General features: G+C 37.8%; 1 protein-coding gene and 1 pseudogene across 13 annotated transcripts; one reads left to right on the plus strand and one right to left on the minus strand.

Annotated features, from left to right (window-relative positions):
- Positions 1–10,038: 10,038 nt before the first annotated feature.
- On the minus strand, positions 10,039–31,420 carry LOC129033964 (inosine-5'-monophosphate dehydrogenase 1-like; annotated as a pseudogene).
- Positions 31,421–31,647: 227 nt separating this feature from the next.
- On the plus strand, positions 31,648–231,103 carry ANKRD28 (ankyrin repeat domain 28). Of its 13 annotated transcripts, none has more exons than XM_054483188.2 (29): positions 31,648–32,080; positions 80,649–80,718; positions 101,411–101,494; positions 134,043–134,121; positions 148,542–148,612; positions 161,098–161,298; positions 162,830–162,917; positions 173,780–173,922; positions 177,188–177,400; positions 183,672–183,750; positions 184,688–184,802; positions 186,111–186,193; positions 187,060–187,123; positions 188,611–188,679; positions 190,287–190,427; positions 202,014–202,125; positions 203,052–203,078; positions 203,454–203,528; positions 208,073–208,274; positions 212,018–212,105; positions 212,208–212,325; positions 212,880–213,099; positions 218,779–218,866; positions 218,958–219,041; positions 219,992–220,137; positions 220,784–220,866; positions 221,290–221,372; positions 222,351–222,442; positions 227,776–229,734. In XM_054483188.2, exons 2-29 carry the CDS (start codon positions 80,701–80,703, stop codon positions 228,060–228,062), a joined length of 3,153 nt encoding a protein of 1,050 aa, XP_054339163.1. In that variant the 5' UTR covers positions 31,648–32,080; positions 80,649–80,700; the 3' UTR covers positions 228,063–229,734. The 13 variants fall into 13 exon arrangements, 11 of the variants coding, with proteins under 11 accessions (XP_054339163.1, XP_054339161.1, XP_054339166.1 ...); XR_008501727.2 differs by lacking the exons at positions 31,648–32,080; positions 80,649–80,718 and adding exons at positions 98,704–100,313; positions 230,034–231,103 and having other exon boundaries at positions 227,776–228,222; XR_008501726.2 differs by lacking the exons at positions 31,648–32,080; positions 80,649–80,718 and adding exons at positions 98,722–100,322; positions 230,034–231,103 and having other exon boundaries at positions 227,776–228,222.
- The last annotated feature ends 19,607 nt before the right edge of the window (positions 231,104–250,710 follow it).

Below are 250,710 nucleotides of genomic sequence, written 5' to 3' on the forward strand. Positions count from 1 at the left end.
GGTAAATTGTGATGGGCCTAAGGTAATCCCAGTGGCCTGTTCCCCTTGCTGGGGCTGGTTTAGAGGTGAGTATGCTGAATTTTTCTGCTGCCAGCAAAGTACTACCACCATGCGTCCTAGAATCACCATCTCTGCCTCGTTCCAGGTTATTACTCATGAGAACAGAGGCAAGATTTGGAAAGAGAAGGAGATTATCCCCCTGGATATGGTTATAGCTGTATAGCAGGGCAAATGAGAAATTCCTAGTAGCTTCCTGGCACAAACTTCAGGAAATATTAATATGCACCTAGGTGTTCCAAGCTAAGATCTTTGAGGGTCAGCAACTCTGACACTCAAGAATAGAGCTTTTGAACCTTATCCCCATATTCTACTCTCTGAGCAGTAGTGTATGCCATTAATTCTATATAGAGAATTAGGGGCCCTTTTACATCCAAAATGGATAGAGTCGTTTTAGTTTTTCATCCTGAACTCTGACTGCTACAGTGGCCACGTGGAGTGGAAATTGGCTGGAGGGCTTTGTCTTGGTCCATTTTGCATTGATATAAAGGAATACTCAAGCCCGAGTAAGAAAAAAAGGTTTATTTGGCTCATGATTCTGACAGCTGAAAAGTTCAAGATTGGGCATCTGCATCTGTTGAGGACCTCAAGCTGCTTCCACTCATAGTGGAAGGCAAAGGGGAACCAGTGTGTGCAGAGATCACAAGGCAAGACACTAAGCAAAACTGGTGTGTGTTGAGGGGCGTGCCAGGCTCTTTGTTTTAGAGATGGGGTCTCACTGTGTTGACCAGGATGGAGTGCAGTGGCTATTCACAGGTGTGATCATAGTGCACTATAGCCTCCAACTCCTGGGCTCAAGTGATCTTCTTGCCTCAGCCTTCTGAGTTGTTTGGACTACAGGTACAGTTGTGGTGACAACACCCAGCTAACAACCAGCTCTCATGGGAACTAAGAGAGTGAGAACTCACTCACCCCTAAAGGAGAGCATGATTCTATTCATGAGAGATCGGCTCCCATGACTCAAGCACCTCCCATTAGGCCCCACCTCCAACACTGGGGGGGTCAATTTTCAACATGAGGTTTGGAGTGGACAAATATCAAAACCATAGCAGGCTTCTCCTTACTCGAAGAGACTCTGGAAAAAAGACAGTCCCTAACAGCATTGGGATGTAATACCTGGCACAGCTGTCATGATGAGCTGCCAGCCTGAAATTGAGCCAATATGCAAGTAGATGGCAGGGCCAAGAGAAATGACCAGCAAGAGGAGCTGGTGTCCTAAGGTACCTGTACCCAATGGCCTTCTAATTGGTACAGACTCATGACTCCAGGGAGCAAATGTTTAAGAGAGGTTGACATTAGCTGCCATGTTTTCCAAGGATGAGACATAATATGGTCATTCACACCTGTCCTCTCTCTCCAGATAAATGAATACCCAGATAATCTCTGTCTCAAATGTGTCATACACCACTGAATAGCTATGTGAGTTACTTGTATGCATTGGCAGGTGTGTCTACAATATTACTGTACCTTTTATCATTTTCCAAACTCCCATTATACTTTAAAATACACTTACATTGCTAAAACATAAGTATGATTCCATCATTTTGAATTTCTTGTTTTACCCATAACCAGGCAGTCCTCACTTTGCATGACAGCGCAGAGTCATACAGATGACCATGCAAGCAGACACTGTGCAAAGTGATTTTAATAATCATAGGAAAAATTATAACTGGCCCAAAAAATTCTGGCCCAAACATTAAAAATTCTCTTACTTTCAGTTGTAATTGTACAGGGATATTTCTAAAATAGCAAAACTAACATTTATTTAATAGATTATGATTTAAAACATTAGAAGCATTGATAATTAAAGTGCTTTGTTTGTAAAAATCTCGTCAAGAGTAGTTTGAATAGTGCCTACCTTCAGAGCATCTTTTCTATGCCTTGGCAAATTGTCATATCCTTCCTATATTTGTACTAGCTTCCAACATTTTATCCTTTGCACTTTCAATAACATGAAGTATCCTTGAGAGTTCCTTTAATGTGATGCTTTTGCCAGTGTTACTTCCTCTTGGACATCATCTTTTTTGTCACAACCACTAATATATGTTGATAAATTTGCCTTCTAATGCACACTTAAAAGTTTCTTGAATGGCAGCAGTGTCAATAGCATGTCCACTATAGAAACACACACCACACACACACACACACACACACACACACACAGCAGAGTGTGAGAAAGTGAAAGAGCAAGAGAGAGAATGAGAGAGAGAGAGAGCAAGAGAGAGAGAAAGAAGAGAGCATGTGTGTGTGTGCAGGAACTTGGGCTTTGGAGTCAGATCTGGGATAAAATATTGCCATTTAGAATTTCATATCCAATCAACATTCATTGTGTCCCTACTATAAAATGGTTGCTGGTCTTAAAAAGTAAAACAGTAACACAGTCATTGTTCTCCAAAAGTAAATAATCTAGTGAGCTCACTACTTAATTCCCTCTAAATGTCTTTTTTAGAGACATTTTCCACACAATGGTGGGACAGGCACAGTCATTAGTAAAATAAAGAAAACATCTATCCACCTAGGATGATGAATAAATAATAGAATGTATGCAAAATGCTCAGCAAAGTACTGGGCTCATATTAAGTGTTCCCTAAGCAATAACTGGTGGAAGTTTCTAGTTGTCCACTGACCATCCATTATTCCCTTCCTTCTCACTAACTTACTGTCATATTGGAGTTCTCAATATGCCTAGGTAAAGATTATACTTTCTAGGTACTTTTGCAGCCATTTGTGGGCATTTGACTTAATTCTAGCCAATGAGATAAATTCTAGTCAATTCTCAATGGGAATTATTAAGAGGGACTTCTGGAAAGAATCCTGTATTCGTTTCTTATTGCTGCTGTAATGAATTGCCAAATTTATTGGCTTACTAAAACACAAATTTATTATTTTACAGTTCTGGAGGTCAGAAGTTGTCTTAGCCCATTTGGGCTACTATAACAAAATACTTTAGGCTGAGAAACTTATAAACAACGGAAATTCATTGCTCATAGTTCTGGAGGCTAAGAAGTCCAAGATCAAGGCACCAGGTGATTCAGTATTTGGTGAGGCTCCATTCTTCATCGATAGTACCTTTTCACTGTGTTCTCACATGGTAGAAGGGGTGAGCAAGCTCCCTTGACTTCTAACGGCACTAATCCCATTCATGAGGGCTAAGTCTTCATGACCTATCACCTCCAAAAGTCCCCACCTCTTATTACTATCACATTGGGGATTAAGTTTCAACATACGAATTTTAGGGAAACAAAAACATTCAGACTAGAGCATTCCACCCCTGCCTCCCCACCCGATTCATGTTCTCTCAAATACGAAATACATTTTTTCATCCCAATAGCCCCAAAAGTTGTAAGTCATTCCAGCATCAACTCATAAGTCTAAAGTCCAGAGTCTCATCCAAATATGTAAATCAGAAATGAGTGAGACGCAAGGTACAATTTATCCTGAGGCAAATTCCCCTCCAGCTGTGAGTCTGTGAAACCAAACAAGTTATGTGCTTCCAAAATACAATGGTGGGACAGGCACAGGATAGACATTCCCATTCTAAAAGGGAGAAATAGGGAGGAAGAAAGGGGTAACTGGTCCCAAGTTAGTCCAAAATCCAGCATGGCAAATAATAAATCTTAAGGCTTGAAAAATACTCTTCTTTTACTTGATGTCTCGCCTTCTAGAGACATGGGAGAGGGAGTTGGGTCCCCAAGGCTCCAAGTGGCCCTGTTCTCATGTATTTCCTGTTCAAGTGACAGACAGCTCTTATGGGTTGGAGTCTGATGTATGCGGCTCTTCCAGGCTGGAGATGCACATTGGTGGTTCTACAATTCTAGGGTCTTGGGGGGGCAGTCCTGCTCCCACAGCTCTGCTAGGCAGTCCCCAGAGAAGGCTCTTTTCAGTGTCATCACCCCTGTGGCCATTTTCTGCCTGGGCTCTGAGGCTCTCTGGAACCCTGTGACATATAGGTGGAAGCAGCAAAGCCCCCACAGCTCTTGCACTGTGTGCCTGCAGAATTAGCACCACCTGGACACATGTCAAGGTTTACCACATGTGCCTTCTGGTGAGGCAACCCAAGCCACACTTAAGACCACTTGAGCCACAGCTGGGTTGGCCAAGGAGCACTGTACTAGAATGTAAGAAGCATAGCCTTGAAATTGTTCTGCCCTCAAGGACCTGGTATTCTGGGCTTATGATGGGTAGGGCAGCCCCAAAGATCTCTGAAATGTTTTCAGGATCAGTCATCATTGTCTTGATGAATATCATCTGTCTTCCTTCTATCCATACCAATCTCCTTATCAAATGTTTGTTTGGCTACACCCTTGGTGTTTTCTCCTGAATACATTTTCTCATTTTTTTATAGAAAGAGAATTTTCCAAATCTTTAATTTTTGCTTCCTTTTTGATAGCAAATTCCATCTTAAAATTGTTTCTCTCTTCTTGCATTTACTATAAGCAGTCAAGAGAACCCATGCTGCACCCTCAGTACTTTGCTTAGATATTTCCTCTATTAAATATCTTATTTCATCATTCAGAAGTTCTACTTTCTACAAAACACTAGGACACATACAATTCAGCCAAGTTATTTGTCACTTCGTAATAAGGATTGCCTTTCCTGAAGTTTCCAATTATATATGCCTCATTTCTGTCTGAGCCCTCATCAGAATGGCCTTTATCAGCCATATTTCTACCAACAGTCTGATCATGAGCACTTAGGTAGCCTCTGAGAAAACTGAGGCTTTCTCTACAGCTCTCCTCATCTTCTGAGCCCCCACAAGAATCACCTTTTCAGTTTATTCATGGCTATATAGGCTTTCTCTAGCATGCTCTTCAAAACTCTTCCAGCCTCTACCTATTGCCCAGTTCCAAAGCCACTCCACATTTGTAGGTATTTGCTATATAGCAACACCTCACTCCTGGTACCAAAATCAGTATTAGTCAGGGTTCTGCTGAGAAACAAAGCCAATAGGATGATGGCTGGATGGATGGATGGATGGATGGATACATAGGTAGATAGGAGAGATTTATTATGGGTATTGGCTCATGTGATTATGGAGGTTGAGATGATAGATAGATAGATAGATAGATAGATAGATAGATAGGAGATTTATTATGGGAATTGGCTCATGTGATTATAGAGGTTGAGATGATAGGTAGGTAGGTAGGTAGACAGATAGATAGAGAGATAGAGAGATAGATAGATAGATAGATAAATAGATAGATAGATAGATAGACAGATATAGGAGAAGAGATTATGGGAATTGGCTCATGTGATTATGGAGGTTGAGATGTCCCATAATATGTCATCTGAAAGCTGGATACCCAGGGAATCTGGTGGTATAGTTCAATCCAAGTCAGAAGGCCTGAGAACCAGGGAAGCCAATGGTATAACTCTCAGTTTGAGGCAGAACACTTGAGAAACTGAGGAACCACTGGTACAATTCCTGGAGTCTGAAGGCCAGGGAATCTGGAGTTCTGATATCTAAGGGCAGGAGAAGATGAGTGTACCAGCTCCAGAAAAGAGAGTGAATTCACCCTTCCTCCGTCTTTTTGTTCGATTTGAGTCCTCAACAGATTGGATAGTGTCCACTCAAATTGGGTGAGGGAAGATCTTCCTTAATTAGTCTATTGATTCCAATGCTAATCTTTTCCAGAACTACCCTCACAGACATACGTAGAAATAATGCTTTGCCAACTAACTGGGTATCCCTTAACCCAGTCAAGTTGACAAAGTTGACACCTACAGTTAACCATCAGAGAAGTCTAAAATATCAGGGCTATATTCCTTCTGTACACTTTAGGGAGAATTTGTTTTCTTGTCTTTTCAGCTTCTAAAGGCTGCCTGCATTACTCGGCTGCAGCCCCACATCACTCCAACTTCTGCTTCTGTCTTTACATCTTCTCTGACTCTTTCATGCCCCTCTCTGATAAGAGCCTTTATGATTATATTGGACCTACCCAAATAATGCAGGATAATCTCCCCATCTCAGGATCTCTAACTTAATCAAACCTGCAAAGTCCTTTTTGTCACTGATATGGTTTGGCTCTGTGTCCTCACCCAAATCTCATCTTAAATTATACTCCCATAATTCTCCAGGGTGGGAGATAATTGAATCATGTGGGGTGGTTCCCCCATACTGTTCTCATGGCAGTGAATAAGTCTCATGAGAACCGATGGTTTTATAAGGGGTTTCCGCTTTTGTGTCTTTCTCATTCTGTCTTGCTGCCACCATGTAAGACGTGCCTTTCACCTTCTACAATGATTGTGAGGCCTCCCCAGCCACATGGAACTGTGAGTCTATTAAACCTTTTTCTTCCCAGCCTTGGGTATGTCTTTATCAGCAGTGTGAAAAAGGACTAATAAGTCACATAAGGTAACATATTTATAGGTTCTGGGAATTAGAATGGACATATTTGAGGTAGCCATTATTCAGCTTACCACAACTTCTTAAGACAGAACTGGATAAATCCTCTTGTCCTTCCTCCTTCTTCCTTCCCAGAGCAAATGTACTTCCGCAGCCACATTTGCCCATAAGGTGATGTACAAATGGAAGGTTAGCCATTCTACATACTTTAAAATGACAAAATGATAGAAGGGATCTGTGTTCTCAATGGCCTGAGAGTCACCATACAAGTCTGGGTTTACCTTCCTCTGGAGTTACTTACATGTAAGAAAAATAAACTATCTTGTTTAAGCTACTGTTTGGGGGGCAATTTCTATTATTTGCAGCCAAAATAATCCTAAGTGATACAGGAATTATTATTACTATTATTGTGATAAATTCCATACTCCTGGTGAGTTCAAAATCACAGATTGTAATAGAATTTAAAGAGACCTGTGTAGAAACCTGTTTGGAGCTTGCTTCTGGAAAACCCAAAAAACATGTTATAGGAATTTTCCCGTCCTATTGAGTCTAGACTTCCTAAAATGCCATTTTTCTTTCTCAGGTTCCCAAACCTTCCTCAGGTACACAAACCTTCTGGATTGGTTTTAGAACCTATCTACTCTTCTGGGAAGTAGCAAGAAGGGAATAAGGACAGGGATTCACCAGAGGAAAGCCAGCTGGATGTTGAGAAGAGCAGTTTGTTAGGTCACTATCATCCACACCAGCAAATCAATAGGGTCTCACAGGTCAACTGGCAGTAGCTTTCTAGAGCACTGTGTTAAAAAAGTATTTTGAGGCTATGTCTAGGCTCATCACAAAAGGGCAATAGAAATTGATTTTCGATGTCTACTGTAGTTAAGGGAGAAGAGAGTGAGCATGTGTGCTCTGCACAGGCTATTCCTGGACTAGAGTCCTGCTCTCAGTTGTCAGGGTCAGATATTCAAGTTTGCCAGCATATCAAAAGGTATTTGATCTCTCAGGGATAAAATCTATCAACCAAATTAATAGGACACTGGCTTATAAATCAGAAGGTCAGTTTATTTATCTGCATTAGAAATAAAACTATAAATGCGCACCTGTTATTAAGTGGAAATCTGCATTGTGTAGGGAAGAAATGCAGTCTCTGGAGTCAGACAGACCTAGTTTTGTATCATGACTGCATCCCTCAATAGCTACATAGCCTCTTAGAGCAGAGATGATAAGGACATTGATGCTATGTCTGAGATCAGTAGGAAAAAAGCCCTGATTATGGATAACCCTTTACCATGTGATTATTACACATTGCATGCCAGTATCAAACCATCTCATATACTCCATAAATATATACACCTTCTATATACTCACAAAATTAAAAAATAAAAATAAAAAATGTCCTGATTAATTAACTATGTCTGACCTAGTGAAGGTAGGAGAAGTGGGAGTGGCTATTGTTGGTATGTATTAGTATATGTTCTAGTTTTTACCAATCAATTCATGCTCCCGTGATGGAAAGTCTAATTTCTAGGATTGAAAAACTGCTTTGTGAACATGGATACAAAAGATGTTTGCTGTATAATTTTTATGGCTCATATTACTGAGTTACCTTCACAATATAAATACAAATGACACAGAAATAAGAAATGATGATTTGTGGTTCTGAACACCCACTGCCGTGCTCAGACCTGGAGGAAAAATGGTCAGTTTTTTTCTCCTACCCACCCTCCATTTTATATGTGCCTTACAGACCAATGTGAAAAGATATATAATACAGGTCACAAATGTGAGCTACATAGGTTACATTTTCCAGTAGCCACATTTAAAAAAAGTGAAAAGAAATAGACACAAATTTTTGCAAAAATTGTATCATACAGTTTTCTTTTTTTTTTTTGAGATGGAGTCTGGTTCTGTCTCCCAGGCTGGAGTGCAGTAGGGCGATCTCGGCTCACTGCAACCTCCGCCTCCCCGGTTCAAGGGACTCTCCTGTCTCAGCCTCCTGAGTAGCTGGGACTACAGGCACGCACCACCATGGCTGGCTAATTTCTGTATTTTGAGTAGGGACGGTTTCACCTTCTTAGCCAGGATGGTCTCAAACTCCTGACCTCAGGTGATCTGCCCACCTTGGCCTCCCAAAGTGCTAGGATTACAGGCATGAGTCACTGTGCCCGCCACCACGCCTGGCCTCATACAGGTTTATTATCCATTATCCCTAATCTAGGTATTCTCACTCTCAGAGAATAACTTTTATACTTAGCTATTGGCCTTGGGTTTCTTGGGTAAAGGATTGGTATCTCAGAGAAGGATACGGGAGACCTGGTCCCCATAAGTCTCTAGTCTGCACTTGCACCTGAGTGGCAGACAGCAGCTATCCAGTTTAGTGTTTGTGGTTCTCTCTGTGGAGCACTGGTTTCTCTATAACTACTGTTCTGCCAGGCCTCCGGCCAAGCTAAACTATTTTTTTTTTAACCTTATATGCTCTCAAAATTTCCTCTGTAATCAGCTTTTTTTTTTTTTTTTTAAACTTGGCTAAAGGACAGGCTTCTTTCTCCTTCTTTAAACTAAATTTATGGAACAATTACTAGTTTTCTCTAAACCAGTGATTCTCTAACATGAGCAAGTATTAACATCACCTGGAAGGCTTATTAAAACATAGGTCACTGGTTCAGCTCCACAGTTGCAGACTCAGTAGGTCTGGAGTGGAGCTCGAGCAGTTGCATTAGCCAGTTTCCTGGGAATGGTGATGCTGCTGATCCAGGGATCACACTTTGAGAACCACTGATATAGGTCATTCATTTTGGTTCAGAGACGAGATAACAGGTATTTGAAAATGAAAGAAGTATGTAACCTAAAAAGCATCAGATTCCATCTTCCCTCCAAAATAAGCTATATCCAGTCTGCTGGTATTCTTTCCCCAGAACCAGCATCTTAACAGGCTCTAACATCCCCTTTCAAGATTTCTCCTCCCATCTCCTGCTAGGGGAAGAGCAACCAGGCCCTTTCTACGTCCTTTCAAAGACCTCAATTATAGCCCTGTTATTCCATGGTACCGTAAGCATCTGGGCTTGCATGTTGACAGTTGTGTGCTGCAGGGCTGCAGACTCCTGTTAGCTCGCAGCACCATTTCCTAATACCAGCAGCTCTAAAAGTAGTCACTCAAAAAATAAGTCTTAAGGCTGGGCATGATGTCTCACACCTATAATTCTAGCCCTTTGGAGGCCAAAACAGAAGGATGGTTTGAGCCTAGGAGTTTGAGACCAGCCTGGGTAACATAGTGAGACCCTGTCTCTACAAAAACATAATAAAATTAGCTGGACATGGTGGCACATGTCTGTAGTCCTAGCTACTTAGAAGGCTGAGGTGCAAGGACTGCTTGAGCCAAGAAGCTGGAAGGTCAAGGCTGCAGTGAGCTGTGACTGTACCACTGCACTGCAACCTGGGTGACAGAGTGAGACCCTGTCTCAAAAAAAAAAAAAAAAAAGGAGAACATGTTAATTGAGTGAATGAACGATGATACATGTTTGGAAGAGGAGAAAGACTATTCATGGTAATTAAAACTGTAAAATTTTACTAAGAGACAAAAGTGACACTGGAAATTATTTTTTTTAAAAACCCAAAACAAAGCAAAATAACGAAAACACTTGGTCTTCTGAAAATTCATTATAACTTCAAATTCATTATAACTTCAATTCATTATAACTTCATAATGTCAGTCACAGACAGTTCTAAATACTCATCATGGTTTTACAGATATAACTTCCATTTTATATAGATGGGGTTTACTTGGAGTAATAAATGTAAGGTATGATATTATGAAGAAAACGAATTCAGTGCCCTTAAAATGCTGGGTCTCAGAGGCTTTCCTTTTTACTTTAATTCTTCATTTTGAAAAATTTCAAATACAATTGGCCCTCTGTATCCATGGGTTCTGCCTTTGTGTAGATTCAACCATGAATGGAAAATATTTGATCCTAATACAAGGAAATAACAAATGTTTGAGGTGATGGATATGCTAATTATCCTGATTTGATCATTACACATTGTATACATGTATCAAAATATCACACTGTATCCCATAAATATGTATGATTCTTACGTGTCAATTAAATAAAAACAAAAAAAGAAATGGAAACTTTTTAAAATATTCAAAAAACAATAAAAATAATATAACAAAAACAATACAGATTAAAAAACAATGCAGTATAACAACTACTTATATAGCATTTACATTGTATAAGGTATTATAAGTAATCTAGAGATAATTCAGTATACCAGAGGATGTGCATAGGTTAAATACTACTACTTTATATAAGAGACTTGAGCATCCACAAATTATGTTATCAGCAGGGGGTCCTGGAACCAATCCCCCATGGATACCAAGGGATGACTCTATATACAAAAGTAAAGAAGACAATAGAATGAACTTTAATGAACCAATCATCCAGATTAATTAATTACCAACTCATGGCCAATCCTGTTTTATCCATAACTTCACCAATTCATCTAATTTTTTTTTAGCAATTCCTGGTGTAATATCATTTCATCCATTAAAAACTTCAGTGTGTGTCTAATATATAAAGCTTCTTTTAAAATATAACCATACTATCATTATCATACCTAAATAATAATTCCTTAATAGCATTGTATATCCAACCAGTGTTTAAATTTCCCCATCTCAAATTTTTCATTTATTTATTCAAATTGGAAGACAAATTGGTTCATAAATTGCAATTGGTTAGAATGCCCCTTAAGTTCCTCTTTTTAATCACAAGGTTCCCATTCCATCCCTTTTTTTCTTTAAATTTTACTTGTAGGATAAACTAGGTTATTTGTGCTATAGTTTCCCACAGTCTAGAGTTCTAGAGTTTTTGTTTTTTTGTTTGTTTGTTTGTTTTTGTTTTTGGTGGAGGTGTTGAGACCGGCTTCATTTATTCCAATTATTTAATACACAATGATGCAACTGTGATCCCAAAGTATGCAAAGTTAAAGCCTTCAACTGCGGCTGAGGAGAAGGCAGGAATGGTACACCTGGGGACAGTGGTGAGTCAGGAATGACAGGCAGGTGGCCATGACCAGGGCAGCCTCCTCCCCAGGGCCAGGGACAGGGGAGCTGCCTGAGGAGCAGGACCCAAGGGTAGCCCAGGGCCAGGGAAGGGGGCAGAGACCACCCCTTGGTCTAGGTCAGGAGCTAAGAAGTGCCACATGGCTGAAGGGGCAGCGGCCCGGCAAGGGCCAGAGGCAGGGCCAGGAGAGCACCATTTCCTGGGGGGCTGGGGGCAGGGAGGTGCTCTACAGGAGAAGCCAGGAGGAGCCGCCTGCCCCTGGGGTGGGGACCGGGCTGGAGCAGGCTGCAGCAAGAAAGACCTGAGGCAGGCACCTGAGACCCCGGCTGGCTGGGCTCAGGGGGCTCCCAGGGCAGCCTGGCCCAGGGAAAAGTCCTGACTCTGCAGGGGATGCTGAGCGAGGGGCTGCAGACCCCTCAGGACCTTCTCTCCTCTCTCCCTGGAAAGGAGCTGGGGAACCTGTAGTGCAAATCTGTGGACCACTCAGTTATGGAGGGAGGCTGTGCCCGAAGGTAGACACTGGGGTGCACCCCCTCCACCACCTTGACCTCCACTGCTGTCCTCAGTACAGTCGCTTCTCCTAAGAATGAAGGCCATGGACGCCACCCTTGATCTGGGCCAATATGGTCCACTTCTCAAACTTGAGCTCTCCTGAGTACATCATGGACCAAAGGGCAGACAGGCTGTGGGCCCTGCTATCCTGGCAGCCTTGCTGGATGTCCGCTGTGAGGTAGGGCACGAACTTCTGAATGGACCCTTTGTCCTGGATGGAGTTTGAGATACCCTGCGCGATCTTCACCTTATCCCCCTCACTGAAGTATTGTTTCTGGCTGCTGCTGCTCTTCCCCATGGCATCCAGCGAGCCCATGCCATGGTACTTCTTGAGCCGCACCCCATCTGAGAAGAAGTACTCACCGGGTGCCTCCATGGTGGCAGCCAACAGGGAGCCCGTCATCACTGTGGAGGCTCCAAGGGCCTCCACGATCTGGATGCCACCATTGGCTATGATGGGCACACCAAAGTGCCGGGCATACTTGGCCACCTTGTACACAGCAGTGCCCTGGGGCCGACCACAGGCCATCACTTCCTGGGTGATGCAGATGGAGCTGCAGCCCATGCCCACATGCAGCCCGTCCACACCAGCATCAGGTTCTTGGCCTGGGCTGCTGTCACCATGTTCCCCCCAATCACCTGGAGGTGGGGGTACTTTTGTTTGATGTAATGCACCATGGTGATCTGATATGCCGAGTTCCCTGGGACGAGTCCAAGACTATATGTTGACGCCCGCCTGGGAGAGCAGGTCCAGGCAGTATTTTTCATCCTCACGGGTGCCCACAGCTGCCCTGCACAGCAGCTGCTTGTGGGAATCCTTGGAGGCCAGAGGGTAGTCTCAGTTCTTCTTCAGGTCGGTGTGGGTGATGATGGCCACCAGTTCATCGCGATCATTGACGATAGGCAGCTTCCCTTTCTCGCTACACTTAGGATCTCTTTTGCCTCTTTCAACGTCACACCTGCTGGAGCCACCACCAGCTCAATCCTTGGCGTCATCACCTCACTGAGGAGGGTGGTGGTGTCCTTCTCAGCAAGAAAGTCAGTGTCTTGGGAGGTGACAATGCCCAATAGCTTGCTGCCTATGGTGCCCGTCTAGTGATGGGGATGCCAGAGAAGCCATGCCGCATCTTGGCCTCCAGCACATCACCCACAGTGTCCGAGGGGCTCAGCACCACGGGGTCCGTGATGAAGCCCTGTTCAAACTTCTTGATCTTCCGCACCTCGTTGGCCTGGAACTCTGCGGTGCAGTTGTGGTGAATGAAACCAATACCTCCCATCAGAGCCATCGCGATGGCCATGTCAGCCTCTGTCACAGTGTCCATAGGGGAGGAGATCAGCGGCGTCTTCAGCGTGACCTTCCGGTTCAGGGCTGAGGTCAGGTCCACCTCATCAGCTATGAAGTCTATGAATCCTAGCAGAATCAGGAAGTTGTTGTGAGTGAGGCCGTCAGCGCTGGCGAAGAGCTGGGACGCAGTGAGCCCACCCTTGCGCACGTAGCTGGTGCTGCCGCTGATCAGGTAGTCCGCCATCCTGCTGCGAGACCCCGAGACCGGACAAAAACACCCACGCAGACGCCCGCTGCTGCTGCTGCTGCTGCACCACGGCCACGCTGCTGCCACGGGCTGGGCAGGCCAGGGGCGGGGGCAGTCTAGAGTTTTAAGATTATATTTCTGTGTTATCATTTACCCCATCCACTCCCTCCCCTTAAGGTAATAACTTCTTTTAAAGCTTTTTTTTTTTTTTTTTAAGACAGAGTCTCGCGGTCGCCCAGTCTGGAGTGCAATGGTACAATCTCAGCTCACTGCAACTTCCACCTCCCGCGTTCAAGCGATTCTCCTTACCTCAGCCTCCCGAGTAGCTAGGATTACAGGTGCCCGCCACCACGCCTGGCTAATTTTTGTATTTTTAGTGGAGATGGGGTTTCACCATGTTGGCCAGGCTGGTCTCAAACTCCTGACCTCAGGTGATCCATCCGCCTCAGCCTCCCAAAGTGCTGGGATTACAGGTGTGGGTCACCACGCCCAGCCTAAAGTTTTTATATTTTATCTTTTCTTTAAAAAATAAGTTAAATGGCCGGGTGCAGTAGCTCACGTCTGTAATCACAGCACTTTGGGAGGCCGAGGCGGGGCGGGTCACGTGATCAGGAGATTGAGACCATCCTGGCCAACATGGTGAAACCCCGTCTCTACTAAAAATACAAAAAATTAGCCAGGAGTGGTGGTGCGTGCCTGTAGTCCCAACTACTCAGGAGGCTGAGGCAGGGGAATCGCTTGAACCCAGGAGGCGGAGATTGCAATGAGCCAAGATCGCACCACTGCACTCCAGCCTGGTGACAGAGCGAGATTCAGTCTCAAAAAAAAGAAAAGAAAAAAAAGTTAAACAATGGCATATCATACCATACATAATTTTCTGTGCCTTGCTTTTTTTCATTCAACTTTATACCTTGGTGATTACTCTATGGCAGTTTACAGAGGTGTTCCTCATTCCTTTTCTACAGCTGCATATTACTTCATCATGTAGATGTTACATAACATATTCAACGAGTCCCCTGCTGATACACATTTGAATGGTTTAAAGTTTGTTGCTATTTTAGGTAGTGTTGCAATGAATAGCCAATATGTCTCTGTATTTTTGCCAGAGTATCTTTGGGATAGAATCCTAGAAGGAAGACTGCTGGGACAAAATATAATTGCATCATAATTTTGCTACAAATTGCAGAAGCACTTCTTTTAAATGCAATGTATTTCTGGAAGTTTTGTCATAAAAGAAATCCTGAAACAGATCCTATTTCAGTTATCTACTGCTATATAACAAATCACCCCCAAAAGTATGGCTTAAAACCACCGTTTATTATTTGTCATGATTGTGCAACTAGGGTGGGACTCCTCAAGAATGGCTTGTCTGTGCTTCATGGGGTGGCTGCTTCGTGATTCCTGAGGAAGCTGGGATAGTTTGGCTAGAGCTAGAGAATACAAGATGGCTTTATTCACATGTTTTGCACCTCACTTGCAGTGGCTACAATAGTTGGGTGCTAGCTAGGCTTCTCTCTCTCTCTCCATGTGGTCTTACATCATCCAGAAGGCCAAGCTTCTTAAACATGGTGCCCAAATCTCAAGACAGCAAAACTGGAAGTTGGAAGGCCTCTTAAGGTCCAGGCTCCAAAGTTAGATAACATCACTTCTACTGAATTCTATTAGCCAAAGCTAGTCACATGGCCATCTATATTCAAGTGGGGAGGAAACAAACTCCATCTCTTGTTGGGAAGAGCAATGTACACAAACAAAGATGAAAGAAATTGTTGATGGTCATCTTTGCAGACAATCTACCACAGATCCCAACTACATATATGCATTATACAGACCATAAATATATGTCCTATTCTTACCTACATGAGCATCAGCAGAACCTGTGGGAAGATTCCATAAAGGTGATATGAAGTGAAACACTTCTGCATATGGTGGTGTTAAAAAGGGACCAAAAGTGGAGGTTATGCCTACCAAGGAAAAGGGTAAAAGTCTTGCTTTTAGGCAGGGCACTTAATCATCTATCTAGACAACTATCAACAGCTTTTATATTCCTTCATTCTATTTGTGTTTATTCAAGAATACTGTTTCAGACTCAAAGAGTACAGTGATGAACGTAACAGACAATATCCTAGCTCTTGTGGTATTTACATTCCAAATGGGGAAATACAGAACATGATAAGGGATAGAAAGACATGTAAGAATATCCTGTCCTTGAGGAAATTATAATGTTGTTGAAAGTTGGGGTGATAGGCAATCATTGCCTAGTTAGAGATAACAAGAAGACAAATACAAACTTTGTATAAATAGAGGTAAACAAACACATATTAGAGCATCTGCTCTGCATAAGTAGCTACACCACCAGGAGGAAAGTCTGCAAAGGTCCAGAAAGTAATGAGGAAGAAGAGTTAGGAGAAGGAGGGATCACTGTGGCCTGGAGGAGTCAGGGAAGACTTAGGATGAGAGAGAGAAGCATAGTGGAACCAGAACCTTTCTTTGTGTATCTGATGACATAACTGGCAAGTCCCAGGGGCTGCTATGTGATTAGAGCTTCTCACCAGGATAGCTTCCTTCTAAGATGGCCTCCCACTACTTGCTGAGAGAGGAAGAAAAAGTGGGTTTTTAAAACTGGCTGATTTACCTGGTAAATAATGTACTTCTAGTCTATAGAATACTGTATTTTTCAAAGCCAAAAATGTTCAAGGCTTAGTCCTTGCTGCTCATATCGACATGCTCTCCCTTGATGAGCTCACTCAGTCTTGTGGCTTTACATAGCATCTAAATGCCAATGACTCACAGGAGGATAATATCTTCAGTTCTGACATCTTGCTATACTCATATATCAACCATTTTATCTACATATCCATTTGGAGATCTAACAGGCACTGTAAGCTTCACATGGACAAAACCAACTGCTTGATTTTCCCTAGAAAAACTCTGCTCCTCTCCCAGTTTCCCTGTTAGTGGCACTACTACCACCAAATTACTCAGACCAAAGCAATGGAGTCTTTGTTGTTTTTTCTCTCACTCCGTATCCAATCAATCAGCTGTTGAACAACAGTTGAAGAACAACAGCTGAACGATCCTGTTTGTTCTATCTTTTGAATATATCTCTCCAACTCCTAACCTCAAGCTATCCTCCCACCTGGGCCTCCCAAAGCACCACCACACCCAGCCTACTAGAATATATCTCAGACTCAATTACTGCTCAGTACTTCTTCCCCTGCACCAGCCCATCATCAACACTCATCTCCTAACTGATCTCTTGCTTCCTCTCATGCTATTCTCACTCTATTCCCTACAAAACTGTCTGGGTAAACTTTTAAAGATAAAAATAAGGTCATTTAAAATCCCTGACTAAAATTCTTTAGAAAAAAAAGGAAATAAAATTAGAGGAAGAAAACATGACCAGAAAAGAAAGAAAGAAAAAAAAACCTATAATGGCTTATCACAGTAATTAAATTAAAATTCAAACTTCTACCCTTACAACTTTCCAGCCACACTGACCTTCCTTATGTTTCTTAAACATGCTGAATTTGTTGCTTCCTTGGGAATTTTACATTGCTCTTCCCCAGATCTTTGGCTGAAAACTCCTTATTTTCTACTTCTCAGCTCTCAGGGCACATTACAGATACCTTTTCTGACTGTCCTATCTAAAGAAGTCCACAACCAAAACTCACTAACCAAGGCACAGTGGATACATTGATAAATATAACAGACAAGGTCCTAACTCTGTGGTACTTATTTTCTAAATGGGGGGAATGCAAAACACGGTAAGAGACATCTTGTTACTCTGTTTTATATTCTTCATAATGTTGATCATGCTCTGAAAAAAATCTTATTTATTCATTTTCTTGTTTATGTCTATGTTTGCCATTCAGTATATATTAACAAAAGGAGATAGGACAGATACCTTAGCGATCTTGCTCTCCACAAAGCCACTAGTCTTTACAGTAGTACCCAGCATATAGTTGGATCTCAAAGTATCACTGAATATGCTTGTACATATTAAAAAATATAGGAGTAACATCACAGCTATAAAGGAAAAATTCATTATAGTAGAAAAACGGTTAATGAACCCCTTTACCCAAATAATATCTTTCCCAACCTTGACATCTAATCCAACCCCAAAATTTTCTGATGTCAAGGGTTAGTGGACCCATTCCTTATACTGGCTACCAGGGAAATGTATGTCAACCTAATTACATCAGAGCAACACACATTTCCTGGAGGGCAACACACTTCTTTTCTTCCTGTAAAAATGTATTCAAAGTTGTGTTAAACAACATTGTTACAGTTACAGATTCTTGTGGTATTTTCTTTGTTTCTTTGACATAAGCAATCGTGACCTAGCTAGAACCAAATAGAGATAACGGAAAGACAAACAAAAATTTAGGAAAGTGGACAAAAACAAACACAGATTAGGCCATCTGCTCTGCATTATATGATCTAACACAAACAACAATGAACCTGACTTTACATTCTGATGCTGGACAAATTATGTAGTCCTTTGTGGTTCATATTCTTCTGTCTGTAAAATCTGGACAGTCGTGCTTATTTATTCTCCCCAATTTTCGTGTGAAATAGCTATCATTTTATTTCATAGAACTACGAAATGTTATGCCCTGCGGAAGCTTGAGAATCATCTCATCTGTATCCAAATGTGGAAACTGAGGCCTGATGAGGTTAATTGATTTACCCAGACTCACAGCTAATTATTAACAAAGCTGGAACTTATAACAGAAATCGGATTTTCTGACCCTTAGGCAAGTTATTTCTGCCTCACCATACTGCAATGTTTGCCTTACTGTTTCGTTTTTGATGGAGGAGTATATTATCTTCCAATTAGTATGTAATCCTTGAGGATGTGGTAAGTTGTTCTTTCCACAGTAATTAGTTGGCCATATGTAAATAAATATTTATTAAATAAAGGAATAGTTTGCCATCAATCCATGGCACCTGCCACCCCTCTATGTTGCAATCATCTACTGACCTTTCAGTCATTTCCTCTCATTCATTCAAAATTTTAGCATATAGGTCCCTGTCTCTCCACTGTGACTTGTTATTCTTGGTGACTTCAACAAGCACTAAATGATACATCTGACACTCTGGTCATTCAGTTTCTTGACTCCTCACCTCTAATGACCTTTTTCTCCTCCCCACCTTAGCTATGCACTCCCATGCTCATGTACTATTACTCTAAAACCTTGATTTTAGGCATTCCATTATTTGACTACTTCCTTCTGTCTTCCTAGTTCACTTATTTTAATACACTCTAACTCTTCTTTAATCCTATCAGGAACTCTGAGCCTTTGGCCTCATCAATTTTTCACGGGGCTTCCTTTCCTCACTGTCCTTTTTATCCAGCCTAGATTCCATGGTCCATGACTGTATTAATCCTAATTAAGGGTTTGTCAGTGTACAACCCCAAAGGCCCTTACCACGTTCTTTCTCCATCATACTGTCCTAAAAAAAACTCCAATCTTGGTTAAAGCCAACTCTCTGCTTGATCTTTCCCTGCACTTAAGCATGAAATGAACCTGGATAAAACAGTCGCAATTGTGTTGACTGGTTAAATTTATGATCACACACTATAGGAGTGTCTTCGGCAGTGCCCAATAATTCTACATTTCCTTGGCCAACCCTCTCCCTCTCTTCTAGGCAGAGTATATAAACCATATACTCTTGATGCCCACTCCTAAATTTTACCTGATACCTTCATCTATTGATTTGCTAGGGAAAAAAATAAAAGTAAGCAAAAAAGAGGTACTAGAATCTTTTCAATAATCTATCTTCCCCACCCCTCACCCTCCACCATTTAAAATGGATGAGGTGTCCAAGTTCTTACTAAAAGCTAAACTCTGTTGAGAGACAATTCTCTAAGAGTCTCTTACATTTCCTTGTTCCAGACTATGTAATCAAGGATTGAATGTTTCATAGCCTTGGAAGATAGAGATAGTGTCTCCCACTGGAACAAACAGCAAGAATGTTTACTGTTCAATATAATAAAAACAATGTCTCTGGAGCAAAGGGCACACACCTTTATTGCCCAATATAAAAGATTCAGGTTCCGTAAGTTCAGAGTTCCTCACTTGCAATGCAACTCCATGCATATGCAGGTATCATCTGGCCCTCTTCACATTGATCTGAGGAATTGGGGTGCAGGGAACTGGTGGTGTGAGAAATCAAAGCCTTTGTCTTTGATACAGGAGTTTCCCGTTTGCTGAGCATCCATGAAATAGTGGCAGGTTAACTTGTTAGCTTACATATACAGTAAAATCTCAGACCCTTCAGAGTTCCTGACATGCTTTACTTCTGAACTACATCTCATTCCCTCCTGCCTTCTCAAGGACTTTGTGCCTGCAGGTATCTACTCTCTCTTGCATCACCAACTTTTCCCCCTTTTAACTTTCAATTACTCCTCAGACTATACATATAATATCTCCCATCTTAAAAGACAGAAACAACTTCCCTTAGGCTTTTCATCTCTCTCCCTTCTACTCCAAATCACTGCTGTCCTTAATTTTAACAAAACCCCTTGGTAGAGTTGTCTGTATTCATTTTTTCCACTTCTTCACTTCTTATAATGAGTTCTGTTCCAAGTCATTCCTATTAGATTTTTATTTATGCTGTTTTCCCAAAATCCTTCCTAAGATTGTCAACAAACTCCACATGGCCTAATCCAATGGTCAATTCTCATTTTCTTTTATAGGAATTAGCAGCACTCAACCAGTTGACCACTCTTTCTCTATTGAAATACATTCACTCTTGGTTTCTGGTTTCTCTTATCCCAGTCTCCTTTGCTGGCTCTTCCTACTCTATTGAGAAGATCACGTGGAGTTTTTTTGGTGCTTTATTCCTCTTTCATTCTTGATTTTGGTAATTAGTAATGTTTCTCTTGTTTTCTTGGTCAGTCTAGTTAAGGGGTTGTCAATTTTGTTGATCTTTGGAAATAAAAAACTTTTAGGGATTTAAATTTTTTATCTATTGCTTTTCTACTCTAATATTTATTATTTTATTACTTCTGCTTGTCTTGGGCTTAGCTTGTTCTTTGTTTTCTAGTTTCTTAAGGTGGAAGCTTATGTTTTTTATTTGTCTTTTATTATTTTCTGATATAGGAATTGAAGTTATATTTATTTCTAAGTACTACTTTAGATATATCCCATAGATTTTGATGTTGTGTTTTTGTTTTCATTCAGTAAAACTTAATTTCCCTTGTGATTTCTTCGACTCATGGGTTATTTAGAAATGTGTTGTTTAATTTCCAAATATTTGATGTTTTCTCAGGTTTCTTTCTCTTATAGATCTCTAACTAAATTCCACTGTGGTCAGAGCACATGCTTTGTACAATTACAATCTTTTTAAAAATTTTATTGAGACTTGTTTTGGGCTCTATTACATAGTCTATCCTGGAGAATGTTACGTGTGCACTTGAAAAGAATGAGTACTCTGAAGTCATTCAGTGGAGTGTTTTATAAATATCAGTTAATTGATAGTGTTGTTAAAGTCTTCGTTTCATCAATTATTGAAAGTGGGGTACCGAAATCTTTTAAAAATAATTTTTATTGTGTATATTTAAAGCATATGATTTTGTGAAATACATACAGATAGTAAAATGGTTCCTATAGTGAAGCAAATTAACATATCTATCATCTCACATCATGTGTGGCACTCACATTTTGTGTGGCAAGAGCAGCTACAGTCTACTCATTTAGCAAACATCTCCAAAGCAATACACAATTATCAACTATAGTCTTCATTTTGTACATCAGATCTCTAGACTTATTCATCCTACAACATTGTATCATTTGAACTACATCTTCAATTTTCTCTACTTCCCACTTTCCTCCTAATAACCACTGTTTAGTATCTCTGTATACTTGAATTTTTTTAAAGATTCTGTATATTAATGAGATCATACAATATTTTTCTTTCTGTGTCTGGTTTATTTCTCTTAGCATAATATCTTCCTATCTTCCAGGTTCATCCATACTGTGGCAAACAGCAGGATCCTTCCTTTTTTTTTTTTTTTTTTTTTAAGACAGTCTCACTGTGTCGCCCAGGCTGGAGTACAGTAGCACGATCTTGACTCACTACAACCTCTGCCTCTCAGGTTCAAGAGATTCTCCTGCCTCGGTCTCCCAAGTAGCTGGGTCTACAGGTGCCCAGCACCATGCCTGGCTGATTTTTTTTGTATTTTTAGTAGAGACAGGAGTTTCATTATGTTGGCTGGGCTGGTCTTGACCTCCTGACCTTGTGATCCGCCCACCTCAGCCGCCCAAAGTGCTGAGATTACAGGCATGAGAAACCGCGCCCGGCCAGGATTCCTCCTTTTTTAAGGCTGAATAATATTCCACTGTGTAAGTATATGTAACACATTTTCTTTATTCATTCATCCACTGAAAGACACTTAGGTTGTTTCCAGATCTTGGCTGTTGTGAATAATGCCACAAAGAACATGGGAGTGCAGATATCTTTGTAGGGATTTCATTTGAGTATACACCCAGAAGGGGGATTTCTGGGTCATATGGTACTTCTATTTCTGTTTATGAACTTCTATACTGTTTTCCATAATGGCTGCACCAATCTACATTCCCACCAAAAGTGTACAAGGGTTCCCTTTTCTCCACACTCTTGCCAATACTTATCTCTTGTCTTTTTGATAACAGCTGTCCTAATTGACGTGAGGTGGTACCTCGTAGTAGCTTTCATTTGATTTCCCTGATTAGTGGTATTGAACATCTTTTCATATACCTGTTAGCCATGTTTATGTCATCTTTGGAGAAACAGGTCCTTTGCCCATTTTTATATCAGCTTATATGTTTTCTTGCTATTGAATTGTTTAAGTTCTTTATAAAGTTTAAATATTAGCCCCTCAGCAGACATATGGTTTGTAAATATTTTTTTCTCCATCTGTAGGTTGCCTTTTCATTTTGTTAATGGTTTCCTTTGCTGTACAGAAGCATTTTAGTTTGATATAGCTCCATTTATTTATTTTTGCTTTTGTACCCCAAGCTTTTGGTGTGATGTCCAAAAAATTATTGCCAAGGCCATGTCAAGAAGCTTTTTCCTTATGTTTTCTTCTAGGACTTCTAAGGTTTCAGGTCTTATGTTCAGATCATTTATCCATTTTAAGATGATTTTTGTGCATGGTATAAGGGTTCAATTTCATTTTTTTGCATGTGAAAATCCAGTTTCCCCAGCACCATTTATTGAAGAGATCATCCCTTCCCCATTACGTCCTCTTGGTGCCCTTGTTGAAAATTAGTTAATCATGTATGTTTGGATTTATTTCTGGACTATTCTGTTCCACTGGTCTATGTATCTATCTTTATGCCAGTACCATACTATTTTCATTACTATAGCTTTGTAATATAATTTTAAATCAGGAAGTGTGATGCCTCCAGCTTTTTCTCTTTTTCTTTACAAATTTTAGGATTGTTTTCTATTTCTACGAAGAATGCCATCAGGATTTTGATAGAGATTGCATTAAATATGTATATTGCTTTGAACAGTATGAACATTTTAACAATATTCATTCTTCTGATTCACATGCACAAGATATCTTTCCTTTTATTTGTGTCTTCTTCAGTTTCTTTCATGATGTTTTATAGTTTTCGGTGTATAAGTCTTTCACCTCTTTGGTTAAATTTATTCCTAAATATTTTTTAATGATATTACAAATGAGATTTTTAAAATGAAATCTCTACTACTGTTGAATTTGCTTCATCCATTTATTTTGGAGGTCAGTTCTTATATAACATTTATTATTCTAGATGTATTGACCCCTTATCAAAATGTCTCCAGTAAGATTTCTTAAGTTTAGTTTACTATTTTGATATTAATGTAGCCACTCCAGATCTCTTATAGTTACTGTTTGCATAATGTATCTTTTCCATCTTTCATTTTCAACCTACTTATGTCCTTGAATCTCAGGTGTGTATCTTGTTTTATTCAGTCTGATAATATCTGCCTTTTAGTGGAGATGTCTAGTTCATTCATAACCAATGTACTTATTGATAAAGTTAGAATTTCTTTTACCATTCTGAGTTATTTTCATTGTGTGTCATGTCTTTTTTTATTCCAATGTGGCAATTATTAAAATTTAAGTTTATATAAAATGCCAACATATTTGGAGACTAATGATTTCTCACTAAAGAAAACATGCAAAATACAGATAAATGAAGAAATGACTCATACTTCTGTCATTCAAACATAATTTCATTTAATACTATGGTATAGTGTCTTCTGGTCTTTAGTTTTTTTCTATTCGTAGATGTTTGCTTATTTCTGTTTATTTTTTACAGAGTTTATATTATACTATGTATATAATTGTTGCATATTTTTCTTATGCAGTCTATTATTTATATTTTTCATCTACTTCAACCACAGAAAAGATGTCAGCAGCAGAGAGATACTTGTAGTAGTTAAGCAGAGATCCTCTTGAAAAAGCTTTTGAATAAATGAAATGGTTCTGAATGGCCCTATTTTTAAAATAACTGTACTTGGATGTCAGAGGGTTGGGATGAAATAAAAGGTATCTGAGAAGCATTTTCTGCATCAGGAATCTCGGTGTTAATACACTTGATGTTAGCCTCTATTTATGAAACAAAACGAAGAAAGGTCATGTTTGATAAAATTCACCTCTAAAATGGCTGGACTTAGTGTCTTGGGGGAGTGGTGTGAACTATTGATTATATATGTGTGCGTGCATATATTCTCACATAATATCAAGCTTACTGATTTTATGGCATTCAACCCTTTTGTCTGTTTCTCTCTCGGCTCACTGCAACCTCCATCTCCTGGGTTCAAGTGATTCTTCTTCCTCAGCCTCCAGCTGGGATTACAGGCATGTGCCACTACATCCAGCTAATTTTTATACTTTTAGTAGAGATGGGGTTTTGCCATGTCAGTCAGGCTGGTCTTGAATTCCTGACCTCAAGTGATCTGCCAGCCTCGGCCCCCCAAAGTGCTAGGATTACAGGCATAAGCCACCACGCCTGGTCTGTTTTTCATGGGGCATTTGCCAATTACTCTATGTAGTTTCAGCAAATTTTGCTTAATGTGGTTAAATGCACACAAGTTCATGACTACATGGTGGCTGTTTATCTTTTTGGTGGACAGTTCCTTTTATGATGACTACACATTACTTGTTAATTCCTATCAATCCTTCTTTCCTTACATTCTTATGCCTGATATGTTATTAGATGAATAATATTTTGATTAATATTTTCTTGGTATATAGTTCTTTTTCAATCCTTTCCCTAAACTTTTGCAATATGTTTTAACCATATATCTTGCAAATAGCCGGTTTTTAAAAAAAACCCAGTCTGAATGTGTTTGTTGTTTTTTTATAGACAGATCGAATCCATTTATATTTATTGTGATTAACAATATCCTTGGACTTCTTTGTACAATCTCATTTGAGTTTCCTATTTATCATGCTGTTAATTTGCCTCTCTTTATCTCTTTTGCCTACTATTTCATTAACTAAGTTTTCTCTAGGCCATTTTTTTTTTCTCTATAGGTTTGGAAGTTCCACATTCTAGTTCTCTTATTTTGGTGAATACCTTTAAATGTTTAACATGTATATCAGTAATGGATTGTGTTATATTCATGGTTGCCATAATCTTTTAAACAACCTTTCTATATTTGTGATACTTTTCTGATTATAGGTCCTACCTACCCAGGATAGAATTGAGAACTCAAATTTCCTGCCTCTCTTGTGGTTAGAATGCAGGCCTGTGACATAGGCTCTACTTACCAGATGTACCTATGGAAATGTAAGGAATGTGAGGATACAAGTTCTGCAGACAGCTACTACTCTCCTGGCTACAAGATCAAGTTCCAGACACAGAATTGACACTGATCCTGGGAGCAGGAACAAATGAAGAAAAGTCGAGCTCCTGATATTTGGATTGTGATGGGAACAGCATGCCAGTTAGTTCTGGCATGGTTTTGGGCATTTTTCTAGAAGTTTAGCCCAGGATTGTTTTTCCAGCTCTCTCAATAATTTTGTTATAAATTTTTAAAATTCCTGCATGGATTCTGTTGTTTACAACAAAGAACCTTAACCAATATAACTTGTCAAAGTCTAAGGTGAAGGAATATTTCATTGCCTTTGAATAAAATAACTCTAGAATATTTTAGCTCAGAACTCCCTCCTACCATCATCTACCATATTTTAATAGATATTTTAATTTCACCTGGTTTTAAAATTCTAAAATACTAGCACTTAAAAACATACTACTGATTCATATTAACCAAGATACTTTCTAATTTGTTTATTTTTTTCTTCAGGTTTCAGCTTTTTTCTTGTTGGAGTATATTTCCTAGGACTTCTTTCAATGAGTATGTGTGCATCCTAAATTTTGAAAATGTGTTTATTTTGTCCTTTCTCCTGAAAGATGGTTTAGCTAGGTATAGAATTCTAGTTTCTCAGTTTTGGTCTCTTAATACTTTGAAAATATTTTCCATCATCTTCTGTCACAACTGTTGGTGATAAATCTGCTGACAGGATGATAGTCATTTCTCTTAGGGTAATTTGACTTTTCTCAGTGGTAACTTTTAGCATAATTTTGTTATGTCTGGTATTCTTTAATTTCACTACTATGTACAGGTCTCAATTTCTAAAATTTATTCTGCTTGAGACAGCGTACTCCTTTGATCTGACAACTCACATTTTTCAAGTCTGAAAATTTCTCAGACATCATCTCTGGAGATCACCTCTCCTTCCTTCTCTCCTCCTGAAACTCTTTTAGATATATGTTGGACCTTCTACTTCCAGCCTCTGGGTCTCTGAACTTACCTTTGCTGCCTTTTCTTTTTCTTTCTTTTTTTTTGAGACGCAGTCTCGCTCTGTCATCCTGGCTGAAATGCACTGGCATAATCATAGCTCACTGCTCAGCCTTGAAGTTCTGGGCTCAAGGGATCCTCCCACTTCAGCATCCCAAGCAGCTAGGATTATGGATATATGCCACCATGCCCAGGTAACTTTTATTCTTAGTAGAGATGAGGTCTTGCTACACTGCTCAGGCTGGTCTTGAACTCCTCACTTTAAGCAGTCCTCCTTCCTTGGCCTCCCAAAGTGCTGGGATTACAGGTGTAAGCCACTGTGCTTCGCCCTTTTGCTGCTTTGTTAGTCTATTACATGCATTTTCATAAGATAGGGATTATCTGGCTAAAAAGCCTTAAATATTTATCTATTTCCTACCACATAAGCTGCTCTTCTGGCTTTCAAGGTCCTTATGCATCCAGGCTCTGCCATTGATTAGTTGGGTAACTTTGGGAACACACAATTTCTTTGGGCTCCAGTTCCCAACATAAAAAGGTTAATAAAAAATTTAAATGAAGTAAGCATATAAGGTGCTGTGCAAGTGCCCAACAGTAAAAACAGTAGTAGAACAGTAAATAAAGCGTGGTGTGGCTGCCTAGCTCACAGCAAATACCCAGGTGGTCACATCTGTATAACATCTTTCCTTCTATCATTTTGGACATGAATTCTGAATGGAGACTGTCATCAGCTCCAAGACATTGCAGTAGTGATTGGCTGAGGCATGAGCACATGAGTCTAGTCCAGCCAATTAGTCATTACTTCAGATGTGTCAGGAATATTGACTCTTTTCTTTTTATCACTTCAGAGTACTTAAAATGTGTCAGTGGAGCTACTGGCTATAGTAATGGAGAAAAAGAAAGAGACGTGGAAAACAAGAGAGAAAAATTGATTACTGGCAACAATTAAGTTCCTGGCCCCATTGGCTTCAATGATACGGTTTTTTTTGGTGTTAAGAATTTCCCTAATATGTAAATATTTCATTATAAGCAGGAATAGCCTTATAATGAAGATTTTAAAAATAGAATTTGAACATGCACCTTATTTTTGCTCAATTGCATAGTTTTTTTTTTTTTTTTTTTTTGGAGACAGAGTCTCACTCTGTCACACAGGCTGGAGTGCAGTGGCACGATCTCAGCTCACCGCAGCCTCTGCCTCCCAGGTTCAAGCAATTCTCGTGCCTCAGCCTCCTGAGTAGCTGGGATTACAGGCATGCGCCACCACACCCAGCTCATTTTTGTATTTTTAGTAGAGACAGGGTTTCGCCATGTTGGCCAGGCTGGTCTCAAACTCCTGGCCTCAAGTTATCTGCCCACCTTGGCCTCCGAAAGTGCTGGAATCACAGACATGAGCTACTGCACCTGGCCGTATAGACTTTTTTTCCTATTTTTTTCAGCAGCTATGAAAATGTACAAGGCGTCTGCAAAAAGTTCATGGAAAATGCATATTATGAAAAAATATGCATGGATTTTAATTTTTCCTTTTTTTTTTCTGAGACAGAATCTTGCTCCATTGCCCAGGCTGGAGTGCAATGATGCCATCTTGGCTCACTGCAACTTCTGCCTCCCAGGCTTAAGTGATTCTTGTGCCTCAGCCACCCAAATTATTGGTGTTACAAGCACGCACCACCACATCTGGCTAATTTTTGTATTTTTAGTAGAAACAGGCTTTGGCCACATTGGCCAGGCTGGTCTCAAATTCCTGGGCTCAAGTGATCCACCTGTCTTGGCCTCCCAAAGTGCTGGGATTACAGCCATGAGCCACTGTGTCTCGCTGGATTTCAATTTTTTTTCACCAACATAAACTTATATTAACTGTTATAATGTATCTGAACAGGATACAGTTTGCAGCACTAAGAAGGATAAGGCGTCAGTTTGAAAAGAGCCCCTATCAGAACAACATGAATTCTGTTAAAATTGAGGCAAGAACAAACCTCAAGTTTATGGTGAAGCTTGGGTGGAAGAATGGTGAAATCATTGATGCTTTATGAATAGTTTATGGGGACAATGCCCCCTGCCCCCCAAAATAAGCAGTTTACAAATGGATAACTCGTTTGAACAAGGGACAAGACGATGTCAAACATAAAGCCCACAGTGGCAGACCATCCACATCAATTTGTGAGGAAAATATCTTGTTTGTATCCTAATTGAAGAAGACTGATGATTAACCGCACGAACAAGAGCCAACATCACAGACATCTCAAATGGTTAAGCTTACATAATTCTGACTGAAAAATTAAAGTTGAGCAAACTTTCAACTCAATGGGTGCCCAAACCATTGGGCCCAGATCAGTTTCAGGCAAGAGAAAGGCTGTCAATAGAAATTTTAAACAAGTAGGGTCAAGACACTAAAACACTCGTACACTTCTTCAAAGAATTCTAACAAGATGAAACATGGCCTTACTATTATGATCCTGAAGACGAAGCACAATCAAAGCAATGGCTACCAAGAGGTGGAAGGGTCCAGCCAAAGCAAAAGCAGATCAGTCAAGAACAAAGGTCTTGGCAACAGTCTTTTGGGACGTTCAAGAGATTTTGCTTGACTTTCTGGAGGGACAATGAACGATAACATCTGCTTATTATGAAAGTGTTTTTGAGAAAGTTAGTAAAAGCTTTAGCAGGAAAATGCTCAATAAAGCTTCACTAGAGAGTCCTTCTCCAACATAATGCTCCTGCTCATTCCTCTCATCAAACGAGGGCAATTTTGTTAGGATTCTGATGGAAAACCGTTAGGCATCCACCTCATACTCCTAATTTGGCTCCTTCTGACTTATTTTTGTTTCATAATCTTAACAATTCTTTAAAAGGCACGCATTTTTCTTCTGTTATTAACATTACATTATTACTGTAAGAAAGACTGCATTGACATGAATTCCCAGGACCCTCAGTTCTTTAAGGATGAACTAAATGGCTGGTATCATTGCTTATCATCTTGAACTTGACAAATCGTATGTTGAGAAATAAAGTTTATATTTTAATTTTAACCTTTAATTCTATTTCCCACAAACATTTGAAGTACCCTGTAATTGCTGTCATAATAATAATATAGTGTAATGGTCCTTCAGAGTTTTCCACAGCCTTTCATATCACTATCTTATCCGATGGTGTGAGATGAGTAGGCCAGGAAATGTTAAGCTTAGTTTTTTTATGAATGGTGAAACTGAGACACAGAGAAGTTAAATGGTGTTCATGGTGCAGAAGGGTGAGAACCCAGCTAGGTTTGAAGATCATCTATAAGGAGAGCTCCATGCCTACTATAATGCAGATGGTACATCATAAAACATTTTCATTAATTACTATTAGAAAATTTCAAAAGAGTCCTGGAAAGTTTCGTTAGCTTCATCACAAAATCTATTAAAATGCATATTTAGTCCATAAATTCATACTCTCAAACACACTTACATTCTCCCAAAAAATCATCTTTGCCATGTTCCCAATCAGGTTCTCATTGTGTTTTTAAATTCTAGAACTTTAACCTAGAGGAGAGATTATTTGTCGGGAAGAGGAGGGCTATATTAATTCCTGGCTCAACATCCATAGTGCTTAACAGGCTTACTTATAAATGAGGGTAAATCCTAACACTCCTAGGCCAAGATAGAACACGACTGGATATGGCACATGGGTAATTACTTACAAAGCTAACTTGTAATCACAAAGTACTGTAGTAATATTATCACAACACCTTTGTTTTGGAGAACTCAAATGCTTTCACGACATTAACTCATTCACCCTCACTGAACTGATAAGGAGGGGTTGGGTGACATATAGTATCTCTATTTTATCTGCTGGAGTTGAAATAAAGGGTAAAGGAGCTACTGAAGAGAATGCAAAGCAAGAGCAGTTTGATTTCCTTTTTAGCCTCATTATGACGGTTAGATCACAGTTATGAGAATTCCTCCATTTTAAGTAGAAAATATCATGACGAGGGACACAATTTTAGGTAAGAAATTGTTTCAATGGAACCATGGCATGGATATGTCAAAGAATATTGGAAGGGTCATCAGTTAATCAGGTGTGTTTTTTTATCTTGCACTCTATTTTCATTTTTTTTTTTTGCGTGGCTAAAGCTAAGTTTTTTATTATAAGTGCAGCATTACAATAATCTGATAGTCCTGACGAAGATCTCCATTTCTCTAGACTGCCATTAGGCTCGAATCGATTCTCTAAATAAAGTCCATCCCAAGAGACACAACTGATGTAGAGGATAGAAGAGACTTTTAAAAACCGACCCTGACGTCACACGTTTGTGTTTTAACCATCTGCACCTTTTATAAACCAGAGGCTGGAGCCGCCCGGGCGGACAGACCCAGGCGTACAACAATCTTCTCCCACACGAGCCTGGAATGGCAACAGCGTGCGGCTGGCTAAGAAAGAAAAGCCGTTTCAGAGCTGCGGGGTGGCGTGGGGGTGTTTGTGGCAGGATGAGGGAGTCATTCCTCTTCTCCTCCATCCAAGGATGCTATTTATTAGAAATCCTGCACATCTTTTTTTGTTTGTTTGTTTAAGAAAATTGATTTCTCTCGAGTGGGAGGCAAAATGCTTCAGATGCGAAAGAAGGGGTGGAGGCAGCAAGCCTGGCTGGGGAGCTTTCAAGGGAAAACCACACAGCTTAGCTTCGGATTGGGACTACGGGCAGAAAAAGGATTGGGCGTCCACAACCTGTTCGGCTGCGAAGACGACGCCCTTCCGTCCAGAGTGCCAGCATCACCCCCGCCCCTCACCCGGTCTCGGCCTGCAGCCCCCGGGGAGGACAGCAGCGCCCCCCATTCCGTGACCACCTCTCATCCCACTCCTTGGCTCCCCACCCTCCCCAAACCCAGGGGCGCATTCTCACGCTTTCTCCACGTGCAAGTCCGGCTCGCCCATCGCCACTCGCCGCAGCCCCCAGGTGCCCACCCCTTCCAGCCATTCCGGTCCCTCACCCAGCTCCTTAGTCTTGCCCTGGCTGAAGGAGGCGTCCGCGCTCCACCTCCACGTGCGAGTCCGGGGCCGTTCCCCACCTCCCCCCGCCACCTCCGCCTCGGGCTCCGCCCACCACGCCTGAGGCGCGCGCCTGGGAGCCGGGACACCTGGCCGCCCTCCCCTGGCCCGCACCCCTGCCGACTCCCCCGCCCCGCCCGCGCCACGGCCCCGCGCCCACCCTTGCGGCTTCCTCCGCCCGCCCCTCCCGTCGCGGGAGGCGGGGGGGCACCAGCGAGCGCGGCGGCGTGGCCAATGGGCGCTCGGCTTACTCTGGCCTCTCCCCCGCGCGGCCGCCAATCGCGGCGGGCGGTGGTGGTAATATTGTGGAGTTTGGATGCCGCCGCTGCCGCGGGCTGGAACGGCGCGGCCGCGGGGGCTGCCAGGGTATTTCGGGAAGGGGGCGTGAGGAGGCGGTGGCGGCAGCGGCGGGTAAGGCAGGCAGCAGAGGGAAGGAGAAAGAAAGGAAGGAAGAGGGCGGGGAGTCCTCAGAGGAGGAGGCGGGACCGGCCGGGCTCCTCACCTCTCGGCGGCGGCGGGCGGCGGCGGGCGGCCGGGGAGGCGGCGCCGCCCCCTGCCCGCGGTCTTCTCAGCGCAGTCGGCCGCGGACCCGCTGGTCCCGGGCAGCGGCCAAGGCTACTGGGGCGGGAGCAGTGGGCCGGGCGGCGGCGGCGGCGGCGGCGGCGGCGGAGGAGGAGGAGGCTGGAGTGGGCGCGGAGGCGACCGCCATGGCGTTCCTCAAACTCCGTGACCAGGTAGGTGAGAGGCTGCAGGGCGGGATCGCACCGTCCGGGAAGGAAGGGAAGCAGGGCGGACCGGCGGTGTGGGCCGCTGGGACGCCCGCTTGGCGGGGTGGTTGCGAGGGAAACGGGGGTCCTGCCCCGGGGACCTGCGCGAGACGGCGGGCCGGGGTCCGCGGGCGACCCGCCTGTCAGAGCTGTCGGGGCCCGGGTGAAGCCCACGTGCCGCCGGGGGTCTAGCCGCTGCAGCAAGAGGGGCGGGTACCACGCTCACAGCCCTCGCGTCGGGCGAGCTGCCGGGCAATCGCTTCCTCTTTACTCCCAGGTGAGGCTCGGGCCTAACAGGTGGCTTCCCCGCTGCCGGGCGGGAGCGGTACTGGCGGCCGTGACCCAGGGTCACGACCTTGTTCTGTTTGCTTGGCTGGGTAGTACGAGGGACTCTCTCTCCGGGTTAAAGGCAATTGATTCCGCTTAGAGACTAGTTACTCAATGCAAGTTTCCAGACTTGTTTTCTTTTGACATTTTGTGCACCATCTTGTTACTTTTCTTGACTTAGGAAGAGCTGGTCAAAGAATACAAGTCAAAAAGACTTGTAACTCTCTGGAACTGAAAAACTGCTTTGTATCTAGGAACGAAATCGCAACTGTATCTGAATGTTTTGTACACCTAAACATTTGGAAAGATGGTTAATAAGGCTTTTGAAAGATCCGGACGCTGCCAAACATTTTCCCCCTCTTTTAAGGAAAAGGAAAATTAATGTGTGACATTTACACATTAATTTATCGCAGGACGCTTACTAGTGTTGACAACTTATTTTTGCCATTTGTTTTCCTGAACAGAAGGTGTTGAACAGATTTGAAGGGAAAATAACTTGCATGTTTTGGGAAACTATTTTGAAAGTGAGCACCCCGTTTGCGAAAACAATGGGGAAGAACCTGAGACTATTTTTTATATTACTTAATAAAGATTGCACCTTAAATTCTGAATCTAATATCAAGAATTCTCATTTCATAAGTGAATTTTATGTTTAGGCTGATCGCAAACCTTGTGTATCATTTGGTATCAGAATGGTCTTGCTTGGTGTTAACATCAGGGCATGATACTTTGAAAAACTACAGTTTAGTCAATACAGTTTATACCTTATATTTCAAATTGTACAACTGTTCTGTCCTATAAGAGAGCCACTAGCCATATGTAGCAATTTAATTGAAATTAAACCAAGTTCCTTAGTTTTGCTAGCTACATTTTAAGTGCTCAGTAGCCATATGTAGCTATTGGCTGTTGTATTGAATAGGACAGACATAGAACATTTATCTTATTTCAGATAGTTCTGCTGGACAGCAGTGTTAGAGAATAGCAGGTAAAGCACAGTTATAGCAGGAACCATTTCTGCTAATTCCAGTACAGTCTGTGCATCTTATACTCTTAACAGTGTGAAACTCGAGATCTGGGTTTTCCAGTAACCTTTACCAGTCAAATGGCACTTTGTGCTTCCATTGTTAATGGTTGAAGTAATGACTGATCGATGTTTTCCTTTGTTTCTCAGTCCTGCATTTTTGAAAAAGTTGTTTTTGTGATTTAGATTACTATGTGCATTAGAAATTTGGTGAACTTTTAGGAGAGACTCATATTTGATTCACCATCAGGTTTTAACAAACGGGATTGTGTTTTTCAGGATTGTGTTAAGCAAAAGTGCAACTGGATTTTATTTTGGAATTGCAGTTGTGAGAAAATTGTGATGCCACTCCAGTCTTATGTATATCCATTAATATTCAGTGGTAATATTGAGCTTTAAAATGCCACTTGCGGCCAGGTGCGGTGGCTCACGCCTGTAATCTCAACACTTTGGGAGGCCGAGGCGGGCGGATCACTTGAGGTCAGGAGTTCAAGACCAGCCTGGCCAACATGGTGAAACCCCGTTTCTCTTAAAAATACAAAAATTAGTCTGTTGTGTGGTGGCACGCACCTGTAATCCCAGCTACTCTGGCGGCTGCGACAGGAGAATCGATTGAACCCGGGAGACAGAGGTTGCAGTGACCGGAGGTCGCACCGCTGCACTCCAGCCTGGGCGACAGAGCGAGACTCCATCCCAAAAATAAATAAATAGATGTCACTTGTAAACCTAATGGCTCGGGGATAAAGAACATTGAGGTTTACCTCCAAACTACTGAGTAATTGGCTCATCTGTTCTCTCTTGGAAGACTTTGAGAAATAAGTTTGGTTTTGCCTAGTTTAAAGGGAATAGCTGTTTTTAGAGGGCATCTTATATGTTGTTTTATTAGCCATTGGAAATGATGGTAAAAATGAAATAGAAAGCAAATACTCTTAAACTTTCCCATCTACAGGAAAAGCAGGTCAGCTAGATTATTTTGTTTGGAGTAATGGAGAAGATAGGGGTAAGGACATACAGACTTCTAAAGCTGGATGGTACTTGCCATAGCTTTTAGCTCAAAAGCCTTATATACACTTGACATAGGAAGTAGTAGAATGTACTTTTCTAGGTCTGTTTCCCTATTCACCTTGTATTTTGTTTTCTTCTGGCTTTGTAAACTACAGTTTAATACATATAGGCTACAAATGCAAAAGAGTTGTTTTTCTTTGTGCATTTAAGCATCAGGAGGGTTCTAGACGGTTTAAACATAAAATCAGTAAGTAAAGCAATTTGTTCTTATAGCCAGTCAATTTGAATAAGATAATTTTCTCTCATTTTGTGCCACCACCTAATTATGGGGGTAAGAAGTTATTACTGCATTATTTTCTGACCATGAGTAGATGAAAATGATTTTTAATTGTAAACTGAAAATAATTTGTTTTCTGTTTATAGGAATGGACACATTTTTTCCTTGAATTTTCACTTTAGTTTGAATAAATTTGTGACAATTGCAGGGTTTTTTCTAACAGATATCAGTGTTACGGTTTTTATTCTTGCAGTTGGTATGTTAAAATGTAATCATCCACGATTACATTTTAATTTATCAGCAGTACACCCTAATAAGAAGGGTAGAAGATCATTGTTTAGGGATCACAGACTCACAACCAGTAAGCTAAATGGTAATTGACATTGGGCTTCAGTGTTTAGAAGACAATAGGGAGTAGTGGACATCATGGCAAATAAGAACAACAAGTATGTTAGTGGCTGCCTAGCTTCAAGCCATTGTTGCAGTGCTGGTGTGCCTAGCATTTTTAGAACTCCATTTTTTTTTTGGAAGCCAGAAATCCAGATTGCTAGACAAAACCTCTCTCTACAGGTATTTGTAAACGTTGGCAAGTCGGTAGCTACCGTTGACAACAATTAATGCTTTGGTTTTAAAGAGACTAGTAAGGAACCAGTTTATAACTGCTGGTTTAGATCAGTTTGAAAAAACAAAACTACAAAATAAGATTCCCATTAAATACAGTTTTCTTCTAGATAAAACAGCCAGCATGGTCAAAACACTTTTTAAAAATTGCAATAAAGCCCACATACCATAAAGTTCACCCTCTTAAAGGGTACAGTTGAGTGGTTTTTAGTATATTCACCAAACTATGCAAAGCATTATCACCATCCAATTCCGAAATATTTTTATCATTTCCAAAGAGAAACCCCATACCCATTAGCTGTTACTCTCCATTTTCCCCTTCTCCCAGCCCTGGCAGCCACTAATCTACTTTCTGTCTCTGAATTTGCCTATTCTGAATATGTCAGATGAATGGAATCATACAATATATGGCTTTTTGTGTCTCATTCACTTAGCATATTTTTAAGGTTCTTCCATGTTGTGCACGAATCTGTTGGTCATAAATTTTTGTATCATGTTTAGGAATTCCTAAAAGAAGTTCCTGTACTCAGGTCATCTCACTGCCTTCCGTGGTGTGCATATGTGTAATCTGGGATAGTATTTATTTCTGTTTTTGGAATTTGTTTTATGAACTTTGCAGCAGTACTAAAGGGTAATAGCTTTTACATTTGGATCATTTTTGTGTAGGAGCCATCTTTGTGTGCTCCCTTATGGGTTAATGGTGAGGACTGATATGTTTAAGGTGTTGGGTTTTTTGTTTGTTTTTTGTTTTTTAAACAGGGTTGGCATATATCAGTGAGAAAGGTGTTGGATGGATGTGAGTAACTCAACCACTATTTTGGATAGTTAATAAGTTCTTATTTGATCAAGTACATACTAAGAGTGGAGCATTGTTTGATCTTTGAGGAAAAAAAACACACAAAAAATGACGGTTCTTGGGAAATCTTACAATAGGGGATACAGAATGCATGAAATACTTGAAGAAGAACACTGATTCCCAGATATTCAGGTACTCTATGTAGCAGGTGTCTTCCTGTTTTGTTTTTGTTTTTTGAGATGGAGTTTTGCTCTGTCACCAAGCTGGAGTGCAGTGGCACGATCTTGGCTCAGTGCAACCTCTGCCTCCCTAGTTCAAGCAATTCTCCTGTCTCAGCCTCCCTAGTAGCTGGGACTACAGGCGCCCACCACCACACCCAGCTAATTTTTGTAATTTTAGTAGAGACGAGTTTCACCATGTTGGCCAGGATAGTCTCAATCTCATGACTTTGTGATCCACCCACCTCAGCCTCCCAAAGTGCTGCGATTACAGGTGTGAGCCACCATGCCTGGCGTGTCTTCCCATTTTGTGCTGGAGATGACAGGGGACACAAGGGTGAAGTAGCTACCATCTCTACCCTTACAGATCTTAGAAGAGGGCAAAAAAAAAAAAACACATAGATGTAGGGTAAGTGAGATACATCACATGAAGAGGCTTATAGAGGCTGAAGGAAAACATGTGGAGCATATTAATTGAAAATGTAACATACAGTTCAAAAACAAGTTCTGTGTTTCTTCACTTTTTGGATACCTTTTGCAATACAAAATAGAACCTGGTGAGCTCCATAAGAGGTGCAGATAACGTTTCAGAATTTAAAAGGATCAGATAATCTGATTGTAAGTGGAGGGAAACCCTCATGGCAGGGGAGGTATTTTAGGTTCACCAGAAGTATATGTGGATGTTGAAAGCAAGCAGTTGTCAATGAAAGCAACAAGAGGGAACTGTGAAGGCAAGCCAGGAAGGATGGTTGGGATAATCAGGAGATAGTCTTGATTGGGGTGTGTAGTTGGAAAAGAGAAGATAAATTAGTTAGCAGTGACTACATTAAGTACTTTGAATCCCAGGCTGAGAAGTTTGCACTTTGCTGGTGAGTGATGGGACGTTTGAGCTGGGCCTCCTTAAAATAGGGCCTGCGAAGGTTTTGGCAAGAATGTGCAGGTATGGATCCTCAGAGGGGTCCATGATCGCTGAAAGTTAGATAACCATTACAGGTTTTGGAAGAGTAGATTACAAAAGGCAGACAAACAGGGACACCCAAGACCAGTTAGGTAGCTACTGCTGTAAATCAGAACATACGTAAAATATTTTAGTACAGATCGAGGACATTAAGTACTAGGCAAAACTTTGAATGAGAGTGAGTATATCTTAAAATATTTCTCATAGCTATATTAATGACCTGTTTGTATCTACAATTGAGAGTGTCTTGGATTCGTATGATAATTGGTAATTTTTTGGATACATAGTTCCACTAGGGTAAATTCAACATTATGAAAATACAATTAAACATTGATTATAGGGCCGGACGCGGTGGCTCACGCCTGTAATCCCACCACTTTGGGAGACTGAGGTGGGCAGATCATGAGGTCAGGAGATCGAGACCATCCTGGCTAATATGGTGAAACCCCGTCTCTACTAAAAATACAAAAAATTAGCCAGACGTGGTGGCGGGCACCTGTAGTCCCAGCTACTCGAGAGGCTGAGGCAGGAGAATGGCATGAACCCGGGAGGCGGAGCTTGCAGTGAGCCAAAATCGTACCACTGCACTCCAGCCTGGGCGACAGAACGAGACTCCATCTCAAAAACAAAAAAACAAAACAAAAAAAAAACATTGATTATGGTAGTTAAAGAGCAGATAACCCAAATAGTTAGATTTGGGATACATTAAGTTTTTTCAGTATTTTGTCTTATTTCCTTTTTAATTTTCTAGTCTAATGTAAAATTTATATTCAGTGAATGTACTCATTCTGGACTGGGATGAGATGCCCATGGAAAATACCCTGTACCTGGAGGAAATAGTTCAGGATTAGGTCTTTTGTTTTGAATAATGTATCCTATGGGCGGTTTACATCATATCAAATCAGTAACAAAGTAATACCTTAAATTTAGAGCCAAAATTAATGAAATTATTAGTTACTTAAAACAGTAATGTTTTAAACTGTTACTGGGATATTGTATACAATGTAAAGTTGAAATGGTTTAATTTTTCAAAGATTTTAGGTTTAATTTCCATTCCCATCCCTCATCCCCAAGTCTTAGTTATGCTATTAAATTATTCATCCACCCTCCTTAAGCGATACTGATTTAAAAAAAAGTTACCAGGATTCTTCTATGTGTATGCTGATTGGCTTACATAGTAGAGTCTGGATAGAATTATTATGCCTATTAGCTTTTGTGAGAAGGCTACTTTTGCCTAGTCAATTTAAGTTGACATTCTTTTTTTTGAGACAGAGTCTTGCGGTGTCGCCCAGGCTGGAGTGCAGTGGCGCAATCTCGGCTCACTGCAAGCTCCACCTCCCAGGTTCACACCATTCTCCTCTCTCAGCCTCCCAAATAGCTGGGATTACAGGCACCCGCCACCATGCCTGGCTAATTTTTTGTATTTTTAGTAGAGACAGGGTTTCACCGTGTTAGCTAGGATGGTCTCGATCTCCTGACCTCGTGATCCGCCCTCCTCGGCCTCCCAAGGTGCTGAGATTACAGGCGTGAGCCACCATGACCAGCCTAAGTTGACATTCTTATTGGTAAGGGTTTACTCATCTAGATTTATCTATTTATAAATTTAAAGGTATGTATTTTCTATTCCTCAGGATTTAAGGCCAAAGATAATATTAAAACATCTAGCACAAGACAGTTAAACTACTTTAAAAAGGCAATTGGGTAGAGAAATACTTGTTTCAGAAACTTAGAATAAGAGCTGTTATAGATGAGCATTACGTTTATTTCCTGTTACCAAAAATACTGAAGAAATACAGGTTTTATAATAAGGAAGCATAAATTAGTGTAGAGAGGCAGCCTTTTCTCTTGAACAATTTCTTTATTAAAAAGTTTGATCTTTTTTATATTTTAACCAGCATTGTTGATATGTAATTCACACACAAACTTAAATTGTACAATTCAGTGTTTTTTAATATATTCACAAAACTGTGCAAGTACCACCAAAATGAATTTTAGAACATTTTATGACAAAAACCTCTTACCCCTAAACTATCAACCCCCAAACCTCCATTCTTGCCAGCTTCTTGACGACTACTATTCTGTCTCTGTAGACTTTTCCTGTTTCACTTAGTGTGTTTTCAGGGTTCATCCACTTTGTAGCAAGTATTGGTATTTATTTTTAATTGCTGAATAATATTCCATTGTATGGATATACCATATTTTCTTTATCCATTCATCAGTTCATGGACATTTGTGTTTACATTTTTTGGTGGTTATGCTGATATAAACATTTGTGTACAAGATTTTATGTAGACATAAGTTTTCATTTCTCTGGGATATAGGAATGGAATCGTTGGGTAATATGGTAACTCTGTATTTAGCCTTTTGAGGAACTGTTCTGTTTTCTAGAGTGGCTGCACCATTTTTCATTCCCAGCAGTGTATGAGCGTTCCAGTTTCTCCACATCCTCAATACTACTCGTTATTGTCTGTCTTAAATTATAGCCATCCTAGTGTGTCTGAAGTTGTATCTCTTTTATTTATTTATTTATTTTTTTGACACAGAGTCTCACTTTGTCACTCAGGTTGGAGTGCAGTGGCATGATCACAGCTCACTGCAGCTTCAACCTCCTGGGCTCAAGTTATCCTCCTGCCTCAGCCCCCCAAGTAGCTGGGACTACAGGTACATGCCACTATTCACAGCTAATTTTTTTTATTTTTGGCAGAGATGGGTTTTTGCCATGTTACCCAGGCTGGCCTTGAACTTATGAGTTCAAGCCATGTGCAGCCCTCCCCCCTTCCCGGCCTCCCAAAGTGCTAGGATTACAGGTGTGAGCCACTGCACCCAGTCATGAAGTAGTATCTTACTGCAGTTTTGATGCCTAATGATGTTGAGCATCTTTTCATGTGCATATTGGCCATTTGTGTGTGTTTTTTGGAGAAGTATTTATTTGTGATAAGGATATAGGGAAAAACAAACCCAGTTGCTCTTACTATAATCTGACAACATAGAATGTTTTTGTGAGCAAATGTGTCACATTTCAGTTTTCCCCCACATACCAAGGAAGCAACCAGTTCTTCAGCAAATTCTCCAGTGTACACCAGCTAGATGTCCTCTCATTCAGTTCAGTTCTGACACTGTCTACCTGTAGATATTGTCAGATCCACAAGTGCAGTCCCACAAGACTGCCTCCACTTCAGATGCCAGTTGCAAGCCCCAAGTTGTTTTACTTGCGCTTCTGATGACTGGCTATAAATTGGAGTTCCCATGACCCCCTCCTTGGGGTTTGATTAATTGGTGGAGCAGTTCACAGAACTCAGGGAAAACCTTATTTTTGCTTATTTATTCTAAAGGATGTTACAGAAGGGTAGAGATGGAAGAAATACATAGGGTGAAGTATGGCAGAAAGAGTAGAAGCTTCCATGTCCTCTCTGGGGATGCCACTGTCCAGGAATCTCCGTGTGTTCAGCCCAGAAGCCCCCTGAACCCAACAGAAGAGAAGACAGAAACAGTAGGCGAGAAGGCCATGTAAAGATGGAAGCAAAGGTTGGAGTCATGCAGTTCCAAGCCAGTGAACCCCAGGAGCCCAGATGCTGGAAAAGGCAAGGAAGGACTTCCCCTTAGTGTTCAGAAGGTCACCTTGATTTCAGGCTAGTACTCTCCACAACTGTGAGAGAATACATTTCTGTTTTTTAAGCTGCCAAATTTATGGTCATCTATTATGGTCATTTGTTAGCCCTAGGGAGCTAATATAAGGAAAAGTTTTTAGCTCTTACATTTAGGGCTGTGATCCATTTTGAGTCGTTTTGTATATGCTATGAGGTAGGATTTCAACTTCTCTCTCTCTCTGTACATATATATATATGTGTGTGTATATATGTGTGTGTGTGTATATATATATATATATATATATATTTTTTTATTGCATGTGGATACCCAGTTGTGCCAGTGCCATTTGTTGAAAAAGCTAATCTTTCCCCCATTGAATTGTCTTGGCATCTGTATCATAAATCAGTTGACTCTAAATGTGAGAGTTTATTTCTGGGTTCTCAATTCTATTCCATTGGTCTATATGTCTGTCCCCATGCCAGTACCATGCTGTCTTGATAACTGTAGCTTTGTAGTGTACAGAGTCAGAGATCGCTTCCAACCCCGCTTTAACCTCTTACTGGGCTCTTCAGCTGAGTCTAGAAACTACATTGACACCAGGCAGATTAACAAGAGAAAAATATACAAATTTAATACGTTTTCTGTATACATGGTGATCTTCACAAGAGATTGAATTCTGAAGAAATGACCAAAGCAAGATGCTTTTATACTTTTTAGGCAAAGAATGATAAATTTGAGAAAAAAATGATAGAACAAAGAAAATCTGGCTGGGGCAGAAAATTTTCTAGGAGAGTTAACTAGGAGATATATTGGGGAGAGGTGTGAAACAGGTAGAAGATAAGGATTGCTTCCTTAAGAATATTTATTCAGGTCCATTGTAGCTTCCAATTCCAAGTCTCTGGAAGTAAGGGTTATTTTTCTCTCCCTGGTATGGTGAGGGTACCCCTCCTAGAGGAATCTTTATGTCTTGCTGCGTGTAGGAAGAGACAGGTTAGCTCACCCTGTCTTTGTAGAAAACTACAATTTCTCTAATGTTCTCAACTCAAAATAATCACTATACCAATCTGACTTATATCTTGGAATGACAGATCCTTCACTCCTTCAGTAGTAAGCTTGAAATTGGAAAGTGCAAGTCTTCCAGTTTTTTGTTTTTCAAGATTTTGGCTTTTATGGGTCACTTGCATTCCCACATTTTAGCATCCATGGGTCAGTTTGTGCCAGAAAGACAGTTGTAATTTCGATAGGTATTGCATTGAATCAATAGATCAATTTGGGAAATATTGCCATCTTAATGATAATAGTCTTTCCATGAACATGGGATGCTTTCCATTTATTAAGGTTCTTTAATCTCATCGTATCTTGTAGTTTCAAGAGTACAAGTTTTGGACTTTGTTAAATTTCTAAGGTTTTAAAATGCTATTGTGTATGGAATTTTCTTATTTTTAGATTGTTTATTGGTAATGTATAGAAATACAAGTGATTTTATATATTGCTCTTGAATCCTACAACTTTGTTGAACTTTCTTATTAGCACTAATACTTTTTCAGTGGCTAGAGAGAATTTTCTGTGACTAGAGATAATTTTGCTTTTTTCTTTCCAGTCTGGATGCCTTTTATTTCTTGCTTAATTGCCCAGACTAGAACCTCCAGTACAGTGTTCAGTAGAAGTGGTGAGAGTAGACATCCTTGTCTTGTTTGTGATCTTTCATCATTAGGTATGATGTAGCTGTTGGTTTTTCATAGATGGTTTTTATTAGGTTGAGGAAGTTCCTTCCTATTTCTAATTTATTGATTGTTAGCTGCTGCTATATATATATATTTTTTTAAGATAAGGTCTCACTTTGTCACCCAGGCTGTAGTGCAGTGGTGTGATCATGGCTTACTTGCAGCCTCAACCTCCTGGGCTCAAGCGATTCTCCCACCTCAGCCTCCTGAGTAGGTGAGACCACAGGCATGCACCACTATGCCTGGCTAATTTTTAAATTTTTTTGTAGAGATGGGTCTCCCCCTGTTGCCCAGGCTGGTCTTCAGCTTTTGGGGGCTCAAGTGATCCTCCTACCTTGGCTTCCCAAAGCTCGGGGATTACAGGTGTGAGCCACTGCATTCAGCCGTTGTTAGCTTCTTAAAAATGGATTAAATACTAGCCCTTGTCTTGCGCAATGTAGCTATTTGGGTATGATGAAAGTTTAGGAAAGAAAAAATCCCCTGGTTTTAACCAAGATCACATTATTGTCAGAGCTTCTTCATTCTTAAGACTTCCAAATACTGTTTCTTTAGTGGTGATTCCCAAATTTGTGGCTCTGGTTTTGTGTTTTCACCTAAGTTTGAATCTCTCTAACATCTGCCTATTTGATGATTCCAGTTAGCTACATTTGTGTTGCCCGAAATTCAGCATGACTGGTTGTAAATTTATTTGACTCTGATTTTATTGTGCATCAAGTGCTATACCAGACTCCAAAGGACACAAGAGTGTGTTTGGGGAACTGTCAAGAAGTGAATATGGTTGCAACACAGAGGACTTGAAGTGAGAAGAAATGACCCTGTTGGAGATAAGGGCCAAATCATGAAGATCCTGTGTGCTGAGTTCTAAGTTGGAACTTTATTCTGAAAGCAATGATGAGCCACTGGAAGAGGCAAAGCAGGGAATCGGTGCAGGATTTTGTTTTGAATCAATTCTGGAAGATAGTATAGAGTATAGGTTTGTGTTGAAGGTGAAGCTGGAGGCAGGTGGAACTGGTAGGAAGTGCTATCCATTTGAAAAGCAGTTTTTACCTAAGACACTGGCAAAGGGGATGGATTCCAGAGATACTTAGGATGTAAAATTGATAGGACTTGATAACTGGATAGTAGGGGCTGAAGGAGAAGGATGACTCTTCAGTGACTCCTGGGGATTTGACTAGAGGGCTTAAGTGGATAGAGCATGCTGGAAGAGCTGGTTTGAAGGTGAGGTGAATTCAGTTTTGGATATATTGAGGTCCTCGTAGGACATCTAAATGGAGAAGTGCTGTTACAGTAGGCAGTTAAATGTGAGGCTGGGCTTTTAGGTGATAAAGTGAATGAGGTCACTCAAGGAATGAGAAAAAGCTCATGGCCCAGCAGAGTATCATGGAAAATATGGAATGAATGGAGGAAAGAAAATCTAAGAAGCTACTAGAGTTAGGAAGAAAGCCATAAGAGATCGCTATCACAAGCAATCCCAGTTGCGCCCTATATTCTCTTAGGCATGAAGTCTTAATTTTTTCATCACTTTTTAGTTTTTCTTTATTTAGTACATTCTTTTAAATTTTTCATGGAAATGTTTCTTGTTTGCTCCAAGTTCTTTACTTTCTAAGCCACTGTTTCCTAACTTTGGAGCATACATCAGAATCACTTGGCAAGCTTAAATACAGATTCTTTGGGATCCTATTAGACCTGCTGAATGATGATCTCCTGGGGGTAATGCCCCAGAATCTGTGTCTTAAAACCTCTTGTGGTAAAGACTAGCTTGCTGTTTACCAAACTTGTTTTCTTTTCTCCCAGGCCCCAGCTAACTTATATTTACTACCCCTTTTGTGTTTGGGGATGGCCATATGATTGAAATCTGGCCACAGGAAATAAAGCAGAAGTATTGAGTGTTACTTTAGTCCTGGCAAATAGAAACCTCCCTTGAAAGATTGTCTTTCTTTTCCACCTGCTGGCTGGGTGGTGGTTGCCAGAGCAACTTTGGAAATGAGGGGTCAAAGAGAACTGAACTTCTTTCAGCCTGGGTTGTCTCCAACCTCCTCAGGCACACCCAGCTGATCATTAACATAGATTTTTTGACTTTATGTGAGCATGAAATAAAAATAACCTATTCTGTTATGTGATAATTTGGGATTTATCCATTACAACATCCACTATTACTTTAATCAATGGAGCTCCTTAGATTGTTATAAAATGGTCAGAATTTAGGAACTGTTGCCCTTGGTTTATACTGTTTGTATTTTTTAACTCATTTATATGGTAGGTAAGCTTTCAGCTGTTGACTTCCAGACCCTGTATATATTGTGTTTGTGAAAGCAGCCTCAGGGGCTTTACCCTTCAGAGCCACAGGGGCAGAGCTGCCCAAGGCCTTGAGAGCTCACCTCTTGCATCAGCGTGCCCTGGATGTGAGACATGGAGTCAAAGGAGATTATTTTGGAGCTTTAAGATTTAACGACTGCCCTGCTGGGTTTCACACTTGCATGGGGCCAGTAGCCTCTTTGTTTTGGCCAGTTTCTCCCATTGGAACAGGAACATTTACCCAATACCTGTACCTCCATTGTGTCTTTCAAGTAACTAACTTGTTTTTTATTTTACAGACTCGTAGATGGAAGAGACTTGCCTTGTCTCAGATGAGACTTTGGGCTTGGACTTCTGAGTTAACGCTGAGACGAGTTAAGATTTTGGGGGACTATTGGAAAGGCATGGTTGGTTTTGAAATGTGAAAAGGACATGAGATTTGGGAGTAGCCAGGTGTGGAATGATATGGTTTGGCTCTGTGTCCCCACCCAAATTTCTTCTCAAATTGTAATCTCCATGTGTCAGAGGAGGGGACTGGTGAGAGGCTATTGGATTGTTGGGGCAGATTTCCCCCTTGCTGTTCTCTTGATAGTGAGCGAGTTTTCACGAGATGCCATGGTTTAAAGTGTGTGGCACATACCCCTACCTCCTGCTCCACCATATTAAGATGTGCTTGCTTCTCTTTCGCCCTCCACCGTGATTCTAAGTTTCTTGAGTCATACTTCTTATTAAGCCTGTGGAACTGTGAGTCAATTAAACTTCTTTTTGTAAATTGCCCAGTCTCAGGTAGTTATTTATAGCAGTGTGAGAGTGGACTAATACGTGAAGGTTAACAACAGCTGGCTTTTAAGGGATGTATAAGCAGACTTCAGCATCAGGGTGAGCAGTGGAGTTGAAACCAGATAGAATAGCAAGTGTGGTATTAGTCAAGTAGATCTAATAAGTAGTCTAATCGAAGGCATAGGCAGGTAGTTAGAAACTAGCATGTCTGTAAGAGCCTGAATGATTGAAATAGAGATGTCTGGAATCAAGAAACTTCAACAGATAATGCCAAGGAGCTGTAACCTTTTAGACATTCTCGGGACAAAGAGGGAACCTAGTTGGAGTATTTCCCAATTGAGAAGCTAGTCAAGAGGGATAAATGTAATATGGAATATATATACTTTAGAAATGTTCTGGAAGATTGTGTATATGTTATGTAACAGTTAATCCACTCATTTAATAATAGGTGACTTGCTATTTTGAAGAAATGCATTGTAAGTTATTTTTAAAATAGTGATATGGTTTGGATTTGTGTCCCTGCCTAAATCTCATTTCTAGTTATAATCCCCAGTGTTGGAGGTGGGACCTGGTGGGAGGTGATTGGATGATGGGGGATTTCCCCCTTGGTACTGTTCTACATTCTCGTGAGATCTGGTTGTTTAAAAGTGCCTAGCACCCCCCGTCCCCATCTTGCTCCTGCTCCAGCCATGTAAGATATGCCTGCTTCTCCTTTGCCTTCTGCCATGATAATAAGTTTCCTGAGGCTTCCCCAGAAGCAGAAACCGCTATGCTTCCTGTACAACCTGCAAAACTGTGAGCCAATTAAACCTCTTTTCTTTATAAATTACCTAGTTTCGGGTATTTTATAGCAGTGTGAGAACCGACTAATACAAATAGAGTCCCTTAATAAAACAAATTCTCATTCAGTTAATCTTTTATTATAAAACTGAATTTCTGTATATCATCTTCACTTAAAATGCAGTGACTGTTTAACTATTACAGATTATCAATACGGAGATTATTTTGCATGTCTTGGTGTATTATTGGTTTAGAACCTCCTGTGTTTTAACTATTAAAGTATTGCTTTTAATGTCACTAATCAACCTGTTCGTATTTTTATCTCCTTATTAACAATATTCTGCCTTATAAGCCTTCCAGATCCATTACAAAATCACATGAACCCTTTACCTGCTCACATTCTTGTTCCGTTACCTCCTTGGAGCCTTAGTTTTGAAATTGAGATTTTTTTTTTTTTTTTTTTTTCTCTGACCACAACTTCTTTCATTGTCGGTTCTCCCACTTCTTTACCTACAGTGAATCTGAACTCTGCTGTATTGGAACCTACTTCATCTAATCTGTTTGGTTCCCTTTGGCCACAAACTGACCTGTTGAGAAGTCTTGACCTTGTGATTTGAGCAATATTATGTATAATAGTGTTTTCTGAAGTTTGGGACAGTTTTTACTACCGGTGTATTTCTTGAGATTTTGTTTGGGTGACCAGTCTACTTTAATTACTAGATATTGATTGATTGATAACTTATTTACTTACAGTCCAGAATCAGTCCAGACTGGGTGTTGTAGGCATAATTATCCCATGCCTGCATTATTCTGGGCTATTTGAGGGTTTCCCAGCTCACTTCATATCAACTGTTATGGAGCTTTATTCTTCATTTTGTTCTCTACCACACCCATCCCCTTTTTCTTCAACTATCACCTACTCTACCCAGCTTTCATTCCTGCATTTTCACCTCAACCTCCCTTCCTTTAACCCTTTTGGCCCAACTTTTTAAGCCTTAACTCCTAATTTACACACACTTTCAGTCTTCTCCTTTTCATCTCCATCTTCTGCCTCTTGCAACTTGCCCATTGCTTTCGTATTGATACCCTTGCTTATTGTAAATTGTTTTATTTCTACATTTTGATTTCTGCCTTTCTTTGTTCTTATTTTTGGCTCAAGCTGGCCTACTGTACTCTTAATTCTATCTTTATCTGAAATTTAGATGTATTGTTTATCTCTTATTTGTATTCTTTTTTTACCTATTGCTTTCTTATTGATACCTTTCCTTATTGTAAATTGTTTTATTTCTACACTTTAACTTCTGCTTCTCTCTCTCTTTTTTTTTTCCTTGTTTTTGGCTCAAACTATTCTACTGTACTCTTAATTCTATCCTTATTTGAAATTGAGGTGTATTGTTTATCTCATATTTTTCATTTTTTTTTGCACTTCTCCTCCTGCCACTACATATTGTTGTATATTGGTGTCCGGATGGACGCTATTAAGATTCTGATGCTCAGATGGGGCAAAACCAGGTGATAGAGTTTGGATGTGTGTTCTTGCCCACATCTCATGTTGACATGTAATCTTTAGTGTTGGGGTTGGGGTCTGGTGATAGGTGATTGGATCATGGGGGCAGATTTCTCATGAATGGTTTAGCACCATCCCCTTGATGATGTCCCTGTGATAGTGAGTTCTCATGATATCTGGTCATTTAAAAGTGTGTGGCACCTCACCACTTGATCTCTCTTGCTCCTACTTTCACCATGTGATGTGCCTGCTACCTCTTTGCCTTCCACCATGATTGAAAGCTTCTTGAGGCCTCCCTGGAAGCAGATACCACTACGATTCCTGTATAGCCTGCAAAAGCGTGAGCCAGTTAAACCTCTTTTCTTATAAATTACCCAGTCTTGGATATTTCTTTATAGCAAGGCAAGAACAGCCTAATATAACAGATAAGCAACACTCATTACATAATTTAGCCTTAACAAGGCTTGTTTCTGTCCGGGTGTGCTATATATAACAGTATAACTTTAAAAATCTTGTTTTCTTCGGTATAAAGCAGTAAATCAAAGTTGTCTGCGTTGAATTTCTTTGGTTAGTGAAAACATTCATTCCCATCAGCATATGTCAGGTTTAAATATTAATATATGTAATATTCCAAAAAAACAAACTTTTATTTATCTTTTAAAAAATTTTTGTTTTTAACTTTTGTGGGTACACAGTGGGTGTATGTATTTATGGGTTACAGGAGCTATTTTGATACAGGCATGCAGTGCATATACTAACCACATCCGGGTAAATGGGGTATCCATCACCTCAAGCATTTGTGCTTTGTGTTACAGACAACCCAGTTATGCTCTTTTAGTTATTTTAAAATGTTCATTTAAATTATTTTTTACTATAGTCACCCTGATGTGCTGCCAAATACTAGGTCATATTCATTCTATTTTTTTCTACCCATTAACCCTCCCCACCCCTCCATCCCCCAACTACCCTTCCCAGCCTCTGATAACCATCCTTCTACTATCTATCTCCATGAGTTCAGTTGTTTTAATTTTTAGCTTCCACAAATAAGTGAGAACATGCAAACTTTGTCTTTTTGTGCCTGGCTTATTTCACTGAACATAATTACCACCAGTTCCATGTTGTTGCAAATGACAGGCTGTGATTCTTTTTTATAGCTGAATAGTGTGTGTGTATGGACCATATATTCTTTGTTAATGGACATTTAAGTTGCTTCCAAATCTTGGTTGTTGTGAACAATAACCAAGGTTTTTATATGTAATATGCATAGTATATATCAATTATTATAAAATAATATAACAATTATAAAATAAAATTACATATAAATTATGTTATATATAAAAATGATACACAATATATAACATTATACATATAAATTATGTCTATATAATAACATGGGAGTGCAGATATCTCTTCGATATACTGATTTCCTTTCTTTGGGTTATACCAAGCAGAGGGATTACTGGATCATATGGTAGTGCTAGTGCTATTTTTAGTTTTTTGAGGAACCTCCAGACTGTTCTCCCTAGTGGTTGTACTAGTTTGCATTCCCGCCAACAGTGTACAAGGGTTCCCTTTTCTCCACATCCTCTCCAGCACTTGTTATTGTCTGACTTTTGGATAAAAGCCATTTTAACTGTGGTGAGATGATTGTAGTTTTGATTTGCATTTCTCTGATGCTCAGTGATGCTGAGCCCCTTTTCATGTACCGGTTTGCCATTTACATGTTTTCTTTTGAGAAATGCCTGTTCAGATCTTTTGCCCATTTTTTTTGATTGGGTTATTAGGGTTTTTTTCCGTATATTTGTTTGAGGTCCTTATATTCTCTGGTTATGAATCCCTTGTCAGAGAAGTAGTTTGCAAATATTTTCTCCCATTCTGTGGGTTGTCTCTTCACTTTGTTGATTATTTCCTTTGCTGTGCAGAAGCATTTTAACTTGATGTGACCCCATTTGTTCATATTTGCTTTGATTGCCTGTGCTTGTCGAGTATTAGCCAAGAAATCTTTGCCCCGTCAGTGTCCTGAAGAGTGTCCCAGATGTTTTCTTTCAGTAGTTTCATAGTTTGAAGTCTTAGATTTAAGTCTTTAATCCATTTTGATTTGATTTTTGCATATGGCAAGAGGTAGGGGTCTTCATTCTTTTTTTTTTTTTTCTTTTTTTCTTTTTTTGAGACACAGTCTTGCTTTGTTGCCCAGGCTGGAGTGCAGTGGCGCGATCTCGGCTCACTGCAACCTCTGCCTCCCAGGTTCGAGCAATTCTGCCTCAGCCTCCTGAGTAGCTGGGATTACAGGCGTGCACCACCATGCCTGGCTAATTTTTGTATTTGTAGTAGAGACGGTGTTTTGCCATTTTGGCCAGGCTTGTCTCAAACTCCTGACCTCCAGTGATCTGCCCTCCTCGGCCTCCCAAAGTGCTGAGATTACAGGCGTGAGCCACCGCACCCGGCCAGGAGTCTTCATTTTTTGCATGTAGAGATCCAGTTTTCCTAGCACCATTTATTGAAGAGACTACCCTTTCCCTAATGTGTGTTCTTGGCACATTTGTCAAAAATGAGTTCATTGTAGGTATGTGGATTTATCCCTGGGTTCTTTATTGTGTTCCACTGATCTATGTGTCTTTTTATGCTAATACCATGCTGTTTTGGTTAGGATAGTTCAGTTGCATAATTTGAAGTCAGGTGGTGTGATTCCTCCAGTTTGTTCTTTTTGCTTAGGATAGATTTGGCTATTCTGGGTCTTTTGTGGTTCCATGTAAATGTTAGGATTGTTTTTTTTCTATTTCTGTGAAGAATGTCATTGGTATTTTGTCATTGGCATTGCATTAAATCTATAGATTACTGTTGGCAATGTGAACATTTTAATGATATTGATTCTTCCAATCCATGAACGTGGAGTATCTTTCCACTTTTTGTGTGTCTTCATCAATTTTTTTGCATCAGTGTTTTATAATTTTCATTTTAGAGGTCTTTCACTTCTTTGGTTAAGTTAATTCCTGGTATTTTATTTGTAGCTGTTATAAATGGAATTACTTTCTTGATTTCTTTTTCAGATTGTTTGCTGTTAGCATATAGAAATGCTACTGAGTATTGTATGTTGATTTTTGTATCTTGCAACTTTAGTGAATTTATCAGTTCTAATAGTTTTTTTTGTGTGTGGAGTCTTTAGGTTTTTTCAAATATAAGATCATATCATCTGCAAACAAGGATAATTGGACTTCCTTTCCAGTTTGGATGCTCTTTATTTCTTTTTCTTGTCTGATTTCTCTAGGACTTCCAGTACTATGTTGAATAACAGTGGTGACAGTGGGCATCCTAGTTGTGGTCCAGATCTTAGAGGATAGACTTTCCATTTTTCCCCGTTCAGTGTGATACTAGCTATGGGTCTGTGGTATATGGCTTTCATTATGTTGAGGTATGTTTCTTCTGTATCTAGTTTTGTGAGAGTTTTTATTATGAAGGGATGTTGAATTTTATCAAATGCTTTTTCAGCATCAGTTGACATGATTATATGGTTTTTGTCCTTCATTTTGTTGATGTGATGTATCATATTAATTGATTGCCTGTGTTGAACCATCCTTGCATCCCTTGGGGGATAAGTCCCACTTGGTCATGATGAATGATTTTTTTTTAGTGTGTTGTTGAATTTGGTTTGCTAGTATTTTGTTGAGGATTTTTTGAGTCACTATTATTCAGTGATATTGGCCTATCATTTTCTTTTTTTTTTAATGTGTCTTTGTCTGGTTCATGTATCATGTTATTATTTACCCTGCAGATGGAAATTTGACCCACTCTTCAGGTAGCCTTCTATCTGAGCCACATTGATTCTGAAATGTGATTATAGTTTTCATTGGTTTGGTGTTCCTGTGTGCTGAATCAACATGTCAGAAAATCTTCCCTTTTACCCACTTTAGTTCTCTCCAGCTGTAATTCAGTTGTTTTTTGTTATGTTTTCTACAGCTAAGATCCTGAATAGCTGATCAGACTTTCAAGTTGGATTAAAAGAGCTGGTGATTGGTTAGATTAGTGTTTTTTGGTTTTTTTTTTTTTAACAGTTTATTGGGGTATAATTTATATACCATAAAATTCATAAAATGTCTTGAGTGCAATTTGTTTTTAGTAAATTTAAAGAATTTTGCACCCATCATTACAAACCAGTTTTAGAGTATTTTCATCACCCCAAAAAGATACCTTGTACCTACTTTGCAGTTACTCCTAGTCCCACCTCCAGCCCCAGGCCACCATTGAATAATGGTTTTATTTTATAAACTTTTATGGACATTTTATATAAGTGGAGTCATATGATATGTGATCATTTTTTGTCTGGCTTTTAAAAATTTGGTATAAATGTTGTTGAGGTTTATTCATGTTGTAACATGTATTAATTAGTTATTCATTGCTGAATAGTATTCCATTGTATGGATATATCACATATTGTTTATCCATTCACAAGTTGATGGAAATTTGAATTGTTTCCCGTTTTTGGCAACTATGAATAATACTGCTATGAATATTCATGTATGAGTCTGTGTATAGACACGTTTTAACTTCTCTTGCAAAGATTTTTTTTTTTTTTTTTTGAGACGGAGTTTCGTTCTTGTTGCCCAGGCTGGAGTTCAGTGGCGCAGTCCCAGCTCACTGCAACCTCTACCTCCCGGGTTCAAGTAGATCTCCTGCCTCAGCCTCCCAAGTAGCTGGGATTACAGGCATGTACCACCATGCCTGACTAAGTTTTTTGTATTTTTAGTAGAGATGGGGTTTCACCATGTTGCCCAGGCTGGTCTCAAACTCCTGACCTCAGGTGATCTGCCCGCCTCAGCCTCCCAAAGTGCTGGGATTATAGGTGTGAGCCCACCACGCCTGGCCGCAAAGATTCTTGAGTAGAATTGCTGGGTCGTATAATAAGTTTATGTTTAATGTTTTAAGAATAGTCAATTTGTATGATTCCTATTGTATGATGCTGGATTTGGTTTGCTGATATTTTGTTAGGATTAAAAAAAATCTCTATTTGTGTGATATCTTTGTCTGCCTTTGGTATTAAGGTAATGTTGGCCGCATAGAGGGAATTAGAAAGTGTTTTCTATTGAAGTATCTAGATGAGTTTGTGAAGGATTAATATTATTTCTTTAGTGTTTGGTAAAATTCACCAGTGAAACTATGTGGGCCAAGGCTTTTCTTTGTGGGAAGATTTTAATTACTAATTTATTTAGCTGATAGAGTTCTATTCATATTTTCTATATCCTCTTCAGAGTCAGTAATTTGTGTCTTAGAATTTATTTTTTTCTAAGTTGTTTATATTTGTTTGTATACAGTTGTTCATAATATTCCCTTAAAATTCTTTTCATTCCTATAAGCTCAGTAGTGATACCCTCTCTTTCATTCCTGATTTTGGTAATTAGTGTCTTCATTTTTTTTTTTTCTGGTTAGCTTAATTAAAGGTTTGTCAGTTTTATTGGTCTTTTTAAAAAACCAAATTTTGGTTTTCATTTTCTTGTTTTTCTTTTTTCTGTTTCATTGATTCTTCCTCTAATATTGATCATTTTTTCCCCTGCTACTTGTGTTGGGTTTGGTTTGCTCCTCTTTTTCTAATTTCTTAAGGTTGAAGCTCACTTGAGAATTTTCTTTTTTAACATTGCTGTGCCCAGCTATAATTTTCCCTCTAAACACTGTATTGTCTGTATCCTATAAGTTTTGATGTGCTTTGTTTACATTTTCATTCTGCTCAGAATGTATTCTAAATTCCTTTGTGATTTTTCTCTCTAGTCCATTGGTTATTTACAGGTGTCTTGTTTAATTTTCAAACATGCTTGGATTTCTGAAATTTCTTTTTATCTTTGATTTCTAATTTACTTACACAGTGGTTGAAAAACATTTTTTTGTATCAGTTCAGTTCTTTTAAATTTGAGACTTGTTTTATGATCTAGCATGTGATCTGTTTTGGAGATTGTTTTATATGTGCTTGAGAATAAGTTATACTGCTGTTGGGCAGAGTCTTCTATAGATGTCAGTTAGGTCAAATTTATAGTGTTGTTCAGATCTTCATTGCTAATTCCTTGCTTTCTTGTTTATTTATTGTTAGGGTGGAACATAGAAGTCTCTAATCATTATTGTTAAATTGCGTGTTGCCCCTTCATTTCTGTCATTTTTTTGATTTCCCTATTTTGGGATTGTTTTGTTAGCTCCACATGGTTTTTTTGTTTTGTTTTTTTTGAGGCGGAGTCTTGCTCTGTTGCCCAGGCTGGAGTGCAGTGGCGCGAACTCGGCTCACTGCAAGCTCTGCCTCCCGGGTTCAGGCCATTCTTCTGCCTCAGCCTCCCAAGTAGCAGGGACTACAGGCGCCCGCCACCATGCCCGGCTAATTTTTTGTATTTTTAGTAGAGCCTGGGTTTCACCGTGTTAGCCAGGATGGTCTCGATCTCCTGACCTTGTGATCTCCTGACTTTGTGATCTGCCCACCTCGGCCTGTTATTACAGGTGTGAGCTGGGATTACAGGCGTGAGCCACCATGCCTGGCCTGTTAGCTCCATATGTTTATGTTTGTTTTATCTTCCTGTTGAATTAATACTATTAATGTTAAAAAATGTTCCTCTTTGTCTCCAGTAACTTTTTTTGACTTAAAGTCTATTTTGTCAGGTACAAATATAACTCCTTCAGCTCTCTTATGGGTATTCTTTGTGTGGTATATGTTTTTCCATCGTTTCAACCTGCTTGTGTCTGAATCTAAAGTGTTAGGTAGATAGCATAGAATTAGGTATTGCTTTTTAAATCCAATCCAACAATCTCTCTTTTTAATGGGGTGTTTAATCCTTTTATATTTAATATTACTTTTGAAATGGTTGGATTTGTATCTCAGTTGCTGTTTGTTTCTATACATCTCATGTCTTTTATGTTCCTCTTTTATCACCTTTTCTATTTTCTATTTTTTATTTGATTTTTTAAAATTATATTTTTAGTGTTTGTTCCATCACAGTCTACCTCAGATTAATAATGATTGTTACATACTAACAGTCCTCCAGTATAACTCTATTTTCTCTCGTCTCTTTTACTGTTGTCATATATATTATGTTCATTTATGTAATAAACCCACCAGTAATGTTTTAATTATGCTTTGTATAGAGTTTATCTTTTAAAGAAGAAAGAGAAAAACATTTATAGTCTTTTATATTAATGTATATATTTACCACTTTCAGTATTCTTTTTTATTGTGGATTTGAGTCACCATCTAGTATCATCTCTTTTTTTCAATATAATTCACTCCCTCCCATTTTTGTGCTTCATTTTCATATATATTATATCTTTATATGGGATAAACTTGACAATACAATTTTATAGTTGTTTTATGCAGTTACCTCTTAAGAGAAGAAAAAAGTAGAAGTTATATTTATACAGCCTTTTATACTGTCATTTTTCCTCTACCTGTAATTACCATTACCAGTGCTCTTTATTTCTTCATGTGGATTCATTACTGTCTAGTGTCACTTGTGTCCTGGAGAACTTCCTTTAGTATCTGTCTTTCATCTATATCCCCTGAATAATACATTTTAGAGTTAGCCAGTTTACTCCCATCTTCTCAATTGGGGATCATATTCCTTATGATCTTAAGTGTGGTATTAGTTGACTAAGGATTGCGAAGGGATGGGACAAGATGAGGCTGGGAGAGAAGTTAGGTAGAGGTCAATTTCTTAGTATCTTACGTTCTAAGCTATGAGACTTGAACCTTATTCTTATAGCTGTGGGGGCAACCATTGGAAACTTTTATACAGAGTTCTGTCCTCAGATGTGAGGAAAGGACTTTTCAAAGATGGGTTCTAAATGCTTGTTTAGAGATGGCAGCGACAAGCCACAGGCTGTAAGAGGAACGTGAATCTGCCTTTTTGTTGTTGTTGTTGTTGTTGATTCCTCCTTCTCTATTGTTTCAGGCAAAAGCTATTTATATCCAAATAGCTATTTTCTTGTAGGCATAAAATATTTGCCTATTTGTGGCAGAATGCGATATAGTGTGTAGAATGGGAACCATGATAGCGTTCTGTGAGATTTGCAAAGCCACTATTATAGGATGAACAGATTGCTTACTGTTTGTGTATATGGAATGAAGTGTGTATTGAAAAATTAGATAAAACACCCTCTGGCATCTGACCTTTGTTTTTAATTCTCTCTTTTTCTTTTTTCTTTTTTTTGATACAGAGTCTTGCTCTTTTGCCCAGGCTGGAGTGCAGTGGTGCGATCTCAGCTCACTGCAACCTCCATCTCCCAAGTTAAAGAGATTCTCATGCCTCAGCCTCCCGAGTAGCTGGAATTATAGGTGTGCGCCAACACGCATGGCTAATTTTTGTATTTTTAGTAGAGATACCATTTTGCTGTGTTGGCCAGGCTGGTCTCGGACTTCTGGCCTCAAGTGATTCGCCCGCCTCTGTTTTTAATTCTTAAAGGAAGGTTGGGTATTATCAGCAGTTCTTTTTATTACTTGTGACATAACAGGGAAGTGTTTGATCTTTACTTTTTAAAAATATATTTCGTACCCACAACTTTAGTATTTTTAACCATAGAAATATCCTTTCTATAAATGTATAAATAGCTTTGTTTTTGCTTCTTAGAAAAAACTGAAGAGCAGAAAATTTTTATATTCCTGGGTTTTGCTACCAGTTTTTCATAGAAGTATGAAATGAAAGGAGAAAAATGTCCCCTTCTCCAGTCTTGCCAGATTCTGTTGTAAACAATCCTTATGATGATTAGCTTGTCAGTGGATTTTTTTCCCTTTGAATGACTTCTTCAGGAGCTCTTTTTATTCTTATTAATAAAATCATTAAACTCTCCCATGTTCAAGAGCACGTGGAGGCATCACATTATCTGACTTCAAAATATACTGCAAAACTGTAGTACCCAACACAACATGGTACTGGCATAAAAATAGATATATATATTACTGGAACAAAATAGGGAACCCAGAAATAAAGCCACATACCTACAACCAGCTAATCGTCAACAAAAATATACACTGGGGAAAGGACACTCGATTCAATAAATGGGTCTGGGAGAATTGGATAGCTATACGTAGAAGAATGAAACTGGACCCATGCCTCCCACCATATACAAAGATTAACTCAAGATGGATTAAAGACCTAAATATAAAACCTGAAACTATAAAAATACCGAAGAAAACCTGAGAAAAATTCTGGACGTTGGTCTAGGCAAATAATTTATAACCAAGTCCTCAAAAACAAAAATACACAAATAAGACAATTTAAAAAAAGCTTTTGCACAGTAAAAGAAACAATGAATAGAGTAAACATACAACCTACAGAAAGGGGAAAAAATATGTGCAAAATATGAAAACTGCATCTGACAAAAGGCTAATATCCAGAATCTACAAGGAACTCAAGAAAAAAAAAAAACATTAAAAAATGGGCAAATAACACAGACATTTTTTCAAGAGAAGACATACAAGTGGCCAAGAAACATGAAAAAATCCTCAACATCGTTAGTCATAAAAGAAATACAAATTAACCCACTTATGCCTAGTGTTCCGTTATTGGAACACTAAGCATGTGGGAGTTATTTGTATTCTACTGCTCAAGGTCATTGCCAAGTTCTGATTTTTCACTCATAATTGCAGCTTCCAGCATAAATGAGTTAAAACCATCTTATATGAGTCAGAATGGTTACTTACTATTAAAAGGTCAGAAAAACAACAGATGTTGCCAAGGGTGCTGTATTAGGGTTCTCTAGAGGGACAGAACTAATAGGAGATATATATATACATTATATATAAAAACATATATATAATGTATATATTTTATATATAATATATAGTACATAATATATAGTATATTTTTATATATTATGTATATATGAAAGGGAGTTTATTAAGTATTAACTCACATAATCACAAGGTCCCACAATAGGGCATCTGCCAGCTGAGGAGCAAGGAGAGCCAGTCCGAGTCCCAAAACTGAAGAACTTGGAGTCCGATGCTTGAGGGCAGGAAGTATCCAGCACAGGAGAAAGATGTAGGATGGGAGGCTACGCCAGTCTAGTCTTTTCACGTTTTTCTGCCTACTTCATATTCCAGCTGTGCTGACAGCTGATTAGGTGGTGCCTACTCAGATTAAGGGTGGATCTGCCTTTCCCAGCCCACTGACTTAAATGTTAATCTCCTTTGGCAGCACCCTCACAGACACACCCTGGATCAATACTTTGCATCCTTCAATCCAGTCAAGTTGACACTCAGTTTTAACCATCACAGGTGTGAAGAAGAGGGAATGCTTATACATTATACACTATTGGTGGGAATGTAAGTTAGTAAAATCCATATGGAAAATAGTATGGAGATTTCTCAAAGAACTGAAAATAGTGATACCATTTGATTCTGCAGTCCCACTACTGTGAATATACCCTAAGGGAAAGAAATCATGTCAAAAAGGTATCTACACTGGTATGTTTATTGCAGCGCTATTCACAGTAGTATATACATGGAATCAGCCTAAATATCCATCAACAGAAGATTGGATAAAGCAAATGTGGTGTATATGTATAAAGAATGAAATCATGTCTTTTGCAGCAAACATGGGTGGAATTGGAGCCCATTATCCTCAGTGAAATAACCTGGAAACATAGTCAAATACTGCATGTTCTCACTTCTAAATGGGAGCTAAACAAGGGTATATGGGACATACCAAGGGGATAACACATATTAGAAACTACAAAAGGTGGGAGGTGGGCAAGGGTTGAAAAATCACTTGTTGGATACAGTGTTCACTATTTAGGTGATCTCTACACTAAAGGTGCACTTCATCACAATGCAGTAAGTGCATGTAAGAAATCTGCAGTGTATCCCCTAAATTTATTTTTAAAATTTAGCATAATGTTTTCATTGAACTGATGGAAATTAGAATTGAAACTGTGAGGGAATTTACCTACTTAATCTTGAGCTTAAAGATTCCTAAAGAGTAGGGAGAGACACTTTTGCTCAGCACCCCTACACATAAGGAATTTTAAATTTAGGCATATAATCATGTCACAGGCTTTCTAAATAATAAAATGCAAAACAATATTTTTACTTACCACATTTAACTTTGAATGTATTTCTGCAGCTATTGCTGAGAATGCAGAGAAATTGCTTCCATTATTCTATTTATTTCCCTGTAGCACTATCTGAAGTGATCTTATTTGTCTATATGTTTATGAAATGTCTCCCTCTACTGGAATGTGAGTTCTTCAAGGGCAAATACGATGTCTTTTATTTACTGCTGTGTCTCCAGCACCTGTAACAATGCTTTGGCATATAGTGGACACTCAATTGCTGGATAAATAGTGAATTCTGATTAAGTGTGTCTGAGATAGGACCATGGCACCTATATTTTTAAAAACTACTTGGGGTTATTTTGATGTATACTCCCAAGGTTGAAGAAAACTAGTCTATCTTCCCTCTGTGGTGTTCATAAGATACAGAAAATATATATGTATCCTTATTTAAAGATCATTGTTAGAGGCTTCTCCTTCTCTTGAAATTGGTAATCTGACTGAGTTCCCCAGAAGGAAGAGTTTTTAGTTCACCACTTCTATCCAGATTTTTTTTGAAGGTAGAACTCAGAATGCACAATTGCTTTCCATCATCCAATAATTAACATTAGGAAAGGCAGGAAGATAGAGCTAAAAGTGAATTTATTCCCTTTTTTTTGTAAAAGAAAAGGCAAGGTCAGACTACCTAGGTGAGTTTCCTAAAACAGTGATTTTCAATATTGAGGGGAGAGCAATTTTTCTCCTCAGGGGAATTTGACAGTGTCTGGAGACATTTTTTGTTGTTACCACTGGGGAGGAGGGAAGGATACTATTGGCACCTATTGGACAGAGGCCAGGGATGCTGTTAAACATCCTACTGTGGACAGGACATTCCTCTATAACAAATAATCATTTGGTGAGAATCCCTGCTCTAAAACAAGCTGCTTGGAGAAGGGACTGGTAGTTATGTGGAGTTTGGCAGTGCAATTTGGATCTGTGCACATATGCACAATAGTTTTTGGTCTTGGGCAAAACAGTGTCTTGTGTAGAGAAACATGTAGGTGGGGATTGGCTTTTGTTATATATACTCAGGAGTTTGATCTTGACCAACTTGTTTAGTTTGTGGGAGATTTTGCACTCTCAGATTTGATAATTTGCTTAGAAAGACTCACAGAACTCAGCAAAGCAGTTAAATTAATGGTGTGGTTTATTACATCAAAAGAATACAGATTAAAACCAGCAATGGGTAAAAGTGAATAGGACAGAGGTCCAGGAGAGTTTCAGGCGTGAACTTCCAGGTGTCCTCTCATAATGGAGTTGTGCAGACAGTGCTTACTTTTCCCAACAACAATATATGGTGACACGCAAGGAGTATTGCCAACCAAGGCCACCCACGTGAGGTTTGCTGTCCAGAGTTTTTATTGAGAAGTCAGTCACATAGGTATGGTTGACCACATCTGTGGCTGATGTTAGTCTCCATCCCCTCCAGAGGTCAAACTGATACTCCGTTACTTAAAGGTCCCACCATGACTGTCTGTCATGGACCAAAGCCCCCAGGTAAACAACGACTCTTTATCAAGCAGGACATTCCAAGGGGTTAGCAGTTACCTCCTAGGAGCTGAGCAAGGGCCAAACCTTTCTTTGGCCAAAATTAATCCATTACTACAGCAGTCCCCAATGTTTTTGGCACCAGGGACCAGTTTCATGGAAGACAATTTTTCCATGGATGGGGGTGCGGTGGGGGGTGGGATGGTTTTGAGATGAAACTGTTCCACCTCAGATCATCAGGCATTAGTTAGAGTGTTGTAAAAAGCACATAACCTAGATCCCTCAGATGTGCAATTCAAAATAGGATTGGCAGTCCTATGACAATCTAATGCTCCGCTACTCTGACAAGAGTCAAAGTTCAGCTGGTAATGCTTGCTTGCCCGCTGCTCACCTCCTGCTATCCAGCCCAGTTTCTGACAGGCCATGAATGGCTAGTAGTCCTCAGTCCAGGGGTTAGGGACCCTGGTCTAAGAGACTTCTCAAAGTGTGGTCCATGAACACCTGGGAGTCCCTAAAGTCAAAACTGTTATCATAATAATAAAATATTATATGCCTTTTTTACTTCGACATTCGCATTAATGGTACAAAAGTAATAGTACTTACTGCTGATGTGTTAGGAATCAAGTTAGTGGCACCAGACTGTGTTTTTCACTGCCTTGCTTACAGTTAAGGGGAGGGAAAAGCCTATTTCCCTTAAGATTGTTTTTAAGTATAAATTACTTACATTACACTTCACCCTGGGGTATCTGTATGATAAAATGAGTATATGCTGCACAGGAAAAATGCTTATGTGATTGAGTTGCTAGCTGGACTAGACTTTAAAAAAAAAAAAATAGAATACCTTTTTACTTGAAAAAACAACTAACATTATGGTTATTCAGATTTGGCTCTTTGGCAGACCTTTTATTGAAAATATACCTTGAAAAGGAACAAAGTGAATTTGTCACTTCAAGGAAAGCCACTGTCAATATTTGTTACAGATGATGAAATTTGAGCTTCCAAGCAAACTTAGAATTTGAGTAAATCTGTATCGGCCACCTTGAGCTTGCTAGCTTTACAGAGCTTAAAAGATGTTTTCTGGTGGCATTGGTAGTAATATTAATAAATATGACTTTTGATATTGTATATCATGAAACTGTCAGTAACTGAAGACCTTCGTAAACCAGTGAAGCAGCATTTTCCAAATGACTGATGTATGATATTGTAAAATCACACATGGGTAAAAAGATCCATTCAAAGTGCAGTTAGACCAATGTATTTTAATGTGAAAAAAAGTACTAAAAGCCCATTGATATGGCTTCATAATTCACATTATAGTTAACTTCTAAGAGATATCACTTGTCAAGCTTTGATGTAATATCAAAGATTGTCCACAAGTATCTAAAAATATGCTACCATGAGTATAGATTTTCTTCATATACTTGAACCATAACTTATTGCAGCAAATTGAATGCAGAAGCAGCTGTGAGATTCCACCTATTTTCTGTTAAGCCAGACATGAACAGTGCTACTTAATTTTTTAAAAAAATAATTATTTTAATAAAGTTATTTATATTGGCATGTAGTGGATATATTAGTAAGTAAATTAAAAGTAATACTTTTAAGCAATTCGGTAGTTTTAATTTTGAATACAGTAGACATCAGTAGAAATAATCCTCATAAGCAAAACTTTTTGGGCTCTTCAATAATTTAAAAATGTGAAGAGGTCTTAAGACCAAAAATTTTAAAAACAGCTTTCTAATATTGGTCCTGCAGATATCTAAGTTTGTCTTTCTTGCTGGGTATGGTTACTACAGACTAGCAGATTTAAATTCCTTGGGCTTTGTTGGAAAGTTCTGGCTATATATTTCAGACGTGAATGTACTTTTAATGTATAAAATACATGGCAGAATTTAATATGCTTAAATTTTGACTTCATATGGCTAAAAAAGCATCACTTATAGATCTGATGAATGGAGAATTAGATCTGAAAGAATGACAAAGAATTGCAGGGAATGGTAAATAAGTTATTTTCTAGAGGTCAAAATAGGTGAACGATTTTGGAAAAATTATTACCTTCTGAAAGTCTCAGAGAAACATGAAGTTAGGGCTGGACGCGGTGGCTCATGCCTGTAATCCCAGCACTTTGGGAGGTGGGCAGATCACTTGAGGTCAGGAGTTCAAGACCAGCCTGGCCAACATGGTGAAACCCCATCTCTACTGAAAATACAAAAATTAGCCAGTTGTGGTGGTTAGCGCCTATAATCCCAGCTACTTGGGAGGCTGAGGCAGGATAATCTCTTGAGTCCAGGAGGGGGAGGTTGCAGTGAGCTGAGATAGCACTACTGCACTGCTGCCTGGGTGACGCAGAGTGAGACTCCGTCCCAAAAAAAAGAAGAGAAAATGCAGTTAACAAACACCTTACACGTAAGAGATTGCATACCTATAAAAAGGGGATATGATAGGAGCATTTTAGTAGTCAACGCAGTGAGCCAAGATAGCACCACTGCACTGCAGCCTAGGTGATACAGAGTGAGACTCCATCCCCTCCTCCCCCCAAAAAAAGAGAAACATGAAGTTAAACACCTTACATGTAAGAGATTGCATACCCATAAAAAGGTGACATGATAGGAGTATTTTAGTAGTCAGTACACTACAGCTTTATTCTAAATATGTTTTCTGTTTCTCTAAACCATGAAGATAAACTGTGGGCTTGAATGAATTGTTAGTAGGCACTATGGAAGTGATCCTGAAAGTTATTTAGAGTTAAAGAGACTTTCTGCAGATGTTTTCTTATCTATATAAAATTAAGCAGGGTTACCTTGATTTAGAGTCTTGGCCTTGATTACACATTTATAAAGGGTAAGTTTGGTTTGTGCTTTGGTAAGGTTTCAAGAAATATCTGTGAAGTCAGTGAACAAGTGCAGCGTGGTGCAAACCTGTGGAGGATACAGAGGAAATCAGGAAAATCTGTCAGAGATTAGGTTAAAAATGTGAAGGCAATAATCACCCCCCCACCCCTCCATACTAATATTTTTGTTAAGCTGGTGTTGTAGAAAGAATTTTTTATATGCAGTACTTTAATCCATGAGAGGCTTATAACTTATAGTCACTTCATGGTGAGTGTTAAGAACTAAAATGTTAAAAAAAAAAAAACATAATTTTTTAAAGCACTAGTGCAAATAATACTTAGCATTGATATTTGTATACTTGAATGTTTTTTGCTAAATATGAGGAAGTTCTATCTTTAAAAGCTTGCCTTGAAAAGATTTTTTTTCAAATCACTTATGTACTTTTTGAAACATTTAAGTAGATACATGTATCAGTTTAAGTTTCATGTTTTTTTTTTTTCTTTTACCTTCTGCTTTCCTTGAGATCAAATGATTTCTACCTACATTCCTATTCTATCTAAACAGTGACATTTCATTTTTAGGGGCACAGGTCTTCATAAATGTTTTTGTGTGTGCGTATAACAGAATCCATCAGAATACTATTTAGCTTCAGTCACCAAAAAAATTCTCAGTCTAAAATTAAAAATATTCTAAACTCTTAATTATTCATTTATGTAACAGGAAAATATTTTGCTATAGTTTTTTTTTATTGTGGCAAAACATATGTAACATTAAATTGATTTTAACCATCTTTTTTTTTTTTTTTTTTTTGAGATGGAGCTTTTCTCTGTTGCCCAGGCTGGAGTGCAGTGGAGTGATCTCGGCTCACTGCAATCTTCGCCTCCCAGGTTCCAGTGATTCTCTTGACTCAGCCTCCTGAGTAGCTGGGATTACAGGTGCATGCCACCACACCTGGCTAATTTTTGTATTTTTAATAGAAATGGGGTTTCACCATGTTGGCCAGGCTAGTCTCAAACTTCTGACCTCAAGTGATCCACCCACCTCGGCCCCCCAAAGTATTGGGATTACAGGCGTGAACCACCGTGCCTGGCCTATTTTAACTATCTTAAATATATAGTTTAGTGGCACTAAGCACATTCACATTGTTGTGCAAACATACCACCATCCATCTCCAGAACTTTATCTTCTCCAAATGAAAATCCATACCCGTTAAACAATAACTTTCCCTGTCTCCTTTCCCAACCCCTGGCAACCACCATTCAGCCTCATATAAGTGGAGTCATACAATATTTGTTCTTTTGTAACTGGCTCATTTCACTGAGCAAAATGTCGTCGAGGCCCATCCATGTTGTATTATAGCATATATAAGAGTTATTTCCTTTTTAAGGCTGAATGATACTCCACTATATGTATAAGCCACATTTTGTTTATCCATTCATTCATTGATGGACACTTGGGTTGCTTCCCAAGTATCTTTTTGGCTACTATGAATAATTCTATGAACATGAGTATACAAATATCTATTTAAGTATCTGCTTTCAGTTCTTTGGGGTATATACCTGGAGTGGAGTTGCTGGATCATACAGTAATTCTGTGTTTAATTTTTTGAGGAATCACTATACTGTAATGTATGCATTAATGATTGTACCATTTCACATTCCCACCAGAAATGTACAGGTGTTCCAATCTCTGTATACCTTGCCAACATCTGTTATATTGTGGGTGCTTTAATTTTTTTTTAATAATAGCTATTCTCACGTGTGAAGTGGTATTTCATGACTTTGGTTTGCATATCCCTAATGGTTTGTGATGTTGAACATCTTTTCATGTTGTTGATTGGCCATTTGTATACCTTTTGATAAATGTCTATTCAAGTCCCTTGTCCATTTAAAAATTTGTTGTTTAATTATAGGATTTCTTTATATATTCTGGATATTAATCCCTTGCCAGATTTGTAATTTGCTAATATTTTCTCCTGTTCTCTGCATTGCCTTTTCACTCTGTTGATAGTATCCTTCTCTGCATAAAAGTTTTAAACTTTGACAAAGTCCAATTTAACTTTTTTCTTTTGTTGCCTGTGGTTCTGGTGCCATAGCCAAGAAATCACTGCCAAATCCAATGTCATGAAGCTTTTCCCCTGTGTTTTCTTCTAAGAGTTTTACAGTTTTAGCTCTTACTTTGAGGTCCATTAATTTTAGCCCTTACTTTGATGCATTTTGAGTTAATTTTTGTATATGGTATAAGGTAAGGGATCAAATTTATTCTTTTGCATGTGGGGAAATCTAGTTTCCCCAACAACATGTGTTGAAAAGACTGTCTTTTGCCCCCATTGAATGGCCCTGGGACCCTTGTCTAATGTATGTAAGGGATTATTTCTGGGCTGTCTCTTCCATGCCATTGGTCCTATGTCCATCTTTATGATAGTTTCACTCATTTAATTGTCACAGCTTTGTAATAAGTTTTGAAATGTGGAAGTATGAGACCTTCAAGTTTGTTCTTTTTTTTCAGAATTGTGGCTATTCAGAGTCCCTTGAAATTTCATGTTAATTTTATGTTAGATTTTTCCATTTCTGTAAAAAGCATCATTGGGATTGTGATAGGAATTGTATTGAATCTGTAGATTGCTTGGGACAGTATTGACCTCTTAAAAATATTAGGTGTTCCAATCCATGAACATGGGATATCTTTCCATTTATTTGTGTCTTTCTTTCAGCAACATTTTGTAGTTTTCATGTACAAATCTTTTGCCTCTATGGTTAAGTTTATTCCCACATATTTTCTTTTTGATACTGTTGTAAATGGAATTGTTTCATTTTCTGTTTGGAAATTAAGCATATGGAAATGCAGCTGATTTTTCTATGTTTATTTTTGTATCCGGTAACTTGGCTAAATTTGTTTATTAATTCTGATGCAGGGTCTCTCTCTGTTACCCAGGTTGGAGTGCAGTGGCATGATCATGGCTCATTGCAGCCTTGACCTCCCAGGCTCAGGTGATTCACTTCAGCCTTCCCAGTAGCTGGGACTACAGGCGTGCACCACCATGCCCAGCTAATCTTTAATTTTTTTGTAGAGACAAGGTCTCCCTACATTGCCCAGGTAGTCTTGAACTCCTGGTCTCAAGCAACCCTCCTGCCTGTGCCTCCCAAAATGCTGGGATTACAGGAGTGAGCCACTGTGCCTGGACTTTTTGTGGAATCTTTAGGATTTTCTACATAGATGATAATGCTGTCTGCAAACAAATAATTTTACTTCTTTCCCAACTTACTTTTTTTTTTCTTGACTATTAGTTTTAATTCATGGAGAAATAAGAGATGCTATTAAATGGTTTTAACTTTAAAATTTGTTTATCCAAAGATTTACTATGGAAAATATATCTTGAAACTTTTTCATGTTACTCTCTGGAAAGCTGTGGGGTTTTTATTTACAAAGTGAAAAAGATGGTCTACACTGTAATGAATATTTACCTCACGACTTCGGATTTATAACAGGATTTTGTCTTTTGTTTCTTTTCCTGTCTCAGAATCATAGATGCAATTTTCTTGTAGTCCTTGACACTGTGCATGCCTTTTGTGTTTTCATTTGCTTTTAAAGGTAATTGTTAGCATTTAATTATGGAGTTTTTATTGTTTAAAATATTTGTATAAGATGCCTGTAGCTGGTATTACAGCTGTATAAAATATGAAGCCATTTTATATAGATGATATACTGGAAATAAACTTTTTATCATTTAGCCTGCCTTCCTTACTATTCCCCAGCCCCTAGTAACCACCATTCTCCTCTCTGCTTCTACGCTTTTGACTTTTTTAGATTCCACTAATAAGTGAGATCGTGGGATCTTCAACTTTCTGTGCCTGGCTTATTGTGCCAACATAACTCTAGGTTCACCTGTGTTGTTGCAGTGACAGAATTTCCTCCTCCTTTAAGGCTGAGTAGTATCCCAGGGTATACATATACCACTTTTTTTTCATTTATTGATGGACACTTAGGTTGATTCTATGTTTTGGCTATTTTGAATAATGCTGTAATGAAAGTGTGAGTGCAGATATCTCTTTGACATACTGCTTTCATTTCTTTTGGTTGTATACCCTGTAGTGGGATTACTGGATCATATGGCAATTTTATTTTTAATTTTTTGAGGAACCTTCATACTGTTTTCCATAATGGCTGTACTAATTTACATTCCTCCCCAACAGTGGGCAGGGGTTCTCTTTTTCTCCACATCTTTGCCAGCACTTACCTTTCATCTTTTTGATAGGAGCTGTTCTAACAGGTGTGAGATGGTATCTCATGGTTTTAATTTGCCTTTCCCTGGTAATGAGAGAGTGAACTTTTTAAAAAATACATACTTGACCATTTGTGTCTTCATTTGACAAAAGTCTAATATAGGAGATTTTAAAGAAAGGAAAATGACCCACAGGCATACCATGCTTGCATAACTGTATGAAGAACTCTGTAGTCCTATTTGTATGTATATGTAATGTTGATCTCTCCGTTGCACTTTCATGGCTTTAGTTCCTGCTGCTGTCATTTCTTATTGGACTAATGCAGTAGTTCTCTGACCAGTCTACTCTTCTCCAATTTTGCCCCCCATTTCAGTTCGTCTTCTACACTCAGACCAATCAGTGATCTTTCTTGAAAAATGGTTTTAATCAAATAGAAATGTTCAGACACACAGGATAAAATAAAATATAAACCTAACTACCTATCACTAGGAATAAACAACTGTGAATACTTTGCCATATTTGCTTTGTGTCTCTTAAAGAATGAAATATTTACATATATAACTAGAGCTCTGCTCCCCTTTTTTCCTAGGTAACCACCTTGAAAGTTAGCTTTTATCATCTAGGCTTTTTTCACTTATACTGTATTTACGTATCCATAAACAGTATAATATTACTGTTATGTTTTCTAAAATTTTAAATTAATGGTATGCTTTATGTATCTTTTTATCACTGCTTTTAAAATTTATCCATGATAATACATTTGTTGTAATTTCTGTATATCTGTTTTCTTTGGGGATACCCCAAAAGCCCTGATTTGACCACTACATAATCTGTGCGTGTAACAAAATTGCATTTGCGCCTGATAAGTCTATACAAATAAAAATAATAGTTGCTGTATATCTGATACAAATAAACTGCTGTTTATCTATTTTCTTAACATTCTGTAGTTAGGTATCTTCTAGTTTTAGTTATTACAAATAGTCTTGTAGAAATTCTAGTACAATGTGTACTTTTTTTTGCACAGTTTCTCTGAGATTGATATGTGGAGGTAAAGTTGCTGGGTCATAGGATATAGACATGTTCACCTTTATTATGTAATTATTTTCTTCAAAGAGGCTGTACTGATTATATTGCCACAAGCAATTAAGAGTCATTCTTTACTCTCAAACTTGCCAATAATTATTTTAGTTTGACTTTGATTTTGGCATTCTGATGTATATGAGTGATACTTTGTTTTAATTTGCATTTCCCAGATTTCTAAAGAGATAAAATATATTTATGTATTTTTGACAAGTTAGATGTTTTTTGTGAATTGCCTATTTTTTCTTTGCTTTGTAGTGGTAAGTATATATCTCTATCATCTATCTATCTGTAGGTAGGCTATGAATCTTTTATTGGTTTTGTTATACCTCTCAATCTGTGGCTAGTCTACTTTGTTTTAGGGGTCACTTATTCATAACTTTTAAATTATACTATGATCATTCTTATCAATCTTTTATGGGTTTTACCCCTTTTTTGTGTTGTGTAAGAAACAAGATCTTAAAAAATATTGTTTCTTGTAAAAATTTGCAATTTTTTTTCCATTTAGTTTTCTGAATGACTTAGAATTTTATTCTTGTATACAATGTGTAGTTCAACCTTCCTCCCCCACCACCCCAAATTGGCTCTTTACTCTTTGGTCTTCCATATAAATTTTTAAAACATTTTGAAGTGCCATGAAAACTGTTCAGCATCACTGATATTCCATTGAGATTATGGATTTAATTTGAAAAATTAGCCTTGTACAGTATTGAATCCAGAAAAGGCAGATGTTTCTTAATGCAACAGCTGCTTCCAACCTCATGCCTATCTTCTGCCCATGAATTTACTCCCAGTTGCCATCAGACAAGAATTGCTTTTCTTTCTCTTCATTTAATCTTGCATGCGTGCCCCTCATTGGCAGACACTATCCTTAAATCATTCCATAAAAAGAGATTCTGGGAAATGTAGTTTAAGATTTCTGCCCTGTGATGCGGAGAGTACTGGTAATGCAAATTTTACAACAGATAAGCCAAGCATATCAAATCTATTCTTGATTTTCTCCCCCTTTTAACACACAAGTTGGCTTATTTGATTGTTTTGTACTACCCCTCACCTCTGATATATCTTGGAGATCTTTTTCAGTGGGATGTGCATTGAAAATTTTGCTAGTGATTGCCGGTTGCACAGAGGCTGTATCAATGTATATTTCTACCAGTCTGTCCTCCTGCATCCTGGTCAACTTTGCATCCTGCCCTCTTTATTAGGAATGTCTTTTACCAATGAGTTTAAACCAACTCCTTGTTCTGTAAGAGTAAGTCATTTTGACATAAGTGATACCTGATAGCAAGCATGCACATGCACACACTCAGCACACCAATAGTGTGTTTTATTATTTGTAAATATTTTCCTTGTGTCCATTTTTAGGCCTGGGCCTTCTTAGTCATCAAACTATCAGAGCTAATTTTTTCCTAAGTTTTATTCTTTCTGATGCTAAATAGAATTGCTTTCTTAATTTCTTATTTTTGGATTGTTCATTGCTAGTATATAGAAAAGCAACAGATTTTGTGACTCTGTCTTATACTCTGCAACTTTGCTGAATTTGTTCATTAGCTCTGATAGTTTTTTTTTTTTTTTAATTCTTGGCCAAGCATAGTAGCTCACACCTATAATCCCAGCACTTTGGGAGGCCGAGGCAGGCAGATCACTTAAGCTCAGGAGTTCAAGACCAGCCTGGGCAACATGGTGAAACCCCGTCACTACCAAAAATACAAAAAACTAGCCGGCTGTGGTGGCAAACGCCTATGGTCCCAGCTACTCAGGAGGCTGAAGTGGGAGGATCGCTTGAGCCCAGGAGGCGGAGGTTGCAGTGAGCTGAGATGGCGCCACTGTACTCCAGCCTGCATGACAGAGTGAGACCCCATCTCAAAGAAAACAAAACATTCTTTAGGATTTTCTATGTATAACATCATGTCTGCAAATAGAGATGATTTTTTGGTTTGTTTTATGACTTTCCAATTTCAATGGCTTTTATTTCTTACCTAGTTGATCTAGTTAGAACTTGTAGAACAGTGTTGAATAAAAGTGGTGAAAGTGGCATCTTTCTCTCTCTCCTGATCTTAGGAAGAAAGCATTGAGTTTTTCACCCTTAACTATGATATTAGCTGTGGGTTTTTAAATAAATGTTCTTTATCATGGTAAAGAAGTTCTCTTCTATGATGTTGAGTGTTTTTTATCATGAAAACATACTAGATTTTGTAAATGCTTTTTCTCTGCATCAGTTGAGATTATAATGTGTTTATTCCTTTCATTTTATTAATATGATATATTAAATATTTTAAAGTGTACAACCACCCTTGCATTTCTGGTATAAGTCCCACTTGGGCATGATCTACAATTCTTTCAATATGCTGCTGAATTTGGTTTGCTAGTATTTTGTTGAAAATTTTCACATAATCATAAGGGATGTTAGTCTATTGTTTCCTCATGATGTCTTTTTCTAGTTTTGGTATGAAGTATCCAGTTTTGGCCTCAAGAAATGTGGATATCCAGTTGTCCTAGCACTATTTGTTGAAGAGTATTCAAGTGCTCCCTCTTCTTTTATTTTGAGAAGAATTTATGTTAATTCTTTAAATTTTTGGTAGACTTCATCAGCAAAGCCATATAGTCCTAGGCATTTCTTTGTTGGGAGGTTTTAATTCTTTATTCAATCTCTTTGTTATAGCAGGGGTCCCCGACTGCCAGGCCACAGATGGTCCACGGCCCATTAGGAACTGGCTGCACAGCAGGAGGCGAGTGGCCTTCAAGCGAGCATTACTGCCTGAGCTCTGCCTCCTTTCAGATCAGTGGCAGCATTAGATTCTCATAGGAACCCTATTGTAAACTGTGCATGCAAGAGATCTAGGTTGTGCACTCCTTAGGAGAATCTAATGCCTGATGATTTGAGGTGGAACGATTTCAGCCCAACGCCCCCCTGCCCCGCCATGGAAAAATTGTCTTTCACAACACCAGTCCCTGGTGCAAAACAAGGTGGGGGACCACTGTATTATAGGACTGTTCAGTTTTCTGTTTCTTGGGTCAGTTTTGATAGTTTGTATGTTTCTAGGAATTTGTCCATTTTGTATAAATAGACTAATTTGTTGGCTTAGAATTATAACCTTAACAATAGTAATCTTTTTTAAGGTCAATAGTAATGTGCCTACTTTTGTTTTTGATTTTAGTAATGTGGGTCTACTTTTTGTCAGCCTAGCTAAAAGCTTATCAGTTTTGTTGATGTTTTCAAAGAACTAGCTATTTTCTATTTTAATTATTTTATTCTTTAGCTCCAGAATTTCTATTTAGTTCCTTTCTGTGACTTCTATTTTTTAACATCGATATTCTCTAATTGGTGAGATGATATTCTCGTTCCCTTTAGTTCTTTGTCCAGGGCTTTTTTTTTTTAGTTCTGTGAGCATATTTAAGGCAGTTGATTTAAAGTCTTTGTCTAGTAAACTTACTGTCTGGCCTTCCTCTGGGACAATTTCTATTAATTTCTTTTTCTCTTTTGACTAGGATATAGTTTGATCTTTATTTGCATGCCTCAAATGTTTTTGTTGGAAATTGGATATTTTGAATATTGTAGCTGGAGATCCAATTTTTCCCCCTCCCTCGGCATTGTTATTGCTGCTTGTTCTGGTGGTTGTTTAATGAGTCTTTTAAAACTATTTTTGTAAAGTCTGTGTTCTTCATTGTGTTTGTCCACTGAATTCTCTGTTCATTCTCTTGGCTATCGGCTACGATTTGGCAGAGGTTTTCCTAAATGCCTCGATCTCCCCCCAACAACTCCCCAAAAAAGCCCAAACAAAAACAAACTGTCCTAGATTTTAGAAATTGCTTCTGTGTTGAGGTACATAATGCTCAGCCAAGCTTCTTACAGTTCTGTCCTGGTCTTCACTTTTTGCTTGCGCAGGGCTGAAAGATCAGCCAGAGGTGAAAGTTTAGGGTCTTCATGAGTCTTCTTTGAGCATATGGCCAGTCCTGGACACGCATGTGGCCTCTAGGTTTTCTAGTATATATGGGAGCTTCCAAAACCTTTATTTTCATTTGCATCTCCTTCTCCAGCTTCTTCCTTCCTGGGTTTTTATATGTTTATTGTTTGCCCCAATTGTTACCTGTTACACACAGATGAGAGAGAGAGAAATGCTTTTGACAGATACCACTGGGAAAGACGCTTCAGTACTAGGAATCTCCGAGCATGGTGGAACAAAGACAAGCCCTTGACCCAATCCTTCAGGGAGCCACTACATAGTTCAAAACATACAACCACAATTTTTTGAGAATAAGGTCCATATTAGTTTATCTGGTACTCACAACAGGCACCAGATGTGGGCTGCTATCATGGATGCTGCCATGTAGGGGGAGTTGGGAGTGGTATGCAGTAAATTAAAATTCCACAGCATTTTCCTATGAAAACCTAGCAGCATCTTTCTTCATTATGTGTTCCTCTGGTTGTTATAACGTTTTAATTGAATTCTAGAATTATGAAAATGTTGATTCTGGCTGTTTTGCCACCTATTCATTGCTTTGTGAAGGGGTGGAGATTTGGAGTTCTTATTCTGCTGTATATTGTGATGTTATTCCCACTTTTTTGAGTGAGCTGAATATAAGTACATATAATGTTCATTATCTTGAGCCATTAAAAAGACTAATTTGTTTAATATATTGTATTTAAAAGTAAGGATTGTACATATTTACATTTTCTAAAAGGTTAAGTCTTTCTTCAGATACTTGAGTATTCCTGTTAACATAGAGAAAAATACCATTTGTCTGTTGCTAGCTAGTCATTTTATTGAAGTTGTTTTTGCCAGATTTTAAGGAACATAACTACTAAGTTCCTTTTGCTTTTTGTAGTAAGCTCACCATTCTAAGAAATCATTAATTTGAATCAGTCTTTCTCAAATGAGGGGTGTTATTGTTCTCCAGGGGACATTTGGCAATATCTGGAAATATTTCTGGTCATCACAATTTAGGGGAATGGGTTATGCTACTGGCATCTAGTGGGTAGAGACCAGAGATGCTACTAAACATCTGGCAATGGATAGGAGTGGACCCCATGACAAAGAATTATATGTCCTAAAATGTTGGTAGTGCCAACATTGAGAAACCCTGATGTGGATTTACCAGATCTAGATTTCCTTAAATTGGTTGATATATGTATTGCTATGAAGTTTAGTGACTAAATTTGGACCTAACCACTTTAACTTTTTCAGAATGAAGTGTCAAAAAAGGAAAACAGTATTATCTATGAATAGAGTAATAGGGAGATGTCAATCTAAAATTGCATTATTTTCTTTTTTTGTGATATCATCATATAATTGAATTTCTTTAAAGTTAATAATTTAATTATTAAACTTTGTCATGCGGAAAAGACATTAATGAACCCCTGTGAATTAAGACCAATTACCAATTTTACCATTCCTCAATGCTTTGGAGTATTTTGAAGCAAAATTAATTTGCATTTCATTTTGTGTGTGTGTCAGATGTCTTGAAGGTTAGTTTGTTAGAATAGATCTAAACGGGATTTGAACATTGCATATGATTAGTTTCCTAAGTCTCTTTCTCTGCTAGGTTCCCCTTCCCTTTTAAAAAATGAATATATTTATTGAAGAACCTGTGTCATTTGTTCTGTAGGATTTCCCACATTCTACTTTAGCTGATTGTATCTTCACAGTGTTGTTTAACATATTCCTCTTTTTTTTTTTGGTGAATCAGTAGCTTTAAAGATTTTATTAGATTCCACTGTTGTTTGTTTTTAAGAAAGACTGTCAGGTATAATAAAGCAATTGTCAGTATGCATATAGTCACCTATCACTTTATCCTGTATGTCATGTGTATTATAGTTGATATATATGCATATATATATACACATATACAGACATGTAGATAAACAAACGTACATTACTGCACAAGTGGGCGCATAACAAGTTGCTCTATTCCTAGTGATAATACCAGTCTGTACAAATGTTGTCAACTTGATTCATCATGTTTCCTACCAACCCTTTACCTAATGTTTTCATTGGGGTTTAGCAAAAATTGTTTTTCTTAAATTATTTCCTCTGTAGTACCATGTGACCAAATTAATATTCTATGTACATTCATTGTGTCTTGGTCATTTGCTTTTGCCTTTGAGGGAAGGGAATATTTTATTAACTCAGCTTGGCCAGTACAGTGCATTGCATATGATAACCATGCCCTATGATTGGTTCTAAACCTTAGCTCTGAATTAGAATCACTTGTTTGAAATTATAAATTCCCAGGCTCCACCCCTAATGATTTCTGATTGGTTTAACAGCCTTTGTGCTGGAAGAAAACAGACTGGCAGAGTAAAATGTATCTGTTTCATACATTTTAGTAATTTATTGAGAAAAGCATTGTTTTTTGTAATTCTTAGTACATTGGTATGCATCTGATTCATCTGTGTAACTTGTAACAGGCAATCATAGTTCATGATTTACAAGGAATACAAACAGTATAATGTAAAAATTGTCTCTTCCATCTCTATTCACATCAATCCCAAGTCATCTGGTTTCCTATACTGTAGCCAACCAATATTGTTTTGTTTATACCTAGAGATTTTATGACTATATAAGCAAGTATCAGTTACCCTCATTTTCCAAATGAATTATCCAGTTGTTTCAGGATGATTTGTTGGAAAGATAATATTTTACTGTCTTGAACTGCCTTTGTACATTTGTCAGAAATCAGTTGACTATATATGTGTAGCTCTATTTATGGACTCTTCTGTCCCATTCCATTGGATCTATATGTTTATTCTTACTCCAATATCACTATCCTTGCTTGCTTTCCTTTCTTTCTTTTTCTTTCTTTCCTTCTTTCTTTCTTTCCTTCCTTCCTTCCTTCTTTCTTTTTCTTTTCTTTCTTTCTTTCTTTCCTTCTTTCCCTCTTTCCTTCTTTCCTTCTTTCCCTCTTTCCTTCTTTCCTTCTTTCCCTCTTTCTTTCTTTCCCTCTTTCTTTCTTTCTTGCCTTCTTTTCTTTTCTTTCTTTTCTTTCTTTTCTTTCTTGACAGGGTCTTGCTCTGTTGCCCAGTCTAGAGTGTGGTGACATGCTCTCAGGCTCATTACAGCTTTGACCTCCCAGGCTCAAGCAATCCTCCCACGTCAGCCTCCCAAGCAGCTGGGACTACAGGTGGACACCATCATGCCTGCTTAATTTTTAATTTTTTTGTAGAGACAGGGTCTTGCCATGTTGCCTAGGCTGGTCTTGAACTCTTGGGCTCAAGCAGTCCTCCCATCTTGTCCTCCCAAAGCGCTGGGATTATAGGTGTGAGCCAATGTGCCTGGCCTTACTGTAGCTCTCTAGTAGTATGAATCCCTCAATTTTATTCATTTTCAAACTTGCTTTGGTTTTTCTAATTTCTTTTCCTTTCCGTATGAATTTCACATCAGTTTATTGATTTCTACAAAAAAGCCCACTGAGATTTTGACTGTGATTACTTTTCACCTATAAATTAAATGAGGAAAAGTTGACATTATAAGAATATTGAGTCTTCCCAACCATGAGCATGGTACAGTAGTTTCCCATTATCTACTGTTTTGGTTTCTATAGCTTGAAACACCTGCAGTCAATTATGGTCCAAAAATATTAAAGTATCTTGAGAGAGACCACATTCATCTCATTTTCATTTTACAGTATGTTGTTAAAATTTTTCTATTTTATTATTAGTTGTTGCTAATCTCTTACTTTACCTAGTTTATCAATTAAACTTTATCATAGGGTATGTATGTACAGGTTGAGTATTCCTAGTCTGAAATGCTTGGGACTAGATGTGTTTGTGATTTTGGAATATTTGCATATATGTAATGAGAGATATTGGGGATGGGACCCAAGTCTAAACACGAAATTCATTTGTTTCATATACATCTTATACATGTAATCCAAAGGTAATTTTGTAAACTATTTTAAATTTGTACATGAAACAAAGTTTCTGTTAAGTACTTATTTGTGGAATTTTCCACTTTTGGCATCATATGAGCACTCAAAAAGTTTCAGAGTTTAGAGCATTTCAGATTTTGAATTGCCAGATTAAGGATGTTCAACCTGTGTTGGACAAAACATAGTATATGTAGGGTCCAGCACTACCTGAGATTTTTGGGCTTCCGTGGAGTGAGGGAGGGGTGTCATATATCCTCTGTAGATAAGGGGAGAGCTCCTGTATCTATTTTCTTTATGTTGTCTCTGATGTCTTTCATCAGTATTTTGTGATTTTCATACAGAGTCTGTACATATTTTGTTGAATTTATACCTTAGTATTTTTGAGTTTTGGGGTATTATTATAAGTGGTACTGCTTTTTGTTTTGATTTCCAGTTGTTCATTGGTAGTATGTAGAAACAGCAATGGTAATCTATGACTTTGCTAAACTTATTAATTCTAGGCACTTTTTAATAGATTCCATGGAATTTTCTATAAAGACAATCATGTTGTCTGTGAATACAAGCACTTTTATTTCTTCCCTTTCAAACTATATATCCCTTATTCCTTATACCCTTATTGCAGTGTTCTTTCTTTCAATATATTAAGTAAGAGTGATTAAGAGCAGACGTTCTTGCTTGTATCTCATCTTAGGAAGAAATTAGTGGTTTCCTGGTAATTTTATATTTATTTAAATATATAAATCTCAGTATAGCAATCACTTAGCAAAGATATCTTAGTTAATTTTATATTATAGGTTGCCCTCCAGTTTTCCTCATAGGATTCATCAACTGGTATATCTTGTGATTCCTAAGGAACTGTATGTCTGTCTGTCTCCCTCTCTCACAGATACACAAAACAAACTTTTAGGAGAGCACTTATTGCACTGCTTTGTGGTTTACTTTTTATTTCTCTTTCTCCCTTATTAGAAGGTGAGTACTTAGAGCAATAAGAAATGGTGCCTACTGGTAGCTCTAGGAACTTAATGTTGTGAGCAATTGATATTAGGTTGGACCATATGAAATTGCCGATGTTAGTTTATAACCTATAAAATTTTGTATCTAGTTGGGACAAAAACAAAATAACAAGGAAAAAAAAACCATGGTACTTCTGCTGACAAGATAAAATCATCAGTATGTGAAATGTTTGTGCATGAGAAATTGTTCATCACTGTTATATGTTAAGGAAAATCGTAGAGGTGGACATACTGATGAAATGAGTGAGACACAGCCCCTACCTTAAAGGATGCTCACTCTGTGGAAGACTGGGCCTTTACAGTATTCAGATGTGTGCTTTTGTTTGGATTTCTTTTGGTTTTGGTTTTGTTTTCTTATAGAGACAGAGTTTTGGTGTGTTGTCCAGGCTGGTCTCCAATGCCTGAGCTGAAGTGATCCTCTCACTTCGGCCTCCCAAAGTGCTGGGATTACAGGCATGAGCCACTGTGCCTACCTCCCTCCTCTTTTTTAATAGAGATGGGTTTTCAGATGTGTTTTAACTCTATGATTAATCTATACACAACCTATGCACATATTTACTCTCAGTTTGGATTTACTCATCATCCTAGCTTCCTCTCTCTCAGTGTCTTGGATTATAAGACACTTTGGCAATAACTTCTATATATAAATTGAGAAGATTGACATACTTTGATAATTTTGTATGAAAAGATGCTCTTATACATTTTTCAGTTGTTTCATGTAACTTAAATGTTACTTAGCATCTAGTGGGTTAAATAGTGTAGTAAAATAAAGGGCACCAAACACTTTTCCTTTTGAAGCAACTTTATAGAACAGAAAGACTTTAAAGCAGTCATAGTTATAGCAGTAAAAATAAAACTTTCTTACTTGAATTTTTCTGTGTAGTGTTATTTTAATTGTAAATTATAGGTGAAGAGACACTGTAGTATTTTTTATCCTTAGGCTGTTAACTTAAGCTGGTCTTAATAACCCCATATTACAAATCAGGGAAAAGGAAATACATGAGAGATTTTGTGTAAGTTTCATGAAACCAGAAACTATTCTTGTGTTTACTGCTGTATTCCTTGCATTTAGCATATAAATAGTTATTAACAAACAATTATTGAGTAAATATTTGTGGAGGTAGGAGGCTAGGCTAGGTGGATTTGGTTAAAGTAAGAAAATTTAATTTTTCTGTAAGATATGTAAATTTTAGTTAATACAATGAAAATCATTGCAATTACATGTTGCTTGATAAGCATCAAGAGCCACATAGTTTTTGAGGCAGTTTGTTTTGGTAAATGCTATAGTAACAGAAGTCTGTTTTCAGTCAGTCAAAATATGCTTGTGATACTGTTTTGAGCTTGACTATTAATATAACAAGATTAAAACATAATTATGAAAACCTGTAAAGCCTCTTCTTTTTGAAACCTTTGTTTAAAATACATGACTCAGGGAAGACATTAACTTTGTAAATGAACGTACTCAAGAAATTAATTTTCTTTGGTATTTGCTGCCACCGTATGGCAGACTAATTCTATTACCATATCTGTTACATGCTGTAGAACCTAAAATAATGTACCTTTAATATTTTCTGATGAGGTTGATTTGTTCATAAGTAATTTTGACAAGAGAAGAAATAACAGATTTTTATGTTTAGAACTATAGCTGACCTTCCTCCAACTATCCAAGGATAGTTTATGTCTTCTAACATTTTAGAAGGCATTAATTACTACAATAGTAATTACTATAACAAAGATGATTCTTTGTCATAGCATTGATGATGATTCTTTCAGAATAATAAGAAATGTGTGGGTGGGTGCAGTGGCTCACTCATGGAACCCCAGCATTTTGGGAGGCCAAGGCAGGAGGATTGCTTGAGCCCAGGAGTTTGAGACCAGCCTGGGCAACATAATGAGACCCCATCTCTACAAACAAATTAAAAAATTAACTGGGTGAGGTGATGCACGCCTGTGGTCCCAGCTACTCAGGAGGCTGAGGTGGGAGGATCACTTGAACCCAGGAGGTTGAAACTACATTTGGGCCACTGTACTCCAGCCTGGGTGACAGGGCAAGATTTTGTCTCAAAAGAAAAACAAAAGAAATGTGGTTGGCCCCACACTTTTATGTAGGGAATGTAATTCTGACATTTGTTCTTTCTAGGTCATTGCACTTGAGAATTATGGCTCCATAATTTTTTAGGCCTAATTTTATTTATGTGAAGACAAGCCATTTCACTAAAATTAACTTGTGGGAATTTTATTTTTTATCTTGGGAAAAGTATTACATAAGAATACGTAATATTCTTAGAAAAATTATTATATATGAATTTTAAAATAGAAGCAACCCAAATATTTACTCTTAGGAAATTAAATACAGTATTTTTGAATGGAATGTCATATTCAGGGTGTTGCAGAATATTTAAGGTCCACATTGTTAAATGAGGAGTGATGGAGACAAGCAAGTTACTAAATAATATGTATGTATTATCCTAACCTTTAAAAAAGTATATATATATATATATATACTTTTTATATATATTATATATATAAAATTACCAGAGTTTTCTTTGAGAGATATTACAGTGATTTCTTAAATTTATGTATTACTAAAATGAGTATGTTCTACATATTCAAAAAGCATATAGATTGAATATTTTAAACTTTTCATAGGCAGTTTCTTAAATCAGCACATCCCCATGGGTAAATAATTGCTGATTAGTAAGTAACTGAACATATTATTAGTGAATGCATTTGAAAAGTTCGTGTGTGTGTGTGTGTGTGTGTGTGTGTGTTTAAGATTTATGAGGATGACTTGTTGCTAGCAATTCTAAGAAACAAACACCACTTTTTAAGTCTCTTCTGGGAAGCCAATTCTGTTTAATATATAAAGAAAGCCTTAAAAAATGTTTTGTTACCCAGATTAGTATTTTTTTCTTGATAGAAGGATAAAAGTAAATTCTGAATTAATAAAATCCAAAGTAAGTTTTTGAATATTATCCAATAATTCAATGTTTTGTTAAGGTACTAGTTATTTATAAATAACATAGCCCTTAATTTCTAGGATCAGCATATTCTTTCTTTTGATATCTGTTTTCTGCTACAGGCCTGTGATTGGAATTGAAACAGTACAACTGCCTCCACCAGAGGAAAATAGTATGGGAATTCCTATTATGGTAGGTTATTTTCTAGTAGTCTCTTGCAGTAATATAGGCAGCTCTTGTAATTTGTTAGTTTGTTGCTGTTTAAGCCTCCTTGTAACTTAGCTTTCATACATAACTGTATATGAGTAAATACTTAGTGTCAGCCAAAAAGTCCTTTATTGTAGAAACATTTATAGTAGTGGGCCCTGTGTTAGTGGAAGACAGTATAGCAGTTTTATAATTCAAATAAATTTTCAGTGGAGGGGGCTTATAAATCTAAGATCTCTGTCTTGGAGAAGAAAATATTAAACAGCTGAAAATAATGGTATCGCAACTAGTTTTATTTTGTTCTGAAATACTAATAAATTACTAAAGGTTTTCAAACTTTGGTTTAGATGTATGCATCCTTTTGCTCATAACTCATTCTCTTACATGTTAAATGATTGTGGTGCACACTTTAAACATTAACAGTCATTCAGTAATCACTGGGGAACCTGAATTATTTGAGTGACTGCTGTGTTTTCATGGAAGTAGTTTTTAAAAAATCTCAATCTCCAGGTGTGTTGGACTGCAGGCACTAGTGAAGATAGGATAAGCTTGTTTGATATCATTGGTAGTATTTGTTAGGCTTCTTATTTCAGATTCAAACATAATGAAATATTTTTTAGAGTATAAAAGGAGAAAATTATGGCCCAGTAATTGATTTTTTTTGCCATTACCAAGGTGCAGTATGCTGTACTTTTTGTTAAATATCTTACAATCCCAAACAGTAATACCATTTGGTATCAAGTAGACTTGATGTAAAGTTGTTTCAGAACAAAGAATCATCCTTACTGGGTTTCTGTAATAATTTGTTTTTAGTTTCGTTAAAGTTTTGGGGTTTTGGTTTTTGTTTTTTCCTTTGCAACAAGGTCTCGCTATTGCCTAGACTGGAGTGCAGCGGCATGTGATCAGGGCTGACTGCAGCCTCAACCTGCCGGGCTCAAGCGATCATCCCACCTCAGCCTCCCGAGTAGCTGGGACTACAGGTGCATGCCACCATGCCCGGTTAATTTTTGTATTTTTAGTAGAGATGGGGTTGTACCATGTTGCCCAGACTGGTCTTGAACCCCTGGGCTCAAAAGTGAACTGCTCACCTTAGCCTCCCAAAGTGCTGGGATTACAGGCCTGAGCCGTTGTATTAAACTTTTTAATTTTTTCTTAACAAAAAAAAAAGAGGTGATTAAAAAGCTGTTATGTTGGAAACTGCAGATTTTATTCATCTGTTTTCTGATAGGATAGGAGTAGATTATTGGGAACACACCGTTTACCTGATTGTTTTCTTCAAATTGGAGTGAATCGGGTCACATTCAGGATTCATATTCCCGTTAGAAATTCTGAATTCTTTATGAAATCTCTGATTGTGAATCTTTACTTGGCCTTTTCAGGAGGATCTAGATTACCTACCCATGATCACCTTTTAAAAAAGTACATAGAATGACTTATGTGTTGTTCTGTGGGATGGCTGTTGGTAACTAGAGTTCCATTGGAAATTCACCGCCTCACACACTTTTTAAACCATTTTCTAGCCTGTGGCTTAATAAAGGCTTTGGATGAATTTTAACAATGCCCCTATCCTAATTCTGTTCCCAAACAAGCATTTGGATAATTGGTAAGCAAGACAGAAAAACAACAAAATGCCAGCTTAATATAGTAAGATTTGATTAAGAAAATGGTAACAAATAGCAGATACTCTCAATTATATAGCCAGTTTACCTTTTCTTTCCTGGAATGTGTGTTGGAGAAAAGGCAGAGTCACAAATCATTTAGCTAATTTTGCTTTTAATAACTGTATAAATTGTAATTATCATCTTTTACCACTGGATGGTGCTTTTCCATTGGTTACTGCAAACCCTTTCTAAATTTACATAAGGGCACCATTTGAAAATTCATTTAAAAAACAATAAAATTAAGATAGTGGTATAGTTTCCCATCTCAGCCTCCCGAGTAGCTGGGACTGTAGGTGTACGCCATTGTGCCCAGCTCTATGATGCCATCTTTGATTATCACCTTAGAAACATTTTATTGTTGTTGGTTTTTTTTGGTTTTTTTGGTTTTTTGGGGTTTTTTTGGCCAGAGTCTCACTTTATTGCCCAGGCTGGAGTGCAGTGCTTCGATCTCAGCTCACTGCAACCTCAGCCTCCTGGGTTCAAGCGATTCTCCCACCTCAGCCTCCTGAGTAGCTGGGACTACAGGTGTGCACCACCACGCCTGGCTAATTTTTCTATTTTTAGTAAAGATAGGGTTTTGCTGTGTTGGCCAGACTGGTCTTGAACTCCTAACTGAAGTGATCCACCCACCTTGACCTCCCAAAGTGCTTGGATTACAGGCGTGAGCCACTGTGCCTGGCTTAGAAACATTTTAAATGTATTAACTTTTTGGGTGGTACTGTCATTTACATGGCATCTATAGAAAACCACAATTTCTTAATTTATAAGGTTAAAATAAAGGTTTTAAAAAAATTGTCCCTGGCCAGGTGCAGTGGCTCACACCTGTAATCCCAGCACTTTGGGAGGCCAAGGTGGGCAGATCACGAGGTCAAGAGATCAAGACCATCCTGGCCAACATGGTGAAACCCCATCTCTACCAAAAATACAAAAATTAGCTGGGCGTGGTGGCATGGGCCTGCAGTCCCAGCTACTCAGGAGGCTGAGGCAGGAGAATCACTTGAACCCGGGAGACGGAGGTTGCAGTGAGCTGAGATTGTGCCACTGTACTCCAGCCTGGGCAACAGAGCAAGACTCTATCTCAAAATAAAGAAAAATTGTCCCTGGTAATTATTTTGTCTTTTCTCCTATCCAGTAGCTGTTCAAACTCCTTTCACTGAAGCCCTTTTATTTCACAAATACTATTTTCAAATTCTGCTTTTTTAGCTACCAAATCACTTTTTGTTAGCTACCCTACTTAAATGAGTTGAGTACTTAAGTCTGTAGTCTATTTGTGATTGTAACAGATTATGGAGATCTTAATTCAGGGAAATAATTTCATCTAATAAAGCATTCTCTTATTCTTTTAAAGATCAAAATAAAACAGACTCTAGAATAACAGTGTCCCTTAACAACTTACTCTGAGGCCTTGTTTCTCCAGTCTGGTGTGCTGTTATTTCCTTTTCTGTTCTTTGTAGGGTTATTTAGATAAAAAATAAAGTCATAAAAACAAGCATCTTAAACTACCCTGTTCTGTAGTCTGCTCTTCATTTGCTATTTTATAGCTTTTGATTTATGAATTTAGAGGGGATTGTAGCTCAGCAAGTTTAAAGTCACTCACAGTAGGCTTGGTTTGCCTTTGAGTCTCAGGCTCACAGGAGTTATGGATTAAATGACTTTGGCTTTGCAGGTTTGCTTCTTGGCAGTGAGTCTTCACAAAGGCAGTGTTCAAGTTGTGGTCTTAACTCTTAGAATGTGAACTTTGTCATGTAACCACTCTAGGCCTTATTTTTCTTACCTATAAAGTCGTGATTTTGTTTAGCAAATAAGGATCATGGCTAAGGACAGTGTTACTTAGGAAAAAGTAAAAAAGGAGAGAACAAATTACTCATAATCCTGCCACTGACCTAACTCATCTAGTGTTGATGCTAAAAATGAAAAAGAAAAAAACCTCTTCTATTTAACATAATTAAGATTATTTTGTATATACTGCAGTGTTGTATTCCATATAACATTTTTTAGTATATCCCATGTTTTAGAAATTCTTTAAAGATTTTATTTTTAAATATCAGATAATATCAGATACAGTTTCACTGTGTGATATATACTATATTTAATATCATTTTATTGTTCAGCATTTAAATTTTCAATCTTTTGTTGTAAATAATGCTTCACTGAAATCTTGATATGTAAATTTTTATAGGCCTCACATTATTTTCTTATGTCTCAATTCCTGCAAGTAGAAATGCTAGCTTAAAGTTTGAAAGACTTATCAATGGTATTGATAGTTGTTGGCAAGTTTTTTTTTTTCTCCCAGAGAAGTTGTCCCAGTTTACTGTTTCACCATCCTATGTGGCCTCTGGTTTAAACTAATTGTGATAGCCTACTAACTGTTTTCTCTGCCTTTAGTATCACCTTATTTTTAGGTCATCCTGACACTGTGTGCATAGTGAGTTCTTTAAGATACAAGTCTTGTTTTATAACTTTTTGCCTTAAAATTCTATAGGTTAAAGTGTATTTACTCTGTGTCATTCAACACGCTTCATGATCTCGCTGCTGTCTAGTTTTCCACCTTATTTTATGCAAACCTATACATTTTGTGGATGAAGAGGTGGGAGGGAGATGTGCTAGGCAGAGGAAGCAGCATCTGCAAGGGCATAGAGCTACATGAAGTGGCATGGTATATTTGAATTGTGACAAGCACATTGATATATGTGAAACTTAAAGGCAGGCTGCTGGAAGTCTTTAGTGTAGCATACTCAAACAAAATAGTTGACTAAATAAAAGTAGACAACATTTTATCTATGATTTAGAAAAGTAACTGGTGGTGTAGATAATTGTTAATCAGGACTTTTGGTTACAAATGACAGAAATCCAACTCAAATTGGCTTAAATGCAAAAGTATATTTACTGGCCAGGCAAGCAGAGCTAGATCCAGGACTTGGTGACAGTGGGTTTCCCATTCTCCCCCATTCTTTCATTCCTCCTTTGAGCAGTTTTTGCTTACTGGGATTGTGTCCTCACAATTCCGAAAGAAAAGAGAGTATTTTTCCCTGATAGCCTTGGCAGGAAAGTGAGGTCCTGAGGAAGACATTGTCTAGTTTCAGTCATGTGCTCTTTCCTGAACGAGACACGTTGCTAGGGGTGGGTAGTACTCTGGTCAGGCTTGGGTTTCTTGTATGTCTCAGGACCAGAGGCTCTCCTTAAAGGAAAGGATCTGTGTGAAAGTACCTGTGTCTGCTACACGGATGTATAGAACTAGAAGGAGAGTCAACAGTTGAGAGGCTAGTTAGGAGGTAGTTATGATAGCTTAGGTGAGGACTGAAGCGGGTTTGAATTAGGTCACTGTGAAAGAGTTTAGGAAAACTTCATGTAAAATGCATAGAACTTGGTGACTGACTAAAAGTGGGAGTTGAAGTAAGGGAAGGCTACTGTGTGTTGGGCTACTTTGTACATGGTGATGCCATTACTATTAACCAACATGGGAATTCAGAAAAAGAACACTTTGGGGAAGTGGACTACAGATGATAAGTAGAATTTTGACATGAGATTGTCCAAAAAGAGATTAAAAGGAGCTAGGAAAAAAAGCGGGTGTGTGTATAGAAGAAAAACCAAGTGAAAAGGACCAGAAAAGGGACCAGAAAAATAGGTGAAAATATTATGGACGCAACAAGAAGAAAGGTTATTAAAGGTCATTGCTGCCCAATATTGTAGAGTAGTTGAGAATAATGATGATTTTGTAATAAATTATCATTGGTGACCTTGGAGCAATTTCATTTGATTGGTGGAAAGCTAGATTGCAGTGGGTCGAAACAGTTAAAAACAAACAAACAAAAAGGAGTAGTAGCTTGGTGAGGAGGCAGGAAAGCTTTCTATAGGCCAAAATAAAGCAACAGAAGGTTAAGCCAAAGCTATAAGAAAGGAATCAGAATTGAAAAAGTAAGATCTATTAGAAGATAGATACAGTCTTGAATGAACCTTTTCCTCTGCAACTACAAGGTCTTCCCATCAGACTGCAAAGTCTTGAAGATTTGATGCCTGAGATGTAAGAAGTACTTAATAAATGAAAGATGACTATTGAATAAATGAAAGATCATAGAGAAAAAGTTGAAAATACAAATATGTTTGGAGACAAAGCAGAGGGAAGTTGATAAGATTCATCTTTGTTTTCTTTTTTCTTCTCTGAGGTAGAAAGCCAGGGGATAAGGCCTCTCTCCAACTTACCTTAATGCATTGCTGTGAGGAACCAATGGGAAGATTGATGTGAAACATTCTTAAACTAGAAGGTATTGGGCAAATGGAAGGAAGTAATACTTCATTTCTGGCATCTTAATTTTGAATAGGACTTCAAATCCGTTGATATTTGGTTCTCACCAGCTCAAAAACCCCATTTGCTTCCTTAACAACTGCTAATTTAACTTCTCTTAGGTGTCTGGTGTGTGGGAAGAGCCAAGCTTTGGAGACAGATGGGTCTGGGTTAGAATCCAGTTTTCCCTACTGCTTAGTCTTGTGATTTCCAGTATTTAATTTGTCCAGCTCACATTTTTTGTCCATGAAATTGGGATTAAAAACTAGTTTGCAGGCATGTTGTTAGAGAATTAAGTGCATGTACATAAAGTGCCTACAACCATAGTAGCTATTCAAGTTACCTGGGATGTTCATCCCTGTCCCATATGAGTAGCCAACCTTGTTATGCCTTCAGACTGAAAAATGCCAGATAAAAGTATTATCTTATATTGAAACATTTCATCTTCCTGTTTATTATTCATCGATTTAGCTTTTTATCTCTAAAACTGTGTAATTGTCTTCACAGTGACGGTACTTCAAATATTTTAAAGTTTTCATGTTCTCCCTGATTCTTTTTCAGACAATATTTTCAGCTTTATCAGCCCTTTATGACATGGTTTCTAGATTATGCATTATACTGGCTGCCCTTCTTGAAGGTATTCTAGTTTCATTACTCTAGTGGTAGTCTGCCCAGTGTCTGGTAATTAGCCTTGCTTTTCATAGAGAAGGAAGACGAGATTAATAGGAAACATTTTGGAGATAAAACTGTCATTTTAACAGGTCAAAATTAAGGTGTATTTTACTATTTCATCCTAAAGTATTCTGTTTTCTTATGTTTGACATTTTTATTGTATGTCCATGGCATTTATAAAATGATTTCCTTCAGTGTTTTTAAGATGAATTACTTGATTGATTTTTTTCCATTTAAAAAAATCTTTAGAGCCTGCAAAGTGTCTTCTAGTACAAGTGTGTTGTGATTAATTCATAATGGTGGGAAAACTAAACTACTGTAAGAAAATGTCAAGGTTGAATTTTTCTGTGTAATACATAGCATACTGTTGGTTGTCTACTGACTGGCAAATTACCCTCTTCCTTCTTGCATGCTTACCCCCAATTTTGTTTGTATGTCCACGTCTATCCCACATCACTTGGGGAAATCCCGAATATTATAAGCTAATCAGGGTAATCCTATTCTGCCTAGTAGTGATTCGTTTGGGAAGGGACATGTGATCAAAGCCTGGCCCTTTGCATTTCAGGGAAAGTCAGCTTGTGGGGCTTCTAGGAGTCTTCCTTATACCTGAAAAGGGAGACAAGGAAGGATATTCCCACTTACACTGCATGACAATATGTGTTTAATAGGATCCCATGAAGTATAACAATTAACATGGGGCTATGAAGGGAGTTGTCCTAAGGTTCTTGCTGAGTCTGACAGAGGGAAAAGCTGAAAGGAGCCTAGGTCATATATGATGACATTGGATAACTGAATCAATCACCCTAAAGCCACCTCATTTTAATTCTTTATGATTGTGATGATAATCCCTTTGTTTAAGCCAGTTGAGAGTAATATGTTATTTTATAAATTATTTTTGGTTTAGGATAGCCCTAATATTAACAAATGTGTTTAATATTCTATTACATAGAAAGTAGACACTGGTGGAAGGCCCATTAAGATGTCATGATGGGCCGGACGTGGTGGCTTATGCCTGTAATCCTAACACTTTGGGAGTCTGAGGTGGGTGGATCACCTGAGGTCAGGAGTTGAAGAGCAGCCTGGCCAAAATGGTGAAACACTGTCTTTACTAAAAATACAAAAATTAGCTGGGCATGGTGGCGTGTGCCTGTAATCCCAGCTACTTGGGAGGCTGAGGCAGGAGAATCACTTGAACCCAGGAGGTGGAGGTTGCAGTGAGCCGGAATCGTGCCACTGCACTCCAGCCTGGGGGACAGAGTGAGACTCTGTCTCAAAAAAAAAAAAAGATGTGATGATGGCAGCAGTGTTGGTATAGTGGTGAGCATAGCTGCCTTCTAAGAGGTAATGATGAGCGTCTACTTTTAAGATCAGCTATATTGGGTTGAAAGTTTTATAAGTAGTCTTACAAAACTGAATGTTCTAAATGTAAAACACAGACACACAAAAAATTTCTACAATACAGTAACTGATAGAGGATTTAACAACCTAGTTAGGAATGGGCTAATTATCAATTCTTATAGGGGCCTCTTCTTCCCATTTAAGAAGTTCAAAATTGTCTACAGCTAAAGGAGCTGACATTGTTTTACTCTGAATTAACATTGTTACAAGCATGGCTTTTTAAAAGTTTATCAAAGGCGTGAAAATTTATGTATAAAAGAAACTCCACACCTGAGACACATTACAAACATACCTTCCTTCTTTCAACAATAGAAGTTGCTATGTAAAATTACAGCACTCTTTGATAAAAGGAACTAAAACTATCTGAGTCATTACTTGAATTTAAAAATAGCTATGGTCAGTATTTTTGTCTCCACTCCAATATGGTTCAGAAAGACGTGAATCATTTTTTTTTAGTATTTCCCAAATGATAGCCACTTTGAAACGGAAGTGATGTATGCAGTTGGGTTCAGTTTGTTTGTGAAATAACGAATGTACACTTCAGATACTGATCTTACTGTACTTTTGGGAATTCCTTGGACATCTCACATAATTATTGCTTATAAAGGTAAACATTGTGTAACCATAGCAACATTTTAAAACTGAAAATTTTCTCCCTTCAGCTTTTAAAGTGCATTAACTTCATACTACATTTACTCTGGCGTCACATTGTAAAAACCAGAATGAATTGCACATAATCTTTCCTCAATCTTTTTTTAAGAAGGGCAAAATTCAGCCTATTTAAAATAAAAATTTTGCACTCAACTGATTTTAATATGAGGGCTAAAATGTCTTTGATACAGTTGCTGAACAATAATTAACTTTGCAAATAATAATGTAGATTTCAGAGAATGTGTTTATCCTTGGCCTGATAGAACATATGTCAGAGATACTACTCATCACATATCTTAGCTAAAAATTTTACTAATCAGATTGACTAGGATATTTTAAAAAGTATCACAACTTTAAAAAAAGGCCTCTAAAATGATGAGTCCTTTTCCTTAATTTCAAACTGCTTCTCAAGGTAATCAAAATTATGAAGAAAATAACCTAACTTTTAAAGACATTACTTAAATGCAGTACTACATACTTGCTAACAGAGTAGTTTTTCTCCCTTTCTTCCTTAGTTTTGGCATATTAGGTGTATTCTAGAAAACTAACCTGTGTTAGTTTGGCCTGTTGAATTTTTTACTTATATTCTTTTGGAAGGAAGTAATTCTCTTAAGGCTGAAATCTAAAAATAGTCATCTAAATATTGATTTAAACCTTAAGTTCATATGTGTAACTCTTGAATCTACACTTACTTGGAAAAGTCAGTGAAACTCTGTTTTCGTAAGTACCTGCTACGTAAGTACATGCTACGTAAGTACTTATGTGTTGGAGGGAGGAAAGAGAGCAAAGTCAGCATTCTTCTAGTCCCCCATTATAGTGTTAAAATGTTGCTAGTCTGCCTGTCTATAAAAACCTTCCTTCCTTTGAGGCACATACCATTTGGCTAGGTGATCCTTCTATTTCTTGTTGCTATCATCTGTCAAATCTCATTCCCCAGTTCTACATCTGGATCATGTTTATCTGTCATCTAGGTGATTTCATTTCTTTGTAGATGACATTTTGAACATACTTAACTATTTAGCAGCCTCCACACCAGCAGTCATCTGTACTTGGCTGTAACCACCTCCACTTGGCTCTAACCACCATAATGACCACATCCTACAACTTGTCTCATTTGCTGTAATTACCTTTGCTTCTATATGTTTGTTCTTATCTGTCCTAGACACCATGAGCCATTGCTTTTAACTGCTCAACACTCACTCATACTCATTTTTAACAATTATATATTGTAAATGATAGTTTTTAATCTTCAACCATTTTCTGAAAAATGTGATAGTTTTTACATGGAATGTTGTAACTAGCAGACCATTGATTTCTTTGAGAAAGCACCCTTCCTATAAATTAAAGGAGGAGCAAAATAATGAGGTTTATGGAGAGTTTTATTAAAATATCCATTTTTTTAGAGAATGGACAGTTAGAAGTTTATCTGTATATGTCAGTTACAATTAATAACTTCATATGCTACACTCTTTCCTATGATGGACTTGGTAACAGGTATAGTCTATATCTCGGCCTTCAGTATATACTGTCTTTTACTATCTTTTGTGTCTTTATCTTGTACTGGGTAGATTTTTACATGTATGACATAATACCCTATTTAAGTTGCATAAGGAGTTTGAAGGTGATATATGATACCTTATAATTCCTTGGCATGGTATGTATAGTAGAGATATGAATGTCTAATAGTTGTTTAATCAGTGCTGTGGTATTTTTGGTGAGTGTTTTAAAAAGTAAGGTATTCTTGCCAAAAGATTTTTAGATAATTTCAGTGTACTGGATTGAGTAGAATTGAGCCAGATCTCACCATTCTTTATGAATTTTTTTATATTCACCTAGATGTAGGCAACTTTGGGAGTTAACATTTCATTTAGAAGTCATGAGGGTAGATGCTAAGATAATGGGCTCTGTATTAAGTTTAAAACAGAGTTTGAGAACATGAAATGCACCTTAGATATTGATGTAACAAGTAACATTCTTCATTGTATAAATTTGGAAACTAAAAGTCCCAAATTTCTTAAACTCCAATAAGCACTTGTTGCTTAAGTCAAAAACCTGGGAGGTTTGTGATTATCATCTTCTCCATCACTCTTGTAGCCAGTCTATTAACATGTCCTATAAATCCTATTTCTAAAAAATATATATATATATTTTTTCTTTAGATGGAGTCTCGCTGTGTCGCCAGGCTGGAGTGCAGTGGTGTGATCTCAGCTTATTACAGCCTCCACCTCCCAGGTTCAAGTGATTCTCCTGCCTCAGCCTCCTGAGTAGCTGGGATTACAGGCACGCGCCACCACCCCCAGCTAATTTTTGTATTTTTAATAGAGACGGGGTTTCACCATGTTGGTGAGGCTGGTCTCAAACTCCTGACCTCATGATCCGCCCACGTTGGCCTCCCAAAGTGCTGGGATTACAGGTGTGAGCCACTGTGCCCGGCCTCTAAAATATATTTCTGTCTCTCTGTCTATATGGTCATGTCCTAATTCAGATCACCCACTCTGTTGGATTACTGCAGTGGTCTCCTAACTAGTACTTTGGCTTCCATTCTTCTACCCCTTTAATCCGTTCTTCGTATCAAAGCCACATAATGTTTTTAAAGCAAAAGCAAATCATGACTTCCTTAATTAAAAATTTTTAATGAGTTCTCAATGAAAAATACAAACTTTATAACTTGGTTTACAAGGCCTCTCTATCACATGACCATACTCACTTCTCCAACTGTATATGATATTGTCCCTCATGATTGCTTGCCCAGCCACATGGGCCACCCATTAGTTCCTTGTCTTTCAGACATTTTTTTTATTCGAGAATTTATCACAGTTGCAGTCATATAGTATTTATTTGTGTGTATGGTTCATTAGAACAAGGACTGACTATTCATCATTTTGTTTTCTCAGCTTGGCAGAGAGACTGGCACATAGTAGATGAATATATACTAGGTGAATGGATGGGGCAGATAAGTGATTGGCTGACTAGATGTTACTGAGCCTCTGTTTCTCATTTAGAGATCTGATAACAGTACCCACCAAAATGGTGGCTGAAGATCATTGAGAATATTTGTGGTAACTGTTTCCATCTCTTTCTCCTCTGATTGTCCTTAGCTTATCCAGGAAAATATGAATTATTTTCCAGCAGATTTCTGATTATTGTTTCTAGTACAATATGTTACAGCTCAAGTTTCTAACTCATTTTATTTATTGAAGATTTAAGTAGCCACATTGTACTGGAGTATGAATGTTGGAAGAACAGGGCTGGAAGGATATATGTCCACTCATAGATAATTAAAGGAAGAGTAAGATTATCATTTAGAGTTAGGCTCAGCTCCAAGTACCAGAGATGCAAAATTACAGTTTCTTAAACAAGGCAGGACTTTTTATTTCTCTCTAATATGAAAGTCAGAAAGTAGACAGTCCAAGGCTTGTATGGCAGTTCTGTTTGGCAAAGTCCTCAAAGACCCAGCTCCCTTCTAGCGTAGTTTCACTACCCTAGACTATAGTGCTTGTTTGGTTTAAGATAGTGGCCAATCATCTTTGTTCCAGGAAGCAAGCTGAATATGCTAGTTCGTCTTTAAGAAAGTTTTCTGGAAGGCACACAACACCTACTTAAAATTTTGGTCAAACTTTTTCATGTGGCTCCTAGCTACAAGAGAGCTGAGAAATGTAGTCTTTATTGTGTGAGGCTCTGTATTTACCTAAAGCTGGAATGGAAGCCTGGAGGAATGGACACAAAATACAGATCTCTGCAGAAAACACATGTAATATTAGAATGTGCTAACAATCTGCAGTATACAGTACTATTAATATTGGAAGGGTTAACAATTTATTATTACGAATGTAATGTACCAGTGGGATCAAACCACTTGAGATCGTCAAACGATATTGGTTAATGGCCATTTTGGCATTATGACCGCATAAAAAATAAGTGTCCTGGATCATAAATATATTACCTGCAGAGAGTTAAGTCTGATCTATTATGAAGATTTTGAGTTGTGTTTTAAATATTTAGTGACTTTCTTGCAGTGGCTCTAATAATCACATAGATAATTGCATGGATTCTGGCCTGCGTAGCCTAGAAAGCAGCTATTCCTTGATTTCTCTCCCCTCACCCTCTACCTCATTTTCTTTTAACTCTATTCATAAGACTTTTTTTTCCCTAAAGTATATGGATAGATGAGGCGTAGCTCAAGAAGATTGGTGAGGAGTCTTGATCTGTCAGAAATGTTTTCTGAAACATTGTTTGAACCCACTTCCTTACCATCTTTCACCACAAGCTTTTTATTTTCAAATACTCAGAGACCAGCTTGTTACTTGGCACACAGTAGTCACTTAATATACCCTGAGTATTCTATTCTGTGATAATATGGAGTTCACAGATGTGTAAGAAGAAGGTGAGGTTTAGGTTGGATCTTGTTGCAGAAAGGAAAAATCGTTTGTATCAAAAAAAGAAATTCAGCTGTAACAATTAGGAACCCAAAAATTATCTTCCAGTGACTTAATGTTTTTATAATCAGTAAAAAGGTTTAAGCCATCTTTACCATTATGTGATTCTATTAATAGTAGGAGTAAGCTCTTGATAGGATACATTTTAGTATAAAGAATAGAAGGATTATAAAGCTGTCAGAGTTGAACTTGTTAGCTTATTAAAAACTTAATCTAATATGCTCTAAAAAATAAGTACCAAAGAAAAAAACCACATCCCCTTGATATTTCTCTAAGTGGAAAAAAATGTTAAACTTACAGTTTGCACAATCTTTATCAGCAATTTTTTATCAGAAGTACTTCCTCTGTTTCTAACTTCTTAAATATTCACTTGTCTCCTTTTCCTTTAAGATGTGAGTTCCTTGAGGGTAGGAGCCTGTCTTATTCCATAGAAGAAGACACAAAACAGTGCTGCTAATTTAAATAATTTAAAAACTGACACATTTCTCTTAGTATTTTTTATCTGCTTTTGATTTTATAATATACCATGGGCTAGTACTTCCTATCCTTTTTCCCAAAGGAATTTTACAGTCCCTAAACTGTAAAATCTGGTGAAGGTAGAAGAATGGAAGAACCTGTAGTCTTTCTTGCCTAAGTTTGCTGCTCCCTCTCCCCCAATTAACACTTAGTATGTGCTTGTCTAGTTACTAGAGTCTAAAATGAGCTTTTAGCAGACTCTCAAGAGACCACGGAAAAGTTTGGGGACCTGGCAACTGAGTGGGATCTCCAGACATTAATCTGAATTACGTCACTTGTACTGGGTCAAGGGGAGGAGGAGTTTAATAGCCTTTGATCCACTCACTGGCTTCACAAGGGATATCATTCAGCTATCCCAAATATCCATAACAATAAGGTTATCTTGTTTAGATTTCACAACACTATGAAGTAAATTCTGTTAATGTCATTTAATAGGTGTTAAAATGAGCACAGAGAGGTTACTAAATAAGTGAGTAGCCCAGGATCCCAGAATTAGGTTAGTGGGAAGCCTGGATTAGAACTTCAGGCAATTTGACCACAAAATAGGTTGCATTCTCAAGCACTGTACTGTTACTCTATTTCTCTTAGAGAAAAATCTCTGCAGGTTATTTTTTTCTTATATAAGTGTCAAGAAATTTAGGCTTAGGGAATTTAAGTGGTTTGTCCAAGGACACAGCTAGGAAATGATGGAATCAGAATTGAACTTCAGGTGGGCTGACTCCTGAGCCCTTAGTTTTATTTTATTTTTTTTTTTTTTCTTTTATTATTATTATTATTATTATTATACTTTAGGTTTTATGGTACATGTGCACAATGTGCAGGTAAGTTACATATGTATACATGTGCCATGCTGGTGCGCTGCACCCACCAACTCGTCATCTAGCATTAGGTATATCTCCCAATGCTATCCCTCCCCCCTCCCCCCACCCCACAACAGTCCCCAGAGTGTGATGTTCCCCTTCCTGTGTCCATGTGTTCTCATTGTTCAATTCCCACCTATGAGTGAGAATATGCGGTGTTTGGTTTTTTGTTCTTGCGATAGTTTACTGAGAATGATGATTTCCAATTTCATCCATGTCCCTACAAAGGACGTGAACTCATCATTTTTTATGGCTGCATAGTATTCCATGGTGTATATGTGCCACATTTTCTTAATCCAGTCTATCATTGTTGGACATTTGGGTTGGTTCCAAGTCTTTGCTATTGTGAATAATGCCGCAATAAACATACGTGTGCATGTGTCTTTATAGCAGCCTGATTTATAGTCCTTTGGGTATATACCCAGTAATGGGATGGCTGGGTCGAATGGAATTTCTAGTTCTAGATCCCTGAGGAATCGCCACACTGACTTCCACAAGGGTTGAACTAGTTTACAGTCCCACCAACAGTGTAAAAGTGTTCCTATTTCTCCACATCCTCTCCAGCACCTGTTGTTTCCTGACTTTTTAATGATTGCCATTCTAACTGGTGTGAGATGGTATCTCATTGTGGTTTTGATTTGCATTTCTCTGATAGCCAGTGATGGTGAGCATTTTTTCATGTGTTTTTTGGCTGCATCAATGTCTTCTTTTGAGAAGTGTCTGTTCATGTCCTTTGCCCACTTTTTGATGGGGTTGTTTGTTTTTTTCTTGTAAATTTGTTGGAGTTCATTGTAGATTCTGGATATTAGCCCTTTGTCAGATGAGTAGGTTGCGAAAATTTTCTCCCATTTTGTAGGTTGCCTGTTCACTCTGATGGTAGTTTCTTTTGCTGTGCAGAAGCTCTTGAGTTTAATTAGATCCCATTTGTCAATTTTGGCTTTTGTTGCCATTGCTTTTGGTGTTTTAGACATGAAGTCCTTGCCCATGCCTATGTCCTGAATGGTAATGCCTAGGTTTTCTTCTAGGGTTTTTATGGTTTTAGGTCTAACATTTAAGTCTTTAATCCATCTTGAATTGATTTTTGTATAAGGTGTAAGGAAGGGATCCAGTTTCAGCTTTCTACATATGGCTAGCCAGTTTTCCCAGCACCATTTATTAAATAGGGAATCCTTTCCCCATTTCTTGTTTTTGTCAGGTTTGTCAAAGATCAGATACTTGTAGATATGTGGCATTATTTCTGATGGCTCTGTTCTGTTCCATTGATCTATATCTCTGTTTTGGTACCAGTACCATGCTGTTTTGGTTACTGTAGCCTTGTAGTATAGTTTGAAGTCAGGTAGTGTGATGCCTCCAGCTTTGTTCTTTTGGCTTAGGATTGACTTGGCGATGCGGAGCCCTTAGTTTTAACCATCACCCCATACCTTTGTTTTATATCCTGTCAACTTCTGAAATTTTAATTGTTCACTTATTAGAGATATGAAACTCACTTTGTTGAACCTTAATGCCACCTATATTTTCTGGTTAAAATATATGTATACCAACACACCCCCACTATTCTTGTTTATAAATCTCCACCCTTCCAGAGTCTTGTGACGATAGAATTCATTTCAATGAAATTATTTATAGGTGGAAGAAAGTGGAAGGAAACAATATGTATGTAAGACAGTCCCTACCTTCAAGGAGTTTGTTTTCTGGTTGGGAAAGACCTAAGTGTGGAGGTTGACTTAGAACAAAAAACAGGGATGTACCTGCTTAAGTCTAAGTAAGTAAACTTAGGTACTAGATACTTTGGAACATTGTATCTAGATTGTTAAGATTGTTAAGATAAAAAGAGATTTTGCTTTGGGGGCTTGGGAACCCTGAAGATGAAATATAGGATATTGTTACTATAGTTGTTTCACTTTCAGATATTTTTGACTCAGCTGTGTGGAGATGGGTAACATATTTGATGTATGTTCAATATTTACATACCTTTAATTTGGCATAAAAGTACTATATATTTTAAAATATAACTAATGAATTGTTAGCATGTTTTAATTGGTACAAATATGTTAGAGTTATTGCTTCTTCCATAGATTGATACATTTTATAGCTTTCAATGGTTCTTGTTTTAAATTCTGACATTCTTATATTTGTATCATGCTGGGATTTTTTGTTTGTTTTTTTCTTTTTATGGTTTTAAGACTTGCTTTGAAGTACCCATTTAAAAATAACTCATTTTAGAATATAGCAATAAATAGTATATTCCTTTGTTACCTAAACTTTTCACAACCTTTATAGGTTACCTGTTTGTTAAGATCACTTTTATAAGCTAGTATTATAGGTTGCAAAGATCTGGGGATGAGTGGGGAGAAGAGAGTGTGTCTGTACGTGTGTGTACTCAGTGATAGCAGAATAGATTAGAAAGAGTATGTGTTTGAAATAACACACAACTTTATTAATTTATGTAACTTTGGGTAAAATACATCATTTCTGAGTCTGTTTTTCCCTCTATAATGGGAATAAGCAAGGTTATTGTATTAAATGAGAATGTACAGCACATAGCATATCACAGATGTTCAAAAGTAACTATTATGTTTATTAATAAAAATACTAGTTAATATGAAGAACACAGATTGAAGGGAGACCATGGTATTTTCTTTGTAAGTTTTCTCTTGAGAAATATCCCCCATGTTGGGTAAACAGAGAAAGAAGAAAAAAAAAACGATGAAATGATTGGTTTTGACATTTATTCGTGGCTTTGGGAAATTTATAGGGAGGGAGATTATTTGCATTACCCCGTGCACTTTTGACATAGGTAATTCAGGACGAAGGACATTTTTTTTTTCATGTACCTCTTTAACAGATTTTTAATGCTTTATTCCCTATCCAAGTGGGAAGGTAGGATTATTTTATTTCTTCAGTGAAAAATCAAATGACTTATATAATTTTAGAGTTAGGATTTCTACATTATGAAATTTTTGCTTTTCCCTTTAAAATATGAATCAATGATTGATTAAATTCACCGATTTAGGAATTGTTAGACAATCTTAAATTTCATTTGTTTAAGCTCTGCATTCTAGAAAATAAAATACACCTGTCAGATTAAAACTGCTCTTGGTAAAAATATGAATAAAACAATTTCATGGTTTTTATAATCTCATAAAATATTTCTCCATCTTTAAACCTTTTTTATGAGTCCATTGCAGGCATGTTCTTACTGCAACTGTCATTATAGGGTTAAACATTTGCTTTATTGTAACACACGAAAGCAGTTAAGCCGTTTGGAATTGTTTACTTGCTAAAACCGCTGTTAGTCAGCAGAGGCAGTACAGCAGATTTCCTTGTGGCTTTTAGTGGAAAATGTTAAAAGCGCACTCATTTTTCAGTTATAGAATTTTTTAGTTTGATCTGGATTAGTCACAGAACTGGCATGAACCTTCTAATTGTGAAGGCTGTCCAAATGCACTATTTTTTTCTCCTGCTAGAGGAAGTTACATCCCGAGCAGTAGCTCAGATCTCTGGTAAGTGTAACATGTGAGCATTACTAGGCATTTCATCCTGCGGGTCTGCAGTCTTTGCTCTTCAGACTGTTGCTCCGTTGGAATGCTTCTGTGGGACCGATACTGAGGTTCTATAGATATTTTTTAAGGACCTACTCATTTGGGGATGTCAGTGGTGTTTTGCAAGATCATCTGAGGAACAGGAAAGCATTTGAAATCTGAAAAGGATAACTGTGGCAGTTTTCACAGTGGAAGGAAACTATATTGGCAAAGAGGCAGATGATTGAATAAAGTAGTTGGCTCAAAGAAGATGCACAGTCTGCTATTTTTTTCTCTGAATGAAGACTGTTTAATGGAAGCTGTATTCATGTGGAGAGCAATGGAAACACTGGAATGATAAACTACTATGTTTTTTTTTTTCTCCCTCTTTTTTTTTTTTTTTTTAAAGAAAACAAAAAGCCTGAAGCAGTAATTTGAGCTCAAATGCCTTCTAATTCCTTCACAGCCTGCTTGTTCTACTAGGATTCTCCACTAACACCATTTCTGCCTGGTGCCTGTGCCCTTTTGCTGGAGCAGCCAGACAACTGCCTGATGGAGAAAGAATGAACACTCTGCCTTGCTTATGCTATCGATGGGAATAAAGCTAACTGTGTTTCTTCTATTATATGGGAAATCTGGATTAATCAAGCTGTATTCTAGTACCAAGAGTCGTATTGTCTCTTGTGGTCTGACTCATCACATGTAAATGTACTGCAGCTTTGCTATTAATGCAGAGTGGTTTTGGGTTTTGTTTTTGTTTTTGTTTTTTTTTTTTTTTTTTTTTTTTTGCCCCTTTCCCAAACACTGAAAGAATTGTTAACCTCTGAGCTTCATTTTCAGGATTTATGCTGAGCTCTAGATCTTTTTTTCTGTGAATAGTATCTGCATTAAACCAGTGATGAAGAAATGAAGACAAATTAGAAGTGGAAACAGAATAGTGAGATTTTATTTTTTATTTTCAATTATAAGCAAAACAGCTACTGGTAACTATATGACCTTGCAGGCAAGAGTGGGTATCGCTGTGATCATCTCTGTCACAGCAGTTGTTTCTCATTTCATTCTATATTGTGTGGTGTTGTGTCACCAAAAACAATGATTGTTTTGTGCAAGTAAATTTCAGAGATAGAGCAATAAGACTATTTTGGTAGAGGAAAAATATTTTTAAATGAGCTTGGACTCATTTTAGTTATTGACATGTTGGTGTGAAATTTCTTCTTAAGTATTGCAGTAATCCAACAGAAATAATAGAATTTCGTTATATTTAGGAAGTTACAAATTATGTAGTCATAATTTTAAACTTGTTTTTCCAGTAGTACTTATTAACTTTAAAAAAAAAAAAAAAAACCCAGCTGTGCTGTTCAGAGAATGTTTGTAAGTGTTGTACAGAAGAGGAGGAAAAACTACTTGTGCTCTTCCAACTGTGACTTTTATCACATAGCTTGGAATTTAGTGTTTTAAAAGTTCGAATGAGTCGAGTGTGTATTGTTGTTTTGGAGGAGGTAGAAGATGAATCTCCTGCATTCATTTCTAAATTGCCACAGGAAAATAAATCCCTACATTCTCCACCTTCTGGAAATGTATTGGTAAGATATGTAAGTTTATATGTTTACTATATTCTACTGAACTAGTAGTATAAATCTTGTTTTTTAAGAATAGATGTAAATTTCCAATAGTTTCTTTACAAACCCAAATTAAAGCAATACGTGTGTAAATATGATGCAATATTTTTGTATAAAATGCACATTTTTCATTTTTACTTTTTCGAATGCTGAGATAACATTTCAGTCTTTACTATGTCTTAATCTCTTTAAAAGACTGTTTAAAAATAATTTGAGAATTAGTAGTTATGGCAACCACGTTTCTGTTTTCATTTTGTGGTTTCAGAAACTGATGTAACAAGAATCAGGAACTCTGCATATTTTAGGAAAGGTTGACTACCCCCAGCAACACCAAGGCATGGCCTTTTCTGTAATGAATTTTATGTATTTACATGTAAGACTATATGAGATTCAGTCTTCATCTTTAACCTTGGTTTTAGTGCTACTGTCAGCTGGCTCCTTGACTAGTATAGTATACCTTATCAAGAGGCTGTATCGTTGATTAAGAAATTATTACATTTAGTTATGCATGTGTTTGTCTTTTCAAGTTATTTAAGTATCCAGTATTTTTTGATCTTTGATTAGTGGCTATTTTCATCAACTGCCAGGTTTGCTTTCTTGGGATTTGTATCTTTATACATGTAATGCTAATCCATGTAAGATAATTTGATGCCCCAAACAGACCTTTTCAAAAAAGCCTTCCTTCATGGGGCGGAAATTGCTTAACAAGTTCTGTCCCACAAGTAGATGTTGAGATCACACATTTGTATTTGGAAGAGTCTTTCTTTTTGTCATATACAGAAACAAAAGGCTTCTACTTACAAGAAATAAAATCTGATTGTGTTTATTATACTACCTAAATTGGGTCAAACTGAATTGATTTTTTTTTTAATTAGGCCTTTTTTTTTCCAAGTAGGAATCCTGTACTTTGACATGATTTGGTTTTATGAAACTTCTGGCTAATGTCAAAAGTGATTATTGCTACAGGGAAGAAAACTTGTAGATTCCGAAACTATATATAAATATCCTTGGTCACCCCACATGGATGATTCTAATGTTTTTATTACTCTCTTATATTTTAGCCATCACTGGTGCAAGCTATATTTAACGGAGATCCCGATGAAGTTCGAGCACTAATATTTAAGAAAGAAGATGTTAACTTTCAGGTAAAACAGTTAATTCACTGATGCCAGCCTTTAAAACTGCTTTTTAAAATTCTTTCCTAGAATTGTGATTTTTGTTTACAAGACATAATATAACTCTGTAACAGTTGTTTTAAATGAGGGCAGGAAGGTATTGAGGCAAAAGGGAAAACACTGGACGTATACTCAGGGCAGTAGCAGCCAGTAGGGGTCTTTTGTTCTCCCAGCTTTTTACTTTGAAATTTTTCAAACACAGGAAAGTTAAAAAAACATGCTGACTACCCATATACCTTTCACTTACTTTTGGCATTGATAACGTTTTGCCACATTTGCTTTCTGTATTTATTAATATACAACTTTTACATGTATATGTAGTAAGTTGCAGAAATCATGATACTTCACCATTAAATACTTAACTGTGCATTTCAAATGAGAATTATTTTAAGTGTATATCTAAATATAAAATCAGATTTGCTTTTTGTAAATAATCATGGTGAGTGTTTTACAATGATGCTTGATTAATTTTTGTCAGATTAGGTTTTCAGTAAAGTCATTGTTCGAAAAGTTTTCAGACTTAAAGATACAGTAGTATATTCAGTGCTGACATGATGAACAGTTTTAGAAAGGTGGATATATGGATAATTTTCTCTCTCTGTATGTTTTTTCAGTGGCCAGTATTTAGTTTACTAAATTGTGGCTGAAAGTACATTATGTACTCTAACAAAATTACATCCCCTAATATATATATTTTTACCAGAAACAAATGTACCCCTGAGTTATGGAGGGGGTGAAAAGTCATATGATTCACAAAGTCACTGTGGCAACACCAAAACAGATGACCTAGAAATGATTGTGGTTTTAAGGAAGCACCCGTTGCAAGCTCATTTTTAACTCTCGTCTTTCCTCCTTTTTTTTTAAATATAATACTGCTGTGACCACTTAATGTTAGGTAGATACAAAAAGGTTTTACCTTATTTTTAAAATAATGAATTATCTGAATAGATTTGAATCATTGGCTAAAACTGTTGTTAATTTTAACATTGGGTAATGAACAGAATGCTATCATTATATATTTTTTAAAACTTTTTCTAAATGAATTGCCTTCAAGTTTATATTTAGTTGGAAACATGCACCTAATTCAGGATTTATTTATGTATGTATGTATGTATTTATTTAGAGACAGAGTCTGGCTCTGTTGCCCAGGCTGGAGTGCAGTGGCATGATCTCAGCTCACTGCAACCTCTGCCTCCCGGGTTCAAGTGATTCTCCTGTCTCAACCTCCCGAGTAGCTGGGATTACAGACACCTGCCACCATGCCTGACAAATTTTTGTGTTTTTAGTAGAGACAGGGTTTCGTTCACCATGTTGGCCAGGCTGGTCTCAAACTCCTGATCTCAGGTGATCCGCCCGCCTTGGCCTCCCAAAGTGCTGGGATTACAGGCGTGAGGCACTGTGCTGGGCCATGATTTGTTTGTTTTAAATGAAGTGTCTGGTTACTTTACCCAGGGTATACTGAAGAGTATGCATTTCTTAGAAAATAGCTCAAGGGGTATAGACGCATGAAAAGGTGGAAAACATGTTTTCCGTTTAACTCCTAAGGTTTTCTTGTTATTTTGGTTTTATTTTAATAGTACTGGCAAATACTACCTTGATTAGAAAGTTTGAACTATAATTCCATTTACCAGGGCTAATTTCTCCATCATTACAAAGTTTATTATAGCTGACATTACTTTTATGTTATATTTAATCAATTTATCCTAAATTAAAAAAATATTCAGAGTCATTGAGAGCATCAGCTCACTCATCAGTAGGCCTTTCTTGAGAGTGACTCTTTGACAGTTGTCTTCAGTGATACAAAGGTTTTTGACAACAACTTTTATGATTGCTTTTAGGCCTTTTCTCTTGTGACCCTTTCTTAGTAGTTGAGAGTATTGCCTTAAAGTCAAGATTTGTTAACTTTTTGGCCATTATTTGAATTTAAGATGGTAAATATCATCTGATTTTGTTTGATAAGGAAGCACATGGGGTTTTAAAAGGCAATGGGTGTTAAATGCACTGACTTTTAATAGGTAATAAAATATTTTTAAGCTTTATGTCAGTGTGACAGTGGTGTTTTTCCAAAGTAAATTTATTTAAATAAGTATTTGGAGAATAACATTGGACTTTTTGAAACTCAGGTTTCTCTTAAGTTTTTTGAAGTTGTTTTTATACATTTTTAGAATTGATATAAGTTCAGATTTATTTCTCTACCATTAAATAGTCATTGTATAATTTTAGATTAGTTTCTTTAGTCACACCCTGAAGTTTTGAATATTGTAGACCACTAAACAGCACCTTTCTTAGTAAAACACCTAATAGATTTTTCTTTTTATTTTAGTGGGTTTTAAAAAAATTTGTGGGTACATAGTAGGTATCTATATTTATGGGGTACATGGGATGTTTTGGTACAGGCATGTAATGTGAAATAATCATATCATGAAGAATGAGGTGTTCATCCCCTCAAGCATTTATCCTTTGAGTTACAAACATTCCAATTACATTATTTAAGTTATTTTAAAATATACAATTAAGTTATTATTGACTATAGTCACCCTATTGTGCTATCAAATAGTAGGTCTTATTCTATTTTTTTGTACCCATTAACCATCCCCACCTCCCACTCAACCCCCCACTACCCTTCCCAGCCTCTGGTAACCATCCTTCTGTCATGTCCATGAGTTCAGTTGATTTGATGTTCAGATCCCACAAGTAAGTGAGAACATGTGATGTTTGTTCTTCTCTGCCTGCCTTATTTCGGTTAACATAATGATCTCCAATTCTATCCTTGTTGTTGCAAATGACTGGGTCTCTTTTTTTATGGCTGACGAGTACTCCATTGTGTGTATGTACCACATTTTCATTATCCATTCATCTGTTGATGGACACTTAGGTTGCCTCCAGATGTTAGCTATTGTAAACAGTGCTGCAACAAACATAGGAGTGCAGATATCTCTTCGATACACTGATTTCCTTTATTTTGGATATATACCCAGCGGTGGGATTGCTCGATCATATGGTAACTCTATTTTTAGTTTTTTGGGGGACCTCCAAACTGTTCTCCATAGTGGTTGTACATTCCCACCAATGGTGTACAAGGGTTCCCTTTTCTTTACATCCTCACCAGCATTTGTTACTGCCTGACTTTTGGATAAAAGGCATTTTAACTGGGACAAGAAGATATCTCATTGAGTTTTGCATATCTGATGATTAGTGATGTTGAGGACCTTTTCACCATTTGTGTGTCTTCTTTTGAGGAATGTCTATTCAGATCTTTTGCCCATTTTTTATCAGATTATTAGGTTTTTTCCTGTAGAGTTGTTTGAGCTCCTTATATCCTGGTTATTAGTCCCCTGTGAGAGGGGTAGTTTGCAAATGTTTTCTCTCGTTCTGTGGGTTGTCTCTTCACTTTGTTGATTACTTCCTTTGCTGTGCAGAAGCTTTTTAACTTGATGTGATCCCATTTGTCCATTTTTGCTTTGGTTGCCTGTGCTTGTGGGCTATTGCTCAAGAAATATTTGCCCAGACTAATGTCCCGGAGATTTTCCCCAGTGTTTTCTTGTATTAGATTCAGTTTGAAGTGTTTAATGCATTTTGATTTGAATTTTGTATATGGCAAGAGATAGGGGTCTAGTTTCATGATTTTGCATGTGGTTATCCAGTTTCGCAGCACCATTTATTAAAGAGACTGTCTTTTCCCAGTGTATGTTCTTGGCACCTTTGTCAAAAATGAGTTTGTTGTAGGTATTTGGATTTGGTTTTGGGTTCTCTATTCTGTTCTATTGGTACATGTGTCTGTTTTTATGACAGTACCATGCTGTTTTGGTTACGATAGGTCTGTAGCATAATTTGAAGTTAGATAATGGGATTCCACCAGTTTTGTTCTTTTTGCTTAGGGTAGCTTTGGCTATTCTGGGTCTTTTCTGGTTCCATATAAATTTTAGTATTTTTTCTATTCCTGTGAGAATTCCATTGGTATATTGATTGGGATTGCATTGAATCTGTAGATTGCCAGGACATTTTAACAGTATTGATTCATCCAATCCTTGAACATGGAATATTTTTCCATTTTTTGGTGTCCTCTTCAATTTTCTTCATTCGTGTTTTATTGTTTCCATTATAGAGATCTTTTACTTCTTTGGTTAATTCCTAAGTATTTAATTTTATGTATGGCTATTGTAAACAAGATTACTTTTTAGTTTCTTTTTCACATTGTTCACCGTTGGCATATAGAAATGCTAGTGATGTTTGTACATTGATTTTGTATTCTGGAACTTTACTGAATTTATCAGTTCTAGTTTTCTTGTGGAATGTTTAGATTTTTCCAAATATAAGATTATATCACCAACAAACAGGTATAATTTGACTTCTTCCTTCCCAATTTGTATGCCCTTTATATCTTTCTCTTGTCTGATTGAGCTAGATAGGACTTCCAGTACTATGTTAAATAACAGTGGTGACAGTGGGCATCCTTGTTGTGTTGCAGGTCTTACAGGAAAGATTTTCAGTTTTTCCCCATTCAGTATGATACTAGCTGTGGGTCTGTCATATGTGGCTTTTATTATGTTGAGGTATGTTCCTTCCATATCCAGTTTTTTGAGGGTTTTTATCATGAAGGGATATTGAATTTTCTAATCAAATGTTTTTTCAGCATCAATTGAAATGATCATATGGTTATTCTTTATTTTTTTGATATATCATGTTAATTGATTTTGTGTTTTGAACCATCCTTGCATCCCACAGATAAATCCCACTTGATCTTGATGAATGATCTTTCTAATATATTGTTGAATTCAGTTGTGCTAGTATTTTGTTGAGGATTTCTGCATTAATATTCATTAGCGATACTGGCCTGTAGTTTTCTTTTTTTGATGTGTCTTTGTCTGGTTTTGGTATCAGGGTAATACTGGCCTTGAATGAATTTGAAAGTATTCCCTCCTCTATTTTTTAGAATATTTTGAGTAGAATTGGTATTAGTTCTTCTTTAAATGTTTAGTAGAATTCAGCAGTGAAGCCATTGTGTCCTGGCCTTTTCATTACTAGAAGACTTTTTATTACAGCTTTCATCTCATTACTTGTTACTGGTCTGTTCTGGTTTTGGATTTCCTCTTGTTTCAATCTTGCTTGGTTGTATATGTCTAGAAATTTGTCCATTTCTTCTACATTTTCCAGTTTATAAGCATATATAGTTGCTTACAATAACCACTAACAAGCCTTTGGATTTCTGCATAAGTCATAATGTCTGTGTAAGTCGTAATTTCTGTGTAAGTCGTAATGTCTCCTTTTTCATTTCTGATTTTATTTGGATCTTCTTCTCTTTTTTTCTTAGTCTGGCTAAAGGTTTGTCAATTTTATTTTTTTAAGTCAACTTTTTGTTTCCCTAATAGATTTTTAACAAACTTTAATTTAAAAAAATTATACATTCATATTATTTGGTATGACATGAAGTCTTCTATGGTAGAAGTCATGTAACATAGTTTCACTAGCAAATACTAGAGTTTTATATTTGGCAGATTTTGGCCACAGATATAATAATTGACTACCTGAATAAATAGAGATTTTTTGCTTGTGTAATAATTTAATCTAGAGCATGGTAATTTGGGGTTGTTTAAAACAGCAATGTCAGAGCTCTGGGTGAGCTTCTCTGTGAAACTCTTGGCTTTCTCATAATAAAGAGATGACTGCTGCATCACGTACTTATGGGAAACAACCAAAGACATTGGAAAAGAGACTCTCCTGTACATTTTCTTTTATTTTCCTTTTTTTTTTTTTAAAAAAAAAGGAGAAAACATCTCTTCGAGAGTACCCACAGAATTCCTTCCTAAGGTTCCATTGGTTACAAGACTACTCTAAACTAATTCACCAGCAAAGCAGAATGGGATTCGCTTTTTGCTAGATCAGTCTTGGTTCATCACCTGGTTCATCCCCTGGAGCAGGAATAGGGCTTCAGTGAACTTCATTGAATATATTGCCATATTCAGGAGTAAATCAGGATTTTCATAGGAAGGAAGAAAGAGAAAATAGTTGTTTGGATAGGAACCTAACTGGAAGGTTATTAGTTGCCTAAAAACTGTTGAAATAGCAAAATTTTGGAAAAATAAGTCACCTGGATGTGGAAGAAGCACTGTAAACCATAAAAGGGGAAATGCAATCAAAATATTTTAAAATCAGAGTGGTACATAGAACATGAAGAACAGTTGGACTCTAAGTTGAAAGACCTAGGTTTTCATATCTTTTTAGCCTTATTGGCTATACAAGTTGAGTGAATCCTGTTAACTTCAGCCCACACTTTTCTCTTTTTTTTTTTCTTTTTCTTTTTTTTTTTTTTTTTTTTGGTAAATGTGTAGGGTTACATTAATGATCTTCACAGTCTTTCCCCACTCCAAATTCAGGACACTCTAAAAATTCTAAATGACTTTCAGTGACCTCCTGCTTTTGCCCAAAAGCTTTCATTTGTGTTTCTAGATTTTTGTGACCAAAATAATAAATGCCTTTCCCTAAGATTTACTAGAACTTAATGCCATGTTGTAGAACCCAAATAAGTTAATCTGAAATATTAATGATACCACATTTTAGAAGAAAACTTTGATTCTTCTTTATAAGAAAATTATTTTCTACAGATACAAATTTTTTATTAAGAGTGTTAAAATTGGTGTTAATTGTAGAACTTTACTTTTGAGACAGACATAGGCATAAGCCATTTTATATTACTCGATTTAACTTGTGCAACAGTTTTGTAAAATTGACAGGTTAACATTTCTACCAAAATTCACAAAAATTAACCTTCTGCAGAATCAGTATAGCAGAATGGAAATTTGAACCCGTGTCCGACTTAATAGTAACTGGAGAAATAAAGCATATTGTTGAGAGAGAAATATTTTTCTTCTGCCAAATAGTACTATAAAGCAATAATAGTTGGAAAATGGATGTTTCTCCCTAAAATAGTTATGTCTGTGCCCTATGAACTCCCGCCTTTTAAGCTGTGATACAAAGATAATCCTAATTTTTATAATACCAAGTGCTGTTACATTTTATCATTGCAAACAAGTGATGAGACAAATAAGACACAAGCCTCCTTTAGTGCCATATTTTTTCGGTAGATAAAAATGTCAAAGTAGTATTACACAAGGATCCAGCCAAACTGTTTTTAGTGTTTAAACATAGGAAGGCTGAGATTATGAGCAACCCTTTTTAAACTCTAAAGGGCTGATTTAAGAGCTAAGCAGTAGATCTTAGATGTAGCATATAACTTAATATTTTTGAAAGTGTTACCTTGTATATTCTGCTTATTGGCTTCTGAATTTAGATGGACTTTATTATTCAAAAATGAATTGCAAAAGTAGTCCTCCAAATTATTATTATCCCTTGTTTTCAAAACTGCTTTCTGAGATCATTGAAATGATGTTCATTTTACATTTTTCAGATGAAGTGCTCAGCAAATACAGTCTTTTCTGAAAATTAGCAAGAAGCAGTCTAATCTTGAACAAGTCTTTCTTAGTGGCCACATGTTGCTTCTGCTGACTGTCAGTACACCAAGCTGTTGATGTTTCTGAGCTCTTAAAAAATCTCTTCACTCATTACTTGAGGTTGTGTGCACTCTCTGTCCTAAAACCGTATGTGTGTACATGGTCTTTTCTTAGAGCTATTCACAGTAACTAGTGTTGGAGCCCACAACCCTCCATCCCCATCTCAGGTGTATCTACCCAGCTTTCAGCTGGCTTGTATGGAATGTGGAATGAAGGTGGGGGCAGGCATGGGAGAAGAACCAACTCAGCTTTCTCCCAGGAGAGAAATGACACCTCCCTCCAGCTCTGTGTGGCCAGTGCCTCTAGATTCCAGTTTCAAATTTGTAAATTATCTTCATCAATGTTGAGGTTTCTCCCAAGATCCGTAACCAAGTATATGTCCTATGTCACTATGACTAAATGATTACTATGGTGGTCCTGAAACAAAGAAGATATTATCCACTGGAACCAGCAGTTTTTGGAGGTTCAAAATACAGAAATTTGTATTCCACTCAGGTATTTATTTTTAGTAAGCATGTTATACATGAGTTCTGCATTTTCCTTTTTCATTCCCAGTGTATTTTAGGAGTCAGTCCATATTAGTCTATAGAGACTTTCCTCATTCTTTATAACTGTATTTCATAGCATAATTTATTTAACTAGCAGAACTAGTTCCCTCTTAGAGGGCATTTGGGTTATTACTAACCCTCTTCATTGGTAATAAATGGGATCCATCAAGTTAACAAAAATTCTACTTCAGTGGACAAGCAAAAAATTTTAAATGTATTTATTATCTGTTATTAAATATATTATTAACTTCACAGACTACCTTTCCTCTAGGTTCAGTTTTAAAGCAATTTTAGTGCTTATGTTTATATGAATTGGTGGACGGTAAATACTGGCATTTTCTATAAAGGTCAAGTATCAATAATACTTGCATACTCAGAAATAATGCTGACGATTACTTATACAGATATTGATAGTTATGTGGTATAGCAAAAATATGATAAATTATGTCCTAAATTTCATACTGAAATGAAGTAACTTTGGTCTGAAAGGTCTCAGCTAGTGCCTCAGCCTATTTTTTTAAACACTTATTGAGATACAATTGATGTATAATAAACTGCATATATATAAAGTGTAAAATTTCATAGGTTTTGATACATGCATACACCTATGAAACCATCACCACAGTCAAGATAGTTAACATTTCTATGGCTGCCAAAGGACTCCATTTGCACCTTGGAAATGCCTTTCTCCCTCCTCTTCCCTGGTAATTACTAACCTGGTTTGTACATTTTGTTTTTTCCTAGAGTGTTATATAAATGGAATTACACAATATGTCATTTTTTTTGTCTGGCTTTTTTTTTGTAATAGATGTTATGTTGTAGAGCAGTTTTAAATTCACAGCAGTGTTGAGAGGAAGATACAGACATTTCTCATGCACTTTACTGCCACCACAAATGAATAGCCTTCCCCATTATCAACATTTCCCATTAGAGTGGTACATTTGTTAAAATTGATGTACCTACATTAATACATATCATTATGGCTCAAAAACCAGAGTTCACATTAGGGTTCACTCCTGGTATTATACATTGAATGAGTTTGGACAAATATATAATGACATGTATCCACCATTATAGTTTCATACAGAGTAGTTTCACTGCCGTATCCTCTGTGCACCCTCTATTCATTCTTCCCCCCAGTCCCTGGTAATTTTTTTTAAATTGTCTCCATAGTTTTGCCTTTTCCAAAATGTCATATAGTTGGAATCATATAGTATGTACCCTTTTCAGGTTGGCTTCTTTCACTTAGCAGTATGCATTTACGTTTCTTCTATGTTTTTTTAATGGCTTGGTAGCTCATTTCTTTTTAATCCATTGTCTGAATGTACCACAGTTTATCCATTCACCTACTTAAGGGCATCTTGGTTGCTTCCAAGTTTTGGCAGTTATGAATAAAGCTACTATAAACTTCCATGTGCAAGTTTTTGTTAGGACGTATGTTTTCAGCTTCTTTGGGTAAAATCAAATAACATGATTGCAGGATCATAAGGTAAGAGTATGTTTAGTTTTGTTAAAAAACCTGTCAAAGTGGCTGTTTACCAGTGTGCACTCACAGCAGGTATAAATGAGAGTCTCTATTGTTTCATATCTTTGCCAGCATTTGGTGTTATCAGTGTTCTGGATTTTGACCATTCTAATAGGTGTGCAATGGTGTCTTATTGTTGTTTTGATTTGCAATTCCCTGATGACATGATGTGGAGTATCTTTTCATATGCTTATTTACCATCTGTATATCTTCTTTGGTGAAATGTCTGTTAAAGTCCTTGGTCCGTTTTTTAAACAGGTTTGTGTTCTTCTGGTTAGGTTTTGAGATTTCTTTGTAGATTTTGGGTAACAGTTCTTTGTCTGATAGGTCTTTTGCAAATATTTTCTCCCAGGCTGCCTTTTCATTCTTAGACAATGTCTTTTGCGGAGCAGAACTTTTTAATTTTAACGAAGTCACAGCTTATCGATTCTTCTTCATTGAGCATGCCTTTGGTATTGTATCTAAAAGGTCATCCCCAAACCCAAGGTCATCTGGATTTTCTGTTTTATCTTCCAGGAGTTTTATAGTTTTGCATTTTTATAGTTTCATAGTTGGGGCACAGGTACCTGCCATGGGGCTGAGATGTGAGTTATGGGTAGCTGCTACCGTGCTTAGAACTGAAATTGACCAAAATTAATTGCAATTTACCATGACCACAATAAATCATAATTTACCCCTCTGAGTCTTTCCTTGAAAGTAGCAAGGCTTCATTATACGATAGAGTTCCAAAATAGTTATATTGGACAGATTCTGCCAGTGGAATTGTTTTCTAGTTGGGGAGACAGATTCCTGGTGCTTCCTACTCTGCTGTATTCTCAGAATCCTCTCCATTCATTTACTTTTAACCTACTATTTGCATCTTTGTATTTTAAAAGGTTTTTTACAGACAATATATACTTGGATATTGTTTTTTGATCGAGTCTGACAATTTTTGTCTTTTAATTGGTGTTTTTAGGCCATTGACATTCAGAGTGATTCTTATTATAGGTGGATTACTGTTTATCATTTTTGTTACTGTTTTGTATTTGTTACCATTGGTTTTTGTTCCTATTGGTCGTCCATTCTTCTGCCTTCTGTGGTTTTAATTGAGCATTTCATGTGATTATATTTTCTCTCCTTTCTTAGGATATCAGTTATACCTCTTTTTTTTTTTTAAGTAGATGTCTTACAGTCTACAATATGCATATTAATCTAATGGACATCTAGCTGTCAAATAACACTATACCACTTCACAGGTGGTATGAGGATCTAACAACAAAAGAATCCTAATTCCTCCTTATCATTCCTTGTATCACTGCTATCATTCCTTACACTTACATATAAGCATACATAAGCACATATATGTGAGCATTTGTCATTATATTGCTGCCATTATTTTGAACAAACTGTTGTCTGTTAGATCAATTCAAAATAAAATGTTTTTATTTAACTTACTCCTTCTTTGATGTTCTTCCTTTTTTATGTAGATCTGAGTTTCTGACTATAACATTTTTCTTCTGAGAGAGAAGTTCAGCTGACAAATTCTCTCAATTTTTGTTTGTCTGAGAAAGTATTTATTCTTTACTTTTGAGGCAATTCCCAGGGTACCAGAATTGTAGGTTGGTGGTATTTTTTTTCTGTCAATGCTTTAAATATTTCTCCGCACTCTTTTCTTGCTTTCATGGCTCCTGAGGCATAGTCAGACATAATTATTATCTTAGCCCCTCTGTAGGTAAAGTTTTTTTCCTCTGGCTACTTTCAGAGTTGTATTTATCTTTGATTTTCTGCAGTTTAAATATGATATGCCTTGATGTATTTTGAGGGATATTTTTCCTGTTAGTGTTCTCCTGGATCTGTGGTTTGTTGTCTGATGTTCATTTGGGGGAAACTCTGAGTTGTTATTACTTCAAATATTTCTTCTGCTTTTTTCATTCAGCATAATTATTTTGAGATTCATTTAGGTTGTGGCATGCATTAATAGCCTATTCCTTTCTGTTGCTGAGTAGTATTCCATTGTAATGATATACAGAATTTGTTTATCCACTCCTCTCGTAAACATTTAGGTGCTTCTCTGTTTCATCTGTTACAATTAAATGTACTGTGAATGTTTGTGTACAAGTCCTTGTATGAATATGTGCTTTTTTTTCTCTTGTTTAAATGTCTAGTGGTGGAATGGTTGAATATGCTTGTTTAACTTTTTAAGAAACTGACCAACTGTTTCCCAAACTGATTGTATCATTTTACGTTCTCACCAGCAGGATATGAGAATCCTAAATTTTCAACATTCTCACAAATATTTCATATAATCAGTCTTTTAAAATCTTAAATATTTTAATAATAGTAATATCTCAATTTGGTCTTAATTTGTATTTCTGTAATCTTTTCGTGATCTTGTCAGTCCATATATCTTTGGTGAAATGTCTTTTCAAATGTTCTTGCGAGTTTTTTTAATTGGATTGTTTTCTTACTCTTGAGTTTTCAGAGTTCTTATTTATATGTTCTGGAAACAAATCCTCGATCTGTGGCTGTGTTTTCATTCTCTTAAGAGTGTTTTTGAAAAGCTCAAGTTTTATTTTGATGACATCCACATTTATCAATTCTTTCATGGATCTTGGTGTTGGTGTTGTATCTTTAAAAAAAACTGTCCCATTGTCATGTTGTTTTGCTCATATCTTCTAGAAGTTTTATAGTTTTAAGTTTCACATTTGTCAACAAATCCACTGAAAAGGATTTTCTTTCAAAAAGGAAAGAGGCTTTATGCCAGCTAACAGTTTGTACACCAGGAAAATGCAGCCTTCTGTACAAAATAATGGTATGTTTTAAGAGAACGAAGAGAAAGTTTGTCTTTTATGGCAAAACGTCTCGCCCAGGTTCCCACTGATCTGCTTGTACAAATGAGGGATACAAACTCAGTTAGTTCTGATTGTTTGAAAGTTGTTGAGTTCTGATGGTTCAGCACAGATCACAGTCTTGATTGATTCAGGTAGCATACACAGGAACAGACAACTATGAAAGTCCCAAAGTTTAGTGAGTATGGCATTTTTCCCTGAACACTCAGTATGTGTGTAACCTCTAATTACCAAATGGCTGCTTGACTCTATTTCAAATTTAGTTCCACTTAGCCACTCAGGATTCCTCTTGAAGGATTGACTCTTTCAGAGTTCACACATTTAAATGTGCTGTTTATTTTGACTTAATATTTGTGTATGATGCAAAGTATATGACAAAGCTTATTAATTTCTCTCACCAATATTTTGTAATTTCATTATAAATGTCTTTTGTCAGATTTATCTGTATTTTATAATTTTTTATCCTAATGTAAATGGCATTTTATTTAATTTTAAAATAGCCTAATAATTCTCCACTACTGAAACAAGTTTCTCCTGAGTACTCTACTCCATGCTCCAGGAATTATTAGTTTTCCCTAACTGGCTAGTTGGAACAGAACACTCTGTTCTCTGTGATCCGTCGTTCTCGTTGGAGGTGATATCACTCCTAATTGGAGGAAATAGATTCTTTGTGGGTATGTACGTATATGAAAAATCTTACATATTCCAATGATTTGTGGCCCTCTAAAGGGCCAAAATGCATAACTTAGAAATACAGTGGTATTAAGATTTCATGGGGAATGATTAGGAAAAACTGTCAGAAAAGAGTATAGTAAAGAAGAAAAGGTTGAAAAACACTGCTGTTTCTTTCACCAGCTTCAGGTAGTATTCTTACACTCCTTTCCCACTCAGTACTCAGTTGAGTACTAAGGGGAGATTCTGCAGATCTTTGGGAGTCTCTCCATGTACTACTTTCTCCTCTGTTGCTCTGTCCTGAGAATTCCAGCCCCTTTGTTCGCTGCAGACTGTCTCCTAAGCTCACAGGGAATTGAAAACAACAACAACAACAAAACTTTGTATACAGCATTAAGAATTTTATTGATTGAAGCAGCTGACACTCCACTGAATGTTTTCAGACTTAGACATTACATATTTTGTGAAATGGTAATTTTCTTTTATATTCCAGCAGTACTTTTGGAATAGAAATTCTAAACATTAGCCTACTGAACAATTGGATTGCATTTGATGATTACAGTTGTCCAGTCATAGATGGCATCACCTCTACTTTTTATTATTAATATTAGTTTTAATTGCCAAATCATAATTGTATATATTTGTAGAGTACAATGTAATATTTTGGTATATGTATACAATGTTGGATGATTAAATCAAGCTAATATATCCATCACCACTTATTGTTCGTGATTTTTTTTTTCCTTCACCTTTTTGTTCCATCCAGACCTGCCCACAATGAGGGCAGATCTTCCCCACTCAGTCCACTGACTCACATGCCAGTCTCCTCCAGAAACATCCTCATGGATTTCTACAGAAATAATGCCATACCAGCTATCTAAGTATCCTTTAATTCAGTCAGATGGACACCTAAAATTAATCATGACAGGTCCTTTGCCTCTTTTAATCAGGTTGTTTTCTTGCTTTTGAGTTGAGTTTATTATATACTTTGAATATAAATTCTTTATCAAATATATGGTTTGCTAATATATACATGTGATTTTTTTTTTTTTTCTGTGCAAAAGCTTTTTCATTTAATGCAGTCCCATTTGCCAGTTTTTGTTTTTGTTGCTTGTGCTTTCAGGTCATATCCAAAAAAATATTGCCCAGACCAGTATTGTGGTGCTTCCCCCCCTTGTTTGTAGTTTTATAATTTCAGGTCTTATATTTAAGTCTTTAATGTATTTAGAGCTGATTTTTATATATGGTATGAGATAAGGATCCAGTTTCATTCTTCTGCGTCTGGATATCCAGTTTTCCTAACATCTTTTATTGAAGAGGCTGTTCTCTCCACATTGTGTGTTCTTGGCACCTTTGTCAAAAATCAAGTGACCATAAACGAGGGGATTTATTTCTGGGCTTTCTGTCCTGTTCCATTGGTCACTGTGTCTGTTTTTATGCCAATACTATGCTGTCTTGATTACAGTAGCTTTATAATATATTTTGAAATCAGCAGTGTGATGCCTCCAGCTTTGTTCTTTTTGCTGGTTATTGTTTTTAACTATTCATGGACTTTTATTGTTTCATATGAATTTAAGGGTTGTTTTTTCTATTTTCTGTGAAAAATTACATTGGAATTTTGATAGGGATTATACTGAATTTGTGGATTGCTTTGGGTAATATGGACATTTTAACAATATTAATTTTTTTGTTCATGAACACAGTATATCTTCTCATTTATTTGTGTTTTCTTCATTTGTTTTCATTAATGTTTTATAGTTTTTAGTATACAGATCTTTTACCTGTTTGGTTAAATTTTCACCTAAATATGTTACTTTTTGTTGTTGTTGCTATTATAAATGGGATTGTTTTCTTAATTTCCTTTTTAGATAGTTTGTTGTTAGTATATACAAAGGCTACTGATTTTTTTGTATGTTGATTTTGTATCTTGCAACTTAATTCATTTGTCAGTTTCAATCGTTTTTTGGTGTCTCTTTAGGGATTTCTCTGTGTAAGATCATGTCTGCAAATAAAATTTCATTTCTTTCTTTTTTATTAGGATGCCTTTTACTTCTTTCTCTTGCCTAATTGTTCTGGCTAGGACTTGCAGCACTATGGTGGATAGGAGTGGTGAGGGTGGGCAGCATTCTTGTCCCTCGTCTTAGAAGAAAGCTTTCAACTTTGTACGTTAAGTGTGATGTTAGCTGTGGGCCTGCCATTTTTGGCCTTTACAGGACCTGTTATTGATGTGTAATTATAGTGTTTTATTATTCTATAAAAAGCAAGTAAGCCTTAGAAGTATCTGATTACTGCTAAATTTGTAGAATGGAATAAATTCAGTACTTAGAATAGGATGCTGTCTGTATTTTTATATATTATTATAGAGCAGTGTCTAGATTACAACGTGGATTAATAACTAGATTCTAAAATACCTACAGGGAATTTGTCCTGGGGCAAGAACCATGCCTTCCATATTGTAGGATAGTCAGCACTGGAAAGGGATCTTAAAGATTAAGTAGTTAAATCAATTCAGTTACAGATGAGGCAAAACTAAGGCCATTGGAATTATTTGATTTGGTTGCTTCCATTTGGTCACTTTCCAAGATTTCAAAGATATCTTAACCCAGTTTTCTTTATGTCAAATTTAGTTTTTTGTCCATATTGTCTGCCCTGGTGTGTCACCTCTCAATTCTACCTAGTGGCTTAGCATTATGAGTAATTTCTTATCTTTTCTCTTGTAGCTATAAGCATATAAGCTCTTTAGTAAATACTTGCTTGTTTAATTTGATAATATTTGGTATGTTGGTTTATTCACTTGTCTAGTAATATGTGCCAGTTACTATGCTGGTTCCTGTGAAGGCAAGTCCAATCATGCATAATTTCTTCTCCCTGCTTTTTAATGTTAATTCCTTATATCAGATTATCTGTTGTACCTGCATTCTCTCCCTCTTCCTTTGCCTCGTCTTAAGCTTTCAGGCTGCAGTTTATGGTAGGCAGACTTTTAAGATGGTCCCCTGTATTATTTCTGGTATCATAAGCATGATAGGGTATTGTATTAGTCTGTTCTCCCTCTGCTATGAAGAAATACCCGAGACTGGGTAATTTATTAAAAAAGAGGTTTAATTGACTCACAGTTCTGCATGGCTCTGGGGGCCTCAGGAAACTTACAATCATGGCAGAAGGCACCTCTTCACAGGGTGACAGGAGAGAGAATGACTGCCAGCAGGGCAAATGCTGCATACTTACACAACCATCAGATCTCCTGAGACTCACTTGTTATCATGAGAATAGCATCGGGGAAACTGCCCCCCATGATTCAGTTACCTCCACCTAGTCCCATCCTTGACACGTAGGGATTATTACAATTTAAGATTAAATTTGGGTAGAGACACAGAGCCAAACCATATCAGGTCTCATTCCTGATTAGTTTATGTCATCTGGCAGAGCACAAAGCTGACTCTAGGTAAGTGAGATTATCTAGATGGGTCTGCCCTAATCACATGAACTCTAAATCTGGGTCTAGAGTTAGGAACAAAGGGAGTATGAGAAGGATTTGATGTGAAGGATATTCTCTCTTGCTGGCTTTGAAGACGGAGGGAGCCATATGGTAAGAACTCAGGCTAGTGGAGGGTGACCTCTGGCTGACAACCGGGAAAGGAAAATGGAGGTCTTAGAAGGACAAAGAACTGACCATTGCCTGAATGAGCCAAAAAACAGATTTTTTTTTTCTTTTAGTCAGGCCTCTAGGTGACAACACAGCCCATCAACACCTTGATTTCAACTTTGTGTAACCCTCAGCAGAGAACCCAGTCACACCATGCCTGAATTACTACCCTTAAAACTGTGAACTAAAAGATTATTTGTTTTAAGCTGTTGAACTTTTTTTAAATAGCTGCTATTTATCATACTCTGGGGATAAAAACAGGGAATAAACAAGATTCCTATCTCCAGAGTTAGAGCCATTGAACATGAAACAAGTCAATTAATATGATGATTGTTACAAGGGAGATGTTCAGAGTGCTATGGACACCTATTAGGCTGATGTAATACCAGCTGGGAGACCAGGAAAGGAGCTCCAGAAAAAGATACTTATGTTGATATTCATTTTTTATTGCTGCATAACAAATTACTAAGTGTTAGAAGCGAATGAATATAAAGAAGACATAGCCCCTGACTTCAGCAAGTTTATAATCTAAAGGTATGTGGTTATGTTATGTGTGGGTATTGAGGGGGCTAGGGCGGAGAGGGTGTGTGGGTGTGTGGGTGGGTGTGGGTGTGGGGGGGGTGTGTGTGTGTGTGTGTGTGTGTGTTTTGGTGATGGGAGCAGTCAGCTGTCCAGGTTGCCCCTCTGAAGTCACTGCTCTGACGGACCATAAACAGAAAACTGCAAATGATAACAAACTTACTATTTCACGAGAGAATACTACCATTCTCCATATTTCGGGTACACATGTGTTTTCTTTCACCCTTTCTGTTTCAAGTTTATTGAAAAGAAGCCTGTTTAGCTTAATTGTACTTGGGCAACTAACACTTGACTAACTCAAAAGATAATAAACTCATCATTTAGAGCACGTGTCACTGTCTATGAGAAATAAATAACAGTTACAAATACTGTAGGTCAAGGTTTCATCATTGGTTTGGAAGATAAATATGTACAGTGAGGGTTTGGGGTTTTATTTACACAGAAAGTAGATTACCTCCCCCCCACCCTAAGATTGCATTGCACAGGTCTCTGGTAATAAAATTTCTACGTTTATTCCTGATTCCGTGTAGAAACAAATTGATGCTTTGGGGAGGGGGCATGGGTATAATAAGGGATAAATAGTTTTTTCAGTTTTCAGGTGACTTTTTTCTTTTTTTTTTTTTTTTTTTTTTTTTTTTTTTTTTTTTTGAGACGGAGTCTTGCTCTGTCACCCAGGCTGGTACAGTGGCGCAATCTCGGCTCACTGCAAGCTCCGCCTCCCAGGTTCATGCCATTCTCCTGCCTCAACCTCCTGAGTAGCTGGGGCTACAGATGCCCACCACTAAGCCCAGCTAATGTTTTGTATTTTTGGTAGAGATGGGGTTTCACTGCGTTAACCAGGATGGTCTCGATCTCCTGACCTCGTGATCCACCCACCTTGGCCTCCCAAAGTGCTGGGATTACAGGCGTGAGCCTCCGCTCCTGGCCCAGGTGACTTTTTTTCATTTTGAACATTAGTTCAGGAGAACAAAACTTCCTAAACCACCAAAAGCAACTACTGTTCTTAGGCTGGAAATATCATTTCAGAGCTTTTGCCTTCTGTCAATTCTTTGATATATTTTACCTCTTAATTCAGATGTGTTTTAATTGATATTTTGAAAGAATGGTTACACTTTCATAACCAACTTTTTCCTCCTCCTTTTAACTTTTTTAAAATTAGGAAATATAATAAACTTATGTAAAACAAATGTGCAATTTAATGAATATGTGAATGTCACCACGACCCAGATCAGAAAACAGAACATCGTTAGCACCTCAGAAGTGCTCTTGTTGGTGACCACTTTATGATCAAAACTTTCCACCCCACCCCTCAGTGTAACCAGTAAATTTTTATGATAGTCTCTTTTGGTTTTCTTTATAATTTTGCCACCTACTTATTCTTCCCTAAGCAATATAATTTAGTTTTGCATATTTTGAATCAAATGGATCATACACTATATTTTCTTCGAGTCTGGGTTCTTTTTTGCAATGCTATTTTGTTTTAAAAATTGACCTGATTCCACTGAATGCATCCAACACAGTTTATCCATTCTGCTATTGATGGATAATTGGGTTGTTTCACATTTTTTTTCTATTTTGAATGGTGCAGCTATTTGTAAACTTGTCTTCTGATACACATAAGTGTGCATTTCTATAGTATAAATACTTGGCTATACATATATTCAGCTTTACTTGATAATGTCATATTATTAAATAACTTAAACTTCCATGAGCACTGTGTGAGAATTCTTATTCGTCCACATCTTTGGACCACATTCTTGGTTTTTGAAGTAGGTAGTGTACGATATGGTGTAAAGTGTTTATTTGGACATAGTCCAGTTTCCTAGCATATAGCTTCTAAAAAACCCGTGGAATCTCTGGGGTGATAAGTGTCTTTTTTATGCTTATGAGGTGCTATCTGAGCTATTTGAGGCCCTTCAGATAGCTTCAAGAGGGGGGCTTGTCACCTGAAAGACCAAAGCATGATTAGAGGGCTTGAACTTTTCAAGCCCCCCACCCCCCAGTCTCCGGAGAAAGAAGAGGGACTGAATGTTGAGTTGGTCACCAGTAGCCAAGTTATTTAATCAGTCATGCTTATGTAATGAATCCTCTATAAAAGCCCAAAAGGACTGGGTTCAGGGATTTTCCAGTAGCTGAACATGTGGCAGTTCCTGGAGGGTGGTGCACCCAGAGAGGGAATGGAAGTTGCATGCCCTTCCATGGAAGCTGCGTGCCTTATACGTCTCTTTCATCTGGCTGTTCATCTGTACCCTTTTTTGTGTTAATACATCAGTAAATATAAATAAAGTGTTCCCAGAGTTATTTGAGCTCCTCTAGCAAACTAATCAAACCTGAGAAGGAGGTAGTGGGAACCTCAATTTATAGCCAGTTGGTGAGAAGTATAGGTGAAAACCTAGTGGGGACCGGCATCTGAAGTAAGGGGCAGTCTTTTGGGACTGAGCACTCATTTTGAGATCTGATGCTATCTTCAGGTAGATAGTGTCAGGATTAAATAGAATTAGAGTACAGCCAGCTGGTGTCCTCCGGGGAATTGCTTTATGAGGAAACAACCTCCACACATCAAGTATCGGTTTTGTATTGAGTGGTGTCTGAGTAGAAGGGGAAAAACTGATTTTTCCTCCTACATAGTTGTATGTTGTTATTTTAGCTTGCTTTTTTATGACAGTTTCAGGCACATTTTATATGTTAATTAGGCATGCATATAGCCAGCCTCTTTTATGAAGTACCTGTTAAATCTCCTGGGCCGGGCATGGTGGCTCACGCCTGTAATCCCACCACTTTGGGAGGCCAAGGTGGGTGGCTCATTTGAGGTCAGGAGTTCAAGACCAGCCTGGCCAACATGGTGAAACTCCGTCTCTACTAAAGATACAAAAGTTAGCCAGGCATGGTGGTGGGCACCTGTAGTCCCAGCTACTCGGGAGGCTGAAGCAGGAGAATCGCTTGAATCTTGGAGGCAGAGGTTACAGTGAGCCGAGATTGTACTGCTGCACTCCAGCCTGGGTGACAGAGTGAGACTCTGTCTGGAAAATAAATACATACATACATAAATAAATCTCCTGCCTACTTTTCTTTTGAATTGTCTCTCATTAATTTGTAGCGGGTCTTTTTATATTCTGGATATGAGCCCTTTTTGACTTGCGTGTGTTGCAGATATCTTCTCCCATTCCAACTTGTCTTTTCAGAATTCTTTATGGTATAATTAAACATGAGGTCTTAATTTTTTATGCCTTGTTTTTCAGTTTTTTTAAAATAGTTAATGCTTTTGATATCTAGTTTCAGAAGTCTTTCCCTAACTTGAGTTGTAAAGATAATATTCCATATTCATATATGAGTGCTTGTAACATTTTGCTGTTTACATTTAGTTTTATAATATATTTGCAGTTAAATTATACATATAATGTGAGGTAGTGGTTTGGGTTTGGTTTTCATTTTCATTCTTTTCCAAATAGATACCACATTGTCCCAGCATAATTTAAATGCCCATATTTTGTTGGGTGGTTTTCTTATTTTTGAGTTTTGAGAGTTCTTTATATACTCCGAATTCAAGTTCTCTGTCAGATCTGTGATTTGCAAGTGTTTTTTCCCAATGCATGCTTTGTCTTTTTATCCTCTTAACTATGTCTTTCTCAGTACAAAAGTCTCATTTTGATGAAGTTTAATTCATTAACTTCATGGATTTTGCTTTTGGTATTGCATCTAAGAGCTCTTTAAACCCACAATTTTCTCCTAAGTTTAATAATTTTAGATTTGGGAAATAGTTGTATGATTCCTTTTAAGTTAATATGCGTATTAGGTGTTAGGTATAGATGGAGGTTAATTTTGTGGCATGTGGTTATCCAGGACTATTTGTTGAAAAGATTATTTCTACATTGACTTGCCTTTGTACTTTAGTCAAAAATCAATCATATTTGTGTGGGTTTATTTCTAGACTCTACTGTGGTCATGTCTGCCTTTTTTCTCATACCACCCTCCCTTGATTACTTCACTTTTATAGTAATTATTGCAGTCAAACAGCGTGAGGCCCCCAACTTTGCTGTTCCTCCTAAATTGTTTCTGCCTTTTTGTCTTTCCACATAAATTTTAGCTTTTTACTCTCTACAAGAAATCCTGTGAGGATTTTTATTGTGATTGCATTGAATCTATAGATCAAATTGAGGAAAACTGGCATTTTAGCAATAGTGAGTCTTCCAATTCATGAACATGGCATCTCTCATCATTTACTTAGGTGTTGTTTGATTTTTTTTTTTTTGGGGTGTTTCATAGTTATCAGCATACAAATCTTGAATTTTTTTTTTCTTTTTTGACATGGAGTCTTACTCTTGTTGCCCAGGCAGGAGTGCAATCTTGGCTCACTGCAACCTCCATCTCCAGGGTTCAAGCAGTCCTCCTGCCTCAGCCTCTCAAGTAACTGGGATTACAGGTGCACACCACCACACCCAGCTAATTTTTGTATTTTTAGTAGAGGCAGGGTTTTGCCATGTTGGCCAGGCTGGTCTTGAATTCTTGACCTCAGGTGATCTGCCCACCTTAGCCTCCCATAGTACTGGGTTTACAGGAGTGAGCCACTACATCTGGCCCAAATCTTGCAAATTTTTATTAGATTTATACTTAAGCATTTATTTTCCTTCTTTCTCTTTTTACCTTTTGATGCTATTCTAAATGATACCTTTTTTTTAGTATAACTTTCAATTATTAATTGCTAGTAAGAAATATAGTTGGTTTTGTATATTGACCTTGCATTCAACAACTTTTCTAAACTTAGACTAGGATTTTTTTTTTTTTAGATTCCTTGGGATTTTCTTTATAAATAATATGCCATCTATAACTAGAAATACTTTTCTTTCTTCCCTCTCAATTGATAAGATTTTTTGCTTTTCCTTATTTTACTGACAGTACTTGGGTAGGAGTGGTGAGAGTAGACATTTTTGCCTCATTCCTATCTCAGAGAAAAAGCATTCACTCTTTCACCATTAAATTACCTGTCAGCTGTAGATTTTTGTTGTACCCTTTATCAGGTTAAGAAAGTTCCCCTCTAAGTTTGCTGAGAGTTTTAAAAATTATGAGCTAGCCGGGCGTGGTGGTGTGTGCCTGTAATCCCAGCTACTCAGGAGGCTGAGGCAGGAGAATCGCTTGAACCCGGGAGGCGGAGGTTGCAGTGAGCCAAGATTGCGCCACTGCACGCTAGCCTGGGCAACAGAGGGAGACTCTGCCTCAAAAATAAATAAATAAATAAATAACTTTTTTGAAAATCATGAGTACATGTTGGATTTTGTTAAATGCGATGATTATATGACCTTTCTTTTTATTAGTCTGCTAATATGTTGAATTACACCAGTTGATTTTAGTTGAATGATACTTGTGATCCCAGAATAAACCCCAGTTGGTCGTGACGTAGTGCCCTTTTCATATATTGCTGAATTCAATTTGCTGATATTTAGTTGAAGATATTTATGTCTCTGTTGATGGGGGATATTCATCTCTGGTTTTTTGGGTTTTTTTTGGTGATTGTCTGGTTTTGGTATCAGGATAATAATGTTGGCTTCATCTTTTTATGTTTTGGGGATTTTATTGATAATCCCCTCTTAGTTATGATACAGACTATTTTTTCCTTTGATCATTCTGACTAGAAGATTACTAATTATATTGATCTTTTCAAAGAATCAGCTTTTGAGTTCACTGATATTCTGTTTTTGTTTTGTTTTCATCTTTATCATTTTCATCCTTCTGCTTTTTTTGCTGGTTATTTTGCCCTGTTTTCTTGTTTAAGTGAAAGCTTAAATTATTGATTTAAGAGCTTGTTTTCTGATACAAACATTTAATACATAAATTGCTCTCTATTGTTTTAACTTTATCCCCCAAATTTTAATGTGTTTTCATTTTCATTCCATGCAAAATACTTTTCTGATGTTCTTGGAGACTTCCTCTTTACATGGGTTATTTAGAAGTAGTTTTCTTCATTTATTCTACTTTACTACTGAAATATTCTTTGAATCCCAAATACTTGGCAATTTTCAAATTGTCAGGTTATCTTTCTGTTATTTATTTCCAATTTAATTTTGTTATGGCCAAAGAACATACTTTGTATGATTTTGATTTATTTTAATGTGTTAAGGTTTGGTTTTGGCTCAGAATATGGTTTATCTTAATGTTTCAAGTGCTTTTGAAAATAAATGATATCGTTTGGATGTTTGTCCCCTCCAAATCTCATGTTGAAATGTGATCTTCAATCTTGGAGATGGAGCCTAATGGGAAGTGTTTGGATCATGGGGGCAGATCCTTTATAAATGGATTGGTGCCTTCCCAGCAGTAAATGTGAGTGAGTTCTAGCTCTCCTACTTCATGCAACAGCTGGTTGTTTAAAGAGCTTGGCACCCCCTCTTCTCTCTCTTGATCCCTCTCTTCACCTTGTGACACCCCTGCTCTCCTTTCGCCTTCTGCCACCATTGTAAGCTTCCTGAGGCCCTCACCAGAAGCAGATGCTGGTGCCATGCCTTTTTTTTTTTTTTTTTTTTTTTTTTTTTTTGAGACAGAGTTTCACTCTGTCACCCAGGCTGCAGTGCAGTGGCGGGATCTCGGCTCACTGCAACCTCCACCTCCCGGGTTCAAGCGATTCTGCTGCCTCAGCCTCCCAAGTAGGTGGGTTTACAGGTGCCCGCCACCATGCCTGGCTAATTTTTGTATTTTTTGTAGAGATGATGTTTTCACCATGTTGGCCAGGCTGGTCTCCAACTCCTGTCTTCAAGTGATCTGCCCGCCTGGGTTTCCCAAAGTGCTGGGATTACAGGCAGGAGCCACTGCGCCCTGCCTGGTGCCATACTTCTTATACAGCCTGTACAACCATAGGCCAAATAAACCTCTTTTCTTTATAAATAACCCACCCTCAGATATTCCTTTGTAGCAATGCAAAACAGACTGATACAATGTTCATCCTTTTGTTGCATGCTGTAAATTGTACAATAATTTTACAGAGTAAATAAGATGTGTTAAGTGCTTTATGGAATGGCTTGCACTAACAAAAATCTTCAGGTTTGCTCTCCTTTTCTAAGACGCTCTCCCCATTCTTCATAGTTACTACAGGAACTGCCATGTTAATCTTCCCCTACTTTCAGTTAATATAGAAGTAAGCATTAAATTTATGAGCAAATTTGGTGAGCACCAAATTAAGCCAATCAGATATTCTTCTGGGAGATTGAATTAAGAGACTTCTCCTTGGGCTGCTGAAGTTCTAAGAGTAAATATCTGGAGTTGGGATGGCTTATTCCCTACCATGAAAAAAAGTGTTCTGTGAAGACAGAAAAAGCAGCTCATGTGCAAAGAAGAAACAGAGACAAAAGTGTTTCAAGTGTTTGATTTCACTTGTTCTTATGACCTAGCCACATGCCTGCCTTTCCTCAATTTTGGTTGTTCAGTGCTCAGTTCCATTAGATGCTTCAGTGTCCTTCCTTTAAATCGATTTTGCCTAAACTGGTTTAGGTTAGATTTCTGTACCCAGTAATGCTATCTAATACATATATATATGTATATATATGTATTCAATACATAGTAATTATTAAGGATGATAATAGAAATGTGGACTATTTATGATTTTTCTTTAAAGTTACATTGCTCTGATAAATGCTAATGATATTTCATATTATAATCTGAAACTTTAAGGTTCCACAGAGGTTTTCAAAGTATTCCTTGGAGGAAAAGATCATAGCATGCAACTTGGAACTGGTTTTAAAAGTTGTTTTACAGTTGTCTGTCAGAGGTGGTTCTAAAATGTGCTTCATTCTCATACCCAAAATCAATATGGAAGTCTTCTACAACCTATAACACATTAGCGTATCATTGAATCATGGCAAGTGTTCTCCACTAACATAATTTGTTAAATCCTTTCTAGTGCCTATAAGATACATAACTTTAAGCCAGGTATTATGTGGACATAGACAGTTTGTTTTCTCTAGATACTTTTTACCAAATTATGAAGCCATGACATAAACCCAAAACTGAGTATTAACAAGAATGCCACTTTATATGGCACATATAATGATGTTGTAATAGGAGTATGGGATAGAGAAATCTCAGTGGACTGACATAGTCCTGAAGACTTTGTGAAGGAAATAGAAACTGAACTGGGCCTTGAAGAGTAGAGGGAATTTGGGTAGTGGAAAGGTACTCTGGCCAGAGGGAATATGTGTAAAGATGAAAATGTGCCATGTATTCTGTGTCTGTTATGGTTCCAGCTATATTCGTTAGTAGTTTTTGAATATCAGGTTAAGGAGGCAGAATGGAGGTGATTGGTGATGGTGACAACAGCCAGTAAAGGTGATTGAGCAGAGTTGCAAAAGAGATAATGAAAGTGGAATTGCTTCCAAGTCTTATCTGCTGGCAGGTAAGCCAGTTGGATCTCTAATGTGGTCTGAGAATGAGATAAGATCCTAGAAGGGTGATAGTAAATTTAAAAATGAAGTTAACTAAAAACACAACGTGAATATTCTCTCAAATAGCTGTAAGAGTACTAAGCATCACTTCTGTACGCAGAGTAAGCCAGAATTATCTTGCTTGAAGCAGCTGTAGATACTCACCAATATCTTACAGAGCTATATCCTTAAGACTGAGGTTCACCATGAGGCTTCCCTGAGTGCAGGTCTCCAGGACAGCAGGATAATCAAAATTTATTTTATAAAGGTGAAAGAGAAGAGTGGATCTGATGAGTCCTAGCCAGGTCCACCTGACTTCTGGGTACCATAACCTGAACATTGGTGATATGTAAATATTTAGCAGGGAAGTTTTAGTCTCCTACTCCTATTTAGCAATAGGAGTAGAAGAAAAAAGCATCATGATAGGGGCAAGAAAGAGAGCAACTATTAGGTGTAAATGGGAAAAATAGAGAAAGGAAAGAAAAATACAAAGAAAACTGTGCTACTGTTGACGAGAAAAAGTGAAGTCAGACTACAGAATGTTTTGAGGGAGAATGATTAGTTTTAAGTGGACTGTGATTAAGCTGATAGAGGAATATTATAAATAGAGGCAGCGTAATACATTAACAGCGTGCCCCTTGGAGTCCAGCTATCTGTGCATGAGTCTGATTCTGCCACTTCCTATGATCTTGAATGAGTTTCTTAAACTTTTCTGTTTTGATTTCTTATCTAAAATAAGGAGATACAGTTGCATACTTAACCCTATGCGGTAAGTGCTTAAAGCAGTCCTAGCAGAAAGTAAGCACTAGGTAAGTGTTAATTGTTTTGTTTGCTGTTACTACTAGTCTTCCTAAGGAGTTATAGCTAGTGTACATGAACATTTTCAAGACCTGGACAAGGGCAGAATTACAGACCTATATCATTGCTATAAAGGTTGTGGTTGAATCCAACCAAAGTGGATGAATTCTGAGTCACTTTTAAGTATTTTGCCTTGAACAAATATTTGTCTTTCAGTTGTCATTTCTTTCTTTTCACTTCCCTGTTATCCTACTTTATATGTTTCCTCTTAGAGCTTGATCTTGAAATCTGCATTAAGGTAAAACTTCCACTGAAAATGTACAAGTGCAGTCTTAGTTCCAGATTTGATTTAAGGCACCTCATAGATCTAACCCTTTTCCTGTCCTGAGCTTGGCATCCCACCATAGATTCATTTCTCACAGCATTATTTCTAAGTTATCTAAGCTTCCCTAGTGTTTTTTTTAGCTTGCTTCTAGGGTTCATTGTAACATAACCTATAAACTAAAGAATAATTCAGGGTGCTTCTGAATACTTTTTAAAAACTTATTTTGAAGAAATTTATAGACACACCAGAAATTGCAGATGGTACAGCACGGCCCCATGTTTCCATCGTGAGATTCCTTCAGTGGTGATAACTTTTAATGCATCATCAAAACCAGGAAATTGATACTGGCACAATACAACTAACTAGACTACAGATCTTAATTTGATTTCAGCAGTTGTTGCAAGTGCTCATCTGGGGGAGAGGGGTTGTGTGTGGTGTGTGGTAATTGTGGTGATGGCTTTGTGCATGAATCTATGGCATTTTGGCACATGTGTAACCACTAGCACATTCGAGATACAGAACCATTCCATCACCGCAAAGAAATTCTCTCATGTTTCGACTTACTTGTGTAGCACTTCAGTAATGCACTGGCTCAGCTCATGCCTATGACCCAACCCCAGAGTAATTAACAGTCATTGGTCTCATTTAGGCCAGAACTTCTAATATATTTCATCTTCTGTCTCTCAAGATAATTGCTATAAGAGCTAAAACTATTTTTTGTTTTTATTTAGGGAAAGTAAGCAATCACTTTTTGTAGTCCTAATCGTACGCATAAAATACCTTTCATAGCACTTATGTAAGAACTGTAAGAAAAATGTATTTTCTTAAAGGTGTATGATTGACATTCTACTATAAAGACACATGCATACATATGTTTATTGCAGCACTATTTACAATAGCAAAGACTTGGAAACAATGACAGACTGGATAAAGAAAATGTGGCACATATACACCATGGAATACTATGCAGCCATAAAAAAGAATGAGTTCATGTCCTTTGTAGGGACATGGATGAAGTTGGAAGCCCTCATTCTCAGCAAACTAACACAGGAACAGAAAACCAAACACCGCATGTTCTCACTCATAAGTGGGAGTTGAACAATGAGAACACATGAACACAGGGAGGGGAACATCACACACCAGAGCCTGTAAGGGGATTGGGGAGCAAGGGGAGGGAGAGCATTAGGACAAATACTTAGTGCATGCAGGGCTTAAAACCTAGATGATGGATTGATAGGTATAGCAAACCACCATAGCACATGTATACCTATGTAACAAACCTGCACGTTCTGCACATGCATCCCAGAACTTAAAATTAAAAAAAAAAAGTATATAAAATATATGATTGAATGAGTTTGAAAACTTCAGTCTGGTGTGTATTTAATAATTCTATTTGGGGTTATTTTGGAACAATACATTGAGACGTAATAGCTTCTAAACTAAACTGACTTAAGAAAAAAAATTTTAATGGGCACCTAGTACTTATAAAATGCCTGGTTATGGGAAATTATTTTTAGAATTTTTATTATGATGCTTCTCAGTTGATTGAATAAGTTATTTTTAATTTTTTTCTTTTTTGTTTTTCCTTTGTAAAACATGTACCTGTAGAAGACTACAAATAATGAAAAATAACTCTCTTATACACTCAAACCCTAGTCAACAAACTTGCTTCCTCAGGGGTAATCACTGTATTCATTTTTTGAGTATTCTTCCAGAGATATTTCATATATATTCAAGCCCAAGTATATGTAGAAGCTTTTAACTACAGTGGTTCTGAGCCTGCATTTTTCATTTAATGCTGTGCTTTAGAAATTTTTCCATTGATAAGGAACATTGAGGTCTGCTTCTTATTTTACATTGAAAGCATAGTATTTCATAGTGTGGATGTACAACTAGAAGACCTCTCATCTGATATATGGTAGCTGGGAATTGTAAAATGTGATCTCTGAGCATTTCAGTGTGACTGTATTTTCCAGCTTTTTTTTTTTTTTTTTAAGTTAGACCAAGGCTTTTTCAATGGATGTGGAGTCCACTGACAGGTGTTCAGTGTTCTCTTCCTTGCTCAGACCATACTCACAGTGCATTATCTATAACTTCCATTTTGAGTTTCTGTAGCTGATGTGAGAAATTAGACCCTTAAGAAATAATCTTAGGGCAAAACCCCTAAGGTTTTTACTGTTCACTGTTTGCCTTAGTGTTTCCAATTGCCTCAGCCATACCCAATTCAATAGCACTTTCCTTTTTTCAGTAGTTTGCTTTTATTGATTCTTCAGTTGTGGTAACAAACACAGCTTACCCTTGATAAACATACCCCATCATGGGAGCAAAACTATGTAGGCTTGTTAGTGGTAAACTACTACTCAGAATATTTAATGTGCCAAAGTTATCTATTAATTTTACTCAGGAAGCCGAGGATATTGGTTAATCATGTGAGTCAGTTAAATCAAGATTAAGAGTTTTTTGTGTTTTATAATTTTAGGTAACCATTTAGTGGGCATTTAAGTTGTTACTAGCGTTTTGCCTCCTACAGTGATTCAATAAATATACTTAGTCATTTTATCTGGACACATGTTGGCTTTTTTTAAAAAAGCCTTAAAATGGAATTACTGTGTCTAAGGGGATCGTCACTTTTTAATTGTAATACATTTTGCTGAAAGAAATCTTAAATATTTTATTACCTAATTTTCAATGTTTAACTGTAGTAAAATATGATATATAAATTCTTTCTTTCAAAATTAGCCAGGTTTATTTCTCCCTTTTCTTCAAATTGATTTGCAGAGAGGAAAAACTGTGTTCATATGAATCATAAAACACATTAATGGGATTCGAGAGGCATTGAGTCATAGAATTCCAGACTTCTCTCACACACAGATGACTCACTTTCTGTGTTGTTGTGCTATGTGTGTAGTTTATCTGGTGCAATAGATGTTTCTCAATTTGACTAAATCTGATCATAAACACTCTAGGAAGTTTGCTGTGTTAATGAGTAACGCTGAAAAGCCTAGGCAAAGTATCCTTTCTTAAAAAAAAATGACTAAATTAGGACACATCTTTGCATGTATTCTGTTACTTTAGTGGTTCTGCGTTAGCTCTTTCAACAATTGTTTGTTGAATAATTTCTGTGTAGAGCATTCTGTTTCCTGGGGTGGTATATATTGGAATAAAGAACAAGGTCTTGTGCTAATTGTGGTAAGAGAAAGAACTCTTAGCTTACTGAACAATTTAACATTATTGGCACTATATCAACCTCCCTTTACTGGAACACCTGTTACTATTTTAAGGACAAAAGTAGTATTAAAATTATAGGAAGAAATGTTTGAAGAGACCAGTGATAATTATATGTTACACACATTTGCCCCCCTGCCCCACCGCCGCCCCCCGCCAGAGAAGATCTTGCTCTGTTGCCCAGGCTGGAGTGCAATGGCATGGTCATAGCTCACAGCAGCCTCAAGCTCCTGGACTCAAGCCATCCTCCTACCTCATTCTGCCGAGTACCTAGGACTACCGGTGCATGCCACCAGCCCAGCTAATTTATTTACTTATGTATTTTTTGTAGAGATGAGGTCTCACTATATTGCCCAGGCTGATGTAGAACTCCTGGCCTCAAGTGATCCTCCGACCACAGCCTCCCAATAACATCACATACTACAGCTAAGCCTTTTTTGGATTGCCTGTAGATATTTAATCCTTCTTTTGCCTAGCAAGCAGGTTTTTACTTTAATTCTCAATGGCCCAACTATTTTTTCTTTAAGTAATTAAGGGATTCCTAAACAAGAAAATTATTACAAAATGAAGTATAATTTTTCATTTGTTTAAATCTTGAAAACTGTATTAGTATTCTAATATGGTAAGAGGTCCCCCAAATATAGTACCTACTTTAAATAAGTTTATTTATCTTAATAGCATGAAAGTCAGTGGTCCAAGCTGAGTAAGGCAGCTCTTTTCTGTAGGATTATTTATTCCACATCTTGTTGCTTGACAGCGTGCTAGTATATTGGCCTACATTTCCGTGGTCAAAGGGGCTCAGTTTCACATGTGTCTTCCAGCCTGTGGGAAGCGGGAAACAATTAGCCCCGTTCTAGAGTAGTTGTTTTGTTTTTTTTTTTTTTTTTTGGTGACAGAGTCTCTCTCTGTCGCCCAGGCTGGAGTGCAGTGGTGCGATCTCGGCTCACTGCAAGCTCTGCCTCCCAGGTTCACGCCATTCTCCTGCCTCAGCCTCCCAAGTAGCCAGGACTACAGGCGCCCGCCACCACGCCCGGCTATTATTATTATTATTATTATTTTTTTTTCCAGTAGAGACTAGGTTTCACTGTATTAGCCAGGATGGTCTCGATCTCCTGACCTCGTGATCCACCCGCCACCTCGGCCTCCCAAAGTGCTGGGATTACAGGCGTGAGCCACTGTGCCCGGCCTAGAGTAGTTGTCTTTTAAGTTGAAGATGACCTGGAAGTTGTGCCCATTATTAATTTCCACTCACATACCATTGGTCCACACCAAGCAACAACTTCAAGGGAGGCTAGGAATGTATTCTCTCACTGGGTGGCTAAGTAACCAGCTAAAATTTTATTCCCGTGGACAAAAGGAAGAACATAGTGGAAAACAACTAACAATCTGTCACAAAAGCCTTTATCAAAAATGAAGGATGTAAGTTTCAATGTGAGTATTTCTGAACAGTTTTTTTCAAATGCAGCCAAGTCAGTAATACTCTGTTGTAACTTTAGATAGGGTATCTGTGAATTAAAAATCCCTGAATGTGACTTACTCTAAAATCTTGCATCTTGAACTGGAGAGCACTGTTGTTTTCTGGTAGGAGGTCCATGAAACATGCATTAGAGGTAGCTTCTTTTCCTGGAGGAAGATTTGGATGAGTATGTATCTTTTATATTGAAACAGACGTGAATATATTTTGGAGATGAAAGTAAAACTAGCAGGAATGTTATGAAAAAACCTAAAATTGCTTTAAAGTATAATGTCGAATCCCCCAAAATATTTTCCCTTTTTGCCCCTAAGGGTACTGTTGTGAAAACATTTTGATAAGCAAATCTTTTGGTTTGTTAAAGTTTATTTTATTCAATTAGGTTAACAGTTCTAAACTGTAAAACTGCGGAAATATACTGACAAAAAAATTAGTATGAAGTAAAATTTTCCTGTATATATCAGCAGCACAAGCATCTTTATTCAAAGAGAGTCTTGCTATTTCTTTGTCATTTTAGATTTTTATTTTTATTCTTTGCTGGACTTTATACCACTATTTTAAGGTCAAGTTTTTTTTAGGCTTTTGCCTCAGCAAGGAAATACCCTGTGTTTTTGTTGTTGTTTTTTTGTTTTTAATAGAGACAGGGTCCTGCTCTGTTACCCAGGGTGGAGTGCAGTGGCGCAGTCATGGCTCACTGCAGCCTCATTCACTTGCAGGCTCAAGTGATTCTCCTAGCTGGAACTATATGTGCATGCTACCATGCCTGGCTAATTGTTAAAAAAAATTTTGTAGAGACAAGGTCTTGCTGGATTGCCCAGGCTTGTCACATCCTTTTTTTATTGGGACTTGCAGACTAAGCTAGAGTTATAGAAGTAATAAGTTGATAGTTAATAATGGTTTGGTGTGGGGGGGGGTTGGTGTTGTGGTTATTTAAACTATTATTAAAATTAACCTTATTTTAAAACTTATTTCCCACCTTTCCTTATTATCACAGGACAATGAAAAGCGAACCCCATTGCACGCTGCAGCTTATCTTGGAGATGCAGAAATCATTGAACTTCTTATTTTATCTGGTATGGTAACCTCTGAGTAATAAGAACACATTATGTATATTTTTGTTATTCTTAATGTTTCTCAATCATAATTGACTATTTACTGCATGACCTGTTCATATTTGTTTTATCAGCTGAAACTTATTTTTATATTCATTCCATAAATACTGATCATATATCTTTTTCTAGGTGCTTAGAGTACATTGAAGAACAAAACAAAGATTGCTGCCCTCTTGTAGCTTATACTCTGATAAGGAAAAACAAGCAATAAATACAAGTGAATTTTATAGTATATTAAATGATGATGAGTGCTTTGAAAAAATGAAAAGGTAGATCAGGATAATTGGGGTGGGATAAGTGTTATATATAGCGGGTTTTTTTGGTTGGTTTTTTTTTTTTTTTTTTTTTTTTGGTTTTTGCTTTTTGAGATGGAGTCTCGCTCTGTTGCCAGGGTGTAGTGGCACGATCTCAGCTCACTGCAACCTCCAACTCCCTGGTTCAAGTGATTATCCTGCCTCAGCCTCCTGAGTAGCTGGGATTACAGGCACATGCCTCCACACCCAGCTAATTTTTGTATTTTTAGTAGAGACAGGGTTTCACCATATTGGCCAGGATGGTCTTGATCTCCTGACCTGGTGATCTGCCTGCCTCGGCCTCCCAAAGTGCTGGGATTACAGGAGCGAGCCACCATGCCTGGCCTATATAGGGTATTATATGGAACAGTTATAGTAGGCCTCATTGAGCACAGAATTATAGGAGATGGTTGCAGTTCTCCTAGGTGGAGGTAATGGTGGTTTATACCAAATAAAACAGTGGAGACAGTAAGAAATAGTCTGATAGTAGCTATATTTTGAAGGCAATGCCAACAAGATTTCTGTGTTTAAATAGCTTTTATCTAACCCTGCTTGAGGGCCTGTAAAATGCTTTTAGTCAATTATACTCCTTTATTATTTTTTCTAAACTATTTAAGTCTTTATAATATGAAGTAATACTAGAACTGTCTATGATAGAATAGCTCCTATTGTGGTCAGACTACCTGCAGTCCCAAAAAAGGCAAGCAGACAGACAGAGTTTAGAAATACTTTTGTTATAGCCAGATGATTGTAGTGATATTTATTGGGAAAGGATATATGTCATTGATTTGAGCTTCTATTGCCAAATTGCATACATACATGCATAATGAAATTGGATTAGTAGTAGTATTCCTTTGATAGTTTGTGGAAAGGAGGGCTCAGAGAGAGAAATTTCGTGTGAAGATTTCGTTAAATAATAGCCCAGAGTTTTGCCATTGCAAATTCATAAAAATTTAAGAATCAATTTGATTTTTAAAAAATACCTTATTTCTATAACAGATTTCATGATCATATAAAATTAAATATGGTTAAACATGGATCTAGCTAGTATTTTGTTAGTTTCTTTATGAATAATTTCACCACTGATGTACTTCCCTGAAGATGCCTGTTCCTTATTAATTTTCAGCTAAAATTTACTCAAGATAAGAACTGAGGAGGTTGACAAAAATTATTTCTTTTAATAATATAAATTAATGAGACACAAGTTTATGGAATTTTCTATACGAACATCATCCAAGAAACAGTTTAGGACTTTGGATAAGAAGTCTACTGCTGCATTTTTTATTTTAACACAGAATTCTGATTATTTTTGTTTTGTCATAAAGATTATTTTATGTGATTCCACGTGAAGGGTTTTTTTTTTTTTTTTTCATTTTTTATTTTTACACCCAGGAGAAACTTTTCAAATGCTCAAAGTTGACTTATTAATCCCTTCCTTTTAAAAGTGAATGTTTGCAACAAGGATTTTTAGTTACTTGTAGAAGGTTGACTTCTGGTTTCTGTAAGTATGATAGTCAAATGAGTCTTATCATGAGCACGATAGTATCTAGATGTCAGCTGTGAAATAAGCGTTTGAGAGAATGCTTAGTTTCTTCTGAATAATCCAAGTACAAATCATGTGTAAAATTAACCATGATACTTGTATAAAAAACTATTTGAACTTACCTTTAAAAAATACTTTTTTAATTTTTCTTTGAGACAGAATCTCGCTCTGTTGCCCAGGCTGGAGTGCAGTGGCACGATCTCAGCTCAGTGCAACTTCCCGGGTTCAAGCGATTCTCCTGCCTCAGCCTCCTGAGTAGCTGGGACTACAGGTGTGTGGCACCAGGCCTGGCTAATTTTTGTATTTTTAGTAAGAGATGGGGTTTCACCATGTTGGCCAGGCTGGTCTTGAACTCCTGGTCTCAGGTGATTTGCCTGCCTCGGACTCCTAAAGTGCTGAGATCACAAGTGTGAGGCACTGCGCCCAGCCAAAAAAGTTTAAAGAGGTAATATAGCTCATGTAGCTATTTTTCAAAGGAAAAATACAATTTTAGATGAATTCAGTTGTTCTCAGTTCTCTATAAAAAAAAAATTAAGTTTTTACATTGGCCTTAGAGCTGTACATTATCTCCACACCCCAGATTTCTTCTGACTTGAATTCCTGCTACTCTTTTTGCTTGCTCTGCTCTAACCCCACTGGCTGCCTTCTACCTCTGGTTCTTCACGCTGCTGTTTCTTTAGCCTTAAACCTTCCTCAGCCACTTACACCATGAACCTTTTCATGTCCTTGCTCAGATGTCACATCATCAACAAGTTCTTCCTTGGTCACTACCACTACCACCTAATCCCCCTCGCCTGTGTTATCTTTTCTCCTAGTGTTTATTGTTACCTGACATCCTTTTTAAATTACTTGTTTACTGTCATTTTATCTCCTCCAGAATGTAAACTCCAAGAAGGCAGACAGTTAGTCTACTTTGCCTTCCTAGCATATTTATTTAAAGTGCCTGAGATGGTGATTATAGCAATATAAGCTTAGACTGTGTCTCCTTTTCAGAAATTTGTTTACATTTTGGTCTGTTTCTCAAGTCTTTAATGGAAATGAGAATGGGACAGGTGGGAATGGGTAGAAGTTAAAGGTTGAAGGGTATCAGGTAAGTGGAAAGGGAAAGAAGGCGAATGATTTGTCTTTGAGTGCAACTCAGGGTCTTAGACTTTTTTCTCTTTAGACTTACCAGTTAGGCTGTAATTTAGGAAAAATAAAACAAAAACTTACTTGGGTTTGGAGTAAAATTAGCTGGAGTAAAATCCAAGGCTAGATTTCTATTGAACTAGAACCTCAGCTTTCTACTTATAAACAAAAAAAATAAAGAAATAAACCAGGCTTTGTGTTGCCATGAGAGACACTACAGATAGTGTGAATGGCACAAGCTCTTTTGCCAGACAGATTTGGATACAGTCCTGGCCTTACCTCTTACCACCTCCATGATCTTTTATCTTTTTGATCTTTTGAAGTTTATTTGCTCTCTGAGCCTCAACTTCCTCATCTAAAACAATGGGAATAATATAAATTTTATAGGCTTAAAGAAGCAAATGAGATTATGTCATTAAGATACCTAGAAAAGTCCCTGGCATATAGTATTCAAAATTATGGCTATTTTTTTTTTAAGCAGCATTTCTATTTTTTCCTTCACTTTTTTGGTTCTGCCAAGTAAATAAATTCGTTGATATCAGGAATTATCTTCTCTGTGGCTTTTAGATATGCTTTCTTAAAAATTCTCCCCTATCAGTTTTGAAGTCCAGTTATTACATTCTGAAATGATAAAGAGGAAGGAATGACTTACCTACTGGGGGAAAATGAAAAATAATTTATTTCCACAATCTAGAAAGACAAAGGTTGAAAAAAAAATAGACTCTATATACTCTGGAGAAGTGTATTTATATGTTTTAAATTCTACAATCAAGAAACAGCCTTTAAAGCTTTATATGATATAAGTACCTTCCTGAACAGGGTAGGTATTTGCTCCCCTCAGGAAATAGTAAGGGCTCCTGTAATTTATGGATAACAGAGCTCTAACAAAAAGATAGGTAGTAATCAGGATGTGTATTTAACTTATAAAAGTTGACACTATAGAGGATAACTCCCATAGCCTTTTATAAAAATATCCTTTCATATAAATGAGGAAGGAACCAGGGGAGTTTTTTTTTTGTTTTGTTTTTTGTTTTTAAGACATAGTCTTGCTCTGTTACCCAGGCTGGAGGGCAGTGGCACCATCTCGGTTCACTGCAACCTCCACCTACCAGGTTCAAATGATTCTCCTGCCTCAGCCTCCCGAGTAGCTGGGATTACAGGCATGCATCACCAGGCCCAACTAATTTTTGTATTTTTAGTAGAGATGGGGTTTCACCATGTTGGCCAGGCTGGTCTCAAACTCCTGACCTCAGGTGATCCACCCACCACGGCCTCCCAAAGTGCTGGGATTACAGCTGTGAGCCACCATGCCCAGCCCAGGAGAGATTTTGAAATCTGAACCAGAAACCTGATCAGGAAGGAATTTTGATTGGTGGATATTTCTTCAGTTCATTCATGTTATATCCATTTTAAATTCCTATTAACTCTTTAAATTAAAAGTTGATTAGGACAGTGTTACAGAAGATATACTACACATTTTAGAAGTCAAGTATAAGCTAACCAATGAATTCTTAGTTTTATGTTGGAAATAGATTTCCAGAATAGCAGGGTAGTAAAAGACTAATCGTATCCAAATTTTAGTTCAGAATAAATATCAGAAGAATAGTCTTCAGACAATATATAGTATATAGACTTATAAGGTTCTGTATAGATGCTCCAGGAGTTCTGCTTAAATTTGGTTTGAATGCCATGGTTGCTGAGGCCCAAGTTAAACTGACTGATTTCCATAACCCTAATTTTAAATTCTGGATCCATCAAAACAGCCTTTTAATGAATTATGGTAAGTTGAGTTATAAATTAGAATTGAAACTAGATATTTGATCTGATCAGTTCTCTAGGTAAAGATGAGAAAAAAATACATGAAGAGAAATATAGGCAACAAAATTAGGCTAATTTGTTTATAGTTAGTAATGAAAATTTAGTGTAGGTGTTTACACTTCATGTTAATTAGCAACACCACATTGTAATAGCAGGTAGGTATAATCTTAAGTAAATTAAGCAATATGAAACAATGCTTGTTTGTATAAAAGTCGTGTAAGATTGCATTATATAAAAGTCATATGCTTTCATAAGAACATACAATAGTCAGTTACTGTAATTTTGTATTTTAAAAACTACTTCAATATCTATAGCAAGAGTTCTATATTCTCTAAATATATTTCTCTAACATAAAAAAATACAAAGATTGAGATTATTTTAGAGTCATTTCCTTCTGTGTTCATATTTCAGGTTTTTATTATATCTGACTTGTAATTAAAAATTAGGAAATAAGGATATTTATATTTTCTCCAATTTGTTTCACTCTTTTGTGTTGCCTTGGCCCTTTAAGTGATGTGGAAAACCAATGGAGAGTTCTGTTTGGAGTGGATTAACATGCTCTGACTTCTGTTTTTAAAGATTGATTCTCTGGCTTTGGCTTCAAATTCTTGACCATTTTAAGTCATGTTTATCCTACTTTTTGTTATTTCTAGTTTTTTATCTTTAATAGTTTTCTTTTTTTTCCCCAAACTCAGCTAGCTCTCATAGTCTCTCTACATTGTCTTATCTCTTTCTTGTAACTTTTCTTTGAGGTCTCCTCTTCAGAACTTAAATTTGAGTGAAGTTGAGTATATAGAGTAGCTCATGAATTCATCCTCTTATTTTCTGGGATGGTTTTTTCCAACTGCATTTCTCCTAGTTTACTCTACTCTGTATATTTTTGTCCTAGTCCTATGCTGGATGCTTTCAGATTCTTACATATCTTTGAGGAATATCCTCTTTGCAGAACAGAAAGGAAGGGGCAAAAAGTGAGGATCTGTTAGGTTTGTTTCTTCAAATAACTCTCAAACCAAATTTTAAGTTCAGGAGTACATGCGAGGTGTGTTATATAGGTAAACTTAAGTCATGTGGGTTTGTTGTACAGATTACTTCATCATCCATATATTAAGCCTAGTTCCCATTATTTTTCCAGAACCTCTCTGTCCTCTTATCGTTCACCCTCTTATAGGCCCCCAATGTGTGTTGTGTCCCTCTGTGTGTCCATATGTTCTCATCATTTAGTTTCCTTTTTTTGTTGATGTACCACAGGTAGTTGGGCTGGCTCAGCAGCTTCTTAGGTCAGTGGGTTCTTAGGTAGTAATCTGCTGGTGATTGGCTGTTACTCTCCCTCATCTCCAGCTGGGTAAAAAATTAATAAAGATGCCTTCTTGGTCTCTTTTTTAGCACTGCCCCACTTTATTCTTATGCAATGTGAGGTTAAGAGTTCTATAGGTGCTTTTCCTGTGAATTACCCAGACAGCTCTAGATTGTCTGAAAGATTTTTAGGGATTTTAGGACACAGCAGAGAGAAAGGAGCAAATGGGACACACATGCAAACATGACTTTTTAGAGGACTCGGTAACCTTCCCAAGATCTGAAGAAGCTTCACTTGACTCAGTGTCCTTCAGTTTGGTACACATTTCACTGTTATTGATAGAAATAATTCATAGTTTGGTTTGTGGTTGTAACTGTTTCCTTTTTGTATTGAAGATGGTATGTCTTCTCATTCTCTCTTATATTTTGGTGACTTGTTTTAGAGTAAAACTACTCACTTTCTTTAACTTGCAGTCCAGAATTAAATTCTTCAAAAACCAAGTATTTGTACGTGATACAACTCTAAGATTTGTGGATGAGAGGTATAATTTTTGGCGTGGCACCTGTAATCAAACAAGTGAATACATCCATAGAATCTATAGTAATACTAGAGTCCACTGGAATTAATGTTATAATTATTATGGAATGGGGTGAAATAATAGCAAACAGTGAGCTTATTACATTTTAAATACTGTTAAATTTAGCCATTTCACTAGTCTCATTTTATCCTAAATTTGTGAAGGTATTATTATAAGGAAACTAAGGCATTTAGCTTTTAAACTTTCAAAGTTTTTGTACTGCTAGTAAAAGCTAGAGCCAGAATTCAGATCCAGGCAGTTTGACTACAGAATCCGTGTTCTTAATCCTGCCGTAATCAGAATATTCCTCTTTTCTTCTCACCATAGTGCCCACCCTCCTCTCCTGACCACCTATTTAGCTTTTAGTAAAATTTACATGTGAAGTCACTTTTATTGAAGAACTTTTAAAGACTATTTTCTGGCCACTGAGGTATAGATATTTTGTTTGGGAGCTTATTCACTTAATGCTTGCATTCAAAACTATATGGTTAGCAGTACCTCAGACCTTAGACTGCCTCCAGTAAGTATTAAGTCCTTAAATGACTGCATTGTGGAAGGCATTTGTCAAAAATTCATTCAATTGGTCTTTTATAAAAAATACTCTCCTTAATAGAAAACACCATTCTGATGTTTCTGGCATTAAGAATGAAACCTAAAGTATGTGTCTCTTCTTTTTACTTCAGTGCTGGTACATTAGTTTGCTGGGGCTGCTGTAACAAAGTACTACAAACTGGGCTTCTTAAACAATAGAAATTTATTTACTCAAAGTTCTGGAGGCTGTAAGTCTGAGATCAAGGTGCTGTCAGGATTGATTCCTTTGGAAGGCTGTGTGAGGGAAGGATCTGTTCAGGGTATCTCTCTCTGGCTTGTAAAATCGCTGTCTTCTCCCTTTATTTTCCCTCTGTCCATGTCTTTTTGCAGATTTCTTCTTGTAAGGACACCAGTCATACTGTATTAGGGCCCACCCTAATGACCTCATTTTAATTACCTCTGTAAAGATTCTATCTCCAATTAAAGTCATATTCTGAGTTGCCAGGGGTTGGGAGTTGAACAAACCCACAATAGCTGGTATCCACAACACTCTTAAAAGATACAGTGCAGCAGCTATTTTTTTCAGCATTATAGTTGGAAAAGTGGAAATGTCATTGGTTTTTGCTCATTCTACTCTGAGCCTGAAAACCGAATCTGAACCTTTTGCCACGGCACTGTTAGGTAGCCAAAGAAAAGCATTATTTCTAGTTTGGGAAGAGGGATAAAAGTACTTGGCTTCTGGCCCAGCTCACTGGTTATGGACTATCTCCTCTGTGATTTAGGAGCAAAGAAGAAAACAATTCTCTGCAAATAGAAGTTTTGGAAAATGATTTGTGAGACTAATTATAATTATTACAAACATGTATGAAGTTAGCAATAACTTTAATAGTACCTACTATCAAGTTCTTAGCCTAGATCAGAGGTTGGCTTACATTTTCTGTAAAGGGCCAGATACTAGTTACAGGCCATACAGACTCTGGCAATTATTCAACTCTGTTGTCGTAGTGAAAGCTACATATTTAATATTTAAATTGAATAGATGTTTCTCTGTTCCAGTAAAACTTTACAAATTAGGTGGCTTGAAGCCTGTGGATGGTAGTTTGAAGACCCCTAACATAGATTATAAAGATACTACCTCATCTTTTTAATGTTAGAGTGAAGCGTCTTAGTCCTTTTGGGCTGCCATAACAGAATATCACAGACTGAGTGACTTACAAATTTTTCTCAGTTCTGGGGCCTGGGAAGATCGTGATGCCAGAAGATTTGGTATCTGGTGAGGGCCCACTTCTTATTTATAGCCAGCAGTCTTTTTAATATAATCTCATATGGTGGAAAGGGTGAGGGAGCGCTCTTGGGCCACTTTTATAAGGGCGTTAATCCCATTCACTGCCCTCATGACCTAATTACCTCACAAAGGACCTCGCCTCCTAATACCATGACATTGGGGTTGGGATTTTAACATAAATTTTGGGGGAACGCAAACATTCAGACCATTTGACAAAGTTTAATAAGTATGAAATAATTTATTCTGAATATTCCAAAATAGGATAGAATGTTATAACTGGAAATGGATCATAAGGATGATTTAGCACAATGCTTTATTTTACAGGTATAGTTGACCCTTGAACAATGTGGAGGTTAGGGGCACTGACTCCCCCAACCCCAACACAATAGGAACTTTGAATATAACCTTTGGCTCCCTAAAAACTACTAATAGCCTAATGTTGACCAAAAGCCTTACTAATAACATAAACAGTTAACACATATTTTACATGTTATATGTATTATATACTGTATTCTTACAATAAAATAAGCAATAAAATAAAAATACCAAGAAAATCATAAAGAGAAAACACTGTGTATTGAATGGAAGCAGATCATCATAAACATCTTCATCCTTGTCATCTTCACATTGAATAAGGTGAGGAGGAAGTGGAGGGCTTGCTGTCTTGGGTTGCAGAGATGGAAGAAAATCTACATATAAGTGGACTCATGCAGTTTGAACCAGTGTTTAAGGGTCAGCTGTAATTGAGGTTCAAAAATCAAAGAATTGGAAGAACTTAGTAACCAATTAGATTAGGAGAAAATAAGTCAATCAGTTTCCTTGCAGAATGAAATCTGGAGTCAAATGGGATACTCCTAATGGAATTGCTGACTGTAGAACTTCTCAGAAAGAGTGCCCTTTGTTGTTTAAATCCAGGGCCCATCCTCACCCCCTCCCACCATACATATTCATATCCACCTCCCCCTCACCTCACCACACACACAGCCTAGGAGCAGGGATTATGATTTACAAAATGAAGACCCAGGCCCCAGGAAACAGTTCCAGGTCGCATAGCCAACTAGTTATACAGCCATTATGAGATCACATATCTCTCCTGCTCCAGTGTTCCTTCCACTAACCCATGACTGTGTCTTCACAAGGTTAGACCTCTCTTCAACTGCATTGCTGTCTAGAGCCCTAGACTAATGTAAGTAAGTAAATCAGGTTTTTGTTTTTGAATTTATGTTTTATCTCCAAATAGCTAGACATTTAATTCTAGATTTAGGTAACCTTTTCTTTTACAAAACTATTGTTTCAGAGTGCACTTTTATATGGGTGAAATATTATGTGAAAAGATTGGGTGAGAGGAAACTGATTAGCTAGGTTTTTCTATATAATCTATAACTGTGGTATGAAATGGATACAACCTGTTTAGATGATTCTGCAGTTGATTTTTAGTTGTGTTATTTATTGAATGTAATATCAGAAACTCAATCACATCTCTACTCCAGAAAGGTGAATCTAAATTCAGATATATGTGTGAGGATAGGCTCTGGCCGTTTATCTTAAGGGAAAGTTCAGTTGGTATACGTGGATTTGTGGGGGACAAGGAAAGACTTGTTGAAGAAAATATTGATTATACAGTTGGACATAACCATTTTGAATTTAATGAGTTGCTTCTGGCATGTAAGTTTTCTGTAAATATTGGTTTATAGTACTCACTAATGGTATCTTTCTTAAATTGCTATGTGTATTGTCTTTTGTTTCTTAGCAGTGCTTTTTCGCACCACAGGCTATGCCAGTAACCTAACTTCAACAAATGACATGGGACTGCTGTTTTATATTCTTTTCTGTCTTAATGAGTAGGAAATAGCAAAGAAATTAATCTTCTCTTGGTTACTTAAGGTCATCCTTATAAACCACAAATACCATCTTCTACCATGTAGAGGGCATGTGATTATGCCACCAGAGGCGGTTAATGACATTTGGTTTTATTTCTCTCTACAAAGACTGTTTTTTGTTTTAAGTGGGTATGATTTCTCCCTGCCTCCTCTGCATCTCCATCCTCATTATTAGCTGTTGTGGCTGGTGTTTAATACTCCAACTAGCTATTGAACTAGTTAACTATATTCTGGAAATGTCTTTTCCATTTCTAGAATGAATTTGTCGTTTAAAGTATATATGAATATATAGATAACTTTGGAGTGTTCTGTGTGGAACAGAACTCTGTTTACCTTTAGAAAGCCCACTGACATGAGCTCTGGGAATCCGAACCATCTGAAGTGTGCTGCTATGTTTGTTGCTTTTACACTGTTTTTCATTTTACAGGAACACACAGCCAACTACTGCTCTTGTAGTGTACGTTACTGTGTCATATTTATCTGTTTATATTGTAAATCACATGTTAGTTAACTAATGTGGGTGGGGGAATATTGTTTCGTTGGTGCCCTCAGATATATCCCTGATTTCTCATATAGTTGACCTTTATTTTCCAAGGAATTAAAAACATTTGATTAGGCTCTTAGAAGAAATGTATGATTTTATTTTTTATTTTTTATTATTTTTTTTCTTTTTGAGACAGAGTTTCGCTCTTGTTGCCCAGGCTGGAGTGCAATGGCACGGTCTAGGCTCACTGCAACCTCCACCTCCCGGGTTCAAGTGATTCTCCTGCCTCAGCCTCCCGAGTAGCTTGGAAGCTTGGATTACAGGCGCCCACCACCACGCCTAGCTAATTTTTTTTTTGTAATTTTAGTAGAGACGGGTTTCACCATGTTGGCCGGACTGGTCTTGAACTCCTGACCTCAGGTGATTCGCCCGCCTCTGCCTCCCAAAGTACTGGGATTACAGGCGTGAGCCACCGTACCCGGCCAATATATACATATTTAAAGGTACAATATAAAGTTGCATTACTACCCTAGTACCTGCCATATGCCCAGTTTTCAGTGTGCCTCCCACCACCAACACAAACGTATAAGCACCCTCTCTTATTAATATCTTAGCATTCCTGTAGGGTTTCTTTATGCATATTAAGCAAATACAGTAGTTCCCCCTTTTGAAGAGGTATGTTCCAAGACCCCTAAGTAGATGCCTGAAACCTCAGATAGTACTGAACCCTATATACTATGCACAAGTTTCTTTTTCCCTCTTCAGAATTTCAGGTAGAATATTTGTTCTTACTGTAGATCTTAGCAACCTCAGCATGATTTCTTTTTTATTGAGAACTTACACCTTTTCACTTAAAGGAAGCATTTTACTGCTTCTTTTGGCATACTCAAATTTCCAGCATCACTACTCTTGCACCTTGGGGCCATTATTAAGTAATGTAAGGGTTACTTGAACACAAGCATTATGATACCATGATAGTCAATCTGATAATCAAGAGGGTCCCATAAGGAAAGGGTGAATGGCATATGCAAGATACAATGGACAAAGGGATGATTCACATCCTGGATGGATGGAGCAGGATGGTGCCATATTTCATCATGTTACTCAGAACAGTGAGCAATTTAAAATTTATGAATTATTTATTTCTGGAATTTTCCATTTAATATTTTCAGACCATGGTTGACTGGGTAACAAGCTGTGAAAAGTGAGACAAAGGGGGACCACTGTGTGATAAGATAAAAATAATTATCTCTTCCTTTTTCTACATAAAAGTAAAGCGTATTAGTCATACAATTACTGCTTTTTTACTTTTTGTTTTCAGATCTTTATTAGCACAGAGTCTCCTCAGTTTTTTGTGCCAGCCATCTTCTGTTTTTTGAGACGGAGTCTCACTATCTTGCCCAGGCTGGAGTGTGTGGCGCAATCTCGGCTCACTGCAATCTCTTCCTCCCGGGTTCAAGCAATTCCTGCCTCAGCCTCCCAAGTAATTAGACTTACAGGTGCACGCGGGCCACCACATCTGGCTAATTTTTGTATTTTTAATAGAGACAGGGTTTCACCATGTTGGCCAGGCTGGTCTTGAAGTCCTGTCTTCAAGCAATCTGCCCACTTCAGCCTCCCAAAGGTGCTAGGATTACAGTCATGAGCCCCCGTGCCCTTCTATTCTCCTGCTAATTAATACTTTGAATCAGACTTCTCAGCATCCCTCATGAGACCTCATTTCTTCTTTGCCTTTGTTGATTCAGGATACTGTCTGTACTAGGTGTCTGTGTTGATACCCTTTGGGCCTTACTGCCAGAGCTTTCCGTTCTACTGTGTATAGATATGCATGTGCACATAAATATAAACCTGTAGAAAGAGGCACAGGGCTTAAAGAGAACCATTGAAGTCCTAAGCAGATAAGTGGGAAAACGAAAGACTCTAGCTTCTGTGTCTCTCCTTCACTATCTCTAGGGTTCCAGCTTCCAGCTGGCAAACATTTCACATGTGTGTACTTTCTACATTCCATCTTCTACCCAAAACAAACGTTGGCATTACTGTGATTACGCAGTTTGTGTTTTAACCATCTAGGGTTCCACAGTGCCTGGCAGATAGTTGCCCAAATATTTATTACATGGGTATGTCATGCTCTCTGACTGGTTCTTTATTTGCTGTCTTCCTTTCCTTCTTCCATAGCCTAACTGTGAGCATTGTTCAAAGCTCTGTAATTAGCTCTTGATTCTTTGTGTCCTCACTGTCACTGCCCACAGCGAACTCAGCTACTCTCAGCATCTCAACTACTACATTTGTGGATGTTTCTTACACCTCCATTTCATTTATTTTCTCTCATTTTTCAAGGCTTTAAAGTCTACCTCTAACATATTTGCTGTTATGTACTAGGCACATTTATTATATGTTAATCTTTGTAACAAAGTACTATTAAATCTGTTTTATAGATGAAGAAACTTGGGTTCAGAGGGATCACACAAGTACTTAGAGACCCAGAGCTACTAATTGAAGGCATTACTTGAAGTCACTGCACTTGATTATTCCCTGACTCCTCACACTCAAAACTTAGAAATAATGTAAGCGTTAGGAAGTATGAAGCTTTGTTTCTGTTATAGTTGACCCCGACGTTAGGTTATTTTGTATACCTGTATTTCATCATTTAGAAAATGAGTGATTTAGGATTTGGGATATAAATCTAGGATTGCTTATAGGATAGGATCTATCAGCCAGTTCTATACTTCCAAGAACCAGGGCTGTTTCTTCTCTACTTAGATATATTAATAGAATTATCCTACCATGCATGTGCTGCTTTTATTTGATTTGGATTTAATATGGGAGATAAATTATTCTGTCCTCAAATAATGTAAATTTTTTTGTCTTAATGTGTTTGCATTCTATTAAGGTTAATTTTTGTCCATTGACTTAATGATTTTTAAACAACTGTACGAAATTGATTTGTTTAAAAAAATGTCTTTCTTAAGCTTTAGGTATAACCTAGAAAGACATGAGTTGGTTCATTTCTTTCTCAATTATTTTTCCAAGTCTGTAACCATTGTTTCTATCTTATACAATAACTTTATAGTACTAATGTGTTTTAAATCATGGCTAGAAAACTATTTTGATGTTATCATGTTACCTTATGGCATGATATATTCATTAGTAAAGAAATGTAATGAAGACTTTAAAATAGTCTACATTTTATCTCTAAGTATATTCTTATATTCATTTATTTGATTTTTTTAACACACATTCTAAAATGGGGTCTGATTTTTACCTTGGATATGCTCTGTATAAAGGTGGCTTTTCTAACCTATATATAAAATGATGTTTATTTTGTTTTAAATAAAAAAACTAAGACTTTATTGGACAATTATATCAATTTAAAAGGCTAATTTTGTTTTATATTCTAAGGGTAATTTTATCAGCAGAAAGTATAAAAAATAAGTTTTTTTTCAATTGTCATTTATCCAATTTGGATTATATATAACTACTATTTCAGGAGATTTATTAAAAATATTTTATGTACAATATTTCAATTTATTTTTTTCTTCTTGTTGCAGGAGCTAGAGTTAATGCCAAAGACAGCAAATGGTTGACACCTTTACACAGAGCAGTTGCATCTTGTAGTGAGGTATGAAATTTCTCTTAGTAAATATATTGTATATGAAAACATTAAATAGGCGTACCCATGAATCCATATTCAAATTCTGTGTTTTCAAAAGAAGGAAAAGCTACTGAGATACCTCAGCTGGTCATTTTACTTTAGAATTTGTACAAACCAAGTTAATTGTTTCATTTCTTCTTTTGTTTATAAGGCCTCTTGCAGTCTGAAGTAGCAGAGAATAGAAAACCCTACCTCTGTCCCTTTTACAAGAGAAATCATTTTTCTGTCCTACATATTCTTCCTCAGGGCTTTTCTCTACCTGTTTACAATAGTCTCTTACAAAGGTTTCACTGATTGTGATCAAGAAATAATCTCATCAGTGTGTAATAATTAGTTGAAATGTTACTTAGCTAAATACTGAAATTAGCTTCAAAACCATTACTTGATTGCACATTTTACCGGTTATAAATATATAACTTTAAAATGTTTGAGAGGGATTACAAGGAAGAATAGTTCCTTCTTGTTTACAGCCTTGTATATTGTTTGCTTGTCGAAATAACTGACATTTTTAGAAAATGTTCGTTATTTGCGAAGTATTTTTATATTTTTCATGTCTTTCAGTCCTGAGGACATCTTTGTAGGATAGACGTCTTGAGGAAACTGTATAGTTAATGATTCATGAAAAACTACTCAGCTGTTAAATGATAGAGATGAGACAAAAACCTGAATCGCCTTTTTTTTTTTTCTGTTATTTTACTTTATAATGTGTATTTGGTGCTTTTCTAAAATGCATTGTGTCCAAAGTACCCCTTTTACCTACTTTACAGTAGTTGTAACTTGTTGCAAAGTTATTATTAAAAAATAATTTAAAATACGAAAGTATGTGATAGTATAAGTTTATGTTCATCTAGTATTTCTTTAGTTATTCAAATTGTGAGGTTACGAAAGGAACTCCTAAGTGTAGCTACTGCTTCTTCTGTCCATCATGGGACTATGTAGTTTGGGAGAAGGAAAGGGAAGTCTAACTAGTGCCTCATGAAAAACTACGGAGCTTCTGTCTCTTTGTCCTTCTTTATATTCCTCATTGTGAACTACATCTTGAACCCAGAGCAATAGCTGGGTAAGTGAAGAGTCATAAAGGTGAAATGTGACTGAGAAGGATTACAAACCCTGTAATTAACAGAGGCAATCTATTAGCTGTAGCCTCCTAGTCAGGAGAAGAAGGATGGGGACAGTGGGTGCAGTTGAACACACAACCTAACTCTGAACTTGGTCCTTGATGTGCTATAGCTTATGAACTTATGGAACTTAGATTTGGAGACACTGGCTTCAGTTATTACGTGCAACTTTTCAGCTGTGCGATGTTGGACAAGTCTAGGAATTATAAAAACTAGGACATACTAGCCAAAATACTTTGAATTCTGAAATTCCATTGTAATGTTATTAATTTTGTGGTTAGCCCTCCATAAAGATGTTTCTTTAAATAAAAGCAGTTAAGATAAACATTACTGTTATTGGAACATATTAATGTTAGCCATACCTACGCATTTTGTTTTAAGACTCTTGGGATTATGGCTATTAAAATAGTGGATTTTTACCAGATTAAGTCATAAGAAGGTACAATTTATATATTTGCAGAAGTTGTAAAACAGACCAAAAATTACTAAAGAAAAATTAACATTAGAGGAAGACAGCAAATTCTGCCAGAGACTTAATTCCTAATTTTTAAAAACTATGTGCTCAGCCTGAATTTAAGGGCAAGTTGTAGGTTAGAAAGCAAATAATCCTAGTAAGTTTCTTAATTCTACTCTTCAGTCTAAAAATTACAAGGCAGATGACTAAACAGAAACACAACCGAGAACCCTCAGAGTCCACTTCACTCCCCTGCTACCTCCACTGGAGCAGGTGCTAGTATCCACAGCTGTAGGACCTGAAGACAGATCACATCACAGGACTCTTTACAGACATTCCCCAGTACCACCCTGGAGCCTAGTAGCTCCACTAGGTGACCAGACCCAGAAGAGCAAAAACAATCACTACAGTTTGGCTCTCAGGAATACCCATTCCTAGGGGAAGTGGGAGAACACCACATCAAGGGAACACCCAGTGGGACAAAATAATTTAAACAGTAGTCCTTGAATCCCAGATCTTCCCTCTGACTTAGCCTACCCAAGTGAAAAAGAACCAGAAAAACAATTCTGGTAATATGACAAAACAAGGTTATTTAACACCCCCAAAACATACCAGCTCACCAGCAATGGATGCAAACCAAGACAAAGTCTGTGAATTGCTAGAAAAAGAAATGAGAAGATTGATTATTAAGCTAATTAAGGAGGCACCAGAGAAAAGTGAAGTCCAACTTAAAAACATAATATAGAATATGAAAGGAAAATTCTTTAGTGAAATAGGTAAAAACAATCACAACTTCTAGAAATCAAGGTCACACTTAGAGAAATGAAAAATGCGCTGGAAAGTCTCAGCAATAGAATCGAACAAACAGAAGAACTTTAGCGCTTGAAGACAAGGCTTTTGAATTAACCCAATCCATCGAAGACAAAGAAAAAAAAATTTTTTTTAAATGAACAAAGTCTCCAAGAAGTTTGGGACTATGTTAATTTTCCAAACCTGAGAATAGTTGGTGTTCCTGAGGAAGAAGAGAACTCTAAAAGTTTGGAAACTATATTTGAGGGAGTAATTGAGGAAAACTTTCCCAGCCTTGCAAGAGATCTGGACATCCAAATACAAGAAGCTCAAAGAACACCTGGCAAATTCATCACAGAAAGATTATCACCTAGGCACATAGTCATCAAGTTATCTAAAGTCAAGATGAAGGAAAGAATCTTCAGAGCTGTGAGGCAAAAGCATCAGGTAACCTATAAAGGAACACCTATCAGATTAACAGCAGATTTCTCAGCGAAGCCCTACAAAGCTAGAAGGGATTGGGGTTCTATTTTTAGCCTCCTTAAACAAAACAATTATCAGCCAAAAATTTTGTATCCAGTGAAACTAAGCTTCATGAATGAAGGAGGGTATACAGTCTTTTCCAGACAAAAATTCTGAGAGAATTCACCACTACCAAGCCAGCGCTACAAGAACTGCTAAAAGGAACTCTAAATCTTGAAAGAAATTCTTGAAATACTCCCAAAATAGAACCTCCTTAAACCATAAATCTTACAAGACCTATGTAACAATAATACGATTTTTAAAAAAAGGTATTCAGGCAACAAATAGCATGAGGAATAGAAAGTACCTCACATCTCAATACTAACATTGAATGTAAATGGCCTAAATGCTCTACTTAAAGGATACAGAATGGAAGAATGGATAAGAATTCACCAACCAAGTTTCTGCTGTCTTCAGTAGACTCACCTAACAGTAAGGACTCACAGAAACTTAAGTAAAGGGGTAGAAAAAGATACTGCATGCAAATGGACACCAAATGTGAGCAGGGATCACTATTTTTATATCAGACAAAACAGACCTTAAAGCAACAGCAGTTAGGAAAAAACAAAGAGGGGCATTATATAATGATAAAAGGACTAGTCCAACAGGAAAATGTCACAGTTCTAAATATGTATGCTGCTAACACTGGAGCTCCCAAATTTATAAAACAGTGACTACTAGACCTAAGAAATGAGATAGCAACACAATAATAGTGGGGGACTTTAATACTCCATTGACAGCGCTAGACAGATCATCAAAACAGAAAGTCAACAAAGAAACAATAGACCTAAACTATACCCTACAACAAATGGACTTGACAGATATTTACAGAACAGCCTACCAAACAACTGCAGAATATACATTCTATTCATCAGCACATGAAATGTTCTCCAAGATAGACCATATGATAGGCCACACAACAAGTCTCAGTAAATTTAAGAAGACCTAAATTATATCAAGTACTCTCTCAGACCACAGTGGAATAAAATTGGAAATGAACTCCAAAAGGAAGCCACAAAACCATGCAAATATGGAAATTAAATAACCTGCTCCTGAGTGATCATTGGGTCAACAAGGAAGTCAAGATGGAAATTGAAAAATTCTTTGAACTGAACAGTAATAGTGGCACAACCTATCAAAACCTCTGGGATACAGCAAAAGTAGTGCTAGGAGGAAAGTTCATAGCATTAAATGCCTACATCAAAAAATCTGAAAGAGCACAAATAGACAATCTAAGGCCATACCTCACAGAACTGGAGAAACAACCATCCAAACCCAAACCCAAACCCAGCAGAAGAAAAGAAATAATGAAGATCAGAGCAGAACTAAATGAAATTGAAACAAAAAATATATATATATATATAGGAAAGATAAATGAAACAAAAAGCTGGTTCTTTGAAAAGGTAGATAACACTGATAGACCATTAGCAAGATTAACCAAGAAGAGACAAGATCCACATAAGCTCAATTAGAAATGAAATGGGAGATATTACAAATGATACTACAGAAATACAAAAGATTATCCAAGGCTAATATCAACACCTTTACACACATAAACTAGAAAACCTAGAGAAGATGGATAAACTCCTGGAAATATCCAACCTTCCTAGATTAAACTAGGAAGATATAGAATCTCTGAACAAACCATTAACAAGCAGCAAGATTGAAATGATAATTTTAAAAATTGCCGACAAATAAAAAGTCCAGGACTGGATACATTCACAGCTGAATTCTATCAAACATTCAAGAAAGAATTGGTACCAGTCCTATTGATACTTTTCCAAAAGAGGCAGTCCTTCCTAAATCATTCTATGAAGCCAGTGTCACCCTAATACCAAAACCAGGGAAGGACGTAAAAAAGAAAACTACAAACCAATATCTCTGATGAGCATAGATGCATAAGTCCTCAACAAAATACTAGCAAACCAAATCCAACAGCATATCAAAAAGATAATCCACCATGATCAGGTGGGTTTCATACCAGGGGTGCATGGATGGTGTTATTAACATACCTAAGTCAGTAAATGTGATACACCCCATAAACAGAATTAAAAACAAATATCACATGATCACCTCAATAGATGCAGAAAAAGCATTTGACAAAATCCAGCATCCTTTTATGATTAAAACTCTCAGCAACATCAGCATAGAAGGGACATATCTTAAGGTAATAGAAGCTATCTATGACAAACTCACATCCAGCATTTTACTGAACGGGGAAAAGTTGAAAGCATTCCCCCTGAGAACTAGAACAAGACAGGGATGCCTACTTTCACCACTTCTATTCAAAATAGTACTGGAAGTCCAAGCCAGAGACCTCAGACAAGAGAAAGAAATAAAGGGCATCAGTAAAGAGGAAGTCAAACTGTCACTGTTTGCTGATGATATGATCGCATACCTAGAAAACCCTAAAGACTCATTCCAAAACCTCCTAGAACTGGTAAATGAATTTAGCAAAGTTTCAGGATACAAAATTAATGTACACAAATCAGTAGTTCTGCTCTACACTAACGGCGACCAAGTTGAGCATCAAATCAGGAACTCATTCCCTTTCACAATGGCTGCAGAAAAACAGTAAAATAGCTAGGAGTATACCTAACCAAGGAGGTGAAAGACCCCTCAAGGAAAACTACAAAACAGGGCTGAAAAAAGTCATAGATGACACAAATAGAAACACATCCCATGCACATGGATGGGTAGAATCAATGGTGCAAAAATGACCACACTGCCAAAAGCAATCCACAAATTCAATGCAATTCTCATCAAAATACCACCATCATTCTTCACAGAATTAGGAAAAAAAAAAAATCCTGAAATTCGTATGGAACCAAAAAGGAGCTTGCTTAGCCAAAGCAAGACTAAGCAAAAAGACCAAATCTGGAGGCCATCACATTACCTGACTTCAAACTATAAGGCCATAGTCACCAAAACAGCATGGTACTGGTATAAAAATAGGCATATAGAGCAATGGAACAGAAATAGAACCCAGAAATAAGGCCAAATACTTACAGCCAACTGATCTTCGTCAAAGCAAACAAAAACGGGGGAAAGGACACCCTGTTCAACAAATGATGCTGGCATAATTGGCAAGCCACATGTAGAAGAATGAAACTGTATCGTCATCTCTCACCTTATACAAAAATCAACTCAAGGCAGATCAAAGACTCAAATCTAAGACCTGAAACCATAGAGATTCTAGAAGATAACATCAGAAAAAACCCTTCTAGACATTGGTTTAGGCAAAGACTTCATGACCAAGAATCCAAAAGCAAATGCAACAAAAACAAAGATAGATGGGACTTAAACTGAAAAGCTTCTGCACAGCAAAAGAAAACAATCAGCAGCATTAACAACTCACAGAGTAGGAGAAAATCTTCGCAATCTATACACCTAACGAAGGAGTAATATCCAGAATCTACAAGGAACTCAAACAAATCAGCAAGAAAAAAACAATCCCATCAAAAAGTGGGCTAAGGACATGAATAGACAGTTGTCAAAAGAAGATGTACAGAGGGCCAACAAACATGGAAAAATAACATCACTAATTATCAGGGAAATGTAAATCAAAACCACAAAGCGATACCACCTTACTCCTGCAAGAATGGCCATAGTCAAAAAAATGAAAAAATAATAGATGTTGGTGTGGATGCAGTGAAAAGGGAACACTTTTACACTGTCAGTAGGAATGTAAACTAGTACAACCACTATGGAAAACAGTGTGGAAATTCCTTAAAGAACTAAATCTACCATTTGATCCAGCAATCCCACCACTTAGGTATCAATCCAGAGAAAAAGAGGTCATTATAAGAAAAAGATACTGGTACACACATGTTTATAGCAGCACAATTTGCAATTGTAAAAATATGGAACCAGCCCAAATACGCATCAGTCAATGACTGGATAAAGAAAATATGGTATTGGCCAGGCGCGGTGGCTCACGCCTGGAATGCCAGCAGTTTGGGAGGCTGAGGTGGGCGGATCACTTGAGGTCAGGAGTTTGAGACCAGCCTGGCCAACATGGTGAAACCCCATCTCTATGAAAAGTACAAAAAAAAAAAAAAGCCAGGTTTGGTGGTGCCTGCCTGTAGTTCCAGCTACTCTGGAGGCTGAGGAGGATCACTTGAACCTGGGAGGCGGACATGGCAATGAGCCAAGATTGTGCCATTGCGCTCCAGCCTGGGTGACAAAAGTGAAACTCCATCTAAAAAAAAAGAAAAAGATAACTATAAATTACAAGGCTATGTAGTATTGATACTCTTTTGCAGGATTATGAGAAACAGCTGTAAAATGTGGCCATTCCAAAAAGATATAACTTCTGTAAACACTGAGTATCATTTTTCTTTTGAAAAGAAGGTCTCCTAAGTAGTAAAACTGCTAGAAAACCTAGTCATTAGTGTCAAGAGTATCACTTAACACCACTTATTTTCATTAAGTCCTGAGAGCAAAAGTAGCTATACTTATTACATTTAACAGAAAATATAGCTATGGCCACAGAGAGATGGGTTTTTCACTGTAGGTGGCTTTTGGTTTATATTTTTGAGATACTATGGGAGAACTAAATCCTGTGCAGGCTGATTGGAGTGACTGTTCTAAATTCTCCTAAGGACAGGATAGCTAGCACAGTGATAGATGCATAGGAGAGAACTTAGCACATACAGTACTACCTTAGTGCTTAATTATCTCACTGAACCTAGGTTAAGAAAGACTGCTTCAGGTTAAATATTCTCAGACTCCCCAACTCTCCTTCAGTGACATAGTTTCCACACCACCTCCTGCTAGCTGGCTGTCTCAGTCTGTCTCTACTACTATGATTTATGACTGTCATTCTTTAAGAGTAGCATATAGTTCAGCTCTGTGTAAGTACTGCATATTTTTCTGAATAAATGGATATCCAAGTATTAGGAGTTGGGTTTTTGTTTTTGGTGTGCGTGTGTGTGTGTTAAAAAGCCACACTGTACTACTGGAGAGCATACGACTTATATTTTAACCTAATCAGGAATTACATTTTAGGTATGTCAAGATAACTGAGTTTAAATTCCATTATCACATGTGATATTGTGTGGTCTCTCCAAGCTTTGTGTTTATTTGCAAATATGTTAAGCCCTTGTTTTTCCTGTGCTTTCCTTCAAATCAATGGTAAGAATTGCTAAAAAAAAAAAAAAAAAAAGATGGAACCAAAGGGGAAAACTGGTACTGTGGAGCCTCTTCTATACTGACCCCATGGTAATAATAAATACTCTCTGAGTACAGTTGTTTAACCTTCAGTCATTATCCCATATTTCATAATCTCATTTGAATTAATGTCATGGAATGTTTACTTAGCTTTTAAAAAAAATCAAGACACACCAGCAGCATTTCTTACACATTCCCTCTAATAACTGAAAATTTAGAATTTAGATTACCATAATAATGTTTTTCGTTAATAAAATCATCTGTGCCCTTGGTTATCCCCACATTATTTTCTGTGTGCTTATGATGATACACTGATAATATGATGTAGAATTTTCCTAGGGTATGACATCAGACTCTGATTTGTAGTTCTAGAAATTCACCTCTTCTTTTTTAATGTCTCCAGCCTTTAGGGATTTTCTTCAGTTTTCTCTGAATTTTCAAAGATCACTGCTATTGTGATCTGACATGTTTTTTTTGTTGTTTTTTGTTGTTGTTGTTGTTGTTTTTTGAGACGGAGTCTCGCTCTGTGGCCCAAGCTGGAGTACAATGGTGTGATCTCAGCTCACTGCAAGCTCCGCCTCCCAGGTTCACGCCATTCTCCTGCCTCAGCCTCCTGGGTAGCTGAGACTACAGGCGCCTGCCACCCCACCCAGCTAATTTTTGTATATTTAGTAGAGATGGGGTTTCACCGTGTTAGCCAGGATGGTCTTGATCTCCTGACCTCGTGATCCGCCTGCCTCGGCCTCCCAAAGTGCTGGGATTACAGAAGTGAGCCACTGCACCAGGCCTGTGATCTGACATGTATTACTCTGAGTAGGAAATAATGGACTCAGGGTTCACACCTTGGTCTGTCTTGATACTCTAGTGTCTTAATTGCTATGTTTATTGCCTTATTTAGGTGCCCACTTACCTACGCTTACCTTCTGTGAACCAGATTTGTTCTTGCTTTTTAGTGAAACAAAAAAGTAGAATTGATTTTCCTGTTTTTACTAATGGAACATAAGTATTTCCCAAACTTTCCAGAAGCTTTAATGTTTGTATTGTGAATTCAAAAATGGGAGTGAATAAGGCAAAGCTGACATCTCTAGTATTCTGTGTTTGCCCAGTTTATCCAATTACAAATTGTTCATTTTATTTTAAATTATTTATTATATCCACTAACATACCTACTAACATTTCCCAATGTAGTGTTAGTTTTAGATCCCCCAAGTCACAATGTACTGTTCTCAGAGGTGAGGATCAGGAATCTTGATAGTGTTTATACCTTGTTTTCCATAATTTTGTGAGTATTCATATATGTATTCTTTCCATATTCCTTTTTAAATTGAAATATAACTTACAATTAAAATGCATGAATTTTTTAGTGTACACTCTTAAGTTTTGCCAAATGTATACACCTGTGTAACCTTTATCCCAGTTAAGATATAGAAGATTTCTATTACCCCAGCAAGTTCCCTCATGTCCCTTTTCAGTCAGTCTTCCCTGTCCCCAGAGGCAACCACTGTTCTGATTTCTCTTAGCATAATTTCCCTATTCTAGAACTTTATAAAAATGGAATCATACAATATGTATTCTTCTGTCACGACTTCTCTTGTTCAACGTTTTTGAGATTTATCCATGTTTCATGCATTATTGGTTCATTTTCATTGCTGAGTAATAGTACAGATATACTGTTTGTTTATCCATTTTTCTGTTGATGAACATTTGCATTTCTGGTTTTTGGTGATTAGGAATAAAACTGCTATGAGCATTCTTGGATGGATTTTTTAAATCTTTTGGATAAGTCACTGTTGTGGAATTGTGGAGTGATAGGCCTCCATATATCTTTGATTAGCTGGCTGACTTCCTTAGCAATTTGATAGATAACTGGGCATTTCTTCAGTCTTTTGCCATCCCTATTAAGCACTGGTGCTATTTCCCATGTTTCAAACTGTTCTGATTACTTCTTATTTCAGAGGCCTAAAATGGTATGGGTGATTCATGGCTAATAGTATTTTGTTCAGTCTTCCTTGATGCTCTGTATATTTATAGCTATTTTCACTTTCTAACACTTTTCGTGTACATTAGTTTATTGTGCTTTATAGCGTACTTGAAAAGAGTGGTAGGCAGATGTTATTTCCCCCACCCCCATCTCCTTTACAGATAAGAACATTTAGGGTTAGTTTTATAGGACTTGAATAGTATGCCTTGTAAATAGTAGAATTGACATGAGAACCCAGATTCTCTTTTGGTTTTGGTCGTTTTCATTTTCATATGTAGTTTGGCATTCATTTACTGTTGGGGGAAGTCAGAGACCCTAAACGGAGGAACTGGCTGAAGCCATGACAGAACAACATAAACTGTGAAGATTTCATGGACATTTATTAGTTCCTCAAATTAATACTTTTATGATTTCTTACGCCTGTCTTTACTGCAGTCTCTGAACATAAATTGTGAAGATTTCATGGACACATCACTTCCCCAATCAATATTCTTGTGATTTCCTATGCCTGTCTTTACTTTAATCTCTTAATCCCATCATCTTTGTAAGTTGAGGATGTACGTCACCTCAGGACCCTATGATGATTGTGTTAACTGCACAAATTGTTTAAACAATATGAAATCTGGGCACCTTGAAAAAAGAACAGGATAACAGCGATGTTCAGGGAACAAGGGAGATAACCATTAGGTCAGGCTGCCTGAGAGCTAGGCGGAACAGAGCCACATTTCTCTTCTTTCAAAAGCAAATAGGAGAAATATCGCTGAATTCTTTTTCTCAGCAAGGAACATCCCTGAGAAAGAGAATGCTTTCCTAGGGAGAGGTCTCTAAAATGACCGCTCTGGGAACGTCTGTCTTTTACTGTTGCGATGAGGGATGAGATAAGCCCCAGTCTCCCATAGCGCTCCCAGGCCTATTAGGACGAGGAAATTCCCACCTCATAAATTTTGGTCAGACCAGTTGTCTGCTCACAAACGCTGTCTCCTGATAAGATGTTATCAATGACAATGTGTGCCCAAAACTTCATTAGCAATTTAATTTCACCCGGTCCTGTGATCTCGCCCTGCCTCCATTTGCCTTGTAATATTTTATTACCTTGTGAAGCATGTGGTCTCTGTGACCCACACCCTATTCGTACACTCCCTCCCCTTTTGAAAATCACTAATAAAAACTTGCTGGTTTTGCGGCTTGGGCATGTGATGTCTCCCCCGGACACCCAGCTTTAAAATTTCTCTCTTTTGTACTCTTTCCCTTTATTTCTCAGACCAGCCGACACTTAGGGAAAATAGAAAAGGACTCACTTTGAATTATCGGGGGCAGGTTCCGTAATAATTTACCAAAAATTAGGATTATCACTGAAAGGAGAAAAATTTTGCTGAGTTTAGTTCTGATTATATTGCTTAATGTTGATGGCATACTGAATTCCTTGGAATCCTGCCATGAGTCCAATTTATAGAGGTAGTGTTGTGATGTTTTCCATGCGCTTCTGGGAGATAAATCCCTTGGACAGTAGACTCTTAAATTGCCTTAACTTTCTCTCTAAGCAGCACTGCAAAAACAACCTTGTATATGTTGTGTCTTTTTTTTTTTTTTTTAAATGAAATCGATCTTAGTGATTTTTCATTTTGTAAAATATAGCATGTATAATACATTGAGAAATAGTATGTTTTTAATTTTTATATATGCAATGTAAAAAATCTATTAGTTAAAATTGTTCAAAGAGCCAGGTATGGCTCTATGACTGGCTCACATTTGTTACCCCAACACTTCGGGAGGCCAAGGAAGGAGGATCACTTGAGGCCAGGAGTTTGAGACCAGCCTGGGCAACGTAGCAAGACCTTGTCTCTACAAAAAAATTAAAAAATTAGCCAGGGGTGGTGGCATGCACCTGTAGTCCTAGCTACTCAGGAAGCAAAGGTGGGAGGATCACTTAAGCCAAGGAATTTGAAGTTACGGTGAGCTATGATTGCTCTACTGCACTCCAGCCTGGGCAACAGAGCAAGATCCTGTCTCTTAAAACAAAACCAAAAAACTATTTATTCAAAGTATAAATTGTATCTTGTTACCTAGAAAAATAAGATATAAGAAATGAATGTTTTTGAATAATAGTTGTCAGTATTTCTTCTTGCACATTTTGATAAGAATGTTTATGCATTTAATGGTAGGGTAGGGAAAGGGAATGTTTGATCTTGATGCATCTTATATGGCTCTGAGTACTCTGAATATCACCTTTACATTCAAAATATTTTGTTTCCTTGGGTAAATTCCTACTTGTTTATAGTGAGTTCTATGAGAGCTTTTTTATTTTCTTCATATGTAGATACATATTTATACACACACATGCACACTATATATAGAAATAATTTCTCAAACTCTTAACTCATTCGTCTTTTATAACTTTTATCTTCATATGTTTTAGGAAGCAGTTCAGGTACTTTTGAAGCATTCTGCAGATGTTAATGCTCGAGACAAAAATTGGCAAACCCCTTTACATATAGCTGCTGCTAATAAAGCTGTAAAGTGTGCTGAAGCTTTGGTACCTCTGCTGAGTAATGTAAATGTATCTGATCGAGCAGGGAGGACTGCATTACATCATGCAGCTTTCAGTGGACATGGTGAGGTAGGTGGCATTCAATTAGACCGTGATTTTTCTCTCCTGTCCACCCCTCAGTTATTAAAGAACTTGCATTTTTGCATAGTAAAGGCATACAGAACTATTTATCTTTCTCATTTTTGTCTAATTTTGCCTCCTTTTATAACTTTCTCAAATTTAGAAATCTATGTAGTAGATACTACTTGTGCATAGTCAACCTGGGGTGACCAAGGAGAACACTACCAACTCTAACAACAGGAAAAGTATGTTCTATTATTGTGGGAGGAAAAATATGTGAAGACAGAAATATGTTATTGTTCTTCCAGAAGTAAATAGCAAAGGAAGGCAGAATTTAGAAAACATGCTTTTTAGTAGTTTATTAACATTTAGTCACGATAATACTTTAGTGACAGAACCATCAAAACAATTTAAGAAAATTGCTATTTAGTTATCTTACACAACAAAAGTTGTCTGTGCTAGGTGTCATAGCAAAGATTGGGGTTTATGTGTACACCAAAGATTTAGAAAAGGTAACAGAAGAACCTTTGAAGCCAGCTTGTCTAGTCTTTCATTTTTGTTGCAGGGATAGGAACTCATAGGTAAAGTAACATTCCCAAGATTCTGTGGCTGGGAGCTAGTGGCTGCCATGTCTTTTTCAAAGTAGTTCCCACTTATCTACAGAGGATATGTTCCTGGACCCCCTATGGATGCCTGAAACATTGGACAGTACCAAACCCTATAGATACTGTGTTTTTTTCCTATACATACCGATGATAAAATTTAATTTATAATTAAGGCACAGTAAGAGATAATAATAATAAAATGGAACAATTGTAATACAAGTTACATGAAGGTAGTCTGTCTCTCAAAATGTCCCACTCTAACTGTAGTGTAGTCACCTGTTTTCAGACTTTGGTTGACGGCAGGTAATTGAATGCAGAAAGTGAAACTGCAGATAAGGGGAGACTACTGTAATTCTCTGATTTTCCAGTATAAAGAATCCTTGCCTCCACTGCAGTTAAGGTTACAGATGTATCCCTATTTGAAATCTGCAGTAGCCTTCCAGTGGAGAAATTATTGTAAATATGGTTAGTTGCAATTATTATTTTTGGTACATTGTGAGGTAAGCAGACTATGCAGTGACTTTCAGGTATAATTATATTGTAGGCACTATGTTTGTGTTTGAATTAAGTTTAAGACATTTCTAGAATGAGAATGCACTTTTAACATTTTGGACTACGAATAGGAACAAAACCTCTTATTAAATATTTCAGCCTTAGACCTTCCAGATTTGTACTTAGTTCATAAAATACCAAGGCACAAAGTGGCATCCTAAAAAGGTACTGATGCCTGACTTCAGTAGCAGCCACAGTTAACCTTTTTTTCATGTTTTGTCCTGTTATGTTAAATGACCTTCAGTATTCAGTCTAGCTCTTTCTGTTCAGCAACTGCAGAAATTTAGTGCCAGAAAAACTGAGATAAGTAACTGTCACAAATGTACATTCATAGACAATTGTGCTTCACAATTTTGATGACACTCTGTTTACTTCTATTCCAGATGGTCAAACTACTCTTGTCTAGAGGTGCCAATATTAATGCTTTTGACAAGAAAGATAGGCGTGCTATCCATTGGGCAGCATATATGGGTATGTACTTTTTAAATTTAGTTTTTGATATTATATATTTAGAAAAGTTGTACATTTTAAGTTCTTGCTGTTTGTATAACATTTGTCTTTAAGGGTACTGAAAAGCTACACAGTATCTGAGTTTGATGCCCAGGTAGAACAACCCTGGTAATGGGGGAGGTTTGGAGTACACTGGGTCCAGTTCATCTAAAAGCTGTTTGAAATTAATTCCATTTACCTTTAAAGAAAGAGACGTCCCAGACACAGGCCTGGAATACATAATTTAGGATTGATGTTTACTAAAGCCCATTCTCATACCCATTTTTGTTTGTATGAGAATATTAAGGTACAAGTAACAGATGCAATAAGAAGCCTATTATTTTGGGCCAACCAGTGGTTTAAATATGTATTATCATGTTTGATTTCTATAATAGTAAATTTATAGAAAGAAGCTGGGGCTTGGAATACAGACTTTTTTGCTGTAACATAATATATATGTTCTTAAAAAATCTTAAAGTCTGCAAAATTGTACTCTAAAACTAATAGAGCTCATGGGAATAATAGGCCTGGAGTAGACCACCCAAAACCTATGCAACTGTGTGACCACAGCACTAACAGAAACATTAATTGGTTCTTGCAGAGCGGGGGAGGCAAATCAGCCTATTACAGGATATTTTTAAATGCACAAAAACAGCAGAATAGAAATGCTCTCTTCTGGATGCTAAAACTGCAGAGGAAAGTAGATCTCTAAGTATAGAGAAAGTACACCTTGCCATAAATCCTTAAAGTCCTATAAGGCTGGGATTGTGCCTCTGGTAAGAAGCCATGGTTGTAGACATTCATTTTTCAAGGTTCTTAAAACAGCTGAAAGAACTCACTTTGTAGCCATAGAGCGCAGGGCTTTTTTTCTTCCTGCCAGAGGTTATAATTCTGTGCTTCTGCTGTTTTAACTCCTGGGTAGGAAAAAGCACATATGAACTGACATGTTTTCTGTGTAATACTTGTATCATTCCCTGATTTACCAGTCACATTACCTGATTACAAAGACATCTAGCTAACCACTTATCTTAGAGCCATAGCTTATCCTCATTACTTTCTGTTCTTGGTTTTGTCTTTTCTTGACTCTCATTTAAAAATAAAAGATTAATGGGAAGATTCAATGGAGGAATATTAACTCAAGAACTATATAGTCCATCCCTCATATATGTGGAGGATTGGTTCCAGGACCACCTGCTTATACCCAAATCCTTGCATACGGAAGTCCCATAGTCGGCCATGGGGAACCCATGTGTACAAAAAGTTGGCTCTCCGTGTATGAGTGTTTCACATCCCCTGAATACTGTATTTTTGAACCACATGTGGTAGAAAAAAATCCATATATAAGTGTATCCACACAGTTCAAACCTTTGTTATTCCAGGGTCAATTGTATAATATGTAAAATAGATACAAACCAGTTATAATACACTCTTTCTAGATAAATAAGTCTATACATAACATGTCTGTATATATCAAACCAGTTATAGATACCCACAAGGCTCAGGGAAATCCTATGACTATAATGAAAACAACCGAAAGCAGTAGAATCCTTTTTCTTTTTTAAGAAAAATTTTGAAAATCTTTATTCAATTCCAGTATAGTTACTCTGAAAAAAAAAATTCTACGTAGGTATACTAAATTGAAGATCGTGATGTACAAAACCCATTCTCATTACCAATAAACCATTTAAAATAAGGTGTCAACACTGAGTTTTTACAAAAGCAACAGCATTCATGCATCAGAGACCTTACCTTATCTCTCTCCTTTGTATCAGAAAATTACTACATTTTGAGAAATGTCATCAATTGAATAGACGAAATATTATCACTGAAGAATAGTCACATAAAGCATGATTAATTTTAAGAAATGATATTTAAAGAAAACATTAAAGTGCCTTCAGTATTTCTAACAGTATGTCCACAGAAAAGAAAAGCATAGTCAGAATTAAGCAGATAAATGATGAAGTTGGGAATAGACAGTGATATGTCATTTTTCGTTCCCTTTTCAATAAGCCCCAGAGGCAATCCCAGATCAGCTCAACACAACCAAAGTGAGCATGCTGATTTCCCACTCTTGCTTATCCCCATATGACAGTGTTTCTCCTTCGAAAAGGTTCTTCAGTAGTTCGTAAGAGTATTTCAGAGGTCCATGGTGAGCAAGAAGCTGAAGTAATCTGTAATTAGCAAACATGTAACGCTGGAGATGTGTTTTTGTTTTTCTTTTTGTTTGAGATAGAGTCTTGCTCTGTCACCCAGGCTGGAGTGCAGTGGCACAATCTCAGCTCACTCAGATCTACCTCCCAGGTTCAAGCGATTCTCGTGCCTCAGCCTCCCAAATAGCTGGGATTACAGGCACCTGCCACCACACCTGGCTAACTTTTTTGTATTTTTAGTAGAGACACGGTTTCACCATGTTGTCCAGGCTGGTCTCGAACTCCTGACCTCAGGTGATCGGCCTGCCTCTGCCTCCCAAAGTGCTGGGATTACAGGTGTGAGCCACTATGCCTGGTCTGGAGATGTCTTAAAGCAGCCATCTCCTTTTTCTTCTAATACTTTCCACATATCTGTTACAAGGATTTGGGCTTGTTTGTAAAAATAAACTTTCTTCCCCTCAAATGGGAAAAAACGTGCCTCCAGACGTTTTCAACAGAATTTTCCTGGCTTCATTGAGAATCCAGTGCCTCTCTTCTGTCAAAGGCATGAGAGGAAACGTTTGTTTCAGAATGAAGTATATGCCGAACTTGATCTAGGGTTGTTAACTGTGGCATAGTATGAGGTACTAGTAGTTGGTGTCCCTTTGCCGAAGGATCTGTTGACTGCCGCGACTGCAGGGACCAATACCATATGTTCTCCCCCACACCTCACAACACACTTTTGCTTGTCCTGCTCTGACCAAATAGAAGATAAGGTTAAGTATGTCTGTCATGAACACTGAGTTGACTGTGGTCTTACCAGCTCCCCTGGGATTGGGATTTAGCTCATGAAGCATCTTCCACCTCTCCACATACAGCTCTGGCCCCTTCACCTTGGCCAGCAGCAGTTCTGCCACCCTGTGTATGTATGCCTCTGCTTTCAGTGAACACATCCCAACTGTGTTCTGCAGTGAATCTAATTTAATTCCCTGGGTGTTAGAAGACTGTGCATTCTCCCCCTCCCCTTTCAGACTGTGGAGTGATGCTTTTGACCTCCGTTGGGGCAAACTCTCTTTCCTTTCTAAGCGGGCAACATCCAGAGTTCCTCTGTACTTCAGAGTTTCTACCCACTATGGGATCATCACCCTAAACAGGGTCCTGCTCTCTCCGGGAGTGGCACTGAGAACTGAGCGCAGCTAAGGTACAGCCTTTCTCCCATCACACTTGCATGACTAGGAAACTGTAGAGACCATGTAGCCATGCACTGGGCAGAAGCCCGAGAATCCGTATTGCATTGCAGCTCTGACCTTTAGTGTGAGTGTAAAGGAAGATGTTTTAAAAAAAAATGTAACATCCTTTTCAAATGTCCCCTCCCTACCCCCGCCCCCCCCCCCTTTTTTTTTTTTTTTGAGACAGTTTCACCCTTGTTGTCCAGGCTGGAGTGCAATGGCGTGATCTCGGCTCACTGCAACCTCCGCCTCCCAGGTTCAAGCGATTCTCCTGCCTGCGCCTCCTGAGTAGCTGGGACTGCAGGCGCCTGCCACCACGCCCAGCTAATTTTTGTATATTTGGTAGAGATGAGGTTTCACCATGTTGACCAGGCTGGTCTTGAACTTCTGCAAATGTCCCTATTTTTAAAGCTGAAAGCTTGGTGCATGGTGGTTTACACCAAAGATATGTGCCGCTAGTTATGTACTGGGCCATTTTCTTGTGTTAATTGAAGGTAATAGCCAGAAGTAAGTTCCGTATTGCATCCTAAGGTCCCTTTCTCACAGCCTGTAGTTTTTCATCTTGGTCTTTCTGAATATTCTGGTGTGGCTTACTCTTCGAGACAGGAACAACTAGGTTACGTGATGTAAAACTGTACATCTTACGTTAAAAGGCTTACATGGTAAGCAGAGTGCATCAGGGCTTTTACCTACTAAGAATTAAGCTTGACTAAACAACTGTTTTCATACAACTGAAGGCCAGGGGGATTTTGCAGGTTGCCTGTAGTTGAGCTCCCAGAATAGTTGAATGTGTGTATTTCAAGGGGGCCAGAATGGCTTTGTTGTTTCTCACCCACTAAGTGTCACTTTTTAGGCATCTCGGTTGAGTTTGAAAAAGATATTCTGTGTTTCTTGGACCTCACCACAAGTTTTAGTCTATTTTGTGCTACTAAAATTAAATGTCATAGACTGGGTAATTTATAAAGAACAGAAATTTTATTTCCTTACAGTTCTGTAGGCTGGGAAGTCCAAGATCAAGGCACTAGCATCTAGTGAAGGCCCTGTTGAGGCACCACATTGTGGGGAGTCAAACTCATCTTTTTTAAGGAGCTCACTCCCAAGATAGCATTGATATGTTCATGAAGACAGAGCCCTTATTGCCTAATCACCTCTTTAAGTTCCCACCTCTTAACACTGTTGCCTTGGGGATTACACTTCCAACATATGAACTTCAGAGGACACATTTAAACCATAGTACCATATAGCACTGCCCATTTAATTTATGAGCATAACCAGGCAGAGATTTATAATTATCCTTTTTCTGTCTCTTCCTTCCCTGAAGCACAGAATAAGATGAATATCGATATATAGCTTCTAAAACTGTTCAGCCATTCTAGGTATACAGGATTAAAGAGTTAAATATGTGAAAGTAAGAAGCTATTGACTGGTCACCTCTCTTACAGACAAACCTAAAGTACAAGCATTGTCACCTCTAGGTTATATTCAGAGAATTCATCAGTGTTAGTGTAAGAGACATTGGGGATTATGTGTAGTCTTGTAATTTATTTATCCCAGTTTTCCTTATTAGCCCTGGCCTTCCATTTCCTGGTTGAGGCTCCATTAATTTCCTTTTAGGCCCCACCTCTTATACTTATGCTATTGAATTATTTGTCATTGTTCCCTAGTGCCCCACCTCATCTCCAAATGAATTGATCATTTTCTTCCCACCTTGTGCTTGCTCCTGCCATCAACCTTTGTCAAGGTCCCTTTACACACACATACATCTTTCCTGTTGTTTTCAGTACTTTTAGAAATATTCAGCCAAGTTTAGCTTCAAATTACCTTATTGTGATGACTTTGACACAGAAGGTACTGAATAAATATTTTTTACCTTGGGCTGGGCATGGTCGCTTATGCCTGTAATCCCAACACCTTGGGAGGCTGAGGTGGGAAGATCCTTGAGCCCAGCAGTTGAAGACCAGCCTGGGCAACATAGCGAGACCCTCTTTCTACAAAAAAAAAAAAATTTAATATTAGCTGGGTGTGGTGGCCCACACCTCACTTGAGCCCAGGAGGTCGAGGCTGCAGTGAGCTGTGATCACACCACTACATTCCAGCCAAGGTGACAGAGCCAAAACCCTGTCTCAAACATTTTTTAATTGATTTTTAAAAATTACCTTAACACCTTGTTGCATTATTTCTTTTCTAGAAACATAATAGTAGATATTTCTTTTTCATATTAAAATGGGGGGAAAGAGGCTGTAAATATCTACTTTAATTGATAATTTATGTATAAACAACTGAATCTGCCTGATTCTTTATGCATCTTGCAGTATCTTGGCTTAATTTTTTTGAGGGAGGGGTGCCTCTGTTTGAAAGCCTCATTTATTAACTTTTTATAGACTCATTCTCTATGAAGGGATTTTTAAAATGACATCACGAGCAATTTCTTCAATGTAACTAATATATATTGGATGCTTGTTTTCTATGCTGCTCTTGGCCTTGTGGAACATATCAAGAAGTAGAACAGCCTTCTGAAAGTATATATTTGGGGATTCATGCACAAAAAGTAATTAAAGAGTTAGTAATTAATGATTCCGTTTAAGAAACATCACAAGGCTTATAGGGCTTCTAGGGAAGAGAGTTGATTGGGTTGGTCAGGAAAGGTTGGATCTGACATGTTTCTTCAAGGATTAGTATAATAGCAGTGATTGGGAGGAGACATCCAAGCAGAACGTTCCGCGTAAAGAAGGTGTTTCATGAACAAAGACACAGAGGTGGGAAGGATTGTGGGAGAAGGAGAAAACACTGTATAATCTAATCTGACAAAAAGTGACAAGTTATGAAAGGAGAATAGTGGTCCTCTCACCTTCCAGATACATGGCCCCCTTCCTGGCCTTTTTATGTGGTTGGGTGGGGCCTAGGACTAGTTCTGGCTAATGAATGAAAGCAACATCAGTCTGGGCTGGAGCATTTAATTACTGATGGGAAACTGCAGTCTGTTTCCCTTTCTGGCACAGTGACCAGCCACATTCAAGATGAAGTCAGTTACATGAGCCTGGGTCCTTGAGTAACTGAGCAGAGCCCTCTTGCCAACCTGTTATGGTTGAGAGAGAAATAAAGACATTGATTGTTTAAGCCACTGAGATCTGGGAGTTGATTGTTAACCATCACACAGTATAACCAACCCTTTCCTCATGGTTACAATGGTGAGTAAACTAAGTTGGTTAAGATCTGGTGGAAATTATAAGGAAAAAGAGTTTTTTGGCTGCATGTTCTAAAGAGCTAACATTCTGAAGAAACAAGCCCAAGAATCCCCTGGATTGAAACGATTCCAGTAAGGCAGAGATCACAGAGATTGTGGGTTTGGTGCTAAACTACCACAACAAAGTAAATATAGCAGTAGGCAAATCACAAAAATTTTTTGTTTCCCAGTGCGTATAAAAGATACGTTTAGTCTCCCTGCAGTGGCTCACACCTGTAATCCTAACATCTTGGGAGCCCAAGGTGTGAGGACTGCTTCAGGCCAGGAGTTCAAGATCAGCCTGGGCAACAGAGCAAGACCCTGTCTCTACAAAAAAATTTAAAAATTAGCCCAGTGTGGTGGCATGCATCTGTAGTCCTAGCTACTCAGAAGGCTGAGGTGGGAGGATCACCTGAATCCAGGAGTTTGAGGTTACAGTGAGATGTGATCACACCACTGTACTTCAGCCAGGGTGACAGAGCAAGACCCTGTTTCTAAAAACAATTAATTAATTACAAAATATGTTTATGCTGTACTATAGTCTATTAAGTGTGCAATAGCAATACATCTAAAACAATGTACATGTCTTTGTTTTTTCTTTCTTATTTTCAGTGTTCTTGTCTTAATTAAAAAATATGTTATTGCTAAAAAAATGCTAACTATCATATGAGCCTTTAGCAAGTCATAATCTCTGATAATGGAGAGTTTTGCCTCAATGTGAATGGTTGCTGAAGGTTTGAATGGCTGTGGCAATTCCTTGAAATGAGACAAAGATGTGCTGCATCGATGGACTCTTCCCTTCACAAAAGATTTCTCTGTAGCATGTGAAGCTGTTTGATAGCATTTTACCCACAGTAGAATTTCCTTCAAAATTGGAGTCATTTCTCTAAAAGCGTTGTTGTCATTTCAACAACATTCACAGTATCTTCGGGAGTAGATTCCATCTCACAAAACCACTGTGTTTACTCATCCATAAGAAGCAACCCCTCATCTCTTCACATTTTATCATGAGATTATAGCAATTCAGGCACATCTTCAGACTCCACTTCTTATTCTAGTTCTCTTGCTATTTCTACCACATCTGCAGTTATTTCCTTTGCTGAAGTCTTGAATCCCTCAGTCATCCATGAGGGTTGGAATCAACTTCTTCCAAACTCCTGTTAATATTAATACTTTGACCTCCTCCCATGAATCAGAAATGTTCTTTCTTTCTTTCTTTTTTTTGACCGAGTTTCGCTTTGTTGCCCAGGCTGGAGTGCAATGGTGTGATCTTGGCTCACTGCAGCCTCTGCCTCCTGTGTTCAAGTGATTCTCCTGCCTCAGCCTCCCAAGTAGCTGGGATTACAGGCGCCCACCACCACGCCTGGCTAATTTTTGTATTTTTAGCAGAGACAGGGTTTCACCATGTTGGCCAGGCTGGTCTCGAACTGCTGACCTCAGGTGATTGGCCTCCCAAAGTGCTGGGATTACAAGCATGAGCCACCGCAGCTGGCCAGGAATGTTCTTAATGACATCTAGAATGATGAATCCTTTCCAGAAGGTTTTCAATTTACTTTGAGGAATCACTATTTATGGCAGCTATATCCATGTCAAATGTTATTTCTTAAATAATAAGACTTTGAAAGTTGAAATTACTCTTGATTCAAGGACAACAGAGTGACTGTTGTGTTAGCAGGCACGAAAACAACAGTAATCTTGTCTGTAAGAGCTCTTGGGTGGCCAAGTACATTGTGAATAAGCAGTAATATTTTGAAAGGAATCTTCTTTTTTCTGAGCAGTATGTCTCAACAGTGGGCTTAAAATATTCAGTAAACCATGTTATAAACAGATGTGTTGTCATCCAGGCTTTGTTCCATTTTAGAGCATAGGCAAAGTGGATTTAGCATAATTCATGTGGGCTGTAGAATTTTCAGAATGGTAAATGAGCATTGACTTAAAGTCACTAGCTGCGTTAGCCTCTAACAAGAGAATCAGCCTGTCCTTTGAAGTTTTGGTGGCAGGCATAGATTTCTCTCTAGCAACGAAAGTCCTTGATGGCATCTTCCAATGGAAGGCCGTTTCATCTACATTGAAAATCTGTTGTTTAATGTAGCCACCTTCATTAATAATCTTAGATCTTTTAGAGAACTTTTTACAGCTTCTATTAATACATCAGCACTTGCTGCTTCACATTGCACTTTTTTGTTACAGGGACATTTTTTCATTAAACCTCATGAATCAACCTTTGCTCGATCAAACTTTTCTTCTATAGCTTCCTCACCTTTCTCAGCCTTCATAGAATTGAAGAAAGTTAAGGCCTTGCTCTCGATTAGGCTTTGGCATAAGCGAATTTTGTAGCTGTTTTGGTCGTCTATCCAGACCACTAGTACTTTCTCTGTATCATCAGTAAGGCTACTTATCTTTCTTATCATTAGTCCATTCACTGGTAGCACATTTAATTTTCTTGAAGAATTTTTCTTTTGCATTCACTACTTGGTAACTTTGTCATAGGAGGCCAGGCTTTCAGCCTATCTCACCTTTCAACATGCCTTTCTCACTAAGCTTAGTCATTTCTAGCTTTTGATTTAAAGTGAGAGGTGTGCAACTGTCTTTCACTTGAACACTTAGGGGCTGCTGTAGGGTTATTATTTGGCCTAATTTTAATACTGTTGTGTCTGAGTGAAGAGGAAGGTCTGAAGAGGAGATAGATGGGGGAATGGAGTAGTTGGAATACACAACATTTATTAAGTTAACCACTTTTTTGGAGACAGAGTCTCACTGTCATCCAGGCTGGAGTGCAGTGACGTAGTTTTGGCTCACTGCAACCTCCACTTCCAGGGATCAAGTGATTTTCAGGCCTCAGCTTCCCGAGTAGCTGGAACTACAGGTGTGTGCCAGCATGCCCAGCTAATTATTGTATTTTTAGTAGAGACAGGGTTTCACTATTTTGGCCAGGCTGGTCTCGACTCCTGACCTCAGGTGATCTGCCTGCCTCAGCCTCACAAAGTGTTGGGATTACAGGCGTGAGCCACCGTGCCTGATCAGTTCACCACTTTATATGAGTGCAGTTTGTGATGCCCCAAAACAATTACAGTAGGAATGTCAAAGATCAGTGATCACAGATCACCAAAACGATAAAATAATATTGAAAAAGTTTGAAATATTGGCAAGAATAACCAAAACATGACACAGACACATGAAATGAACACATGCTTATGGAAAAAATGATGCCAATAGACTTGCTTGACACGGGGTTGCCACAAACTTTCAATTTTTAAGAAACAAGATGCAATATTTGCAAAGCACAATAAAGCAAAGTACATACAATATGGTATGCCAGCATTAGAAATGAAAAGCTAACTTTAGAATTTATGAATGTATTAAAGTAACCTTAGACCAAAAACAAGATCTAGGCAAAAGGAAGATGATAGATTGCAGGGTTATCACTGAATAAAATAATCAAAAGAATTATAGTTGTCCCTTGTTATCCTTAGGGTATTAGTTTTAGACTCCTTTGGATACCAAAATCAGAAGATACTCAAGTTCCTTATATAAAATGCCATAGTATGTACATATAACCTGTTCTTTAATTCATCTCTAGATTACTTATAATACCTAATACAATGTAAATAGTTGTTGTACTGCATTTTTAATTTTTTTTTTTTTACTGTTTTCATGTTTTCAAATATTTTCAATCTTCAGTTGGTTGAATCTGCAGATATGGAACTAGTGTATACATCGGGCCAAGATTCTTTTTAATTACTAATTATCTCTGCCAACACTTACCAAAATTATCCTGAATTCTATTTTTTTGTGTTGTTTTGTTTCAAGATAAGGCCTTGCTCCATTGCCTACCCTGGAGTGCAGTGGCATGATCACAGCTCACTGCAGCCTTAACCTCCCAGGCTCAAGTCATTCTTCTATCTCAGCCTCCCAAGTAACTGAGACTACAGGTGCATGCCACCATACCCAGCTAATTTTTTTTTATTTTTGGTGGAGACAAGGTCTCACTGTGTTGCCTAGGCTGGTCTCAAATTCCTGGGCTCAAGTGATCCTCCCACTTCAGCCTCCCAAAGTGCTGAGATTATAGGCATGAGCCATTATGCCCACCCCTGAAGTCTTAAAATTTTCCTTCTATCCTCTCTCAAGTTAACATGATTCATTGATGACTTGTCATGCATCAACTATTTTGCATTTTTTAAATTTGCTTAAAGATATTTGGGATTATATTTAATAGTTTTTATATGCTCATCCCTAATTTTTTCTTCAAAAACATATTTTTAGGTCACATTGAAGTAGTGAAATTGCTTGTGTCGCATGGAGCTGAAGTGACATGCAAGGATAAAAAGTCTTATACACCTCTTCATGCAGCAGCCTCTAGTGGAATGATCAGCGTAGTCAAGTACCTTCTAGATCTTGGAGTTGATGTAGGTATATTAATTAAACAGTATAAAAGTATGGAGCCCTTTTATACTTACTATTACATTATTGACTGAAGTTATTTCAGGTTTAAGAAATACATTGTATTTTATACAATGTTTTCATGTTTTAATTGGATATTTATAGTCGTTTACATAATATCTAATGCACTGATTTTTATGATCAAGGCATGTAAATAGTCAAAGCATGTTAAGAGGTAAAATACACTTCAAAAGTGTTTTATTGCCAGTTTTTCTTCTATATCACGTTCCAGGCCCTGTAGTTCCATTTCACATGGGAATCAGCAGATCAGACACACTTGTATTATTAGATAGCTGGGTTATTGTTAGTCTTCTTTGCCTAGTCTGATACTCTCTTAAAATGACTGTAGCAGTTTGCATTACAGAATATTGGCAAGAGCTAGGCAGGAAAACAAGAGGTTTTTTGCCCACCAAGTGTAAGTATTCCTTACTATATAATTCTGTTTGGTTAAAAGGGGATGCTGCTTTATTGGGTATATTTGATTCCTGAATTGAGATAGCTTAGAATACCTGTAGCTTTTTACAAGCCATCCTTTAAACATAAGTAGTGTACTCCCTTGTTTATTTATTTATTTTATTATTATTTTTTTAAACAGGGTCTCTGTCTCCCAGGCTGTAGTATAGTGGCACAATCACAGCTCACTGCAACCTTGAACTCCTGGGCTCAAGTGATCCTCCCACCTAAGCCTCCTGAATAGCTAGAACTACAGGCTAATTTTTTTTATTTTGTAGAGATGAGGTCTTGCTGTTACCCAGGCTGGTGTCTAACTCTTGACCTCAAGTGACCCTCCTGCCTTGGTCTCCCAAAGTGCTGGAATTACAGGCATGAGCCACCATGCCCAGCCCACTCAGCATATTTATTCTTACTTCAGGGAGAGTTCTGACAAAGTCACTGATTCTTCAAAACACACATTTTGAAGAACTCATTGGTTCTTTAAAACAGTAAATTAGAAGATGTAGCATAAGGATCTGCTAGAGGGATACAGTTTAGATCAGCTACAAAAAGCTAAGAAAAGTAGGTGATAGCCTGGTTGGACAAAGAATACATGACAGAACTGTAGGGCTAAGTAGGCTCTTAACCTACGGACCATGTGAAACACTGCCTGAAACAAGCTAATAAATACTGAAAGTGTAAGGATCACAAGAAGATGTTGCAAAAACCTCAATTCCTGTACCTCTGTTTCAGCAGAGTGAAATAATATCTTAAAAGACCCTTGATCTAGATAAATGAGGCAACTTTGTTTCTGATTACTGGTTCAAGTCCATTCTGGTGCAATTTTTAAAACTGACTTTATTGACAGTCAGTTACATTTGTAAACTCTGGTGACTATTTGTTCATCAAAATAAGTGGCCAGACTTACAGCCTTTTAGTAACATCTGGCCCCCAGTTGTGTGGTTTTTTTTTTTTTTTTTTTTTTTTTTTTTTAGTTTCCTAGAGAATTACCACAAACTGGAGGGCTAATAGAAATTTAACTTCTCAGAGTTTTAGAGTATGGAAGTTCTAAATCAAGGTGTCAGCAAGGTTGGTTCCTTATGGAGGCTCTGAGGGAGAATCTGTTCCTTGTCTGTGTTCTACCTTCTTGTGAAAAAATCTAGGTACTTTGATTAAAATTAAGTGTTAACTTTTTTCTTCCTCTGATTTCTATTACCAGTGATCCCAGAAAAGAAAATGTTAATTAAAGCTGCATTACGTTGGGGCCAACTACAAGATTAGGGTCCAGAGTCTCCACACAAGACCACCCTTTACTTATGACCAACTATAAGTTTAGAGGGCTTTCAAAACCACTTTCAGGTTTGATAATTCACCAGAAAGTCTCACAAAATTCATTAAAAGCTTTGTACTCACGGTTGTGGTTTAATATAGGGACAAGATACAAACTGAGATCAGCCAAAGGAAGAGACACATAGGGTAGAGTGCAGGAGTATTCTAAAGGCAAAGTTTCCCTTGTCCCCTCCTCACGGAGTCAGGACACATTACTCTTCTTCCCTGGCATCAGTGTGTGACAGTATGAATGAAGTATTTCCACCAAGGAATGCTCACCTGAGCTTCATTTTTGGTTTTTATTGGGGCTCCATTACATGGCTTGATTGGTTGTCCATGTGGTTGATTTCAGTCTCCAAATACATGATACCTGGTGACCCAAAGCTCCCACTCTAAATAGAGACTCTTTTATCAGGTATATCTTAGATTACCTCTCTGAAGCCAAGGGCAAAGGACAGACCTCTCTTTGGGAGAGGTCAGATTCTTTACTACACACTAATCATGTAAAGTATTCCCTTATTTATTAGAAATAGAAAAACAAGGCTGGGCACGGGGTCTCACGCCTGTAATCCTAGCACTTTGGGAGGCCGAGGCGGGTGGATCATTTGAGGTCAGGAGTTCAGGACCAGCCTGGCCAACATGGTGACACCCCGTCTCTACTAAAATACAAAAATTAGCCAGTTGGTAGTGGTGTGTGCCTGTAATCCCAGTTACTCAGGAGGCTGAGGCAGGAGAATCACTTGAGCCTGGGAGGCAGAGGTTTTGGTGAGCTGAGATCGTGCCACTGAACTCCAGTCTGGGTGACAGAGTGAGACCCTGTCTCAAAAAAAAAAAAAAAAAATAGAAAAGCAAAACCCTTAATTACATGAATTGTTTCTCATTTTTGAGCATACTCTTTTTACTTGTGATAAAATACCTGCATATGACACTGGAAGATATTTAGAGCCCAAGTTTGTGGCAAAAAATGAATTAAATAAATAGAACATGCCATTCATTTTTTTTTAAATCTTGATCTGTACTTTATTACCAAGGTTAGCCTTTGTCACTGCAAAATGAAAAAGTTGAAAATGTGCATGTTACTGAATATACCTCAGAATCTTCAGTTTGTGTTCATTTTTTATGATTATAATTAATTCTATAGTAAATCCTTTACCTAGAATGCCTTTAAAAATACATTAGTTTACATTTTCCTAAAATATCTCTTTTGTATTATTCAGTTTTGTCATGAAGTAGACATTGTATATGTGAATTATATTCCCTGAATGTATAAAATCAGTGTAATACCAAAATGCTTGTCAAGGGTTTGTTATTTTAAACCAACTTTAGAATTATAAGCCTCATCTCTGTATTTATCTTGTCTCTGTTTCTCACTTTAGTAATTTGATTGCAACCACAGGTTGCTAAAATAGCTCACAACATTGATAATTAGCAAAACTACTTTAACATTCACATTTTTTTCCCTTCTAATAGATGAATGAACCAAATGCCTATGGCAATACACCTCTTCATGTAGCCTGCTATAATGGACAAGATGTTGTAGTGAATGAACTTATAGACTGTGGTGCTATTGTAAATCAGAAGAATGAAAAAGGATTTACTCCTTTGCACTTTGCTGCTGCATCAACACATGGAGCATTGTGTTTAGAGCTTCTAGTTGGCAATGGGGCCGATGTCAATATGAAGGTAAGGAACCAAATCAGAATCTATACTTTAAGTATTTCATATGTCACTGTTAAAACAACATCAATGGTGAATACCATTCAGCAATAAAAAGGAACTATTGATAAACTCAAGAACATGGATAAATCTTTAAAATATTATGCTGAGTGAAAGCCTTACTCAAGAGTATGTACATTCTTTCCATTTATGTAAGGTTCTAGAACCAATAAAATTCCATTTTTATGGGGTTCCAGAATCTATAATTGAAAAAAATCACAATTATTGCCATTGCGAGGAGGGATCAACTGGGAAAGGGGCATGAAGGGACTTTATGTGATGATGATAATGTTTTGTATTTTGGCAGGGGTTTATGTTATATACATTTGTCAAAACTGATAAGGTGGTTCATTTGTATGCTTTCATAGCATATAAATTTTCTCTTAGAAGGAAAATACTAAACAGATGTTTAACCCTAGTTAATGTTGTGTTTAGAGGTGACATGTATGATGTCTGTATCTAATTTTAAAAAGCATCAAATAACTGGGTGGATGGAAGGATAGATGAATCTACAATAAAAGACATAGAGTAAAATACTAGTGGTACAATTTAGATGATATGTATATGGATGTTCACTCTACAGGTCTTTTCAAATTTTACAGTGTTAGGGAAAAAAACTGTCAGTGTGTTGCACATAAGGAATAGTTGCTTTTTGGTTTTTTTTGTTGTTGTTGTTAGAATCACTTTCAAGAGTAAGCATTTGGATTTTAGAATTATGTGAAAATTCTGGGCTGGCATAGTGGCTCCTACCTGTAATCCCACCACTTTGGGAGGCTGGGGTAGGAGGATCACTTGAGCCTAGGAGTTCAGGACTAGCCTGGACAGCATAACCTGGCTCCACAAAAAAATAGAAAATGAGCTTGGCATGGTGGCTCACGCTTGTAGTCCCAGCTACTTGGAAGGTTGAAGTGCGAGGATCTCTTGAGCCTTGGAGGTCAAGGCTGCAGTGAGCTGAGATCATGCTACTGCCCTCCAGCCTGGGTGACAGAGTGAGACCCTGTCTCAAAAAATAAATAAAGGAATGAATGAAAATTTTGGCCAGATACAGTCTGGCTCACGCTTGTAATCCCAGTGCTTTAGGAGGCCAAGGTGAGAAGATCACTTGAGGCCAGGAGTTCAAGACCAGCCTGGGCAACATAGCAAGACTTCTATCTCTACCAAAAAAAAATTAAAAATTATCCTGTAGTCCTAGGTACTCAGGAGGCTGAGGCTGGAGGATCACTTGAGCCCAGAAGTTCAAAGTTACAGTGAACTATGATCGCACCACTGTACTCTAGCCTGGGCGATAGGTGAGACCTTGCCTCAAATGAATATTCTTTACCCAAATAAATATGCTTTCACTGTATAATTTTATAAGAGAGCACATGCAATCCAGATTTTGAGCATTGCTATTTTATAATATATAATCATTTTAGATTTTTTAGAATTCTTTAGTTGTTTCTGTATTAATTTTATCGGTTCATCCTTTGAGCACTTGCCAAACTGTATCTGGTGGTATGAAGAAAACCAGACACAAAATTGAGCCATTTAGGATTAGTAAAAATGTTTAAGCTTAAAATGTGATTTTCAGAGCATTTTAATTACATCAGATTTTCTTACGTAACTTCAGTGAAGCCTTTAATGATGCCACGGGTCAATTCTGACAGCTGTAACAGCAACAAATCCATCTGTAATTAGGTCATTGCTTTAAATTGCCCTCTCTCAACTACAGGACAAAATGTATACATACTACACCCAAGGAAGAAAAGGCATGAGATGTCATGAAGTGCCCTAATATGATTAGAGCTAAACCATCTTTTTAAAAGTTTTTAGGTCTCGGTGAAATCACCTAGTAAGGTTTTTTATAGTTTAAGTAATTACTAGAAAGTTTATTTATTACAGGTATGAACTGCTTATTTTAATTTGAAGAATTCCTGCACTTTGGATAATCAGGGCCCAGAAAAATGTCTAAACACTTGTGAGGAGAAAAGTTAGTTTTTTCCTCAAAGGCGCAGTAATGTTTCTTTAATGAAAGGCTATTTCAAAAATAAAAAACTTGGAATTAATCTTAACATTTTCAAAAGCAAACATCACAACCAAGTTTTCTCAGTCTCTGTGAGACCTGTTTACAATAGTGAATGTAGATAAAATCATCTTTGTGTGTTAGTATTATGGAAATTACGGAAATTTACCTGTGTCATCAGCTACTATGCATTTTTTGGTTCACATGATGCTGTCTTTAAAGGGTAGAGATTGGGCTTCCTGTTTTATGCACTGCCATTTTGGCATGAATATTTAATATAATTTGATGATAATGAATCACTTGATTCTGTTAGTGTCTACATAGGTGACTATAGTACTTGTGATTGTTTTTAAGTCTGTATTTTCTTTTGAAATGTAGATTTGAGAATCAGTCCTCTAAGAGGCCCACTTAGAGTAAAATGCTCAAACCAGTGGTCCTATTTGAAGTTACCTCAATAATTTAGAAAACTCAATGGTGAATTTCATATATGAAAGTGAATTTTTTAGCAAAGGGATTAAGATATATTTAAGTAGATTTGACAGCAACAGCCTGTGATGTTGGTTTCAAAACAGATTTCACGAAAGTCATCTTAACTTCACCTAAGGGTGTATGACATCTCATTTATATGCAATTGTCCAGTTATTTTATTGTCAAATTCTGTTGAAACACATTTCCCATGCTGATTTCTCAGGTCCCTTCCAGCTCTTACACACAATATGTTGATAGCTGTGAGTTTTCATCCAGCAAGAATATATATTCATTCCTGACAACTGTATTTTTTATAATTTGTAAAATCGGTGTTATTAAGTTATTGATTGACTGTGGGGACACTTGACACTTGCCCTTTATTATAAAAATTTGATTTACTAACCCTCATATTCTTACCATATTATCTCTTTTTTCCTGCTTAATCTTTTCCTCCTACTACATTCTCCATTTTGTTGTTTCTGACCTTGATCAAGTTATAGATGACTAGAAATTGGAATGTGAATTTAAGTTTGTAATAACTCAGTTTCTAAGGTTTTAAATTCATTTTCCTACAAAGTGGTAGAGGTAAAATGAATCAGGTTTATAAAGCAGTATATGTCTGTTTTTTAGGAAAAACTGCTTGACATGAGCCTTACTGCACTGATTGCTTCATTTATATGCACACGTTTTCCCACCCACATTGTTCTTTAAGAATAGATTTTGGTCAGCTAATCAAAATACACCAAATGCTTGTTTTGAAATTTAAACCTAAAAAAACACTGTGAAATGTTTGGCTTGTAGTTACTGTTTTTGGTTGCCTGTGAGATCAACTGTTAGGATTTTTGTAGCTCTAATTTTTGGTTTTTGTTATTTTTCTTTTTCTTTTTTTCTTAATACTCCTAGTTTTCTGCTAAAATGATTTGAAGTGATTAAGAAAAAGAAAACTCCACATTGTTTCTCCAATTCAGAAAGAAATAACTGTGCCTTCTCCCCGCTAATGTGTCTTATGGCAAACTTTTTAGTTAGTAATCTGAATCTCTTTTTCCTTTGTATACTTAGAATAGGTTTTATTATCAGTATGTACAAAGTAAAAATGTTGATCCAGTGCCACATATAGGCTTATAATAAAGAATTCTAACCAGGCCTGGTTGTGTGTGCCTTTAGTCCCAGCTACCCTCGGAAGGCTGGGGTGAGGGAATCGCTTGAGCCAGGTGTTCAAGTCTAGTCTGGGCAGTATAGCAAGACCTTGTCTCTAAAACAAAATAAATAAATAAATAAATAAAGGACTCATCACTTATTAGCTATGAGACCTAGTAAAATCACTTAACCCTGAGGCCTACATTTCCTCATCTATAAAACAAGATTAATGGTATCAATCTGATAGGGTTGTGAGGATTAAATAATATATATTAAGTGGATTTGGTTTTCCCTTTTTAGGGGGAAGGGAGATGGGGAGACAGAATCTCACTCTGTTGACCAGCCTAGAGTGCAGTGGCACCATCATAGCTCACTGCAGCCTCAAACTCCTGAGTTCAAGCAGTCTTCCCACTTTGGCCTCCCCAAGCGCTGGAATTATAGATATGAGCCACCTTGCCAGACCATGTTAAGTGTTTTAAAACTATGCGTGAAACGTGCTATATATATATAAATGTTAACTATAGTTATATCTTCCAAATTTCATCATTTTGTTAAATTATTATTATTACAAGTTTTTATTTGTTTTGTTTTGAGTTGTGGGGGTTGTTTTGTTTGTTTTCCTCTTGTTTTTCTTATCCTTCTAATCAATGGAATCTATGTTTTTCCTTATGTCTGTAAAAGTTGGCTATAGCTGGCTGGGCATGGTGGCTCACACCTGTAAACCCAGCACTTTGGGAAGCCAAGGCCAGAGAATCACATGAGCCCAAGAGTTCAAAACCAGCCTGGGCAACTTAAGACACCATCTCTACAAAAAATAAATTAGCCAGGTGTAATGTTACGTGCCAGTAGTCCCAGCTACTCCAGAGGCTGTTGCTGGAAGATCACTTGAACCCTAGAGTTCAAGGTTGCAGTGAACTATGATTACACCACTGCATTCCAGCCTGGCTGACAGACCAAGACCCCCATCTCTTTAAGGGGGAAAAAAAAAAAAAAGACTAGGCGTGGTGGCTCATGCCTGTAATCCGAGCACTTTGGGAGGCCGAGGCGGGTGGATTACTTGAGGTCTTGAGTTCAAGACACACCTGGCCAACATGGTGAAACCCCATCTCTACTAAAATACAAAAATTAGCTGGGCATGGTGGTACATGCCTGTAATCCCAGCTACTCAGGAGGCTGAGGCAGGAGAATCACTTGAACCCGGGAGGCGGAGATTGCCGAGAGCTGAGATCGCACCACTGTACTCCAGCCTGGGCAACAAAGCAAGTCTCAAAAAAAAAAAAAAAAAAAAAAGAAAAAGAGAAAAAAAAAGGCCATAGCTAAAATATTAACATTAAAAATTAGGATGTATCCTATCTGGAACATTTTGGAAAGACAGAATCCTTTTGCCAAGATGCTTTTTTGCCCTTTTTTTTTTCTGGTTGAACAAATAACAACTGGTACATGAAAAATAATGGTAAAACAAATATATCCTGAGAAGCATTGATATGTTATCTGTTTTACAAAGGATTATTGTATTTATTCTGTACAACAGACCAGTAGATGTAGATGGTATTATCCTCATTTTCAGTTGAGGAAGTGAAGGCACAAAGAAGTTAGGCAACTTGTCCAAAAATCTTGCTTGTGGTAAGTAGGAGATCTGAGATTCATGCTTAGGTTATTCTGACTCCAGAGCCTGTGCATGCATGCATCCTCTCTCCTTCTTCCCTTCATTTCTCATACTGCCTCCAAAAGATTAGAACTTCTGTAAAATTACTTGCCAATTGGATGGCTTGTGTACTTGAAAAATTCATATTATGGAATCAAACACTTAAGTAGATACTTATGATGTTCTGATTACTCTATTATTATAAAGACATGAGGATTTTTAAAGAATATCTGCGTTGTACAGTGTTAGCATAAACTTAGAATACTTGTGACATTTCCATTTTAGTACCTACGCAGAAGGCATGCTGAATGTTGCTGTGAGATTAGGAAGCTGCTAAGTAGTTTATTTCCTTTGCGTTGGTAACGTGTATGTTTTGGTTAACTGAAAGATTTTAGAAAAGAAAAGACACCACCTAATCAGAAGAAAAGATAACCTAAATCAAGGATTGTTTTTCTTCATATTTAGAACTCCTTTAGAACTTCTACATGAAATATATATGTGTGCAGCCAGTCTGATTTATTATTTTAAGTGATTTGAGAAAATAGTACACGTAACTATAAACAAATATATGTAGTTTTAATTATTTGTATTTATTTTTTTAAATGTATCCACACAAAATTCACAAAGTTAATTCTAATACTCACTTTTACTTGGTCAAGGAGGGATTCAGAATTTCTTAGAATGGAAACGTTGGAGCAATGTGAAATTTTGAATCTGAAACTTGGGAGACACATCCTTACTGTCCCACTCCCAATTTTTATAAATTGTTAAGCATGGAATTTTTGTATATTTGTGTTTTATGATACACGTGCTAAAAAAATTAATTCCTAATTTTAAACAGCTGTTTTACCTCCATAGGCCTCAGTTAAACTTAATTCATGTAAAATAGTTATAAAAATAAAGATGCAAGAGGATATTCAAAGTAAAACTAAGGATTACACATTATGGATATAGTAGAGTGAGTAATTTTTTTTTTCCCCCCCCAGAGTAAAGATGGGAAAACCCCACTACACATGACTGCTCTCCACGGTAGATTCTCCCGATCACAAACCATTATCCAGAGTGGTAAAAAGTATTTCTGTTTTTTTTTGGGTTTTTTTTTTTTTTTTTCTTAAATGTAGTAAAAACATCCACCAAATGAATGGTATTGAGGAATTGTCATGGCAGTTTGTGTATTTTTAATACATGATTTCAGAGCTCATGAAAATAAAATATTAAAGAGTATAAAGTACCATGTAGCTGTATCTTTCATACTTTTGTTTTTATGTTTTGTTTCCCTGAACTGTGTTATTTCTTCAGCAGTTAGTATTAGCTTTTTTCAATATTGCTAAATAGAAAATTACTTTCTACCATAATTTGTATTATATATTAATGTGTGTACTCTGTATATACATTATACATTTATCATTTTCCCCTGTTGAGTATCTGCAACTATTTTCAGGATTTTAATTTCTTGAGTTTGTATTCTTTTGTGTTTAAATTAATATCAGGCAAGCTAAACTTTTAAATCAAAAGAACTTTTAAGTGTATTACTTTAAATCAGTGTTTTTCAAGGCATATTCCAAGAAACTTATCCTCAAGATAATAGGTGCTGTGGTTTTGCAGGGGAAAAGTTGAAATAGGTTCATGATCCAATACTTTTTGAAGCATTGTGTGCAGTCTTGATGACAAAGAGTATGCACATTAAAGCTCTGAAGTCTTGCTCTAAAGAAACGTGTTTAATTTTGTTTTAATACAGTAGTTTCCAAACTTATTGGACCCCAGAACCCTCTTGTCAATTTAAAAATCTACTAAAATCTTATGCTTAATTCACACAATTGCTTTAAGTATAAAAGCTGTAAATCCATTGCCTGGCCCAATAAATGAGCTATGAATGAAATCTAGTTAAAATTGCTGTATCTATTAGTTTGTATGTGGACAGCATTTTTTATTACTTTTCATGTAGTAGGTTTGACCTGATCTTTATATGGTCCAGTGTCTGACAGTAAGTCCTATATTGCAGGAGCTGTAATCGACTGTGAGGATAAGAATGGAAATACCCCTTTGCACATAGCAGCACGGTATGGCCATGAGCTGCTGATCAACACTCTTATTACAAGTGGTGCTGACACTGCAAAGTAAGTACTTACTGAGGTGTTGATAACTGATACAGGCAAGCACAAAGGGAAGTGAATTGCAGTTTTCTAGACATTTCACGTGGAAATGTGGATTTTATTTTATCCTCAATGTTGTATTAATTGCTTGAACTTTCTTTTGTATTGACAAAGTGGTAGGTTAAAATGTTTAAATACAATTTTATTTGGTAAGCCAGTGTATTTTTATGTATGTTACCCCAGTTCTTTCTCACTTTGAGTAATAACGCAGTTTTGATCAGAGCTGTTAATTTTTGTGATCTCTTTATTTTTAACCTAGAAGTACTTAAAAGTCCCAGAAAGCTGTATGTGCCAGATGCTTTTTTTTCATCCAAATACTATCTGTAGATAATACTTTTCAGGCTGTGCTGTGCCAAGCTCAGGGATTCCTTGGAATCCTACAAAGGATTTCTTACCCCAACCCCATTTTGGTCGGAACAGTTCACTTGTATTTATTTTATATATTAAAGTTCCCATTGTAATATTTTGTTTGAAAGATGAGTCCTCCTGCTAATGCTCTGCAAGAAACACCATACTTAAATTTATGTTTATCATTCTTTGTATCACATTTACATGTGTTCATTAACAAGTTTTAAATCTTTTTTACTTTCTGTAATGGTATGGTACTGCACCTATCTGTTTTGTAACTTTTTCCAAAAAAATTACATGAGCTTGTTAATTTAGCCATCTAGATACAAATTTAGGCCTTCTTTCACATCTGTACAAGTTGCTCTAGTTCATTTATTTTATAGAATTATTGCATAAAGATTTCACAATATATTCATTCTCCTTATTTGCAAATACAAGTTGCTTACAGTTTTTCACTATTACAGAATTACTACAATAAATATTCTTGAACATGTTGCATTATGGAAATGTTTCAATGGTGGGGTGACAGGGTAGTGAATTTTGCTCCCTAAGCAAATGTCCAGAAACATTGTTGGTTGTCACAATTTGGGGAGGAAGGTGTTAATGTTAATGACATCCATTGGGTAGAGCCCAGGGATGCTGCTGAACAGCCTATAAGCCTGCATGCACAGAATGGCTTCTCACATTTCCCCAGCAAAGTCCATAATGACAGTAGGGCTGAAGGTGAGAAACCTGACTTTTGGAGAAAAATAGCTGGATAATAAGTTATGCCCACCATCAACCTTTAACCAAATTACTCTCCAAAGTGTTAGACATTTTGACTCTTAGTTATCTTTCACTTAAGTGGTCTCTTTGTAATGTATTTAACTGATTGTATTTTTCTTGTGTTAAAATGAAGATACTGTCCTGTTCTATTAACTTTAGGCGTGGCATACATGGAATGTTCCCCCTCCATTTGGCAGCCTTAAGCGGCTTTTCAGATTGCTGCAGAAAACTTCTTTCTTCAGGTAAGTGTAACCTTTGCAGCCTTTTGTATGTCTCCTCAAACCCCTCAAAATTTTTAAATGGTCTCTATCCTGCTTTTTAAAAATTAATGCAGGTGGGTCCAGTATGGATAATTTAATAACCCCTCGTAGAACGTGTTGGGTTCAGGTCTGGCGTGGTGGCTCATGCCTGTAATCCCAGCACTTTGGGAGGCCGAGACAGGCAGATCACGTGAGGTCAGGAATTCAAGACCAGCCTGGCCAACATGGTGAAAGCCCATCTCTACTAAAAAAAAAAAATACAAAAAAAAAAATTAGCTGGGCCTGGTGGCGAGCACCTGTAATCCCAGGTACTTGGGAGGCTGAGGCAGGAGAATCGCTTGAACCCAGGAGGCAGAGGTTGCAGTAAGCCGAGATTGTGCCACTGCACACTAGCCTAGGAGACAGAGCGAGACTCTGTCTCAAAAAAAAATACAAAAAACCTCTTCATCCCCCGTTAAAGAAAGACCATTAGCAGTTAATCTCCATTTCTTTCTTCCCTCAGCCCTAGGCAACCACTAATCTACTTTTCATCTCTATAAAATTTGCCTGTTCTGAACAGTTCCTATAAATGGACTTACCCAACATGTGATCTTCTGTGACTGGCTTGTTTCACTTAATATAATGTTCTCAAGGGTTATTCATAGATCAGTATCAGTTCTTTATTTCTTTTTATTGCTAAATAATACTCCATTGTATCCTATTGCCTTTTAAACAGGCACTCTAGCACTTAAGAACCCACAGTTTTGTTTGGGATTGGAGAGGAGGATGTGATTCTTGACATTTCATGACACAATTCTTTAGTGTAAAATAATATGTCTGTTATAAATAAGATGTATTCATTCTTGTAGGATTTGATATAGATACCCCAGATGATTTTGGCAGGACTTGTCTACATGCAGCTGCAGCTGGAGGGTATGTTAATAGTATTTTTATTTCTTTAAGAAAAAGATAGCTGGTCATGGCAGGTTTTCTCTTATCTTTGTTCTCTTTTATTAATTCTGGGCTGCCAGAAAATAGAAAACAAAACAGGAGTTGTTTGGGAAAAAAAGTCCAGGGTGGCAGAATACTTTTTTCATCTTATTCCAGCCAAGTTGTAGGTTATGAGTGAGAGAGAGAGAGAATAAACCTACAAAAGGAAATACTGCCTTCTGTAAAAGAACATAATTTCTGGATAAGTAAAACTATTTCTTTAAAAAGTATGTTCTCAAATGAGAACATCAAAATACTGGGAATATTCTGAATAATACAAGTACTCTTTAAGTAGATTTGTTAAATTTTTTTTTTTCCCCAGGAAGAAAAATGTTCATTTTGTGCTGTGTCTTACCTCTACTAGGAAGAGGAAAGTTTGAGATTGGAAGATTTTGGACTAAGTTTTAAATAGTACCACCAGGGAAAATTAAGTAGTTGGTTCAAATGAGCAACAAACTTCAGCTAAAACTCATGGCCTCTGGAACATGTTTCTTATCTAATGCTTCTGATAATTTAGATCTGTGATAAGCCATTTAATTCATGATTTCTCAAAAGGACATTTTGCAAAAACTTTATTCTCAATGATAATTTCTTAAAAATTTTCAGTGATTTCAGAGGACGAGTACATTGAACCAAGAGTACACCAGCACAGTCTAAGTTGTAGAGATGGATTGTGAGCATGTGACTGGTTTCCTTGTTCTTCCAAGGTCACCAGAGAACCTTCCAGTTAAAACCTAACTTCCATGTAACCTGCCTACAGAGAGAGGGACAACAGACTTGAGTGTCTGATCGCTGGACAGTTACAGTTTTCATTGTAACATAGTAATTTGATGTTGAGGTTTATACAATTAAATTACAGAAATACTTAAGTTATATCCTTTCCTCCAGTATTAACTAAAGATACATATATGTAAACAGTCATAGTATAGGAGAAGATAAGGGAAAGCTGACAGGACTCATGCAGTGGCTCACAGCTATAAGCTTAACTACTCAGGAGGCTGAGACTTGGAGGAACGCTTATGTCCAGGAGTTGGAGGCTGCCGTTAGCTATGGTTGCACCACTGGACTCTAGCCTGAACTATAGAGTGAGGCTCTGTTTCAAGAAAAAAAAAAAAAAAAAAAAAAAAACCTATAAGCAAGTTGTTTCCTAAAGCCTCCTCAGAATCTCTTTTGCAAATGTGATCTTCCTTTTAAACAATGACAACATGAATCGTGTGTTATTTCCTCAGTGTGCCAATATGTAAGTATATCACTTTCTAAATTCTAGATAAGATGAATTTTAATGTTTTATTCTTCATAGAATGTAAATCATGTCATTTTTGTCACATTTATCTTCATATAAAAACATGCTTTCATGCTTCTTTAAACCTACCAATTTCATTATAAAATCACTGTCAATTAAGTTTTCTAACTGTATTTTCTCTTAATAGGAATTTGGAGTGCCTAAACCTTCTGCTGAATACTGGTGCAGACTTTAATAAAAAGGACAAATTTGGGAGGTAGGGTATGATACAGTTTCTTTATGGAGCCTATTTTTACTTAATAACTTGATTGACCTTCTAACTGGCTTCTGAAAATTAACTGAACAATTTAGCATCTTGTACACTGATCATGATTCATTGAGAGTCCCAGCTAAAGTCAGTAACTTCCAAATATTCGTTCTCACCCACCGTTTTCTTCTTGAGTCCTACCACAGCCCTAGCCTACCAACCACAGCCTTGGCCTTATAAATGCCTCTATACTTGATATCACTTCCCCCCCTCCAATAATTATGACTATGGAAATGTAAAGCCCCATAAAACCTATGTTTTTTCAAGAAACGCACAATACCTAGAAAATAATGATATAGTTCTCCTTTCTCCAAGTCATTTCTTTGTGAGGGATTCTACTGCCCATATCTTGTTCCAGAGCAGTAGTAAGAGGGAGGAAATAGGTTATAAATATATATGTGTAATTTTTCTTTCTCCTCTTCTATATAAATCTCACAGACACATATATCCACACATCCCACTAAGTATTTCACAACAGGAAGGCAGTTGTGAAATGACAGTCTTTGTAGTCATTCAGCAGGCCTCATTGTTGAGCATTAGTGGTAGCAGTATTTAAAACTACTGTTAAGTTACTTAGAGTAGGAATTGACACAGAGTGCATTAGAACCATACAGGAAAGAATTGAAGGCAGTTGGAATTGGTTTGAAAGAGATGACAGTATAAGCAAAACTATGTGTGTCAACAGTTTGAGAATTATACATAGCAAAGTGTATGAGAGAGAAGGGTGTATGTCAGAAGAAAATGTGTGAATATGTGTCAATGCATGTGATAGAACCAGTGCAGAAGAGAAGTAAAAAGAATTATGCATGGTAGGAAATCAGAAATGAATAGAAGAAAATAAAAGCTACTTGACACCATAATTACTTTGAAGAACAGATTGCTGTCATAAGCCTCCTTAATGGAAAGAACTAATGACCCACAAAAATAAAAAAATCACTTTGTTTGCCTTTGGAATGCAATATTTTTATAGCTAATTTGCTTTTATAATTATACTTTAATCCAGTTTATATTAATTTTTAGTACTTCAGGCATTCTATGCTACAAATAACAGAGAGGGCTTCTGAAAAATATTTTGAGTTTAGAGGGTTGAAAGTAATTCAGGGTTAATTGCATTTTTTTTTAATGTTTCTTCTATTTTTTTCTCTTACCTTTTGTTGTTCTTCTGAGACATGAATGGAAATTGCTACCTCCGTACTGTGGAACATTTTTATTAATGTAGGGGAAACTTTCCTAAAATGAAAGTTTTCACATTTCTGAGCAGAATATGAAGGTTATTTGAAAGTCACTCAAAGGACTGGGACTGGGATTGCTGCTACTGCCTGGAGGCGATGAAATAACTGCATTTTCATCTTATTTCATATACTTAAAGGTTCTCTGCCACCTTGCTTTCTTCTTCTAGCTTTATGTCCAGTCCTCCGCAAGACTTAGTATATGGTAGTCTAAGTCTCATTGTAAATAAAGTATTTGTAACTGGGAGGAGTAAGAGTCAACTATGCTTTTGTTTACTAGTTATGTCTCTGGCTTTTATCTTTCTTGTATTAACTTGGACCCAAAAGATCTCCACTGCACTATGCTGCTGCCAACTGCAATTACCAGTGCCTGTTTGCTCTTGTGGGATCAGGAGCAAGTGTGAATGACCTTGATGAAAGAGGCTGCACACCCCTGCACTATGCAGCTACATCAGACACAGATGGCAAGTAAGTACCATAGGAGTGAGAGTGGAGGATCAATATTTCTATGAACTGGCATCTTCCATATGGATGTTTTTGTTGCAAATTTGTATTTCCTCTTTGTATTTTTTGTTGGTTATCTTTGCCCTAAGTCCATTTTGGGAAATAAATTGGTTTCATAGTTATTGATAAATCATAGTTATTACTACCTATTCTCAGCACCAGCCTTACTAGCTGATCTGATGGAAGAAAGATAAAGGTCCCTTCTTGTCCTGCCTGCCAAAAGAGCATCTTAATATCACTTTTATGTTTTTTTCCACCTGACTTCTTAGAGGCTACAGCCATGACTATATCATGGGGAAAGGGAGAGAGGAGATATATGAGTAACGTCATCAGAAGATTGGGTAGAGATTGGAATACAGGTATCCTTCAGAGGTAGACAGTTCGGATTTGCAAGGAACCCTTGTAAATTGGTGTCCAAAAGGTGGTAATTGAACTGGCAGAATCTGGCACGTAGTAGGTACTACATGTTGCTTAAATAGGTAAAGTAGATGGCAGAATAAGTAAATGTTGGCCAAGAATGAATAAGTGAAAACAAGAATAAATGATGCATTAACTGTTTCATAAGTATAATAATATTCACCTAAAGTTATCAGACCTATCTATAATACCTTGATACATATTTTTTTTTCTTCTTGCACGAAAATAAACTCATTGAAAACAGAAAAGATTTTCAGTGTCTGGTAATTCCCCATGGTGTGGGTCAGTGAAAAGTAAAAATACCCTTGGCAGAAATAAGTAACGGTTTCTGGGGAAAGATGTTATAAAATGTACTTCATATAACAGAATTATTTATTTGGTTTTTAACATTTACTTTTCACCCTCAAAATAAGAAGCATAATTTGATTCTTCACAAATGTTAATTCAGTATAAACTCTTTAATTTCAAAACCATTTTTATAAGTAACTTTTTTTATGTTGGATTGTGGCTAAAATTGTAGGAGTTTTTCAGACAGCCCCATCAAAAAGTGGGCAAAGGATATGAACAGACACTTCTCAAAAGAAGACATTTATGCAGCCGACAGACACATGAAAAAATGCTCATCATCACTGGCCATCAGAGAAATGCAAATCAAAACCACAGTGAGATACCATCTCACACCAGTTAAAATGGCAATCATTAAAAAGTCAGGAAACAACAGGTGCTGGAGAGGATGTGGAGAAATAGGAACACTTTTATACTGTTGGTGGGACTGTAAACTAGTTCAACCATTGTGGAAGACAGTGTGGCGATTCCTCAAGGATCTAGAACTAGAAATACCATTTGACCTAGCCATCCCATTACTGGGTATATACCCAAAGGATTATAAATCATGCTGCTATAAAGACACATGCACACGTATGTTTATTGTGGCACTATTCACAATAGCAGAGACTTGGAACTAGCCCAAATGTCCATCAATGATAGACTGGATTAAGAAAATGTGGCACATATACATCATGGAATACTATGCAGCCATAAAAAAGGATGAGTTAGTGTCCTTTGTAGGGACATGGATGAAGCTGGAAACCATCATTCTGAGCAAACTATTGCAAGGACGAAAAACCAAACACTACATGTTCTCACTCATAGGTGGGAATTGAACAATAAGAACACTTGGACACAGGAAGGGAAACATCACACACCAGGGCCTGTCATGGGGGAGGGGGGAGGGGGGAGGGATGGATAGCATTAGGAGATATACCTAATGTAAATGACGAGTTAATGGGTGCCACACACCAACATGGCACATGTATACATATGTACCAAACCTGCATGTTGTGCACATGTACCCTAGAACAAAGTATAATAAAAAAAGATTTCAGAATCACACACACACACACACAAAAATTCTAGGGGTTTTTTTTTTTGTGTTTGTGGGTTTTTTTGTTGTTTGTTGTTTTGCTTTGTTTTGTTTTGAGATGGAATCTTGCTTTGTCCCCCAGGGTGGAGTGCAGTGCTGCAGTCTCAGCTCACTACAACTTCAACCTCCCAGGTTCACAAGCAATTCTCCTGCCTTAGCCTCCCGAGTAGCTGGGACTACAGGTGCCTGCCACCATGCCTGGCTAATTTTTGTATTTTTAGTAGAGACAGATTCACCATGTTGGCCAGGCTGGTCTCAAACTCCTGACCTAAGTAATCCGCCCACCTTGGCCTTCCAAAATGCTGGGATTATAGGAGTGAGCCACTGTGCCCAGCCTAAAGTTCTAATCTTAAAGGCAGTAGTAATGTGTATTTTATTTGCAAGAATATAAAGTATGTTTTTAGATAGCAACTATTTAAATAAAATCTATGATAAAGACTATAAATCAGAAAATACTTTAGTAAACTTGGATAAGTAGCTTATCCCTAATTTATCAGTTTTATAATTCCATGGTTTGATTTATAGATTTGCTTAAAATAAGTTATACCTTTTATCACCATCTGTAGTCCTTTACCACTATCACAGACTGGTTATTGAGTACAGCTCAGTATGATCCAGATTCCACTGAGAGATTGTCTCCCACATTCCTTCCCCCCAAAAAAGATTACACTTTGATCCTTCTGCCCTTAGACAAATGCACTAAACCTGAATTCACACACACACAAAACCACAAAGGAATAACATATAATTCAACCCATAGTGTTGGAGATTTGTGGTTTCATTGTAAGCCAATCTACTTTTCCTATAGAAGGGTACTAGTACTAAAATCACTAGTTTTCTTACTGAATATAAACTGTTTTGAGCAAGTAAGCAATTATTTTTATTATTTAAATATTTAATCCTCAGTATGTACACTAAACAGCCTGATATACTGGAAAGAACATGAGCCTTGGGATCAGAAAGACCCAATTTAAATCTTGGAGTTTCCATAATGTACCCATTTGAGTATGAACAAGTGATTGCTAAGCCAAAATATTCTTTATTTGTAAAAGGAAAATGAAACCTCCCTGTTAGACTTGCTGGGAAAACTAAATGAGACTGTGCATAATCTAGCACTGTTAATGGGAGCCTCTGTTTCCTATCTTTATTAAGTATCAAAATCCCAGAGAGCCTGTCAAGTGCCATCATTTATTGATTCAATGATTTGTTCCATGGGAGCCTTGTGGAAAATATAAGCCACAGTAATTATTCTGGGATACCAGAGGCATCCTTTTAATAAGTGATTGTTTTGGAGGCTTAAACAGTGGCATTAAAGGATTTATTTTTCTTAAATTGTAAAAAATATTTTTCTTAAATTGGGTACAATTGTACCCAATTGTGATTGTATTCCCAGGAATAGCTTGAGTAATAAGAGAATCAGGTATAATTCATTCTGCCAAAGCAACAATGAAATATTTTCTAAAAGAAGAGACAAATTCCTCAGAGCTTCCAATTGCTATTATTCAGTAATGTACATTTGCTTATTTGTTTTTTAAATGTTTTTTTTTAATCCCCTGTCAGCATCACAGTTTCTACCTTTAAAGCTCCCCAGGAAAAGTTGTTTATACTTTGGAATTTTTAACAATCTGACATTGGTTTTCTGCTGTTTAGGACTGACATACAGTAATTATAATTCTGCTCTGCCTTATATCCCTTCGTCCTCACTTTGAGTAAATAATTGGAAAAATACATGAAATCTTCCCTGACTCATTCTAGTCATTCTGCTTGTCACCCCCATTGTCCTGATGCCTGCGTTCTTGGTAGACAGTCATTCAGCAAGTCCTCTGAAGTATCTTTATTTTACATAATGTAAGAATCCAGCAAACAAATATATGGCTGCTATCACAATGAACATATTAAATATGTGAAATATTAATAAATAAAATTATATTTGCCTTTTGCAGAGACGTATAGGGCTGTCTTTGAGCAGGATGTCATGTGGGTCTTCTCCACACCTGTGTGTAGTATGTATATAAGAGAAGGAAAGGTTGAGGGCTGTTTTTCCTGATTATAAGGAAGAAATTCCCCTCATACCAGCTCTCCTGAGATACCCATCATCAACAGTTATATTGCTGTATGTATATGTAGATCATTTTATGTCCCTCACAGCCTTAATCAAAGTTGAAGTCCTGGTATATGTTATAAAGCCTTTTCTATGTCATATATAATTTTTAAAAATATTATATGGGTTGTTATCTCTAGCCCGCACCTCATAACTCTTCCATCCTCTATCCATTACCCAGTTCCAAAACCTCTTCCACATTTTAGATATTTGTTTCAGCAACATCGTAACTTCGCAATAACAATTCTCTTACTCTGTTTGGACTGGTATAACAAAATACCAAAAACTGGGTGGCTTATAAACAACAGAAATTTTATTTCTCACAGTTCTGGAAGCTGAGAAGTCAAGAATATCAAGGCACTGGCAGATTCAGTGTCTGGAGAAGGTGCACTTCCTCTTCGAGGGCATATTCTTGCCATATCCTCACATGGTAGAAGGAGTGAGAGCTCTTTTGGGCCTTATTTATAAGGACACTAATCCCATTCATGAGGGAGGGCTTTGCCCTCTTGACTTAATCACCCCCTAAAGGCCCCAGCTCCTAATAACATCACCTTGAGGTTGGAATTTCACCATGTGAATGGGTGTGGGGGGACATAAACATTTAGACCATAGCAACACTCTTAGGAAATGGGGCTACATTTTGACTTCTAATGGCAGTTTATTTTTGTCTGTTTTCAAACTTCATAAAAATGGGATCATGCAGTTTTTTGTGTGTAGAGGTTTTGTAATGCTGAGATTTATTCCTATGTATCTGATTTTTTTATTACCAAAATCTTTAAATTTTTTTGTGTTGGTATATAGAGGATATATTTGCCTTTTGTAGTATATATATATGTAAGAGCAGAGTTTGATACTAGCTCTGCCTTTTACTATGGGGACCTTCAGCAAATTACTTAACCTCTCTGTGCCTATTTCATCTGTGAAATAGAGATACTAGTCTAAACTCTGTCACGACTATATAGAGTTTAAAATGGTTTAGTATATATGAATTGTTTGGAACAGTTCTGACATATCCTAATCTTCCTATAAAGGTTAGTTGTATTTTTTAAAACTGATTTTTTGGGCCAGAGGTGGGGTGGTGGGGGATGGTAAGAACTGTTGTATGCCATGATGGGAAGAGTAGAGAGGAGGGAGGGCCTCTTGGAGTGACAATACCACATCTGTTTTCCTGGCTGAGTGGTCCTTACCCAGGGCTCTGACCAGCTATGGGACACATGAATTTGAATCAGTCTGAACTTGCCTCAGAACTCAAAATGGTAGGGTTCATGAGTGGTAGGGTAAGAGTAGGAGAAATTTAGATAGTTTGAAATGCATTCTGATTTTAACCTATGTGGTTAGTGGGGATGAAGATATTTAATTTGCCTAACATTGAGGAAAAAATTGTAACAGAATATTGTTTAGCCTTAAATATTTTTTCAGATTTTGTGTATATATATTATTTCAGAGGACAGACAGATTATGGAGAATCTTCATTTCTTAATTGTCTGGGTTTCATAAAATGAACGTGTTAATGTACAAACAGAAAAAAGAGTAGACAGACTCTCCTGCCCCCACCCTCTAATGAAGTCCACATTTTCAAGATCAAGCAATTTTGTAATTCAGTATTTTATAAGCACCCTAGTTAACTTATCACTGTAACTGATTAACCACTGTTCCAAAGCTTTGTGGGAACATAGAGCAATGGATAAAGAGAAGACCTGAGGTGGTTTAGTCCTTGGTTTGCCATATTCTAACCAAAAGGATTTGGGAAAAGTCATTTAACTTACTGTCAGTAATCTTTTTCATTTGTTAGAGATATTGCTTACCCAGAGTAATTATGAAAATTTATATTGTTTAGCAAAATCTGAAAGGTATGCCGATAAAAGAAATTGTATTAGAATAAGTCTTGTATTCTGGTCTCAGTAAGGAAGAACCATTTCTGTTTTATCACTAACATCTAGAGAACTTGATTAAAGATTTTTTTTAAATGCCCTTGGGTAAAATGTTTTTGCCTGTAAAATATTCCTACAGACTTGCAGGCTTTTTCTACATCCCAGTGAGCACTGTCCTCTGAATTTGGCACCAAGGAAGGCTATGTACAGAGTTTACACACTGACTAAAACACTTCCTTTTCCTGACATGTCCTCAGAACTAGTTTGTGAAACAAAACCAAACACCAGTCTTATTACTTTAGAGCCAGACATGGGTTTTATTTTATTTTTTTATCATAGTGATACCCACTTTAACCTTTTTTTTTTTTTTTTGAGATGGAGTTTCGATCTTGTTGCCCAGGCTGAAGTGCAATGGTGCAATCTCAGCTTACTGCAACCTCCGCCTCCCAGGTTCAAGTGATTCTCCTGCCTCAGCCTCCCGAGTAGCTGGGATTACAGGTGTGTGCCACCATGCCTGGCTAATTTTGTATTTTTAGTAGAGATGGGGTTTCTCCATGTTGGTCAGGCAGGTCTCAAACTCCCGACCTCAGGTGATCTGCCCGCCTCCACTTCCCAAAGTGCTGGGATTACAGGCATGAGCCACTGCACCCAGCTTAATCTTCTTTTTTTATTATGCTTGACTCCAAAGAATTTTAGCTGTGCATAAATATCAAAATTGCACTTAAATGGATGAATATTTGCTGCCATTGAAGATATTACAATGAAGATTCTGAAAGTAATTTCTAAGAGGTCTAAAGCATTTTAAGACATTCAGCATTTAAAGAAATAAGTGTTAGCATTGAAACAATGGCTCTCATATATTTGTGAGCTAGAGTTACTGAAAGATCAGTTATATTGCTTTAGAATTTCTTTTTATTTGTTTTTATATGACTTTAGTGTGATTTTGGAAACTTTTAACAAGGAGTATTTGATTAAAGAATTTTTTCCCCAGGTAGTTTAATATTTGGGTAGACATATTTGAATACCAAACAAATTATCACTGAATAATTACAGACTTAGAATTTGAACATGAATAGACTTTAGATTATTTAGCTGGCTTCTCCATGTATCAAATGAGTAAACAGAGGCTATTTCACCTTTATGGCCCAAGATCACTGGTACCAGTGCTATTTCAGTGCTTTCTTTTTCTGCTGTAATAAAATGTCTTAAAATTGTAAATTATGGCCTATATACTGTTGTTTTCTTCTGCAGTCTCTGTCTCCAGGCTGGAGTGCAGTGGCGCGATTTCTGCTCACTGCAACCTCCACCTCCCGAATTCAAGCAATTCTCCTGCCTCAGCCTCCTGAGTAGCTGGGACTACAGGCACCCGCCACCACACCCAGCTAATTTTTGTATTTTTGGTAGAGACAAGATTTCACCATGTTGGCCAGGATGGTCTTGATCTCTTGACCTCGTGATCTTCCCACCTCACCCTCTCAAAGTGCTGGGATTACAGGCATGAGCCACCACACCTGGTCCTATATAGTGTTTTTTAATTAATTTTTTTTTTGTCATTATACTTTTAAGTTCTAGAGTACATGTGCCCAACGCGCAGGTTTGTTACATAGGTATACATGTGCCATGTTGGTTTGCTGCGCCCATCAACTCATCATTAACATTAGGTATTTCTCCTAATGCTATCCCTCCCCCAGGCCCCCACCCCCGACAGGCCCCGGTGTGTGATGTTCCCCTCCCTGTGTCCACATGTTCTTACTGTTCACCTTCCACTTACGAGTGAGAGTTGTGTGTGTGACGTTCCCCTCCATGTGTTCTCATTGTTCAACTCCCACGTATGAGTGAGAACATGCAGTGTTTGGTTTTCTGATCTTGTGATAGTTTGCTGAGAATGATGGTTTCCAGCTTCATCCGTGTCCCTGCAAAGGACATGAACTCATCCTTTTTTATGGCAGCATAGTATTCCATGGTGTATATGTGCCACATTTTCTTAATCCAGTCTATCATGGATGGACATTTGGGTTGGTTCCAAGTCTTTGCTATTGCAAATAGTGCCGCGGTAAACATACGTGTGCATGTGTCTTTATAGCAGCATGATTTATAATCCTTTGAGTATATACCCAGTAATGGGATTGCTGGGTCAAATGGTATTTCTAGTTCTAGATCCTTGAGGAATCGCCACAGTCTTCCACAATGGTTGAACTAATTTACACTCCCACTGACAGTGTAAAAGCATGCCTATTTCTCCACATCCTCTCCAGCATCTGTTGTTTCCTGCCTTTTTAATGATGGCCATTCTAACTGGCATGAGATAGTGTCTCATTGTGGTTTTGATTTGCATTTCTCTGATGACCAGTGATGATGAGCATTTTTTTGTATGTCTGTTGGCTGCATAAATGTCATCTTTTGAGAAGTGTCCGTTCATATCCTTTGCCCACTTTTTCATGGGGTTGTTTTTTTCTTGTGAATTTAAGTTCTTTGTAGATTCTGGATATTAGCCCTTTGTCAGATGGGTAGATTGCAAAAATTTTCTCCCACTCTGTAGATTGCCTGTTCACTCTGATGATAGTTTCTTTTGCTGTGCAGAAGCTCTTTAGTTTAATTAGATCCCATTTGTCTATTTTGGCTTCTGTTGCCATTGCTTTTGGTGTTTTAGTCATGAAGTCTTTGCCCATGCCCTGAATGGTATGCCCTAGGTTTTCTAATAGGGTTTTTATGGTTTTAGGTCTAATATTTAAGTCTTTAATCCATCTTGAGTTAATTTTTGTATATAGTGTAAGGAAGGGATCCAGTTTCAGCTTTCTACATATGGCTAGCCAGTTTTCCCAGCACCATTTATTAAATAAGGAATCCTTTCCCCATTGCTAGTTTTTGTCAAAAATCAGATGGTTGTAGATGTGTGGTGTTATTTCTGAGGCCTCTGTTCTGTTCCATTGTTCTATATATCTCTTTTGGTACCAGTACCATGCTGTTTTGGTTACTGTAGCCTTGTAGTATAGTTTGAAGTCAGGTAGCGTGATGCCTCCAGCTTTGTTCTTTTGGCTTAGGATTGTCTTGGCAATGCGGGCTCTTTTTTGGTTCCATATGAACTTTAAAGTAGTTTTTTCCAGTTCTGTGAAGAAAGTCGTTGGTAGCTTGATGGGGATGGCATTGAATCTATAAAGTACCTTGGGTAGTATGGCTATTTTCACAATATTGATTCTTCCTGTCCATGAGCATGGAATGTTCTTCCATTTGTTTATGTCCTCTTTTATTTCATTGAGCAGTGGTTTGTAGTTCTGCCTGAGGAGGTCCTTCACATCCCTTGTAAGTTGGATTCCTAGGTATTTTATTCTCCTTGTAGCGATTGTGAATGGGAGTTCACTCATGATTTGGCTCTCTGTTTGTCTGTTATTGGTGTATAGGAATGCTTGTGATTTTTGTACATTGATTTTGTATCCTGAGACTTTGCTGAAGTTGCTTATCAGCTTAAGGAGATTTTGGGCTGAGACGATGGGGTTTTCTAAATGTACATTCGTGTCATCTGCAAACAGAGACAATTTGACTTCCCCTTTTCCTAATTGAATACCCTTTCTTTCTTTATCTTGTCTGATTGCCCTAGCCAGAACTTCCAACACTATGTTGAATAGGAGTGGTGAGAGAGGGTATCCTTGTCTTATGCCAGTTTTCAAAGGGAATGCTTCCAGTTTTTGCCCATTCAGTATGATACTGGCTGTGGGTTTGTCATAACTAGCTCTTACTATTTTGAGATACGTTCCATCAATACCTAGTTTATTGAGAGTTTTTAGCATGAAGTGCTGTTGAATTTTGTCAAAGGCCTTTTCTGCATCTATTGAGATAATCAGACAGACCGCTAGCAAGACTAATGAAGAAGAAAAGAGAGAAGATTCAAATAGACACATAAAGGGAATATCACCACCAATCTCACAGAAATACAAACTACAATCAGAGAATACTATAAACACCTCTACGCAAATAAACTGGAAAATCTAGAAGAAAGGGATAAATTCCTGGACATATACACCCTCCCAAGACTAAACCAGGAAGAAGTTGAACCTCTGAATAGACCAATAACAGGTTCTGAAATTGAGGCAATAATTAATAGCCTACCAAACAAAAAAAGAGTCCAGGACCAGATGGATTCACAGCCGAATTCTACCAGAGGTACAAAGAGGAGCTGGTACCATTCCTTCTGAAACTATTCCAAACAATAGAAAAAGAGGGAATCCTCCCTAACTCATTTTATGAGGCCAGTATCATCCTGATACCAAAGCCTTGAGAATTTTAGGCCAATATCCCTGATGAACATCGATGCGAAAATCCTCAATAAAATACTGGCAAACTGAATCCAGCAGCATATCAAAAAGCTTACCCACCATGATCAACTCAGCTTCATCCCTGGGATGCAAGGCTGGTTCAACATACGCAAATCAGTAAACGTAATCCGTCACATAAACAGAACCAATGGCAAAAAAAAAACACATGATTAAATTTATTTTCATTGTATTTTATTTCAATAGTTACTGGGGAACAGGTGGTTTTTGGTTACATAGATAAGTTCTTTATTGATGATTTCTGAGATTTTGGTGCACAGGTCACCTGAGCAATGTACACTGTATCCAATGTGTAGTCTTTTATCCCTCACATGGAGTAAAATATGATGGATAAAAGACTACATATTGGGTACAATTTGGGAACTTCCCCGAGTCCCCAAAGTCCATTCTATCATTTTTGTGCCTTCGCCTCTCCTCATAGCTCCCACTTATGAGCGAGAACATACGATATTCGTTTTCCATCCCTGAATTGCATCACTTAGAATAATGATCTCCAACTCCAGGTTGCTGCGAATGCTATTATTTTGTTCCTTTCTATGTCTGAATAGTATTCCATGGTGTGTATATACCACATTTTCTTTACGCACTCGTTCTTTGATAGATAGCCTAAATAGATTTGTTTCATATTTTTGCAATTGTGAATTGTACTGCTATAAACATGCATGTGCAAGTGCCTTTTTCAAATAATGACTTCTTTTGCTCTGGGTAGATACTCAGTAATGGGATTGCTGGATCAAATGGTAGTGTTACTTTTCGTTCCTTAAGGAATCTCCATACAGTTTTCCATAGTGGTTTTACATATAGTGTTTTTTAAAATTATTTTCCTCATATTTTAATATCACAGAAATGAAATGAAGTATCTCTTATGGATACCTTCTTACCACTTTATTCTGTTTATATACCTCTTCTTAGTCCTCTAATTCAGATTCATTGAGTTCTGACCTTGGTTTCTTGGGGTTTTGTTTTCTTTTGTTTAACATCCTTTCTTGAGCTTCATGATGAAAAATTTACTCATTCTGTGTTCCAGATAGATAAATAGTAATATTGCCAATATTATGTACTCACCACCACCAAAAGTTTAATCCTATCCAACATTGTTTAGTAGAATAGGTGGTGGTATAGAGACTGTGTAAAAGAGAGCCTTCACGTATTAAGAAAAAAAAGCTGTCTGACAGACTTTTGAGGTATCCACTTTGAATCAAGAAGATTCTCATGAATGTTTCATTTGCATTTTTATGATACTTTAGTCAATGTCATTTAAATGACAGATTTTTATAGTGTAATACATTTATGATTTTTATATTACTCAAGTATAAGAAAAATTGTCAGTTTTTAATTTCAGTCTCTTTTTATCATTGGTTAATAATGCAGGATTTAGGATTTTCAGTATGTTGTTGTTGTTGTATATAGGTGCCTGGAATACTTATTAAGAAACGATGCAAATCCAGGGATCCGTGATAAGCAAGGATACAATGCAGTTCATTATTCAGCTGCTTATGGTCACCGTCTATGTCTTCAGCTGGTAAGATTCCTGAATTCTTGTGAAAGACCTAGTGGGAGTTTATAGTCTAATAATGTAACAAAAATGAGAATAAATGGATCAAGGAACAAATTCCATTTCGTTTTTTAACATTTTCAGAATTTATATAGCTCTTAAATTCGTACTTGCTTTAGTAAGATGTATCTCATTCTCTTTTCCTTTTAAAAAAGGAGAAAATTAGATCTCTGAAGAGGGCTACTGATTACCCCATGTTCCATGTTCATGTCTACAGCATTTACTTCTCCTGCCCCTTTAAATAAATATTCCTCATAAGTTTCTAAAAAACTATAACTGTGTCTTTTGTGAGAAATAAAAGTCCTTGTGAAAGGAATATCTCCCCCATATATTTAGGGAATTCCAAAAGGCACATTTATTTCACAACCCCTCCTAACAAGGGAGACTCCACTTCTGCAAAAGAAGTTTTTATTTCTACTGTGGTCTGATTCTGGAATAGAATACCACCATTCACCCAAATTTACCAAACCAGAAGGAAAGTCAAGGAAAAGATATTCATGTGTGTAACAGATACTTTAGGTTAAAGATGCTCTTATTTAGACTTACCTTATAAATTACATTAAACTTTGCTTCCCTTCAAGGGGAAATAAAATTCAACGAGAGTAGATATAAAAGAAGAAAAGGGAGGTTGACAATTTAATATAGCACTTAGAGCCCTGCTACAAAAATAACTGTTTTCCTACGTTATGGATCTTCACACCAAAATTTTAGACTTACGTATATAGATTTGACTTCTATTGTGATATAAAATTGTTTATTCAAAACACCTAATTTTTTGGAGCCAAAGGAAGCACGGGTTTAGGGTAAAAGTTAGCAAAGCCCTGTGTAAGTTGAGACTTAATATAGATGAATACTTCCCAAGCTAAATATTTTTGTTTTGACTTTTATTTCAGATTGCAAGTGAAACTCCTCTAGATGTTGTAAGTATTAGTCAGTTCCCTCCCACCAATTAGTATTGGTCAGTTCCCTCCTACCAATTATGTTTATCTATTTGCTCTCATTAGAGCTGAAAGTGTTTTTACATATTAGGCACAAAGACGGTGACAGAAATCATGTGTACAGAGGGAAGGAAGATGTTTACTTGGTGGCAATTAAGTAGCATTTCCCCCAAACTCTTATCGCCTGTCTTCAAAGCTCTTAGTCTGTGGTCCTTAGTATACTTTAATAATAATCATGTTTTATAAGTTTGCTGAGTTGCCAAATAATACTCTAAAGTGGATTTGAACTGGGAGGGTGGGAGAGAATAATTGCTGTAGTATGTCTTTCTGACATTTAAAATGCCTCTTCTTTTTCAGTTAATGGAAACCTCAGGAACAGACATGCTGAGTGATTCAGATAATAGAGCAACAATAAGCCCTTTACACTTGGCTGTGAGTACTGCCTTCATAGCCAACTTGATGGCTGCTGGTTTACTGAAAATATCTAATACCTATTTGTGTTGACTCAAACTAGTACCATAAACTTTTGGTCCATGTAATAGTTATCATGGAATTAAAAGTTTTGAGAACTTTCTTTAATTCAGAGAATTACTTAATGTGCTGGGTTTTTGTTTTTGTTTTTTCTGTTTCTTGCTTTAGAAAAAAAAAAAAAGACAGACAATGATCCTTAGGCTTCCCCCAGGGCCTTCTGGGGAGAGAAAGGGAGAAAATATGGAGAATATGCCTGTGATGGTGAATTTTAAAATGTGCTGCCCTAGTGGAATGCCTTATAAGTTGGCTAAGCAGATGGTATACACACACATTCTGTGGTATTTCTACAATTTTTTGCTTACTTTGTGATCTTGGGGTGCTAACTTGTGTGTTCACTGGTCCTTCAGTTGCTCACACTATAGGATTTGGCTACATTGTCTGTTATGTCCCTTCCACTTCAAGATTCCTCTAAATTTTTTTTCAGTGTCAATCACTAAATGGAGAAGGTTAGGGAAGAATGTGACAATTTTTTAAGTCAAATGAGAATTTATTACCTTAAATTTCAAGTAGATCCTAATCTAGCTTTCTGTACAGAAAGAATTTATTTTTGAGACAAAGCATGTTAGAGTTGTAGGGAAGGGGGTACTTTGAGAATCAGGAGACCAGGGTACTGTCACCAGGTGTTTGTGAGATCCCTGATTTTTAGTAAAATTCTTATAAGGATGTATCCTTAATTTAATGTGGAACACTACAAGTTCAGTTATTCATTTGATTGTTTCTTTTCTTATGTAGTATTATTTTTTATCTTAATATTCTCCTTGTGTGTGTTTTAACACTGACATATTTACATTAAATTTTCTGCCATTTCTCCCCATTGATACTTCCTATCATGTTCTAAATAACTAAGAAAGCATTCTTGAAGCTTTCTACTTCTTTGCCTTTTGAGTCCTTGGAAACACCATCACCTCTTCCAGACATGCATAGTAAATAAGTCTGAAAAGGCAAAGCCAGCATGGAAGAAATAGCCATTTTACTATTGATGAAAAGAAATGAAGACTGAGCAGCATTAGCAGCAGCAGCAACATCATTCTCATTATAATAATTTCACTGTCATTTCTTGAGCACTTTCTAGGTGCCAGACTATTTCCCCCTTGCGGAGATTCAACTAGTAGCATATTAAAGACTCCCAAAAGTCCTGCAGTCTTTAGGACTTAGTTATCAGTTTAATGATGTTGTTTCCTTATAAATTTCTCATTTATATTCTCCCCACCCTTCAATTTGGCAAGTTTCTCTTTTTGTGCTTGCAAGTTAACAATGTGCTATGCATTGATTAGTGGGTCGGTCTCTCTCTCTCTCTCTCTCTCTCTCTCTCTCTCTCTCTCTCTCCCCCTCTCCCCCCCAACCAATTACTATTTTTTTGTCGGAGATTTTGTATGTGTATATGGTGGTAATGGTAGAAAAAAGAAAACATAACATAAAACGTACCTTCTTAACCATTTCTAATTGTACAGTTCAGCAGTGTTAAGTATATTTACATTACTATACAACCAATCTCCAGAATATTTTTATCTTGTAAAGGTTAAAACTAAAACTCTGTACCCATTCAACATCTCCCTACTTCTCCTTTCCCCAGTCCCTGGTAATACTAGCCTACCTTCTGTTCCTATGAATTCGACTAATCTAGATACCTCATTTAAGTGGAATCATAACTATTTTTTTGTGTTGTGTGACTGGCTTATTTCATCTAGCAGGTTTCATCCATGTTGTAGCATGTGGCTGAATTTCCTTATTTTTAAGCTGAATAATAATCTATTGTTATGTATATAGCACATTTTTCTTTATCCATTCATCTGACAATAGATGCTGGGTTGCTTCCATCTGTTGGCTATTATGAATAAGCGCTGCTATGCCATAGGTATACTAAATAGTGTTTTTAAACTAAAAATTGAAATAATTTAGTAATTAGGCTCAGTGAAATATGATTATACCACCACTTTTGCATTTCATATCTATCTCTAGGAGGTTTTCAGAAGTTACTTTAATTTCTTACTCGAAACTCCCATTCGGGACAACTTGGTACAGTGAAAACATATTGATCTGAGGCTCAAGGAAACTGGCCTTGATTCCTAATTTTGCTCATACTGGACATTTGGGCTTCTTCTCTCAGTCCCATACAAGGATATCATGGGGGGAAAAGCCCTGTGGCAAATCATCATGGCTCCCATTTATTCTCTTGTCTTTTCATTTTTATTTTTTATTTATTTTTGCTGTTGTTTTTCAGACAGTGTCTCACTCTGTCATCCAGGCTGGGGTATAGTGGCACAATCATGGCTCACTGCAGTCTTGAATTCCTGAGCTCAAGTGAGCCTCTCTCCCTCAGCCTTCTGAGTAGCTAGGACTATAGGTGCACACCACCATTCCTGACTAATTCTTTATTTTTTTGTAGAGACAAGGTCTCACTGTTGCCGAGGCTAGTCTCAAACTCCTGGCCTCAAGTAATCCTCCTGTGTTGGGCTGCCAAAGTGCTGAGATTATAGGTGTGACTGACCATGCCCAACCTCATTTATTATTATTTTTTTATTTATTTAGAGATACAATCTCATTCTGTCACCCAGGCTGGGGTGCAGTGGTGCAATCCCAGCTCACTGCAGCCTGTACCTCCTAGACTCAAGTGATCCTTCCACCTCAGCCTCCTCCATAGCTGGGACCACAGGCATGTGCCACCAGGTCCAGCTTATTTATTTATTTGTTTGTTTGTTTATTTTTGGCAGAGATGAGATCTCACTGTGTTGCTCAGGCTGGTCCCAAACTCCTGTTCAAATGATCCTTCCACCTCTGCCTCCCCAAAGTGCTGGGATTATAGGTGTGAGCCACTGCAACTGGCTAAACTCTTCTTTTTATATTGTCTTCTATATATAATGTATGGTTCCTCAGAGTTCATTCTTTCAGTAGCATAATTTTCGTTGACCTGGTATTGAGGAACAAAGTTAGATGTAATCCTAAAACAGTAGAATTCCGTGACCTACAGTCACTTTAATCTTTGAGATAGTCAAGCTTAAGTAGTCAAGTTTCTACACAGATTCATTATAAAGAGATCAGTGAGGCCCAGAGCAAGTTTATCTGTTGCTGCTACTTTCTGACATTTTCTACAAGAAATGGCATTATAGTCCTTTGAAGTTTATTTATTTCTTTATGTCCTGCTCAGCATTTAGTCCAGTATAAATAATATATGTTCAGTTGCCATGTTGGATTTTGAAAAGACTTTTCTGGAAAGCCTTTTATTAGACCGTATGAAGAAGGCAACTCGGGGCCGGGCGCAGTGGCCCACGCCTGTAGTCCCAGCACTTTGGGAGGCCGAGGCGGGCAGATCACAAGGTCAAGAGATCGAGACCATCCTGGCCAACATGGTGAAACCCCATCTCTACTAAAAATACAAAAATTAGCTGGGGCATGGTGGCGTGCGCCTGTAATCCCAGCTACTCGGGAGACTGAGACAGAAGAATCGCTTGAACCCAGGGAGGCAGAGGTTGCAGTGAGCTGAGATTGTGCCACTGCACTCCAGCCTGGTGACAGAGAGAGACTCCATCCTAAAAAAAAAAAAGAAGACAACTTCAGTCTGACAAATCTTCAGTCTTACTTTTGTACAGCTAGGACAATGCCTGGTATGTGGTGATATTCAAGCAGGGCTCAGTTATGTATTTCTTTGCTAGAAGAATTACTTCTTTTTTAGCTATGGCACATTATGGGGTGGGTATGGTCAGTTTAATTTGAGAAATCAGAATATTCAAGCACTGACTTAAGTTGCTAGCTGTCTTTGCAGTTGATGTGGAGCCTGAACTGTGATTAAGAACACAGGCTTGGCTGGGCGCAGTGGCTCATGCCTGTAATCCTAGCACTTTGAGAGACCAAGATAGGAGGATGACTTGAGGCCAGAAATTTTGAGACCAGCCTGGATAGCATAGTGAGACCCTCATCACTACAAAAATTAAAAGAAAAATTAGCTGGGCATGGTAATGTGTACCTCTGGTTCCTGCTACTTAGGAGGCTGAGGTGGGAGGATCACTTAAGCCCAGAAAGTCAAGGCTGCAGTGAGCTATGATCACGTCACTGCACTCCAGCCGGGGCAACAGAGCAAGACCCTGTCTCAAAACAAAACAAAAAAAACACAGGCTTTTTAGAATCAGACTTGAAATCAAGACTTTAAATGAATCCCTATCACACATCCATTGAATGTCTGCCATGAGCCAAGCATTGTATACTCATGAAAAGATCACCTGTCATTTGAACTTTTATTTTTAGAATGCCTATTCCCTAACACAGTAGCCTACTATGTTGATTATTAGAAAGATCTGTAGTTAACTTCCTGAATTCTCAATGTAGAAGTTTGAATTATCTCAAATAGGATAATAATATGAAGACAAGTTTGCTTATTTACATTTATTGAAGTATTTAGGAAGTCAGTCTAAATATGTATATTTTAAATTTACATTTTTATTTATTTCTAGGCCTATCATGGTCACCATCAAGCACTGGAAGTGTTGGTACAGTCTTTGTTAGATCTTGATGTCAGAAATAGTAGTGGAAGAACACCTCTAGATCTTGCAGCTTTTAAGGGCCATGTTGAATGTGTGGATGTACTCATTAATCAGGGAGCCTCAATCTTAGTAAAAGATTACATTTTGAAGAGGACACCTATACATGCAGCAGGTATGCTGGATATTATGCTTGATTTATTTTTAACTTCTATCCAATACTCTTTCTCAGTTTCTGGTATATAATATTTCTGATTAATTGTCTTTAAAATTTTGACCTTTTTTTTTTTTTCAAATCATATATGGATTATTTGACCCCACCAAATAACTTTATTCACACAAATGAATTTACAAAGCCTCCATCATTCATAAAAACATTAGGAGTATCCACAGTGTTCAGGAAACTTAAATACAGTGTATTATACCAACCCAAGTAAACCAAGTACAAAAAATATTCATATAAAGTTGTTTACATGTAGGTCCTAGACTACCAGCTTCTGTGTGAAAAAGGAAATAAAAATAGATTTATTAACTAGTATTTGAAACTAACTTTGTGCCTGGCTTAAAACCTCCCTCATGCTCAAGCCTGTCCCACACAAGTGTTTAAGAAGTCATTAAAACTGTCCTGCTCTCAAGAAAAGAAGCTCCTCTGCACAAAAGATTTAAGTGCCCCCAAGTAGCTCCCTTCCTCCTATGGCCTCTCTTGGAAAACAGCCTTGGCAGCCTCCTTGCTGATACCTTCTGCAATTTTAGGGGCCCCTCAGGGGGCAGTGGCAGTGGATTCATCTTTCGATGGTGGCTGCAGATGCTAACATTGGCCAATTCTATGTCACACCTACTGGTTACCCTTTGAGGGCATTTCTCCAGACAGAAGCCCCACTACCGTCAAAGCTTAGGTAGGGCAGGATCAGAGAGGCGCCTGTGTTGTTTTGAAGGTTGTGCTACAGCCTGGACTTATCTCTGGACTTTTCCCTCTAAAACCCAGTGGCCCAAAGAGCTGAAAAATGTCAGCTTGGCTCTTCAAAAGTTTCCAGACCCAAGGAGATTACCAGGAGCTACGACTGGGGAAATTTTTGACTTTAAGTGGTAAAATGATTGTATTCTCAGGGAATACCAACAACAAGACTATCATCACTTAAAACATTATCTGCCTTAGAAGTTGGATTTATGTAATAATCTAACTTCAGAAACACTTTATCAACAAAACAATGCAGTATTTCTTTCTGGTAGAAGTTATTTTGGATTGGTATAATCTTTCATTTAACAAGTGATACACGTTTTGACTTCGTTTACCAGTGTACTGCATTAAACATTTATGCAGACAGGCTTTACAGAGCACTTTATGCAAGAACTATTCCATATTGTGATATTACGATGTAGCAGATACGTTAAAATACGAAGGTCTATAACCAAGTCAGTTAAATGACTTGCTACCCACTGCGTATCACCGGCAGATGGAGATTCACAACTCTCTGTTTTTATAGAGTGATCCTTAAGAATACATTGGAATATATGTCTTGGATTTTTTTTCTAGTCCTTTGGGAAGCTTACATTTTAGAAGACTATTGATAACACCGACTGTTACTCCCAGAGCCGCCCTTCAAAGCTATCAGATGTTCAAGCGGGGCTGAGAAAAATATTTTAATAATAAATTAGAACCTCTAATAAACATATATACACTACTATATGGTTTGAACAAGAGGTTAAAATGCATTACTTGCTGTTATCTTATTCTGAAAAAGAGTGAAGTTATATATCACTTTGCAAAGCCAAACTTGGTGGCGCATGCCTGTATTCCCACCTAACTTGGGAGGCTGAGGCAAGAAGGTCACTTGAGTTCAGTTTGATTGCACTCTAGGCAACATGATGAAACGCTGTTCCTAAAATATAAAATAAAAATAAATTTTGTACACTGGATGGGATCTGTGAAAAATAAGTACATTTTAAAAATATTAATCTATAGCTAGAAAAATTATAATTGCAGATCACATGCAGAACTAATTTAAAGCTTGCAGGGAGTGGTTGCACTCTCAATAGGTAAATATTGAACTGAAACATTAGCCAGTCCCTTAGAAGTAGTTAACCAATGCCATATAGTTCAGCATAAATCCTACCCACAAGAAGAACCACAGGTTACTCTTAGTGCCTGCCTGTTCAATAAATGCAAGCCTTGTATCTATAGATGCATTTCAAATTTGGAGGTCTATAGAGAGCATCTGTAAGCCATGAAAAGAACACTGAGGGTTTTTTTTCCTGGAGGTTTACCAGTCCTTTCCCACAGTGATGCTGTGCTTGGTGTTTGGGTATTGAACTTAGATGACACAAACATTCATCAGTAGCTATGTGCACTGAGTGTAAATGAACTGATTTGAAAAATGATGGGCCAAACAAGTTCTTCTTGAACATCCCCAAGTGTTACGACCCTGTTTTTTATTGCTAAGCTGTGAGAGCTGCTGGCAGAGTGCAGCATACAGATTGGACTAGGGTAGGAGAGGTGGTTTAAGCCACAAGTTTAATAACTATTAGTATTTAATATAACTGTCAGAACATACTGTGGAATATTCAGCACCTAGCTTGCTTTTGCTAGTTTTGTCATCTTTTAATTAGAAGAAATAGTGATAGACATTCTTTTCTGTATCATATGCAAGATACATTTTTTCTGATGTATTTCTTTAAACTTCAGACTTTGTATATATGAACAGGACCTGAATTTTGCAGAGGATTTAACTTACTTCCAAAGCTGTTTTCTTTGGACTACTTCTACTTGTACCCTTGCCCATTTTATGCATTTGGACTTAACACATGCATTCTTTAGATGGATCATTTTTCTTATACTGTATGTATGTGTGTGTGTGTGTGTGTGTGTGTGTGTGTGTATATATATATATATATATATCATTTGAAAGTATTTCAGCCATAAATAACAGAGTACCCTACTGAAAATAGCTTAAGGGGTTTAGTGTCTCACATACAATGTCCAAAGGCAGGCTGGGCATGGTGGCTCACGCCTGTAATCCCAGCACTTTGGGAGGCCGAGGCGGGTGGATCATGAGGTCAGGAGTTCAAGACCAGCCAGGCCTAGATGGTGAAACTTCATCTCTCCTAAAAATACAAAAAAATTTGCTGGGTGTGGTGGCGGGCGCCTGTAATCCCAGCTACTTGGGAGGCTGAGGCAGAGAATTGCTTGAACCCGGAGGCGGAAGTTGCAGTGAGTCAAGATCACACCACTACACTCCAGCCTGGGTGACAGAGCGAGATTCTGTCTCAAAAAAAAAAAAAAAAAGCAGTATCAGGCAGATGCAGTTCCAGGGTTGGTTGATTCTACAACGATGTCAGAGCTCTGGATTAAATTCTGTTATTCTCTTACATTTGCATTCATGTTGTGGGATTATTGCTGCTGCTTTTAAGGATTGCATCTAAAATCAGGAAGGAATGGGGCTTTTCATTATTAGAGATAAAAGTATTTCCCAGCAGCCTCTAGACTTACCAGCATCTCAGTAGTCCGACCTGGTTCCTTTGCTGCTCACCTTAAAACTGATCACTGTCAGAGGAGAATGGGGTTGTTGTGATTGACTTGGTCTAATCATGGTATCATCCCTTTGCTGGAGGCAAGGCACTCTTCCTGACCACATTGCCAGAGAGCTAAATAAAATGAGCATTCTTTTAGAGGCAGATGATAGGGGATGGGTGCTGGGTAGGCAGTCTGCCTGTCATGTTTTACTGTGAGGAATCATATTTGTTCCAGCTTTAACAATCAAAGGCCATAGAAACCTTCTTTGTACCTATAGTTTTCATTCTTGCATATTAAATTCAGTGAAACTATCCCAAAATTAAATTCTAGAAGATGTGCTCTAAGGTGGACATTTTCTATTTTATCATTATATGTAATTACTGAAATGTTTAAATTTCACTTTACAGCAACAAATGGTCATTCAGAATGCTTACGGCTATTAATAGGAAATGCAGAACCACAGAATGCAGTGGATATTCAAGATGGAAATGGACAGTAAGTTTCGATAAATAATTGTTGCATCACAGAAGGGCGTATTTTGAAAACCAGGGTACAGTCTTAAGTGACAGCACTGAACCTATTCCTGTTGTTGCTCAGGACGCCTCTGATGCTATCTGTTCTCAACGGGCACACAGACTGTGTTTACTCATTGCTGAACAAAGGAGCAAATGTAGATGCCAAAGATAAGTGGGGAAGGACAGCGTTGCATAGAGGGGTAAGCAGAAATATGCTCTTTCCTTTCAAAAAGCTTTTATGACCTCGTTACCTAGAACTGAACTAGGTTATGTTTATTTTTTCTTCATTAAATGTTCGTCAAATAGTCTTTACCATTTCTTTCAGTATCTTAGTTTTTAAATGCTAATTTTGAACAATTACAGAGTACAACTTAATCTAGAGAACAATGTTAGAACAAAATTTTAAAACTCTAAAACTCTGAGTAGAATTAATGTCAATTTGACTTTTTCCATTATCTCACTTATTTTCTTATACACTTTAATCTTTTTTCACCTTTGAAATATCATTATTTTCATTGAATACCAAGTTTCTCTCTTCGTGTTTTCATACTATTTGCATTTTAGCAGAGTTGTTGCTTTAACTGAATTTTTAAACCACTTCCAATAAAAATACAGAATTACTCATAAAATGATAAATGGCTTTAATTGATGGAAGGATATGGAGAGTATGGTCTTTAAAGTTCTTAATTAGCTGAAATTGGCATGTAATGTTTAGCATAATATGTTTGACTACCTGTAAATTATTTTCTTTCAGGCAGTTACAGGCCATGAAGAATGTGTAGATGCATTACTTCAACATGGTGCTAAGTGCTTACTTCGGGATAGCAGGGGCCGGACGCCTATACACCTTTCTGCTGCCTGTGGACACATTGGTGTTCTCGGAGCCCTTTTGCAGTCAGCAGCATCTATGGATGCAAATCCAGCCACAGCAGACAATCATGGATATACGGCACTTCACTGGGCTTGCTACAATGGTTAAGTATACAAACACAAATGCATATCATTCTGTAGTGAACAGAGATAAAAGAATGACATATTTATAAGGCAAATTTTAAGTTTAAAATTAGCAAAAACCTTGGGAATAATCTACTATATAGGCTCACGTACTAATAATACTTAGTACGTAGGCTCACTCCTGTCCTTTGTCATGCTAAAGCCAAGACACTAGTTGTCAAAGGTGTTCTGAGATAAGCCATGAAGTATTTTTGAGGTTTTTCTTTTCTTTTTTTTTCTTTTTTTTTTTTTAGTTTTGGTAGGGTCTTGCTATGTTGCCCAGGCTGGTCTTGAACTCCTGGCCTCAAGTGATCCTCCCACCTCAGCCTCCCAAAGTGTTGGGATTACAGGCATGAGCCACCATGTAGCCTGAAGTTTTTCTTAGATCCTTATTTCAACAAATATTTTACATTTTTAGGAGGTTTTTACAATGTTTCCATTGCTTTTATATAGTGTGCTTGTATTTTGATTGTGTTCTTTTACTTTTTTTTTTTTTTAAGAGTCCCACTGTTTCCCAGGCTGGTCTTGAACAACTGGGCTTAAGCAATCCTCCCACATCAGATTCCCCAAGTGCTAGGATTACAGGCATGAGCCATTGCACCCAGCCATGTTCTTTTACTTTCTAAATACAATTGTATTAGGGGAAAAATGACCAAAAGTAAGAGAAACAGTGAGATGTATCACATTCTAAACTGAAATCTATGTATGTTTTCTGAGCACATTGCAAGATAACATTCTTATATTACCAGTAATACCCATGCTCAATGTTTTAAAGGAATAAATCCCTAGCAGGTCTTAGAATTAGAAACTTTGATGGGTTAACTCTGCTACATGGTTAAAAGAGATTTTCTTTGGCCTCCTACAGTCTCACAGTCACAGTCATTGCTTTTATAGGAAGACTCACAAAAGGTCACGTAGGGAAGCATAAAGCTACTTTGAAGGTATAGATGTTAAAAATGCAGTTTGGCTTATGAAATGCCACTAATTAAAATAATTTATGTAATGAAGCATGTTGAGATATTTTTAGACTTGATCATAGAAAACTCAAGTACATTATATATAGTGCAAGCATCAGTATTGTCAAAGTTCAAGCTTCAGGCTTTAGCAGAGAAATTACAGGTTTTTAAAATTTGTTTTCAATTTCAGTGTAGCTTCAAGATTAATGTTAATTATGACAGCAGATCTACAAAGCTGTAGTTCACAATTCTAATAACCTTCCCTCAAAATGCAGAGAAAATATAAATTGTCTCTTTATATAAATACCCATTTGCTAAAAATAAATAAATATAATATCTGTTGTAAAATCAGACTGCCTTACCAGGAAGTTGAGATTTGCTATCTTTCTTTAATATGCTGTTTCATAGTTCTTTCACTGGGAGCTGTTCTGACAAAGTTATCAAGTTAAAGCAAAAGAGGAAAAAGCTGAATCTTGTAAAATTATAACTTCATTAAATGTTTCCACAAGTATTTCTGAGATACAATATTTTGATTTTCATATTAGTCCTTATGCCAAAGTTGGGAGTTGCATTCTTTTGCCGTTAGAACATTTTGGGCTCTTGAGGTTTGTCCTATTATACTGTTGGTTATCCTTCAGCTGAGTACTGATAGTACCATAAAAACTTGAATAGTTAAATCTGTTGCTCATTGAACAAGCTTAGTTTAGTCTCTTTGTTTTTTACTGCCTTAAATCCTTAACCAAAACAGTTTTGAAAACTATAAAACCGTTGGGGTTTAACTTATCTTTTCCCCATTTCTACTCGCTAAGGCAAGTAGAAATGAGTATAGTGAAGTGGCCAGAGACTAGTACTCATACTAGTACAAAGAAGATACTGTATTTTGCCATTGATGTTTGACTTGTTTCTGTAATGTGACTTGACATTTTACAAGTATAAGGAAAACCCAAAATATCTAATATAGTGGGAAAATGTCTACAAGTGTGAGTTGTGTTTCTGTAAAAAAGTCAGTGAGATAAAACTGTTTAGAAGCAAAGACTTACTGCTTGGTTTTTAAAAATATATATCCCTGAAGATTAACCATTGGACAAATCACACAGTGAGATATTTTTCCTCAGGAAGAGCATTTAGTTGTAAATGTACTGCTGTAACTGTCCTTTGGAGAGTTGCTTTCTATTACAATGTTTCTTATCAGATCTATATGTAGAACAGTTTCCCTAAAGTGAGTTCCTACTCTATCACTGCTAAATTTGGACTCTAAGCACGTTTTGTGCAAGAGACAGAATTCTGCAAGAACTGCATGCCTGGTTGCCATTTAAAGATCATAACAAATGTGTCTGATTTTCAGCCTGTAGCAAAATCATGGTGATGCTGAATTTGAGCTGGAAGGAATTAAATGTGTGTTGGCTATATGCAATAAGCGACTATATAGACAGCCTAAAATTAATACCATATTTATAGCCAAAAGCCCATTTTGTAATTTGGCATTCTGAAAGTAGAATATGTAAAATGGTTTTTACTTTAACTAGTAATTATTGTACAGCTGGAAAGAAAAGTGGAAGCATGCCAACAGAATAGAAAACAACCTCTTAAAATTAAAATGAAATGATGGCCAAGTTTTAGAAAAAAACTGGCTGTAAATACTAAAAGTTCACAATTTCAGTTTATATAGTCATTCAATCACAGAACTTAAGAATACTTATTTATTCTTTTAAAAAATGTGTTCATTTTTATGAAGCTCTAAACATCCTCAGAATAGCCTCTGAAACTCAGGAGGACCCAGTTTACCATCCTATCTATCTTTCATAAATGATGATAGAAAGTTATGAGATTGTCTGCTTGATATCGCCCAGTAATGATTTCTGGAGGTAACCAAGGGGCCCCACTGTTCCCTTTTCTCAGTCTGTACTCAGATAGTGAGTGGTTCTCAAACCCTTTGGTCTCAGGAACTATGGATTGATACTGACTGTATTAGAAATTGGAACTGAGAAATTTTTAAATACTTACTGATTTATTTGAAAATAATGTCTATTACATGTTAACATAAATAATCTTTTTTTGTGAAAACTATTTTCCAAAAGTATTTTCTTTTTAGTGAGAAGAGTAGTACATCTCTTTATAGCTAATTTAAGAGAATAGTTGGGTTCTCATCTGTGTTTTTATTCATATCTTTTTTGCATCACCCCAGGGTTCCCTAGGCCACATCTTAAGAACCCATACATGGGAGGCCCTTAAGTCAACAATGGACAACTTTCCATTGCTGTATCTTAGTAATGAGTTAACATTCAGAACGATGGAATTAAAGGAGTTTCTCAACCTCAGCACTATGACGTTTTGGGCCAGATGATTGTCGCAAGGGACTCTCCAGTGCATTGCAAGATGTTTAGCAGCATCATTGGTTTCTACCCACTAGATGCCAGTTGCACTGCCCCACCTTCAGTTGTGATAAACAAAAATGTCTGTAGGCATTGCCACACACAATATCTGCTGATGGGCAAAATCCACTTGAAAACTACTAGATTAGAGAAAAGAACTGACAAAAGATGGAACACAATTACAGGTTTTTCTAAAAATTACTTTTCCACAATTATAAAGTTTAAGCTGATTAAGTTTGAGTAATTTAAAAAGAAAAGAAAATATAACATCACTTTGGTAGGCAAATATTAAACCATGAAAATATATAAGGAGGCCATGTAAGAATCTAATTTATTCCTAAAGTAGATCCCAAATGACTAATGAAATAAAATAAGCAACATTTTATTTGTAGTAATTAGTGTATTAAATTAAAACCCTGGCTCTGGAATTAGGGTAAGAAAATTTGAAATTTGGATTTTTCTGTTTTTGAAGTGACTGTTAAAAACTGTGGACCAGATATTGATCAATAGTCAATGCAGTCAGCCCTCCATATCCATGGGTCCCCCATCGGTAAATTCAACTGAATGTCGATCAGAAATATAGTTAGGCTGAACATGTACAGACTTTTTTTGTCATTATTCCCTAAACAATACAACAACTATTTATATAGCATTTACATTGAATTAAGTTGTAAGTAATCTAGAGATGACTTAAAGTATATGAGAAGATGTGCATAGGTTATACACAAACCATTTTGTACAAGGGACCTGTATAAGGGACTATGGAGTTTTGCTGTCAGTGGGGAGTCCTGGACCCAATCCCCCAAGAATACCAAGGCTTGATACTTGTCCCTTACCACAGCAATATCACTTTGGTAGGAAATTGTCCTACAAAAATACTTCCTAAAATAAAAACAAAATGTTGGCCGTGGTGGCTTACGCCTGTAATTCCAGCATTTTAGGAGGCTGAGGCAGGCAGATCACTTGAGCTCTGGGATTCAAGACCAGCCTGAACAACATGGCAAAACTTCATCTCTACAAAATATCAAAAAATTAGCCAGGTGTGGTAGCCTTGCACCTGTTGTCTTAGCGACTCAGGAGGCTGAGGTGGGAGGATCACTTGAGCCCAGGAGGTTGAGGCTGCAGTGAGTCATGATCATGCCACTGCACTTCAACTTGGGCAACATAGCAAGACCCTGTCTCAAAAAATTGTTTTAATAAAATAAAAAAATACCAGAATGTTTCATTACAGCATTGTTGATAATATCATGAAGAATTTTTTTAAACTAGCAATTTAAATTAAACTAGATTTAATTTAAATAATTAATTATTTAAAATCCATAATTAGATTAAATAATTTATGATATACTTTGATACTGTGAAGCTTTTCAAAACATTAAAGAATAAGATTTTAGCCAGGCATGGTGGCTCACACCTGTAATCCCAGCACTTTGGGAGACCGAGGCGGGTGGATCACCTGAGATCAGGAGTTCGAGATCAGCCTGACCAACATGGTGAAACCCCGTCTGTACTAAAAATATGAAAAAAGTTAGCTGGGCATGGTGGTGGGCGCCTGTAGTCCCAGCTACTACAGGGAGGCTGAGACAGGAGAATCACTTGAACCCGGGAGGCAGAGGTTGCAGTGAGCCAACATCACGCCACTGCACTCCAGGCTAGGCGACAGAGCGAGACTCCATCTAAAATAATAATAATATTTCATATATGCTATTATGGAAGGATATCTGTAGTTAATATTAAGTAAAAGGCAAGTTGCGGAATTAAACATCCCATTGCCATTAAAAAAAAAAAAAAAAAGCACAGTCATCTCTCGTTTGCTGTTGAGGACTGGTTTCCAGGACCCCTTGTGAATACCAAAACCAACAGGTGCTCAAGTCCCTTATAGAAAATGGGATAGTATTTGCATATAACCTATGCACATTCTCTGCTATACTTTAAATCATCTCTGGATTACTTATAGTAGCCAATGTAATGTAAATGGTATGTAAATAATTGGTATGCTGTACTTAGGGTATATGACAAGAAAAAAAGTCTGCTCTGTTTTTTTTTCCCCCAAATATTTTTAATTTGGGGTTGGTTGAATTGATGGATGCAGAACCCACGGATACAGAGAGCCAACTGTATGTATTTGTGTGCGTGCAGTTGTATATGCCTAGAAATTTTCTGGAACTACTGGTGGCTTAACAGCTACCAGTGGTTATATTCCAGAGAGGGGATCTGGGAGATGGGATGAGGGAGAGACTTTTACATTTTTCCTTTAAACACTTATATGTATCTGTGATTTTTGCCAGTATCTCCTTTGAATTTTAATACCTGGTTCTTTACACCTATTTAGGTCACGAGACATGTGTAGAACTGCTTTTAGAACAGGAAGTTTTCCAGAAAACGGAAGGAAATGCTTTTAGTCCATTGCATTGTGCCGTGTAAGTAAAGCCAGAATGAATCAGATTTGGTTTGAGTGTTTTAAGAAATACACCATTGCTGTGAGAATGATCACCTTGTTACCTTACACAGGATAAATGACAACGAAGGTGCTGCTGAGATGTTAATTGATACATTAGGTGCCAGCATTGTGAACGCCACAGATTCAAAAGGAAGGTAGGAATTCAGCTATGTATTAAATAGTTTTAGCCAGGCACAGTGGCTCATGCGTATAATCCTAACAATCTGGGAGGCCGAGGTGGGAGGATAACTTGAAGCCAGGAGTTTAAGACCAGCCTGGTCAACATAGCAAGACCTGCATCTCTACCAAAAAAAAAAAAAAAAAATGCATGATGATGCATGCCTGTGATCCCAGCTATTCAGGAGGCTGAGGCAGGAGGATCACTTGAGCCCAGGAGTTTGAGGCAGCAGTGAGCTATGATTGCACCACTGCATTCCAGCCTGGGTGACAGAGATCCCGTCTCTGCCCTACCCCCCAAAAAAGTTTTATTTTCAATAAGAAATAGATTTTAACTACCGGCTGGTGTGAGAGAATTTACAGAAAACCCATTATTAAAAGTTGATTTTTATATTTGCGAGTATAAATTGTTATAAGATCTCAATTATTTTTACATTATAAAAGGTTTTTCTATTTATAGATTTTAGGAAGTTTTCCTCCTTTAAACTATTTTAAAATGTAAATATTTTCCCCTTTCTTTAGAATTTGTTTGTTTCCCAAAGATTATTGTTAACAAAGTTAACTGTTTTCTAAATAGGAATAAAGCCTGGAAAAAAGTCCAGCAGTTGTAATAAGTGGTGGTATTCAGATCAGGATTTATTTCTTTTAAAATTTCCTTTAATGATGTAATGTTATTTTAGCAATTTTGTAATTAATCTTTACTTCATACTAGTTCTAGTTTAATTAAGGCCTTCTATATTATTGAAAGTACAAATTTCTATGAGAGAAATTAGTAAGCTCCATTGAGCCTATTTGTTTGTGTACAGGCAGTGCTTTTATAGCCTAATATGTAAACCCTTAAAAACAGCATGCCACAAATTAAAGAATATTTTTCCAGCATATATAACATTCAAATTTAGTCATATATTTCAATTTTTCTTTATCACAGAACTCCTCTCCATGCAGCTGCCTTCACAGACCACGTAGAGTGTTTACAGCTGCTGCTCAGCCATAATGCTCAAGTCAATTCTGTGGACTCTACAGGGAAAACACCTCTTATGATGGCTGCAGAAAATGGACAAACAAATACAGTTGGTAAAGAAACTTCTTTAAAATTGTATTTTCCTAAGTATGTGTATCACTTATGTATAACTTAGATCCCAAGACTTCTGACTTCAACTAGTTATCTTACCACTCCTAAGACTTAAAACCTTTTACCTGTTTGCAATCCACATTTTCATTTAGGGATACAGTGTTTTAGTTTGCCCTTACTATTGAGGAGTCTGCTTTACCATGGCCTTATAACATAGTGGTTAAGAACACTGGCTCTGGAGTTGGATTGCCTGAATGTGAGTCCTAGGTCTTTCAGCTAAATGACCTTTTGCCTCAGTTTTCTCATTTATAAAATGAGAAAAATAACAGTATCTACTTGGTGGGTTGTTGTGAGGGTTAAATAAATTACTTTAAATCCAGAGCATATAAAACAGTATTTAAAATTTAGTGCACAGTCACAAAATAAATGTTAATTGCCATTGTTAGAGTGTGTGACTTATATAACAATATAATTGTCTCATACAATTATATGAAGATATATACGTTATATATTACAATATTTTTCTTGTACTTAAGTTTTTGTGAGAGGGACTTTTTTGCTTTGTATCTTCATTTCTCTACAGTGAGTTATTGGTAATCTAAGAAACATGTTCATAAACATAAGAATTGATGCACTTTTTCCTCCCAGAGATGCTGGTTAGCAGTGCTAGTGCAGAACTGACTTTACAAGATAACAGTAAAAATACTGCCCTCCATTTGGCTTGTAGCAAGGTATGTGTACATTTTAAGAATATGTTTCCATTGTTAATATTAACAGTGACATTAAAAGTTTTTTGACTTCACTAAAATGAACAACTCAGGACCAAACCTCTCTAATGATCACTGGTATTAGATTTCTTGAACAAAATTGACTTATAAGGCACTGTGGCGTATCAAAGTCTCCAGTAAGCCAAATAAGATTTGGAACACAAGTCTAAGCATAATTATCCTCTTTCCTTAATCTTAATTTTGTCCTCTTCTCCTACCCTCACTCCCTAGATGTGTTTGGGCAAATATTAAGATATTAGCCAGGAAAATTCATGGTATATGTATGGTGTTGTACATATTATATGGACTAGGGTTGCAGATTGTTGGGTGTATAAATGTATCTTTAATGGTGCCCAAGTTTTTATAACTTATCTGCCACAATTATAGGGTCATGAAACTAGTGCCTTGTTAATACTGGAAAAGATAACAGATAGAAACCTCATCAATGCAACCAACGCAGCCTTGCAAACGTGAGTACTGTCAGTATCTAGTATAAACTTTGTGACCTATAATTATAAAAATGATAAATGAATTTTTTTAAACATGTGACTATTGGAATAGGTTTCATTAGTCATAGAAGCAATTGTAATAGTTTTACAACTGTCAAAACTCATTTCTAAAATGATCACAACTAAAAGGCATATTATTTAAAATGCTTTTGAACTGAAATTTTATTACAACATTGACAATAATGTATTTTTTCCTTAATCCACCTACCTAATTTTCTGAAGGAAAGTAGTACTATTTTGTGTATTCTATGGAAATCATCTGTAATAATAATGTTACTTGAAACTAACAATAAATGAGGTAAGAAGCTTTATATGTGTCTGTAAGCCAATAAAGTTTCTGAAAGAATCAAAATTTTTAATAATGTGAGCAGCCAACCTCCAGATAGACTGACAGAGATCTTACATCAGTGTCTCTCATTGTCCTTTGCTATTCCATTTTGAGGTTTAGTAAAGATAAAAATCTTAGAATATTGTTGCCCATTCTGGGATTAATCAGATCCCTTGAAGGTCCAAAAATTAGTCATGATGCTTGTAAGCTGTTTTCAAAGCCTATTAGAATTTATGCTACTGCAGTTTACAGTTTTTAATTTATAGTCTATATCTTTACCAGCCTCATTCCTTAACAACGGAGGAATGCAATTTCAATGGTAAAATTTTTTTAAACATTGAAAAGAAAAGTAATAAAAGGATTGGGTGAAGGTAGCGACCTGTCGATGGGACCTATGGCTGAGCTTGATGTCGAGCTACACGTTGACAAGGTGTGACAGTGCACTGCACAGAGGTTCTGCTCTCCCCGCCCCCATCTTTGTTATTAGGACTAGGTGCCTCGAGTTGGTACCTCTTGGTCTTCACAAGTTGACAAAAATGCTCTTTGACAGCCAGGTGTGTATGTGTATGTGCATGCACATATGTGTACATGTATCATGTTTTTTCCCCTAGACCTCTGCATGTTGCTGCCCGAAATGGGCTAACAATGGTTGTTCAGGAACTTTTGGGAAAAGGAGCAAGTGTGCTTGCAGTAGATGAAAATGGTAAGTTGGTTCTATATTCTCTTCCCTTAACCTAGAGCTTTTATCTTTTGATCCATATTTGAAGAGAAATAAACTTGGATATTTTTTATTGGTCAAAGAGGAGAGCTAAAGTTAATATTGAAGAGTAGTTTGTGGCAAAGGAATAAGGGCAAAAGAAATAGGAAAAGTTATCTAACAGATGTACTTCTGAATTCCTATATCATCTGTTATAGCAAAGTTAGTATTTACTGTTTATACTTGCCACTCTCTGTTGTTTTAGTAGCCAAAGATTTTGTTCTTTCAGCAAATATTTATCAAGATCCTACTTAAGTACTAATATTCTTATTTGAAGCCAGTGCTTCTACTCATGCACTAGATCCTGTCCCCTTTTGCCTACTTCATAATGTCACTTTGACAGTTCTCTTTTGTGTCCTGGAGTAACATTTTTGGCTCTCTTCCTGTATTATTCCTCTCAGTATATAAACATTAGTTCCCTCATCCTTAAAAAATAATTTATAAATCTCACTACTACTGCCAGCTACTGCCATATTTCTCTGTCCCCTTTTGCAGCAAAACTACTCTCTTGCTGTCCCCAGTTATTCCTCTCATTCTTCCATTCTTTTGTTGTTGTTGTTGTTGTTGTTTGTTTTTGAGATGGAGTCTAGCTCTGTTGCCCAGGCTGGAGTGCAGTGGTATGATCTCGGCTTACTGCAACCTCCGCCTCCTGGGTTCAAGCGATTCTCATGCCTCAGCCTCCCCAGTTAGCTGGGATTACAGACACCTGCCACTACGCCTGGCTAAATTTTGTATTTTTAGTAGAGACGGAGTTTCACCATGTTGGCCAGGCTGGTCTCAAACTCCTGACCTCAGGTGATCCACCTGCCTTGGCCTCCCAAATTGCTGGGATTACAGGTGTGAGCCACAGCGTCCAGCCTCATTCTTCCATTCTATCTTAATTTCCATATAGTCAGGCCTTCTCCCCGTCACCCCTGTACATAGCAAAACTGTTCCCGTCAAAACCACCAGTGACTTCTACTGTGTTAACTACTACTTAGCTCTCATTTTAGTTGATAGATCAGCTTTTGGCACAACTGATTACTTGTTTCCTTTGATAAATTTTTTTACTCTGCTTTTTGAACCCCACACTTTCTTGGTTTTCCTTCTACATTACTAGTTATTCCTTCTTAATTTCTTTTACAAAATTTCTCCCTCTTCTCCTTCTAGGACTCAATCCTTCGTTCTTTTTGCTTTCTCTATCTACATTGACTCCCTAGTGCTCTCATCAGTTCCTTTGGTTTTAAATACTACCTATATGCTGAGGATTCCCAGATTTATATCTCCAGCCCAGACTTCTCACAGTCTCTATATATCCACGTGCCTAATTGACACATCCATGTGGATGTCTGATAAACAGCTTAAACCTAGAATGTCCAGAACTGAACTGTTGATCCTTTCCCACTCCCCTTGCCAGACCTACTCTCCCCACAGCATCATGATCTCCATTGAAGACAATTCTCATTCTTACAGTTGTTCAGGGCAAAACCCCTAGAGTCATCCTTGATTCCTCTCACTCATACTCAATGTATAGTCCATCAGCATATACTATTGACTCCACCTCTAAAGTATATCTAAAATATGCCCACTTTTTTCTTTACTGCTACCAGCCTGACCTGGATCCTTTTAAAGTATATGAGAACATGTTACTCTTGAATTTCGGTTCTTCTTTTTTTTTTTTTTTGTTAAGAGGCAGGGTCTCACTCTGTTGCCCAGACTAGAGTACAGTGGTGAGATCATAGCTGATTGTAACCTTGAACTCCTGGGCTCAAGAGAACCTCTCACCTCAGCCTCCCAAGTAGCTAGCACTAAAAGTATGCATCACCAGGCCTAGCTAATTTTTTTTTTTTTGTGGTGACAGACTCTTGCTATATTGTCCAGGCAGGTCTTGAACTCCTGGCCTCAAGCAATCCCCCCACCTCAGCCTCCCAGAGTGCTCCACCTGGCCCCACTCATAGTTCTTAAAATGACCTTACTAGGCCCTACATGATGTGTCCTCCACCTCGTTACCTTTCTGATAGTATTTCCTACTCTTCTCCTTTCTCTACTTCATTCTGCCATGCCAGCCCCTCCATAGCAGGGTTATACATGCATTGTGATCTTCATTCTGGCTGTTTACTCTGCCTGAACACTCTGTCCCCAGACATCCCATGACTAAATTCGTCACCTGTTTCAAATCTTAGCTCCAGTTTCATCTTCTCAATGAAGCATATTCTAACTACTCTTTACTACAACTTGCTAGATGCCCCTACCATAGCATTCTCAGTCCTTGTTAACCTGCTCCACTCTTTCCTCTTTTTTTACATAAAGCTTTTAACATATTGTATATAATGTACTTTTTTGTTATGTTGATTGTGTGTCTTCCCCACTAAAGTGAATGTAAGCTCCACAAGAACAGTGAAATCTTTGTCAGTTGCATTCACTGATATATTCTTAGTGTTCTGAATAGTGCCTGAGCAAGTGGAGGCTCAGTGAGTATTTGTTGCATGAGTGATTATGCCAAGCACTGTACTAACTTCTGATGATACAGTGTAAAATAAGACATAGTCTACTCCCTTGAATGGAGATGAGTGTAAATAGGTTATTAATGATGCACTTAAAATAGTTTAATTGGAATAAGCATAGAATGCTATGAGAGTACTTAAGAGGGTCTTCAAATCCTTTCTTGCAGGATCAGAGAAGGCATCCCAAAAAATGTGACTGCTAAGCCAAAATCCAAAGGATAAGGAGAAAGTGGGGGAGGAACTTTCTAAGCAAAGAGAGTGGCATGTTAAGAGATACAACTGGCCGGGCACAGTGGCCCACGCCTATGATCCCAGCACTTTGGGAAGCCAAGGCGAGTGGATCACCTGAGGTCAGGAGTTTGAGACCAGCCCCGCAAACATGGCAAAACCCTGTCTCTACTAAAAATACAAAAATTAGCTAGGTGTGGTGGCATGTGCCTGTAATCCTAGCTACTTGGGAGGCTGAGGCAAGAGAATCGCTTGAACCCAGGAGGCAGAGGTTGCAGTGAGCCGAGATCATGCCACTGCACTCTAGCCTGGGTGACAGAGCCAGACTTCGTCTCAAAAAATAACCCCCATGCAGAGGAGAGGAGCCTGTTTTTAGTCATATTCTGACTAGAAAACACACCTGAAACAAGCTTCTTTCCCCACCCCCACTCTCATCCAAGGCATCCTGGCCTATGTAATGGGTTGTTCTGCCTGCCAGCAGCAGGAACAGCAGCAGGCACCTTTAGAAGAACCGTTGAAAGAAGTGTGGGCAGTGAAGCACTCCCCTAGCTACTTTGGACAAATAAAATTTAATTAAAAATACGGACAGCCTTCAGCCACTGCTGCCAAACTTGCAAGAACATCAGTTGTTCTTTTTGACCCTTGACAAAATGGGAACTTTACAAAGGGGGAAAAAATTACTTTTTGTGGCTGGGCACAGTGGCTTACTCCTGTAATCCCAGCACTTTGGGAGGCAGAGACGGGAAGATCACTTAAAGCCAGCAGTTTGAGACCAGCCTGGGCAACAAAGCGAGACCCTGTATCCACAAAAAAATTTAAAAATTAACCAGGCATGGCATGTGCTTATAGTCCCAGCTAGTCAGGGGGCTGAGGTGGGAGGATCACTTGAGCCCAGAGGTTGAGGGTGCAGTGAGCATGATCATTACACTGCACTCCAGCCTGGGTGACAGAACAAGACCCTGTCTCAAAAAAAAAAAAAAAAAATCCTTTTTTTATCAAGGCCAATATAGCACAGATGAAAATATGTGGGAGAACTGGAAGCAACCAGATGCCCAATAGTTGAAATGTGTAACTAAACCATAGTATAATCACACAATGAAATACTATATAACAATGAAAATGAACCAACTACAGTTACATACAACATTGATAAATCTCACATAATGCTACACAAAAAGCCAGATATGAAATAATACATACTATATGATTCCATTTATATTAAGTTTTTTAAAAACTCTAAACTGTAGGCTGGGTAAGTTGGTTCACATCTGTAATCCCAGCATCTGGGAGGCCGAGGCAGGCAGATCACTTGAGGCCAGGAGTTTGAGACCAGCCTGGCCAACATAGCGAAATCCCATCTCTACTAAAAATATAAAAAATTAGCTGGGCGTGGTGGCACACACCTGTAATCCCAGCTACTCAGGAGGCTGAGGCAGATGAATCACTTGAACCCAGGAGACAAAGGTTGCAGTGAGCCAAGTTTGCACCACTGCACTTCAGCTTGGGTGACCGAGCAAGACTCTGTCTCAAAAAAAAAAAAAAAAAAAAACCTACAGTGTTTATGACTCCAAGTTGAAAGCAAGGAAATTACTACCCCATAAGTCAGGACAGTAGTTACCATTGTGGAAGAAGAAAGGTATAACGACTGGGTAGAGGATATAGTGGAGGCTTCTGGTATGCTGGTAGTGTTCTCTTTCTTAATCTGTATGGTGGTTATACAAATGTATGTTATGTGATAAAACTATTAAAGTTCCATATAGTATAATTGAAGTTTGGCATCACACTATTCTCACTTCTCTCCCGCTCCATCCTCAAGACTGAGTCTTGTGCCAACTGAGGTACCAAATGTTTCCTCCTTGGTTTGCTGTGTTGACACTTTGTGGTAACTTATGACTAAGGTCAGTTGTATTCCGCTTAAAAAAAGAGAATATTTACAAAGGAAATATTTGTTTTGATTTAGTAGTTTTTAAAGTTCATCTGTTTAGTTTGTCTACTGTTTTTCTTCAAGAGACTGTGACCCCAAGAGAAAAGTTAAATTGACAACTAAGTGTCATTCATTCAACACATATCTTTTGAGCACCTGTCCTGTGGCTGATTCATGAAACTGTACACATTTAGATTTCTTAGCATCAAAAAGCTTCCTTACATAACTACAAATTAAATTTTTTTATTTTTTCTTAACACTGATATAACTGCAAATTAACAGTAAATCTCTGCTTACCATCCTGAAAGAATATTCACTGATGTATGGTGTTTTTCTTATTCTAGCCCAGTTTTTTCTGTGAATTCAGATGGATACAGATAAGTTGTGAGAACTTGGGGAATCATTCTTCTCTGGGCCTGCTTCCTCTTCTGTTGTCTAGTCTAACGTCTCCTTCCACCCTAGGTTTCTATGGCTATTCTTTTTCTACTTATTAGAAACTTGCGAATCATCCTGGTTACAGCAATTTATTATAAGCTAAGTAATGTAAAATATGTCTAAAGTTGAAGTACTTTAGGCTTATTTCCTTGTCTTTGGTGAAATACGTCTCAGGATGCTTAATTTTTAAATTTTATCTTTAATTCTAGGCTATACCCCAGCTTTGGCCTGTGCTCCCAATAAGGATGTGGCTGATTGCCTGGCTCTCATTTTGGCCACCATGATGCCTGTCTCATCAAGTAGTCCTTTATCATCCTTGACATTCAATGCCATTAACCGTTATACCAACACCTCAAAAACAGTCAGCTTTGAAGCTTTGCCCATCATGAGGAATGAACCTAGCTCCTATTGCAGTTTCAATAACATTGGAGGGGAACAGGAGTACTTATACACTGACGTGGATGAGCTCAACGACTCCGATTCTGAGACCTACTGAGAGGCTGAGGAGGAGGGAGTTCTCACAGTAAAGCTTCAAACTGTGCTTTTTCAGGAAAAAGGCACTTTGATATTCACGTAGAAATTCAACCTAAGAGGAAAGATCGCACAGTGAGCCAATGTTAAGAGATCTGATGACATTAGGAGGAAGAGTTTTAAAGGCAAGTTTTACAAAAGGAACTTCTAGAATCTTGAAATAGACTTGACTGAGGAAAACACATTGATGTCAGAATTCTTTGTGGAATTGTTTAATTTGGTTTTGCAGTGCCAGGAATAATTGGGGACACTGTGCACTCTAACCTGCTTACACAAGCAACACTATTGTAACAAGAAATAAAGACACTAGGTTTAAATTTTATCAATCAAATTACAACTAAATTTAAAGGCAATAAAAGTTTGGTACAGTAGGCATTATGTGCACAGCAAATTGCAAAAGGACCAAATAACTGAAAGGTTTTTTTAACAAAATGCCATTTTGTGGAAACTGGAGTAGATTAAATGAAACATTACCTAAACCAAACTGCAATATTTCTGGAAATGAAGCTGAGATTTGGTTTTAAATGTTGAGTTTTTTGTTTTTTTTTTTTTTTTAAGAAAACATCTGAAAGCCTTCCAATGCTGTATTAAACCATGAGAGAAAGCAGATGTATTTTTACATTTTTTTCTTTTACATAACTATTTCAAATTTCCAATTTTTATACTATTAGAATTAAAAACCAGCTGACTGGGTGCAATACGGGTGAAAATACTTGTGACATAGACATTGAGATGGATTGGGGTCAGGCTGTTGCCCTGTTTTGAATGGTTTGGGTTTAAAATAGTACTATTTTTGTTTGAAAATGTAAAGAATTTCCTAGAAAAAAATTCATGAAATCAAAAAGTAGACTATTTCACCCTATTGCAGCTAAGTGGTCCTGGGGCATGGAGTCTTCAACCTCTCTACTTTGAATGGCACACCTTAGTCACTTATGTTACTTTTGTGTCCCCACCATGGGTTGGGGTATTTTTTATGTTTATTCTGATCTGTGAGTTTTGAAAAAGTGAATAATCAAAAGGAAAATAGTTCCTTGTTGTTCATAAATTAAACATCACTAAAGTCTCTTGGAAGGCATTTCTGTATTGGGCAAGATTTAAAATACTAAAGCCTTAGGTCCTATTCATATTTAAAGTAGCATGTTTGTAATCTGTTACTATTTGGAGAGAGAAGCAGTTGCCTGCCAAATTGAAGACTACCTTTCAAATAGCAAAAGAGAGAGAGAAGGCTGATATTTTGGCTTTTAAATAAAGATTTGTGTGGTTCTGCTTTTACTGTAACTGTCACTTGCCCAGTGAAAATGATTTCATATACATTGAGGGTCTTACAGGTATGGGTAAAGTTCTATAAATTGCAACAAAATGATACCCAATTTCATTTTATCCTTTTTGTATTGTGAAACTGGAAACTTTATGACATTGTAAATTATCAGCTGGTTTTTCTGAATATAAAGTGTGAAAACACAGAACAGTATTTTGATCTATTTGATAATTTTGTGGGTTTTTTGAAGAATTAATGAGCATGTACATAGAAATAGTGACTGCTTGAATACTGTATTTACTTGCACTCTTTCAGTACATCAAGATTCCTGTATATTTTAGAGTATAATAAAACACAGATGTGAGTTGTATTTAATGAATAATGTATTTGTATCTGTGCATATTATCTACAAATCTATAAAGTTTCTAGGGCATTGACTACTAGATTTTAAGCATTTTTTCTAAAATATTTACAGAAATTATAAATCTAATCCCCCATCTTTTCTTTATAATATAAAGAAGTCATAATGAACCCTTCCTAATTATTAGTAGTAGGAAGGTGAATATGCATTTTAATGACAGTGGACTACATTTTCTATTGTACCTTTTGAAAAAAAAAAGAAAAAAATTCAAGCAGATTCTAAAAGTATACATATGTGTGCTTTCTCTTTCCTTTTAGGAATTCTCTTCTGAATTCCCTGAGGGAATTTTCTAGAATCTCAGAATTGAAAGAGACCTGAGGTTCATCCAGTCTCTAACCTCTTAACAAATGCAGGAGTCCCTTCTACAAGGGTGATCTTTCCACCTTGAACACTTCCAAGTGACTCTACCTCAGCAAGCAGTCCATTCAGTTGTTGAGCAGCTCTAACTGTTAGAAAGGTCTTCCTTAGATGGAGCTGAAGCCTCCCTCCCGGTAACTTCTGTCTTTGGGCCCGGGTCTGTCCTCCAAGAGAACCCTGAGAATGTTGGAAGGATGAATCTCGCACATTCTGCCATGTCTTCTCTTTTACAGGCTGTTTGACTTCTCTGCTGAAGTGATTTCCAGAAGGACTCATTTGACACACTATTAGATTTACCACATCTAATGAAATCCAAGGTGTAGCTATAAAGTGACAAGCTGTTTTTAATTTATCACATATACCAGAACTTCTCTCCTGCATCACTTATATGTAAATGATGCTATTACCAAAAACATTAAGGTAGTTCATGCAAATGCCACCCCACTAAGAAAACTATTTCATTATTTTTGTAATCCATCTGTGGGAGTCTGCCCCCCAGCTTAACCACTTCCTTTGGTCTGCACCCAATGAAGGGAAACCCCAAAGTACTGTCTCAAATGGTATTTGAACTACGCCAGTATTGTTGGAATAAGTACATTAATTACTTGAATGAATGAAGGCAGCACCGTAGAAATTTCCTTTATGGTTACACCTTGTATGTCTAAAGCATTCAGGGCCTGTTCTGTAGTGTTTCTTATCCTCACACAGAGTAGAAAAGCCTGTTTGCTTTATTTAACTTATACATAAAAGATGACATCTGAAATATCTGATGTGTATTATAATACCAGCTTCTGCTCTAGAATTACTTTGGGTGAAATGGTGGTAATAGCAAATGACCTCCTTTAACAAGACACTCATCTCAAACAGTGCCATTTAGTTCAGGAGATCTCTAAGTGTAGCTGTAAATTTTGGGGTTAATTTGGCTTATATTGGACCTTTTAAAAGAAATAAAGTTTTTTAATGCAATAAATCAAGTGTCTGTCTCTTTTACATGCAAACTTCTTTTCCCTTAAACTGTCTAGCATTGAATTGACAAGTTTTTTTTTTTCCTTTTCTAATAAAAAAATGACTTTTTAGCAAAGCTGTTTTAGACTTTAAATGAATCTATCTATATGGGATTTTCAAATATATTTATTCAACAAATACTGCTTGCCTGCTGTATACTTGGGAGTGGGAATGGGCAGAAAACCAAGAAATTGTGATCTTGTCCTTTAGGAGCTTACAATTAATTTCATTGTGGAAAGGTATAAGTAGAAAGTAATAAAAGTGTAATTGAGGTAGAGATTAATTGATAAAAGGTACAGAATAAGATTACAGTGGGAGGGAAGATCAGAACAGGCGTCATGGAAGACTAGGTGTGGACACTGAGAATCAGATTTGAACAGATGGAGAAGGGGGCAAATGATACCCTATGTGAAAAGAACAAAATCAGCAGCTCTTTAAATGGTTGGTGGAGTTGATGGAGGGGCGCTCTGGGATAAAGTAGATACTGGCACTTAGCAATCCTGAGCATAGAAAGATGATGAAAATATACAAGAGAGCTAATTGGAAACGTACAAGATCAGATAATAGAAGTGAGAACAAGTAGATATAAATAGGTGATGGGAGGAACAGGTGAAGAGGGTTTTAATAACCTTTCTCAAAGTGGTCTTTATGCAGGTAATAATAATAGAAAATGCCTATGCAGCATTTATCATGTACCAGGCAAGGTTGTAAGTACTTGAAATAAATTATCTCTTAATCCACACAACTGTTCTACATGGTAGGTACTATTTATAGCACCGTTTAACAGATGAGGAAAGAGAGGGAGATGAAGTAGTGTTTGCCCAAGGTCACCTGGCTGGTAATTTGTGAAGCCTAGATTCAAATCCAGGCAGTCATGTCCATAGTTGGTGCTCTTAACCCCCTAATGACTGCTGACATGCAATCTGGTCTTTGTTGAAATTGTTGATTTTGAAGTTGAGACACACACTGAACACTAAATTATGTAAGTTCCCCTCATTTTATTCTCCTAGATTATTTTTAGGAGAAACATGTAAATCTGACTGCAACAGGTGTTTATTGAACACCTGCTATGTGCCAGGAACTGTGCTAGGCTCTTGGCATACAGCAGTAAAGGGGGAGGTAACAGTTTGCCCTCAGGAATGGATCCTGAGGAAAAGAATGATGTCTTCTTACGTTTCAGTTGCTGTTGCCACCTAACCACCCCAAATCTAAGTTGTTTAAAATAATCATTCTTACTCATGCCTCTGCAGATTGGCTGACATCAGCTTGTGTGGGTGACTGCTTCAAGCTGGGTCTCTGGCTGGGCTTTACTACCTGCTATGAGTTGTGCTTCCAGCTGCTCCCATCTATGTTCATTCTTGGGCCTGGGCTAAAATAGAAAAGTTATACAGAAGTTTCCACACTGATGGCAGAAGCACAGGAAGGCAAGCCAACCACACAAGTATGGTTTGTGCCTTCTGCGTGCATCACATCTGCCAACACTCCACTGGCCATAACAAATCATGTGGCCACGCCCTACCTCAGTGGGATGGGGCAGTATTCTCTGCCATTTTGGGGAGGATAGTTTGGGTTCCATTTCCACAGTTAGGCCAAAGTGATGCCAACCGATTTGTTGCTGTTTCAACTTTTCCATGGGAATGCTTGGTAGCCTTTCCTTTATTCCTGTTCCTTCCCTTTTTGTGGTACCCTTACAGTGTGGGTAGTCCAGATATAAAACCGGGCAGCAAACATGTATTTTGAGTTGGAAAGTTCTTGCTTGGCAGTGCTACTGATCGATTGGTTGTTGATCTGCCCTTTTTCAAAGGTAGAAAACCAACCTCTTGCCTACCTCAGTCTCCAGAAGAATGTAGCACCAGTCCCCTCTCTGGTGTTACTGTGTTCATCCCTTTCAAAGCACAACCTAATCTGAAAGAAGATAGGAAAGCTTGGCTAGTGACTACTTTTAAGACAAAAAAAAACTGACATCTAGTGCTCTGCCTTCTAGATCAGTTCTCCATCTCTCCCTCTCCAGCACTTAAAAAATGTCTCCATCTCTCTGCTTCATTCCTCTTTTTGTGTTACTTATTTCCTTGTGGTTGTCTCATTCCCCTTTCCCCTATGACTCTTACCTGTCTACTATCTTAATTAGAATTGAAATACCTGTCTACTATCTTAATTAGAATTAGAAAAATATTTCCTTAATTTGAAACTAATTTTTTAAAACATTTTATGATCAAGGGAACATGTGCAGGTTTGTTATATAGGTAAACTGCATGCCGTGGGGGGTTAGTGTACAGATTATTTCATCACCCAGGTAATAGGTGTGGTACCTAATAGGTAGTTTTTTGAACATCTTCCTCTTGCCACCTTTCACCCTCAAGTGGGCCCTAGTGTCTGTTCCCCTCTTTGTGTCCATGTGTTTTCATTGAAAAAAATAGTAATTTAATCTTATATTTCTCTTTACGCTTAAGAAAAATTAAATTTTCATCTTTTTTTTTAATCCCTTCATGGAAGCCAACATAAATTTTCATCTTTAAAGCCCAAATGGTCAAAAAGCTGTTGCTAAATGATGTCAGTGAAAATGGCAAGAGGAATGACCTCCGAAAATTAGCTTCTTCATCAGAGCCGTGATAAAACTGGCAAAATTTCTCAGAATCGACTGTTATAGAAGTCTGAAAATTAAAGGCTGTCAGCAACCTCAGGAGCATTTAGTTCAAGAAAAACTACTGAATCTACCTAAGACCAACAGCCTTGGTCATGTTTTAACTTGGATTAGTTGCCTTTTTCACTGTTCAGCTGAAGAAGCCCTGAAAACTAACAGCCCACATTCCTGTTGCAGCCTAGCAGCCACCAGAAGGAACAAAACAAAGCTAGAGCTCTTTCAAAACCTCATTCTCCATTATTTGACCAATGCACTTAACAACAGAGTATCAAAGTATGTGAGGCAAAAACCGGTAGAACTGCAAAGAGAAATAGATGAATCCACTATCATAGTTGGAGACTTCAACACCCCTCTATCACTAATGGACAGAACTAGCAGGCAGAAAATCAGTAAGGACATAGTTGTACTTAACACCATCAACCAGCTGGATCTAGTGAACATCGAGACCAGCCTGGCCAACATGGCAAAACCCCATTTCTACTAAAAATACAAATATTAGCCAGGCGTGGTGGCGGGCACCTGTAATTCCAGCTACTCGGGAGGCTGAAGCAGGAGAATTGCTTGAACCTGGGAGACGGAGGTTGCAGTGAGCAGAGATGGCGCCATTGCACTCCAGCCTGGGCAACAAGAGTGAAACTGTCTCAAAAAAAAGTTCTAAAATCAATCATGTATGTGTTCACCTTAGGAAACTAGAGAAAGAAAAGCAAAATAAATCCAAAGTAAGCAGAAGACAAGAATTAAGAGTAGAAATCAATGAAATTGGAAAAATATTTCAGTAGAGAAACAACAAAATCAAGACTTGGTGTTTTTAAAAATTAATAACATCAGTAAAACTCTAGCCAAGCTAAAGGGGAAAAAAAAGGACACAACTAATATCAGAAATGAGAAGAGACTTCAATACAGAGCAGAGCCCATAGACGTTTAAAGGATAATAAAGGAATATCATGAACAACTTCATGCCAACAAATTTGATAATCTAGATGGACCTTAAAAGACAATTTGCCAAAATGGACACATGAAGAAATAGGCCTATATCTGAATGGACCTATATCTATTAGAGAAATGGAATCAATAATAGCCTTCCAAAACAGAAAGCACCAGACCCAGATGGATTCGAACATGCAGGGTGAAATTATACCCAATTCTCTACAGATACAATTCTCTTCTCCAGAGATAGAAGCAGAAAGAATATATCCTAACTTGGTCAAGGAGGCCAGCATTACCTCAATTTCAAAACCAAAGATTATAAGAAGACCGTAGGCCAGGCGCGGTGGCTCACGCCTGTAATCCCAGCACTTTGGGAAGCCGAGGCGGGCAGATCACCTGAGGTCAGGAGTTCGAGACCAGCCTGACCAAAATGGAGAAACCCTGTTTCTACTAATAATAAAAATTAGCCAGGCATGGCAGCGCATGCCTATAATCCCAGCTACTTGGGAGGCTGAGGCATGAGAATCACCTGAACCCGGGAGGTGGAGGTTTCAGTGAGCCAAGATCACACCGTTGCACTCCAGCCTGGACAACAACAGTGAAACTCCGTCTCAAAAAAAAAAAAAAAGTAAGTCAATATTTTTCATGAACATAGATGCAGTAATTCTCAGCAAATCAAAATACTAGCTAGATACAACACAATCATGATAAAAATTCTCAGTAAACTAGGAAAACAGGGGAACTTCCTCAACTGGATAAAGAACATTTAAAAAAAAAAAAAAAAAAAAAAAAAGCTCCAGCCTGGGCAATATGATGAAACTCTGTATCTACAAAAAATACAAAAATTAGCCAGGCATGGTGGCACACACCTGTAGTTCCAGCTGCTCAGGTGGGTGAGGTGGGAGGATGGCTTGAGTACAGGCAGTCATGGCTGCAGTGAGCCATGATCATGCCACTGCACTCTAAGATCAGGAACAAGACATGGATGGCCCCCTTCACCACTGCTTTTCAACATCATACTGGAAGTTTTACCTAAATAAGCTATATATTTCTTGTCTTATGCAATATAAGACAACAAAAGGAAATAAAAAGTATGCAGGTTAGAAAGGAAGAAGTAAAACGTTTTCACAAATGACATGACCATTTATGTAGAAAATCAGAATGAATTTTAAAAGTTGAAACTAATAAGTAATTATACCAGTATTGCAAGATACAAGCTTCATATACAAAAATCAATTACTTTCTCATATGCCAGCAGTGAACAGTGAATTTGACATTTAAAACACAATACTATTTACATTTGTACCCAACATACAAAGTACTTAGGTATAAAACTTGTAAAAATGTATAAGGTCTATATGAAGAAAACTCCAAAACTCTATTGGAAGAAATCAAAGAAAAAATAAATGCAGAGATAGTCCGTTCATGAATAAAAAGACTATTTTTAAGATGTCAGTTCTTGCCAACTTTATAGATTCAGTGCAATCTCCATTAAAATCCCAGCAAGTTATTCTGTGGGTATCAACAAACTGATTTTAAAGTTTATATGGAGAGGCAAAAGCCAAGAATAGCCAACACAATATTGAAGGAGACGAATAAAATGAGAGAACTTACACTACCCAACTTACACTACCCATACTATAAAACTACAGTAATCAAGACAGCGTGGTATTGGTCAAAGAATGGACAGATCAGTGGAACAGATAGAGAACCCAGAAATAGACCCACATAAATATAGTTAACTGATCTTTGACAAAGGAGCAAAGGCAATGTGACAGAGTGAAGACAGTATTTTCAACAAACGGTGCTGGAATAATTAAGACAACTACATGCAAAAAGTGAATCTAGACACAGATCTTACATCCTTCCCAATAAGTAACAAAATGGATCATAGACCTAAATGTTAAATGCAAAACTATAGAACTCTTAGGAGAAAATCTACCTGACCTTGGGTTTCGCAATGACTTTTTAGATACAACACCAAAGGCACCACCCATGAAAAATGATAAGCTAGACTTCATTACAATTTTTAAATTTCTGCTCTGTGAGACACTGTCACAGAATGAAAAGGCAAGCCATAGACTGGGAGGAAAAAATTGCAAAAGACAGATAAAGAACTATTATCCAAAATATACAAAGAACCCTTAAAACTCACAATTAAGAACACAACCAACTTTTAAAATTGGACCAAAAACCTTAACAGGCATCTCACCAAAGAAGATACAGGTGGCAAATAAGCATATGAAAAAATGTTCCACATATCTCATCAGGGAAACAAAATGAGATACCACAGCACACCAAATAGAATGCTGGAAATTCAGAACACTGACAACACCAAAGGCTAGTGTGGATGTGGAGGAGCTCTGTTTCTTTTTCTTTTTCTTTCCTTTTTTTTTTTTTTTTTTTTTTTTTGAGACAGAGTCTAGCTCTGTTGCCCAGCCTGGAGTGCAGTGGCATGATCTCAACCCACTGCAGTCTCCACCTCCTGGGTTCAAGTGATTCTCCTGCCTCAGCCTCCTGAGTAGCTGGGATTACAGGCATGCACCACCACGCCCAGCTAATTTTTGTATTTTTAGTAGAGACGGTGTTTCACCATGTTGGCCAGGCTTATCTTGAACTCCTGACCTCAAGTGATCTGTCCTCCTTGGCCTCCCAAAGTGCTGGGATTACAGACATGACCCACCATGCCCAGCTTGGAGGAACTCATTCATTACTGGTGGGAATGCAAAATGGCTCAGCCACTTTGGAAAACATTTTGGTAGTTTCTTACAAAACTAAACATACTTAAACCATATGATCCAGCAATCCTACTCCTGGGAATTTAATATGGCATGCTGGAAAAGGCAAAACTATGGGGGCAGTAAAAAGATCAGCGGTTGCCAGGGGATATGAGGGAGGAAAGGAATAGGCAGAGAACAGAGGATTTTTGGAAGAGCAAAGTTACTCTGTATGATACTTTAAACAAAACCACCTGTAAACTTGCCACTAAGAGATCATAAACACATAAGTTGGTTTTATATTTTCCAAATCTATAACTATGAATATGAGTCATTTTTAAATGGAGTCATATGTCCAGTTTGTAACTTCTTTATTTGCTGTAAATTTCTGTGTCAATACATTGTATATACACACAATAAATATTATCCTTGGTGGCTTCTTAGTGTTCAATTGTAAGACATTGGATATGTAGGCTATTGTGTTTTAATATGGATTCAAATGAAATGAAAAGCAGAGGGTTCTGAAACAAGACTAGACCTGTGTCTGGAGTTGAATCAGAAGTGGAAAAGGTCAGTTTTCCTGAGTTGTAATTCCCTTCATGGGTAGCAATGGATGCAAACAAAACCACATGAACAGCAGCTAAGGTAAAGCACCTTTCCGTATGGCTGGGACAGTATTGCCACGAGTGGGAGGCAAGAAGGAGGGAGCATATGGGCTCTTGAAGCCAGTTGGTCCCAGCAGGAATTCTGGCTCTGCCACTTCCTAGCTGGGTGACCCTGGGCAAATCTCCTAATTTCTCCCCACCACAGTTTTCTTGTCTGTGAAATGAGGACAATAGTACCTCCCTCATGGGGTTGTGGTAGGAATTAAATGAAAAAATACATGGGAAGTGCCTGACACCTAAGCATCCAGTAAGTGTTAGCTTTTCTTATTCTTGCTTATATTTTCCATTGGGTTTATGGGAAGAATTAAATGAAATAATAAACAGTCTAGAATCTGAATGCTGTCACTTTTTGGCTGGTGACCTTTGGGCAAATAATTTAACCTCCCTGAACCTCAGATGTCCTATCTATGAAATGATAGGACAGTCATCAGTAGGATGACCTATCATAGGATAATAGGAAAGTCATCCTACTGATCTCACAGCACTGTTGGAGACTGAAGGGAAGACTGCATATAAAGGACTTGGCACACTGCCTAGTATGTGGGACACACTCCTGAAAGGCATCTTAGAAAAGGGGGATTTGCTGCTCTGACATTCAGTTCCCTAATCTACATGGTCATCTTAGAGTGAATAGAAGTAAAGTCATTAATGATAAGGAAATGAATAAAAAATTGAAATATTAACTCTGTTAGTCTGGGTCCTCCAAAAAGCAGATGTCAAGACAGTTTTAAACATGCAAGAATTTTACTAGAGAAAGCACCTGTGTGAAAGGAAATAGAGATGATGGAGCCAGGGGTGGCTGGAAAGCTGTCAAATCACAATGCAAGGCTAACCCCAGTGAAGGAGATTAAGATCAAAGGTTGAGTGGGAACATCCTACCTGCCATGTGTGCCTAATGGACATTTGGCAAAGCACTTGGGAGTCTTTGAACTGAAGTGAGCCACTGACCTAGAGTGCCCCCCTTCCCAGGCATGGGTCTGCCTTATTATCCCCCCCACACTCAGTCATGGATGAGAATCCATGTGTGGAAGCATGACCTTCATTATAAGCACAGCAATGGATTTCAAACTGCACCAGGAACCCTAGGTCATTATGCTTCCTAGAGTAGAAGGTGTGTGAGATACACCAATTTTGAGTTAGGATTCTTGGGCCCATAGAGCCCTGGAGATGCCCTCAACCTTTATAAACTCGATTCAAGCATTTACTGAGAATGTACTAGGTCCTGGGAGCCTTGCTCAGCACCAGCCCCAGGCCTAGTGGAGTTTACAACCTGATGGGGAACTGGACATGGGGACAGATACATATAGCTCCCTGTGATCAGTGGGAGGCAGCAGGGCTGTGTGGTCAAATTTGTGGACTTTTGAGGCAGACAGGACAACCTGTGTGATTTTTGGCAAGTTACATAACCTTCCTGAGTTTTCATTGACTCTGTCAAATGTGGATGGGAAGACTCCATGGTTCTGGTGTAAATGAGATGAGTTGATTCCCAAAAGTATTCTGCAGAAAGGGAGTGACATAGTAAGTACTCAATAAGCTATTCTAGAGGACTGCATTGAATACAGATTGGAGATCAGTTCATTTTCCCAGAAGAGTCAGGGAAAACTAAAGGGATAAGGTAGCATTGAAGGTGTGCCTTGCCTGGGAGGACTGAGCTCAGTTCCTCAAAGTGTCAAGCAGCCTTGCTATTGGGCAGGGTAGCTTCCTCTCTGTGTTGTTAGGGGATCTTGGATTAAAGGGGTTTGACTCACTCTGAATATCTGATTTAAAAAAAAATCAGTCTGAAGTTTGGGCAAGATAAAAGTGGGCTACATGTACAAAGGCTATACCCAAGTGCCTGGCAAGATTGCCTTGGTACTAATTTCCATGGCACCCAAACGTTCCATTGTTCCTGTGGGGCAGCATGGCATCACTCAATTAACAGGTGCTGGAAAGAGATATTCTCTCACTAACCAGGTAATAGCCATCAGGGGGCTGAAACACATGTTCCATGCAGAACAGAGCTTTGTCAGCTGTGCCATCTGTAACTTGTCCATAGGACACTGTGGACAGGAGCACCACTGTAACTTGTATTCTGAACTCTGAACTCTGAAATTCCCTCCATTTTCTTTTTCTTTTTTTTTTTTTTCAGATGGAGTCTCATTCTGTCACCTCAGGCTGGAGTGCAGTGGCGCAATCTTGGCTCAATGCAACCTCCACCTCCCCTATTCAAGTGATCCTCCTGTGTCAGCATCCTGAGGAGCTGGGATTACAGGTGTGCACCACCATGCCCAACTAACTTTTGTATTTTTAGTAGAGATGGGTTTTTGCCATGTTGGCCAGGCTGGTCTCCAACTCCTGACCTCAAGTGATCCGCCCACCTTGGCCTCCCAAAGTGCTGGGATTACAGGCGTGAGCCACCACGCCCGGCCCCCTCCAACTGTTTTGTCAACCTGTTATATCTTGGGTTTCTGGTATTTTTTTTTTTTTTTTTAGTGTTGCTTGAAGACTTTTATATTGTTTGCAAGATTCATGCCTAGAGAAACTGACAAAGATTCCTGTGGAAGGTGCCCTCGAACAGTCCATCACTCACCCATAGGCACAATCTTCTGAGCCCACAGCAAAAAAGCAGCTGGGACCATCCCCACCCAAGAAGTGTGCTTACCTGGAATATGGAAAGGCTACTTACTTGCATAGTGCCTGTAATGTGCCTTACCATTGCTGTAATAATTACATGAAGTTATGATAATAAATAGCCTAATTAGCTCATGAATTTCCCATGTGCAAACTGCTTATGTTCAAAACTTAGCTCACATACAGCTCTGGGGGGGATTGGGCCAGTTGTTCAGCCTCTCTGTATCTCAGTTTCTTCATCTGTAAAATGGGGTTAATAAAGATATCTATCTTACAGAGTTATTGGAAAGATTAAAGGAGCTACTATGCCTGCTAAGCACTCAATAAATAAAAACTGACATCAGTACAGCAGCCTACTTTGAGGTAGACTTTAAATAGCCACAAATTCTTTTACACTCCTCCCACTGATGAGTGGGCTCTGTGTTTCCTCTCCTTGAATCTAGAAGGGTGCTGTAGCAACTTTACTGATAGAATATGGCAGAAGTGCCACTGTGCCTGTTTCTGGCCATAGCTTTAAGAAATTGGCAGCTTCCTCTTCCTGTCTCTTATAATACCCTCTCTGGGAAACCTGAGATGTCTTGTTAGAAGTCTGACTATCCTCAGACCAGCTTGCTGAAAGGCCACATGGAGAGGCCCAGAGGAGCCTTCCAGCTCCCCTGTCAATGTGCCAGGGACCTGAGTGGAGAAACTACCCTGGAAGTGGGTTCTCCATCCCCCACCACTGCGGCCAGAAAGAGGTGGGCTGCATAACTGAGTCCTTCCCAAATTCATGAGCAAAATAAAATGGCTGTTCAAGCCATTAAGTTTCATAGTTGAAACTTAGAAACTAAGTGGAACTTAGTGAAACTTAAGTTAGTGGAACTTAATGAAATGAAGTGAAACTTATGCACTTAGCAATAGATAATCACAACACTGATTAAGAAAATCTAAACATATTAAACAAATGAATGAGTTGGGAGGGAGTGGCTAGCCTCCAGCCTGGAGGGAGAGAATTCATATTACAAACTGAGGCTTTGTTTTTGTTTTATAAAGTATTCTATGTTGGATATAAAAATGCTCTAGGAATAAATACTCAGTGCCGCAAAGTAAAACCAGCACTCAGGCAAAAGTTTTCTCAGCAAGGCAATTTACTTCTGCAGAAGGGTGCCACTTGAGTCAATCAAGATTGCAAGAGCACAAAGAACAAAGGAGACCAGGCAGTTTTTATATCCTTAATGCAATCCCTACCTCTGCATCCCTCCCGCATGAGCTGGGGTCAGACCGCGCAATCTGAGCTGACCTGACTGGCTACTTGCAAATATTTTTCTAAATATGGAGGGGAAGGGGACGTGAGGTACAGTGGTGAAGTGTGTGAGACATGCAGTTTGAGGGGAACAATGGGTGCAGGTAACCAAGGGAACAGATGTGAGGTATTGATTAGAACTGATGGGAAGGAGGTAGGCTATTTTACAATAACTAGGGGCAATGAGGAACAGGAAAGTTGAGGTTTGAAAACAAAGGTCAAGGAAGTTAGCAGGCTATATATTTAAAGAGAAACTCAGAGAAATTCATTGTATCTTACATCTATAATAATTACAAAGTAGGCTGGGTGCAGTGGCTCCTGCCTGTAATCCCATCACTTTGGGAGGCCGAGGCAGGTGGATCACTTGAGGTCAGGAGTTTGAGACCAGCCTGGCCTACATGGTGAAACCTTGTCTCTACTAAAAATACAAAAATTAGCCCGACATGGTGGCGGGAGCCTGTAATCCCAGCTACATGGAGGCTGAGGCAGGCGAATTGCTTGAACCCAGGACGCAGAGGTTGCAGTGAGCCCAGATCATGCCACTGCATTCCAGCCTGGGCAACAGAGTGAGACTGTGTCTCAAAAATAAAACAAAGTAAAAACAACAAAGTATTCTCTGTCATACATGAATACTGTTTCATTTCTTATTTACTATTAGAAAAAGCATAATTTACAACTAGAAAACAATGAGAGTCTCCAAGGATATTTGAGCTGAAATCATCTAATGTAGCCCCCTCTTTTACAGAGAGAGGACCTTAGGCCTTGAGAGGCACAAGTACATGGCTGAGGTCACACAACAATTTAAAAGCAAGCCAGGCCTGGTCTCTGGGCTCCCAAGCCAGCACATTCAAGATCTGGGTTTATTTTTTCACTTCTTATTTTTTATGTAAATTTGTAGGAATAAATCTGTTTTGTGACATATGTCCCTTTTACTATTCAATATACACTGCACCAAGGAAAGATCTGAAACAATTTTCAGGGGCCGGTAGAACACAAGGGCCACATTTTGCGGTATTAATTGCAAAACAAAATGAAATTCTTCACCCTTTTCAGATTCATTTATAAATGCCAAAATACTGGCTTTTATTATAAGTATCTTTATATTCCATCAACCTAATAATTTTCCTTACATACGTCAAACTCCCAGCATGGTTCAACCCCTAATATGCAGCAATTTAGATGAAATGCACATTATAATTCAGAGGACACAGCCTTCTTTGTTCTTCTAATAGTTACTAAACAATTTGGATTGCAACCATTCTTTGAAGATGTGCATGTTTACTGAAAACAAAGCCTTTCTGTTGTGCATGAATGTAGGGGCTTTTCCTCCCATAGCTTCGACGTGTCTGATGTCTTTTAAAAACTGATGCAGGCCGGGCGCGGTGGCTCATGCCTGTAATCCCAGCACTTTGGGAGGCCAAGGCGGGCAGATCATCTGAGGTCAGGAGTTTGAGACCAGCCTGACCAACATGGAGAAACCCCATCTCTACTAAAATACAAAATTAGCCGGGTGTGGTGGCACATGGCTATAATCCCAGCTACATGGGAGGGTGAGGCAGGAGAATTGCTTGAACCCAGGAGGCAGAGGTTGTGGTGAGCCAAGATCGCGCCATTGTACTCCAGCTTGGGCAACAAGTGCAAAATTCCATCTAAAAAAAAAAAAAAAATTAGCCAAGTGTGGTGGCAGATGCCTGTAATCCCAGTTATTCAGGAGGCTGAGGAAGGAGAATCACTTGAACCCGGGAGGCAGAGGGTGCAGTGAGCCAAGATTGCCACAGAGTGAGACTTCATCTCAAAAACAAAAAAACGAAAAAATTGACGCAGGACTATATTAGAAAATGTTAAGCTTAACATGAATAATTCCAAAGAAATGTTTTGGTTTTTGTCCCTTAAACTGCTATTATAGATTTTTTCATTGTTATTTTTCCCTTAAATAGCTATTTATTACATTCCCCTCAGTGAGTCCTCATGGCTTGGACATGAGGTGTGACTGACTTAGGAGGAGGTTAAGCGTCTGAAAACCTGTCATCAGCCAGAAGAATGATTTTAAATGACCATGTTATTCCCCTGCCTAATCCCCTGCAATGCTGCCTGCCCACATAAACCCTCACTCTTCCCCCAGCCTGCAGAGCCTGCAGAACCAGCCACTGCCCTCTCCCCTGACTTCATGCTCCTTCCCTCCCCTTCACTAGCCCCAATGCCCAATGTTGCCTTACTGGCCTTTTACATTTTTAAACTTGTTAGTTCTTCAAATGTTGTTGTAGCCATTTGGAAAAATAAAATCTGCACAAATATCCTTTAGCAATTTGTTTTGGGGGGGTGTGTGTGTATTTAAATCCTATGTTTATATGAACACTAGGTGATAATAAGCTCTCGCTAAAGGTAACAGTCTTGGCCAGGCGCGGTGGCTCATGCCTGTAATCCCAACACTTTGGGAGGCCGAAGCAGGCAGATCACTTGAGATTCAGCCTGGCCAATATGGAGAAACCCTGTCTCTATTTAAAAAAATAAATTTAAAAAAACAGTAACAGTCTTATGTGACTTTGCATCCTCCACAATTTCTAGCACAGTATTTTACACAGAACTAATGCTTAATTTTCACACATGATTTTTTGAGAGTTGCAAGACATCCATAGTTGGATCAACAATTTTTAAAGAATTAGAACACCCCCAAAGTTATACCTTATCGCACAAATCACATTATACATAATTATATCTTTCTTTAATTATGGAAGAATCACTTTAGAACCTTAGAGTTCTTCCAGATCACTGAATAGGAATTTCAACCATTACATTCCAGTACTTAGAGAAAATGTAAATGTAATTGCCTTTAGTCAAACAAAACAAAAATAATATATTTGGATGATGAATAAGTCACCCAGAAAGGGCTGAAAATTAGCATGACAGGGACAGAAAACATTTCTGGGTTAGCAATGTGGAAACACTGGCTGTGCATTAGTCCAGGGGTGGGAATTCCAGGCTTGTCCTATGTTCCTGGGATTCTGTTTAGTCTCGGGCAAGGACTTCCCTTCCAGGCCTGAGTTCCTTCTTCTGTAAAATGGACACACTTGCCTGTTTCAGAGGACTGAGGTGATGATTAAGACCCATGCACCTGCTTTGCCATGCACCGCATTAGACAGTGGGCTCACACTTGATTAGGATCAGAATCACCTGGAGGACTTGTTAAACACAGATTGATGGGCCCTACTCCCAGAGAGTCCGATTAAGTTGATCTGGGTGGAGCCCAAGAATTTGCACTTCCAACAATTTCCCAGGCGCTACTGGTGCTACTGCCTGGAGCCCACCTTTTGAGAGCCCCTGGTCTGCACCATACCAGGCGGTTGGATAACTCTGTCTGGGGTGGATTAGACAAAATTCTGGGGGCAGGAGATTTTCCTGGCCGCTGTCAGAATACCTCCTCTAGAACTTCCGATTTCAAAGCAACCAAGTTCTGTTCAGCATGGACCCTTCTTTTTTGTTGTTCTCCCTCTATCTGAGATCATCTCCCTGTTGCATTTTGCTATGCAAAATCAGAAGAAAAGAGAGTAGATGTAAATGATTTCTGGCTTTGTGTAACCCAGCAAATAATAGCCACTAATAGCACTTGATATATATATAGTGGGAGAGATACCTGTATAGGAGCAGTCAGGATAGCTGGGAGATTGAGTGTTGGATGAATTTTAACTTGGATGTGGAAGATTAAGGTGCTGGTAGCAAGATTATTGTATTAGTTATCTATTGCTGTATAATAAATTACCTCAAAACCTAGGATTTTAAAACAACACACATTTATATTTTATAGCTTCTGAGACTTAGGAAATCAAGAGTGACTTCGTGGGGTGGTTCTGGCTCAGGGTCTTTCATGAGGTTGCAGTCATTTCCCAGGGCAATGGTCATCTGGAAGCTTGACTGCAGCTGGAGGACTCACTTCCAACATGGCTCACTCATGCAGCTATAGCTGGTGGGTGTTCCTTGCCAAATGGACCTGTCCATAGGGATCCTTGGGAGATGGCAACTGGCTTTCCCCAGAGGGAGGGACCCAAGATAGCAAGTGAGCAACCAAGATAGAAGCTGCAGTATCTTTTTTTTTTTTTCTGGAGACAGAGTGTCGCTCTGTTGCCCAGACTGGAGTGCAGTGGTGCTATCTCAGCTCACTGCAAACTCCGCCTCCCAGGTTCAAGTGATTCTTCTGCCTCAGCCTCCCAACTAGCTGGGACTACAGGCGTGTGCCACCACGCCAGCTAATTTTTGTATTTTCAGTAGAGACAGGGTTTCACCATATTGGCCAGACTAGTCTTGAACTCCTAACCTTGTGATCTCCAGGCTTGGCCTCCCAAAGTGCTGGGATTATAGGCGTAAGCCACTGTGCCCAGCCTGCAGTATCTTTTATAACCCAATTTCAGAAGTAACATGCCATCACATCTGCCATATTTTACTGGTTACACAAAACGACCCCAGAAAAATGTGGGAAGTGTTACACAACGGGTACCAGCAGGTGGGGAGCACTGGGGGCTAATCTTGAGACTAGCTACCAAGGTTATTTTCATTAAGAAGCGTCTCTCTCCCCTAACTCCTCTATTTCTTCTCAAATGAACTGGTCTATGAGCTTGCAGAATGTTCTGGAAGAACCATGCCAGGGCTGCATTCGTCTTCCCTGCATGCTCTACCCCTCTCCATTCTGTTCTTTGACCCCCAACACTGACTTCCAGACAGCACCAACCAGATTCTCTTGTCCTCTGCTTTCCTGTTGGGTCCAGCCAGTGGGAAGCCACAGCAGGAGTCAGGAGCAGAGAAGAGAGAGGAGACAGGATATGGATCGCCTGGCTCTCTGCCTGTCACACCACTATGGTCTGGCTGTCTTTCTTACAGCCCCTGCTCCTGCCGGTCTGCTCTCTCCATAAGCTTCCCTCTCCCGCTTCTGGTAACCACTTCAGCCCTTCACACCTTCAGGCCTGGGGTGCATAGCACCCCAGCAGGCCTGGCTTGCTGTCGCTAGCCCCTGGGTAGTGCATTATCCTTCCTGGGTTCCCCTACATCCTGCCCACACCTGTGTAAATCACTCTGTTCTTAAGCTCTCCTCAATTAATCAAGATTTGCAGTCTCTCTCCCACCATGGCGCTTACGGCAGCAATACCTGACTGGCATCACAGTGAAATTTCTGTTCAGAGGAAAAAAGCCTCATGGACATTTACTGTTTTGGCCCGACTATATCCCACTCCCCTTCCCCTGGTAACGCTGTCCCAGTGTTCCCCTGGGAAATAGGCCCCACCCCTCAATCCATGAATTTCAGGTCAGAGCTAAGCCTATCATCCCTCACCCTAACAGTGGCCATGTGACTCAGTGCTGGCCGATCAGAATATCACAGCCCTGGCCAGGTACGGTGGCTCACGCCTGTAATCCCAGGACTTTGGGAGGCTGAGGCAGGCGGATCACGAGGTCAGGAGATCAAAGCCATCCTGGCTAACACGGTGAAACCCTGTCTCTATAAAAATACAAAAAATTAGCTGGGCGTGGTGGCACGTGCCTGTAGTCCCAGCTACTCGGAAGGCTGAGGCAGGAGAATCGCTTGAACCCAGGAGGCGGAGCTTGCAGTGAGCTGAGATCACGCCATTGCACTCCTGCCCGAGCCACAGAGCAAGACTCCGTCTCAAAAAAAAAAAAAAAGAATATCACAGCTCAGCTCTCTGGCCGATCATTGATTCAGGATGGGCGTGCACCCTAAGCAAAAGCCCAGGTTGTTCAGCTCTGAGACTTTTATTAGGGACTGTGTAAAAAGAGGAGCTTCTTCTCTAGAGTTGCTGAGAGGGGCAGATGAAGCCTAGAACTGTCATGGCCATTGTTGTAACTACACGGAGAGTCTGTCTGTGGGAGAAAATGATAAAGAAGAGTGCAGAGTAGAGTGCGATACTGTGTCCAGAGACACCATTTGAGCCCCTGGATTCAGCAATGCCTGAAGATAATTTATTCTTAGACTCCCCAGTTATGAGTTAATATATTCTCTTTTTTTTTTTGCTCAAACAGAAAGAAAAAGATGAAGAGGAGAAGGAGAAGGAAAATGAGAAGAAAAGTTATCTACAAAAAAATTATATATGCATGATGCCTACAGTTCATATATTGGTAATTTCATTTTTAACAGGGCAGCTGTTAATTCAGATTTTTGTTTTACTTCAGTACTAAACACAAAAATAAAAAAACTTTCCAAACGGAAATAAGGTTTTGTTGGTTTTTTTCTCAGCCTGTCTGAGAAACATTCTAAACATTCTTTGTGACTACCTATTCATTCATTCATTCATTCATTCATTCAGCAGTCAGCAAGCATAAAGCAGATTTTGTAAGCCAAGACAGCGCCATGCTGAACGCAGCAGAGACAACAGATGAATAGGACACTGGCTCTGGTCTTAGAGGGTGGGTCTCCGTGGAGTCACTATAAAGAAGATGCAAACCCAAGACTCAGCACATATTTGCATGTGGGCAATTCATTAATATCTCTCTGTCAGTTTTCCCCATCTGTAAAATAGCTGTAGCAGACCTTTAGGGCTCATGGAAGTTAAGGGAGACCATTTATGTGCATCCAGCACAGAGCTGTCACTCACTACTAGGTGGCTACTCTACGCATGGCTCATGTTCCGGCAGAGAGAACTCAGATAAATAGTTCAATGAGAAAGGGCTCTGGGAACTGGGAATGGGAAACACCAGTTCAATAAGCGGAAGAGTCACAAGCTGTGATGAGAGAATAGACCTTGAAGGATGGATGAGTGTTCATCAGAAGACACCATTTCAAGCAGACAACAGTACAGGGGCCAGATTGTGCTCAGCACACTGGAGGAGCTTAAAGAAGTAGCTATGGCTGGACCAGAAACCCAGGTTCACAGTAAGGGCCATCATGTGAGCTCAGAGGTCAGGTGGAGCTGAGGCTGTGCAGAATGTGAACTTTGGCCTGAGGAACAGGAACTGTTGGGAGGTGAGAAACGGGAGAGCTGTGATTTGGATTGAGCAGAGTGGTAGCCCATCTGCAGGATGGTACCCAATGAGGTTCACCTCTGGGCATCTAACACCCTCTGTCTCTTTCCATAGGGAGCAGGGCTGACCTGTGTAACTCAATAAGATGGTGCCAAATGATGCAGTGTGACTTCTGAGACTAGATCATAAAAGACATCATGGCTCCACCTGTGCTCTCTTGGTTCACTTGCTTCAGGGGAAGCCAGGGGCCACATCATGAGGACACTCAGCTATCCCTATGGAAAGACCAGTGTGGTGAGGAACTGAGACCTCCTGCTAGCAGCCAGCACCAACTTGCCAGCTGTGTGAATGGGCCATTTTGCAAGTGACCCTCTGTATTTGTTTCCTAGGTCTGCCATATCAAAGTACCCTGAACTGGGTGGCTTCAAACAACAGAAACTTATTGTCTCATAGTTGTGGAAGCTGGAAATCCAAAATCAAGGTGTTGGCAGAGCTATGCTTCTTCTGAAACCTGCAGGGGTGGGTTGTGTGTGGGGGGTCGCTTCTTGCCTCTTCTAATTTCTGGTGTTTGTTGGCAAGCAATTTCTGGTGTGCCTTGTCTGGTAGAGGCATCCCTGTGATCTCTGCCCCTGTTGTCACACAGTCATCTTCTCCCTGTGTGTGTGTCTTCTCCTCTTCTGATAAGGACATGTCATATTGGATTAAGGGCCCAGTTACTCTAGTGTGACCTCATCTTAACTTATATCTTCATTGCATCTGCAAAGACCCTATTTCCAAATAAGGCCACATTCTGAGCTATTAGGGGTTAGGACTACAACGTATCTTTTTTGGGGAAGACGCAATTCAATCAATAATATTCTCCAAATCCAGTGAGGCCTTCAACCGGCTGCAGCCTTGGCTGATATCTTGACTGTCACCTTGGCTGACATCTTGACGGTAGCCTCATGAGAGACCTGCTTTCCTGCCCCACAGAACTGAGTGAATTAACGATGTCCATGCTTGTTTTAAGCCATTAAGTTTTTGGGCAATTTGTTATGTGGGAATAGGTAACTAACATTCAAAGGGAGGTTAGGGAATGAAAGACTGAAGCCAGGAGACCAGGACCTTTCTCTGGCCTGAGAAGCAACATGGCCCCCAGCAGTCCTACCCACAGATCCTGAGGCCACATCAGCTCTTGTCTCAAATCTAGGCCTTTGTGCACAAAACATTTCATACTTTTATGCCTTTCTATTTTGTCCTATATAAATCCACTTTGTTGAGAAATTGTTCTTTGAGTGGTCATTTCAGTTGAGCAGTTCTGAGTTTCATTGAGAATCGGAGCGGCTGACTCACCATCGGTCCTCTCTGAGCAGATCTTCTGTGCCAGGACTCCTGGGCTACTAGCCAGTGCTCTGATTGGCTGGCCTTGGGCTGGGTGCCTCCTCCTGGTTCAATATACCATGGCTGGGGGGTGGGGGCACAGGTACCAAGCAGGGCCACCTGTGGGGAAAAGTGGCCTGGGTGGGTTTCCCTCAGCAGGGGCTCTGGACAGGCTTGTGTCTTGAGAGCAGACGTGGTGGGCGCTGGGACTTGGCAGTCTGTGAGGAGGCCTGGTTTTTTCCTCTCTAAGAACAGGGCTTTTAAATCCAGTGTGAATACAGCTCACTGTGCCTCTCACTTCCCGTGTGAGAAAAACCACAGAAAAGCACAGCTGCACCTACATGAGAAACCACGCAAACCAAGCTACTTCCCCCAAGTCTGGTTTAGCCAAAAATGCACTTGATTTCCTGT

Source organism: Pongo pygmaeus, chromosome 2, assembly GCF_028885625.2.
Source record: "Pongo pygmaeus isolate AG05252 chromosome 2, NHGRI_mPonPyg2-v2.0_pri, whole genome shotgun sequence".
Classification (NCBI taxonomy): Eukaryota; Metazoa; Chordata; class Mammalia; order Primates; family Hominidae; genus Pongo; species Pongo pygmaeus.

Bases quoted from the DNA above. Each gene is read 5' to 3' on its own strand.
- ANKRD28 (XM_054483183.2), top strand. From the start codon at position 100,197: ATGAGTCGAGTGTGTATTGTTGTTTTGGAGGAGGTAGAAGATGAATCT. The intron at 203,079-203,453 runs GTAAGTATTAGT...CTTCTTTTTCAG, and splicing joins GTGAAACTCCTCTAGATGTT to TTAATGGAAACCTCAGGAAC. The intron at 219,042-219,991 runs GTAGGAATTCAG...TCTTTATCACAG, and splicing joins GCCACAGATTCAAAAGGAAG to AACTCCTCTCCATGCAGCTG.